Here is a 288,358-nt window from a genome sequence, read left to right as displayed (position 1 = left end):
CTCCGATGGGCCATGGCCCAGGTCCTCATGGACATCCTATGGGTGAGTGAGTCTTTATAATTTTAGTTTTAAAGGGCCCATACTAAACTGTTTTCTGATTTGTTACATTCCTCAAGAACATACCTGGAGTTGTTTTGTTTATTCACACGTTTAACACACAGACCCTACATATTTGGGCTGAGTTCTTCTCTTAAACAACACTCTGCAACACCTTGTGATGTCATGAGGTAATACAGAAAGTGTTCCACTGTGTTTTTGAACTCCATACACATTCACTAGAATCATTTGGGTGAGATCAGTTCTGGAATTGCCAGTCTCTATTGAATTTAAGGTGTAAGGAGCTGTTAACTTGAAAACTACCATTACATGACATCACAAGGTGGAACAGAACATTTCAGCTTTGGAAATGTAGATAAACTAATAATAAAAGCTTACTCAAACGTGTGAATGAAAGAAAACACAACTCCAGGTATGTTTTGATGAGGTAACAACATAACATCGGTAAAAGCACTTTTGTGTAATATTTTCATGAAAGTTAAAGTGCCCAACTTAAATCCACGTGACTCTTTGTAGGTTTACTCCCTCCACCAATGGGCATGATGCCACCTCCACCTCCTCCCCCTGGCAATCAGCCGCCTCCTCCCCCGTCAGGACCTCTTCCACCATGGCAGCAGCAAGCTCCACCTCCACCTCCCACCAGCAGCATGGCTACCAGCACACCAATGCCCTGGCAACAGAGTGAGTACACAAAAGCTGTGTTAATGCCTTTCACCCTCGGCATATAGAATAGCCTTACCACTATAGTAACCACTGTAGAAGTGTTTGGTATAGGCTAACTGTGTATTTAGTCAGGCATGAGAGATCTTGTGTGAAATGAACAAGACCATAAACTACTAAGGTGTTAACCTGCGTTTGTAACCCTTTACAGACACCACCACCACGTCCAGCCCTGGCACAGGCAGTCTGCCGCCATGGCAACAACCCCAGCAACCTGCAGCCTCTGGAGCCCAGCCTCCACCCCCCATGGGAAGTAGCTCCATGGTCCCACCCCCTCCTGGAGTCCAGCCTCCACTGCCCCCAGGTGCACCACCTCCTCCCCCTCCACCTCCTCCAGGCTCTTCTGGCATGATGTATGCCCCTCCACCTCCACCACCACCCATGGACCCTAACTTTGTAACCATGATGGGGATGGGTGTACCAGGCATGCCTCCATTTGGTATGCCCCCTGCACCTCCTCCACCTCCGCCCCAGAGTTAAACCTGTCACTGTAAAGTCATTCAACTGCACCATGTTGTTCAGCAGTTCCTCAATAGACTGTGATTGAAGAGCTTTGTATCTGCTCACACCATCATTAACAGTGCTTTATTTTTATTCAACCTTAATATTGTGAATACGTATCATATTGATGTAGATACAAATCTGACAGGCCTTGAATACATGTTCTGTAATGCTAACGCGCTAAACTTTTGCAATGTAATTATCCACATTGATTGGATTCACTTATAACCAGAAAGAACATGCATGAGGAACTCCTGTCATAATTCTGTATTCCCCTCATTGTTGGCTTTGATTTAACTAAGATTAATATTTTTGTAAAAGGAGTGTGAATTGTACTTTAGTTCTGTTCTATCAAAACTCTTTAGCAGTAATGTCCTGTTTTTCAAAAAGCTTGCATTGGTTTTTAATGTGTTTTTTTTTTCTTTTGACTATTGCAGCAAGTGTGAAAGTGATACTTGGTTACACACATATGTACGCCAAGGCTCCAGCTACAATAACAATGTTTGACCTTTTCTGTATTTCTCTGGACAGAATTTGAGAAGCTGTGTGCTGTGTCTATGTAGCTTCTCTAAGGACTGTCAAATGTTTTATTAATGTTACTACACATGGTCTTTACTATGAGGCTATAAATTAGTATCTGATAATCTTGCTTGGTTAGTATTAAATCATTCAGTTCAAATTATGTTGAGCTGTGTTTTTATTGGCCTGACTAGTGGATGCGCACTGCAGGGTTCCCCATTGACTATAAAGACTTCAACTGGATTTGGACACTGTGTTCTTGGCAGTATCATCATATGTTGTGGAGCGACGGCGTCTGCCTTTTGATTAAAAGAATTATACACACTGAGTTTGCGACATTGCTGATTCCTTAATCCGATTTACTAAATGATATCCCTGCCTAAATGAGCACTTTTTGCTGTATCATGGCTACATTGCCGCACCTACATGAATACTCCATACTTTCCTTTATGCCCATGCTCCGCACCATCCGCACCTTCCGCACATGTATGATCCGCACACACCCCCTTTAAGCGGAACTCTGGAAGATTTACTGCATTCAAAATAATAATAATAAAAAAACAAGTCCTAAAAACGGGTTACCTGCAGTTAATGCCGAGCCAACTAACAGGCATACTTAAAAGCCATGGTAATTAAACAACTTATCAACACCTGCAGCGATAAAAGTGCGTAGAAATTGGTTGGATAAAGACGCGTTTTAATTTTACCGGAAGTCAGAGGTGTGACTCTTCTCACGCTTGACCGTTGCTACGTGACTTAAAAGAGGCAGGACGGCCCATCCCACCGGCCGCAGCACAAGAGCGACAGGGAAGAGGGAAGAGGCAGCAGACTCCAGCTCCAGCGCCAAGTCCAGGTCCAGGTGAAGTACCGTAGTTTCTGCGGGTGTCCATCAGTCTCAGCATGGCCAAGCCGCTCACCGACCACGACAAGAGAAAGCAGATTTCTGTCCGCGGCCTGGCGGGAGTAGAAAATGTTGCTGACCTGAAAACTAATTTCAACCGACACCTCCATTTTACCCTGGTGAAGGACCGAAATGTCGCCACCAAAAGAGACTACTACTTTGCCTTGGCCAACACGGTCCGGGACCACCTGGTGGGCCGCTGGATCCGGACCCAGCAGCATTACTACGAGAAGGACCCCAAAGTAAGCGCCGATGCCGCAGTCCAGGACATGAGTCTGGGACTTGTACACACACACACGCACACACATGCACACACACGCGCACAGCTGAGCAGGGCACGCGGGGGATGTGGGCATTACTGCAGTATCATAGCTCGTTCACGCGCACACAGAGTGCGTGTGCGACGCCCCACTGTCTCGGGGACTTGTGATATCCTTTTATAGTAATAATAGAGCTGCGGTCGTGTGCGCTGACAGTGCAGCGTGTGAACTTGAGGGATTCCGGTCGGTCCAGTCTCCGGTTCTGACTGGCTGCCAGTTACGTAACATCCGTACATCCGCATCTCTAACCTTGATCTATCCCTCTGTGAATGACGCTACTCCAGGCTGCACGTGAAAATGTTGAGCCTACGTTCATCACAAACTTGTAGTCCTCACATCTCAAAGACTCAACTGGTTGTTAAAATGGTCCTTACGTAACTACCGGAGTACGTGCCCTGCATCCCCACTGAGCCAGTGCACAGAGTGCATCACAAAATGGCCACATGGTTAAGCCACATTAAGCTACTTCCCCTGTCTGGATCTCCCTACTGTAATCCTTAATGAAAAAACACCCATATCAAAGTGCTGCTTCAGGTAGTTACCAGGCAGACATCACTTCTTCAGTTTTACTGAAACAGAGTTTTCACTGGAGACAGTCTGCCCAATTGGAATAGGAACAGGCCTGAGTCCATGTTGCTGATAGGCATTCCTAGAAACAATTGGTTTTATTGTGAAAAGTTTGAAACCCACAGATTCTCCTCTTGACTTTTGCTCTCTGTTCATGGCAGTATTGTTCAAGGACAGAGTTGTTTCACCTTACTTTTGGTTCTCTACAGTCTACGTGATCCTTATAGTTGCAGTGTCAGCAGCAGCAGCAGAGGACCTGTGCAAGCCAGCCTCTAAAAGGCATCACTGCACTATTTTATTTAGGCCAGACTTTTATGACTTCGGATGGTTTGTGGTTTATTTGATCCCTGAAATCTGAATTATTCACACCAAAGTTACTAGTGGACCTTATAATTTATGTGGGCTAGATTAAAATATCACAACTTGAACGGCACACATCACTAAATTGTTCCAATTCTCTTTTAACACCAACTCCAGGCTAAGTACTCTTAGCTTGTACTCTAATATTGATGAGATTTGCAGTGTGGAAAGAGTGCATTGGAAAACTGTATTCTTTATTGATTTCTGGCGTGCTACATCACAGTTCTAAAAGAATTCACACGCATCATATAAATTAAAACTCAACATAATTAGAGATATATGTGACAATATAAAATATACATTTGGGAATACACAAGAGAGGGAGACGCTGGAATGAATGCCACTTTTAACTCCTGTGTTGTTGACCTTATCAGCTGTTGTTCTTTCCATATATATGTTGAAGACCTTCAAGTGGAGCACGTGGTGTTTTATTTTTGGAATCCCCTTGACAATCAATGGAATGTTTTGCTAATAAATCTTTGTTTTTATTGAGCATAACAAGTGATTTAGTAGCTATAAGGAAGGAAACATGAGGAAATGAATAATAGAAAGAGGCTATCAAGTGTTGCCCAGTTGATGTAGTTTTAATGTCTGTAACTAAGGACATTATTCTTACAGCGCGTCTACTACATTTCCCTGGAGTTTTACATGGGTCGCACTCTGCAGAATACTATGGTCAACCTGGCCCTGGAGAACGCATGTGATGAAGCCACCTACCAGGTAAAGCAAAGAATCATGGGTAGAAGACAAATGAGTGACTCAACCTAAAAATACAATAATAATTCTGTTAAATCTCCTTACAGCTTGGGCTTGACATGGAGGAGCTACAGGACATTGAAGAAGACGCTGGTCTCGGGAATGGTGGACTTGGTCGGCTAGCAGGTACGTAATATGAATTTATTTTAAAATGGTTTATTAATTGATTTTCTTCCACTAAATAACAATTTTACGGTCGTTTTTTTTCCTCAGCTTGTTTCCTGGACTCCATGGCCACTTTGGGTCTGGCAGCTTACGGTTATGGCATTCGTTACGAGTTTGGAATTTTCAACCAGAAAATAGTTAACGGCTGGCAGGTATGTTGGACACACAACATTGCAATTCTTGTGTTCACTACCAATCAGAGGTGGGACCAAGTTGTTGTTTTGCAAGTCTCAAGTCTTTGACCTCAAGTCAGAGTCAAGTCCCAAGTCAAAGACAGGCAAGTCCAAGTTGAGTCAAGTCACTGGCCCCTACGTCCAAGTTGAGTCCAAGTCATCTGCTTTGAGCAAGTAATTTCAAGTCATTAACATAAATACCAAATATATTTTTTTAAAGCTAGATAAGTCATGGTATATTTATATACATGAGTATTTATATCAGTGTTGTAGTTTTTTTTTTTTTTTTTAGTTTTTTATTGTATTGACAAGATCTTAGTGTGAATCATTACGGTCATAATAGAAAGAATTAAGATTTAAAAGTACTTTAATAACTGTTATTTTGTCATGTAGTCTGCACTGAAATGAAAGGTTCATGTTCTTTGTATTTCCCTCTGTTTTACTATATTGTTCTGCATATTACTGTAGTACATTTGAGGATACCATATCACCGTACTTCAGTTACAGCCAAAGTAATAAACAGAAGTGGGAGGGGCATGTTCCAGTTTGTTTCTATAATATTAAGCACCGCATTTATCAACTGTAAAGAGAAAAGTATTTTCTAAAAGCATGTATTTTTTTTAGGAGAAGCATCAAGCCTTCTCAGCTTCTCAAGTCATTGACCTTTAAGTCCAAGACTTAGTCCATTTTACCAATTCAAGTCTCAAGTCTTAAAAAATAGTGACTCATGTCTGACTCAAATCCAAGTCACGACTTGCAAGTCCCCACCTCTGCTACCAATATACCAAACCTAAAACCTGCCAGCAGTCATTTTTACCTTTTTGTGTAGTGCAACTTTATCAGCAAACTGGTAAACTGCTACCATATATGGACGAGCGGTCACTGAAAATAATTAATTGATGCAAGCCAAAGATCACTCAAATGAGTCCTTTTTTTCTGCAAAATTATTTTTAGCTTGTTCTCTCCTCTTCACCTCTACCATGTATTTCAATTATTCAAAAGCATCACCAATATATAGTTTGTCAGATTCACTGAAGGCCAACAGAACCGAATATGGGTCATCTCAGGCTACCTGTAACATGAGCTCGCACAGTGGATGGCTGCTTGTTTTGACTGCAAAACAATACATTGGCCGGTTGAGCTATTTTAATAACAGTGGGTGCATAAAATGAGGCTTTAGTTCCCAGGACCATCCGTCGGTCAGTTTTAATAATCACTTAAAGTTTGACTATCTTTTGAATCGCATTGAAATCCTACGCTGTGCCCCACACATGGACAGCTGCTAGAGTAACGTCTTCTCTTTTGTTGTGTGCTTAGGTGGAGGAGGCTGATGATTGGCTGCGTTATGGGAACCCCTGGGAGAAGGCTCGTCCTGAGTACATGCGGCCGGTCCACTTCTACGGCCGAGTGGAGCACACAGATGACGGTGTCAAATGGGTCGACACGCAGGTAGACATCGTATAAGAAGTCACACATGCTAAGTTTGAAATGATTTGGGCTCATTCAATAATTATTTTTTTAAGTTAATCAGTCAGTTTTAATTTCTTAGGTGGTTTTGGCGTTGCCGTATGACACCCCCGTACCTGGATACAGAAATAACATCGTCAACACCATGAGGCTGTGGTCTGCCAAAGCTCCTTGCGATTTCAACCTTAAGGACTGTAAGTTTATTTTTCAACAAACGTCCCCTGCCCACAACTTTGAAAAGTGAAAATGCTGAAAAGTTAAGCACTTTCTTTCCACAGTCAACGTTGGTGGTTACATCCAGGCTGTACTGGACAGGAATCTTGCTGAGAACATCTCCAGAGTCCTGTACCCCAATGACAACGTGAGCATTGACCTTATATTTAACGCAACATTGGCACTGGCTAAATATTGCACTAAGTTTACAGTGTATACACATTTCAGCTCTTGTTTATTTTAGCTGTCCCCAAATCATACTGGCCTTACATACTCTTACACATAATCAGTTGCATTGACGTAGTATGTCTAGTATGCCTATAGTTTAGAGTTTTATGGTGAAATTTGCAGATCTGGCAGATTTGTTGTCCTTGGTTATGGTTAATACTTCTGTAAATACTCAGAATATCTACAAGAAAGCCTAAATAAACAGGTGGGTGGGGAGTTCTTGCCTCCAGTGGAGGAATTCAAGTTCTTCAGGAGTGAGGGAAATATGGAGCGACAGATTGACAGGTGGATTGGTGCAGTGTCTGCAATGATGCAGTTACTGTGTCCAACCAGTGTGGTGAAGGAGCCAGGAGTGTCTATGTTCCTGTTTTGTTTTTGTTTTTTTTCCAAAATTAGGCCCTATGTTCCCACATTTCCTTTATCATCTGTTTGCATCAGAATTTATTCCCATTTCTCCCAATTAAGTCATCAGTTACACCTGACCTATTATCCAGCAGCAGTTGACTACAGATGTAATGTAGAGGTCATGGTGCAAAAGATCCTATCTTGAAATGACTGTGAATCCCTTTAAATGCTATATAAAAATATAAAAATGACTTGGAGTTTAATTTTGAGAAAAAAATCGTAGAAAGGGAACATAGGGCTGACCCCAAGGAACCGAGTAGAAATGCAAAGCTCTCGATTTACCGGGCAGTCTACATCCCTGCCCTCTCCTTTACTCATGAGCTTTGGGTAATGACCAAATAATGTAATAGATGGATGATTGTTATTAGTTGAAAGGACTTTAAACCATAACATTATGACAAGTGTGTGCAGACAATCCCAAACAAAAAAGAAGGATCAGCATTTGTAGATCATTAGTTTCAGTGTTTATTTTGATCTCAAGTTTAGGTACCTGCCCTCCATCTGAAATCTATTGAGACTTTGCAGCTGATTTCTCTGGGGGTGTCATGATAGCTGTAGGCTCTGCTCTGTCTGAAACTTTATTAAACTATCATCTGTGCTTTATTTTACAATCTAACCATCAAGAATGACTTGGCTGAAACTATAACAGATGTTTGTGCTGTTAAAAAAAAAAGTCATTCACACATAAAATGACAAGCCAATTAGCATTAGTCATTTGTTTTTAAGTTAGCCACTCTTCACTTTTTTGTAAAACACCTAAAAAGGACCTTGAACACCTGTATTAATCACAGGCTCCTAAAAGAAAAAATGTGTTGTTTAAATCTATTTTGGGGTTTTTTGAGTTTTCAGAAAACAAAATAAAACGTTTTCAGACTCCGCGTTTTCCGGGCATGTCCCACCGGAAGGAGACCCCGAGGAAGACCCAGGACACGCTTGAGGGACTATGTCTCTCAGCTGGCCTGGGAACGCGTCGGGGTCCCGCCAGAGGAGCTTGAGGAAGTGTCAGGGGTGAAGGAAGTCTTGGAGTCCCTGCTTAGACTGCTGCCCCTGGATAAGCAGAAAAAAATGGATAGATAGTTTTCATAAACCTTTAAACTTTTTTGACAGTGACTGCTAATGTGCCATTATAAAAACTCCATTAGAGACACATGTAGAGCACCCCCAGCATGATTTCAGTGCAAAGTATCAATAATGAAGTGCTGCAGTTCTAATGTGTCTGGATTGATTTTTGTATTGCAGTTCTTTGAGGGGAAGGAGCTGCGTCTTAAACAGGAGTACTTTGTGGTAGCAGCCACTCTTCAGGACATCATCCGCAGATTCAAGGCGTCCAAGTTTGGCTCCACTGAGTTTGTGCGTCTGGACCTGTCGGCCCTGCCGGACAAGGTATTATAACCGTTTGATTTGAAACTTACAGCTCACATTGACATCTATCAATACTGGAGAAGTTTGTAAAAGGAAATCTGTCCATTGATTTGAGTTTGAGTTTTGCAATGTCTAAAGAAGTTCACCTTGGGGTCAGACGTGAGAAAACCCTGTTCTCACTTGGCAAACATTGGCCTTGAACATCTTTTGAATGTTGCTTGTGTAATTCTTTATCTTGCCTTCCTGCTTTTGTTCTATTCAGGTTGCCATCCAGCTGAACGACACCCACCCTGCAATGGCCATCCCTGAGCTGATGAGGATCCTAGTTGACCAAGAAAAACTCACATGGGAAAAGGTTTGACCTGTAAAATTCAGTAAAATTCAGTAAAATACAATTAAAATCATGAGATTGAATATTGTAGGCATCATTTTGTGCCATACTTTTCATGTCAGAGCTGGGACATTGTGGTTCGTACTTGTGCTTACACCAACCACACGGTGCTGCCTGAGGCTCTGGAGCGATGGCCTGTGGACCTCTTCCAAAACTTACTCCCTCGTCATCTCGAAATCATCTACGAGATCAACAGAAGGCACCTGGAGGTAAGAGGACAAAGCTTTTCATTGTATTGTATCCACTGTTGCTCTGCATTTGCGTTTTTTTTGTTGTTGTTTTTTTTTAGAGCAATGCTTATTTGTGAATATTCAAATCTGTTTTTTTACAACTGTGAAATGCCACTATGAAGAGGTGGGGCCTTCCAGTTTTGAACAGGAAGTCAATTGACCTATTTCTATTCTTAGCAAGCTGTTTTAGATCAATAATTTGGTTTAAAATTGAAAAAATGTCAACTTTTGTTCATGCATGTTGGTTTAAAACTAAATGACAACAAAATATTATATGTCCTCCTTTGTACCACACTCTTCTTAAACCTATACTTGTCTTTTAACAGCGTATTGGTAAACTGTTCCCTGGAGACTTTGACCGCCTTCGCAGAATGTCACTGATTGAGGAAGGCCATGTCAAGAAAATCAACATGGCTCATCTGTGCATTGTCGGTTCCCACGCTGTGAACGGAGTGGCCCGCATCCACTCGGAGATCATCAAAAACACAGTGTAATGACCTAAGTATGCCTCAGTTTGAGACAGATGATAGTTTTTTACTCCAGTGGCTGATTTTCGTTTTTTTTGTTCAGGTTCAAAGATTTCTATGAGGTGGACCCTGACAAGTTCCAGAACAAGACCAATGGCATCACCCCACGGCGCTGGCTGGTCATGTGCAACCCTGGTCTTGCAGAGGTCATTGCTGAGGTAAGTGCAAACAAAACAAAAGTAAAAACTAAGCTCAAAATTACATAATATTTGTTAGGGGGAAAAATAAGTGTTGTCCTAATAATTTTGAGAGTTGCAAAGGAAGGTAGGAGATTTCAGTGTCTGAGGTAGAAGTTTATTTACAGTCAGTACAGAATACCATTACTTTAAACATCCTTTTGTGGACTTGAATGGAGTAAGAAGCCAGCTTGGAGACAAATTGACTGAAATATAGTAAGAATTGCATAGCATAATACTTCTGAAAGAATAGTAGACAAAGTTGACTGCGGCTTTGGAGGAGGAAAATTCTGAAACGTTGGATACTACCAGTAATACATGGATTAGAAAGGAACTGGAGGTGCTCTTGTTATGACTTGGTAGAGGATGGAATATTCCACAACATTATTGCATTTAAAGTAACTTTGTAGTATTTTTCTTTTCTAGAGGATTGGTGAGGACTACATCCGGGACCTGGATCAACTGAAGCAGCTTTTGAACTTTGTGAACGATGACTCTTTAATTGCCGATATAACTAAAGTCAAACAAGTAAGTTTTGAAAACAACCTTTTTTTTTTTTTTTTTTTTTATTAATAAAAAAATCTTGTTAATAATCATCATAAATTGTAGGAGAACAAGCTGAAGTTTGCTGCTCATCTTGAAGAACACTACAAGGTCAAGATCAACCCTGATTCCATGTTCGATGTTCAAGTGAAGAGGATCCACGAATACAAGAGACAACTTCTGAACTGCCTGCACATCATCACATTTTATAACCGTAAGCCTCTACTATACACAATTGTAATGGTATATTCTATTTAAACATAAAGTCTAAAGGCTGTTTATTTGTCCAGGTATCAAGAAGGAGCCACAGAAAAAATGGACCCCCAGAACTATCATGATTGGAGGAAAGGTAAAGGCATTTCAAAGTTTAAATCCTTCAATACTACAATGGGGAACTGTACCACACAATTTCTTCAATTTAGAACTGTGAATGTTTGGTTTTAGTCTGGACAATGATTGCTAAAACACGGGTAGAGGTATTGTTAAGGTACCAGAATAGTTTAAGGGTACCCAGCCTTCTCAGCTATCGGTAAAATTATCCTGGTTTTCGAGATTATAAAACAGTGTATTAGGTGACCTCTATTCAGAGTACTTTATCATGACATTAAATTCTGCTGACACAAAATTGGCAAGCTTAAATAAAATGATCCTTAACCCACTTTATTGTTTTCACCACATGCAACATTCCTGCTCTTTCTTTTATTTCTTATAATTATTAGCAATTGATTAGATGAATTTCAGACATTTCATAATGGTTCCTTCAGTGAAAAACAAAACACAAGTGGATCTTTGACTCAGTATTTGTTTGATGGGCTTATGTGACCTTTTCCCTTATTTAACATCCTACTACTTGGCAGCATTTAGCTGTGAGTTATGAAATGCTGCGTAATTCACACTCTCCCTGTGTATTTGACACCTCCTCTGTTTCCCTCCAGGCCGCTCCTGGATACCACACTGCCAAGATGATCATCAAACTCATCACTTCCATTGGAGACATCGTCAACAATGACCCCATTGTAGGAGACCGGCTCAAAGTAATCTTCCTGGAGAACTACCGCGTAACTTTGGCTGAAAAAGGTGAGACTGAGAAGGGACATGCAAGTTTGTTATGATTTTGATATAAAGTTTTTTTAAGGTGGCATTTCCCAGTGCATTAATCTAATGACAGTAAATGAAGAGTCTTAAAGTCCACAGCATGTATGAGTTGAATAATCTGTATAACAATATATGAATATGAATATGAATAATCTGTGTAACAAAACTTCTTAAAGGAAAAAATTATTTGCAAGTCCAGTAAATAAATGAATTAGCCATTTTTTTTAGATGGAAAATGTAATGTGTTTTAGTTGTCAGACTATTAAATCCCTTTGTCCTTTTTGTGTAGTCATTCCTGCAGCAGACCTGTCGGAGCAGATCTCCACAGCCGGCACTGAGGCCTCTGGAACTGGAAACATGAAGTTCATGTTGAACGGAGCCCTCACCATTGGCACTATGGACGGAGCCAACGTGGAGATGGCAGAAGAGGCCGGAGAGGAGAATCTCTTCATCTTTGGCATGAGGGTCCCTGATGTGGAAGAAATGGACAAGAAAGGGTGAGTGAAAACCTTACATTGCGTCATTTGATTATCATCTGACTTTTCACTTCCATTCAACTATGACTATTAGAGTGCAATCAGTTTCAACAGGAGAAAAACAATATTAAAGTCCAAAGTCCTGGACATGAGCTAAACACTCCTGTTAAACATTTGCTTTCCTGTTTAGATATGACGCCATGTCCTATTACAAGCGCATCCCTGAGCTGAAACAGGCCATGGACCAAATCTCTGGGGGCTTCTTCAGTCCCAACCAGCCTGATCTCTTCAAAGACCTGGTCAACATGCTCATGCAACACGACAGGTGAGGCTTGGCAGTTGGCGAGCTTGGTTTTTAATGACAAAGTGCAAATAAACTAACCTCACTGGAAAAACGTGCAAAAACCTCAAAGTGCACCATGAAACAACAACACAGACAATCATTACAGAGGACACAGTGACAGTGAAATAAATAAGACTCAAAGATTAAGTAGCCAAAATATTAAGGTGCTAATATAAAGTGCATTGTTTAAGCTTATAACAGCCTGTGGGAAGAAGCTCTTAGTGAAGCGATATCTTGTTCTAGACGGAGGAAGCTCAAACATGTCTCTGCCAGAATAGCCAGAGGGGTCATATATGATCTCAAGGGCTCGGTTTAGTTGTTGCTGCTACCGTTTGTCATCTATGTAGCCATCTATGTGGGGTAACATGTGCTCTGCTTCTACAGATTCAAGGTCTTTGCCGACTACGAGGACTACATCAAGTGCCAGGATAAAGTCAGTGCTCTCTACAAGGTCAGTTTGCTTATTGCATATTCTTGCCAATATCTCTCAGGCCTGTCAACGCAGAGGCGACAGATACTACTACTCAACTGCTACTGTTGCCTCTTCGTAACCGATGTGCACTTCCCCAGCATTACTCTTTGCTGCTATTAGTCTGTCAACAAAGGGGTTTAATGTTCGGTCTTGATAGTGTTAGAGGGGGTATATTAAATCCTAGATATAAAAAATGAAGCGCCCTAATCTAATAACATCAGTCTGTGTGTTCATACAACTACACCTCCTACATACACTTTAAATAGTGCTTGAGCATGGATCAGAATTCGGTGGTAGAATTTGGTGTTTCAGATTGTAGAAATGATTACCTTAGTGGATCATCCAAATAAAACAAAAACTACGACTTCTTGGTCAGCATGGCAAGGAACTATGGTGAAATTCACTGAGTATTATGGCGAATTCACTCTAGCTTCAGAAAGCAGGGCCATTATTCAACCCCAAAAGTGTCATTGTCATTTGTGCATTTCTTTGAAAAACTGAATTTTCCATAGTTATACACTACCTGTCAAAAGTTTTAGAACACCATAATTTTTCCAGTTATTTATTGAGCTTGAAATGGCACAAAGGTAAGAACTGAACAGCCAGAGGATAAAAAACTAAAAGATAAAGATAAAAAAAGATAAAAGATAACAAAACACAAGTCCAAGCTCTGCCAAAACTACCTTAGGAAAAAAGAACAAGATGGTGAGCTTGAAAACATGGAGTGTCCACCATAATCTCCAGACTTAAACCCCATCGAGCTGGTTTTGGGATGAACTGGACAGAAGAGTGAAAGCCAAGAAACCTACAAGTGCCACACATTTATGGGAACTTTTGCAACAGACTTGGGAAGAACTTTCTCAAGAATATTTGATTTCTGTTGTAAAAAGAACGAGCCACGAGTGTGTTCAGCTGTTATATCTGCCAAAGGTGGAGACTTTCATGAATCAAAAGTTTAGAATACATTTTGGTCAACAGACCGTAAAAAAAAATGGACAAAGTCTGGTGTTCTAAAACTTTTGTCCGGTAGTGTATAGGCCCCTGCCCTTCATCTGATATGACTACATTGTGAATGCAACATAAATGGGTTTATTTTCTTCTATTGTTATATCATCTTTTCAACAGAACCCTAAAGAATGGGCCAAGAAGGTGATCCATAACATCGCTGGCTCCGGTAAATTCTCGAGCGACCGCACCATCGCGCAGTACGCCCGGGAGATCTGGGATATGGAGCCCAGCCTGGAGAAAATCGCTGCCCCTGACGACCCACGCTAAACTGGGCCCTGGTGTAGTCTGCAACGGTCAAACCACCACTCGGATCACGTAGCTGTTTTCACTGTACTGTACTGTAGCATTTTATTAGTTGTGTATTTGATATGAGTTTGTTCAAGGCTAAGTCATAACCAATGCATTTCATTTAAAAATAAGAATAACAATTGTTGATAAATGCACCTTAACACGAAAATAATCAAATGTAGGTTTTAAGTTTTAGCGTTTTAAAGTGTAGAATAAAAATGAGTTTAAAAATTGCGTACGTGTATATTTAGCTTTTAAAAACTGAGATGCATTGGTGTGGATGTAGTCTTGGGGTGCGTTCATACTTGTCCTGGTTTGGTGCTAATGTAGATTTGGTTCTAGCCCTGGTTTGGTCCCGAGTTTACTCCCAGTTTTGTCGTGGTCATCTTGTGTGAATGCACCCTTTAGTTGTATAGTTTTTTCTTCACTGCAGTTTGTCACTTTACCTAACACCTTACTTCACACTGGCCTTGGAGTTTAGCCTGGATTTGTACAGAGGGCTGTCATACTGCATTTACTCACCTCAAACTTCTTTACCTGAACTACTGACGTACCACGGCTAAAAGCGGTACTCTAAACGTCCATACTCAAATCCCAGCTAAACCCATGTCTTCCCAGCGTCAGAGCTGCACTGTGACCAACATTTCTGCTTATCTAAATGTTGAAGTCCTTTCCATCGCTGAATGTAACCATAGTGTGTGTAGCATGTTCCTGTCATTCTGCTGTACTGCTCCCTAAGTGACTTGCGATAGAGACGACTAAACCCTCTCTAAGTACGACTTGAGAAGATTGTGATGTTGTTCCTGTGTAGACAAGTACTGTATTAAGATGCCTGCTTGACTGGCTGTGAGCTGCTGCCCATACAATTGGTCTAACATAGCACCTTCTGTCAAAGCATTTCATATTTAATAAAATACTCCATGAACAAATAAGACAAATGTGTGCTTTTGTGTGTCTGTGTTCACAATTGGGAGACGAGAAACTACCTCAAGGATGTAAAGGTGGATAGTAATTGGCAAGTTTTTATATTTTCTAGTTTAGGTCTGATGCCATACACTCTGTTTCCAGTTGAGGGCTAAATTATAGGGGTATAACGATATTCAAGTCTCACAGTCCGATATCATCACGGTATGAACCTCACAGTACAGTATTTATTGCAATCTCGTGGGAAAGCTCACGATATGGTGGGGAGGCTCATGATAAGGGATGTAACAATATCCAAATCTCTCTGTACAATATTTTCATGATATACATCTATTTATTGCAATATTTTGTAGAGGCTAAACAGCTAAAACTGTTAATATGCTACTTATTCCTCTCAAAATGCCTTGACAAGACTTAATCCAAAGAACTAAGCCTTAAAAGTGCTTAGAACTGTTATTTCTTCATGTAGTCTGCACTGAAATGGAACAAAGGATCATGGTCTATGTAGTTCCCTCAGTCTTTTTAGCTATTGCTGCACCATAACTCTTAATTTAAGCAAAGAGACTTGTAATTCAATATATTGTGATGGTCCACGATATTACTGTGAGAACTTTGATGATACAATATCACGATGTTTCGGTTATTATTACATCCCTTAATTAGTAGTATTGGCAAGTTTTTATATTTTCTAGTTTAGGTCCAATTCCATATATTCTGTTTCCAGTTCAGGCCTGAATTAGGTTTACTTTTTATTCTAAGTAAAGTGGGAGTGGGCACCAGTGAAAAGGTTGCGCGCTTACGGCCAGCAGAGGGCGCCAATGCACTGTCAATGTTTATTGTTTTGTCATCGCAAGAAACAAAACGAAACCTGAACTGTCATTTTGAGTAGACAAAAAAATAAGTTCTCTAAAAAACAGACCCATGGCTCTAAGCTGTGTGAGTGTGTGAGTGAAAAAAAATCTACATATACAAATTTTGGTAAAAAAAAAAAAAAAAAACTAGGCCCATGAACACGAGGCCTAAATGTAAAGCGAAACTAAAATTGGGTCTGTTAGCTTAATGGTGTGGAAGGCCACACTGTAAATGAAATAATACCAACAAAATCACTGCCTTTCTCAGTAAGATCTTATTATTTACTCTGACCATTTGGCCATGATAAGGTTATGAGGTTACATAATTGTCTGAAAATCTCCACAGAGACTAGTTTTAAACACCAGGCGACTCCTTATTGGCCAAGAAGCTTCCGTTCTAATCTTAGATCAAGGTGAAGTTGCGCCCTAGATTTCTGTTGAGCTTTGGTTTGGTTAGAATGTGCCTGTTGATTGATTGTCTTGATTTCGTTTGTTAATCCCTACAAATGTAAATACTTGTTGCATTTCAGCACTGGCCTCGTATGATCGTGTCACTGTATCGTAAAAACTGATTCATGTTGTAAGTCCACTTTGAGTTTTAGGTCCCACATGTCCATCAATGCACACAGTATTGTGAGTTTTCTTTGACCCAAAATTTGGCCCAACACTGGCTCGTCCCTCCCACCTGCAGATGATTGACAGGTGTCCAAAGGTGGCCTGCCCCTCCTCCTGTATTAGAGCTGGGGGCTTCCCTGGACCCTGTCACTGTGGACCACCTTATGCTCCTGGTGACCGGGATGGAATGCCCTCTGTACGGTAAGACCAGCACGCCTAACCACTAAAAATTTAAGAAAATTAATTCAACCACATGTATATTATTTTATAAATATGAAATATTACATTTATTGTATATGTATTGTATTGTTACTGTAGGTAATGCTACTATTTATTATCAGGGGGAGCAAGTAAGAATTTCAATTCATTACAATTTATGTAGTGTATATCTTTACTTAGAAATTTGTGTAAATATCCAAATTAATTGTTAAAATTACAAAATAGAATTTTCATAATTTTAATATGGGTGACATTTGATTGATGGGCCTATTCCATTGACAAGCAGTGCTGAAATAAGTTTGTTAATAAGTTTTTAATTTCAGTATTTCATATTTTTAAGAAATTGTACAAATAGCAATGACATGTCTGTGTGTGTATTTTCAGAGCTGGACCCTTTGGAGGTACCACCCCTCACCCCCACCAGTAAAGAGGTCCTGAGCCAGGCGGTGCGGGCCAGTTTTGCCGGCTTTAACCAGGAGCGACTCAAGCTGCAGCTCCCACAAGGTACTGACTTATCTTAACATATACAAGCATATGAGACACAGACAGATGTGGTGATTGTGTTTGTAGACCCCATGCTGTGGTCTGAGTGGGAGGTGAACCACTGGCTGGACTGGTGCCAGGCCGAGTTTGCCCTGCCGTGTGTGGGGGCAGAGCTGCGGGCGCTGGGGGGGCCGGAGCTCTGTGCGCTGGAGCGGGACACTTTCCTCAGCCTCACGTTGGACTGCAACACCGGGGAGATCCTGTGGGAGCACCTGGACTCTATGAGGAAGGGTACAAATCACTGTCATTGTAATGCCAAAAAGTTCACTTGTTTTGTGTTGTATTATAGGTTAATTATTTTTATTTTAGAGTTATAAGTGCCTTTTTTACTTGCTCTATGTAACTTCTGTGACTGTGTAAAAAAAGAGTTTATGTTTAAATTATATTTTAGAAAACATTTGTGACTTTAAACTTCTGGTTGAGTGTTGACAATTATAAGTTGTATTTTGTAAATAAATTATTTTATTTTTCCAGAAAATGAATATGAGAGCTCTTCATCATATCCCAGCGCAGTCATTTACTGCCAAACGTCAACCAACAAAGGTAATATGGTCTATTTGTTTGCCTCTTAACTGGAATCCTATGCAAATGTTGTTTGTTCTTGACAGAAAACTACTGTGACTATGAGCGGCCGCACAAATCGTTCCAGGTCCAGTACTGTCCACTGGAGTTTTCTGAACTGCACACACTGGATCCTGTCAGTATCTCCTCACAAGACAATCAGATGGTCAAGAGAGAGATGATGACTGCGCAGCTCCAAACTGTGATAGAAACAACAGGTGAAACATGAAAGAAATTACTCTCAAATAAATTACTTAGTGTGTTTTTGATTAATTTAAACGTTTTACAGTAAATGTGGAGTCAGAAGAGGCTGCTCCGTGTGATGTGGACGACATTGTTGTGGGCCCTCTGTCTTGGTCGGGTCAGCTGCACGAGTCAGACGAGTCCATTGAGGAGGAAACAGTATTCGAGCAAATGTTTAATGTTTTCCAGCCACACAGGAGTTTCAAAGAATACATGGGCAACAAGACAGACCTGGGCCGAGCAGTCATCCCTGCTGCTATTCTCGCAGGATACACAGGTGGGTCATAAAGCTGTAAATCTGTAGATAGTTGAACGATTATAGACATACAGATTTGAAACAGGTTTTTTGTACATGTAGGGAGCGGCCCCATTCAGCTGTGGCAGTTTCTTCTGGAGCTTCTGACCGACCGCACTTGTCAGTCCTGTATTAGCTGGACTGGAGATGGATGGGAGTTCAAGCTGACAGACCCAGATGAGGTAGAAGTATTTTTATATTACAAGTCAAAGAAAGTTCATTTAAAATTCCCTGTACTTTGTCTTCTAAATGCTATAGTTACTTTTAAACTCCTTTTATAAACCTATGCATGACGCAACACAGCAATACAACTACATTTTTGGCTTATCTGATTATGAGTTATCAGATTTCTATGGTATAGTGTATCGAGTGTAATCAACAGAAGATTTATATTCTCCTTTCCCACTGAAACACATTTGTAATTACTTGTACCTACAGCTCTTTTTCGTCTATCTCTAGCGTGTATGTTCTTGCAGGTGGCTTTGCTGTGGGGCAGGAGGAAGAACAAGCCTAAGATGAATTATGAAAAGCTGAGTCGGGGCCTGCGCTACTACTACGACAAGAACATTATCCGCAAGACGGCCGGCAAACGCTACGTCTACAGGTTTGTGTGCAACCTGCAGGGGCTGCTGGGATACGAGCCCGGAGAGCTGCACGCCATGTTGGACATCAGCTCCAAGAGTCGCTAAAAGTCGCTTCTGAAGTTTATTGTTGTACTGACGATGTAATACTATTAGATATTAGTTGATTTGAATTATGGGTCACACGCCAAATTTGGATGGCAGAGGAGACCAGTGAATAATTAAGGAGCTAAAATGGACACAACTAAACAAATTTTATACTCCATGCAGGTTGTTTGACCCTATTTACAGATGCACTTAACATGGATGGGCTCCCTTTAAGTGGGGGTATACTGCAGTGAGTACTCAGGTGGTCTTAGAGATTCCCTGCCATGAGGGTTTTAGACCACAAAAGCAGCTGTTGTTGGTAATGGAACCCAATTGATCTGTTTACTCTCAGCTTTCCCGCTCGACTTCATACAGTAATATAAAGACACCTAATTTAACACTGGTGGTGTACTCAGACTGTGTGGACCAGGGTCAGCTGGTCAAAATGACAGTGCTAATTTCAATCTGACCTCATATTGTGCTCTTGGATGATGTGGTGGGTTTTGCTTTGGCGACTAAAATACACCACATTTTCAAAAATTTAATTGTGAAAATAAGACAGAACACCGTTACAAAAACAGACATCTAGTCATTCTAAAACAGTCCATTTTATGTTGGTGGGTGTTGTCATTTTTTTAGTATAACATGGTAAAGATGGCACCACATTTATTTTTTTTCCATTTTTAACACTTAATATTTTCTAGAGCGTTCATCACAGAGGGTCAGTTTAAAAATACAAAGTAGACAGCCTGTGTGGGGGAAGGTGTATGTTCAATTTCAAACCTCTGTCTTTGAAATTGCACTTTCCACAGTCCTTCAAAGATGCTCTCAGATTTGAAAAGGAGAATTTTCGAGCAAATTCAAGCCCCGAGAAATCTGTGATAAACCAAAAGCACATGTGTAAAAGTCCAGATTCTACAAGCACATGTGCCAAATTTTAACCCTTGAAAATTTGAAGGACCAACCTTAAATAGTTTTTTAGATACAGCAATCTGAAAGTGGCTCCTCGAAAAACTCGGGGGAGCTGACAAAATATTTTTTAATTCTAACACTATAAGGAGTTGGGACTTTTCTTATTGGAAAGTGCGTGAACCTCCTAGAATTTTTTCAGTCAAATCTGAGATGGTCGGGTGGGGGCATTCAGAGATTTGGTGTGGAAAAATACAAAAATACGAATCTTTTAGTTTGAAGTACTAAAAGAGACTTAACACAAACTTAAATATACAAACCAACTGCACCTTATCACTGATATTTAAGGTCCTACCTCCAAAACTTATTCACAGAGGTAGTAATACTATAATATATTCTTTCTTTTAAATGTATAGTTACCAGAGCAAATCTACCTCTACCTTCTTTTGTACTTGAACCTCCGCAATCCTTATTTGAATAATGTTACAGAACTGAATACAGCTTTTGGGGTAAAAATATCACTTATTGCTACTCCTATCAAAATGGACTGTTTGAAGATTATATAATTATATAATTATAAAGACTCTATGTTTATGATGATTTCCATTAACTAAAAAAAAAAAAAAAAAAAAAAGCTAAACTGATACCCCCTGTTATCAATTTATTAAGGCCTGACACTATGTCAACTTATTGTTCAATGCTGGAACTGTATATTTTGGGCTCAGTATTTATCGTGGGTACAGTCATGGTGAGATTTTTGACATTTATATGTAATAAAGTCAGATTTGAGTGGTAGAGACAGGGGCGGAATTAGCAATTTGGGGGCTCTAGGCGAACTTGAGTTTGGAGCTCTCACTATAACACTTTTTTTTTTTTTTTTTTTTTTTTTTTGGTTTAGGTTGTTTTTGTTTTAAATATGTTTACTGTCTGTTTTCCCCCATTGTTCTTGAGACATGCTGCACATCTCTATTTATTTGAATTATGGTGGATTGGAAACATGTCTCATTAATATAGCCTACTAGAAAACCAGAACTGAAAGTTGTTTTTTTTTTTTTTTTTTTTTGCTAGAACAACTACATTTTTCTTTACATCCACTACATATGATTTTTTATAATTTTTCTTATGATTATTGTTGAAAAGTAAACTACTCTCATTTAATGTCATGTTGAGAGAAAATCAAATTGCTCTGAGGCCTCCAGGTTTGGGGTTGGTGGCTCCTCCAGGTTTGGGGCCCCAAGGCAGCTGCCTACTTTTGCCTAATGGTAGCACCGCCTCTGGGTAGATTAAAATAAATAACCTCTAACCTCTCCTTCATTCATTCTGCAATTTATTGTTTGCAGCCCAAGCTTTTTATATTAATTAAACTGTTTATTTATGTGCAAAATGGGTTTATTGGCATTACCTTGCTTTGTGTCACTACCATAAAGTATTTTCAACATTATAATTTATTGCAGTATTTCTCTGTAGCAAAAATTGTATCATCGTGACAGGGCTGATAATGTCTGTATTTGAATCAGTGCCACATTTGTCGCTGAAGTACTTTAAAACACTTGAAAACACCTTTCTTACACAGTTGTATTCACATCGCGCCCCTTGCCGGCTGCTCCATTAGGGGTCCACAGGGGTAAGTGGTGGAAATAATCCCCACTCTAAACCTCTAACACATCCACTGACCATGTGAAATCTGATTCTTGTTTGCTGTATCTTACACCACACAGTTTAGTCATTTATGTGTAAAGAATATGCAAATGAAATCAGTAAGTAGTGAAATAATTGTAACTGATTTATTTTCAATATTGTGTGCTTGGTTGTCCTAACAACGTAAAATGCTTGCCTAATGTCTGCTTGTTTGGTCAGATATGTATGGTATAAATTCTCTGCAGAGCTCAGCATTTGCATTGCCTGTTTGGAAAGTTCCATGTGGTCTTTTAACGCTTCCTCTTTTTTTCTTTCCTAAATATTGGTTTCATTTACTTAACTTGACCTTTTGGTAAAGAAAAACTGTTACTGCAAGCACATTTTGTTTAAATTATGTGTGAGATTTGTTAAATAAATGGTTTATTCTCAAGGAAAAGTTTCAGATGTCAATACAATCTAATCTAATACAATCTAATTTGTAAGTGGCCTCATTATTGGAAACGAGAGTTGATTAAAAGTTAGTAAAACATCCATTCACTTTGTTAACCTATTTTAACAGGCTCACTAAATGGAAAATGGACAGTTCATTGTTTGAGTACTTTTCTAGATACATGTACACAAACATTCTGTTGTGTATATTGGATAAAAACATTTTGTGTATATATGTAAGGTAACCAGACATCCCTATTTACCCGGGACAGTCCCAGTTTTGAGCCCTGTGTCCAGTGATTTGTCCCAGTTTTATACAAGAAATGTCCCAGGTGTCCCTATTTGATCCCTGCCAGCAGTAAATAGCGGCATTAATTGTCATCTTTTTAGGTAAAATACAGAAAAGCTGCTTAAAAATGACCAAAACACAAAGAAAATGCGACTATACTAACTCGTGTATGTAAGTCATGAATGAGTTGAGGGTTTTTTTCTCCCAAATATTGGTTTCGTTTACTTGACCTTGTGGTATAGAAAAACTGTTATTGCAAGCACATTTTCTTTAAATTACGTGTGAGATTTGTTAAATAAGTGGTTTATTGTCAAGAAAAGTTTAAAGTGTCAGTACAATCTAATTTGTAAATGGCCTCATTATTGGAAATAATTACTCACACTAAACAAAGAGGCTGGAATCTGTGTTAACCTGTGTGCACCAAAAATAATATATTATCTGATTTCTGGAGTTTTCTAAAGGATTATTGAAATATCATGTAAACAGATCTGATGTGAGATTAAGTTATTTAAAATTAATTGCAATTTATAGTCTTAAAATTCTACATTTAATTGAATAATCCAGTCAATATTTGATCACTGACACGTCACAAGATTTAATGCTCAGGTTTCTTTTGTGCATGTAAACATCGGGTTATCGGATTATTCTAGTTACTGAGTTTTACTGGTCATGTAAATGTACTGTTAAAGGTGAATGACAAACTGTGGCAAAAACAGCAGCAAGTTCAGTGAGCAATGAGCATGGCTGAAATGTGTCACTCCGAGAATAATCCACAAGATGGTAGGTCGGCCCTTAATGGACATTTTCTTTTAGCGACAACAGATGTGGTATGGACTTAAGAGTATACATCAAGTCTTTGTACCTTTCATATAAAATCTATTGAACCTGAAAATAATATTGGGCTAATTTTTAATCTAAATGTTGAAAAGATTAGTTGACATAAAAGAATTGTAGGAAAAGTATATTGTGTTTTATTGACACTAGTTTCTTGATATTTTTTGCTCCTTATTTTGAATTTATTAGTGTTTATATTGTTTCTTTTTGTCATTATAATATATTGTGATGTGTGAGCTACTGTATCCAAATAATTTCCCTTGTGGATCTATAAACTTAGAGGTGCAATGTGTAACTTTCTGGCTGGGGGTCTGTCACCTGCTTGTTTCTATGCTCTATGTTCCACAGTATGATGTTAAACAGCTCTTCTTTACATTTATGAAATTAGAGACGGTTTTATAGCTACAAAAACAGGGATTCTGATTGTGAGTGGGGTCGCCTTTCCGCAGATCTGACCTGTAACTTGGTCTGGTTTGGTCTCCATGAAGATAGAAAGATGTAATACCATACCGGGAAAGCAATAACATCTCCATGGACAAAAGGAAGGTGGTGAGGGGCTTATCCTCCAAACAAATAAATTCAAACAGATAAATTCAAAAGCCCCTCCACCAGAAACATTACACAAAACATCTTCAAGACTTAGACAAACTTTAAGAATAAAAAAAGAACAGACATACACATCATATGGGTCAAAGAAGTGGAATAAGTTTATCTGTCAAAGTAACAAACGAGTTAAGAGAGGAGTAATTCATTGAGTAACTTTAAGGCTCTACATTGTCATTGTGATTTCTGTTTTTCCCATTGTTCTGGCGTTAGGGTCTTCTGCTCAAACGCGTGGATTTCTTTGAGCTCCTCTGCAAGGCACGTGTTGACCATCCTGCAAAAATTAAATATAACTTAAGTCCTTTGTTATTAAGCGTTTACAATATGACATCTATATGAAGTTCTGTGTCCATAATACCTGTGTCTCTGTAACAGCGGCTTGCCCTCAAACTGGGGTGAAACAATAAGGACTTTGTAGCTGGCAGCACATCTGTTAGGGGATGTGTCCTCAACATCCTGGAAACAAAAGAGTTGATTAAATTCACTTTGTTAACATATTTTGACAGGCTTACTAAATGGAAAATGGACAGTTTATTATCTGAGCACGTTTTTGGATACATTTACACAAACATTCGATCATGTATATTGGATAAAGACATTTTGTGTTATATGTAGGGTGACCGGACATCCCAGCACAGTCCCAGTTTTGAGCTCTGTGTCCCCTGTCCCAGCAAATTTATCCAAAACCATTGATTTGATCCAATTTTATACAAGAAATGTCCCAGGTTTTTCCTATTTTTGACCAATTTGATACCTGCAATACCTAGGGTGACCAGAATTTCAGCATAAATAACTGGGACATCCCCGTTTTTTAGGTGATTGGTAATAATAAAATGAAACAAGTGTGTAATTAAGGAAAGCTGTTCTGCACTCAGCCCATTCATGACTAATGTGAGTCAGTATAGTCACGTTTCTTTGTGTTTTAGTCATGTTTAAGCAGCTTTTTTTTGTATTTTACCTAGACAAATTACAACGTATGCCTCTCTTAACTGTTGGCAGGGATCAAATTGGTCAAAAATAGGGACACCTGGGACATTTCTTATATAAAACTGGGACAAATCACTGGTTTTGGATACATCTGTGGGTCAGGGGGACACCGGGCTCAAAACTGGGACTGTCCCGGGTTAACAGGGACATCTGGTTACCCTATGCCAGTAGTAAAGAGAGGCATTAATTGTCATTTGCTTAGGTAAAGTACAGAAAAGCATGCTTAAAAATTACCAAACACAAACAAAATGTGACTATACTGACACATGTTAATCCTGAGTTAGTCATGAATGGGTCGAGTGCAGAAGTTTCTTTCCTTAATTACGCACTCGTTTAACAATTGTATTATTACCAACCACCACAAACCGAAGGAGTCCCAGTTTTTTGACTTTGAAAACCTGGTCACCTTAATTATATTATATGCCAAGTTTAGGAGCACTTTGTTGGCATTATGATTCATTCTCTTGCTTTAATTTAGGGGAATAAATGAAAGTTAAGTGCTCAAGTGCTACAGTAAAACATACCACATGCACTGCCGCGAGCTCCTTGACCAGTTTGTCTCGAATGTGATCCGCTGTTATGGCCATTTCAGCTTAAACTAAACGGTACTAATATTTTAAAGTTCCTAGAGGAGTAGATTTGGAGATATTTTTCGTGCTAGTCTCATGGCAAGTGCACCCCGGAAGCGTTTGATTGGAGTGCAGTCAGCAGAAAATATAATAATTTCCCGTAGACATACAAACCTACAGAGTTTAAAACAACGGGGCAGTGTAAAAGAAAAAAAATATCATAGGATAAATATAGAAAACTAGCTGATAATAAATATTATTTACAGAAATAGGGCGAACTAGCCTTTAAAATGACAGGTAAAATGTCCAATCACTAAGCTGCACTGAAATTGTCCACCAATCCCGTACAGGAGAAAGCAAAAAAGGCGAGCTTTATTTGTTTGAAGGAGCGAATCACACCGGGAGATGCCCTTAAAGAATGCCTAATTATAAATGTTATTTTTTTTAAGTAAACGTACATTTCTGGCAAAAAACTTTACTTCAGGCCATACATATGTAACTGTTGATATTTAGACAAGATAATATTAATAACTGTTGCCATTATTCGTAGAAGAACGTTAAATCAAGAGGTATTATCTTTCAGGCATAGAAAGGGGCTACTAAAATGTATTTGTTTACATCCTGTGGTCCTTTCATATGCTGATCTGATCCTATCAAACAATGAATTTAACAACGAATCTCGCTTTGTAAAATGTTTTTCTTGTAATTAGCGGAAGGTAGATCGGGTATGGATTTAGGGTTTAGATTAGTTTTTTTAGTTGGATATAAAAGGAGCACATTCCTCAACAAACTTATGTAAAATGTAAGATTTGTGAATGAATGCTAGTGGTGAACAATGGTAGTTGAAGTAGAGAGCTTTTATGGTGTTTACATGCTGTACTGCACCAACCCTAAATTCAAAGGGCGAATCTACATCGGCTTCACCGTGAACCCCGAGAGGAGGATTGGGCAACACAACGCGGGGAGACACCGAGGGGGCGCCAAGAGGACCAGCGGACGAGGCCCATGGCAAGGATCATATGAATCTGCATTTGTTTCAACACTTTTATATTTGGTTTAATGGCTGTTGTGTTTGTAGGGAAATGGTTCTCATCATTCATGGCTTTCCTTCTGATATTGCTGCACTGAGAGTAAGTCTGAGCAGTATAATTAACCTACAGTTATTGCAACTATTTAATCGACATTTATTTTCAGAGAGCAGTCGTGTTCTCTTACAATAGTCATACTTAAAATACTTACTTAGACTAGAGAGACTTAGTCTCGACTTAGACAAACTTTATTGATCCACAAGGGAAATTATTTGGACACAGTAGCATCACAATATAATATTATAACAAAGAGCAAAAATATAAATGGTAATAATCAATTCTAAATAAGTAATAAAAAAAAGATAGCAAGAGAGGTGTCAAATAAGACATAATTATATAAATGTGCATATACAAGACGGAATAAAATAGATAAGTGATAAAATAGAAAATCACAGCTTTATACAACACATCACAGCAAGACAGTGCAACAGTGATCTGATGACTGACAGGACATAGGGTTTTCTGTTAAATAAGGGTGACTTGCTGTACAGTTGTAGGGAGTATTATCTGTTACATAAGGGTGAGTTGTTGAACAGTTGTAGTCCTGTGTCTCTCACTGTTTGAGTGGAGCAGTAGGAGCCTGTTGGAGAATGAGCTCCTCTGTCTCTCTATAGTCTGGTGCAGTGGGTGAGCAGGAGTGTCGATGATGGAGATCAGATTGTCAGTTTGTCACTTCTAGAGAGTTACATACACTCTTTAAAGTAGATTTTTATGAAACAAAGTACAAAAGCATTTCCTTTATCCACTTCATCTTGTCTTTCTCTGTCAGTTTGAGTGGGCCTGGCAGCATCCACACTCCTCTCGGCGGCTGACCCATGTGACCAGACGCTCTAAGAAAGAGTCGAGTCTGGAGTTCCATTGGCGTGTGTTGTCCAACATGCTGCGGGTGTCACCGTGGAACCGCCTGCCCCTCACTGCTCGCTGGCTCAAACAGGAGTACAGGATGGACTTCGAGCCTAGCCTACAGCCTCCTCTGCACATCCCCATTGCTTTTGGCTGCGTGCGGGCCAAGAAGAAGCCTATGCTGCCTTCTGGAGAGGAGCAGGAGGAGGTGTCCTGGTGTTCTCTCTGTGGACGAATTGTTAGGGTAAACATCTCACTGTGGCTGGACAGGGGGTTAGGTGTTGTGATGCTGTTATAATAATCTGTTGTATCAGTAAAGATAAGCAGATGCAGTCCTACCAGATATCAGTAATTTTGAAAATTTTAAATAGAGTTGATATTCTGAATCTGAGCTTAACGATAGAAATGTAACAATGTGGAAAGGCTCTTTTATCTACAGACATTTTTTAATTATTGACCCTATCTCCAAAATGAATGCAATACAAGTAAATAAATCTTTCCTTAGGGGTCAGAGAAGCTGAGCTGTTTTCAACCATCGTGCACAATGAAAAGCCACATGAGCTGCCTGGCCAAATCCTTCCTGAAGTCTGAGCCTGCTCAGCTGCTGCCTGTGGAGGGGCAGTGTCCTGTGTGTCATACCACAGTGCTGTGGGGAAGCCTCATCCGTCACAAACATGGCTGCTTTGGAGACCTGGAGGAAATCGCGGCCCCCTCATCACAGGTATGACACAGTTTTTAATCATTTGATTTTGTTGAGCTTGAAAAATGGTATAGTAGAATATTTTCTGTTCTCTCACAGAGTCACTGGGCAGATGAGCTGCAGATATAATGAAGAGGAGCAATATGAACCTACAACCACTTGAATTGTAAAGAATCGTGTAATGTAATTCTATTTTAACAACATTTTCTGCTTCATGAGTGAAGCAGAAAATGTGAATATGTAAAATATATGCTTTCAGTATTTATATTTGTAATAAAATTATGCATTTATATCTTTATTCCAAAAAACAAATCCTAAAACTACATCCAAACCAGTGTAGTAGAAATGGATGACTATTTATGTCGTAAAAAAAATCTTTTTATGTCTTTGTGTAAATGCTTTTAGTCTATGTCAGAGATAAGGACCAGTCATTAACAAGGCTCACAAAACTCTTTCTTATTTAACCTGTTTTCAAGTGTAAAAGTTGATTAAATCATGGTTCTGAAACAAAAGTTACTCTGCTTTGATGATTTATTAAAAATAAGTTTATTGATACAATATAAAGTATAAAGAAAATATGTATTAATATTTTACAGTATGTTCGAGTTGACACTTAAGTTTGCATACCAACCCTCTTTGCCAATGGCTTTTTGTTTATTCATATTCATATTTCTAGTCATACTTGTCATACGAGTACACCAGAGGTTGTGACTTGTTAATTTTACAAAGTTACCGTGGGAAAATGGAGATTTTTTGCTGCTATGGCCACACATCCTGTAATACAAATCTGCAAAAACATTAATTTAGTTTCAGCATGGTATAAAGGGGCAGAGGAGTAAAATGTATAACTAATTCTTGTGAATTTTAATAGATAATTTCCAATCCGAGCTGAAGGCTACTGATCGTACCTACAAAAAGCGATGAAATATAGTAAGCTGGCAACAGATCATCGCTGTCTAGACTAGTGGCAAATAAGGCTCGTGTGGAAGAGGCTCACGCATGTTTGGGTGATCTGGACATTGGCAGGGACAAAACTGTTATTCGTGTAAAGTAACACAATAACAGAGAAAAGACAGACCCACCCCCAAGGCCTTGGGCTCTCCCTCCAGAAACTTGAGCTTTCTTTGCTCGTTCGTCTGGAAGGACAAAGACATGAGAGGACTGTCGGACAGTGCCGTGTCCGCCTCCACAAGAGCCGCTTCTGCAAAAACACAATTTTACGTCCTCAGCTGACCCTGCGTTATTGCAAGCATCATGGTTATTCATGCTTATTCATGCTTACTCATGTTTTACTCTGGCCAGATTTCTATGGGTCGATTTGTGACAGCGATTTTACCATATACGGTCTGTGGTATTTACCTGCCATGTGTGCAGTGGACGTTGTGCGTCACAGATGCGCTGTTCGCACAGATTTCACGTGCTACTTTCAGAATTTTCTCCTTCCGTCTCATCTCCCCCTCCCTCTCATTTCTCTCGCTCTCTCATGCCTTTGCAGTTAGCTGTGCACTGGGAAAGACTGTAAATATGTTCTGAGAATATGTAGTCAGAAATAATACACTTTATTTGATTATGTTAGATCTCAAAAATGATTAAAAAAAAAATCACATCATAACTGATGGATAGCACGAAGTATCTGTCACTTGTACATTCATAGTGGAAATAAAAAAAAATTTTTTTTAAATGAATAAAGAGCAGGCCTACATACTTGTATTGTGTTTGTGCAAACACCCAATTCTGAGCATGACAATGTCCATATATATGCCCCCCAATATACAAAATGGCACAGAAACTTAGTTACAAAAAAAAAAGTTTATTCTTCATTAGTTTGTTTGTGGTGTCAAAACTGTGGTGTAGGGGCCGAATGCTGCCCTTGGACCTATTTTACTGCACCTATAAGGCTTCCTGCTGAACTGGCTCAAATTATGATGGTATTTCTGTATTCTGCATCTATAAGAACATTCTAGTCCAATAGGATCCTAACCCCAATCACAAATGTTTGTTCAGACATGACTTGAGTGAGTTTGTAACCCTCAATACATTTGTGGAGTCAGTTAAAGCTATGGTAAATGCTCCGTTTGATTTATTCACTGCACTATCATGTGAAACAAAATAACTCATTCTTATAAGAACAGACGACCTCACCTTTGTGTTGTGTATGTCCCAAATACGTTTGCACACCCTTAATATCTCACTGAACAGTACTATAGAAACATATTTATACAGTTTATTGAAAATATCTATATAGTAATACAACAATTGGATACTCATTACATAGTCAAATACTGCGCTGGTAACATGTTTGAGATCATCCCTCCTTTTCACCCTTGAGCTGGAGAGGCTTGTATTGTTATCACCGGCTGTAAACAACAAAATATATTGGGCTGTAAAATGAGTCATTATTGATCCTTATTATTAAGAATTGAATCTAGACGTTTGTGTACCAGTTTGTTGTAAAATGCTTTTGTATGTACGGTATGTGTGTTTATGTACCACTTTTGCAGCCGGAGAGCAGCAGTTGACCACCTTACAGGCATAGATCGCCAGAGTGACAGAGATGGACAAGAGAGTCACCTGGAGGATCACCAACTCCGTAAACAAGTGCAAATGGGCAGCCTGTGAGTGAACAGACAGAACCAGTGAAAATAAAATGTGAAGATGTAAAAAGTAACAACAAAACAAGATCCCATACTGTCATAAGGTTTAGCTTTATTTTAGTTTTTAGTGACAAACACTTGCATCAATCTTTCTGCAGTATGCTCCCATCTCCTCGGAAAATGTGGAGTTGTCGAACGAGTCTAAGTGTAAGCAGTAAAACTCTTCCATTGTGGCCAGTGCGAGGACCAGGTTGAATAGAGATGCTGTAGTGGCGACAATCTCCATTCCCACACAGGCCTTGAGCTGAAATCCAAATACAACTCATTATTATTTTGGAAAATGTGGAGTTGTCCTATACCATATGATGTTTAAATCTGCTATTTAAAGCTGGTTATTATTGAGTATGGGAAATGCTCCAATGTTTAGTCTGTTGTTTTAATTTGTGCCATGTAACCATTTTTAAATAGTTTTATTACATTATTACAAACATTTTGCCCATTTTAAAGGTTCTATGTTATGTAAATTTAACTTTCGTAAGTTTTAAGTCATGTTAGAATATTATTACTTCATCAGAAACAAAGCTGGAGTTGTGTTTTGTTTCACACGTTTGAGTAACCCTTGTAACTCCAGCTTTGTTTTTGATTAGGAAATAACATTACATACATTACAATTAACAAAATAGAAACACCATGCTATTTGAAAGTTTAAATATTAATAATATTACAAAATGAAAAAGGGAATACAAATACAAGTTGGCTTTGGCGTTAAGTCTATCACACCACATTCACTTCATTCACACATTGACCAAGTGGGTGTATTTTTAGTACCTACCGTTGGTAGGTGCAGGTTTTTAGATGCAACAGCTACACTTCCTGCAATGAAAATCTGCAGAGTGAAGCCATCATTTAGAACAGGAATACTCAGAGGTGGGTAGTCTAGCCAGAAATTGCACTCAAACAATATTACTCAAGCAAGCAGAGTACAAAGTAGTGGTCTTAGAAATGAAATGAGTAAATAAATACATTTCCAAAAATTAAGTAAAAGTTCAGTGAGAAGTGCTATTTCTTTCAAAAGTTACTCCAGTAAATGAGCAAATTTACTGAGTACTACCCACCTCTGGAGCTACTTGTGAATCAAGTAAACTTTACGCTAACAAGAAAGATCTGCAGTTGTCTGATACTGTAGTCATAATGAGGGGCTTATATTACTTACCAATATGGATGAAATGATAAAAAACAGAAAAGTTTCACTTCTGCTCACACCATTGGCAATAATCGAGGCCATACAACTGCTCTGGAATATGCTCAGACATATTTGGGTGATCTAGATATTGGAGATTTCATTGTTAATATGATCAACAGGAGAGTGGACAACAATGTAAAGACTGATCACCCCCAGTGCTTTAGGCTCTCCCTCCAGAAACTTGAGCTTCCTCTGTGCATTCTTCTGGAAGGATAAGGACACCAGTGGACTGTTGGACGATGCAGGCTCAGCTTCTACAATCGCTGCCTCTAAAAACAGATCATAAACTCATGATTATTTTTTTAATAAGATTCCCGACAAGCCTGAACTGGCAGACTGGTTTTAGTTATTATGGATGTTAGTTTAACTTCTACAATGAACACTTATTCCAATCACATAAATATGGCCTCAACTTTGGTTATAATTCAACCCCAAGTTCAGTGTTCTTGCCCTACATCTATAAAGTCTCCTCTGGACTTGCTGCGATGCTTTTAATTTTTTGCCTCTTCAAGCAAAAGTGTAACTGATGATGTTAAAAATCTATATATTTTTGAGTAAATAATAGACTAAATATAAGGAGTAACACTGCGGCTGTGAGGTAGACTGAATCACAGTTCTGTATGGACATACAGTATATATGGACATGGATTGTGCCCCGACAATTTTAATTCAAAGTTAAAACTCTGAAAATTAAATGTCAGACTTGTTAGTTAGTAGTTAGTTGTTAGTTATAAGTGCAAAATATGATGAACTCGAATTCATGGAACTCCTACAAGACTGAGAAAACTAAAAATAACTCCTTTATAGAATCCGGAAACAAAACATTTAAACATTCAGACTAAAAGACAGAATCATCCGTGCGCATGAAAAGAGTCTGTGTAAAGGACTGGATTTGATTACATCCAGATGTGGTCATGCGCAGTGTGCTCCAAAAGCGCGCCGTGTGCTCCAAAAACAGCTCTTCTTTTGTCTTGTAGGCCTTGGCCTGTTAGTGTTTACCTGCCATAGTGGATGTGCACGCAGTGCGTCAGTCAGCCGATGTCATAGAAGATAGATACACTCCGTGTCCCGTGATTTCTCGCTCAGTCCAGTTGAGCAACACTTTGACAGTCAACTGTCTGATGCCTGTGCTGTGCTTAACTCTATGCTCACGCCCTGTGTGCGACACATCGAGTCTATGGTGCAACCCGAGTCCCACCAGGATCCTCTTAACCCTTACCTCGGATGAAAAATAATTTTATTAAGTAACTGTAATGGAAGAATCACTTTTCTGGACTCCAGAAAAGTGATGTGTGGATGTGTTATGGCTGTGTTATGGCTTGTCCTAAATATTTATCTCCATGGAGACAAATAGGCCCTAGGCCAAGTAGCAGGTCAGATCTGTAGAGAGGCGAGCCTGCTGACCGTATGTTTGTCGATATATATTTTTAATGATAAAAACACAGGAAGCCTATTAGAATAGATGCAATAATAACAGTGTAAAATGTATCAACAAAGACAAGACTCCTGAGGTTAGACATTGGGAAACACGTTTATTTGAGCCACAGGGAAAATAATGCAATTTTCAGCGCAACACACTCCTCTACTTCCATAAGGATAGTGTATGTTCTGGTGACACCTACTGGACATAAATTAAGTCATATCCCTCATGTTTAACTTCTAATGCATTTCAACATTGTACCAGAGTGGTTAAAATTTCCTGAGAAATATCTGTGCAATCAGAAATAGTCAGAGGGGCATATTTTCTACATCGTGTGAAAAGAAAGTCAGTTCACAATTTCAAGTGCAAGCCGCAAGTAGCCAAACAATATTATTAACAATATTATTAACAATATTCTATATTCATGTATGCATACTAGCAGAAGTTTAAAGTCAGTATTATAGTAACAAAATCAGTGCATTTCTATTATTACCCTGACAAAATCCTTTAAATTTATTTCTTACATGTATCTTTAAAATGTATTCCCTTATTTTGACATTAAAATGTAAAATTCCTACACTTAATTGCTCTTTGAAGCGTGAGTAAGATAAAGCACAATTATCAATATGAGGATGTGTCAATATAAAAAGTAAAAAAAGAAATCAAATTCCTTTTATGTTCCTGTATGATTAGGTTTAAAGAATTATCCCTTTGCATTTAGTTGGCATTGTTCCCTTTTAAAAACACTGAAAGAATAAAAAAGGAAATCCCAAATGAGGCAAGAAACACAAATATTCCACCTCACATTTACATATCTATCTTAGAGCCCCGAGAGGTAACAGTCTCACAGGTCCTGGGTTCAGGTGCCTTCTGTTGACCCCTCTTAAAGGGACTGGTATCCGTCAGTTCTCTTCTTCCTGGCCAAAAGGTAAGCAATGACCACGACCACGATCAGCACTAGTAGAGTTATCCCCACAGCTATAGCCACGCGGTAGTTGTTTTGGTCAGCTGGGCATGGGTCAGCTAGAAAACACAGAAAATAGAAAGTGTCATTTTATATTTCCTGCTAAGCAAATATAAAGACACTGTGAGAAGTGATAAGTGGTCTTCAAGCTTTTGATTTACAGGAAGCTCCACAACGGAACAGCTTATACAACTATGGGGAACACTACAGTCAATTAGGGCTGCATATGTGAATTTCTCATTAATATTTCCAATAGACTTACAACAACAACAAAAAAAAGGAACATATTTTATTTGCATTTAATTAAAGAGAACAAGAGCTATAATTGTATGTAAATTTGTTCCTGAAACTGTTGAAGCTGGACTGAAAACAAGTGCATTATGGACATTAGTTACCACATTGCAGATTAGCCTCTGTAGTGCCTTTAAATTCTTAATATTAGAATTTCTTTTAAAGTTTTTTGGGAAAAAATAATGGTGCACTTTCTTAAATAACCTTGGTGGGCTTTGAAATGGTTGAGTTTACTTGTATCTCTCATCAAAATTTGGTGTCACAATTGAAAGAAAGCATTAAAGGACCAATTTTACGATATTTTCCGATCTATCTTACAATGTTTCCTCATCACAAACACATCTGGAGTTGGGCTTTGTTTCAGTCACACACATTTAACACACAAACCCTGCACATTTAGTTCTTCTCTTAAACAGAAAACACTTTTTTCCTTATTGTGATGTCAGGTGGAAATACAGGAAGTGCTCCACACACCTGGAATTTCCAATCTCTACTGAACTAAAGGTAAAAGTAATCTGTTGACTTGAAAACTACATGACATTTACGTGACATCAAAGTGGAACAGGGCATTTTGAGCTTTGGAGATGTAGACAGACTAATAATAAAGTGCTACTCAAACATGTGTGAATGAAACAAAACACAAAAATGTTTTAGTTGAGATAACACGGCTTTAAAAAGTTCACAAACTGTTACACTGGTGTGATGATGAGAACTTAAATAAATAAATAGAAACATAAAGTAGAATTTAGAAATAAGATTCTATTTCTATTTCTATTTTCACTTCTTCATAAAAAAGCTTTGTCATCAGCACAGCAGATTAAGTCATGAGATGTCACGAGTCACTGCTGTCAGTCAAAACCTGATTGAGCCACATGCTTTCGGGAATGATAGCTGTGGTGGACACGCTTACAGCTCTGTTTCCCTCCCTGATCTACACCCACAGTTTCATTTGTAATACTCATTAGACGTGACGATGTGCTATTTCCATTAATGAACTTACTTGTGCCGAACTCGTTGCTATTGGTGAAATTGAAAGCCTGCATCCGATCGTGATTAATGTCGAGGTAGAGTCCTTGGCCCATGTAAAGAGACTCCTTTCTGCACGAGTACGACTTTCCGAGCTTGGCCTCAAAGACCTGAATGGACTGGTTGGTCACGCTGTAGGTTTGGACTGCATTGCCTAGAGTAAAAGCAAACAAAGAAATTTAACAAGAGCCACTCACGAAAACAAAATCACCAGTTATGGAGACAAACTAGTTCTACCGCATAGCTTTTACTCTTCCTGGCATCACATGGTAGGCTTTACAGTAACATTGAACTACATAGCTCACCCAAACAAGGAAGTATGATTGTCCTCGATGTGACATGTTTTTGAAAGACCAGTCTAGTCACTGACCTAATTAAAACCTTTTACATTCAATAACTTTACCCTTTAATTAAAATAAAATGTTGCTTACTTTTTTTGCTAAAGTCATAGGTCAGATTGAAAGCCAGCTTGTCCACAAAGGCCATCTTCGCGGTGGCATTCTAAAGTTGGAAAAAATATATAATAAATGGTCGATTATTGGCTTCTAAAACCCACATCCACTGCTCATTATGACCATGTTTACGTCGCAAAAGAACCTTACCTTTAAGTAGGAGAAAGTTATGTTCAGTTCCTTAGAAATCAGTTTTAGAGTGGCGTGGTTGTCATTACAGTCCCCTGCTGTACGGGTCATATTTGGGAGCAGGAGGAACGTCCCATTGGCCTATGAGAAAGACAGAGAGACAAGACACCTCTTAAATATTCATCTACTTTGTAAATGAGTATGTAATTGTTCATAAACAGCCTTCTTTGTTGTTCTAGTTTGCAACCTGATTACTCATTTATAGGTCAGGACTGTAAAATTCTAATCAAGCCACCGGAGCTTTGCATTTGTTATTACAAGGTGCAATAAGGAAATAAATATTTAATAACACTGGTCAAATGTGGGGTAACTTGCCTCTTTGGAAGCCAGTCGGATCCTGAGCTCCATCTGAGCCATGAGGCAGCGATGTTTGCCGTTGTCCAAGGTGTAGTTACCCACAGTGCTGTTGGTGACCTTTGGGGGCTGGGTGGTGGTGGGTGGTAAGGTTGTGGTTGATGCTGTGGTGGTCTTGGCTGTGGTTGTGGTGGATTTGGTTGTTGTGGTGGTTTGGTTGTGGTGGTGGGTTTGGTTGTGGTGGTGGGTTTGGTTGTTGTGGTGGTGGGTTTGGTTGTGGTGGGTTTGGTTGTCGTGGTGGATTTGGTTGTCGTGGTGGTGGTGGATTTGGTTGTTGTGGTGGTTGGTTGTCGTTGTGGTGGTGGATTTGGTTGTCGTGGGGTGGTGGGTTTGTCTGTCGTGGTGGTGGTGGGTTTGTCTGTCGGCTGGGGGCTTTGTTGAGCTGGAACCACGGTACCAGAAGGTTTCGATCTTGCCAGCGCCAATGCTGTAATAAAAATACACATAATCTAATAATACGGTCATAACTATAATTAACGTTCCCGTGTTGACTCTGCACACCTGACTGGGCGACAGGATGTGTTGGAGGAGAGGCAAACGTTTTTAAGAAGACTCCCGCACACTGTCTAAAACGATTTACTTATACATGTTAATCAAGACTAAGAGCGTGCAGGAGTCTTCTTAAAAACATAATTATCACAAAGCAAAAATTTTGATTTTTTAGTTTCAAACACCATTTTTGGGAACACATTTTTACCACAAAATACAGAAATTGTGTTCATCTTGGCTCTGAATTTGGGTTACAAGTTGAATGTGGAAAAAAATCATAGTGTGGACCTTTAAAATGCCTTTTCATATGGTACACAAAATTGAATCTTGTGAGATTTAAGCCCTGTTATAATAATGCTACCTCACCAAAAACAAGCCTGGAGTTGTGTTTTGTTTCATTCACACATTTGAGTAACTATTTATTATTAATCTGTCTAAATAGCCAATGGCGGTTTTCAAGTTAATGTCTACACAGCAAAAACTGGAGGGTTAAAATTTTAGGGTAAAATATTTCAGAGTTGTTTTTAACACCAAAAGTGTTATTTTAACTATTTGAAAGTTAAATGTGGGTTCAAGTTGGGGTTATTTGCCGGAGTTGATGTAGTTGAGGTTAATTCAACTTCCTCTAGTGTTAATTCAACTTCTCTTAGTGTTACTTCAACTTTTCTTGGTGTTAATTTGGCTCCTCCCATTCACCACTTCAAAATCTTGTGAGAGAAGACCAGTTTGAACCAGTTTTGTTCATAATTTCATCTTAAATTAACTAAAAGTATAAATAAAATAAAACACCTCTGTGCATTGTTTAGCTAAATCAGGAACTGTACAAAGCATTATCTGTTTACTCTCAAAACATTAAAATAACTCTGGATTTCGGGGTTAAACAGGAACTTTGGTCCAGTGTTACTTAATTAACATTTCCAAAAATGTTAAATTAACTCTAGAACAGATTGGACTCATATAAACTCTGAGAACATTTTAAAGTTGATTCTGTGAGAGTCAATTATAACACTCCACATTTTGCTGTGTACCATTTGTTTAGTAGATATTGGCAATTCCTGATCTGAAATTATCCAAATTGTTTCTAGTGAAGGTGTAGGAAGTAAAAACACAGTGGAGCACTTCCTGTATTATCACATGACATCAAGTGGTGGAACGGAAGTCAGTCTAAATATGCAAAGGTTTGTCTGTTAAACACGTGTGAATGAAACAAAACACAACTTCAGGTTTGTTTATGATGAGCAAGTAACATTAAAACATAGATCATAAAATAGTGTAATATATTTTAATGCTCTCGGGTATGATAAAAATGTATAAACAGTTGAAGTACTGGTTATGGCTTGTATGAGTACCAGGAAATATGACTGACATGTATTGTTTAGAATATATTTTTATAACATGTGACTGTGCAAGGTAGGAAAACCAGGTGAACCTGCCAGTCAATCACATGACTGCTGTGTTGTCTGAACAAGAGCAAGATTGTCACAGATTAGTGCTCACCTTGAACCATAACTAGGTTAAAATCCAAAACTTTTTCCATTGCAAAGTTGCTCTTTGCGCTCGTTGTCTCTGCTTTAGAGGCTCACAAACAGTAAAGCCTCATATCTAATCAGAGCTATTGTTGACTTAACTCGGTTTTATTGTGTTGTCAACTGGCAGACACCAAAACAAAGTCTACCTAAATGGTTAAAATGTTTTGTAATTCAACCAAAGAGTACAGTTAATTTAATTGCCGTACCCCATATTAACAAAGCAAAAATATAAACATCATAAACAAAACATATCTGAAATAGATTTGTGACTCTCTTGTGAAAGTGCGGACATTTTCTCTTCCTCAAAAGAATCCAGGAAGTTTCTGGGAAGTCCGATATGCCTGACTAAGGACTGATTTACACACGCAAATTAAATTCTCATATTGTTATTGGTTATTTTTTAGCAGAAACTTTAATAGTTGGATTAGGGTATTGTGGTTTATGCATAAATTGATGCGTTTTCATCAGTAGACGCATTGTATTAGTTAATGCAAAACAAAAACAACAAAAAAACTAGGATACTGTTATTTTAATAGTCTAGATGTTGTGTTTCTTACCGCAGAGGCTCAAGAGGAGTAGCACGGTGGTAGTCTTCATATTTGCGCAGGTGTAAATATTTGTTTCACAGGGGACCAGAACTCAGAGACGCACTGAGATCAGCTTCAACTGCGTGTGAACGTGAAGGAGCACTCCTCACCTATAAACCCACAACAGTGTCAAGTTCAGCGAGCGCACCAAGAACCACCTGCACTGCCCATCAAAATAAAACCACTTGCTCTTTATCACAAACTACAAATAAAATAAACAACGCAAACTGACGGTAACTATCACATTTTTACTATTGTGTAAAAAATAACTTATCAACTGCAAAAAGGGACCTCAAAAAGTGTGAAAAGGTAACATGAAATTGACAAAGGAAACTATTATTGTTGAAGAATCAGACAATCATGCGGAAGTGGTGGGTTTAAGTCCTGCATTAACAGGCCGTGACGCGTAACACAAGAAACGAAACCAAAGAGCAAAATGTGGTCTGGAAGGTAAGATAAAGGTTATATGCGACTTGAAAGTAGTTTGTCAATGCACAACATAATAAAAGCGTATAAAATAAGACAGGTGGTTATTTACCTGCCAGGTGTACACTTAGAGTGCCTCCAAGTTTGACTACTAAAGTATAGGCTATTTTTTTTATTAAGTTGTTATCTACAAAAGTATAACAACTACAGTCAAACAATTTTGTGACTAACAAATCTGACAAATTACTTTCTGAGCATTTTTCGGCATATGTAGGTTAATAAAGTTCATATTCAGTAGGCCTCGGCTATTGTCTTTAAAATTGCTAGTCTATTGTAATCTACCTAACTTTATGGTCAACACTCCCACCTAGTGCTTCATTGCAAATGGTATCACAAACACGTGCAGGCTTGTAGTGCCATGTTTTTCAGTGTCTTAACTATCTAGGCATTTGTCCAAAATATAGAGGCTTAAATTAATAGATGGGCTATTTAGACAGTTTGGAAACAGAGAAAGTGAAAGCTTAGGCCAAAGTTAATGTAGAATTTTTCATTTTATAATATCAAAATATCAATATGTGAACGCAGAGTTTCCACTCTTTTTCACTGACAAAATTTCAAAACTTTTCCATGACCTAAAGTGAATTTTCCATGACTTTACGGCACCTACATGTGTAGAATTGATCAGACTTTTAGGGCTAAATATGAAATGTTAACTCTCTCAGCTCATCTTATGGTTTAGTATTATAGTTTTTTAACATTCAAAACACTCAGTGCATTTATTGTCGTCTCTTTTAAACAAAAGGTGCATACATTCAGAAATAACCATAATAGCCTCATGAGAACTTAACAGAACGCTGTAGTTGCGTGAAAGAGATACTAAAATTCCATGACTTTTCCAAAACTTTCATTGAATTTACAAAATTCCACGACTTCTCCAAGCCTGGAAAATGACATTTTCGATTTCCATGACTTTTAGAGGATTTCCATGACCGTGGGAACCCTGTTTACAACATGTGAAAAAACGTATTGGCTATCATAATAAAACCAAAACAAAACATTCATTTAATTTCGAAACTCATTTCAGGAGGAAGTCAATCCATCCAGCTAATAGACATTGGGCTTATGATGAAATGACATATATTTGCCATTTGGCTGTGTAAATAGAATATAAACCTGTGATATCTGATAAATGTAGTCTGTATCATTTGCTGATTGGGCTTCATTTGGCAGTCAAATCTAAAACTACAGCAAATTCTTCTATCGTCTTCATTTCCCGGGAAAAGTCTGTGTAAGTCCTGCCCACGTCTCCACCATCCCAATCACACAGCTCCCAGAGCCCCAGGCCCACCCATGGGTCCGCCTCTAGTGACGACACAAGAGAGGAAACTGTGCACTTCCATAAAAGGAAAATACTCCCGCATGCGCAGTGGCCTGAGTTTTGTTTGAAGTGAACTGCTGCCTGGAACTGCCCTACAAGCTGCAAAGTCGCCAGGCATTTCATTCTGCAGCTTATTTTTTTGTACCTTTTGCATATCTTGTTTTGAGGTCCTCTATGTATCGTCGGAACCATGTTAGGCCACCAATTTCAAAATGCCGACAAGTCGCAACAACTGGTCAACTATGTGGAGGATTATCTGGAATGTGTGGAGTCCCTGCCTTTGGACATACAAAGAAATGTTTCATTGCTTCGAGAAATCGATGCAAAGTATCAAGGTAACGTGCTACTGTTGTGACTTTGTTCATCTCATAGGGTTGTGAGTCTGCTACACGGACGTCTCTCGCTGGGTGTGTTTGGAGTAGCCACCGCCAGTTGTGTGTTCCCATTTTGCAAAAAGCTAGCGTCTTTTTCGTAGCCTTTAATGAAAGCACACAACTATGCCTGTCCAAATGCAGTCGATTCTGTTTACGTCTCGTGTAAAATGGTCTAAACCGCGCGCCTGTCTCACACACGGCGCTTTCTGTGTTGGTCACTAATTCGTTTCGCTCGTGCCAAAATGGAGTTTCACACCAAATCATACTTTGACTCTGTATGACACACACATTTTACTTATTGTCCAGTGTCTACGAACGCCTTACAAAGCTTACAAGGCAACGTGATTGTGCCAGGCAAAAGGCTGCCTTTAACTTCTCGAAAAACCGTTTAAACCTGTGCGTTTTGTTCGCGTACGTGCAATTGCTGATGGGGGAAACTAGTGGGTTCAATCTAATCCAATCTTTAAACAGGGAAAAATGGCCCGTGTCGTGTTCGATGTTGCTTGATCAGGTTTATGTAGAATGGTTTTGGAGCTTTAAAGCTGATGCAGTTTGTAAACTAACTAGGCTAGCCTATCTTTTGTCGAATTGCGAAGACCGCTACGATTAGCCTGCAGAAACTATCCAAGAATCCTAGAATAATCCAAGCAAGAATAATATCCTGCTAAACGGTGTCAATCATTGCAACAAAAACCTCCTGCAGCCCACAGAAAGGCTCTGTACAATCCGTGACCGTGAGCCATTCTGAATTGGCTACAGTAAAAACACGGCCTTTTCACGCGGTGTAATCCTCCATGACATTAACACTGCTTTAGGTTTCAGGTTTTTCCATAGAAAAACGTCTTTTCAGTTTATTAATGCGATATTGCCCCGTCGCTGGAACAGTGAAGCGCAGAACACCGGACAGCTCCTCTGCTGAGAGGGACCTCCTCAGACTGGCACCCCCAACAACAGCTGACCCACGTCACTTCCTGCAGCGTTCCCCTCGTCGTAAAAACAGAGTGTTCCAATATTACAGTTTTATTTAAAACAGGGTTAAAATCAGTTTGGTCACACCTGGCATTAAGTGAAATAATTTCCCTGATTAAAGAAGGCAATTCTTCTGTATGAATGTTGTATTGAAAGTCTGTTTTGTTTTGCAGAGGTGCTGAAAGAGGTGGATGAAGTATTTGAGAAATACAAAGAGGAGCAGGATGTGGCACAGAGGAAACGCCTGCAGATCCAACTGCAGCGCGCCCTCATCCTCAGCCAGGAGCTGGGAGATGACAAGATTCATGTGGTGACCCAGATGACTGAGCTGGTAGAAAACCGCTCCCGCCAGATGGACTCTCACTCCCTGTGTCTGCAGGACCCTGGTAATGAAGCAGAGAGGGTCTCAGTAGAGAGACGCTCCAGTGTCCAGGAGTCCCCAGCCCCTGAACGCAGCTCAGCCCGCCGCCCACGCAGACAGAGGAACAGCGAGAGCCGGGACTCCAGCCACCCCTCAGCCAATGGCTCTCTGGTAGACGACCCAGTGGAGGAGCTGCCCATCCCTCCTCCAAGAGAGAAGAAGTCCAAGTCTGCCAAGAAGAAGAAGCGCAAGGCCAAACAGGAGCGCGACACTTCCCCAGTAGACTTCGCCATTGATCCCAATGAGCCTACCTACTGTCTCTGTGAGCAGGTGTCCTACGGCGAGATGATTGGCTGTGATAATGACCAGTGTCCCATTGAATGGTTTCACTTCTCATGTGTGGGGCTAACATACAAACCCAAAGGCAAGTGGTACTGCCCCAAATGCAGAGGAGACAATGAAAAGACCATGGACAAAAGCTTAGACAAAAACAGAAAAGACCGTCGCTCCAGGTAGTACCACTCTTTGTGAACATTTGGTTAACAGCAGTTGACTTGTTGCAACAGCACAATCCGCTCCATTACTAGCAGCGCTTAATCAAGGACACTCTGGGAACACTGCATATCTTCATCTGCAAGGCTGAGGTTCCATCTGCACAAGAAGCTGATCTAACAATCATCAAGCTGTTCATTTAGAATTGGTTTCTTTTTTCAAGACTTTATTCATGTTGGACAAAGAAAGTTTGAATGATTTTCAACTCATGATTTATAATAACTTCTCAATTCCTTCAGTTCTCAAGCACATATACTCCTTTATTACAGACCTCAGAAGAGTTCCAATATTTAAGATTGATGTCTGCTGCCTTTCTATAATGACTCTATAGACAATATCTCTAACACGTACAGTATGTTTACAATAAATGGGATATTTAATTCAGTTGATTGACACTGGAATAGGATGTCATGTCTGTGGACTTTGATTTCATTTGTAACTATTGTGTATATTTCTTTTTATAGTCATTAAAAGTATTATTCAGTTGTAGTCTGCTTGACTCACACTGTGTTGGATAGATAGATGATGAAAGCTAAGAGGTTCCCTCTTCTTCACTGCTGCTGGACTCTTGAAAGAGGTCATCAGCTCGAGATCCCCAGTGGGTGGCGCGGGTGCTTCCAGAGGTGTAAGTGACGGTGACGAGGGCCGGGCTGTGGCTCAGGCCCAGCAGGACCCTCACCTGGCTCCTACTGAGAGGCCTCACACAGCTGACAGTGGAGTCCAGAGACAGAGTGGAGAGGAAGTGGCCCTGTTCCACGTCCCACAGACTCAAGTTTCCTAGAGGGTCAAATTTTCAATTGGTACATATAAAAAGATTCTGCTGTAGAAAAGTATCATGTCTTCTACACTAGACTAGATTTGCTTAAGTCATGGGTTATTTTGCCATGTCATTTCTAATAGGTTGGTTGCAATTACATTAGGTATTCAATAATGTTAATTCTGTGCTTTCTTAATATACAAGTGTTTTCCCCACATGGCAGCCAACAAGCCAAATAATAATTTTGTCAACATGTCCAGAGTTCAGCAACTATGGCCAACTGAAGTTTTGCTCCTCACCTTGATTAATTAATTATTACTATTATGTAACCATTTTATGTGTATTTTGATCCTGTTGAGATATTGAATCAGTGTAAACAGTTTAGATTAGAGCCAGAATGTTTTATATATGTTTGCTGATCACGCTCATACCTGACAGTAACAGGGCTTTGGTTCCTCTTTCAGTCATGTAAAGTGCACTGGAGGCTTCTATCGTCAGGCCCTCATAGCCACAAATGCTTTTACAATTTCTAGTGAAAGGCTCCCACACTTTAAGCCTAGATTTAAAAAAAAAAATGAACAGAATAGTTACTAAGATAAATTAAGATACATTTATAACTTTACAAAGGTAGTATTAAAAACATAACTAATAACCTAAATTAGTAGGGGACACTTTTTGTTATTAGTAGTTTCACATTGCCAGAGCTTACAGGCAGAGTACTCGTGGTAACCCGCTCTTGTGTGTCTCTGTGGTGACGTACGATTAACGCAGTGCAGATTTAAAATAGAACAGAATAGAATGAGTTACTTGTTACTTCCTGTCGCTCCAAAGACGACCCTTCTGGCATCATCGGTGAGCGCTACGCAACAAACTCCAGCTTCATCCCGCAGTTCTTGATCCACCTACAGACATTAAGACACATTTAAACAGATTTCACGTCATCACAACAATCTGGAGCAGGGGTGAGCAATTTTTTATTTTTTTTCCACGGGGCCACACGAGAAAGAGAAAATCTTATGCTTAACTCAATTCTGCTTAATATTAATTGAATTTCTTTATAAAAAGCAGTAAATATCATTGTTTTAACAAGCTGGTAAGACTGCTAAGAGTTTATGTTATGACTAAGCAATGAAAAAGTGAGGCTGCCTTACAAAAAATGTCATTTAAAAACACCTAAAATAAAAGCAAAGCAGCTTTAGAACATGCATGAGGTAAAATGATAAAATATATTTATTTTGTAATTCCAAATGAGCTTAAACGGGGCCGGTCAGAGGCAACCAAAGTGCTGTATGTGGCCCTGGAGCTTTACAATATCCAGGGCTGATCTAGAGTGTTAATTTAAAACTGTGCTAGGGATTATTTATACAGTATATGGCTGGGGTCTCCAACCTTTTTCCTCCTGTGAGCTAATTTAAACAAACAAACAAACAAAATGTCAGAGAGCTACTAATTTTAGTTGTCACCAGAAATGTTGTAGATATAAGAGCCACGTTGAGCTGAAGATGAGGTACAGTTAGATGTCTATAAAACATAACCCATTATCCAGTTATCAGTGCACTAAATTAGGCATCGACATGATACAGTTACAAAGGAAAAACAATATATGTGTTTTATTTAATATGTGTAATTCAGAAATCCCTTGGCGAGCTACTTGCAAGAGAGTGGAGAGCTACTGGCAGCTCCCGAGCTACAGGTTGGAAACCCCTGGTCTATGGTCAAGATTCTGTGGTAGAACTTGATGTTGCTGAACTGGTTTATTGTTGATATCTCTAATTACTGGACCTATCCACACCATGAAGTTTAATATCTTAATAGTATAAACAAGCAAAAGTAAATAATGTTCGAAAGCATTTCAAGCCATTAGAATAATGTGAAATCACGAAAAGGTCAATCAGTTAACAAAAAAAGTACATTTGCCAAAGAATTATTGAGACTTTGAAGTGTCATCACGCTTAGGGTGACCAGATGTCCCTATGTAACTGAGACAGTCCCAGTTTTGAGCCCTGTGTCCACTGTCCCAGCAGATTTATCCAAAACCAGTGATTCGTCCCAGTTTTATACAAGAAATGCCCCAGATGTCTCAATTTTTTACCAATTTGATCCCTGCCAACAGTAAAGAAAGGCATAAATTGTCATAAAATACAAAAAAGCTGCTTAAAAATGAAAAAAACACAAAGAAAATGTGACTATACTGACTCATGTTAATCATGAATGGTCTCTGCATATTAATTTTCCTTAATTACGCACTCGTTTCACAATTTTAACTTTACCAATCACCAAAAAATGGGTATATCTCAGTTTTTTATTTTGAAAATCAGGTCAGCCTAATCATGCTGGGGGTGTTCTGTAAGGCATTTCTACGGAGGGATTGTTCAGCAGTTTCAGTGGTGACATATGGCACACGTAAAAAAAAAAAACATAATGGATTTAAACAGCACATTTTCAGGAGCCCGTGATCAACAGGAGTATTCTTGGTCCTGTTTAGGTGTTTGACTTTCCACAGAAAAGGTGTGAACAACTGCAAAACTTGTGACTGTAATTTTATGTGTGAGAGACTTTAAAAAGCACAAATCTTCGACTGTAATTTTATGTGTGAGAGACTTTAAAAAGCACAAATCTTCTCACTTGTAGTTCCAACCAAATCAGCTCGTTCTGGTCAGATTCTGTTCCAATAAAGCTCAGATTAAAGTCTAATTTTAGTAACAGAGCTTCTAACAGAGTAGTGCTTATTATGACATCAACAACCTATTTCTTTCAGGATTTCCAAGATGTTGATTTTTTTTTTTTTATAGATACATACTTTTATAGGTACATACTTTTCCACTTTGAAGGTCCCACAGTGTGAGACCAGGGCAGTGATCTTCCTGGTTGTAGTTGGTCAGGACTAAATGGTCACCGCTGTGTGTTAAAGCCGCTGTACGGAGATTAAGAAGGGAATTTTTGTCCTCCAAAGTGTGAAGATGCTCTTGGGAGGTGAGGTGGAAGACATCCAGTTGATAAACTAAACTAAAATAGGAGCAAACCACCACCTATAATACACACAGCCAATCATTTTAACAGTGAATGATAAATAAATAAATAAAGATTTTGCTTACAATAACTGCATTATAAATAGTTGGTTGTGATATTGCTATTTTCACGATATCCATATGGTTCTATATTTATTGTGATATTTTTTGGAGGCTTACAAAATTGTGAATATGCTACTTTTCCTTTTAAAAGTCTTGGAAAAGTCTTCGTACTGTTATAATATGAAGAATTAAGATTTAAAAGTGCTTAATAACAAAGGATCATGGTCTATGTAGTTCCCTCTTTTTTAGCTAGTGGTGCACAGGTTTACAGATTAAGAAAGACAAAAAAACTACATAACTATTAATTTAAGCAAAAAGACTTGTAATTTAATATTATTGTGAGCCTTTTGACAATATGATATCACAATATTTCTGTTATTGTTACATCCCTATTCCTAGATATTATATACTTTACCTGTTCATCTCCACTGATCAAATACTGGTCAATGGCTTTGTGTTTTTCTCTTTCAAGCTTTGTTTTATCTTCCTGCTTTATCTGTGCTGCTTGGTTTTCTGGTTGAATATCCCACCGCAGTACTAGGAAACAATAATGTTGCTGTTAATAATATTTATATATTTTTAACTTAAACACATACATGTATAATCATTGAATAGTAGGTTTAACTTTATAGAGAAAACTGCTGTGGATAGGATTAGATGATTACATAATTGTGTTTCTGTTGTTAGAGGAGGTGGCAGGTCTTTGAATATTCTACTGTCCATTCGATGTTTGATGGAACCAGAATCCAGATCCCACAAGATTAAATAATCTCTGAAACAACATAAAACTGTGTTCGGTCAACACAACATAAAATTATTTGTTAATAATTCATCAAATCATGTTTGAATCTATGTTTGCAGTTATATACTTTTACATAGACAAACATATACTGTATATAAAAAGAAACTAGAAACAACAAACTTTAACCCATGGCCTTGCTGCCAGTTAATACAGAGTTAAGATAAACTCTGTCTGTCGTATTTCTTGTTTTGTATTTCAGTATATTTTCACCTTGTCTCTGAGAGGCCCAGAAGTGTTGCTCCATTTTCCAGAAGCCGGTACTCGTGCTGAGGACAGGGGATAATTGCCAGCCCAGTCTGTCTTCTCACGTAGCTCCGCTTGATCAGGTCAAACACCAGCAGAGTCTGCCACAGAAAAGACACATCACATCACTTCAAAAATGTAATTACTCTAGATCTCTGATTATGGTCACACGCGCACTAAAAATCTGATCATCATTTGTTTTTAAAAGTTGACAGATAACTAAAATGTCATGTGAACAGCTACATTTCATGTGAGAAATGTAATGTATTTCTGATTGTCCGAGTGTAACAAAAGCAAAATTTTACTTTAAAAGTCATTCTACTTCCAAATACAACAGTTACTCAAAAAATCAGTAGCTTACATGTCATACAGGATTTCTGTTGATCACATTTCTTTTCTGACTATTTTAATGCACCCACTGTGTACACATTTATAAATCCTTTATGTCTACATGCACATCACAAATACCTATCACCTACTTCCATTATATATATTTTATAATAAACTTCACTGTAAATTGTGGTGACCTGAAAGCACGGTGGTGCTTGTGTTCTGCTGGCGGAGCTCCTGTTGGTCAGTATGTAGAGTTTGAGTTGATGCACTAGGACCACGTCTGTGCTGCTGAAGAGTCCGTGCTGCGCTCGCACAGGCCGACACCTGAAACGCTGCCTGCCCAAGTTCCACACAAACACTGTCCCAGGTCGCTCAGAGAAACATACTGCATACCTGCCAGCAGAGGGAGACACACTCCAAGAGTTGAATGAACAGTCCACATTTGTGATAATGTACTTGTTAAGATGAAAAGTCAATTCCTTTATCAGATAAGATGGTGTTTTTTCTGAATTAAACAATCAAGGTAATCTTAAAGAAGAGAATGCTTTTTTCCTGCTATGTTGTAATAAACTATAACAGAGATTGTTAGTTTACATTTTGTTCATTTGTAAACTGCCTTTTCATAGTGGTATTTCACTGTAGCCAGTAGTGGACTTTCATTTTAATATTTGAATATTTTAATGTTGAATAATTACATGTATGACCAGGAGTCAAGTAAGTATAGGCAGTGGTCAGAGATAGAGAAAAATGTAACATTTCTGAACTCTGATGTCTCAAATGAATATTACAGGATTACTCAAACATGCATGAATCACTCAAAATACAACCCTGAGTAAGTTACTGGTGATGGAATAATTATATGAAAATATACAAAACACCTGCCCTCACTTGAAGACATTTACAAAACTATGATTGTGGCCCTCCTCAGACCACGTGCCCCTCCCTGCTTTACCGAGGTTGCTTGCCCATTGCGATGAGCTCTTTGGTGCCATCACTCCGGCTCTTGTGGACGTTGTAAGTCAGAGTCTGGTCTGTAATCCTGGTGGAGAGATCCCACAGACGCACATATCTCTCTCCAAAGCAGACTCCCAGGCAGAGGTGCAGATCAAAACACAGCCCTGGAGTAGAGCATAAAATCAACATTACATTTTCAGACACCTATTACCTGCACCATCATAAAACACCTTTATTGAGTATTCCTGGGAACTGTGTGATGTGTTTGTGGTCCTCTGTCTCCAGGTTCCAGGTGATCAGGCCAGTGACGCCCGTCCGCTGAGAGGAGCAGAAGGCCACGACGTGAGTTCCTGCATGGTTCACTGTGACCTGGGATATGAAGTCCTGACCACAGCCCAGGATCGATCTCTCATACTGGAAGGACTCGGCACTGAAGAGTTCAATGTGAATGATTTGACGATCTTGCCTGTACGGATATCTACAATGGACAAAACACAGCAAAGGTAATTATTTTATCTTAATTGGTACTGATTCGTTTTATACTAATTGTAATTGCGATGTTTAAAAGCCTATAGTGTAGACTGACTTGTGAGGAAACACTAATGTAAAATACCTGCAGAAGAGCAGCAGGTAGTCCTCAGTCATGTCCACAGCCTGGATGGAGGCAGCAGCGTGTTGAGCAAACAGCACTTTAAGCACCGTGCCCTCTTTAGCACTGAACACACCTGCTTCACAGCCAGATCTGTACCAGGAAAACACACCGTTGATTTTATACTGTCTAAGTGTGTGTACAGAGACGGCATAGTGTTATAATGCAGGGGTCATCAAACTAAGTCCCGCTAACACATTTGCATCTTGTAATTTGTTGATTTTTACCTGGTCCTCAAAGGCTTGTCCAGGTTTTGTATTCACCCTGTGTGTCTGTGTGTGTGTCTGTCCACCCGCGATAACTAGGCCATTTATGGACCGATAGTCACCAAATTGGGTACATGGGTCAAGCCCCTGTGCCCAATGCCGCAAAAAAAGTTTGGTGACGATCCAAGGTCATTTGAGGTCACACGGGTCAATTGAAATGTCACATCATTATAAAGGATAGGCAATTTCTGAACCATCTGCGGCCTAAAATGTTCACCCAATCATCCCACAAGCTGGCACACACATAACTGGGGTACACTGGATGTTACAGGTTTAAACTGGTCAAGGTCACCAAAGTGAAATATGTGTTTTTGGTCATAACTCCGTAAAGGATGGAGCTTGAGCAACAGGAGTGCTCTCAAAATCTCAGAAAAATTATTATCTATTTATAATTCTATGCATTTGTATCGTAAAATATTTATAATTTTCGAGATAATCACTAATTAGAACAGTTCCTTTCTCTTTCAGTGTATGCCGTTAAAATTCTAATTAGAACAAAAATAATTTCCATTTCTTCTTTTCCTGGTGATACACAACACACTGATCTACAGTCACAGAACTAACATATGCGAAACTCATGAAAAATTATATTTTTGTTACACGCTACTAAACACAGACATTCTCATGTGCGACCAATATCACACAAATGTTCATGGGCACTGTACAGCTACACATATTGCACTGTGGATATAACGATCATGTAATATGGGAACTTGTTCCAATTAAAAAATGTGTTAAGTTTTCGTACTTTAACACAAGCCATTTTGCTGTCCTTAACTGCACTACAGAACTCAACGTGCGTAAATTGAGTAAACTTGACTTGAGTGTAGAGTTTTCAAAGAACAGTGGACGACCGATTATTTTTTTGTTCAGTGTAAGGACCATGCAGTTTGTCTGATATGTAAAGAAAGTGTGACAGTTTTCAAAGAATATAATCTGCGTCGTTAAGGTCATACAAAGCTGTTATACGGCCGACCTGACCCCGGCCTCCACCACAATCAGGAGCAATAATGTGGCCCCCAGGGAAAAAAGTTTGGTGACTCCTGTTATAATGCTCACTGCAAATAATAAAATACTTTTCTCTCAGATGTGAACGCTGTTGTACCTGCTTAATATATGAACTCAAACATGAATCACACTAAGAGCAGTTGTAAAAATACTCTGAAATAATATAATATATCAGAAAACTAAAAAATATTGCTGAAATGTCAGAACACAGTGTACACGAGTCTGCCCCTGAGCTGTTACATGCTGTTTCCATGCTTGGCGCCTTACCTTACCAAGCATCACAATGACCTATATTATAATGTATGTGATCCCTGTCCATCAGGCGTGAAACTCTGTCATCCGTGCTAATTACTGTGAAAGCATTAGCCCACTGTCTTTGATACTGGGATAGACAGCTTGTGTGGATATTAGCTCCCTTTTATCCTCGCATAATAGCCTATCAGTTGCTTCTTGTTGTGAGGAGATGGATCTAAGGAACTGTGTTGTGGCCTTTCTTAATAATTCAGACAGTCTGTGGTGAGTTGTCTTGTAACAAAGAGGCCAGATTTCACAGCTTGTTAACAGAAAGATGTGGCATTATTTAGGTTGGTGGCTTGTTGTTGGCAGCTCTTGTTCTCCAGGATCTCACAACAGTCTTACTATGCACACATTATTGGACCTGTAGGCAAAAAGGACGTAGTCTTTGATGGAGTTGCTGGACAGGAGAATTGAGCCATTTCTGTGGATAGGTTCAGAATGCAGAGAAATGTTGATCGAGTGCAATAGAGAACAGGATGCAGCCAAATCAAACACCTAATGAAATCAAAATCAAGGCGTTAAGGTAAAATAAACATTCACAACAACACCAGGAATAAATAAAATAAGACGTAATTCCAGCTGCTACCTTCACTCGGGGAGTCCCATCATAAAACAACACAAGGAGCTGTCCATTCAAAGCTGTGGTCACAATCGGGACGTCCACTGATCCACTGTCTGAATACACCACACGCCCAGATTCAACCTCACGTACCTGAAACACATTTTCAAGTTTAAAGAGTTATCCTCATTAGTGTTGGGTATCATTTAGAAGTAGCCGATACGATACATATTTCAATACAGTGCACTTTTGATTCAGTACGATATATTTCAAAATGATTTGAAAGGGTTCAGTAAAAAATAAAGTCTAAATCATGGCTGTGATACTAAACGTCTTTGTTAAACCACTTCTTGTGCAAAGTTCATATGAAACACACACATTTTAAACATTAAAACAGTGAATATGTCAAATGTGTCACATAAACGAGTTTCCTTCCTCTAAACAAACAACAAAACTGTAGCTCTGTAACAAAATAATTTAGTAAAATATACCAAATCATACTGTTGGTGATACATTGATACAGCAGCCTACAATATCGATACTGAAGTATCACATTAAACAATACGATATATCGATATTTTGATATTTTTGCACACCCCTACTCCACATGTAGGTCTTGATTTTGCTGTCATCCAAACATCTTACCTGTAAAGCTTGGCCCATGCGGATGATAAGCATTGTGTCATTCAAACCAAGATGGAGAGAATCTGCCACAAATGCTCCTGCTGGATCCAAGTGACCGGTGGTTCTCCTCTGCTCCAGGTCCCAGAACCTGATGCTTCCATCCAGCTCACAGGTCACTGCAGTGGGACTCTGCTGAGAACCTCCAAGTGCAGTCACACAGCTCAGAGGACCTGGTGGAGGAACTCAACATTAGGAGTGTGCAGGATTATTAGATGTGAAGTCACCATAGCCAGAGAATTTTGCCGTTTGGCAGGTTTTGCAATAATCCACAAATTGTAGATTGAATGTCTTTTACTAGGGATGTAACAATAACCGAAATATCGTGCTATCGTATCATCAAAGTTGTCACAATAATATTGTGGACCATCACAATATATCGAATTACAAGTCTCTTTGCTTAAATTAAGAGTTATGGTGCAGCAATGGCAAAAAAAGACAGGGAAATACGTAGACCTTGATCCTTTGCTCCATTTTTGTGTAGACTACAAGAGCACTTTTAAGTCTTAGTTCTTTGAATAAAGTTTTGTCAAGGCATTTTAAGAGGGAAAAGTAGCATATAAGCCTCCACAAAATATTGCAATAAATATTGTACTGTGAGATGTATATTGTGAAAATATCATACAGAGAGATTCGGATATTGTTACATCCCTAATCGTGAGCCTCCCCACCATATCATGATCTTATATCATACCGTGAGGTTCATACCATGACGATATCATATCGTGAGACATGGATATTGTTACACCTCTATCTATTACCTCAATTTCACACTTAAATCTACTCTATGAAGCCAATGGGTCAAAAAACAATCTTTTAAAAATAGCACATTTTATAGGCTCTACTCAGGCGTACGTCAAAAACCAAGAGTTTGAAAACATGCAATGACAACTTCCGGTGTAGTTACTGACACTGGCCTTGCCTAGCGACTGTGATAAAACCCATTGAATTAAATGTGATCAGCGGTAAAATGAAGACTGCATACGTATGTGCTGTTTGGAATAACCTTGAATTTGGCGCCTTCATCTCTTCTAATCGCATGTACCCAGTGCGCTCAGAGTTATGTGTCAGTGGGGACATGATGAAAACTGAGGTGTGGTTGTAATTCTTGATTAGCTGAACATAACGGAACGCTGCAATGACACGTAGATGAAGAAAACTGGGACATTTTCTAATTTTTCCTAGATTTGTCAGACTTACTACCGCGAAAAGAGCCCGCCTGAAGTTGTCAAGTTTCCAAACGTCTTCCTGATTTATGACATAAGCGTGAGTAGAGCCTAATGAGTAACCTGCTAATAGTGTGTGGTGTAGACCTCCAGGGGGCAGCAGACAGGTGGCGGAGGGCAGCAGAACAGGCAGACATGAGTGGGAGCACTGATCCAGTAAAGCGTGGAGGTACCGGAACTTCAGAGGATCACCTAGATGGGCACAAACAGACAACCTAAAAACCTAAAAACGAAGAGAATATTGAGAACTTGAATGGAATACCCTTTGCAACAGGCCGGTCCTCCATGACCATTTTCCCCAGGCGACCCATGAGCTGTGAGGCAAGCTGACAGGGGTCCTGGAGAAGCACTGAACGGGACAGGCCCAGAGCACCTGACAGCACCACCACATCTGCCACTTCCCTGATGAGACAAAAGCAAGCTGAATAAACTTTTAGTATAATTTTACTGGCAAACAATGTATTCTGATATGGTATTTTAAGCTGCTGTAACTTTGTCTTGTTACACCACTATATTTAAATTGTACATCTTAGATTAAATATGAAGTGTTGCTGTAACATACTTATCTGGTAGCACTGCCTTTTTCAGGTCCTCCTCTATTTCCAGAACAGACGACCCCCAGGCCTTATGCAGGAGGAACTCATAGTTAAAAATACACTCCACTAAGAAGGGTATAATCTGCCCGGAGTGGACCAGGTGGAAGGGAAGCCCTCGCAGCTTCCTCAAATTAAACCTGTAACTTTTAATCTTTTCATCTCCCTTGGTTTCCTCAAGGACCCACGCGGTAGCCTGGAATATGTGAGCGTTTGGAGATTTGTCTCTGTAGTAATCAGCATAGTCTGCATGTACGGCCATACAGGACTCCTCATTCCTGAAGTAGCGTTGTAAACAAACTCGGCGCAGTTCAGCGTGAGTCCAGCGGTAAACCCACGTGTCGTCTGTCCTCACTTCTGTCAGGTGAAGGCCCAGCTCCTGTTTCAGACGCGCCCACAGGATATAAGGCAATTTACAGACGAGAGGAGAGCTGTGAGCTGAAGACACTTCCTGGAGGACTTTTCCGTCTTTGGAAAGTAGGTGAAGTATTTCCTGGGGATACGGAGATACAAATTAATTTTGACTCCCAGAAAACCGAGGCCTTTCTATGCTGAGCTTGCATGTTTATCCCCCACAGTGGCAGGAAGGATGGCTTAAATGCAAAGGAGAAATTTCCCTACAGGGACAATAAAGTATACCTTTCCAGATATTTCATAAATTATTTTTCTGTATCGTTCCCTTTCCCATTGAGTGGGTTCATATATGTATTTAGTCCATCACTTTATTCACACCACCAGAAAACAGCACTGAAATTTCTACTAATAACATTAAAATCCAGTGTCTGGTCTGGAAATTTCCAGGTTCAACGCTCTGTAAAAATTGACAGGCACAGTTTTTGGTATTGGTAGGATTTTTTTTCTCATTATTCCCCTCATCCAAGACGATTCAAAAATATCTTTTACTACATATTTACATAGGCAGGCATATTTAGGAAAGTAGTAATATTGCTGAATGTTCATAGTCATACTGATAAATACCAACCTCTTCAGTCACTCCATGTCGAGAAATGGACACAAGCATTGCCGCCCGTCTGACCAGCTGTTTTCCAATGTCCCTCTCCATACGGGACAACATGTTTAGGTACAAGCCCTGGAGGGTGGCAGGCAGCTTCAGACTGGACTGGGATGTGTAGGACGTCCAGTGTAAGCTCTCGCTGTAGGCAGTTTGCAGGTATAGAGGACAGGGGCAGGACTCACAAGCCTGCACTAGGGCCTTCCACTGGTCCGGCCTCAGACGCCTTTGGTCTTGGTTAAGTTTAGACTCTAATGCTGTAGAGATGTCATCTGTGCTCAGCGGAGGAATGGACAGGAGTGTGAACTGTCCAGACTGTTGAAACAAGGAATGAAGGGCACATTGTGTTATAGTGGGAAGATAATATTCTTAATTTTTGAACCATAGCCAACATTTTCAGACATCATAATCAGGCGTTTTGTCCTGCATATGCACTCTACCCTAACCCTTATACCATCCGTCAGCAGTATCTTTCTTAGTTTAATAATAAAACACTAGGGATGTAACGATATCTAAATCTGATGGCATACGATATTATTAAGATATTAATTTCACAGTACGATATTTATTGTGATATTTTGGAGTGGTTAATATAATTGTAGACAGGATACTTTTTGCATTTAAAATACTGTGACAAGACTTGAAATGTTGACTTGAATCATTACTGTCATAATCCCAAGAATTCAAGTAAAAAATATATTTCTTCATGTTGTCTGCACTGAAATCAATCATGGTATATGTGGTTCCCAATGTTTTATAGCTGTTGCAACTATAAAACAATGCATTTAACCAAAGGAACTTGTAATTCGATATATTGTGACAGTTCTCAATATTATTGTGAGACTTTTGACGACAATATTTCGGTTACTGATACATCCCTACAAAACACAACAAATGAAATCTAAATCTAAGGGAACTGGGAACATATTTGTAAAATAAAACACAACTTTGATTTGTTTAAACTAAATTTCTCAGCCCATCCTCTAGCATTTTAGCTCACAGAAGAATACAGATGTACTACAGTATGGCAGGACACACAAGAGATGACCCTTTAACATGTTAAGTGATAGTGGTTTGATAATTTTTAAGAGAATTTAAAGTGGGACATTCATCTATTACTATTCACATCAGTATATTAGTTGAGTTGTGCTAATGTAAAAGATTTCAACAGCACTGACCAGTAAGATTTGAGTGCAGGTTGAATTGGTGGTCGCTGAGAGAATGAGGTAAACATTTTCTGGGAGAGCTGTTAAAATCCAGGAGAGGTGTGGGCCGTGTTCATCTGACAGTTCATCGAGCCCATCCAGCAGCACCACCGCGGGTCTGTCTGAGTCCACCAAGGCCAGCAGGGAGTGGAATTCATTCACAAGTTGAGGAAGGCCCTATCAAACAAACACAAACAATATGAAGCTACAACAATATTCTAAACAAAGATGGATAGATTTCAGTTTATAATGACAGTACTTCTGATAGTTGTGTGTGAGGACAGTAAATTTCAGCCAGTTGGACGCACAGATTTTGTACAACCAAACGGATATTTCTGCTTTCTCCAGAAAAACCAATAAAGGCCACCAAAACTGTAACAGTTCTGTCGCAAAAACAAAAAATAATAATAAAAATACAACTAAAGAGACAAAACAACCTCAGATCATGTAGTGAACCTAAATGAGAGACAAAATTGGTTTATGTATGCTGAAAAAATGCATATCTTAAGAGCAATATATACATTTTACAAGTATTAGTAGTAGTATTAGTAGTTGTATTGCCTTTCTTACCCTGAAATCCACTTTGGAGCTTTCTGAGCAATGGCGGCCATGACAGTGGTCTTCCCACAGCCGGGTGGTCCCGACAGAAGAATTTGCCTGGAAGATGACTGCTTCAAAGCTTTTTCTACATCTTCCAGAAAGGCTTGTCTTAAAATAAAGTTCTTTGCTCTGGACAAAACAAACTTTCAATGAGTACTAATAAGTAAACATGGGATTAAGATTATAAATAGTTTACAGATTTAGACTGTGCTGTTTGTGACGCTGTATCTCCTCTTGTATCTGTGCTCGTATCGCTTCTCTCCTCATCTTTTCAAATGTTCCATGCATTTCTCTTCTCTTTGCAAATCTAAAGTTAAAACAATATCATAAGGACAACAGAAGGCAGACTTAAAGTACATCAGAAGTACAGTACACGAGGGCAGTAGATACATGTAAACATACTTGTTGATGGAGCTGAGGACAGTGCGTTGAACATGGGAGCAGATGCGCTCTGTGTAAAAGTTGTGCGAGCGATTTTGTTTGGGGTCCAGTCCTGTCCTTCCCCAGGCCACTTTACGCTCGTAGATGTTGGTGCGACGCAACTGCAAGGAAGAAGTAAGAAGATGTACTATAGGGTGGTCCAAAAACATTTTTTTTAGATTCTCTAGATTAGAGCCCTGCATTTGGTTCCATATCTGGTCAAAATATTTGGGTCAAAATTTTATGCAAATTAATAAATATTTAGAGGTTGCTCAAAACACTTGAAAATTGCCCTATAGGGTCTATACTATAACATAGAGAACCAAATATATAAGGCGTACTCGAATAATTTGTCATTTTATTCTGCGAACACAAACTGAAAAAATTATTTAGAAAATCCATAAAAAGTTACTTAGAAAGTCTAGCAACTACTGTGGCTTTGTTGGCACCACTAAAGATGCTCCTGTGTTCTTTGTCTGTTTCTGATCTTCATTTTTTGTTTGGCTACAGTTAAAATCTTATATAAGCTTCACCCCTTTCAGCAACATCATTGACAATGTTCCTGAAATTCACAGTTTTAGCAGCCTTCTGAAAGTCTGCAGTCTGCCGGGGAATTGTTAAAAATGTTTTTTGGCAGATCAAGAGCTTTGAAGAAAAGCATCATGCTGGTGGAGACAAAATCACTGATCTGCTTCCCTTCATAATCTGCTTGATTAGGGGCTTCACATTGTTCTGGTGGAACCTCTGAACCTTCCTTTTCCATAAAATTGTGAACCATCAACTTCTTCTGTTCTTCTGTCCCACTGGAGCCAACCATTTCTTCACTCAAGTACCAAAGATGTCGGCTGAAAGCTCTTAAGACTGCTTTCTTGACAACTGAATGTTTATACTGTGACGGCTTCTTAAGGAAAACCAAATCATTTGCAGGAGCTTCAAAACTTCATGCAGCTTGAGCAACCTCTGAAACATCTCCTTTTTCTTCCAAATTTCTTCCTAAGTTATCTTTTGGATGCTTATACTTAATGCAGGATTCTTATCAAGGTGATCTGAAACTTTATTTGTTACCATGCTTTGATGGACCATCCTAATGTATTATTATGTATTACAAGATTGAAAAGATGTTAGAAAATATATTCCTCATTTGAAAGACATCCACTCCACCAAAATCACAATCTATCATTAGTAAATAATAAATATAAATAAATAAATAAAATAAAAAAATAAAATAAAATAAATAATAAAATGAAATGAAATTAAACTGTGTGTCACTGTACATCAATTGTTTTTATCTAAGAAATGCAGCCTGACAAGTGTGATTAGTTGTGATTACGCGTTTCATATTGTCTCCTGTGAAGGGAAAATTACTTTCTTGTGAATCCTGTCCACACATTGCTGATGCTCTATACTGAGGACTGGGTCTATCTCGGTCTGTCCTCGCAGCAGGTCCACATACAGAGCAGCGTGCTTGTTCTTCAGGTTGTAATATAAATCTGGAATTATTCTTTTGTAGCAGTGGCAGCGCTCTTCTGGTGGAGCTTGGCCCACAGACCGAATCCCCTCCTCCACCTCCCAGTCTAGAACTTAACACACACAAAAATCTGATTACACATTTACCAAAACTAATAAATCAAATGTATGTATCAATAGAAAACCTGTTCTAAGTAGTATAGATGTCTGTTCTTTTCCTATGGCCTCAGCTCCTCTGTAGTACAGCACCTTCCACAGTCTCTGTAAGGTGCCCATCCAGGCGCTTTTGGCCAGTTTCTGATGTTTCCTGTCCACACTTAAAATGTCAGGATGATGTGTGCTGCACCACAACAAAAGAAAGAGTGGATGTCAGACATGTGTTTTTTTTATCAAATTAGCAAAGCAATGTTTAATTCAGCCCTGGGTTCTTCTTTCACTTAATCTCTGTCAGGTATACTGCCTATTAAACTTGAACACGAGTAATGGGTCAGTGTTACAGCTGAGATAAGGGTGTAAAGTTAGCAACATTACACAAGCTTTCTCTACGGATGAAACTTCACATCCAAAGTTATTGTTTTTATTTACATGGCTCGTCTTTAATTCTTAGAAATTCAATCCTATATGTAAAACAAGTCTAATAAAAAGTGAAGCATTTCTCAGCATAGTTTAGTAAAATCTGTTAAGTAAAAACACATTAAATATCCAGCCATAAAGTTTCATCAGATCTGATCAATAATAACTGTTTTGGGATTATGTAATGCTTGATTTCTCTGATGACACAAGAATCAAAACTAGGCAGCTCATTAATTTAAGATGATCACAAATTGTCTAGTTTGATAATAACTTATAGAGAAACATTAACTTACTTATAAGGTGAAGTATTATTGCTATTAGAGCTGCTCGATTGTAGAAAAAATCATTATCATGATTATTTTGGTCAATATTTAAATCACGATTATTCAAATTATAATTTTTTGTTACATGATTCCCCCCCCCCCCCCCAAATAATAACATAATATGTTATTGATAATTTATGCAAACTTGTATATGTATAAAACATAATAATATATATTAATACATAATGAATAAAATATACTTTGAACATGGATATAAGGCACAGAAAAACAGAAATGTATCCCAAATAAACTATATATCCAACTGTTCTATAATCTCTATGTTTAAAAAATTAAATACATATACTCCCAAAAATCCCAAAATAAACTTTGTCATGCTTTATCATTTCAACTCAGTTATATGAGTTTAAAGATCGCTTCGACACACAAATTGAAGTCACGATCAAACTTCGATCAATTGCACAGCCTTAATTGGTATGCCGTGAATGTTTCCGCACTATGATATTAAGTATGGCTATCTTGCATGTATTTAACTACAAGTTTTTATTGCTAAAAAAAGAAAAATACAGTTTATTATTGCATGTCTTTGGTTGTCATTCCATAGATCTGACCTGTAACTTAGTCTGGTGGTGTCACCTGCTTGTCTTAATGCCTTACTATGGAACATTCCAGTCAAAACAATAACACCTCCATGGAGATTTTGGAAAAGTTAGATAGAGCATCTTTAAAATAGATTAGATTAGATCTGAAGGATGACTAAAGTATAGGGAATAATCCTTTCTTCCCCTCTTTTTTCCTCTTCTTATCCCATGTAAACTTTTCACCTCTATGGGCTCCTTTCCTCCTTTTGCATCCATATTTCCTACTTTTTAAAATTCATTTATTTTTGAGTTTATTATTTATTGAATTTATTATTTTTTATTTTTTATTAATTTACACTGTATTAAATCTATCACCTCCTACTACTGCTACTATATATTTTATTTACTTACTCATTATTATTTTTTTAATTGACTTATTTTTTAGTTATTTATTTTATTTTGGGTTGTTTGGCCAGTGGGTGGGGGTGTTGACATTCAGATGTGTCCTCCTGTATTATTGTCATACTTGTAATAGTACTATTCAGTAGTGTTTGTTTGTTAATGTTAAAAATGTTCAATAAACAAAGTTGGAAAAAAAAAAATTGATTAGATAGATAATCTGTAATGATATGTGCAAAATCGTCTGATGAAAGAGTAAAAGAGATTCTAAACTCAACCCTGTTACCTGATAGGAAGCAGGTGGTACTTTGGCGGGATGCTGTTTGTATCGAGCTTGTACCACATACGAAACTGTGACAGCTCTTTCTCCACATCCCCGACACTTCTCTCTCTGACCGGGCTCAGTCTTCCCTCCTCCTCGTCGGAAAAAGGATTGTCTGTCTTGTCGAGCTCCTCTGAATTTATTGCCTCATCTCCAAAACTCAGATAGTGTCCGTAAACAGATTCTTCAAAACTCCTCATGGTGGTTTCAGCGGTAATGCCAGCGCTGGAAGATGGACCAGTAAAATTAACAGTTTTTTTCTTGGAGATGAGCTCTTTGTCTTTCTCAAGGAAGCTGCATAATCGCTTCAAATTCTTCCTTTTGAATAGTAGCGGGAAGACTGCGGACTTCATATTTTTGACCAACAAACAGCTAAAAACAGAAAACACACATTTCAATAGTTAGTAATATTCAGTCAATCATTCAAGTTTTAATTTACTCTTACAAAAAAGCCAGAGCATTGGGTTTCCTGGCATTTCTTGAGCGTGTCTAAGTGCAGTCGTGCAGTGTCATGGTGTTCAGAAATAGGGTTTCCCACTCCACAGCGGAGATCAATCATTCTGAAGTCATAGCCTCTCTGTTTACAGTACAGATACAACCTGGGATACACGATGTCCATGAGAGCACCTCTTTCTACCACCGAGTCTGAAACACAACACAGTATTAGTGATTTATGTTAATGCTTTAAATTACAGCTCCTAGATTGCACAGAATTGACTCTTGTGAGCTTTAAGACATGTTATAATGATGTTATTGCTTCAAAAACATACCTGTATTTGTGTTTTCTTTCATTCACACATACTTGAGTAATCCTTTGTTATTTTATTGTTATTATTTGTTTATTCATTTCATTCATAAAGTATAAAAAGGCATCAACAGTGTCACAACATCAAACATACACGAAATTAATGAAAAGGAGCAGAAAGAAGAGTCATCTTATGTTATCTGTTCCCCTTTTTCCTTTTCCAGACAATATATCAACACTGATAGTTACTTTACTTATTACTCGGGATGTAACAATAACCAAAACATCGTGATATCATATTGTCAAAAGTCTCTTAATAATATCGTGGGCTGCCACAATATATCGAATTACAAGTTCCTTTGATTAAATGCATGGTTTTATAGTAACAACAGCTTATAAACAACAGGAACTACATATCCCATGATTCATTTTAGTACAGACAACATGAAGAGATATGTTTTTTACTTGAATTCCTTGGATTATGATGGAAATAATTCACACCAAAATCTTGTCAAGGTATTTCAAAAGCAAAAAAGTGTCCCAGCTACAGTTTTATTAGCATTTTCAAAATATCCAAATAAATAACGTACCGTGAGATGCATATCGTGATAATATCATACCGTGAGATTTGGATTTGGGATCGTTACATCCCTACTCTTACCTACCTCTTTAAAATGCTATGTTTCACCTTGTGATGTCATGAATTTATAGTTTTCAAGTGAAAAGTTACCATTTACCTGTAGTTTAGTAGACATCGGCAATTCTAGGGCTGAAATTATCCAAATAATTCTAGTTAAGGTGTACAGTGTTTAAAAACAACAGTGGAGCACTTCTTGTATTTTTAGTCTGAGGGAAGAACTCTGCCTAAATAAGTAAGAGTTTTGTGTGTTAAACATGTGTGAAAGAAACAAAACACAACTCCAGATATGTTATAACAAGATCAGAAAATTGTGTAACACGAGCCTTTGAAAAAGACTTCTTATATTTTTTCTGGGTATTTACAGTTTGTTCATTATAAACTGCAATGTTGATCTGAAACTGTAGATCCAATCAACATGTAAATAAGTTAAAATGAATCAGACACCATCCATCCTTCATTAATGCCTAAACTATCCCAGTCTGGATAAAAATGAAATGTTTTACTCACCTTTATAACCTCCACAGATGTAGACTGTGAACCTCTTTTCATCTTGTGAAGGCCCCAGTTTCACCTGCATCAGAGAATCTGACGCTCTCTTTAAAGTTGTTTCTAGAAAATCTTTATGGCCGTCCTTTTTTTCATTATTTTTCAGGGTAGAACTACAACGCCCGTCTGTCTCGCTGTCCATATTGTCTCCTTTAACTTGCACATGATTAATGAATGAATCTGTAGATGCCTCATGATTGTTCCTTTCAAAGTTTAACAGATCTTCCAAGCCAACTGTCTTTAAAGGCTTTACCTGTAAACAAATGCAAGCAAATTAAAAATTAAACACGCCTGCATGCATGGTAAGAACACGCCAAACATTAGAAAAACCTTGTCTCTGTGGCGGTCACGAATCACTGGTAAATGCAGACTTTTATCTTTATTCTAGAGGTGATTTATTACAGGGTTACACATTGTTCATAACAGGAATAAATAATGAGTATCTAGCAAATGGCTTTAAGTGTAATTACATTTGCATACGTCTCAGCAACACGCTTTTTGTCCTCCTAAAAGGTGATATTAAGATGTTTATTTCATCATAATATCATGAAAATCACAATAATCTAATACCTTAACTGAAAGTGGTCCATTGCTTATTGCTGGAAACATGGAGCCCTTGTTCTTCAAAAACACACAAAGATTGCATAAGTTTAAATAAGCACAGTGTTGATTCTCAGTGTTATAACAATATCTAAAGAAGATTTTGCTAAAAGACGTGCCAAGAAGATGCTAGAAGGATACGGGTTAAGAAGAGAAAAGTCAAAAAAGCAGTTTGCAACAAGTTTTCAAGCATGAAGACCAAAAGGAGTAAAGTAACAGTAATAAGAAACGCAACAGTTATTCTTACATGGTCCCTATTTTTCTCTGTAAATGATGATCTTTTGAGTTGAGCCTTCATGGTTCATAAAGAGCGATGGAGATGAGGAGCGATGCACAAACACGCACAGATCCATGGCACAAACGCACACAGCTGTGATCTGTAGAGAGGAGGGCATCGGGAAACACGCGGAAACTCTTCACAATAAAAGCTCAGGTCAAGAAAATTGATTCCCCAAAGATAGGGTGACCAGATTTTCAAAATAAAAAACTGAGACGCCCCAGGTTTGGTAGTGGTTGGTAATAATGCAATTGTGAAACGAGTGCGTAATTAAGAAAAACTTTTATGCACTCTAACATGTGAGTCAGTAGTCACATTTTCTTTGTGTTTTGGTCTTTTTTAAGCAGCTTTTCTGTATTTTACCTAAACGAATGACAATTAATGCCTCTCTTTACTGCTGACAGGTATCAATTTGGTCAAAAATAGGGTGACCATGGACATTTCTTGTGTAAAACTAGGACAAATTATTGGCTTTGGATAAATCTGCTGGGACAGGGGACACAGGGCTCAAAACTGGGACTGTCCCGAGTAAATAGGGACGTCTGGTCAACCTACCCAAAGATAAAATGTAACCTAACATATTTTAGTCCATTAGTGCATGAAGCACTTACACTTAAATCTAAACAAGATGAGTAAAGTTTTTTTTTTTTTACTTATCGTGTAGTAGACCCAATAATATGAATAAAAATAGAATACACAGTTATAGACCAAACATTTTATTTTGATGTAAAAAGTCTGTATTTAAGAAAAAATACATCAAGTAACATGAAGTACATTGGATTATTTGTCATAAAAACGACCCCAAGCCTTCACAAAGTAATGATGATGTTTTTAAACTCACAGAGAAACATGTATGAGCCTGATGTCTGGCTGGTGGATTTGATATCAAGAAACATGGCAGTGAATAAAAGTCGCCAATCCTATCCACCTGATGAAGACAGTGCAGGGTACAGAGTATAGGTCTCTGTCTGTAGGTCTCTGGTCTTGCGGTAAATGTGGCATCTGAAAAGGGATGGCTGAGTTCACTGACCCAGCAGACTTTGGTTCTCAGGATGGTCTGAGTATCAGAGAAGAGGTGTAAAGGCATCAAAACAGCAACCACCGCGGCTGCTTCAAGTTCACAATTTACAGCAGAACAAATATCATCGAATCAACACTTAACACTTGAGTTACTTCAAGTTTAGTCATCGTCCTTTCCTCCTGTTTTGCTCAGCTGCAATAAGAAAAAATCATATAGAGACATGTTCAACTTTAAAAAAGTAAGAGGGATGTAAACTTTATACTCACATGCTGAAGAGCAGATCAGAGATAAAATGAAAACAAAAGAACAATACGTTTAGTATAATAATTAAAAGACATAGAAGTTGTTGTTGGAGTGCACCATCTAGTGGTGAAAAAGGCACTTACTTTAATGACATCCACCCAGTTCCAACCTCTGGGAAGCTCTCCTTTGTTATCTGCAGATTACAACAGCACTTATTACAAATGTAATGTTATGGCGATACAAACAATATCAGTATTCATATAAACCACACAGGAACACTGATAGTGAATTTTGCTCACTTACGATGTCAATAAAAGACTTTCTGATTACATTATTTTCTATATTTAGTTCTTATACTTGAACAATGGTATAAGTTTTCTTGCACAATTTTGACCATGATTGTCCAACTAAATGTACACGGAGTTCCAGCTCTTTGTAAATAGACTTTAGTACCAGTAGATTCAGTGAAGGAGGAGATGACCTTTAGTGTGTGGACGACAGCAGTTGAATTATCCATATTATTGTTTGTCTAACCTCAATGTAAAATGTTGCTTTACAAAAGTATGCTGTTATTACAGCTGTACATTAGAAAATGTACTACAGATTAAAGAATAACAGATACCTGTCCTGTTGACCATCCTTCTCTTCTGTGCTTTAGTTAGTTGCTCCTTCTTTTCCTTCTTCTTGGCTGGAGTTGTAACTGTAGCTTCATTACTTGAGATCAGTGTCTGAAACATACAAACAGTAAGTTCTTGATCAGTATAATACAGTGTAATTAATATGCTAGTACTTGAGTGACATGACTCACCACAGCTTGTACTATGGGTTTGTGATTCTCCATGAGGGATTCTTGATTTTCCTTGGCCCATTCAAACAATGTGTACATCATTGCTGTGCCTAGATTGGCCTCTACTTGTTCCTCCAGTTTTGACAGAATATACTGTTTAGTCTCTGGAGAACTATAATAAATACAAGTGTTTGACAAAGAGTTAAAAAGGGTTAGCTATCATTGTCCACACACACTTATTATACTCAACAAATAGCTGTCATAGCAATAATATGCTTACATCTTGTTATTGAAAAACGCATCAAGAGACATTTGGGGCGCTGTCTCTGGATACGTGTCTGGCCAAGACACGTCTAAGATGAAAGCTTTGGAGTCCTCCAGGTCTCCTATCTGTTCACATTATAAACAATAAACAAAACAATAAACACATTATTTCATGGATGGACAGTACTTGACTTTTAAATGTTGCTTTAATAAAAGAGATGTAAAGGCAAAGCACTGACCCTGAACTGAAATGACACGGGGCTGATCTCCTTGAAGCACTCATCGCCCTCGTAGATGGAGCGCAGAGCCTCCAGCTCCATCTGAAAACACACCGCACACAGATGAAGCATTTGTGAGACACTTCCCGTCAGCTAAAGTGCCCTGTATTCAAACGTGCCAGTATACAGAGCATCTTAATGTGCCAGTACACAGAGAACAGTCTACAAGCACCAAAGCACCAGAGTCTGCTCTCCAGACCAGCTGACTCTTCAACAGGCTCTGTCACAGCTCACATGCTAGCACGAATGTAGCATTACCTCTTGTTCCTCCTTCGCTGTCATAGTTTGTCTTGTCCTCCTTGTAGGGGTCCTTACTATGACCTATCTTAAAATGGTAGAGTTTCTGACTTAATGCCCCATTTTTGTCTCTAAAACTTTAGTAAGGTAAAACCACACACTTCACCGACCGCCTCATCCACCATGATAACCTGCGCATGCGCAGTTCGGTCCACAAAGCTCCGTGAACTTTGAACTTCGTACATTAATAATTATCAAATATACTTGTTTTTATTCACACCAATCAGATTCCCATGGCATCAAAATGATTTTCGTGAGGTCAGAAAATAATTTTCCACTAAACATATGCTACAAATGTCAGGACATCACGTGTGATTTCCTCAGGTTAGCAGAAGGGGGCGCTATGAGCTTACTTTTGAAACTAACTCATTGCTCCAAATTAATAGCTTACAAATATTCTTATTGTTTGTAGATATATGTTTGCACATTATAGGCTACTATTTTACTGAAGGCTTTTGTTTTGGAAGCTTTGATTGCAGAGTTAAGGTGAATAATGCGTAGGCTATTTGTCATGCATATTGATATTGACAGACCAGTCCCTCCTCAGTAAGCTTCAGTGTCTCTCTTTTTATTACTCAGCACTAACATATGCAGGAGAGCAGCTCCGGGACAGCCAGTTTGTACTGTTCTGCCCCATAGGACAGAACAGAAAGGTACCTTAATTGAAGACGAAATATTTAGCGCTGAAGTATACAGAAGAGACACTGTTTGTTTTGCCCATCCATTTCAATGTTTATCTGCCAGAATCAATGAAACTTTGTGCCAAAGAACATGTTCATTTTCTATAATCACACTTGTACACAGCAATCCATATTGGGGCGTATGCTCAAGTAACCTAAACCTAATCCATTTTTTGTAACATTCAATAGGCCCACAACCACACACACACAGAGCTGCCTTTTTCTCATCAGTTTAATCCCTCATTCTTTTATTATATCAATATTCATTTTGCTGCAAGCTGTTTGGCAAGACACATTACCCATGTGAATGTGCTCTGAGGTAGAAGAGGTCAAACAGACACACAATAACAGCCGTAAGTCTGCCCCAGGGCAGCTGTGCCTTCAGACGTTTATACATTGTGTGACTGGGGATTTGAGAAATGTTAAGCATATGGTAGAGTTTCTGTCTCCAGACCTTTGATGGACAGTTTGCAAATTTAGTTTAAAGGTCCAATATTACACAAAACTGATTGAGCTTTAAGCCATGTTATAATGTTGTTACCTCGTGAAAAACATACCCAGAGTTGTGTTTAGTTACATTCATGCATTTTCATGCATGCACAATCTTTATTATTAGTCTGTCTACATCTTCAATTTTCCACATTGTGATGTCATTTAGTGGTAGTTTTCAAGTTAACAACTACCTTTTACTTAGTTTCATAGAGACAAGCAACTGCAGCATTAAAATTATCCTAATGATTCTAGTGAATGTGTATGGAGTTTAAAAACACAGTGGAGCACTTCCTGTACTATCACATGACATCACGAGGTGGAACAGAGTGATTCAGTCTGAGAGAAGAACTCAGTCTAAATATGCAGAGTTTGTTTGTTTGATGAGGAAAACATCATCGTAACATAGATCAGAAAATAGTGCTCCATTAGAATGTTAATGAAGTTTCTGAGTGCACCAGTCATTGTCACACTATTTCCTTCGCTAATGTATTTTTTTTTTACCAGCTTGTCTGGGGATTCTGACACACTTTTCACTTTACACTCATGAAACTTTATCAATAAGGACTTAGCAGGATTCCCCACTGACACCCGGTCTCTATTCTCTGCAAAAACAACCCAACAAAATCTTCTCCTTCCATCAGCTCGCAAACTTCCTCAAGAAAATCACAGTGAGGGAGATGTTTATTTGGATTAGCACATCTCTGGAGAAAGCGCACTTCCACTCGCCAATTTAGAAACGAGCCCTATAGGCCAGACGTCTTTGGCAGAGTGGATAAGTTAATTAAGAGCAGTACAGAGGATGATAGCGGTCTTGTCTTTTGTCTTCCATCTCCGCTGTACAATGATTGCGTTTCACACTTGCATTTTGTTGGCAGCGTGTCATTATGTAGTGGAAGAGAAGATAAAACAAGAGGCCATTGTTCAAGGGCAGAGTGGATCCATCCGAACCACAACAGACAAACACAAAGGCAATGTAGAAGTCCTGTCTTTTGTCGGGGGGATTGTAATCTAGAATCATTGGTGGATGAAGTACTCAATTTTGTAATTTAAGTAGTAGTAAATACAGATACTTGAGAAAAGAGCAAAGAAATACTCAAGTAAAAGTAAAAGTGTTACATGAAAAAATCTACTTAAATATTAAAGTACTTGTTTAAAAATGTACTTCATGAATAAAAAGTAAAAGTATTCCGTGCATATTTTGAGATCTAGCTTCAGATCTAGTGATTCGTATACAGATTTGTGCTGATTTTTTTTCAATGGACACAATAGAATCAATCGTTTCTTTTTTCTTGCTGTTTTTCTTTGTATATTTTTGTTTTCTCAAAGCCCCTCGGCATTTTCAGCAGGTCTCAGACAATAATAAAAAATGCATTTGCTTTTCAGTTCTGTTGAAAGATGCAGTGGAGTAAAAAGTATAGATGCCTGCTCTCAAATGTTGTGAAGTAAAAGTCTACTTGAAAACCTACTTAAGTAAAGTACAAACACTTAAATTTTATACTTAAATACAGTAATTATTATAGTACTTTTACTTAGTTACATTCTACCACTGACTACAATCGTTCAACTAATACAGAATAAATTAAAGACAAGTATGGCAAACTCTGTATTTGGTTTCTAAATATATTAAAAACAGTTTTAAAAAAGTTAGATGGTGACACGAGTAAGTTTTCAGTATTGATTATATTATTTTATAGTATAATTTTTGATGAAATGTATGGCCACATTTCACAATAACCGTGCAAAAAAAGAACGAGATCCATACTGCAGTTCTCCGAAGCTCCCAAACTTTTATTTCAACAACACCATAACGTGATGTTTTGGGTCAAGCCCTTCTTCAGACATAAAAGGTTCACACCTGTTATATCCTCCTGAGACCCGGTCCATTCATTTGTTTTCTTTATAGTGAACACTGAGTTAACCAGTCTCTTTTAAGTGTTTTGAGATTATAGGGTACTATCATGCCGAGGATAAAAATAAATAAATAAATAACTCAATAGGAGTTTGTCTGTGGCTGCACTATGATTACAAAAAGAAGAAATTAAAAGGGAATCTAAAATCTTTTTGAGGCGGCTACAGAATCTTGTAAGAGATGTTGGTCATCAGAAAAGATGTTTTTGTTAGGTTGTTAACTTCACATGGATTTAACACCAAAATGTTCCCGGCGTCCATCAGAGAGGACATGTTACAAAATCATAAATAAAAATAAAATGAACAAAATCTAAATGCTAAGGTGTTCATTTACCTCCAAATAGAGGGAAAATGACAAAAAATATATATATTGCAATACACTTTTTTTCTTCGCGTTCCAGGAGGATATATAGACTCAAGTCTGGTCACTTAACCCACCATGTGATCAGTCCCAATAAAAGAAAAATGTTTTATGATTACAATTGTTGAATGAAATCTTTAATACAAAACAGGTGTTCATTCTGTGTAAAGTGTTGTATTGGTTGACCACAGACTAAAGAATTTACACTATTTACAATTTATATACAAATCAACAAACAGAAGACCATAACACATCTCATAATAGCATAAAATAAGTCTCCACATTGTAAACCACGTACCTACCAATCAGCAAAGAGCTGTGAAGCCATGACGTCAAACTCAAGCGCCTGTCTGGGTCCCTTTTGGTACAACACAACAGTAAACAAAGCGTCGAGATGGATGTAGATGAAGCCATACTTTCTGTGTTGGCAACGATTCCCGAGATTGAGGATTTTTAAAGCCGGAACAAAGAGAATGTTTGGTGCATTTTATAAAGGGGAAAGACTAGGGCTGGGTATCATTGAGAAGTTGCCAATACGATACATACCTCGATACATAAACCACAATACAATACATATCTCAATACAGTGAGCTTACGATTTGATACAATTCAATATGATATAGTTCAAATCGATTCAATACGGTTCAATAAAAATCAATGGCTAAATTATGGCTGTGATACAAAAGTCTTTGTGAAATCACTTCTTTTGCAAAGTTCATATGAAGCACAGTGAATATGTCAAATGTGTTGCATAAATGAGTTTCCTACCTCTAAACAAGCAACAAAACTGTAGCTGTAACAAAATAATTTAGTAAAATATACAAAAAAATACTCTTGGCGATATATCAATACAGCAGCCCACAATATCAATACTGTATCATCCCATTAAACGATGTGATATGTCAATATTTCGATATTTTTGCACACCCCTAGGAAAGACATTATTGCCCTTCTTCCTACGGGATATGGCGCATTACATACGTCACAACCAAACAGCAGCGACTGATTAAATTAAAAAAGTACCCTCCTACAGTTGAGCGAACAAATCCTAATGCTGCGAGGTCAGACGGTTTCCACAAAGTTAACCTGGCTGATGAATCAGGCTAAGAGATGTCATTGCTTCGCTTGGAATCTTCTACAATAAGGCATTAAACTAATTTATCTCTGGGAAAACGAGAAGTTAACATCAGGCCAGGTAACAGGTCAGATCTGAGTAGAGGCAAGCAGGTTCCCCTTGCAGTGGAGTTTTCATTGAAGCACTTCAGCAATTTAAACACCTGTAACTGAATATATGTAAGAAATGTTTAATGCTCTGCTCATCTCAGGTAAAGCAATAGCATCTCCATGGAGACAAGCAGATAATGGACCCAGAAAATGTACACGCTGCCCTTTTAATTGGACTGAGGCCTAATACGTCATGTCACCTGAACATACCGCATAACGAGAAGTGATTTAAATGTATTCCCACTTAAGGCCTGTAGAGGCTTTGAAAACACAAAACAATTAAACTGACAAATAAATGGATGGTACCTTTATTTCAGCTCTTAACCTGCGTCCCCAATGTTTTTCTAAACTGCTCGAATCCCGTATATCTTCTTTATGACTCAGCTGTTTAATTGGCTGCTTTTCCGCTGGTCCACTTCTGTGAGAGGAGTACCGCCCCAACCCAAGGAGAGCTCTGACAGCTTTGTGAGTCATCCTGGCTCAAAGACACAGGCCCACAGTGGCATTACAGGGTCAGAGCTGTTCTTTAACCCTATAAATAATTCCTTTGTTTTCTGGTTTATATAAACTATTTTTGCTTTCTTATCAGTTAGATGGAACAGCCAGTCGGTGCCATGAGAGATACAACAGGCCTTTATATCTCTATAAAGTGAACATTTTATGATCTTGATGGTCTGTCCTTGTCTGCAGAAGTCAGTATAAAACAGTGTAAAATAGTGGACCAATAGTGACAATAAAGCAAACAAACAACGTTACTGCCTGTGTCCTTGAGCAAGACACCACTTTGAATGTCTTTGTTATTGTGTTGGTGTGATATTTAAAGGTGCAACTTTTCTGGGAATGGGACAAGATCTTACAGCTTTGCCTGAATGTTCATTAATCTTAATCATTTTTACATTTCGGGTTATTTTTATTGAGCAAAAAATTCGAAGAGTGGGGTCTCCTCTCCACAGATCCGTCATGTAACTTGGCAAAATGGTGTTATCTGCTTGTCTCCAAAGAAAAGTGTTAGTTTATTGTTTTGTAATTCTTTCTTTTTCTTTTTTTAAATGCTATAAAAAAGACAAATACAATATAATATGTGGGGTGTGCCTTTACTTACACATACTTACACATGAATAATTATTACAAACAATTGCAAGAAAAACAAAGTAAAGGGTCAAACAAAAATCCATGTATACTTCAATCATTCGTTTTTTCAATATAAAACCAAAAATAAGAAAATGAAAAAACAGATAATGATTTGTTTATTTAGTTTTTGATTTTGTATTTAAATGAATAATGGAAAAAACGGATAACAGCCATTTTCCATTTCCGAGACTTAAACTGTGATGATGGACTTTTGCGCCGCATACGGACTGAACCAGGACTGAACCAGGACTAAACCAGGACTAAACTAGGACTAAACCATATCTAAACCAGGACTAAACCAGGACTAAACCAGGGCTAAACCAGAAATGAACCAGGACAAAACCAGTTTCAGTCCCGATCTCAATCACTGTCTCAGTCCTAGTCTCTGATCTTGTCCCAGTCTGGTCCCAGTCTCAGTCCCAGTTTGGTCCTGGTCTGAGTCCTGGTCTCAGTTCTGATCTGATCCCGGTCTGGTCCTGGTCTAAGTCCTGATCATCTGACAGGCTACGCGAGCACAACTCTGGGTCTGTCCCGACACTCCAGTTTCAGTCCTGGTTCAGTCCATATGTGCTGCAAAAGTCCGGCATCACAGTTTAAGTCACAGAAACGGCCATTATCCGTTTTTTTCCATTATTCATTTAAACACCAAATCGAAAGTGAAAAAATTATTCGTTATCTGTTTTTTCATTTTGGTTTTGGAGACAAATAATGAAGAAAATAGTTGTTTTTTCAACAGTTTGATCATTTCCTGGATTGGCTTTTTGAAAAACCTAACCATATTCTTCCAGTAAATCTCTCTCCATATTATTGAGTCAGAAGTTTTCCATTCTGTCTCGCAGAAGTTTTCCTATTCCTGATCAGATAGAGTTAGATGTCTTCTTCTTTTCCCATTTTTCTTTCGCGTGGTGTAGTATTCCTTTGGTTGAGAAGTGTTTTTTAATGCCACAGTACATACATTATAGGCAAAGTAGAGCAGAAAAGTTACACCCTTAAGTTATAAAAAATGCAAGATAGAGTAGTCCTGTCCTATATAATAACAATACATCAATTTCTGGTAATTAAAATTAGTACCATTTTTCTTAACTCTGCATGCCAAATTTGATCATATAATAACAATTTCTGCTTCATTTTAACTCTTGAACCCAAACAGACCAAATCTTAGCAGTGATTTTAATGATGTGTGTAAATAGTTGCAGAGGGCTTTTCTTTTGAACTCAGATGATTGCGGTTCATTAAAATCCTCGCACATGTAAACATTTATTTTAGCTGTGTGATTTTGGTCAGCTGGTGCCAGGGCAGGGACGTGGATGCTGGCTGGAGCTGGATATGTGTTGTTAAGTGAACATTGGGCTACATCAGTGGAGCAGTGAGGTAAACAGCTCCAGGCTCCATTCTCCCTGTGTCCAACAACAACAAGCTGTTTTGGGCCGTGCCGGGGAGGATGTTTGGTTCAAAATCTGGAGCATACTTGAGTGATTTACAACATGGGACAAGCAGGTGAAACAGCAAACAGCGGGAAAAAACACAAAAACATCTAGTTGCTAAAAAGTAAAATAAAAAAAAAACACCCAGTTGCAAATTCTCTGTCAATTAGACCTGCTACAATCCAGGGGAAAACTACAAGAATCATGCAGTAAACATATTTAGGTCAGACCATAGACTGTTTATATAAATGGACAAATAGGAAGTGAGCATGGGGCCGCTTCCGGCTCCATTGAATCGACATCGGCTTTACAGTGAAATATTGTCGAATCCGTGTACTATCATTCGTTCATTAGTTTTTCAAAATAAAACCAAAAATAAGAAAATGAAAAAACAACTATTTTCATCATTATTTGTCTCTAAAACCAAAAGGGAAAAATGGATAATGATTCACGTTTTTTTTTTTGGTTTTTGATTTTGTGTTTAAATGAATAATGGAAAAAAACAAATAACGGCAGTTTCCCGTTTCCGTGACTTAAACTGCGATGGCGGACTTTTGCGCTGCATACAGACTGAACCAGGATTAAAACAGGACTAAAACAGGCCTAAACCAGAACTGAACCAGGTCTAAACCAGGTCTGAACCAGGACTAAATTGGTCTTAATCCCGGTCTCAGTCCTGGTCTGGTCTTGGTCTCAGTCCTGGTCTGATCCCGGTCTTAGTCTTGGTCCCGGTCCTGGTCACGGTCTCAGTCCTGGTTTCAGTCCTGGTTTCAGTTCTGGTCTCAGTCCCGGTCTCAGTCCCGATCTCAGTTCTGATCTGGTCCCGGTCTCAGTCCTGGTCTCAGTCCTGGTCTCAGTCCTGGTCTCAGTTCTGGTCTGGTCCCGGTCTCAGTCCCAGTCTCAGTCCAGGGTCTCAGTCCTGCTCTCAGTCCTGGTCTGGGCCTGTTCTGGTCCTGGTCTGGTCATGGTCTCAGTCCTGATCACCCAACAGTTTACGCAGGCGCATCTCCAGGTCTGTCGTGACACTCAGTTCTGGTTGAGTCCTGACCTGGTTTAGACGTGGTTTAGTCCTGTTTTAGTTCTGTTTTAGTCCTGGTTCAGTCCTGGTTCAGTCCGTATGGGCGCAAAAGTCCGGCATCGCAGTTTAAGTCACGGAAATTGGAAAAACAAATTGTTATCTGTTTTTGCATTTTGGCTTTGGAGACAAATAATGAAGAAAATTGTTGTTTTTTCGTTTTCTTATTTTTGGTTTTATTTTGAAAAATTAATGAACGAATGATACACAGATTTTGCCACCCCTCTCTCTGTAACCACTGCTGTGAGCCTCGTCATTTTGGTTTTAAAATGTTCATATTAACCCACTCTACTAGTACATGATCCTGGTGTTTTTATTTCGCTATTTTGTCCGCAAATAAATTCCTCAGCTCCAAAGTCTCTCCTATATAACTTCTTCTCTATAGCTTCATTTGACTGGAGCTGATGGAAATTTATATTGTGGAAAGATTTCTCTCAATCTGTCTTTGTGCAAATGAATGTGATTTCTATCTGAGACCCAGACCAGTCATTAACATGTGTAAAGGCTCAGCAGACACAACTGTTCTCTTAGTTGTCCTTGAATGTATGTAAGTTGATTAGCACCAGCCTCTGAAAAGAAAGTCACTCTGATTTGATGTGTATGTAACTTGTATTTCTGTGTAAATACTCAGAGCTCAAATGTTCTGGGATAGAGACTGGGGGCAGAGATGCTGAGTGGAGATGCTCTGGGGAAGAGACTTGGGCTAATATGGTAGGGACATGCAGCTGGAGAGGAGAGGCTGTTGGTCTGTGGCCAGTACAGGCCTAGGCTCTGTCCATATCTGGTGTAACAAGAATAAACCTTTGTCTGTATTCCAAAAACTCATCAGGCTTCGCAAATGGAGTAATTATTTTTTCTTCAAGAGATATGTTTTTTTTCTACAACAGGGTAATGTTGCACTCCCTTAGTCCACTTTACACTTTTTTTATGGGTCAGTCTGGTCGATATGATACAAAAACTACTCACAATTTTGTCCACATATTGAACAATTTTAGAACACCCTAATTTTTCCAGTTATTTATTGCAATTCAAGTCGTGCAAGTCCAATGAAGAGCTTGAAAAAGTACAAAGGTAAGAACTGAACAGACAGAGGTTTAAAAAAAAGATAGAAGATACAAAACACAAGTCCAAGCTCTGCCAGAACTACCTCAGGAAACGAGTACAAGATGGTAAACTTGAAAACATGAAGTGTCCAGCACAGTGTCCAGACTTAAACCCCATCGAGCTGGTTTTGGAATGAACTGGACAAAAGAGTGAAAGCCAAGAAACCTACAAGTGTCACACATTTATGGGAACTTCTGCAACAGACTTTGGAAGAACTTTCTGAAGAATATTTGATTTCTGTTGTAGAAAGAACGAGCCACGAGTGTGTTCAGCTGTTATATCTGCCAAAGGTGGACACTTTCATAAATCCAAAGTTCAAAATAAGTTTTGGTCAACAGTGAACAGTAAAAAAATGGAAAAAGTGTGGTGTTCTAAAACTTTTGACCGGTAGTGTACATATCTAAAAAACATTGTAATTTGTGAAAGCTATTGTACAAAAGGTTACATGAATGACCACTTATATTGCAGAACATATTAATTCCCAGAAAATGTCATGAGATCTTTTGATTTTTATGCATACGTTTTACACTCACTACTAAGCATCACATGAGGAAAATACACTTTACAATAGTGTTTCCAAAACTTTTTTTCTGGGGACCCATATTTTAAAAGTCACAAATCTTCAAGCCCCAAGTCAATAGACATTATTCGTAAATCATAAAATAAAGATGGATTTGACCGTGATTGAAAATTAATGTGGATATTTTATTGTTGACTGAGTGATAGTGTCTCTCTGAAACATTAGTATTACTCAAGTTTTACCCAATCCAATCCACTTTATGTCTATAGCACATTTCACAGACAAACAGGTTTTAAAGTGCTGCACAAATACATAATAATAACAACAATAATAAAATGATAAAATTAACTACTAAAATAATACTAGTCTTAATAGTCTTAATAGTCGTCTTTTTTAATAATAAAACCAGAAAAATAAAATAAGAGCAAAATCATAGAATAGCAATAAATAAATAAATAAATAAAACCACTAAAATACATTAAAATAAATAAAATAAATAAAAGACACAGACGACCTAACAACTCATGTGGTGTTAAAAGCCAGAGAATAAAAGTGGGTCTGAAGATGAGACGTAAAACACTTCACTGTGGGAGTTTTTGACAATGAAAAGCAGTAATTGAACCAGCAATAAAAGGGATCCGTAAGTATCCTGTTTACAACCATTGTACGGTATGATAAATGAAACAAATTAAACCAATAAAATATAATAAGCCTCAATGAGGATCCCGCTAAGTCATTTTCTGTTTTTGTCTTGATTCAAGCTTGGAGATGGAATTCCACTCTTCTAATTGTCTGGGAAACATTATTTATCATATCCCTTTAGCATGGCTGTCATCTTAACTCATAATGTCATCAAAAGTCGCCGAAAATGATCTTCTAAAAAGAACGCTAACCCAGTTTCAACCAACCCACAGACCCGGTGTTGTTCTGCCTTCATCCTAGAGCCTTTCTGAAAACAAGCTTTTGCCAAGAAGTCTGGTAATATATGCACATTTTTCTCATAAGTAAATAAACAAACGCCCCCTCTCTCTCTCTCTCTTTCTGTTTTCTCTCGCTCTTTCTCTTTCTCTCTCTTTTGGGCTCTTTTCATATTGTTGCCTTTGATAGCCTCTTTCTCTTGAACTACATGTGTTGTCAGTTGTTTGATGCACAGCTCTAGGCCATTTTCTTTCACACTGTAGAACAATGACTAAATGATTCAGACTAAAGTTAAGAAGTTATGGAATCAAACTTCGAAAAATCTCTTTTGTTGATGAGTAAAGACTTGAATGTTTTGGGGGCTACAAATAAATGGGTGAGTATATATTTATGACTTTTTTCACTGATCGAACAATACAGGGTTCAATATACTGTACAACAACTACTATACTAGTCCAATGAGGTTAATTTGGTCTTCCGATAATTTATGTAATTAGGGTCTTTTTTTCAGACCAAGAGTTTTGTTTTCATACCTGACAGTTTCCTTCCTCAGAGTGGTCAGAGGTTTTGGCGCTGTTTTCCTACTGGTGGAGTCAGGATGACAGCGCCATCTGCAGTCCGACTTTCTCAGGACAGTATCCCAGGTGTGTGACAGTAAAAAAGCCCAAGATGCAAAACTCTGGTCAGATCTGCTCATGTCACGTACACTTTTACATCACATACATGCAGTACACAAAAACAAACATGTCGGATCATTTCCACACATCGGACCTTCAAGCTACAGCTCTAATAAACTTACAGGAGGCTCCCGACAAATGTACAGAATATGCAGAGATACTATTAATTTTACTATTCTGGATGCACCAGTTCATGGCAGGCGAGCCAGATACTATGGACGAGACCTGAGACAACCAGTCGCTGGTGGGACAACTTTGTGAAGGAGTAGCTGATGAAAATGCATGGCATGAAACTTCCGCATGTCCAAAGATGCCCTTGTTGCTTTAAGTACAAACATACACAATTGAATTCCATACACTTTTGTGTCACCATATGCATGCAAATTTCCTCCTGAAAACGCTCGTCTAAACGCAGAATAAAAAGTGAAGACGCGATGCCACTTTTGTGTTTTCTGTTCAGACCGTCATCATATAAACGTAGCCTGAAAAAACAACCTAATAACATAAACTACTATACTATGTTACTATATATACTTTTACTGCTACTCCGAAACTGTAGCTGCATCAACTTCATTATATTATTTATTTTATTAAAGGTGACTTTCCTGTTGGAGAGCATTCCACCTCCTTGTCACCATGGAAATGCTAATGCTTTGCCTGGGATGTTCCATATTATGGCATTAAACTTATCTAACTTCATGGAGACAGGCAGGCACCACCTTGTATTTTGTTTTTGAGCAATTAAAACACCTAAATACATGAAAGATAGATACGTTTAAAGCCATATCGTTAAACATTCTGAGCAAAACAATAATCTCCTTAGAAACAAGTTATGTAGTGCAACTTAAATAATTTTTTTTTTAAATTTAGCTTGGTTAGACCCTGCAGCCCTCCTACAGCCTGGGAACCTTCTTGCTGTGAGGTGGGAGTGCCAATCACCAAACCACTGTGCCACCCAGACCCAGCGAGCAATGAATTAAAATCAAACTGCAGCAGATCCCACTGTACCCACTAAAGTAGGATAAGAGCATTTGAAGAGCTGGGGCAAGCTTATTTTTAGTCGTCTCTGATTCACCTCTAGATCCAGGTGCCAGCTCCGGCGCTAATGACACTACAGCCCATCTACTGTGGCCACCCTTGAGTTCACCGTTCGAGAAGCACTGAAGTAAAACCTCTTATTCCCCACCAGCCAATGAAGGGACCAGCTTTATTATATTAGTCGCATAATTATCCGATCGGAATAGCACGAGCTGAATAGACTCTGATAATGAAAAGTGCTTTGAGCAAATGAGAATAGTAAAAAGTCTCATAAAACCAGATGGTAAGTAAACTATTTCAGGAACTTGAGTGCTCTTAGGCAAAAAGCAGCGGTTAAAGTTCAGCTAGGAATAGGCTAAGTGCAGTTGCCAAGCATCACAATACATGCACTCAGGGCCTAACGCTAATCTAATACAGGGCCATTGCATTAATAACAAGCTAAAAACCATTAAGCACTTAGCCACTTAAAAGTCTGACTCCAGGAATATGCAAGGGTGTTCATTTATACAAGTTATATCTGATATTTGACAAGGAATGTGAAAACGAAAAGGAGTAAAATACAGTCATTCAAATGTTAATAGACCTGCATGGTCAAAAGTATAGTCTGAGTACAACAGAAAAGGCCTATTATTTGCTTTGACGGCGAGAATAATTCAAAGTCAAAGTCTCTTATCGTGATTTCTAAATTGTGGTGTTTATTCAGGAATGTAGGAAAGAACATATTGGGCGTATTGTACATTAGTATGTAGAGAGAGCAGTGGGGTAGCCTGGTTTCACTTCATGGAAACCGTCTGACCTCGCAGCATTAGGATTTGTTTGCTTGACAGTAGGCGGGTACTTTTTTATTTAACCAATCGCTGATATTTGGTTTGTAATGCTCCAAATCCCATAGGAAGAAGGGCAATAATGTCTTTCCCTTGATAAAATTCACCAAACATTCTCTTTGTTCCGACTTTTAATCCTCAATCTCATGAATAGTTGCCAACACAGAATATATGTTTTCGTCTACATCCATCTCGACCACTTTGTTTACTGTTGCGCTGCACCACAAAAGGGACCCAGTTATGGCTTCACAGCGCTGACTGGCTGGTGCGCGGTCTACAACTTCTGGGGTTCTTGCAAACCGTCTAGTGTATTCCGATTCCTGACCTAGTCGCTGGAGAGAAATGAAATTATGTGGAGGCACTAGGTGGCGCCAGGCTGGCTATCAGTTTGGTGTGTTCTTGTTTTGTGTGTTTTTGGCTCGCTTTATTAGCCAATTATCCAGTCATCACTCTCTATGTCAGGAGTCTCCAACCTGTAACTCTCCATCCCCTTTCAAATAGCTCACCAAGGGATTTCTGAATTACATGTATTGTGCTGATTAATAATTAAATAAATAAATAATAATAAAATAATAAAACTAACTTTGAGCAGTAATAAATGGTTTATGTTTTATAAGCATCAAACTCTACTCTAAACCAGGTCTAAACCAGAAATGAACCAGGACAAAACCAGGTCTACTGGGATTAACCGGTCTCAGTCCCAGTCTCAGTCCCAGTCCCAGTCTCAGTCCCAGTCTCAGTCCCGGTCTGGTCCTGGTCTCAGTCCTGATCACCTGACAGTCTATGGGGGCGCACCTCCCGGCCCATCCCCACAATCAGTACTGGTTTAGTCCTGGTTTCCGTAACTTAAACTGCAATGCTGGACTGAACCAGGACTAAAACAGGACTTAACCAGGTTTAAACCAGGTCTAAACCAGGTCTAAACCAGGTGTAAACCAGCCTAAATCAGGTCTACCAGGACTAAACCAGTCTCAGTCCTGGTCTGGTCACGGTCTCAGTGTTGGAGTGGTCCCAGTTTGGTCCTGGTCTGATCCAAGTCTGGTCCTGGTCTCAGGGGCACACCTCCGGGCCCGTCCCAACACTCAGTTCTGGTTTAGTCCTGGTTTAGTCCTGGTTTAGTCCTGGTTTAGGACTGAGACCGGGACCAGACCAGAATTGAGACTGGGACCAGACCAGGACCAGACCAGGACTGAGCCGGGACTCAGACTGGAACCAGACCAGAATTGAGACTGGGACCAGACTGGGACCACTCCGGCACTGACACCGGGACCAGACCAGGACTGAGACTGGGACTGAGACCAGGCCTGAGACCGGTTTAGTCCTGGTTCAGTTCTGGTTTAGACCTGGTTTCATCCCAGTTCAGTTCTGGTTTAGACCTGTTTTAGACCTGTTTTAGTCTTCTTTTAGTCCTGGTTCAGTCCTGTTTCAGTCCGGTATCACAGTTTAAGTCACAGAAACAGGAAACGGCTATTATCCATTTTTTCCATTATTCATTTAAACACAAAATCAAAAACTGAAAAAAACAACAACAAATCCATTAACGTTATCCATGTTTTCATTTTGGTTTTGGAGACAAATAATGAATAAATTATAGTTTTTTTTTCATTGTATTATTTTTGGTTTTATTTTGAAAAACGAATGATAACGAATGACACACAGATTAGAGCCTTTGGTATCTTATCTGTTGAACACAAAACTGAATGTACAGCCTATTTAGGACTAATACAGCCTAATTTATCTGTTTATTGTGGTATCTAAACATTAACTTTTCACTGATATAAGTTTGTGGGAATGAGCAGCTGTTCTGTTCAAATAGTTGGAAGACCAAGGGACCACACAAAGACTCGGCCCTTGTAATACGTCTTCTATTACAGGGCTCATATTGGGAGAGTTTGCATGGTTCACATTTTGGTTGCTCAGACACTTGTATAAATTGGAACACTTGGTACTGTGTGTTCCCCGTAATGGGTTCTATCAAGAGCTGCTCCACTCTAATTCATTCTGGAACACAACACTGCATTTTTATACAGCATCCATTTTAATGATTGTTCCACTATAGGCCATTGTGTGGTTAGTAATCGTCTGCACATTGTTATGGGTTAGCACGCTGAGATGTTTTCTGAGTGGCTGTTTTCAGTGTGTGTGCTCGGGGGGTTTTCTGCTTCCTGCCCACTAGCGCCACCCGCAGACAAACGACAACACACCAGTTTAAGTTGGGCTATTAGTTTGAGATATGACCCCCTCACTTTTGAGTACAAACATAAAGGCACCAGGCCATTTTTACAGAACATTTACAAAAAATAAATCATAGACTACAACACGTGTGTCGAGGATTGAACCAGGACTAAACCAAGACTGAACAAGGACTACACCAGGTCTAAACCAGGACTGAACCAGGGCTAAACAAGGACTGAACCAGGACAAACCCTGGACTAAAACAGGACTAAACCAAGACTGAACCAGAACTGAACCAGGACAACACTAGGACTAAAACAAGACTAAAACAGGACTAAAACAGGTCAAAACCAGGACTGAACAGGACAAAACCAGGACTAGAACAGAACTAAAACAGAACTAAATTAGGACTAAATCAGGACTGAACCAGGACTAAACCAGGACTAAAACAGGACTGAAACAGGACTGAACCAGGACTAGACTAGGATTAAACCAGGACTGAACAGGACAAAACCAGGACTAGAACAGGACTAAAACAGGACTGAATCAGGACTAAAGCAGGACTGAACCAGGTCTAAACCAGGACTGAAACAGGACTAAACAAGGACTGAACCAGGACTAGACCAGGACTAAACCAGGACCAAATCAGGAGGACTAAACCAGGATTGAACCAGGAGTAAACCAGAACTGAACCAGGACTAAAACAGGACTAAAACAGGATTAATCTTGGACTTGAGAGTGAGAGGGAGAACCCAGAGTCCGCGGAGCAAGGTGTTTTAGTCTTGGTTCAGTCCTGGCTTAGTCCTCCTGGTTCAGTTCTGGTTTAGTCCTGGTTTAGACCTGGTTTAGTCCTCATTTAGTACTGTTTTAGTCCATGTTCAGTTCTGGTTTAGCCCTGTTTCAGTCTTGGTTTAGTCCTGGCTCAGTCCATATACGGCGCTAAAGTTCAGCATCTTTGCTCACTGATTGTTATTTGATAATTATTTTGGTGAGAGTAACTTAAAGTGCTGCAATAATCGTGTAATATTTTACATTTTAAACTAAGTAATATTGTAATGTAATGAATTACTTTCAAATGACAGTAATGAGTAATAAATAACACAGAACAGTTTTAAAGTAACTTGCCCAACAGTGGTGTTAAACATGTGTGAATGAAACAAAACACAACTCCAGGTCTGTTTTTGATGAGATGGACATGGATCAGAAAATATTGTAATATAGGCCCTTTAAGTTACTCTCCAAATTTCAGACCTTTAAACTACAGCCTATTAAATTCTTTGAACATTATGGATCCAGTTCTTTGCCTTTACTCGCCCTTTCAGTGTCTTTTGTGCAAGTGCTTTCCCCTCTTGAGAATAGGACGGTGGATTTGAATGTGTTCATCTTAAGCTTTTTGACCTTTGAGTGTAACAAGTGACAGTGACAATAGCCCCTGAAAACCCTCAAACCGTTTGTGCATCGGCTCAGTGACAGAGCCCAATGTCCACTGTCCCCTCGGCTGGATAAGAGTCACTCGAGTGGTCCTATGGCAGACAGCCTTTTCCACATGAGGGGAAATAAATCTGCCCTTATCCCTGACGCCTCCCTGCCTGGCTCACTCTAAATCCTCACCATAATTCCAAAGTCAATGACAGCGGGCATGAGAGCAGCGTGCAGCGGGAAAATGGGAATGAACAGACGATAATGCAGTCTTCATGCTTTCGCTAACACTGTGGAGTAAGCAGATCCATGGTCCGTATAGGCAAAGTTCTCCAGAGCAAACACAGAGCTTTTAGACGGGAGAAGGCAAAGCTGTAGTGAATGCAGATGCCCACGTACGCTAGGAATCGATTCCAAGGTCAGCAAAAGTCAGGGTTGACAATGCAACTAAATAATAGGCTATAAGAATGCTAAATAATATTAACATGTTGCTTAGATACTGCACATTTTCACTGCTCTCTAGACCGTTTTCATTATTACACAGGCCTGGATTTTCAGTTTTTGATAGAGGTGTAACGATATCCAAGTTTCACGATACGATATTGTCACGGTATGAATCTCACGGTATGATATTTATTGCAACATTTTGAAGAGACTAATAATTAAAGATGGGACACACTTTTTTATTTTAAAATACCTTGACAAGATTTTAGTGTGAATTATTACTGTCATAATCCCAAGAATTCCCTCACTTTTCGGTACAAACATAAAAGTAGGACTACACCAGGACTGAACCAGGTCTTAACCAGGATTAATCTTGGACTTGAAAGTGAGAGGGAGAACCCTGAGCCAACAGAGCACAGTGTTTTAGTCTTGTTTTAATCCTGGTCTAGTTCTGGTTTATTCCTGGTTTAGTCCTGTTTTAGTCTTGGTTCAGTCCTGGTTCAGTCCTGGTTTAGTTCTGGTTTAGACCTGGTATAGTTCTGTTTTAGTCCTGGTTCAGTCCTGGTTTAGACCTGGTTTAGTCTTGTTTCAGTCCTTTTTTAGTCCTGGTCACGTTTTTGCTTTTAAAATACCTTGACAAGTTTTTGGTGTGAATTATTACTGTCAGAATCCCAAGAATTCAATTAAAAAACATATTTTTTCATGTTGCCTGTACTGAAATGAGTCATGGGATATGTAGTTATTTTTGTTTTATAAAATGTTGCTACTGTAAAACTATGAATTTAAGCAAAGGAACTTGTAATTCGATATATTGTGACAGCCCACGATATTATTGTGATACTTTTGATGATACAATATCATGCTATTTTAGTTTTTGTTACATTCCTAGTTTTTGACATATAGACCTATGCGTGTATATGTTATTTTGTATGGTTTGCTCCTAAGATGATCTCCCATGCTCAGTTTATCTCACACGCACGAAATGTCATATTTGTACTTATAACAGGCCTTAATTGTTTCCACATACATTATTAAAACTTTCAAATGTATGCAGCCATCGTCAGGATCATAAAAATATGTAAATTGATCCAAAAGCGGTTTGGATTTCAATCATGGTGTTATGAATATGCTATTTTGATCGTCATTAAAAGGCAATTGACTGAATTATTTATGTTCATTATCACAGGACTGAGTGATGTCCCGCCATGCCTCTCACAGAAAGCCCTCTGGCTACACTTCATTAAATTGTTTTTCCTCTCAACACTCAACAACAGCGCTACGATTTGATGTCATTACCATATTTAATTGCCACCACAAATCACACTAATAATGGATTTCTTTTACTGTCTTTTATTTCAATAATATTCACTACCCAACTTTGGACGTTCATTCAAACAGCGCCTTTAAACCGGAATTTGGCCTACTGCAATTTCAAAATAAAAGCGTGTGTCATACAAATCTCAAGTTCACTTACGGACTAGAGTAGTGGTCGTAGAAAAGCTACTCCGTCGTGGTCCTAAATGTTGTTTGAGTGGTTCGTGTTAGTCTGGACCCTGAGTTGTGTCCAAGCAGAACCCAGGAGCAACAAACTGCTGCAGCCTTACAGGATGATTAGTTCCCTCAGTGGGGTAATAGCCCAGGAGACAGGAACTGATCCAAGACCCTGGCTCAGGCCCCATCTGTGCACAGGATATAGCCAATAAATGGAGCAGCACGGAATAAGAACTTCTGTGTTTGTAACACCAGAAAACGCTCCTCAATATATAGACAAATTGCAGTATTTTTCTATCCTTTATTATGGGGATTGCTTATAGCAGCACTTGTACTGCTGCATCCAATCTTCATCCTCAGTGTTCAATTCACTGCTCTGACAATTAGCTTATGTCTCTTCGCCCACATTTGATGCTCCGTCCATCAGCGGTCCAATAAATATCTTGGATAAAATAAATAAATGATTGAATAGAAATAAAGAAAGACATAAATAAATGAATATTAATGTGTAACTCTTCAAATCGTAAATACATTTCCCATAAGCAAGGACTCAAACGTGTTTTTTTTACTTTATAAGGGCATACCGGAAACGCCCGTGACTCCCCCTGAGCGCGCGCAGCTTGTCGGAGGCAGCGCGCGTGCGGCGGAGGCAGAGTTGAGCAGCGCGAGGAAAGGGAGGACGGAGGCTCCGAGGGTCACAGGGATGTACAGTAAACATAGGCAGAAAAATGCCCACATTTCACCGGCGACATGCGGACGTTTCTTCGTTATTGTCTGTTTTCTGCTGCTCGGAGGAACTGCGGGAGGAGCCGGCGGACTCAGCGGACAAGAAGGTAAAAGAAAGAGGCATGCGGGAAAAGTTCTGCAGCTTCACCAGTTGCGTGTGTGGACCACGCTTCGACAGGGCAGGAGCTACTGGACAATGCTCAAATAATACAAAATAACTTTACTGAATACATGCGCAAGTTAGGAAAGAAACTTGGCTTAAGAAAATGTAAATTGACACAGACAGAAAATCACGATCCCAGCTATAAACCAGCACCAAGACAAGATTTGACTATTAACAGCCTCTTTTTACAACATAATAATTTGGGTATAGCTGCTAAATGTGTAGGTTTTATTACAGAGCGCTTGTATGTCATAGCCCACCCTCATGATGAGTCCTTGCGTTACCGCCACGCCTGCTCTTTACAGTAAGGACACTACTCCAAAAGTTGACCATTGCAGTAGTCTGTCTTCTATTTGTCAGCTGCAACCTGGATTTGTTGCGTATTTTTCGCTAATACTTAGTTTCTTGAAGCGTTTCTTGGCGTCCTTGGGCTGACTCATCTTTTAAAGCCGACCTCTTTTCCCTTCGCGGTACAAGTTCAGCTCATTAGAAGTGTTGGCAGCACGCGCACTCACGTCACACGCATCTTAATAAGTTTGTGCTTTCTCTTTGGTTCACAATCTGGCTAGTTTTACCGCTTTCCTCTTTGCTTTTGTACACGGCATTGTCCCAACTCTTCGCTACCAGCCAGGTCCTTTGTCTGCTTCCCATAAAAGGCAGAGTCAGTCAGAAGAAAAGCTGCCAGGGAGGGAACAGCACTGCAAGATTATAAGCAAGGGAAGGGACCAGCTTTGCAAATACACGTTTATTTTTGACTTTTCCTTGCTGCTATGAGATCTTAAGCAAGACTTTACCCCAGGCAGGCCACATAAAGGTCAGACTGTATGAGGACTGGAGATAAAACATCACCCTGGTCTGGTCATGTGAACTGAACTACCTCACAATACAGGCATTCACTCAAATATAGTGACTTAATACAGTTAAAGCGTGGATGAGCTGAGCAGAGATGCCCAGGAGTTTGTGTTACTACTGCTTGTGACTTATACATAACGTATGGTCTTCCTTCTGTTGGCAGTAAAAAGGTATAGGGCTTATATTAACAGTGTCCATATGTTTCGATTTATTATACTACGTGACATTTCTCCTGCTGCTTCCGTACAGTTCTCCGGTGTGGTCAGGACCTTGGCAAATGCTGCAGAAAGTTTGAAAACAATGGGGATCAGATTTTGCTGCCTGTGCTGATTCAGTGCTAGAGAAAATCATTGACCAATTAAAACTGCAGTTGTAACACATTAGTCAGTTTCATTTTGTTTGTAAAATGAGCAGTGAACTGTTATATTTGAGCGCTCTGGCCAATTAAAGGTGGCATACCCGGCTTCATTCTTGTAAATAAGTAATTGTGTATTTTTGTAGAAACAGCACAGTGGGTCAAAAATCAGACTGCTGTGTGTTGTCTGCAGTAAATAATTCTGTGTTTTATTAAAAGATGCCAGGCTTGCACACACCCAGAAAATAATGCACGTGAATACTTGGGCTGAACGAGTTAAAGAAAAAAGTTTAATTCAGATTTTTCTGGCAGATATTACCATTTTGGTTTCATCCATGATTTTGTTTTTTTTTTTAATCAAGTTTCAGTGCACATGAACATTTGCAAAGATCACACAATCTGACATCATGCAAGGGTCCTGCACCGACAATTTGACGCTGGACCATAAAGTTCAATTTATGTTCCAGCGTCAAATTGTCTTGATGATGCACCTCCAAAATTTTTTAACTACGCGTCAAAATGATGCAGACAATAAAGGCTGTGATTGGTCGTCTCTACCTCCTCTCTACATACATTTCCTGTACTCCGCTTTCCTTTCTTTCTATATACATTGAGTAATAATACGTTTAATGTAGTTTTGCGCACATTTGTTTATGTTTTATAGAATCGAAACTTAAAACCACATGGCTAATTTGCATAAACTATAAACACTGACAAAAACAGTTCACTCCTTGTACCCTCATGCAGTCAACTTCTGTTGGACTAAGGAACACGACTCAGTGGAATATGAGTGTTCTTTCTGTGACAGAGGATGTGCTGCTGATGGTGAGTCTGTTCTGTGCTTCTATCGCGTTGGAGATGGTTCATGTTAAACTTTACACGAACGCCAGGTTTAAATTCTTATCTCCTTGTATTGTGGTGGTGAATTACATCGCGGTGCACAGACCTCGACGCAGATCCATGAATCCATAAACTGGGCTTTAGGAGCACTGGGAAAAAAAAACACAGCTTTGACGCTCCCAAAATCATGTTGTCTGAGATTGCAATTTTCGGTCCAAAATGATACATCATTCAGCTTTAGTGAACACTATTTGTGAGATTTTGGAACAAAATTGCATAACGCAGCTTTAATGTTTCTCTTTCTGTTAATTATTGTTTAAAAAAAGTCAACTTGATACTTTTTATTTTTGTTGTATTGTATTTTGTAATTGCCTGATGGAATGTTTGGCTTTGATTGAAATCTTAAAGACTATTAAATATTGTATTAAAAGTATTTTCCAGTCGAAAGCAGCCATCTATGAACATATAACTGAGCTTTTGGGATGTGAATAGCACTCACTGAAAACTTGTGCCAGCAAATGTTATTTTTGATGTTTATTTCTGGTAAACAGAACTTGAAAGGACAGGGACATTTCAGCTCAACAAACTGGATGCTATAATACAAGATAACACACTGAATTAAAGGTCTTGTGAAGCACCTTATTATATCGCCCAAGTCTCTGAGGTGTTTTTAATGAAAGCTGCACACCTGTTGCGTGACTTTGTTAAGCTCATTAAGCCAACGACTTTTACCGGGTTCTCGGTCACCTCCCGTCACTGTATGAACTGTATCCCTCTAATAAGAAGATCTGACCCACACCCCCACACTGTACAAGCTCCAGTTCACAGCTCAAAAACACAGTTTAAATACTTTTACATTTGGTTATAGCGATGCACCAATCCACCTTTTTGAATACCAATATCGACATGAAAGCTTTACGTATCAGCTGACATTCAATATTTTTTAGTTTAGTTTATTTGGTCATTTTGCAGCTCTACAAAACAAAACAAAACTAAATATAGAGCACAACCTCATAGATTGTGACCAAAAGGGTTTAGACTGGTGTAAAAAATACTTATATTGTCTAACCCTGTTAAACAATGAAAGAAAAGCAGTGTATGAACAGCAAGTTTCTATTTACAATTTCACTTATGACTTACTCTATATATATAAGAGACAAAATATAAATTAAAACTATCAAAATTTTATGCATAATTCATTCATTTCAGAGCTCTATATCTTTCAAAACATAATGCTTTATCTTCTTTTATAAAGGCTTCTACACTGTTAGACTTTTTCAAATCATCAGATTGATTTAGACTTACACCTCTAACAGAAATACAATCACTTTTTTCTTAGTTCTTCTCTTCATTTTTTCAAAGATGCCTTTTTTCCCCTGTTTATGGTTGTACAAACTAATAGCAACGTTAAAGAAGGCACAAAAGTTTATCATTTATTATCATACAAAATAAACCTCAATGAGAATGAAAAAATGTAAGGATTTTTTTGTTTTCATTTATGGTCTTACAAACTAATAATAATATTAACTGATAGCGTGGGAACAACTGAATATGGCATTTCACACTTAATTTATTCCAAAATTGATCCAATTGTGTTATGTAACTCCTATTTATCATGCACATAAGTACAGAACAGCTTTATATAAATACAAGTTCAAACATTATGAAATGTTCTGGGCTTACATTAATCAGTAAATAGTCCCATTACATCTAATTAGAGGCTTAACCGATATCATGGAACTGATACCCGATTCAGCTGAATTTCTTGGATCGGTGTGGATATTAGTAGTAATGGTGCATACTGGTTGGAAACATGAAATCTACTGAAGAAAAGTGCGTACTGTGTAGTGTTGCCATGATGGTAACATTTCAAACTCAATTTCCTGCTCAATAGAGATAATAATAAACACTTTTTACAATAGAATTCTATTTTCAACTTAAAATTATAGTACTTTCTTTTATATTATTACCATGTCGTCTAATATCTGTGTAATCTCTCAGTTGTTCACGCAGGTTCCATAGTGCTCCATGGGCGTTTACTAATCTGTGTGCTCTTATGGGAATCAGCTGGAAAGTCCCCCTGAATTGTACCCTTTATGAAAGTTAGTTAATCTATATACATATAAATAATAATGTATATATATTTTACATTATATATATATATATAGTATTGATTACACATGCGAGGAATAGTCAGGATTTTATCTTACAAATTTGGATGAAATACATAGTTAAGACCTTCCAAAAAATTATTCTGAATTATTTTTGAACAAATTCTGTAGCTTTTTAAATTTCTTGTGTCGCGCTGCTTACAAATTATCTTCATGGCAGCAGGTACGGAAATAATTTATATTTCTTCCCAAATCAACAGTTACAGATGCTATAGGACATGCGGAACAAGAAAAAATGAATTAAAATACGAGACAAACAAGGCCCAACATTTGGTCTCGCTACATTTACATTTCATTTTATTATGATTTAGAATGCTGATTTTCTAACTCAATAGCTCACATACTAAAGGGGCGTCCGGAAGGAGGAGGGGGACGTTCCCGCTGAGAGAATGAGACCCTTGAGCAGGGACTTTCAAGCCAGGGGGACGCTCGGGCCGGTATTCGCTTTTATACTCAAGATCATCCTAAAGCTATTCAGGAGACGTTACTTGCTTAAAATCAATATCTTAAGTTTAATACAAATTTTAATATCGATTTGTATTTGGTTTTTGATACTTTTGATAACCCTAGTGCTGTATAAAAATCTCCATTTGTCAGTGGGCTTATACTTACATGTGTATTTGTGCACTAAGCAACCAATCCATATATAGTTTGTATAGAATGACTGTTGATTCTCCCATTTGCACTTGCTTGTTTTAGAGCACACACCACAGGGACCACTTTACTTGGCCGCCGCTGAGAACTGGCATCAGCTCTCGCAAGAGTCAAGTGTGTTTTCTCCCTCTCCAGCCTCGCTCTTCTAACTTGCATTTATGTCATTCGGAGCCAATATTGTTTTAATTTTGGGTCAGTGTTTACAGTTTATCACCGTTTTCACGCTCGCAGCACGTCGACAACCAGTAATGTACCAGTTAATTGGCTATTAATCACTACCAGACCCAAATATCGCGGCGCCACACACAACAGTGATAATTGGCTGTTCAGCTTTCAAATACTCATTTAAATACGCGTAAAAAAACAAACAAAACCAAAAAAACCCTTGAAACCTCATCCATGTTTACTGCGAGCTAATGTGCGGCACCAGCATAAGCCAGTGGATTTAATGCGGACTAATTACGAGAACAGTGTGCACAATATGATGGCACTTTTGTTTCTGAGCAGTGCTAAAGTTTCCAGAAATATGGTGCAGATTAAATTTTTCATTCAAAGGTCACAGGAAGCAGGTGGTAACTGGAATGCAGAGAGGGCTGTTGATGGGAGCTTGAAATGAGGTAAATTTGAAAATAGCATGCAACATTTGGCCTACATTCTTCCCAACATGAGGCTGTTTATCACAAGGAAAGGCTGAAGAGGAAAATGTTTTGTGTTTCCCCTGTTTTATTAATGCACTTGTCAGGATTCAAATAGGGCCGCTTAGAGGAATGGGTCTTGGTTTTGCTAAAAACTGGCCCTCGTGTGAGTGTTTAAATTGTATACACACTTTTCTTATTGTCACTTAAAATGCTCTGTACTCTGGGACTGGACTTTACTTGGTCTAGCATTTATCTTGGTTTCTTGCTTGTCATTTTGTACAAAAACCATAGACAAGCCTGAATGATTTGGGAAATGTATCTAATTATGATATTTGATGAGCATTGTGATTAGATTTGTAGTCTATGTTTTTTAATTGACAAAAACACTGAAAATATGAACTGACAAACACAAACATTTCAGAACATTTGTACAGATCTAAACCACTGGGTGGACTGTTTTTATGAAGGATTAAGATAGGACATTTCATTTATATTTCAAGGAAATTATGGTACTAATGATACTAATTTGCAGCCTTTTGGATTTGCTGCATCCATTTCGCAATTTCGATTCAGCTGCGTTTCATTTTTTTCAGCCCTGTTGTAGAACACTGTGGAGATGGGAGATTGTCAGTGAGTGATTAGGTCCAAGAGTCAGACGAGCTTCTATCAGAGTATTCCCAAAGAGAACATTTAAATCATGTCCTGACAAAATTAATCTATGACCTTTAATAGGAAGAGAACCTAGAACAAGTACCGTATATAGTGTAGGTACATAAGTAGTGTGGGTTGTCAGACAAAAACTGTATTTTTACAGTTACAGTTGTTTTTCTTTGTTAAAGTCTCAGTTGGTACATGCTCTGACTACTGAGCGGAGAGGGCTTATGTGGCCTAATAAGTTCATAGTGACAGAATGAAAGTTTTCCATCCAAATAAAAGTTTAAAAAGTGTGAAAGTGGGTAATAGAATACAAATGTGTGTCTCTGTGCTGCAGCAGCATGGTGTCCTGGGCGCGTATGGCTCAGAGACAGGATTTAGTCAAGGCCCTGTCTAAAATCATCCCTGTTCCCCTTACACATAACGCTTTTGAAAACCTTCAGCGTGACACTGACACATGTGGCAGTGAGCCTCATGCCCGTCGCTTCTCTACACTGTTTCTGGGCATCATGTAAATATAGTGGCTCCCAGTGGTCCCAGCATCACTTCACTCCAACAGCGCGCTGTTTGTTTTGTCCCACTTAGGCAAGTGTGTGGGTGTGCTGCTTTTTGTAGATGTGTCTGGATGCATTCTATAGAACATTTAGATTGCTGCTAATGGCTCTGATAAAGGGGAAAGTATGGTGGGATGTCTTTACTTAAAACCCTTGTAGCTGACACAGACAATATGTAGAAAAACATTTTACCTGGATAGGGTTGTGCTATTTTAAATAAATGCTACTGTAAATATTGCTATTGTTCATGGTCCAAAACTGATGCAGTAACTCTTTTCTGCAGTCACTTTGGTATGTCCTTGTATGTCCCTTTCAGTAAAAAAAAATTATGTCCAAACAAAGGAGCATACTAAGTGAAGGAATATTTAAGACACCAACTTATAGACATAAGCAAGAGCTTTGATTGTGTCTATGTGTGGTGTTTTCCATGGGCACAGTATCAGTCCTGTAGGTGGGGGTCGTTGGGGTGCAGGGGTGTTGAGTCCAGCACTGTGAGGCCCATATGGAGTCAGTGCACTGAGGCTCGGACAGACGGGGCTGGCATTGGTACCAAAGCAGAACAGCAGCCTGTATAAAGCCGGTTATACCAGATACCTGCTCTATAGAACTCCTCATAAATGTTATTAAGTCATAGTAATGGTTTTATTAGAAATCATTTAAGAAAAAACATATAATTTACAATCATACAGGAATTAGAGTCTAAGAGTAATAATATTTGAAAACTGCAGAATTTTTGTGCTCCTGACTGTGAATGCCAAAAATGTTCATAAGAAGGCCTTAAGTACAAATTTGTTCATAAGAACTCTTCATGAATGAGGCCCAATATATTTGCAGTAAAAGACCTTATAATATATTTCCATTTTCAATGCAGCACGTTACATGTGGATAAGTTCTCCATGAGTCTGCGTGCGACTGTGTGAAGTGCAGCTTTGAATGTGAAAGGCAGTGGTGCTGTAGTAGTGAAGTCTGCACCCTGCAGCCAGTGCTTAGTCTCTGACTGTTCTCTCCCATCTTCAGCATTAGATGTTGTTCAAAGGTTAGAATTACCCCTAAACTCAAACTTTTGCTTTGCTCAGAGCCAAATGAAGTCCTGTCTCAGCAGTTTGGTCCACTGTCTGCTTTGCACACAGCCCATTTGGCGGGCGTGGAGCGTGGCCTGCTGAGCACAAGCAGCTTTTGCAGTGCACTGCGTGATGTGAGAGCCCAGAGGACTGTGCCCAGAGCGCTGAGCAGGAGCGTGGGCTGTTTTTCCACAGGGAAAGTGAGGCGGACTGCACAGTCTGCACAAGTGTGGTGGCGCGACCTCTAAACAAGCTAACTTTCATTAGCGCATGAGCCTCAGAGCTCTCATAAAAAGTCAGTGACAGGAGGTCACACCCTTGAAGAATATTTTGCTTGAAAATCTAAAAAGATTGTGTGGATGTACCACCTCCGCAAATACTGTGCAAGGTCCTGTATTCTGGTTACGTTTTATTTTAGTCATTCATTTGGTAAAAATTTTGCTGTGTGGGACTGAAGTTTATTTAGTCTTTGGTTTACAGTCCCCAGCACCAGACTATATTTATAACCTGATATCTTCTGAATACCATGGCCAGGATGACACATTGTTTACACTTGGATTTTCTGACAAAGCAAGAGCAAACAAAGCTGCTTCATACTTAAGTGTGTGTGTGTGTGTTTTTTTAGACTAAAAGTGATTGTTCATGTTAAACACATTCTTGTGGTATTGTATATATTATTATTATTATAAATTTTGAATTGACTTGAATTTGTGAACTCAACCTGAACCTTCTCTTCAGAAAGTCCTTCAATTAGATCTGGTCCCATACAGAAGCCATATGATGGCACACTATAGGAAGGAAACCAACACTAAGCCGGTCTTAACTGCAGCTCTGCCTCAGTGAGATGGAGGGCTTGTAGCATCCAGCAGCGAAGTGCCATCACCAGTGAGCAGCTAATCCACAAGGACTGGCACCCGCCCTGCTCTGGGAGAGGGACAGTTGGCAACAGGAGCTCTGAACGTGTTGTACAGTATGGGCATTTGCATATGCTCTCTAAACGTAACTGACAGACTTTGTAAGAGGGAGCACTTTGTCAAACACCTTTCTCCAATAATGTAAGATAAGTAATTAAGTATTGGAAAAATGTTGGCAGTGTGTCTTATTTAGTATCGAGACCCTTTGTAATGTATTGCATGAATTGTAATTGTAATTGAATTGAAATCTGAAGCAAAGCCAATCTCTGAATATACAATTGTACTATGAATACTGGTGTGTAACACTTGTAGGTGGAGTGTGCATGAAGAGCCCATGTAATTGGTAGCATCATTGGTTTTGTGGTTATTACTCTGTCTTCACTCTGAAAGGTGTGAGCCGAGCACTGCCTTATAACAATCATCAGCGCTCCTCCCCAGTGAGAGCCCTCTGGTTTATCTCCCCCACTTGAGAAAAACTGTGGAGAAAAAAGAAAGTCTTCCAGTGTGGCGCTCATTAGGACCGGGACAGAGTGAGGAATCCTTGAACTGTGCGAGAGGGCGATAAAGTGTGAGGTGAGGAGCCTGGAGTCTGGGGATTCACACACAGATGAAGTCAAGGAGGGAGCTGCGTATGGGGGACTGAGTGCTGCCTTCATTTCTCACAAGTGCCCCTTTCGATGAGACAATCTGCTCACGGTTTGAGTCTTCTCAGTACTTTGTGTCATTATATCTCATTTTGTTTTAGTATTGCTTGGGGTTGTTATCAATAAATTCAAATATGTTCACCTGTTTTTACACTAAATTGCTGCGGTCCTATAGTGGAGCCTTGGGGGACACCTCAGATAACAATTAAAATCTTTCTCTCCAAGAAATTTCATTAATAATCAGGAAAAGTTGAAAAGGTGCAGTTCTGGTAAATTAAGTAAATAGCTTATTAAAATAAAAACAAATCCCTGCAGAAAAAATGGCATTTTTAACTTTTAAAAATGTTGTGTGAAAGTGTTTATGATCTTAATTTTAATAGTCCATCTGCGTGCTTGAAGTAATGATCAGAGAGTGTAGTTTCTATGTGTCCCTAGGCTGTGTCCAGATGTGCTCGAGAAAGACATATTGTTGGAGTTGTCATAGTGAATATAGAGCTTATAGATCCAAAAGTATGAGGAGTCATTTTCTGCCTCATTTGCTGTCGTGCCGGCTCATTGTGCTGTGACTTTTCAGGTTACGAGCCGTGCATGCTGCATTCAAGCACTAGCCTGATGCATTATTGATGATGTTAATTGAACTCCTGAAGTTTTTGTCAGTAATTGAGTCCATTAAAAGTAAATGTGGACTTTTTCAAAACACTGAACTGGCCGCTATTATTAAAAGTTGTTGCAGATGGGTGGAGACAGGAGGAATGGTTCTTGGAGTGTGTGGTTTTCTTTTTGCAGCCTCTTGGTTCCTTCTTCAAAGCAGAGATCTGTAAAATGAGCCACATTTTTTTTGTAGGACTTTTTTAATGAGGCTGCTGGCTGGTGGAGAGCCTTGTCCTTGATGCCCAGCATGGAATGTACACAGCGCAATGCAGCCAGCTTTTACTTGATGTTCCCCATCTCACTGTAGAATACATTTGCTCGATTTTCTCACAAGAATCCATTTTAGGAGGAGGGCTACCACTGCTTGCTGTCCCAATCACTTTTATCACTCCTAGTTCCACAAAGTTCTCAAAGTAGGTTAAGAAAAAAGGGACTCATTATCCGTCCACACTCAGGCTGGTGACAGAGGGTGAGGTGCCACCCCAGCTGTCTGAATTTTCTCACTCAGTATTAACCCCCAGAGGAGAAGTAAGCTTCAACTATTGGACTGGAGCTGATATTAATACTTATGAGCTTATGATGCATTTAGCCCACAAATATGGCCAAATATATTACCATTTTTGAATTGCTAATTAACTACTTAGACTTATTGCTTATTGTTTTTAAGTGGGGATCTGAGAACTCTCCTCTGAACTGTAAAGAAGAAATAACAAGTCATAATCATGTATTTATTATTGCATAAGTAACAACGGTAAAAGGCTTTGTATGTATAATGACATGAGTAATTATGAACCTGAAGCTGCTACTCAATACACACTTCTAAAGACGGGTCAGAAGCCAATATGTGGCCGTGCGGTTTTACAGTGCAGTGATAATGGAGCATACAGAGGTGCAGTGTAACAGCTGATTGCTGCTCCTGTGAAATCATCCACTTTATCTGGTGTGTGTTTGTCTCCCCAGAGAGTCGCTGTGGTCTCTTTATAAACTGAGCCCTCATTTCTCAACAAGACGAAGTATTGGCCACTGATCATTCCTCCATTTTGGCCCCCCTCCTCTCCTCTTCACTCTCTCTATCTTTCAGCTGCTGGAGTAACTGTCACTTCCAGATCACACCTCTTATTGTTTCTCCCCGGGAGCCTGCAGTCAGAGCTGGATGGAGCGCACCTTACCGGTTCTCAAATGTGAATTCTCTGTCGTTTGGAGTCTGATGTTGGCTCAGAGTCTTTGGGAGTGCCTGGCATGTAAATGAGTGAATGGATTAAGAGAGCCATGTGGGTATTGTTGATGGGATGTTTTAAACGGAATCTTAGTTTTGTGGCTTTGACATTTGAGAGAAGACTGAAATATGAACAATAAATTACCACACAGATGCTTTGAATATAGAGCTGTAAACTACAAGTACAGCATTTTATTATAGAAAGACATTTTGTTCTTTGCAGAAGACATAGTTTCATGCAAATAATTGTCTTTGTGATTTGATAATTGCTCCTACTGAAATTGCAATATATTGTGTAGCCCTGGCTCTGTTGTAATGGACTGTGTGCAGGGCTCCAGAGCAGCACACTCAGATCTGCTACTGTCTGTTTGCCACTTGAGTGCAGCAGCAGATGAGCCGTACTCAGGTCATGGTCACCAGAGATCAACTTCACTTCACATGGCTGCCCTGCAGAATTCCTGACATTTTGTTCCCTTTACGGGGTGAGGATACAGTACATAAACTGGAAATTTGTCATTCCAATGTCAAAAACAGTGTACTCTGTAGAATCCACTTTAAATTGCTCAAAATCTTGAACAAGGCTGTTTTTGAGCCCATGAACAATAGATTTCACATTAAGTGCAACCAATCCACTTTTATGTTGTGATTAAATGAGAAAAGGGAAAGTTTTTAAAGATCACTGTGTGTAATTGGAAAAGAAAACTTAGCAAAAATCATCTTGTTTGTGCCTTCAGGAGATGCTTTAGTCCCTAGTTACAAAATGTTCTCATTCTTTTTGTAGAACCTTATTTTGCTTTCTGGTGATAAACTTTGATACATTACACTTGTATTGCTACGAAAGATGTAGTGTGTTTCATCCTGATACCGACTGAGTCCTGATGAAGACTGGTTATGGGCGAAACATGTTGGCTTTGGCCATTTAAAAAGGCCTTTTAACTTGACTTTTCCTCATGTGACTTTTACTTTTCTGAAGTTCTGATTAGTTTTTCCATGAGCACTGATTGAAACACCTGCAGCAAAAAGCCACATTTGAGTTTTTTCCGTGTTTTATCAGCTTGTAGTTAAAACATTCTTTAAGTCATTCAAACTAGAACTACAGCGCTAAAGACTTACCTCACTCACTGGGTAAGATTTTTCCCAAAGAAATATTACTTCCAGGACAAAAATAGTGAATTTTCCATGTAAGAAATGAGCTGTTCTTGAACCCAGCCTGTGTGTGGTGTGCCTCTTGTGTAAGTCCCTTTTGTTTTACTTGTTTAAATCTCTTCTCGTGTATACAGTATCTGGGGCTCACTGCTGCGATGACCCCATTTCCTCCTGGGCGTCATTAAACTTTAATGTCATCCAATTTACAACATATTCACATTCTCTGCTTTAGTTAAGAAACATGGCTGCATGTATTATGTAGCATGCACTTACACCAGCTCTACCTTTCTGTGGCTTTCAGCGAGCAGACCACGACTCAACACATTATTGCTAAATGTTTAATTATAATTCTGAGAGCGGATTAAATACCCAGCTCGCTTCACCTCACATTTGTGGGAAAATGGAGTTTGGAGTTGAATGTTCCCCTGGGCTTTAAATTCATTTGTAAAGTTCATAATTAAAGTTGTCCACAGTAAATGAAGGAAAATTGCATGTTTCAAATTATATCCTTATTCTAATCAATGCACCATTTGTGGCCAGACATATCCACAGAAGACATTATCCAGTCACCATTTTACACTGTTGCTTGTGTATAGAAAATCAGTTCTGAATATACACAGTGTATTTCTGTTTGCTGTGGTTAAAATGTTGAAACTCGAAGTAAATGAACCCCATAAATAGATAACAAGTAATGTAATCAGATATATTCTATAATAATGTGCTGCACAAACTGAAGCTCCACCAGTGCAATCATCGCATTGTTTTTGGGTGTTAAACGGGTCATGTTACTACAAAATTTAGCTTTCTGACCTTTCCACACAACTCCATTCCTTTCTTTTGAGTTTATACCTCATTGTCTTTGCACAGCTTGAAAGCAGAGAGACTTTTGCTGAGTTTTTCATCAGCCCATAATTGGGTCAAGTGGGACAATTGGAATACCATTGTCTCATCTGTGAAGCACTCACAGAATGCGCCTTGTGAGTGTATGGCTTTCTCAGACGCCGGAGTCGTTCTGAGACCAGCTCTATTTGAGAAGGCTGAGCCGTGGCCCCATGAGACACACGAGCAGCTTCACCTCTCACCACTGCTCCATCAGCGCACTGTCAGTCTGCAGAGCCGTTTGCAGAGCATCTGACACTCTGATAGTACGGACTCCAAGACCTTCTTAAACATGAATCGATTTTCCGTGGACCCAGGGGCAGGAGTTTTAGGAGTCGTGCCGAGCTGCCTTCACAAAACTGGCTCGCACTCATCATTCTGCCGCTGCCTCTGTGGGCTTATCCAGGTCAAGACGCCGGGAGAAGTTTGTGAAGCTTCAATCAGACACTGCGCTACAGACACTAGTGCTGACTGAGCTGACAGAGATGGGAGAGAAACCAGCAACGAGATCTACTGTACCCTTTTGAGAGTTACATGTTTGGATTTCCTATAGTACATAAACAAATGTTCAGCTTTACAGTTCATTTGACAGTTCAGGTAACAGTTTCTTGTTACTATAAACATGGGGTTTGTTGGTTTCAGTGCAGTTAGCTCTGTCTCCTAAGACAGATATAAGGCAGTGACTCAAAGAACCCTGTCAGAACTGAAGAAGGTATTTGGATGAGTGGCAGAACATATTCGCTCTTAAATTCTGACAACTAGACAAAAGTTTTTAATCTTTGTTTGCACTGGAACCTGGATCACTGAAGGATTACACAGACATCTTTACAAACATTTGACAGTGTATTTTTTTGGAAAATGTTAGTGAAGCCTTTCTTGTTATTCAGGAACCGCATATGTTTTTTCCAATCAATTTAATTTCTTCAGTTGAAGCTGTTCTACGCAGATTAATTTGTAGTTCTATTCCTTGAACATAGCACTACAAATTAGTCTCTCTCTCAGGTTAGCCATGCCCACAGCACTTAGTGAAAAGTTACCTGGTTGTAGCCTAAGCCTGTCTGCAGGTCTGTGCACTGTCAGCGCTGAATTCCAGGAGGACAGTCCCGTCTGAATGTGGCATTATGAAGTGAGCGCTCAGAGCATTGTTTTCTCAGGTCACAGAAAAGGTCACTATTAATCACCAATAACATCCAAAGAAATGCACCAAATGTCAGCAGCGTTTGGCCTGGAACCGCCTCAGACTCAGGTGGCTACATTTCACTGACATTTGAGGTTTGAACAGAGCTGCCATGTAATGAGCAGCCGACCTGGAAAGAAATAGTCTGTGCTTTGTACTTGTCGCCTATGGATGTCTGTACACTCACACAATGATTCACTTTGGCCCAAACAGACTCAGAGGAATGTGTGTTTATTTGTAAGTCACATGGCGTTTCCTCTGATGTGTTATCTTTTTTATCTAGTTATGCATTCTCAGTTGGAGCTTAGATCAAAATAAATTTAATATTCTTTTGCCTTGATCGCTCAGCTATTACTTCATTATATATCAGTGGAATTTTCAGATGGATAGATAGATACTTTATTATCCTGAAGGAAATTCGTTTTGTAGGCAGCATACAATATAATACATAATATAATATGAATAATTTCACGGTTAAATAAAGATAATAAAGTATTGGACAGAATTAGGCATGTAACAGTCGATATCGTATCATCAAATTTCTCACAATAATATCGTGGACTGTCAAAGTATATTGAATTACAAGTCTCTTTGCTTAAATTAAGAGTTATGGTGCAGCAATAGCTAAAAAAATACAGAGGGAACTACATAGATTACGATCCTTTGTTCCATTTCAGTGTAGATTACAGGAAAAAATAACAGTTCTAAGCACTTCTAAGTCTTAGTTTTTTAGATTAAATCTTGTCAAGGCTATTATTATTATTATTGTTGTATGATTGGATATTGTTCCTCCCCACCATATCGTGAGCGTTCCCACGATATCACAATAAATATCGTACCATAAGGTGAGACTTGGATATCTTTACACCCCTAGACAGAATAGATTTTTGGCTATATAAGCACACATGTCACACTATTTCAGCAGTTTTATGTATATTTAGTTTTATATTGTTCCATCTTGGAAGGTAAGCAGATGTTCTTTACTGTTGCATGGGCGATTTAAATAAATTATGTGCAGTAGTTGTGACCGAGACCTGATCCATTGATGATCTGCCACAGAGTGACCATAGGAGTGATGGGAAATCATATTCTGATTTAAGGTCTATCGGCTAATCGGTCAATCTCCAATATGTTTGGAGTGAGTGACAAGCAGACAGTCAAAGTGAAGTGTGTGAAGCATTTATCTTAAATGCTTTATATTTACCTTAATATTGATTCAGATTCCGTTGCTCTTCATCGTGTGCTATTTGCTCCGAGTGCTCATCTCCTCTCATGACCATTCATATTCAAATAAGATGGCACATATTTAGTGTCATATTGAGCTACAGCCTCAGTGCAGCTTTGATGTCAGAGTGCTTCCCTTCGACAGACATATTTTATAATGGTTCATATTAAGTTGATTTCCCATTCAACAGGTGTTGCTCCAGAAGGTGTTGACTTAGTCACAGAGATTAACTGCTCATGCTAAATCCTGTTTCAATAAAGGGCTTTTCCCCCTGCTTTTAAAAGCAAACATACCACACATGTTCACTCAGTTTTTTGTACATGTCCTCTTGATTTGATGTGGTGGCAAGCAGGGGCCATACGTCAACTCAGATATGACTGCATGTCCACATACTACAGAGTAAAGGGTGAATGGAAATTTGGCATTTTGGACTGAAATCAAATATGGGCTTTGCTGTTTATTTATGTGAATCTGTGTATCATTTGTTTATTTGTTTTTCAATATAAAATTAAAAATAAGAAAATGTTTTCTTCATTATTTGTCTCCAAAACCAAAATGAAAACACAGGTAATAATTAGTTTTTTTCAGTTTTGTGTTTAAATGAATAATGGAAAAAATGGATAACGACTGTTTCCTGTTTCTGTGACTTAAACTGCAATGCCGGACTTTTGTGCTGCATACGAAATGAACCAGGACTAAAACAGGAGTAAATCTTTTTCAGTTCTGATCTGGTCCCATTCTCAGTCCTGGTCTGGTCCCGGTCTCAGTCCCGGGCTGGTCCCGGTCTGGTCCCAGTCTAGTCCCAAACTCAGTCCCCGTCTGGACCCGGTCTCAGTCCTGGTCTGGTCCCGGCCTCAGTCCTGGTCTCAGTCCCAGTCTGGTTCTGTCTCAGTCCTGGTCCTGGTCCCTGGACTCAGTCCTGGTCTGGTCCCGGTCTAAGTGCTGGTCACTGTCCTGGTCTGGTTCCAGTCTGGTCAGACCTGGTTTAGTCCTGGTTCAGTCCGTATGCAGCGCAAAAGTCCGACATCACAGTTTAAGTTACGAAAATGGGAAAGAGCTGTTATCAGTTTTTTTCCTTTCTTCATTTAAACACAGAATCGAAAACTGAAAAAACAAATCGTTATCAGTTTTTTCCATTTTGGTTTTGGAGACAAATAATGAAGAAAACTGTTGTTTTTTCGTTTTCTTATTTTTGGTTTTATATTGAAAAACTAATGAACGAATGATACAAGGATTTATGTGTTATATTATTATTCACAGATTTCAGCCAAAAACATCTTAAAAGTGAAGAAGAAATACTGTATTGATTGCATGTAAACCTAGACCTCTGCACACAATTTTCTTGAAAGGAGGTCAGGGCAGTGTTTGCTTCAGCAATGGGAGAATGGCCTAGAAACATGAGCATTCAATATCCATTCTGTGCCAAAATCAACAAATGACAGCGGCGTGGAGGGAGCGGCGTGGAGGGAGCAGCGCGATGAGCTCCCTTCAGCAGACCGCATTAAGGCAGGCTAATAGCTTCAGCAGACATTAGCTTGGAGAGGATGAGGCCTTCCATCACTCCTTCAAATGATGGACTACGGTTTCCCAAAGCTCCAGGATTCTTAATAAACACTTTAGCCAACATCAGTCAGAGTTCCACCGTTTCCTCACTCCAACCAGGCTTTTCAATTACACCATCACTTTGTGCGACAGTGGGGCGACACGTGTGCGCTGTAATCTGCTGTGCCCCATTCTGCGCGGGAAGAAAGGAGTCGTAGGGGGGTGCGGATGGATGGATGGATGGAGTGAGCATTCTTTACATGGTTGCCCACTTTAGCGAAGCGCACAGTGGATCCGCGGCTTATCCGTACGCTCAAACACGTACTGCGGGGCATGTATGCGCAGTGGGAGAGCTGCGTACAGCTGGCTACGGTAAATGGTCTTTTAAATACAGCCTTTCATGTTCCACTTACATCTCTGCAGCTCATTTCACACAAGTACGTGAGAATACATTATAGTGTGCCGTGTTACATCACCTAGGCCGATCAGAATTAATTGCATTCTTAGCTTGTAAAGTGGTGTAAAAATCCAAACCCTACACGTACTATTTTAAACGTTAGATTTATGACATTTAGCGATTACATTTTCGACAAACATGACCCAATAACCACCACAGTTGAAGGTGAACTGTGTAACATTTCTAGCATTAAACTTTTCTATCTTCTTAGAGATAAACAGATAGAGCCACTAGGCCAAGTTATAAATAAGATCAGATCTGTGAAGAGGCAACCCTGTTCATGGAAAGAATGCATAAATGCTAAAAAAAAAAAAAGAAGCTATTTTTAAAGCTCTTGTACATTAATTAATACAAAATAGATTAATGCCATACTGTGGAAGTCTTATTATTTGTTGTTGATGACTTTGTAAAATGGTGTGAAGAGTTATATCTACACCTAAATGTATCCAAAACAAAGGATATGATTATTGGCTTTCAAAAAAGTGTGCCTCAGAATGACGTCACATATAAAGGGGCAGGCAGTTGAGTGTGTGGACTCCTATAAGTATCTTGGAACACCCTAAATTGAGCTTTGACGATAATTGTACTGCTCTGTGTAAAAGATGCATCAGTGCCTTCATTGTCGAGGACGTTCTCCTTCTGCCCTGTAGACAGAACCAGGATGACATTGTTTTATAAAACATTTATGGAATCCGTTTAAACTTTTTCACTAGTTTCATAGTTTGGGTAGCCTGATTCTGAGGTTGACCTCACAGCATTATTAGTCATTCCCTCGACGGTAGGTGGGTATTTTTTTAATTTTTATTCAACCAATCATGTGACGTATGTAATGTGCCAGAACGCTCAGTGGTGTCCACGTACTTGCTGACACAATAGCAAACAAAGCAGAGAGTGAAGAAATCTGTTAATGATCATTGTCGTTTCTGCGAGGTGAACTTGAGAACTAAAGTGCAATAAAAACTGTGAAGTTTGTAGGTGGCGCCAGCCTGGTTATGGTTTGGGAGTATCTCTGCTAAAAACAAGAACTTTTGGAATCAGTTGGTTAAATAGGTGATTAAGGTGACTGTCCATCCTCAGAGCAGTCTGGACTCTCTGTTCTCAGGACAGCTACAGAGGATGTCCCAGAGTATTACAAATATTATTTTTAAACATAAAAATAGCTGCTATCGTACTTATGAATAAATTGTCATCTATGTATCTATCAATTTTAGTACCCTGTCTTGGAAAAATCGTGTGTTTTTTATGTATTTAATATTTATTGTTCGCCAAAAGTGATGGATGAATTTAATTATTGACGGAACAAAGCCATTCAACACTGGAGCACTGCAACACTTTATTTTGTAATTGTGTTTTATACGTGTTTATTGTACATAATGTGGATGAATGAAATGTGAAATGAGGGACCTGCCTCTCAAATCTGTAAAACAAATTTACCTATGGGTACGAATAAAGCAACCTAACCTAACTTATCTTATCTCTGTTGAGCAAGACATTTCTCTCACTCTGCGTCAGTGAGCTGCGATGTGTGATTATTGGTCATGGCTCCGTAGTGACAGCCTTTTTCCATCATCCTGCCGCTGGACAGCTGTGGCTACATTTCTCCTTACACACTAGAAACTATTTGAATGAGAAAGGGTTAAAGTTTGTCCACTTAGCAGCCCAAACATAATGGGTTTGTGTGATGTGTTGCGCACTGGAACAGAATGAGCTGTACAGGCTTTTAGAGCCGTGTAGAACATGAAGAGACACAGGGGAGCGGATGGTCCGTGCTGGGGCCTATTGTTGAACCCCTCGCTGGGCTCTGATCCCACTGGGACGCCTGAAGAGAAGTAAATGGACAAGAGCCAGTAGGGCCTCACTGCCTGCAAATGTCACGGCCCGTTGCGAGAAGGATTCTTATGAGAGCAAAGTGACTCTATGCAAGATATTAATGCAGTGGCCATTTAGGCTTTTGTCAGGGACCGTGTGTGGTGCCACTAGTTAAAAGCCTTGAATCATAGTTGGGCTGTTTTTTTTCAGTGATTATTACTGAAAAGCCACTTACAATGTCATACACTGGATAATTTCTATATATATCTTAGTAACACTGCTAGATTAATCGCAATTTGAATGGACGCGAAGGCTGCATGTCTTTTTGCGGATAAAAACTGCTAACCCGTCGTTTAGATCTATTCAAATATGTCATGAAAGGATATTCTTAAATTAGTTTTTCAGTTCATAATTCATATATTTCAATCATCTTTGTTAATTCTTCTGGACAAAATGTGAACTCTGGACAAAATCTTATTAACAAAACATATATTTCAAATCAAGTTGTTCATTAACGATCATTAAATTTATGAATGATTGTATAATGTGAGGATTTTTTACTGAACTACTTTGAATGGGATGAAATTCAAAGCCTAGGCTGTGAGTATTCTCATGTTTTTCCCACAAAACTTGTTGCCACTTGGGAAATTTGCAACCAAATCTGCAGGGTGTTCATTCTTGAGTCCTCAGTATTGGCAGGAAATATGGTCTGTTTAGCTTTTCCAATAAAGTAAAAGAGAACTTACCATACCAACCACAGCACGCCGTTAACAAACATGCCACAACCAGTTATTTGCTCACATCTTACGAATTAAATTTAACTAGGGATGTAACGATAACCTAAATATCGTGATATTGTGTCGTCAAAGTTCTCACAATAATATTGTGGACCATCACAGTATATCGAATTACAAGTCTCTTTGCTTAAATTAAGAGTTATGGTGCAGTAATAAAAATATATAAAAAAGACAGAGAACTACTACTACTACTACGAGACCATGATCCTTTGCTCCATTTCAGCGTAAACTACATGAAGAAATAACAGTTCTAAGCACTTTTAAGTCTTAGTTCTTTGGATTAAGTCTTGTCAATGCATTTTAAGAGGAAAAAGTAGCGTATTCACAGTTTTTTTAGCCTTCACAAAATATGGCAATAAATATCGTATCGTGAGATGTACATCGTGTAAATATTGTACCGTGAGATTTTGATATTGTTACATCCATAATCGTGAGCCTCCCCACTATATCGTGAGCTTTCCCATGATATCGCAATAAACATCGTACCGTGAGGTTCATACCGTGACTTTTAAAAAAATTTTTTTTTTTTTTTTTTTTTACAAATGGTCTATTTTTGATTTGACTGGTGTATCATTAGTTCCCCTGGTTCTCTGATCAAGAATGTCTAGGAAGAAAATAATTGAGACACACACACCGCTGCCCATGTCATACCACAGTGCTCATCCCCATGTTGAGCTTATTATCGATTCTGCTCATTGGCTTTGACAAAATAAACCCGGCAAACACATCCCCCCCATTCCCCCATGCGTCGTGTCTGGCGGTTTGAATAGCTTTTCTGTTATTAACTTGGTAAACATGTCGGCGCACATCATTACTAGAGAATGTCTTGTCTAAATGAGACACTGAGGTCTTTTAGATGTAGTCAGAGTGAGGCCTGATATGCATCTTGTTGGGTTTAGTGGGTAATGAGATCTAAACATTCCCTGGAGTGGATATGAAAGTCCCTCTGTGTGCTTTGGTGCAATGCTCTTCAATTCAGTCTTATCTGTCATCATTTCAGAATGATGAGAAAAGATGACCATTGCCATAGCAATTAACAATTTACAATTTAAAACTAAATATCTTCCCAAAATGTCCTTGAAATGTTGCATATTGATATTTTGCTGTGGGGGTGTTCTTCATGTATGTTTATGTTGAAATTAGGGATATAACAATAATTAAAATATCGTGATATTGTATTGTCTCACAACAAAGTCTCACAATAATATCGTCGACCATCATAATATATTGAATTACAAGTTTCTTTGCTTAAATTAATATTTATGGTGCAGCAATAGCTAAAAAAAAAAAAAAACAGAGGGAACTACATAGACCATGATCCTTTGCTCCGTTTCAGTGCAGACTACATGAAGATATAACTTTGAAATCGTAGTTAATTGGATTAAGTCTCATCAAGACATCCATAAAATCTCGCAATAAATATCGTACCTAGTGTATATTGTGAAAATCGTACAGAGAGATTTGGATATCGTTGCATCCCAAGTTGAAATGTCTACTGTAATCTATGTCATAATGTACACATTAGCAAAACCGCCTGATATGTTTTGGTGGTGTATTGGCAGTGTAAGTATTGTCTAACAACTCAATAAAAATACAAAATGCAGGCAGACGATACATTTTTAGGAACCTGTGATCAGTGCAAGCATTCATGGCTCCATTTATGTGTTTAATTTTCAACAAAAAGGTGAAAGCATCATATTTTTCGGACTATAAGTCGCTCTGGCCAAAAAATGCGTAATGAAGAAGAAAAATATAAATATAAGTCACACCGGACTATAAGTCACACTTTTTGGGGGAAATACATTTTATAAAATTAGAGACCAGGAACCAACATCTAAACTTTCTTTCTGCTGCTCGATAAACATTTTCAGCTGCATATTTCACTACTTGCAGCTTGTCATCAGCAAATTATGATTTTAATTTTTGTGTTCAGTCTTCTCAGTCGTCTTTATAAGTTTGTTTAAAGTTAAATTTTTCAGTGGTGCAGAAGTAATGGTGTGATTGACTGACATGACATAAACAGGACAGAGGCTCTTTCTGTAGGAGACATGCGCAGTAGAGCCAATTGACAGAGATACAGGAGTAATAGGAGTAGCAGATTCTAACACAAACCTAGAGCCTCTCATGGCTGTCAGTGTGAAAATTTTAATATATAAGTCGTATTACCACCCAAACCATGAAAAAAAGTGCGACTTATAGTCTGAAAAATATGGTAACTGAAAAATGTAATGTAATGTTATTTTCGAGGGACTTGTTTAACAGCACAAATCAGATCACTTTTCTAGTAGTCTGTTCTTTCTGGTCAGATTGTGTTAAAACACAGAGATTCAGCTTAAAGTCTAACATGAGTAACAGAGCTTCAGACAGAGCAGAGCCTCCAGTTATCAAGTCCCCCCAAGGAAATGTGGACATCTGCTGCACTATCAGTAACAGGAAGCTGATATCCACGAAGACGCAAATGGGATGTTAAATTATTCCTTTAAAAATGCAGTTATATTTTTTGTTCCAATTATTCCAGAGCAGGTCCCACCGGAGAACAGGCCCCACACAAGTTATTCGTGTCCTGACTTTCTTTTGTTCATGCTCCAGGGCTGCCCGTGGGACGGACGGTGACAGTGCAGTGGCTCTCCCAAAGCCGGACCAAGAGAGATGCTGAGCCCTCCACACAGGTCAGTTCAGTCACGCAGCTCATAGTGTGACATCCACTTGGGAATAGGAGCCTTGAGCAATGCTGCTGCAAGCTCATGTGTTTTATAAGCTTATATGGAGGCTGTTGTAGTCCATTTTCCCCGATTCTGTCATAGACCTTATATGGTAGAAGGTTTGTTTTGAGTCATCCCTAATATTTCTGAATGCATTACATGTCGTCAAACCGCTGGGACCTTTTACGGTGAACTGGGTGATATGGCAATAAAAATCTAATAGTGATCTCATCCTTTTAATGATGCTGTTTTGGTGATATCACTTTGTTCTGTTTAATGCAGCTCATTTTCCAACACACTTCTCCTGTTGGTCAGTGTACCGTGTGAGTGACAGGTGGGTTTAAACAAGCACAGTGGAGAGTGAACTGTATAAAGCAGAAGATGACTTGAGTTAACTCTACAGCAAATACATATACTAACTAAGGCTACGTTCAGACTGGAGCCTGAAGTGACCCAAATCAGATTTTTTTTCGCCCCTGTGCAACATGTATCTGATCTTTTAATGACAGTCTGAATGATACAGATCAGATTTTTTCCAAATGCGACTCAGGACACTTGGATATGTGCTCCTAAAACCGATACATATCCGATCTTTTGACATGCGACTTCAGTCTGAATGGCCAGGTCATATTCATCCCACCTACATGTCAGGCTCCGAGTCTAGTCAACGGGGGGAAAGCGACGTTAGCAAGTTAATTAATATTTGGGATTTTTAATTAGCTGGATTCAGGCCAAATTGGAAGGGTTTTATCGGAACCGGCCGTTTTTTTAAATGATTGCCAAAGAAATGACCAAGCGGGGCTACAGGCATTGCTGGCTTCAGTTTCAACAAAAAATAAAGAGCCTGCGAGCAAAATATAAGGAGGCTAAAGACTCAAACAAATGAAGTGGCCGTGGACGTGTAACCAGTTTATTTTACGAAGAACTGGACCGTATTTTGTGAGACAAGCTGAGCATTTAGGCGACTTCCGTAAACACTGAGCACGCTCCCTGCCTGTGACGTTGTCGTGTCCTCCAATGCACATGCAGGACATTTTTGGGGCGTTTAAAGTTCACACTGGAGATCACATACAAGTCACATTTAATTGGAAATGTGAACGACCTCGCAAAAAAATCAGATTTCACAAAACAATTGACCTTAAGCCTTGCAGTCTGAACGCAACCTAAATGAATCATGATTAAAACAACATTGTGATTTGGCTTTAAGAAAATAATGTTTTGTTACATATCACCCACACCTACTTTTACTTATTACCTATAAAGTTTTTACTATTGCCCCCATAACTATAGTGAGAGGAACTGGAAACTGGGGACATATTTTTTACAGGACTATTTTTGCTCTTGCTTTGAACTTTTCAGGCAGCACAGGAAGCATTTGCTGAAGAGGTTGCATTGTAAAAGACATAATGCAAGTAAGCACCATCATGCCCTCCAGCAATTATAAATATTACATTTTACCACACAATTTGGCCAGCTAAACTCTAAATGCATATTTTTTATTGGCAGTGTGCTTCACTAAACTTTTGATGTTTAACGTTTTTTGATAAGCTGTTCTGACAATGTTGGAAGATAAAATACTTAGTCTCAGTGGTGCTTTGGGGCTCAGACTTTTGTAGTGTGTTTAAATGTCACTGGTTCTCTTGTGGTTTGTATGCATCTCATGTTGAAATCTACTTGTGAAACGGATGTTAAGGAAGAGAAAAGTTCAAATGTCTTCTCTGTATTGAACAAGCTTGTAAAAAGAGTGTAAACCGTGTTATGTGTGGCTCATGGGTGACTTCTGACTGGAGCGTCCCAGGTCATGCCCTGCACTTGGCCTTGTGCTCTGTGCTCTCTCTGTGCCTTGAGGGGGACTGCTGTTATTGATATACAGTGTGGCACTGGCCCCAGCCTGAACCCACTGCCTCCTCTGCTGCGGCACACTGACTGGAGGAAGAGTGTGCCCTTTACACAGATGATGAGGAAGGAAATGGCTCTTCATAGCCACTGCTAATACTGCAGCATATTGCTCAAAGATTAACAGTGCAGCCAATGGAAATGCCCTCCTTAAGCTACTTTCAAACCGCAAGCCTTATTTCATATCAAACATGTATCAAGATAATATTCATCAGTTTAATGTCCTTTAATGGAATGAGGAAGAGGAGCTGAATTGCTAGAAAGCTGACAGGCTTTCATTACAGCAAACCCGAGGTGATGTGAGCCGGGTAGACCCTGTGTGTTGCATCATCACCCTGTGCCAATTTGTGAGCTTGGTATAAAAATTTCTCATGGCCCGACAATGTGGCATTCAGAAACACTTAACATATCACAATAAGCTGTTGCTTTAGTCAATAGTGACAATAACAATCCTTCCTGATGGCCACTTTGAAAGAGTTTACTGCAATTACAAACTAGTGTAAGAATGCAACACAGTTTGTCACCACCAGTCCGGGCTCCTAATGACAAATGTAGTGACTTAGAAAGTATTAGTGACGCATGAGTTTGAGCTGTGTGGACTGAGTGGCAGCTCGCTGTGTGGGTGCTCTCTGCGGCGCTGAGTGCAGTTGGCTGGGGGAGGCTGGGGGAGGCTGGGGCAGGCCGGGGGAGCATGGCAGTGTGGCTCTGTGCCTTGCTGTACAGATGTCCGCGCTTGGATAGCTCTGATGGTGGTTTGGCAGGAGCAGAGGAGCTGGGCCGGGCTTAGAGGCAGTGACAGGGAAACAGGAGCAGAGCCAAAGCCCTGCTCCTCAGAGCAGCCATCCCTCTTATCTAGCAGCTCCAGTCAACAAGAACAACCAGAACACAGAACGCAGCGCATAGCAACACTGCAAGATGTGAATCTGACCTCTGTACAGCAACAGTTTCCTCCATCTTCATGTATACAATGAAATACTGTAAGATTTAAATGGAGGAACATAAGCGCTACATATCTATCTATCTATCTATATATATATATGAGGAGTGTGTGTTTTTAATATACATACATATTATATATATATATATATATATATATATATATATATATATATATATATATATATATAGCTATATGAATGAGGGTGAGAGAGACCAACTATCGTGGAAGGCGAGAAACACTTTTAAAAAAAAAATATATACATACTGTATATAGCACAGTACAATTCACAGGATATCTGCTGTGTATATGGCAATATAATATACATTCTATAGTGTATATTTTGATGTCTAACAGTTTTTCAGTATGCAGTAGTCAGATATAGCTGTTTGGTTTGGAAATCGTGGTAGTTGATTATTGTTTACTCTGGAGTTCTTAATAACTGAAGTGCCTTGCTGTGAGGATGTGCTGCCCGCACTACAAACCTTCGGTGATATTTAAAATGCTCCGTGAAGCCTGTGAGTGTAGTGGGAGCTGTCAGGCTGGTCATCCTCAGGCTGATGATGTGCTGACAGGTGGGGGTGGCTCCCCCGCCGCTGCGCTGTAATTGACGGTGATCACTTGAGGCACCAGCCGTCTCCTGCGCATCTTAATGCTGATGCTAATGGAAAGAGGAGCCCTGCTGAGCAACAGGAGTGTGCGTTTATCTGCGCTAACGGACATGCTAACGAGTGGATATTGATGCCGGCGCAACCGCTGTCAGCGGCACAGGAAATGAAGCAGGTCAGCCTCAGAGCGGCACAGATCACTGGGGTTACGGAGCAATGAGAAGGAAAAGTGAGGATTACAGATGTCTTACACAGCACCACTGACCTCTTGCTCCACACGCACCGCAGATCTGAGTCTAAAGAGGATGTCTCACAGTTTGACCCTGCGCCCTCTCAGCCCTTCTCTGCTTCTCCCGGTCCCTGTTTGCCCCTGCCTGTGGCTCTCTGCCCCATTCTGTCCCTCTCTTCCCTCCCTGTCTCTCTGTCCCTGTTTATCCCTGTTCATCCCTGTGTGTCCCTGTTTGTCCCTCCCTGTCCCTCTCTCAGTCCTTTCTGGGGGGTGGCTTGGGAAAAGCTGCTGCTGTCACCGCCTTACTCTGTCCCCACAAACTGTCCTTCAAAAGCGGCTGTTTATCGGCCAAACCAGGCTAACCTTGACTGAGTCGTGAAGGGCTGCAGAGCTGTGCTTGTATGTACGTGATGATTGATGAGAGGAGAGTGTGGAGAAGAGGTCCTAAACTGCCCACACTGTGAAGTGTTTAGCGCTGTGACAGTGCTGGGAACATGTCTATACTTAAAGTTGATTATATTGGCCACTTTGTATTCATGAGCCTGTTTAGAATATGCATGAGAGGATTTGCACTTGATGCTGTGATGATTGTCTACTCTAAAGACCATTTCTTTTTACTCATTTAGATAATAGTATAATTACTCTTTTTCATTGACTTCAAATGACTCCCATGTCCATGACCCTTAATTTAGCACTGTAGAAAGTCATTTTGAAAATCATAAAATTAGCCTCTTCATGTTTTTTTGAAAATCTATTAACAGAAGGTTAAAGTATAGGGAGATTTACTGACCCATGTTCCCAGTATTGACTCATAAAATGTATTGGAATCGTCAAGACTGAGCGCATTAGGTGCTACATTGCTATTAATTCCACAGAATAGCATTGATTACTCCGCAGAGAATGAAATAGAGGTGAGCGAATCCTCACTTTCCACTCACTGCACTCTCTGTGTGTGGCTTCAGGTGCTTTGTCCTTTTAATAACACACATTTATGAAAGAGCTTTGGGTGTGGATGGAAGCCTTGACCCTGACGACCTCTCAAACCTGCATGCACAAAGGTGTGGTGATGACAGCCCTGCCACCCTGACCTCCCACATGGGGTCACGATGCACTAATTAAATATTGTGTAAAATAATGTACCTCAGTCCCCCGTGTTATTGTATGGCTCACCTTAGCAGCACGCGGCGTGGAGGGTCAGTGTCGCGCGCTTCAGCTGTCACCATTGGCACTGTCCACTTCACGGCTTCTCCTGCTGGGCGTCCTTCAAACATTTGTCAGTTCAAAGCTCTCTCCACAGGCATGAGATTATCTTTCTGCTCACAAGAGATGGCAATGACGGTAACCCACACTCTTGATATATTTTCGTATTATACATATAGACTGATTCTCACTTGGATATGTGGTAAATATTTTGTTGCTCATGTTTTTCTGTAGTGCACAAGGCTGAAAATTACCACTGAGTAGCTCCATATTTTAGCATGGAAACTAAATATGACACTATATTCTTCTAACATGCTAATCCAATTATCCTAATAAATGGTAGCAATGACAAGATGCAATACAAACCCAAATTAAAGAGATGTTGATTAGTACAGTATAAATATAAAATGTTGAAGTGACTGTACTCAAAATACCTTGGATTGGTGCCAGATCCTCACCCTTTACAATCATAGCTACATTTCATGATCTCGGTTTCATCTAGGTTTATTTTTAGGAAAGCTAGTGCACTTTGCAGCGATAGTTATTTTTATTTGGTTGTCATCGTTGACAAGCAGTTATGAATTTACACTGACATGGTATTTAGCCCGCTACTGTACAAAAAGCTTTCACATTGTTGTTTTCTTCATTGCACAGGAGCGAACCCTTGAACTAAATGCAAGACCTTTTCAACAGTTTCAAGCAAAATTGGCCTGAAGGTACAAACTCTACACAGCAAAATACATTATTTTGTACAAAGAAAAAAATATTGAGTTTTTCTTATTGAAATATCTAGTTGTACCTGTAGTTTACACGCCTGATTCATCAGCCGGTTTTACTTCGTTTCACTTCGTACAAACCGTCTGACCTTGCAGTGTTAGAAATCGTTCGCTCGACGGTACTTTATATCATTTAACCAATCGCTGCTATTTGGTTGTGACATATGTAATACGGGGCTAACTGGTATATTTAGCTTTTCCCAAATCCCGTAGGAAAAAGGGCAATAAGGTCTTTCCCCTTGATAAAATTCACCAAACATTCTCTTTATTCTATATATAGCTCTTCGCTATAACTCACACTTCCAGGGTTTTTGCGAACCATCTATTGTATTTTGATTCCTGACCTAGTCGCTGGAGAGAAATTAAATTGAGCAGATGCACTAGGTGGCGCCACCCTGGCTTGTAGTTTACACCTCCACTTCTGAAATGTATGGGGTTGTGGTATTAGTTTATCAGTTCATTCTCCAATCCCTTAATGCTGCTGGAATTTACAATGTGCACTCTGTCACAAATCCATCGCAATATTTGTCAGAGAAATTGCATTTTTTTTTTCCTAAAATGTGCAGCCCTACTCTGTTACACCATTAGGACATATAAGTGTGTATCTTTTTGAATAGAGCATTTACCCCTTAACCTTTTTTTTTTTTTTTTCCAAATTTGTCTCCATTTCTGGGTGGTACGTTTTTACTGTATGTCTCAAAACAAGCAAACTGAGCTGTGTAAATTGAGCTGTGTGGTAAAAATGTTTCACGAAGGAAAAGCAGTTAAAACCAGCCACAGTTCTCCTTGCAGCTCTCTCTCCTCAGCCTTCAGCAGACAGCAGCAGCAGCAGCAGCAGCAGTAGCGGCGATCAGAGCGGGAACAGTCTCCCCTCTGTGTGGCTTTAATACTGGACTCTGCCCCCGAGTGAGGAGCCCCCCGCACAGACCTGTCATGGCTCCCGGCAAAGATCCAAGATGCTACTGAGAGGAAGTGCCAGACACACTGAGTAAACTGACTCAGTAAAAAAACAAACAAGGAGTTTTAAAAGTCAAATGCCACTGAAAGACTAGGATTAACATAGTAATTGTCTCCAGTGGTTTAGTGGATGTAAATTTGGTGTGCTCGAAGTCTCCGGGAAGTGAAAAAAACATTGGTGAGTCATTGGAGCGGTATTTTCTAATATTCACAAGAATGTTTATTTTATAGCAAACGCCAGACAAGCAAATATAAGACTGCAGTAGGAATAGTAATGTGCTTCAAGTTCAGGAGTTAATGCTCTGCCTAATTGAAAACATGATAGAAATAATAGTAGTTAGGGATGTAACAGTAACCGGAATATTGTGGTATCGTATTGTCAAAGTTCTCACAATAATATCATGGGCCATCACAATATATCGAAGCCACAAGTTTCTTTGCTTAAATTAAGAGTTATGGTGCAGCAATAGCTAAAAAAGACAGAGGGAACTACATAGACCATGATCCTTTGCACCATTTCATTGCAGACTACATGAAGAAACAACAGTTGTAATTACTTTTAAATAAAATAAATTAGTTCTTTGGATTAAATCTTGTCAAGGTATTTAAGAGGAAAAAGTAGCATATTACTTGGATATTGTTACACCCCTAGTAGCAGTATAAAGTATGAAACCAAACTAGGGCTCTGCGATATGACCTAAAAAAAATCCAATGTACTGATTAAGAGTTTTGATCAGTGTCATTTCGTCAAAAAACAGTCTGAAGTCTGCTCCAAACCACATCCTTTTACTGACATTGGCGGAGGATTGGCTCTCCTGAATCTCAATTGCATTGCCATAATCCAAACTAATGAAAAATGTAATCAAATATAGTAACGATTCATTGGTAATTGTTAAAAAAAAACATCAACATCCAACTTATATCTTAAGAAAAATAAAGGCCTATTATGAGTTGGCAATGAAAGAATGTCCGTGGACAGTCACAAGAACATCAGAGTATAAAAGAGAGGACTGGATCTGTGTCTGACAGGTGTGCTTGTTCTGGACATGATTTGTCCTACTCCCCCGGACCCACACTGACAGGAAGAGGCTGCTCTCCACTCTCCACTGCTTCGTTTGCTCTTTCCCTGTCTCCCATCTCCACACATGTGACTGTACGCACTCATGCACTGTGCACTGTCAGCAGTAAAACTATAGTGAAGTCAAGCCCAGTCCCACTGCTGTGAAACACATTTGTGTGACATGTCTGAAGTATGTAGTGGGAATATGTTATTGATTACAAACAACGGCGGCTTGCATTCACTATAAATCATTCTATTGTATTTTTATGACCCGGTCAGAACACTGGAGCAGATCTGACACCCATATGCAGACGCTACTGACAATTTTATGAAACATTTTTTGTCTGTTAAGTCATTCGTTCACATTCAACCAAGACCAAAATCACATATTCTTGTTTAAACTTTCTAATTTTAAGAGAAACAGACTGATGGACCATTATTGTTACTTCAGCTGGGTTTTTGGTACTTGATGATGTAGCATCATCTTTCCATCCATACCATAATCTAAAAATCTTGTAATACTTAACAGAGGTTGGGACTTGATAAAATAGACCAAAACTTGGGACTAGACTTGGACCTGAAGGTCAGTGACTTGGGACTTGACTCAAACTTGAGGCCTGTGTCTTAAGAAGACTAGAGAAGCACTTTTAAATCTGAATTCTTTCTGTTGACTGTAATGATTCACACTAAGATCTTGTCAAGACATTTAGGGCCTGTTTGCACAAGAATGCTTGAGGGTAAAAACGGCAAAATATTTGATCGGGAGTGCCTTTCATTTAGACGGTGACGGCGTTTTTGGGGTGCAAAAATCCAAAAATCTGAAACCACCCTCCAGAGTGGAAAAGTTGAATACTCTCCGCTGTAGCATTTCTGTCTACACTGCCCAAGATGTAAAGCTCTGGTCAGATCTGCTCACGTCACATATGTGTTTACATCACATACATTACCACCCAGCCACCTGGCATACATACGCAATCAAATTCCATGCACTTTTGCATCACCATATACATGACTTTTTCTCGAAAATGCTTGTCCAAACTCGGAATAATGAGTGAAGACGCTATGCCACTTTTGCGTCTTCTGTTCAGACCGTCATCATATAAACATAGCCTCAAAAAGGAAAAATTCACATTTTTACAACTCTTATATACTATAAATACTCATATATAAATATACTATGATTTTTTAAGTACAATTTATCTTCAAATAAATTGCAAAAATCTAAGATATATTTGTTACTTTGGTTTAAAGACTTGAAATGACTTTAAGCACAAAGGACTGGGACTTGACTTGGACTTCTGGGCCAGTGAATCAAGCCTCGACTTGGACTTGCCTGTGTTTGACTTGGGACTTGACTCGAACTTGAGGTCAGAGACTTGAGACTTACTTGAGACTTGCAAAACAATGACTTGGTCCCACCTCTGATATTTAATTCCTTTGATGTGGAGAAGACACAGTGCAAATATCGTGGTGCTGTCATTTAAACTGCACATGACTTGTCCAAATGTTTATGGCTTGTACAGTGCAGTGTGGCTGTGGAGATAGTGGCAGTGGCTGCTGAGAAACAGAGAGGTATCTAAGGACAAATGCTCTATAGCTGTCGTCGCCGTCTCCCCCTCAGCTCAGGTCACTTGCATGGGCGTACTTCACTCTTGAAAGCTGTCTGCCTGCATCTTTTCAACTTTTTGTATTTTTAGTTTCTTAATCTGCATATTGCCTTTGTATTCCACACGAGCACAACAACAACCAAACATCCATTCCTAACACTGTCACTCTTAATTTGAATGGTAGCCGTTGGAATAATGGCAGCTGCGTGAAGGCGGGCCGAGGGACTGGAAAATATTCAGGAGCGGGAATGAGATTAGCGGAGAAAGTAGTGCACTTGAAAGCAGCAGATTGTGTTATACAAATCTAAATTCATTTGCTGCTTATGTCAGTGATAGTGGACTGGGGCCTTTCCAAGAGATTAACACGCCAACAACAATAGCAGAGGAGTGATTCAAAACGGCACGCTGCCCAATCTGAATCAGGGCCGAAATCAGGCATTTACATGAATATGGATAATTGATTAAAGCTCATATTCACGCCGGATCTGGAGTCCAATATATTCAAAAGAAAAGCCATGGTTTTATTACATTCAGATAAATAGAGTTAGGCTAAGAGAGCTAAATTAAAGCTTCATAAAATATTCATCTTATTCCAATATCACTGTTAAAAATGCATGCTCAGGGAGTGCTTCATGTTCTATTGAGCTCCACTCCTGAAATGATGTATTGTGGTGGAGAGAGGGAGCTTTATACTGAAGAACAAATTGGTTTGGGTCACTGTAGGCATATGCCTGAAGGGCCAGTACCCGATTTTTACATATAATATACTGTAAAAGCAGCTCTAGAAAGTGTTATAAAGTGTTTTTAACCTCAGGAATTGCATGATTACAGTTGTTAGCATTAGTGTGATGGCAAAACTCAATGAGAAAAGTGCTTATAAAGTCATTGCGGCAGATAATTAGGATTGTAGGAATGTTTTAGGAAAGTGGGGAATACGTTTGGGATGCTGCCGACATTTAAAATTAACCTGTTCTTTTTTTCACGTTTTCAAAATCAGGTGCGCTGAGTGTTTAGTGATTATGTTTCTTTGCAATCCTCAACCAGCTATTATAATTCTGGATGTTGTTTTGTATGCAAGAATCTACTATTTTTGAAGCTGCTCAGATGAGATCTCAGAAAATCAATAAGCCATGTTACTGTTGAGGAATGCTATACTCTGACTTAAAATACCAGCACTAAAAGCACATTTCCTGAGACTCTTCTTTGAAAAAATAATGCAGTGGCTGGATTGAAACAGATCTGACTTTCTATTTACTTTGAGAGGTATTTTCTGAACAGACAAAAGGCTAAACATTGACCATTGTAATCTCACTTGCTGTCCCGCAAACTAATCTTAAATCAAAAATACATGCCCCGCCTGAAGCAAGTAATTATTAATGTTATAATGAGTTGCCACATCAGTCAGTGCGTTCTGTCCACCACAGTGATGGATAAAGACGAGCCCGAGTTCATTAAGTGCTTTAATCTCACAGCTATTGAGCTATATGTCAACTCGATAGAATTGCTGCCCCCTATATGCGCCAGACATGTGCAGTACAAGCAATGTGACGTGACTCGTTACTCATCATGTCTTTAATTGCTAACCTTTTCAGACACATAGAAATAAATTTGATCTCGTGCAATGTATTATTTAGAGTATTTATCCCTGAATCTAACTGCGTTTCCAAGAGATAGAGTCTTGTCTGAGCTCTGCATCCTCTCATTGTTTCTACTTTCCGTATTTGTTATGGATGGCTGATTGTCTAATGACCACAAGCAGTAAAAATCCAATTTCTTACTTTATTTCTTTTTACTGCTTATCCTTTATGGGTCATTGCGGGCTGTAGTCTAGAGTGTATCCCTACTTGACATTCTTTGGACGTTGGAGGAAGGCAGGTGTAGCAGTAGTTTGGACCAAAAAGAATATTATCACATCCACAGTTGTAGAATTTGTTGCCGTCCAAAGCACATTCAGAAATGGCAATGATTTTTCCCAGGTATTGACAGTAAACATCTAAATATTTTTTCCCACCACAGGGCCACAGCTGTTAGGACTGCAGTGTTGGCTGATTGACAATGACATGTTAAGCAATCCTCCATTCGGCATCTGCTTCCTTCCCCGTTCAACTGCATTGAGCAATAACCATATCAACATCCCATCTGCACACAAGTGTGACATCAGGACCCTAAAGAATAAATGACTGTGAGATTACATTAGGGTTGACTTTACTTCAGCCATTGTCGGTAAAGAAAACATTTGTGGATATTTAAAAATTCTTCTCTGAATGGAGGTGGCAGCTGGACAGTCATTAGCAAAAGACAAAAGACCCCATCACGGGAAATCAAAGCTAGACAAAGACTCCAAAGATGAAAATGTTGTTTGGCTGTGGGGAAGCGATTGTTGTTGAATGAATTACGAGGCAAACCCCAGGCTTCCCTTTTGTCTCTTACAGCATACGTTATAATGGCTGTGCCCCGAGTGATATTTTAATTGTTCATTGTGCCATACGTGTTTTGTACCACGTTTGAAGACAGCCTGTAGGGAATGGATTGAACATTGTTGAGATTCAAATTCTTCGCAAGCAAAGCAGTCTTCAGTGATAGCGTTTCCAATCCAAAATCTATCAGCATGTTCCTATGGTTCAAAAACAGTTCAAGAATAGTTTTAGCCATTTAAATGATTGCAAATGTGATTCAGTGAAAACAACTTTGTATGCGTTAGATCATGTTAGATCATTATTCTTCATAATTTTTAGCTCACTTGGAACCTGTCATGACTGTAAAGGGTTAAGGCATCAGAAACTCCACTTTGTACCCTACTTTTGGATGAATCAGTGGTTCTGTTAACTAAATCAAGGGTCATTAAACTAAGACGCAGGCCCTTCACGCCCCTTTGACCCCCACCACTTGAACTGGCCCTATGAGGCAATCCTCCAGAGTGTCATGGCCTATTTTTAAATGACCTATTTTTAAATTACTTTTTGTCTTATAATAACACATCTGCATCTTGTATTTTGTAGATTTTTTCAATTAAAAAAATATATTTATATGAAGTATTTATAAATGTATATTAGGGATGTAACAATAACCTAAATATTGTGATATCGTATCGTCAAAGTTCTCACAATAATATCGTGGACCATCATAATATATCGAATTACAAGTCTCTTTGCTTAAATTAAGAGTTATGGTGCAGCAATAGCCCAAAAAAGACAAAGGGAACTACATAGACCATGATCCTTTGCTCCATTTCAGTGTAAACTACATGAAGAAATAACAGTTCTAAGCACTTTTAAGTCTTAGTTTTTTAGATTAAGTCTTGTCAAGGCATTTTAAGAGGAAAAAGTAGCATATTAACAGTTTTGTTAGCCTCCACAAAATATTGCAATAAATATCGTACCGTGAGATGTATATCGTGAAAATATTGTACCGAGACATTTGGATATTGTTACATCCCTAATCGTGAGTCTCTCCACCATATCGTGAGCATTCCTATGATATCGCAATAAATATCGTATTGTGTGGGTCATACTGACGATTGTATTGTGAGACTTGGATATCGTTACACCCCTAATATATATATTTATATGTTTAGATTTATATTTAAATTATTATATGACGTATTTACATTTGCCACCAAGTTTTCATCACCTGACAGGCTCAAGATAAATCAGTGATAGTCAACGTGCACACAGAGTTCTATAGTGCAGTTAAGGATAGCAAAATGGCTCGTGTTAAAATACAAAAACTTGACAGAAATTGCAGAGTTTTCAAAGAACAGTGGACCACCGATTATTTTTTTGTTCAGTGTAAGGACCATGCAGTTTGTCTGATGTGTAAAGAAAGTGTGGCGATTTTCAAAAAATATAATCTGCGTCATCAGGGTCGTACAATTCTGTTCTTGGCTCCCCATCAAAATCAGGAGCGATAATGTGGCCCCCAAAGAAGAAAGTTTGGTGACCCCTGAACTAAATGTTTGTATTTTTATCCTACCTACCACAAACGTCTGTCAATCCATTCTATGTCCCATAACTCTTCTAACTTGTAAGTAATGATTTCATTGTCAGTTATTTCTGTCTCCAATTGTGTGTGCACAGAAATCCATGTGTTGGAAGAGCCCTAAACAAAGCCTGTATAGATTGTGCTCCTGCTCTTGTTTGTCACTTGCGGTGACAATGTGGCCAGTGCTTATCTCCCAGAAAAGGACAGATAAGCGCTGCCCAATGCAAAGCCGTCATTCTTTCGTGTTCTATCTTGTGAACACATGTGAATCTGTGTTGTATTCGCGAGACACCCCGGTGAAGCCGCACAACCTGTACTTTTAAGTGTTCTTCTAAAAGCTGTGTCCCATTGTGCTCTACGCTCATTGCAAAGGTGTTTATAGGCTCTGTGATCAAACGTCTGGGCTCGGCTTGACGGCGTTCTGAGAGCCCTTCCCACTGGGATCAAAACCGCGCTCCAAACGGATCCGCAAGCCGCCTCCGGTGTGCCGCTACATCTGTTCTGTCTCTACCACTTCAGCCCAAAACACTTGATTACACATCGTCGAGAAAGCTCTTCATCCCCAAAGCAGACTTCCATTGACTTTGACTGGCAACAAAGTAAGCTGATGTAAAGAAATAGCTCTGATCGCGTCTCGAAAGCGTAGTTTAAGTCTTTGTTGTTAACACACACCAACGCAGCCTTTTGATTGGTAGGGTCGATGTTATGGATAAATTTAGATACAACTAAATAAAGCTTTGTGATGCTGTGAATAGAAAACAAATCTTTAATGGCAACTGCAAAAAAAACCAAAACACTTCAGAGACTTATCGTAGATGTAGTACTTGGTGTGAAGTAAGAAAAAAACGAATTTACAGACATTACAATATATTCATGCTCATTAGACTAGGCTAAAGAGGTAGAATAAGCAGCCTCTCATAGAATATTCTCAACATGTACGAGAAAGAACCAGCCAGAGACCCCCTGGGGGAGACTCAGGACATGCTGGAAGGACTGTCTTGGCTGGTATGGGAATGTGGTGAATTTCCCTGGAGTAAGCGCCCCTGGGGTAATCATGCAGCCAAGAACGTAACTTTGCTTGCATTTTGGATTTGACCAAGTTTCAGATTACATTTTACCAATTTTCCAATACAACATGTAGGTATTATACTAGTATTTGGTAAAGTTCTGTCTTTGTCTTTATATCCCCAATGAGAATTTTCATAGTACCTGGCATGCACAACTGTACAAAGTGTCTGGCAGCATTTAGTCTTTACTAGACTTTAGACTAGACTAGACTTTAATAGGGTGGGGCAAAATGAACTTTATTGCGATATAAAAATAAAAATTACAATAATTATATAATTGACGATAAAAATATGACAGCTTAACAATGACTTTTATAATATTGTTTGGGCTATTTACGTCATAGCTGCAAGTTGCCCTAGGTTTTAGCCATAACAATTAGCCACAATCTCTATCTACTTGCAACTAAGAGTAAAATCAGCAGCACGATTTGTAATTACTTCACAATATTTCAAATTGCATAAAATGTTCATATATATCATAATATATCACCACTGGTAAAGTATGACTCAACCCTAGACTTTACATAGAGGTACATTGCACAACTTTTCTGGTGGAGGGTCCATCACCTGCTTGTCTCCATGGAGCTGTTTTTGCTTTGCCTGGAATGTTCCATGATATGACATTAAACTAGGGATGGGCACGATTAGTCGACTAATCGATAATTGATCATTAAGAATTTTGTCGATCACGTTCATTTTTAATTGACCAACCGAATGTAAGTTGTTGTGCGTAATGTGAGGAGATGAGGTTGCGTCTGACACAAACACAGTCCCACATTTCGGCTCTGGCACCTTGGAGATCACTGCACCTCTCAGTGAGTGTGTTTACAGATACCCCGTTTGAGTATCCCGGTTTCGTCATGGTGCATGTAAACGCAGTATTCAGACATAAAGTTGAGTGCACATGCGTCCAAAAGCAAACACTTTTCAGTCTTTTCATTACAGAAGTAGACAAAATAAATAAAGTGACCAACATAAATAAATTGAGTGAAATTATGTTAAATAAAGAGCTGCGCTAAACCTGCACACGTCTGATCTCTGAAAACATGAACCATCTCCAACGCGGTTTACACACACAGAAGAGACTCACCATCATCATCATCATCATCATCATCATCATAAACATCCCTCCATCACAGAGAGAACACTCATATTCCACTGAGTCTGGTCCTTTAGTCCAACAGAAAAGGAAAAGAGCATTTTTTTTCAGTGCTTATAGTTTATGCAAATGAGCCATGTGGTTTTAAGTTTCGTTTCTGTAAAATGTAAAAAAAATATGGCAAAGCTGCATTAAACACATTATAAATTCAAACAGGTTGATGTGGCTCTAGAGTGGTTATGGTTTATATGTTGTAAAGTTGAGTTTATTTATGCAGATTAGTAATAGTAATAATAATGATGATAATTTTAAAATAAAAACGTTAATGATTAATCCAAAATTTAGCGTTAACTCTCCCAATGATCGATTTAAGAAAATTTTATCAAATGCCCATCCCTACATTAAACACATCTGTCTAACATTTATTCATTACGGGTGTTTCTATTGCTCAAAAAATACAATAATTCTCTCTGTAAATAGGAGCGACTCTCCACTCTCTGACTCGTAATGTAGCTTATACTGTAGTTGTTTCCCTTGAGATAGATTTAGCTTTAATCTTTTCTGTCGAACATTTTAATCAAAGCAATAACATCTCCATGAAGACAAGCAGGTGACGAACCCTCCACCAGAACAGTTGAGCAGTGTGCCTTTAATAATCTGATTTTTCAATGTAGCATTGACAATAAAAAGAAACAAGTTTTCACAAACAATTCTGCACAGGTTCATAGTGCATTGGAGGATGACACCGCTCTGTAGTTCTGCTCTTCAGTCACTCTAAGTGCAATGAGAGCACAAGAGCATGTCTCTACTGTTGCACATTGAAAACAAACCATCAAAGCCACCGCTGCTGACTCCACTTTTGTTTATCTATTCATTTTTTCCAGTCCTCTCAGAGTGTCCCACTAGAGTCTCTCATTCAAACTCTCCTTTGCTCTGTGGAGTGAGCAGCATTTGGAGTGCACATGAATCCACAGACCGTCCCGATAATCCTGTCATCCACATGTGGGAGCCATTATCAAGCCGGCGCAGAGTGCAGGAAGAAACCAACCACATGTTCAGGGAGCAGATGTACAAGCATTTTGACCCCTGGTAAATGTCTTGTTAGCATTTCTGCCAAAAACTCTGGACAGAAATAGGGGAAGTTGTTCAAATATGTGGTTAATTCTCCAGAGGGGGCACCAATTTCCAATGTGTAATCCGAGTGATATTCTTGGCTTGCATTGCTTGTTGTGATGGGAAATTGATCAGTGTTGCTATGACATGGCTTGTGTTCAACTGTTATTAGAGTTTTGGACAAAGCAGAAACGTGAAGTGATGCTGCGGTGTTGTTCATTAGCACAAAGCGAATTGGACCTAATTACAACTGACCTCTTCTTGCTTCGAATGGATTAGTTAAAGATTGATAATGTAATAGCTCTTTCATTTCAATTTCATTTTCGGTCTTGGCGCGCACGGTTGCTTCTCTCTCGTTTGTTTGAAAGTGATTTTGTGTTTGAATTGTCAGCATATGGATTGTGTGAATCAGTAAATGGAGAGCATCAGAAATCCATCATGACGATGAAATGAGGTGCAGAGAGAGACAAAGGCACAGCATTTGGCTGGAGGTCTGGGAGCTCTCTGAGAGACTACAGAGTCGGGTTTGATCTGTGGAGGGTGCTCTGTCAGAACTGGACTCATGCAAAGTCTGGGCAGAGACGAGCAGTCACATGGGGCTGTATTGTGGGTCCAGGTTTGAAAAAGACCCACAATAAGTTTAGGAAATCCGTGTATCATTCTTTCATTTGTTTTTCAAAATAAAACCAAAAATAAGAAAAAAACAAACACAAAAAACACAACAATTTTCTTCATTATTTGTCTCCAAAACAAAATGAAAAAAAACAAAAAACAGATAATGATTTGTTTTTTCAGTTTTTGATTTTGTGTTTAAATGAATAATGGAAAAAATGGATAATTGGCTGTTTCCTGTTTCTGTGACTTAAACTGTGATGCCGGACTGAACCAGGACTGAATCAGGACTAAAACAGGACTAAACCAGGTCTAAACCAGGACTGAACCAGTGCTGAGACTGGGACTGAGACCCGGACTGAGACCGGAACTGAAACTGGGACTGAGACCAGGACTGAGACCAGGATCAGGCAAGGACTGAGACCAGGACTAGACTGGTACCAGACCAGGACTGAGACCGGTTTAAGTCCTGGTTTAGTCCTGGTTTAGAAATTATTTAGTGTTGTTTTAGTCCTGTTTTAGTCTTGGTTCAGTCCTGGTTCAGTCCTGGTTCAGTTCGGCATCACAGTTTAAGTCATGTAAACGGGAAGCGGCTGTTATCCATTTTTTCCATTATTCATTTAAACACAAAACCAAAAACTGAAAAAACGAATCGATATCCATTTTTTCATTTGGTTTTGGAGACAAATAATGAAGAAAATAGTTGTTTTTTCGATTTCTTATTTCTGGTTTTATTTTGAAAAACGAATGAACGAATGATACACGGATTATAGGAACTCACCCGGGAACTGTTAAACAAACTTTGATTTACAAAAGTGCCACAAAAGTAGTTAAACACTAAGTGGAAAAATAAATCTATTGCAGAAGTGAGAAGACTAGTATTTTGTGCATCCAGATTAAACTATCCGTTCACATAAAAGTCAAGTGTCAGATTGAAAGTCGGGCAGTTTAGCTGAAACTGTTCCCAGTTGGCCGCTGAATTTGCTCTTGGCTCTAATGCTGTAATGGCCTCCACAATGGGTTATGACGCAAATGTTTATCTCATACCACAAATTCACTACTAGTACAAAGTTTGTAAAATTCAGAGTTAATTAGCATCGCAAATCTACCTGAGAAAATGTAAATTGGTAAATGGTTTCTGCAAGGCTTAAGTAAATGTTTCTGCAAGGTTTCAGCATGAATAAAATAGCAGGAAGTGAAACTGGAGGGGACTTTTCGGCTAATGCCACTTTGCAGTTTGCCTGTAGACTAATGGTCCTGTGCAGCCCCCAGCAGCCTGGCTGACTAATGCCCCATCGCCGCACACTAAGCCAGACTTGTAAATACGCTGCCTCGGTCCTCGGTCCGCCATAAAACCCAACAACTGTATTTTTACCACCATGGGAGATGACGATCTTTCCCACAGTTTCTAATGTCCCTGAAGGGCTGCTCTCAAAAGGAGATAACCAAATAGGCAGAGAACTGAGTCATGTCCCAAAGAGCCGGCCAAAAGTGTCCGGCTGTGGTTAGTGTAGGCCGAGGGAATGAATAATCACCTACAACTAAGAACAGGATGCACTCGTGTAATGGTGATGGATGAGTATCAGAGACACTCATCGACACTGTACAATTTTGAACAACTTTTCCAAACTTTTTTTAACTGCCTGTACTAGTTTCAAAGGCCCTTTCGAGTCGTACTTTTTGGCACAGTTAGCTGTAGCATTCGTCATATTGTCAAGATCGCTGTGCAAAAATAAAAAGCGAACTTCAAATTCCAAACTCCTACTTTAGACCAACCTTTTTAAGCCGTCTATTGCGTTGCTTTTTATGTACCGTGTGTAAAAATATAAACAGTATTGCGCCTAAATGGACTTTAGTGATGATGAGTGTGTTGCGTGCTAATCGCTGCCGAGCTGCAAACTCCGGCCCCCGTCCCAGCTGAAGGTTAATGAGCTGTTACATATTTAACAACTGCCATGATTAGCCATGTGTGGAGGCACAATGGTTCACAAAATCCCAAGCAATTTGCCAAATGGTTGTAAAATATGCCCACAAATCACGCATAGCAGCCCACGGTACCAGGTTCAGAGCGATGTATTTTACTGTAGCTCGAGTCAAATATTATAAAGACACCTCGAACCGGTCAAATAACGTCCATAAATGATTTGTGAAGAGATTTGAATACTTTGTTCACCTTCATTCAGTCTGTTGTTTTTGCGCTGGTTAAATGTTGAGCTGTTTTTTATAATCTTAAAAGAACAAACCAAAAAAACTAAATCATATTAATCCAATTTATAATTATATATGCTATTTTTGGGGTATTAAACATATATTAAAGGTGTTTGTATTTCTTTTCATTAGGTGTTTTTATTGCTCAAAAGTACCTTGAGAAGCCTACATTTTTAGTGTGAGTGAGCTTGCCTCTCTACAGATCTGAGCAGTAAATTGGCATGGTATCACTGCCTGCTTTCTCCAGGTAGATTAATGGAACATTTCAGACAATCTTCATGGAAACAAGAAGTTGGCATCCAAGATTAGTCCTGGTTTAAACCTGGTTTAGTCCTGGTTCAGTCCTGGTTTAATCCTGTTTTAGTCCTGATTCAGTTCTGGTTCAGCTCTGGTTCACTCCTGATTTAGTCCTCCTGGTTCAGTTATGGTTTAGTCCTGGTTTTGTCCTGGTTTAGTCCGGTTCTTGTCCCAGTTTAGTCCTGGTTCAGACCTGGTTTAGTCCTGTTTTAGTCCTGGTTTAGCCCTGTTTTAGTCCTGGTTCAGTTCTGGTTTAGTCCTGGTTCAGTCCTAGATTAGACCTGGTTTAGTCCTGTTTTAGTCCTGGTTTAGTTCTCGTGGTTTAGTCCTGTTTTAGTCCTGGTTTAATTCTCGTGGTTCAGTCCTGTTTTAGCCCTGTTTTAGTCCTGGTTCAGTTCTTGTTCAGTTCTGGTTCACTCCTGGTTTAGTCTTCCTGGTTCAGTCCTGGTTTAGTTCTGGTTTAGTCCTGGTTCAGTCCTAGATTAGACCTGGTTTAGGCCTGTTTTAGTCCTGGTTTATTTCTCGTGGTTTAGTCCTATTTAGTCCTGGTTCAGTCCTGGTTTAGCTCTGTTTTAGTCCTGGTTTAGTCCTGTTTTAGTCCTGGCACATGTTGTAGCCTCTGACATCGATGAAATCACGAATCTCATACCGCCTGTTAAAAAATCCCCACTTCTCCGCTGCTTAACTGTATTTAGAAACGCCCTTCCACAAACAGGTCCTGTGTCCTTTCAAACTCAGCATTATTTCTTCCTTCTTCTTCTTCTCCTCGTTGTTGTTGTCTTTCTGTGGTAATGGCCGCTGCACCGCCACAAGCTCCTTTTCAAGAGCTCTGGTTCATTGGATAAGACACATTGTAAAAGTCGAATAAACCAACGAAAAATACAACAACACCACTCCACAGCACCTTCCAGTAAAATGTGATGTGGAAACTGATTCTAATAACCTGCCTTAAGCAAGTGGGCCCTATTTTCATTTTTCGAACCAACCTAACAATTCCAATGGGATAAATTGTTTTAATAAGCAGTGTATTTAAGAGAATTTGATCCACATCCCAGCTGAGCATGAGTCTGACTGCTTTCATTCCCACCATTATCATTTATTATCCCGCATTACCACTTATTACAATCATTTAATGGATGTTGATTTTTACCACCTGCATCTGTAGTTTATTAGTCCCTCAGAGACAAAGCAATTTCAGAGTTTATTGTTCAAGCCATTGTTTGTGTTATGCCTGCAATATGATTCATTTTCTCTACACTTTTTAGCAAATTAGCATCGCCGACATGGTGGAATTAATCTCATTTAGATCCATAAAATGTACTAAACTTTTTCTAAAACATCATTTCAATAGATCACGGGTTGACCCCTTTGTGAGCATTTTACAAACAAAGCACACAGTCTCATAACCTGACCTAATAAAAACAAAATATTTCACTTTCTTCCCAATATCTTACGGTCCAGACATTCAGTACTGTACTGTCAAGCTGCAACCTGAGCTGTATGATTTGCATTGTTACCTTAAAACGTCTGTCTCCACTATATATTTTCCCCTGTGATATTTTTAAACATCTTAAGACAAGTTCTATTCTGGTGGTGCTGCTGTCTGAGAGCACCACAGAGGGGGTCCTGGGGGGGCTGTGACAGGCTGTCAGACTATAGGACCGCCTCACAAAGACAAACACAGGAAGCAGTGAAAAAAGGATTATAGAAAGAACTTTACTTTACAATGAGGATTCAGTGGATTGTGACTGAGCCGGGGTATTGTGCTGAGTATAGGTTCTGCACATATTAAAGCTGGAGAAGTATGTTAACTAGCTTGTGTAATGAAATGCCCAGCAACTTATATATACTGTATTTTTCGGTCTATAAGTCACACTTTCTTTCATGGTTTGGGTGGTCCTGCGACTTATGCTCCGGTGCGACTTATATATTAAAATTTTCACATTGACAGTCGCGAGAGGCTCTAGGCTTGTGTGCCAGTATCTGCTGCTCCTATTACCCCTATACCAATGTCACTTCGCTCTACTGCGCATGTCTCCTGCTGTTGTCCTGCTGCAAGTACTGAAATATTCAGCCGAAAACAGTAGTCGAGGAGCAGAAAGAAAGTTTAGAGTGAGAGAGATACGTAGTTATGAGGGACTGGCAGAAAGCGGGGATGGAGAACACAGCTTCACTGTAACCGTGAGGGTGCGCCATGCAACTTTCCTGGAAGTCATTGGATGAATAGACAAAGCCTGAACCTCAGTGACAAGCGAAACCATCCTGTCGGGATTCAGAAAAGCCAGAATAATTCTAACTGGAACTGATGCTGAGTCTGACGACAGCTACACAGAAGAGGAAGCGGCACGCCTTTTACCTCCGGAGGTCACGGAGTTGCCATGAATCTATAATAATTTATTATAGTTCTATGGGAGTTGCTCAGAATTGACACGGAGGATGAAGAATTCAATGGATTTGGTGAATTAGAGTGAAATCGAGAGTTTGGTAAACTTTTTATGTTCTGTTGTTTATTCTGTAGTTATCTGAAGAACTGTTCATATGTGACGTTAACAGCCTGTTGTTCTCTGTTCTATTGTTTTTACTATTACTTGACTTTCAAGATGAAATGTTGGTTCCTGGTTTCTGATTTTATAAAATAAATTTCCCCCAAAAAGTACGACTTATATATATTTTTTTCTTCTTCATTACTCATTTTTTGGCTGGTACCACTTACACTCCAGAGCGACTTGTACTCCGAAAATAAGCTTATAAGCTTTTACACTTCTAGAAAGCTAAAAGACTTTTGATACTTTCAGATATATTTTTTTCAGTATATAACAGTATAAATATTGTAAACAACTCTGACTGCACTTCTAACAGAAATACATCAATAATAACTAAAGACCTGACTACACAACACAAAAAACAAACAGTATAGCACTGATGTATTTTTATTAAGGCCACAGAATGATGAAGTAATCTCTCTGTAAATGTAACTTCACCTATAATGTTAACTGGCAAATTAATAATAAAGTACCTAGTGACATTTTTACATGATATCGTTTGGCTTTATACATTCAACCTTGTCAGGAGTAATTAGTGCCTTGTCCTCAGACAGTGATAAACTGCATGTCTGTGAGCTGCGTGGTTGGCCTTTACTTTACACTGGTGGCATTTAATGGACCCAATCCTAATTAGATTATTCAAAGTGATTTAAGGATGACATTAATGTTTGGCTATCGACCAGTGACAGTAAATAAGAGTGAACTGTGTTAGCTGAGGCTTTGGGGCTTATGATGCCAGTTAAGTATGGCCCCAAGAAACATCAACTTCAATTGAAAGAATACCAGTCATGAATGGACTTGCAAGGTACATTTGTAAAAAGAATCAATATACCTTATTTATTTATACTGGTTTCAACAAGTGGACATTAGCCACAGAAAGAAACATCTGTTATTTTGGCGGATGTTTGTTCCACTGTAATGACAGGTCAGAAGAGCCTCAATTATACTCACTAACATGTTTTAGTGGCCTCTGTACTTAAACCTTACACTGACCTGGGAATATTTTCAGGTTAAATAAACTAGTGTTTCCTAAACTTTTTTTTTCTGGATAGCCATATTTTAAAAGTCACAAACCTTTGCAACCCAAGTCAACAGACATTATTTGCAAATCACAAAAATAAGTGGATTTAACCATTACTGAACATTAATGAGGATATTTTATTGTTGACTGAGTGATCGTGTCTCTTTGAACAATTAGTGTTACTCAAGTTTTAATCAATAAAAAACTGTAATTGAATCAGCAATAAAAGGATCTATAAGTCGCCTATTTGGACATTAAATGTAGCTAATTTCTTTTTCTTTTCAATATTCAATTAAACCAGCAATATTGGAACAAGATAGTGTAGTGCCTTTAGCGTACATTTTTACATACATAATTCACCTCTAACTTGAGACACATTAGTTACATGTTTACCTACGCATTGTTGTTCCTACGTATCGTTCCACTCAGGTCTTGATTAAGCGCTTTATGTCCAGTGTTCACATGTTTCAGGTTTGTGCTCTATTTACAGTATAGTCCTGGTCCGATGACGTTTGAGGCACGTGGTTCTGTTTACCGTTATTAGCTGTTTCTTCTAAAGTTTTCTGGTCAGTTAATAAAGCAACATGCGACTTTCTGTGTCTGAAATGTGAGAAGTTGTTGGCTCCTTTTCATTACACACAAAACATGTCTTAACAGAAGTCCCATATGATGAGTCACACACAGAGGCCAGTTACGTCGCCCGGATTGGCGTCACCGGGGCCTCACCCTGGAGCCAGGCCTGGGGTGGGTGCTCGCCAGCGAGCGCTTGGTGGCCGGGCCTTCCCCCATGGGGCCCGGCCGGACTCAGCCTGAAGGAGCGATGTGGGGCCGTCCTCACGTGGGCCCACCACCCGCGGGAGGAGCCATACTGGGCCAGTGCAAAGCGATCTGGGCGGCAGTCGAAGGCGGGGGCCTCGACGACCGGATCTCCGGACATGGAGACTAGCTCTGGGGACATGGAATGTCACCTCGCTGGGGGGGAAGGAGCCTGAGCTTGTGCGGGAGGTTGAGCGTTACCAACTAGATATAGTCGGCCTCACCTCCACGCACAGTTTGGGCTCTGGAACCCAACTCCTTGAGAGAGGCTGGACTCTCCATTTGTCTGGCATTGGCCGCGGGGAGCGGCGGCGGGCAGGTGTGGGCCTGCTCATTGCCCCACAGCTCAGCCACTGTGTGTTGGAGTTCACCCCGGTGAACGAAAGGGTCGCGTCCCTGCGCCTTCGGGTCGGGGACAGGTCTCTCACTGTGGTGTCGGCCTACGGGCTGAACAGCAGTGCTGAGTACCCGGCCTTCTTGGAGTCCTTGGGAGGGGTACTAGACAGTACACCGACCGGGGACTCCGTTGTTCTCCTGGGGGACTTCAACGCCCACGTGGGCAACGACAGTGACACTTGGAGAGGGGTGATTGGGAGGAACGGCCTCCCTGATCTGAACCCGAGCGGTGTTCTGTTATTGGACTTCTGTGCTAGTCACGGTTTGTCCATAACGAACACCATGTTCGAGCACAAGGGTGTCCATAAGTGCACGTGGCACCAGGACACCCTAGGTCAGAGGTCGATGATTGACTTTGTAGTCGTGTCATCTGACCTCCGGCCACGTGTCTTGGATCACCACCTGGTTGTGAGTTGTTTTCGCTGGCGGAGGGGGAAGCCGGAAAGACCTGGCAGGCCCAAGCGTGTAGTGAGGGTCTGTTGGGAACGTCTGGCGGAGCCCTCTGTCAGAGGGACTTTCAACTCGCACCTCCGGGAGGACCTCTCCCAGATTCCGGGGGAGGCTGGAGGCCTTTATTGTCGATGCGGCTGCTCGGAGCTGTGGGCGTAAGGTCTGTGGTGCCTGTCGCGGCAGCAATCCCCGAACCCGGTGGTGGACACCGGAAGTAAGGGATGCCGTCAAGCTGAAGAAGGAGTCCTATCAGGCCTTGCTGGCTCGGGGGACTCCTGAAGCAGCTGACGGGTACCGGCGGGCCAAGCGTGCTGCAGCCCGTGTGGTTGTGGAGGCAAAAACTCGGAGCTGGGAGGAGTTCGGGGAGGCCATGGAGAAGGACTATCGGATGGCCTCAAAGAGATTCTGGCAAACCGTCCGGCGCCTCAGGAGGGGGAAGCAGTTCTTCACCAACACTGTTTACAGTGCGGGGGGAGAGCTGCTGACCTCGACTGGGGACGTTGTCCGGCGGTGGAAGGAATACTTTGAGGATCTCCTCAATCCCACCGTCACGTCTTCCGAAGAGGAGGCCGAGGCTGGGGACTCGGAGGCGGACTCATCCATCACCCTGGCTGAAGTGACTGAGGTGGTTGGAAAGCTCCTTGGTGGCAAGGCTCCGGGGTTGGATGAGATCCGTCCTGAGTACCTTAAGTCTCTGGATGTTGTGGGGCTGTCTTGGCTGACACGCCTCTTCAACATCGCGTGGCAGTCGGGGACAGTACCTCTGGACTGGCAAACCGGGGTGGTGGTCCCTCTGTATAAGAAGGGGGACCGGAGGGTGTGTTCCAACTATAGGGGGATCACACTCCTCAGCCTTCCCGGTAAGGTCTATGCCAGGGTACTGGAGAGGAGAATCCGGCCGATAGTCGAACCTCGGATCCAGGAAGAGCAGTGTGGTTTTCGTCCTGGCCGTGGAACACTGGACCAGCTCTACACTCTCCATCGGGTGCTCGAGAGTTCATGGGAGTTTGCCCAACCAGTCCACATGTGCTTTGTGGACTTGGAGAAGGCATTCGACCGTGTCCCTCGTGGTGTCCTGTGGGGGGTGCTCTGGGAGTATGGGGTCTGGGGTCCTTTGCTAAGGGCTGTCCAGTCCCTGTATGACCGGAGCAGGAGCTGTGTTCGCATTGCCGGCAGTAAGTCAGACCTGTTCCCGGTGCATGTTGGACTCTGCCAGTTCTGCCCTTTGTCACCGGTTCTGTTCATTGTATTTATGGACAGAATTAATAGGCGCAGTCAGGGGCCAGAGGGGGTCCGGTTTGGGGACCACAGGATCTCATCTCTGCTGTTTGCGGATGATGTTGTCTTGTTGGCTTCATCGAACCAGGACCTGCAATGTGCACTGGGGCGGTTTGCAGCCGAGTGTGAAGCAGCTGGGATGAGGATCAGCTCTTCTAAGTCTGAGGCCATGGTTCTCGACCGGAAAAAGGTGGCTTGCCCTCTCCGGGTGGGTGGAGAGTCTTTGCCTCAAGTGGAGGAGTTCAAGTATTTCGGGGTCTTGTTCACGAGTGAGGGGAGGACGGAATGTGAGATTGACAGGCGAATCATGTAGCTTCGGCAGTGATGCGGTCGCTGTATCAGACCGTTGTGGTGAAGCGGTGTTCCTACTCTCACCTATGGTCATGAGCTCTGGGTAGTGACCGAAAGGACAAGATCGCGGATACAAGCGCTCGAAATGAGTTTCCTCCGCAGGGTGGCTGGTCGCTCCCTTAGAGATAGGGTGAGGAGCTCAGTTACACGGGAGGAGCTCGGAGTAGAGCCGCTGCTCCTCCACGTCAAGAGGAGCCAGTTAAGGTGGCTTGGGCATCTGTTCCAGATGCCTCCTGGGCACCTCCCTCGGGAGGTGTTCCGGGCATGTCCCGCCGGGAGGAGGCCCCGGGGAAGACCCAGGACACGCTGGAGGGACTATGTCTCTCGGCTGGCCTGGGAACGCCTCGGGGTTCCCCCGGAGGAGCTGGAGGACGTGTCTGGGGTGAAGTCTGGGAGTCCCTGCTTAGGCTGCTCCCCCCGCGACCCGGCCCCGGAGAAGCGGACGAAAATGGATGGATGGATGGATGTCTTAACATTTCAACATTTCTAATGAGATAGGTGAGCCTGTTTGCGTTTTTGTAGCTCGTTCCAGTCCGGGTGCAGGAGGAGAGCGCAACACCAACATCAGGAGCAGGATTCAGTCTGTTTCTGTGCTTGGTCTTCATTTTTGTGAGCACAGAAAATCTCATGTGTCAGAACTGTATATTTCAGACTTACATACAGATCGTGACAAGGCGACCCCAGAAAAATCTCTTGCGACCCACCTGAGAATCGCGACCCAGTCTTTGGGAAACAGTGAAATAAACAACAGAACATATCAACTCAAAAATTCACTGTAATTCTAAAATATATGCAAAGTGAACCAAAGTAAAAATCTGTCACTTTCCACTAAATATGTTTAAAAATTTACCTTATTAAATTTTTATCATGGCAGGCAGCTTGCATGACTAACAAAGCTGTTGTAAGAATTTAAGGAGGAAAAAAAGACCAAAATGACTGTATTTTAGAACAGCTGGGGGCTAATTATAAGTCGCTCTGCCCTCCACAGAGAACTAACTGCAACCTATAACTCTGCATGCACCCTTGAAACTTTTTGTGTGTGTCAACTGATAATAATAACATGTAATAGAAGAAAAGATTCAGTACGTTAAGAAACTATGTGATGGCATCCACAGGCACCACAAGGGACCTAAAGCGTGACATGTCGAGCAGTTGTAACATGATACTGGTTATTATTACATTATCCACGGTTGGGACCTTTTCGTGTTTTCCTTCGCTTGGCTGCGTGTGGTGTTGTGCCTGGGGGATTAGCAGATTTTTGGGGAGCACAGCACTAGCTCAGGGCGAGGCAACAAATCACCACGCAATCCTGCCGAAACACACAGAGGACATGTTTTAATTTGTCACCTCAGCGCCTCTCCAAGTCACTTTGAAAAACTCCCAGTTCCATTTCAGCGGATTTTATGTTCTAATCCACCAACATCTGATCTGGCCCATGGTTCAGGCCTACAGTGCTACAAATGTCCCCATAAGGAGGCAGTGACGGGGCAATCGTGTTCCCGATAATTAGTCCTGGATTAGGTCTGTCAGGATTTGGGTCGGTACAAGCGCGGGATTAAATGGAAGATCCCACACACAGTAGTCATGTTTCAGCTCACGAATGCACTTTTCGGTGACAAAATTTGAGCTGAAGTGAATTTGTTCGCTGTTCAGATTTGGTGTCTGGGAGCAGTCAGCACAATTATAATGGAGTTCACTAGAGACTAATAGAAGAGTGCTTTACAGGCCTCCGCATCCGTTCTGCTCAACCCTCAGGGCGCCATTAGAGAGTGAATTTATCATTTAGAAGTCACAACAACAAGACTATCAATATCTTTATACCACCTGGTCATAATAATATTTTTATGATGTGATAAAAGGGTTGTTTATATGCAACAAATATGACAATTCATGTTGGATTTTTTTTTTAACTCAGTTAAGCAATAGTCAGGTCATAGACAATGACATTGAGAAGTAGTGTGAGAAAAATCCCTCAGTCATCCAGGTAGAATCCATGGCAAAGGGGAAATTCAATTCAATTTGGTCATTTCGCAGCTCATCCAAGCTGCTTCTTCAGTTCTGGTCAGAATGCTGGTGGACACATCCTTATATCTGCCTGCAGATTTTCAGACAACATGAAATCCCAGTCTATTTCTACTTTAAGACAGAATTTAAAACAGAAACTGGTCCACCCAAAGGACAAAACATGGAGCCACAAACAAAGCAATGCGGTCTACTCCATTCAGTGTAGTGAAAACTGCAGAGAGCGCTACACTGGAGAAACGAAACAGCCACTTCATAAGAGGATGTACCAACACAGATGAGGGAGCAACACAGGACCTCAGTCTGCTGTGCATTTCCACCTAAAAGCAATGGGACACTCTTCTGAGGACAGTGAGGTACAGATCTTAGCCAGAGAAAATAATTAGTTTGAGAGGGAGTTAAAGAAACTATTTTTGTTAAGAAAAAGAATCCATCTTTGAACAGAAATGGGAGACTCAGACACCATCTATCTCCTATTTACAACTCCATCCTCAAACCTAAATCAAAACAAGCAAAGAAAACAATAGGAGTAGCCAGGTCAGGTCCAGAGGTGCCAAAGCTCTATTATGGCCCTGAATGATTCTGCTAATGTGACCCCACACTTAGTGCAGCTCAGTAGGCCTAGCTAACTAACAGAAACTGTAAACAAGTAGATGTGTTAGTTTCAGAGTAGTTATTTTGCTGATCCGTTCAGGCAGTTATAAGGAACTGTCCACCAGCATTCTGACCAAAACTGAAGAAGCAGCTTGGATGAGGTGCGAAACGTATTGGACCAAATAAAATTTTGTCCAATCGACAAATTTAATTTCTCCTTTGCCATTGAGAAGTAGGATTTGAAGTGAAAAGGCAAAAACAAGCCCCTGAGGTACTCCCATTAGACATACGAAATTGAAAATATTTTAATCTACAATCCTGAAAAGTACTTTTAGTATTTCAATGCAAAATGTGGGTTGTAAGTAGCTGATCTATGTGTGACCAGAGTAGGATTTCCAATATGCTCATGAACTATTTTAACTGCTGTACGCTGTAGCTCTAGATTTTTACGGATCATTTTTATGTACCATTAAACTTAGAGGCTTTAAGTAAAACCCTGCAGAGTTAGTGTTGGGAGTTATAGCCCATATTACTCCATATAGTGTACTGTATAACCACTGCCTCTTCGTCTTCTTCTTACAGTGCACTGGGACTCTGTTTCTAAAAAGGTCAGGAAGGGGAGGTTAAGAAAGCACTTCTATACAGAGCCTCTGCCACCTGTCCCATCCTTATGTAGGGAGTTGTGTATTAACACCAGCACTGCTCTCTCCTCTCTAAACTTTGTTAATACTTTTCCTTTCCCTCTCCTCAGCTATGTTCTGGCCTCCATGAGTTTTGTGGGTTTCGGTCTGATTTCAAAAAGAACACCTGCAGGGCTCCAGCATAGTGAAAAGGAGGATGAATGGAGTTTGTCGAGAGGATCCCAGCGTGTGGTGAAAAACTGTGCCATAAATCACAAAAAGAAAATGAGTGTAACTGGCAGAGGTACAAAATCGCATTCAAATCATTAATTCTGCCTACTTTGTTGTACTTTGTTTTGGCACTGTCCTTGAGTCATATTTTGACAGATCTTGTTGCTTAGCAATCACACCTCTTCAAGACATCTACAAACACTAGCCTATTTAACACAAAAAAACAAAACAGCCACGCTTATGATCCCCTGTAATAGAGGTTAAAGGTTAAAGACTTTTTTTAGTTGTAGTTATGAATATATTTGGAAAAAACACACAGAGAAAAGTTTTATATTTGCACAATGAAGCCTTCTGTCCATCCAGTGCACAAGTATTGTATTCTCTGCGTTCACTTTCCATTGTGTTTCATCCCCCGTCTCTGTCATGCAATTGAAAGCACAGCACACCGCCAATCAGGGGGCTCTCGGCATGTTCCCAGTCCGCCCTGGCTCATCTATTATTGCTAGCATGAGGCAAGCAGCAGGATGGATGTAGCCGCCCTGTCCACACCAACCTCCTACGGTACATTCACGGACAAATATACCCATTTCCTCCCCTCACTTTTTATTCGGAAAAATAGCTTCACCGAGCAGTATGTTGTTTTCTTGGTCCTGTTTGGCTCTTCCATCTCATGGCAGCGGGAAGTGGAAGGACAAAACAGCATGGGCAGTGTTCTTCCTTATATTTGGCTGTCAGTCCTGTTCGATGAAATGAAATGATGGGACTGCTAGGCTTTCACCACACACAGGAAATGTATGAAGTTTGATTTTTCCTTTCCGAACTAGTTAAATCTGTACCCTGGACCATCTACAGTTTCTTTATGGTGTTTTGGGAAGAGAGCTCATCCAGTACTTTTTAATCCGCTAAAGTTTTACTGTTCAACATTTCAGCAATTAAAGCAAAATTCCTTACTTTTGATTATGGTAAATTTTGTTCAAACCACTTCCCTAAAGTCTTCAAGTTGAAACTAAATTACATTAAAGTTAAGGTACACTTTATTGGCCCATCTCCCCGATCTTGTTTGCTAAGCTTTGTCAGGACTAACTGGAGGATTTTACAAACTGTGCATATTTTGGTTGATTGGGGAAACTAAAGTGCCCAGAGGAAACCATCCAGACAGAGGGAGAAACATGCAAACGCCACACAGAAACTCAGTCACCGTGCTGCCTAAATAACAAGGCCAGATATTTCTCAGTAGGCAATACTTTTCTTACAAATCCATATATGCAGTATATATTTTAAACAAACGTCCATTGATGCTAACAAATCTTCAATCAATCAATGAATCAGTCAATCAAACTTTATTTGTATAGCACTTTTCATACATTTGAAAAGTAGCACAAAATGCTTCACATGCAACAGAAAAATGACTGAATGACTGAAAACAACAACAACCCCAACCCCAGCCGATTGTTCCATCCAAATATACATAAACATAAAGATCATAAAGTAAAATAATAACAACAACAATAATTTAATTTCAAATAAGTAAAGTTTCAATTAAAAGCTAAATTAAAAAGATACGTTTTGAGTTTACTTTAAAAAATGTGAACATTCCTCAATTTGACTGTTCCACACATGGGGGCCGTAAAAACTGAATGAAGCCTCACTGTGAGTTTTAGTCTGGACTCTCGGGACAGTTAAAAGATGACTACCTGAGGACCTGAGTGTCTGAGAGGGCTCGTATAATAAAAGCAGATCAGATAAATAAATAGGACTAAGACCAGTAACAGCTTTATAAACCAATAAAAGAACTTTGAAATCTATAATCCTGAAGGTCATTTTGTCATCAGTGTTAGTCTAAACATGGTTTTGATTTACAATTGTTATATTTCTAATAACAAAAAAGAACAATAACTGTAAAAAAGTGACTTGACGTCAGCCTTCTCTTTCCAGAAGAACTTCTTTTTTCAGCATATGTTCCAACTGTCTACCACCTATCTATTATTTTGCCCCTGTAACATTTCTGGCCTCTCCACCTGCTGTTAAACACAATGACCCACTCTGAAACTAGTCACTTTGTTCGGATGTGAGTGTGTGGTGGAGAGGTTTGGCTCTTTTATAGTCCTGCGCCACAAGCCATTGGAAGGTGTTTACAAGTGTCTTTTTGTGAGCGGTGATAATAGTCATTTTGACCCCATCGCTCACATAGTGCAGCACCTTTAGCAAACGCCTCAAACCCTCATTCAAGCCGACATTCAGCGTGCCCTCAAAATGCTACTTTTTGCCTTTACCTCATGTTGAATGACTGTAATTTCACATCCAGAGCCCCGAGCAGAATTTTTGATGGCCCTCGGGGGGGAGCTGGGGGAGGGGAGAACAGAGAGAGGCAGGGGATTGAGACAGAGGGCTAAAGCCGAGCACTGACCTAAATGTGGCTCTCATTAGGATGGCCCGCACACTCCCTCATGTTCTGCACTGCTTTTGTGCTCCCAGCCTGGATTTCCTCTTCCCTCTGCCCATATCCATTCATTCATGTGGACGTTTCATCGGATTCCCTTTACATGCTACTCGGGACATTTAAAATTATAATTTCATTTCCGATATTGCTGTATGCTGTAGAGATATGCCAGGACCCACTCACTCACAAGCTGGGATGTGTTGTATATTTGATGTTCATTTATTCCATAAATTGAAATTCTAAAATAACTGCTGTGTGTGAAAATTGCACTGGAAAATCTGAATTAGGTGCAATAAAAATGTGTTTTAAGATCTAATAAAATCCCTAATCCAAGCTACAGTATTATTTAGTTGTAGAATACTGTGAAATTACTTCTTTCATCAAATTATTACAGTAAAGGAGACATATTATGCTAATTTCTGGAGCTTTAAAAATGTTTTTCTTTCATCATTAATAAAATAATAATAATAAACTTGTAATGTCATTATTCCTTCACTCTGTAGTCTGTGATGTAAAATTCTATTGTAGCCACAGCTGACTGGGCAGACTTGAATGTTTTTCTTGCATGTTTGAGCTTCCTGTGTTGTCCTGAGCTGACATTAGTGTTCTTAAAATTCATGTTTGCACCTACAGCTGCTCATGGCTCTACTTACTCATGATCCTTTGAAAAATTTAAACCCATAGTCATGCACGTAAGCTTCAAAATATATTTTCACAAATAAAAAGCTCATCGCAGTGGTGCCTATAGACTTTATTGAAGTGGACTAAGCGAGTGTGACGTCGCCCACAGCATTCAGCTTGAGTCAAATGAAGCTCACGATGCTCACGGTTACAGAAGCAAATCTGGAACCAGGCTCCATATTTGCAAATCCGACCACGAGTATCATAAAAACCACAAGAGCCAATCATGATTGAGGTCGTTAAATGTGCCCGCCCTCACCGGAAAGCGTGAAGGGGGCATCGATTTATTAAAATACCTGGATATGGTATTTCTGCTTGTAGCTGCCTCCAGTTGGCGTAGTGGCCGCTCACTGGAACTTCAGCGGAAAAAATCCCCTGAGCTAAGACGAGATTTTTCTCATAGAGCGCATTGTAATCACAAACTGCTCATGTTCGTCTGAGTGGCACATACAGCTTTCAAAAATGTCGGATTTTATGGTGATTTTTACCTATTTTTAGATCATAAACTTTTTCTCAGCTCAACACCCTTCTGTTGTCTTAAAAAAACGCTTTATAATCGTTACCTGTGTCTCTGCTCTAGCTCCTCTTGTGTGCATTTGCGTGTGCCCGCGGGAGAAAAGAGCTCTACTGCGCATGCTCAATTTGCCCACAGCCACTGGAAGTACCTCGCCGGGCTAAAGCCGAATCTGTAATCATGCGCCATTGAGCTCGGCCCATTGACTTGAATGGGCGGCCATTTTGCAACCCCGGGGCGTGGAAGGGGGTTTACTACGCAACGAAATGCACTAGCTGTCAATCAAACCTGTTGCTAACACTAGAGGGAGTGACCTTGGGAATGATTGGTCCGTTATTTATGTTCACATCAAGATTTAGGGACAAAATAGCGAAATGAAAAATTCAGGATCATGTTGAACAGGTTGAGATGAACATTGTGAGACCAAAATGACGAGGCTCACTGCAGCAGTTACAGAGAGAGGAGCCACAAGATCCCAATGTAAGTCAATGAGAGCCAGGGTCAGAAGGAGCCAGGGCCAGAAGAGCCTCCTGGCGTACTTCCTATTTAGAACGCGGTGGCTTGCATGTTAGCTATGTCCATTTATATATATAGTCTATGGTGGTGACATGACACTGTGAGGAGGCAGGGGTCAGGTCCAATGTCATTATACCAGTTTCTTTAATCAAGTCATTTTAGATCTATTTAGATTGTTTTTGAAAATATAAAAATCTTCTATATACATATATGATATACTGTACAACTGTAAGTACCATTAAAAGGCAGTATATTTCCAAATTATTTTCTGTAGTAAATGTAAACATCACATTTACCTTGTGACCTTCCTGTACAGATTTTTCCTGTATTCGCCTCAGTTACTTTTTCTCCATTCTGTTTTCTGTGGCACACTGCTTGGGTCTCTGAATTACATCCAGCTGCGGAGGAAAACAACATTATGACAAAATAATATACGAATTCCCCTTTGAATCCACTCTAGATTGCTATACATCATGTTCTTTCCCATTCTTTCTGTGTTGGCGACGAAATTGAGGTTGTAACTTTTTTATATTGCTCTACCTGCTCCCGGAGTGGAATAGGATTTACTATTAACATGAATATTAAAGGCCTGACCTATTTTTTTTTCCGTTGTAGCAAAATCTATACAAAACAACCATAAAGTAATAAAAGCAGAGATACTGTGGTCCCCGCCTCAAGAAAATAGAATGAGGACTTATTAATGTGTGGCTCTGTGTTTGAGACAGCAGCACATTTCTGAATTCACGCGCGTCCTAGAAATCTTAGAAAAACTTATTCTTGTAATCTTGTCAAGTGAATAACATTGTGATATCAAAGCAGGCAACAAAAATATGAATAATTTTGCATTGCCCCATTTATCCCTGAGCACAGTTCTTGTTTTGATGATACAAGTGTAGTTTTGAAATTGGCAAACTTTCATTTCAGAACACAAGCGTTTATTGCAGTTTATGAGGTTGTCGTAGAAATTGAAACTCCAGAAACTGCCTAATACAAAACTTTTACAAAAACAGTATTGGAGACTATTCAAACTATATTTCAGTATATATATGACTGCACTTAGCAAACAATTCCTAAATTGTGTCCTCACAGCCTGGATTTCCTGAATGCAAGTCCACCTAAAGTGCATCTATTCTAACATCTCCTATATTAAAAAGTATTTAACTAACCACAACATTTGCATTCAACCACAAACACAATCCAACAAAAATCATTTGTTTGGGATTTTTACTTTGGTGCTATGATTCCTGTTGAACTGACTTGCTTTTACTGTCTCTTCTACTGTACTTGTGTTTGCAACCTATGAAAATAAAAACTGAGTTTGTTTTAAATTATCACTACCTGCATTTATATTCACATCTTGGGGCACTTTACAAATGCATTAGCGCTATTATTATGGGAAATTATGAAGCCCATCTGCTTTCCCTGTCTGCCAAAGTGACTGACATAAAGCATAAATCCTGAATATTCATCATAGGAAAATTACTGTGAAGGCCAGGTGCCACAGTAAATAATATTGTAGAATATAGTGTATATAATGTGGAATGTAAGAGGAACTTTGCATTTGCAATGTTTATTGAGATTTATTTGCTGTAATCTTGTTTTCTGAAAGAAAAAAAATTAGATAAGGATCGACCTTTACTTCAAATTGATGCAATTTGCTGCCCAAAGGTCACTCACTGAAGTGATGCTGCTGGATGTTGATTGAATGGATCCATTCTTTATTAAAGGTTGGATCTGCCACCAAAGGTCTGTTCTGTCTCAAAGCTTGGTTATCTTAGCTGAGTTTAATTTATCAGTTTGGATTCTTTATTTTTCTCATAAGAATCTGATGCTTGAAGATGTCATCTACTCTTTACTTTTATTGATTAGATTAAATTAAATGACATAATATACTTTTGGACCTGTGGTTCCATACCTAAAGTGAGACTTGTGTTGGTCTTTCTCACTTGCAGCCTCCACATCAGTGTCATTCACATTAACCATTTGGTCCTAGGCTACAGTATAACTATTTGTAAATTATAGCAAATATACCAGTTGGTTGGACTGGTAACCTCTCCAGAAATGTAAGCATAACTAAAAAATAGCTTTTTATGGAAGACGTTTGAATTGCAGCCATTGAGGCGGTCTTCACAGCGCCCTCCCCCTCTCCTTCCACTCATCTTTGCTGTCAGTGATTTCATGCCAGAAACGACATGACGGATGCTAATTCCCTTTTAATGGTTTCAGACTGTATTAAGCCGTGGCCACTTGAATTTTGATGGGCCCATTTAAGCGTGCCCGTGTGTGAGCTCTGTCAGGTTGGACGCTGTAGCTGCTGCCTGTTGGACGTCAGACACAATTAGGGCTAAAGGCCTAGTGCGCTCCATCCATTTGGCCGCGCTACAGTGTGACCTCTCCAGCACACCGTCAATGCATGAGAGGGGAGCCTGCCACTCGCCGATAAGGGACGCTTCACCACGCCAGCGCTCATTACCTCCCGCGCCGCGTCCACCAGCAACCCCCCCAGACACCAAACCTGCTCCCGGACACTCATTTGGAGCGGGGAGAGTGGATGGCTCACCTGTGGACTGATGGAGGAGAGCAGGTGGACAGGAGACGCCGACCATTTCTCATTAGTCTGGATGCAAAGGGGAGTTTGAATCATGTCCTCAGTGCATATACAGTATCAGCCATTCATTTTCTCCTAATTAGACATGCACATCTGGATAGTGCAGTAATCAACGCAACATAATAGGTGCCAAAAAAAATGCAAGTTGAACTATTTGGACTATCTTTACTATTTTGACAAGCTCACTAACAAACAATTACCTCGTGTTGCAGTCAGCCACCAAAAATCGCATTGGATGACAAGAAGAAAAATGGAAAGAAAGGACTGTCTGAATAGAAAAACTAGGCCACCATTCATTCATTTTCCATTTATGAACACAATTACTTCAGTTATGGAACGGCCAGTATAAAGAATTAAATTTAGAAGACATACCAAGACATTTGTTCTATAGTATCGTATTAAAATGTGGTGACTTTTTACAACATTACAGTTGTGAGGATGAAGGATTTGACATTGCTCCATGTCTGCTTGGTCATGTATTTTGTCGATTTTCCCTCTTGAGTTCACTTCTGAAAATAGATCTCCCAGAATTACATTTGTTTCACTCCTGCGCCAATTACGTGCTTTTAGCTGCAGCGCCACACTCATATTTAATGGGAATAATAGCTGTAGTAAGGTGACATGTTTAATAGTGTTTTGGGTTAATAGAGAGTCAGACTGCCCCAGACATGCCTGTCCTTTCTCAGGTCAGAGTCATTGATTCATTAAAATAAGACACGTCATTTCTGTGGAGGGCATCTTGGTCCAGGGAAATATGAATGAATAGATTATGCAAATTAGGTGATATATTTAGTTGACCGGACATTGTTTGATTGTCCTTGGGAAAAAGGAGTTGGAATTTTGACATTGTTATTACTTGATTGGACATGGTTATACCTGTCACGATAATTGCTATATCGACTTATTGTTCAGAATATGAAAGTTGAAACAATATTTATCATTATTGCATTTTTATGCAATAAAGTATGTAACTTTTAGTGACACTGTCTATTTAAAAACTGGTATCCTACTTTGTGTAAGTTTCATAAAGTTGTTTCGATATTATTTTCATCACAATATTTCTGTGTAGCAACATATGCTTCAAAATTTGTTACTGTGAAAGGCGTAGGTAAAGTGACAGAGTAGTTAGTTGGCCATATGATGTAGCGCATACATGTCAAACTAAGGCCCGAGGGCCAAATTTGGCCCATGATATAATTATATTTGGCCCGCGAGATCATATCGAATATGTATTAAAGCTGGCACGCAAGCTACAGATAGGCTAGAGAGAACTTTTTTATTTAAAATGTTGTTCTTATTTTATGATATACTTGTTCTGGAAACTATTATTAAATATTTATTTTATTAAGAAAAGGTTTAACATATCTCGAGAGAAGAGAAAACATGCAGACGTTGTTGAAATTTTTCAATAAATATTTTGTTTGGAACATCACTTAGTCCCAGTTTTTAATTTTGGCCCTGTGTGAATTTGAGTTTGACACCCCTGATGTAGAGAGTACTAGGGGTGTGTAAAAATGTTGAAATATCAATATATCGTATAATTTAATTTGATTATACAGTATAGATATCGTGGGCTGCTGTATCAATATATTGCCAAAAGTAATTTTAGGTATGTTTTACTAAATTATTTTGTGTAAGACAAATTGTGTTGACATTTTCACTGTTTTGATGATTAAAATGGGTGTTTTTCACATTAACTTTTCACAAACTTAGTGGGCTTAGTAGACTTTTAGTATCACGCAACTGTCTTGAATCAATTTGAAATTTATCGTATCGAATCGTATTTAATCGAATCCTATGTATCGAGGTATGTATCGTATCGGCAGCTTCTTAATGATACCCAGCCCGAGAGTACATATTTTTTCCAAGGTTTACTTGTGAAATCTACATAGCTTCTATTGATTGATTCTGTCATGAATTAAAAAATGGAATTTGCCAATTACGTAAAGTAAGTGTTAGACCTTGGACTAATAGCCAAACAGAATAAGCAGTATAGATGATAGATGAATGAAAGGAAGAGGTCTAATATTTCATTTAAACAATTTTTACTTTAACAATAGTCCTTGGATAAAACTTTGTATGCCAGCTGCCATGTCCATCTGTTTCCCAGCTCCATCAGGTATAAGAGAAGGAAAAGGGAAGATTTCAATATTAGCTTTGAGATGTTTGGTCAGGGAAATGGAGAAATGTAAAATTGTTCAGAAGAAGACACTGTAATTTTGAAGAGAAAATAATGGAATCTTGTAGAGAATCAAATATTAATTGCAATGATTGCTACCTTGACAAATCCAAACTGAACTTTAAAGAATAAAGCAACAGATGATCAAACGCCAAAAAAACAACAACCCACAAACATTATTCTTACAAACACATCCCAGTTTTGTTTTTATTACGGCCTAAACTTAATATCTTAACTGTATTTGTATCATATTTGATACACAACATTCTGAGACCTCTGCCCACCCACATAATCAATATTTTTCCTGAAAAACTTGTCATTTGCCCCCTAGTGAGCTTTCCATGGTTTTCAGTAAATAACAGGCTCAGAGTAGCCATTTTCAAAATGGCTGCATTGGGGGGGGGGGGGGATTTCTTCGGTTTTTTGAGGAACAGGGTAAGGTTAGTGAGAGGTAGATAGGAAGGTTAGTGTAAGAATTGCCTAAATATTGTTAGTGATTCTTCAATATGAACAGATGTACATCTGTGCTTCAATAAGGACCAAAACAGTTTTCTCGCCTACCACATGGCAAAATAAAAAGCATCCAGTGCACAGTCCACATTTAAAAACATAAAATGGTTGGGTTCTATAAAGTGGTCATGAAGGCCTAACATATCAAATATGAAAATTTTTTTCAAAATTATCTTTTTTTTTTTACACTCTGTTTGAAAGATCCAATAAAGACTTAAATATTGAAGAATCAAAATTTTCTGTCTATTATTTCATGTGTCAGGCTTTATAGAGTTAAGTCGTAACTTGAATCATCTGCTTCCCCTGAGTTCATGCTTTACTATGATTGTTAAAATCTACTTGGAGTTTTCTCTGAACATGGCAGAAGTAGACCAATAGTAAGACTGAGTAGGGAAAAGTGCTTATTTTTGCATAGATTTGCATGTCACATATGGCCCTTACTGTAGTTTGCAAACAAGCCACAAAAGCGGGTAAGTATAAATATTGCTTTGAACACCACCTTTTTTAAAACCTCAAAGGAAAAATGGCCTCTATTAAATGCAAAAAGCTTGTATTTGCAAGTTGCCACCATTACCAAAACTGGCGGTATGTCATATTGGGAGATGCAGGCTACTCTTTTCCAATTTCTCTCAATAAACTGCCATCCTAATACTGTTAAGTCATTCTAAAGCAACTCCAGCTAAGTGTTTGAGTGTACTTCTCAGACCACACTGTGCACTATCGACCCTGCAGGTGAGATGGATTATAACACAGCATACTCATATTTATATTATTGTGAACGCGCAAAGCTGCTGAGCCCATCGCTGACACTTATTTCTCCTAACAGCCTTTTTATCTGAGCGCGGCAGTGGCAGAGACACTGTTTACGGCGCTGGCTCGCAGGTGAATATTAAAGAGGCAAACAGAGGCGAGATAAAACAGCACGAGTTACAAACCACAGCTCCATTCGTCACATCAGCATTCATCCAGCCACCCACGTCCGCTCCCCAAAACACAGCCAGCTCCGGTGAGGGCTGATAAATGAGCCTTAAGAAGAGGAATACAGCAAGTGTAAGACTAGTGCGGAGTCAGGTGAGCTCCCAGTCAGAAATACAATTCAATTCCTGAACAATACATTGCATATGGACTGGAAATGAGTTTTTAATACAATGCAAGTGCGGTAGCTACTTTTAGTTAGTGCACTGTTATGTCATGGCAATGGATGGTCTGCAGTATAAGCGACCTTGTCTCAAAAGGAAGTTCAGAGCTATTAGTGCGCAGCCTGCACCACGGTGTACGGCTGTTGTTATTTGTAGGAGCATTTAAGTAACTGGATTCATGACCTCACATTGAACTTTCCTGGCAGACACAGGCAGGTAACGCTATACAGCTACATACTTTTATTAGTGAAGTGGATGAATATGCTCTTGACATTGAAACCAAACACAACATCCTATCAGTCGTGCTTCAATTACTTTCATATGGATTTGGATAGGATGTTTTTTTATTTATTTATTTAACCTGGAAAAAAATCCCACTGAGATTAAAAAAACTCTTTTTCAAGGGAGTCCTGGCCAAGAAAAAGCAGTTTAATGCATAGTTACAACACATACCATATTTTTCGGACTATAAGGCGCACTTAAAATCCTTAAATTTTCTCAAAAATTGTCAGTGCGCCTTATAATGTGGTGCGCTTTACGTATCAATTCTGGTTGTGCTTACTGACCTCGAACCGATTTTATGTGGTACACGACGCTCAAAAATCTGTCAGAATGTTTTAGTATGACTTCGGTAAGCTACGAAGCCACACCAATAGTTTGTCGGAGCATTAAAGCGTCTATAGACAGGAGCGTAAGAGCGAGCAGTTTTTTCAGCACTTATAGTTTATGCAAATTAGCCACATGGTTTTAAGTTTGGTTTCTGTAAAATGTAAAATAAATGTGGGCAAAACTGCATTAAACACATTATTACTCAATGTATATTTGAGTCCCTTTCATAGGAAATAAAAAAAACATACTTAAATTATCCAGTTATCATGATACACAGGAGGCAACACCGGTCGAATTACGTCACAATCTGCCAACGGATCGTGGATGTCTGGGTTAAGGGATCAGTCTCAAGTGTCGTCCGTTTGTTTTGCTTATAATCCGATGCGCCTTATGTATGAAAATAGATGAAAGAATTCAACATTATTGCTATTGCACCTTATAATCCCGTGTGCCATATAGTCCGAAAAATACAGTACATCCAAACAACAATGAAACGACATGATTACAGGTTAGGAAAAACAAGTGCACATTATCGTCGCAGTGTCTGATGCTTTCACCTGAGATTTAAAGCATTTAAGGACAAGAGCTCAGTCAGTTTCCAGTCTTTGTGCAGCATGTTCATTGTTCAAACAAGTGGAGCTGGGTGGACAAAAGCTTTCTCCCCCAGCTCTGTGCGGGCATCAGGGACCGGAAAGCAACAGCTGATCATTAGCTCGCAAGGAGTACGAGTCAACAATTCTCTGTGTGATTAAAGTACAAATATAGTGAGGCAGTAGTCCAAGCACAGCGTTGTAAATAAAAGTATACCAATGTCTTTGCCTCCAAGTGGACAAAGGACTTTAACAGCTTACACCTGTTGCCATAAAGCAGAGAAAATACTTTATATCCAACTTCAAACTGATTTGTAAGTTTGAAGATTTCACTTCTTTCCCCAGACGACTATGTTTGTTTTGCTTGTGAACTTAAGTAACAATTTTCATCTTCATAAAGAGGTTACACGCTGAGATTTTACCCAATGAACTATAGCATGCTGGGATACTGACAGACTGGAACATCCACTGGGAAAGCTCCAGTAGAGTTGACTGATGGATTATTGTTCCCAATCGTGTGAATGTAAAAATATTTGAAATGCAAATGTCAGTTCAGTTTATAAAGCTTGCTGTTTAGTTTGCACCAACAATTCTTAGGCCATTGTAAATCAGAACATTTTATCTGTTTCACTGCTGTTATTATTAATGTTTTCTTTGATCAGATTGTTCTCTTCTTTGCCACGTTTCATTCTCCTCTGGTGTTTAGATTTGATAGTCTCCCAGCATTTCTTTGTATTTTTGACGCCATTGTCTGTTGTGGTTCTCGGCTGCATTGTAAACTTGACGCTCTTGTGTGAATGCATTTGAATAACAAGGTCGAGATAACAGCTTTTCAAGAAATGTGGAAGGAACTATCAAAGTAAAGCTCCATACCATTGTTTACTTGCATGTTTTATTTGGAAATCTCTGAACCTTGTATCCTTTCTTTCTAAAACAGCTGTATTTTCTCTCTGAGGAGGATGTCTGTTGGAGTTTTAAAGAAATAATTTAACTAACCTCTTTGCACCCTTCAAAAATTCACTTTTCAATTTGATCAGATTTTTTGTGGACAGCACAATTTTAAAAATGAGTGCTGCACATTCGCAAAGGATTCCAATTCTTTTGATTGAGCTAAAGTTGTTGAACCATGTTTCAGTCCAATTTTGGTATTTCTAAAGTTTACTTAACAAACTTGAGTTAATTTAGTAGTTTGTAAAGCCAGCCTTGATCAATAGACTCTTTTATATTTTCTGATGGAATGCACTGTACATTTTTCTTCTGAGTTACTAAATAATAGTCGCACTGTTTGCAATGACATGTCCGTGACCCTTCCATTCTTCATGTTCTTCTTGATTTCTTATTCCTTGATTTCCTTTGCTGCCTAACTCAAAAGAAAGGCAAGAAAACAGTTGGCTACATGAATATCCAATCCCCAAAGCTTCTGAGACATTTCATTAGACATAGATTCAAACAGATAATTGCTTAAAACTCCCCACAAAGCTTTGGCCATCTTTGAAGAAAAACTACTCCGCCTTTATTGTCTTTACTGTCATGACATTTCTCTGTTTCTTTTATCCAAGGGTCCCGTGGCAATTAAACGGGCCATTAGTCGTCTCGGGGCAAACTATGGTAGAGCTGATGCATGTGATCAGCCTGGATGGCGTGTGTGTCTCAGTGTGAGGGGCCATTACGGAGCCAATATCAAGACACTCGGGATGGACCAGAGTCAGCTCTGCATAATGAGGCACGCCTTTTGGATCATGTTTGAGCTTTTTAGGGAATTGTAGCCCAAAGGGTATATGGTTAATGTTGACGATATGTGACTGCATGGTGAGAGTTATTACCATTAATTAGCTTATTACCATAGCAGCTGTCAGTGAGCGAGATGTAATCGATGAGTACATTTGTTCAACAGTCTTGGTTAATTGAAAAAGCAATGAAATATAAAAGCTGTCTAAAGTCTGAGGTGAATCCAGGCTAGACGATGTGACAAAAATGTGTCAAGATTTTCTGACTGATTTTGATTTTCGTCTTAAAAATTGCATTAATATTTAGTTCATGTTCATAAACAATAAAATAACTTTGCTAAAACATAATTACATTTATCAAGTGAAATCTAAAACAAAAAAAAGTCTAAACTCTCCTCCAACCTACTTCCCTGACAGAGGATTGGCTGATCTCTCAAATAAAAGTACTTTCTTCGTTAATATTCAAACTACTTCTGAATGTCTGTTGTATTCTACGTGTTCTTATATTGTGAAAAAAGGGCTGTTGTGTCTGAGTACAACAATTAAGTAGTAGAGCGTGGGGTGCCTCAAACTCCCTGCTGTGTGATACACTATTATAAATCAACTGTCACTGTGAAAAGTTTCTGGACTATATAGCTTTCTTTTGCAACGAAGTTTAGACAATTCCTCAGTCTAAATCTAAACCTTTTGTGGCCCATTACTGACCTGAAATCTTTTTTTTTTTTCCTCTTTTTGACAGTCTTTTTGACAATCTTTTTTTTTTTCTTTTTAATTAGGGGTGCAACGGTGCATAAAAATCACGGTTCAGTATGTTCCTCGGGTTTTGAGGTCACGGTTCGGTTCATTTTCAGTACAGAATGGGAACAAAATGCAAAACCATTTGCAACATTATACAAACGGGAAAATAAAATAAATGCAAAGTGCTGCTTATGTTGGTAATACTAATAAGTTAAATAAAATATTCTCAAATAATATAAAATAATCAATAATTATAAAAAAATAAATTCCTTGTAAACACTAAACAGACACTAACAGCACTAACGGTTCCAGAATGAATTTTTACTCAGTCTCCAAATTTTTGGCCAGAAAAATCAACTTGTCCACATTGGTTGTAGTAAGTGCAGATTTGCTGGCAGTTACAATGTCCCCAGCTGTTGGAGGAGTGGAGATTCCTTGCCAGCTTAAGACGAAATTGAGGATCGCGGCACGACGACCATAGTTTTGCAAGAATTCACGTGGTTTGGAGGGACGTAGTCAAGGTGGAGAGCAGTTGTTGTCAAGGCGGGAACACTGCCACCCCAATCACGGACGAGTTCCCTCCTGAATATTAAAGAGCTGAGCATTCAGTGTAGCTGCACATATAGTAGCGGAAAGTAAATACGCACAAATTGTGCGAATTCACTCCTGCACACAATCCTGCACCGAAGCGAACGTCCCGTCTATACATGTACCGTTACACCCCTACTAATAATGCATAGAAGTGAAACTATGATGGATTTCTCCAAAAGGCTGAGGTGGTTATACTGCTTCGATAGAGCTGGGGGTGATGGACACTTCTAGATTGTTGCAGAATGATGTTAAGTAGGAAGCTGAAATGAAATAAATCTGGCATAATGTCCAATTTACATTCAACATGCCTCAAAAATTCACCTGTAAGTTTTTTATAGATGCTCACTAGTCACAATTACTGTCCCTTCACTTCTCACTCTTGAAGGCAAGCTATATTATTCATTTTGCACGTTAGTTTGATGTTACATCGAATAATGCACTTTGCTGTGACTCAGAAGCTGCTATCCAGGTCACCTCTTTGTTCAAACGTCAGATAGACCTGATCTCCAGCCTCTCCCTGCCCCTCTGCCCCCTTTCGCCCAGCGCTGCACAGACCCCTCGGCTCTCTTAGACATGATTGCCTGTTCCACTGAAGCCCCATCCACTCACACCTTTCCCGGGCCCTTATCCACGCTGCTTGACTGATCGCCAGGAAATTGCACCGGAGACGACAGTAGCTCCTTTAACAATTTCATGGCCTACTTTGACTCAGATAAGAAAAATGCTCCGGACACAGATGGAGAGTGAATGCACCAGTCAGCCAACCCCCTTTAGAAGATATTTTTAGAAGATATTTGTGTTTACTTTTGGCCTCAGAAACTTTTCTTGCAGGTAAAGTCTCTTAGTGCTTTATGTCATCTTTTTATTTAATATTCCTTTAAAATTGTTCCCGCTGGTGTTGTGGTGGTTTAAGCCGTTGCACATATGTGGTTTTACCAACTTCAAGTTTCTCTCCCCCAATTTTATGCTATGTCATGTCCAGTGAAGTTTTTGTCTAGAAAAACCTCCTTTTAAATCTACAAATATGAAATGACCTCCTAATTGAGTAAGTATAGTTTGGCAACAGTCAGTCAGGCATTGCCAATGTATTATTTAACTGAATTTGTATGCTTCAATTAGGAAAATGGTTAAATTCACTTCATAGTGCAGTTTCTCTTTAGCCTGATTCATCAGCTGGTTGTACTTCGTCTGACCCTGCAGCATTAAGATTCGTTCCCTCGACAGTAGGTGGGTACTTTTTTCTATTTAACCAATCACTGCTATTTGGTCGTGATGTATGTAATGCGCCAAATCCCGTAGGAAGAAGGGCAATAACGTCTTTCCCCTTGATAAAATTCGCCAAACATTCTCTTTGTTCCGGCTTTAAATCCTCGATCTTGGGAATCGTTGCCAACACAGAATGTCTGTCTTCGTCTACATCCATCTCGACTGCTTTGTTTACTGTTGTGCTGTTCCACAAAAGGGACCCAGACAGGCGCTTGAGTTTGACGTCATGGCTTCACAGCTCTTCACTGATTGGCCAGTGCACAGTCTACAACTTCTGGGGCTTTTGCAAACCATCTAGTGTATTCTGATTCCTGACCTAGCTGGAGAGAAATTAAATTGAGCGGAGGCACTAGGTGGAGCCAGCCTGGCTAGTTTCTCCTATCTTTTTTCAAGACTTTACAAAGATGTGAGTCTGGTCACTGGTAAATCTCCTCATGTTCAAATGGCTGTGATTGATTGGTGGATTAGTCAATGGGGACACAGATGATTCATCCGTATGGGAAAACATAAAGGAAAAAAATACCACAAGGCTGAAAAACATTGCGGATTTCTATAGAATCAAAGAGCCAAGCACTAAACTGTTGATCAGTGACCTTTGTAAATCACAGGTGACCAGTGAGCTCTTTTGTTTCACACACGTCACTAAAAAAACAAACAAATCTGACTGTGTGATCATGTTTGACTGAGCTTGAGATGCAATGAAGGGAGTGGAGATCAGACTGATATCAATCTCGAAAAAAATAGTGAGAGATGTCATTCTGTATTTGCCAGCCAACTGTTTCTTTGCATCTTTACAAAAATATTTTAAGTTCAATCTATGAAATAGTTTAGACACCTCTAGAGCTAATTTTCATCAGATTTTTCTAAGTTAACGTACAGAGCTTTGAGAACAGGTTTTTCCAAATGTTTATGAGAACTGCACATGCTAATTTGCACAAATAAAAATACAGTAAACATATTTAAAAGCTACAGAAGAACAAACTTAATCTCAGTGGAACTTCATCAACTTGGACCCACTGAGCTAATGTTCAAATATTGCAGCGTGTAATGAGGTCCAATTAGAATTTCCTTCCAAAGAGTACTCCAGAGACAGCTAATGCTAGTTTTTTCCAACATGTTTGATCATCTTTGTGCTCGGCTGGGACAAAATTATGTTTTTCTAAAATTCAGGCCCTGGTTGTAATAAAACACAATGAGCCCGCGTCTTCCGGTGCCATTGTGAGGCTAAATTGCAGTTTGTGACCGTTTCTTTGTAGCGCGTTGAACACATAACTGTCATTGAGCCACATCAAAGTCCTAGAGTGTGTTTTTGTGTGCTTGTGCTCATTGCCCCGTGTGGAAATGAGAGATGGTGAGGGCGCTCTCGTCATATTCTTAGCATGCAGATTAGACAGGCTTTGATCCCATAATGAGAGCAGTGTACAGATTGGAGCTCCATCTAATGTGGGGATCAGCTGAGTCTCATTCACTCCTCTGCAGGTGTAAGCCTCACCTCCCAGATGTAAACACTGACTTTTATAGAAAATACAGGAGTGGAATATGATTTGTAGTACAGCTCTTTGTGTCAGTCATGAAATGGTTCAACTAGGAGTGTAACGATATCCAAGTCACACGGTATATCGTCACGGTATGAACCTCACGGTACGATATTTATTGCGATATTGTGGGAAACCTCATGAGATGGTGGGGAGGCTCACGATTATAGATGTAACAGTGGTTAAAATCATCTTTCTTTCTCATAATCTGCTGTGTGGGTTTTAGGGCTGGGTATCATTAACAACTTGCCGATATGATACAGAGGCCACGATACGATAAGCGTCTCAATACAGTGATTCAGATTTATTCAATACTGTTCAATAAAAAATATGTCATGGCTGTGGTACTAAAAGTCTTTGTTAAACCACTTCTTGTGCAAAGTTAATATGAAACACAAACATTTTACTCATAAAACAGTGAATATGTGAAATGTGTTGCATAAAGGAGTTTCCTTTCTCTAAACAAGCAACAAAACTGTAGCGCTGTAACAAAATAATTTACTAAAATATACCAAAAAATACTCTTGGCAATGTATCGATACAGCAGCCCACGATATCGATACTGTAACATCACATTTAACTAGGGGTGTAACGATATCCATGTCTCACGGTACAATATTTATTGCGATATTTTTACAAAACTGTTAATATGCTACTTTTTCTTCGTGATATGCCTTGACAAGACTTAATCCAAAGAACTAAAACTTAAAAGAACTGTTATTTATTCTTGAAGTCTACACTGAAATGGAGCAAAGGATCATGGTCTATGTAGTTCTCTCTGCTATTGCTGCACCAGAACTCTTAATTTAAGCACAGAGACTTGTAATTCAATATATTGTGATGGTCCACGATATTATTGTGAGAACTTTGACGATACAATATCGTGATATTTCAGTTATTGTTACATCCCTAAGTTCTACAGTCGCATTTGAATTCATGTTGTGGAGAAGTTGATTTTCTTACGCTTGTTTAGTATTGTAACTTTTTTGTACTAGTTTTTTGGAGTTTTTGGTAGAAAAGGTTTCACGGGTTTCTCAGCACCATGTTTTAGCTGCCGTCCGGAAACCATTATCAATCTGAGGAGCTAGAATTTGGTAGTTATTTTGTTTACCCAGTGTAGTGCTCCCTGAATTTGCTTCATTTCATTCAGCACACCACATTGCGTTTGTCCTTGGTATAAACCAGTTTCTGTCTTAACGTGTTGACTGTTTTAAGTACATGGGAATGTCAGTGCTGAATGATAATAGCTTCTGGGTGGCAGTCGAAACATCTCAATTTCCAACATTTCTGTCAAACCTTTTCTACCATGAACCTCTCCTAGGCGACTGAGGGAGTACATTGACTAGACTTCACAAAATTCATAGTTGCAAATTGTTAAGATATCGATGTTACAAGAAAGCAGGACATCAATTTTGGTCACCCACGCCTCTCCTGAAGTGTCTGTTTCACATCTCTGTCATTTACATGCAGGTGTAAAGAGCTAAAGATAGCTGTTATCATTATTTTATAGGTACTAACACTATCTAAGATCAGGCGAATTGCTCTGCTCTGATGTGTTCTTGTGGGGGACTGGACCGTGAGCTGGTTTGATCTGAACAGGAACACGGTCTGGGAGCTCTGCCTCTGAAGCTCTCATTTGCACATTTGACCTTTAGCTGCATTAGCCTTCAGCACTTAAGACAGTCCGTCGTGTGGATATTAGAATTCTTCTCTGCAGGCAGTTGTAGATACATGCAGTGAATGGTTTGACAAGGTAATTCACAGCTACTTAATGTCACTGCTGTCAAAGAATGTGTTTTAGTTCAGCTATTGTGATTATGCTAAGATTTTACTTTGAACAAAAACTCCAAAAAATCAGTTTTAACTATAGAATCAACCAACACACACTATCACAACAGCTTATATCTATTTGTTAGAAATAAGTTGTTCAATTATTGGAGATTTAATGTTTTCTGATACAACTTTAAATACCAACCCAAGGAGAAAGCTCTGATTCAGTCTCAAACAAAGGCATGAATGTGCAAACACCTTGAAAAGTAGTTCTGTGAATATAAAATCCATTCGATCTTTGAAAAAAAAAAAAATTGTTCCAAGCTGGAGTGCTGCCTCCTTCTGCAATGACAAAAGAAAGTAAAAATTAATTTCAAATTGAATCTGTACTATAGTCACACTCTAGTTTCATTTTACGGAAATATAAAGCGCACATTCCTTCATTGTTGAACACGAACATACTTATATTTATACACATTGTACAGTCTTAAGGTCAACACAGGAGACAACAGTTTGGTCACCTATTAAAATTCTTACAATGTTTGGCCTTCTCAAAAAGCAATCACGCTTGGAAAAGAATGCCTGAAATCTTAGCAACCATTTTAATGAACACGTACAAACTCTAACTTGTCTAACGAGAGCCAGGGAGAGCCGCTTGTTTTGATACAGTCTCTGGGCGAAAAGAGGCAACAAACCCCCCAGCCATTCTGCACATGTCTAAGGTCAAAGGTCATCAATGTAAAGACCCAATAGTGAATTAATGAGTCGGAATCATTTTCTGCATTCGCCTTACTGTAAAAGTTAGACCACCAAGTGAATAATTATTGCATGATGGATTACCTCATCTTATACCCAAACCACAGATCTAAAAAGCCTTAATTGTCTTTAGTGTTCGCTGATGGTGTAGTGGTTTAAATCTGTGCTCATGTGGTGCACCGTATTACTTTTCTCTGTGGAAATGTAATTACTCTGCCTGAAATGTTCCACAGTATGACATTAAACAGCTCTACCTTACATTTATTAAATTACAGGTTGTTTTATAGCTCAGAAATACTAGAAAATCATGCATTCTGACTGTGAGCGGGCTTGTCTTTCCACTGATCTCACCTTTAACTCTGTCTAGTTTGGTCTCCATGAAGACACAAAGGTTTAATGCCATACTGTGAAACATTCCAGAAAAAGCAATAACATCTCCAAAGAGAAAACCATTTGACAGATACTGGATATATTGTAACTTGCATGTGTAATTAACAGTAAGTCTCAAGTCTTTGACCTCAAGTCCAAGTCAAGTCCCAAGTCAAAGACAGGCAAGTCCAAGTCGAGTCTCGAGTCACTGGCCCATAAGTCCATGTCAAGTACAACTCGTCTGTCTCGTCTCATCAATCATTTCAAGTCTTTAAACCAAAATACCAAATACAGCTTAGATTTTTACAATTTATATGAATTTTAAACTAATTTGTACTTAAAAAGTATTTTTATATGAGTTGTAGAAATTCTAGAAATGTTATTTTTTCTTTTTTATATGTCTTGACAAAATCTTAGTGTGAATCATTTTGTGGTCAGAATAGAAAGAATTCAGATTTAAAAGTGCTAAATAATAGCTATTTTGTCATGTAGTTCTCCTCTGTTTTATTGTATTGTAGTACTATATATTACTGCATAGTACTGTGTATTACTGTAGTACATCTGAGGATACCACATCACAGCGCCACATTTATCAACTGTGAAGAGAAAAGTATTTACTAAAAACATATACGTTTTTAGGAGAAGCAGAAAGTCTTCTCAAGTCACAGGCCTCAAGTCCGAGTCAAGTCCCAAGTCATTGACCTTCAAGTCCAAGTTGAGACCGAAGTGTTAGTCCATTTTGTCAAGTCAAGTCTCAAGTCCTAAAAATATTGACTCACAACTTGCAAGTCCCCACCTCTGATAACTAATACAATATATATGATAATGGAAAAAAAATGTTCATATGTATATAGATTAACTCATTTCCATAAAGGGTACAATTCGGGGAGATTTCCAGCTTGGGGACCTTCCAGCCAGGGGGATTTTCCAACTGATTCCCACCCTCAGAAAAGTTTTACAATGCATCTTTAATGTCTCTACCTTCTCTTTAGCTGTTTGGCGTTGTTGTTGTCCTGTCCAAAAAAGCCTTTGGGACAAAATTTATACCTTTTCGCTTTTTAGAAATACTAAAATCACCCAAATTGACTACACTAAAAATACCTTCCTGTAGTAAAATGCAATAAATTGAATCATAGTGTGCCGTTATGAGTACATTCACTATAATCCAACCTTGACAACACAAAACTGCACAAACGGCAAAAACTGCCTAACATTTCTGTTAAAAAGCTTAACAAAACCAGGCATGTTTTCAAAGTCTGTAAATCTAACAACACTTTAAGACAGGTGTTTAAGTGTTACAGATGTGGACAGTCGTTTTGCATCATTCTCCCAAACTGCGGCGCTCCCTTCTCTTCTCCGTGTCGGTTCTTCTCTTGTGACAAATGTAATGATCACTCCAGTCTGCTGCTGGTGAGTTTGCGTTGTCAGGTGGTGTCTCGCTGCAGTTTTCTGACATGAGAAAACCTTTGCACATTTCACCTGAAGATACACAGTCAACAGTTCCAGAGTGCGAGCTATTCCATCAGTTACTCTTTGGATCGTCGTCCGCATCATTTCAGATCGGAGCAGAGCGGCGCTGGAATCAATGCGAACATTGATTGTACCTGAATGTTTCAGCGCCTCGGGGAGTGCGCCGTGTAGGAGTTAATAGATCAGCAGAACCGCCAGTGCAAATACATGGACAAGAACTATTTAAATCTTTATTTACCGTTGCTTTACTCTAGGCTGCTCAATATATCAAACCAAGCATTGTGGTCAGTAGTTGGTCTCTACAAATGTATAAATATCAATTAAAGGTGCGCTGTGTAACTTTTTTGGTAGAGGGCCAACTAGTTTTTTGTTTCCATGGAGATGTTATTGCTTTGCCTGCAGTGTTCCAAAGTATAGCATTAAACTCCTTTGTCAATTAGTGGCTGCACAGTCTTCCTATGACCTCTTGTATAAAGCTGTGATTTAATTTTATTACTTATCTTTCTATTTTATTTTGACTTGTACATTTACATTTATATAATTATGTCTTATTTGACACCTGTATCTTTTTTGCTACTTTGAATTTATTATAACCATTTATATTTTTTACTTTTTGTTATTATATTGTTATGTGTGAGCTACCGTGTCCAAATAATTTCCTTTTGGATCAGTAGTTTGTCTAAGTGTATAAGTCTAATATCGTACCTAATCTGATGATACAGTATCGATATTGTTGGCTGTATTGATATAGGGCCTGTTTACACGAGAATGCTTGAGGGTAAAAACGACAATATATTTTATCAAAAGTGCCTTTGGTTTAGACGGTGACAGCGTTTTTGTCGCTTAAAAATGCAAAAATCTGAAACCACCCTCCAGAGTGGAAAAGTTGAATACGCTCCGTCATAGCGTTTCTGTCTACACTGCCCAAGATGCAAAACTCTGGTCAGATCTACTCATGTCACGTACGCGTTTACGTCACATACATCCCCACCTGGCGTCACTAACGAGCCGTCTGGCATGCATACCCAATCGAATTCTACACACTTTTACATCACCATATACATGCAGATTTCCTCACGAAAACACTCGTCTAAACGCGGAATAAAAATTGAGTATGTGACGCCATTTTTGCGTCTTCTGTCACGACCGTCATCATATAAACATAGCCATATTGCCAAGAGTATTTTTTGTTATATTTTACTCAATTATTTTGTTACAGCGGTACACTTCTGTTGCTCGTTTAGAGGAAGGAAACTCGTTTATGCAACACATTTAACATACTCCCTGTTTTGATGAGTAAAATGTCTGTGTTTCGTATTCACTTTGCGCAAGAAGTGGTTTAACAAAGACTTTTAGTATCACAGCCAAGATTTAGCCATTATTTTCACTGAACCGTATTGAATTGATCTGAAATATATTGTATCGAATCGAAAGTGCAATGTATCGAGATATATATTGTATCGTGGCATCTTAATGATACCCAGAACTGATGTCAATTTCCAGAGAGACAAGCACGAGACGAAACCAGGCCAATTTACAGGTGAGATCTGTAAAAAGGAGTAAATGCATCTTATATAAGTTTAATGCCATATTGTGGAACATTACCGGCAAAGCAATAGCATCTCGGGACGACAGTAGCTCAGTTGGTAGAGCATTTGTGCACTGATCTGAAGGTTTACGGTTTGGATCCTGGTTTTGACATAAAACATCATTGGTTGAACGGACAAGACCCACTGACCCACAGGTTGGCGGTGCGATTCCACCTCCCACAGATGAATGCTGTCGCTGTGTCCTTGGGCAAGACACTTAATTCCTCTCGCCCCCAGTGTCTTTGTCCACTGGTGTGTGAATGGGCGAGTAGTTCCTTGTTGTAAAGCGCTTTAAGTGCCTTGAAAGTGGAAAAGCGCTATTAAAAATGTGACCATTTACTATCTCCATGGTGGCATACCCCCAACCTGAAATCTTTAAACCCTAATGACTAACTTGAATGCACGATTTGGGATTTTTATTTTTTTATTGCTAATTTGAATATTATTTTACATTAATATCCACATTGACCCCTGATTTAGCATAATACTGGGCTCCCCTCCACTGCTGCACTGCACAGAATCTTTGTGATCTGCTAATAAGGACATTACCTGCCGGGCAATGGCTAATTAGCGCCCCATGTAAAATTTGCTGACTTTAGTAAACCTTGCTTTCGAATTCTTTTCAATTAGGTGTGCATGTGCTGCGTGTCTGCCTCCTCCAAACCTGCCCAGTATGCATTATTGCACATTCACAAATAAATAGCATTTGAATGTGTCACTGTCGAAACATATCCTAATTAGCTTTCGGCGTTGTCATTTTTCGTCACCTTTTTGACTGTGGTGTTGTTAACTCTTCATTAGTCTTACTTTTTTGTGACAGATTTGACCTGACTTTTACTGCTGCGCCTGTGAACTCCTAATTGACCCTTTGGCATTCCGGTTTCTGAGCAACCAATGTTTGTAACGCCTGAGCTTTTGATTTAACCGTGGTACAACTTTGACTTCCAAAATCAATTATACTCCAAGAGGTTTTCACACTTTACTGTATAATAACTAGGGGTGTGCAAATATTGATATATCGTATAATTTAATGTGATACAGTATCGATATCGTGGACTGTTGTATCGATGTATCGCCAAGAGTATTTTTTTGGTAAAGTTTACTAAATTATTTTGTCACAGGGCTACAGTTTTGTTGCTTGTTTAGTGGATGGAAACTCGTTTATGCGACACATTTGACATTTTCACAATTTTTGAGGATTAAAATGGGCGTGTTTCATATTCATTTTGCTGAAGAAGTGGTTTAACAAAGACTTTTAGTATCACAGCCATCATTTAGCCTTTATTTTTTATTGAACCGCATCGAATTGATTTGAAATATCGAAACTGCACTGTATTGAGATATGTATCGTATTGTGGTCTATGTATCGTATCGGCAACTTCTTAATAACCAGCCCTAATACTAACTCATTTCAACTGTGTGTCAGAATGTTTAAAAGAAACACCAGGCCTATAAATTTCACACAAATGTAACATTTTTTTTCTATTTTGTCATCCAAAGCATACGGTCTACACCCATAAAAAGTAAAAATGCATTTGGTTTTGATCGCTTTTCAATTGAACTGAGGAATGTGTTTTTTTCCTTCAGGGGAACCAATAAGTCAGAGAAAATTTCCTTTTTCCTTTGTGCACCACTAACATGAATAATAAGTAGTAGTTTTCTTTTGAGTACTAGGATAGCATTAACAATTACTCTTGCATTGAAATACTTCATGTAAGAGAGTTTGGCACTGTGTCGACTTTGTAGTTTTTTGGTAAATCGTACAGTTGCAAGCAAGTCTCACCCTAAACACAAGTTCTAATAACACGAGCAAGTTAATTCACATCACATTTTATTGTACAGTGTCATCGAGAAGATAAATGACCTTGGCTGGAAGCCGATAAAACCACTGTTCTTTTGTTCTGTTTGGAGTGATTTTTCCTGCCTGAACACGCTTACCTTATCTGTGTCCCTTCACAGGAGGAGCACCCGGCCGCGGGGGAGATTGTCCTCTCATCTGACCACCTCCGGATGGTACTACAAGTGGAACGCAATCAGTAAGTGTTCTCCGTCTGCCGCCGCTGCCGCTGCGCTTAAAACCTATTCTTTGTCTCACCTCGGAGGAGAGAGGAATTAATTGGGAGAAGTGAAAGTGGAGTGATGGGATAATAAGGGCATATTAATTCATTTCCATGGTACTCGTGTCTAGACTTGGGGCAGCGCCGCAGAGGTGTCCCAGAGCTGGACTGAAGGGTAATGCTAATCTTAAAGTCAGAGGTGTCTCATTTGAACAGGGAATATGTTTGGAGAGGTCAGAAGGTCAGCACATGGGGTTTCAAGAATTGGTAGCAGCACAAGATAATGTTGAACAAGTACGGGGCATGGGGAGCGGCTAGTTGACCATATGGTAATGTGCGTTGAGTTTTCGGACCAGAAGTTTTGTATCCTTGGTTATTTTTATGTTTGTAAGAATTGTTTTTTGACCCCTGACACTAGAAAATAGATTTCAGGAAATTGGAATCAACATTTATACATATAATAGTGCAGTACCCTTGCAGAGTCAGCACAACAGATTAATCAAGCCAGATGCCCTCCCCTTACTGTGACTAGAGTTTAACACTGTGTGAGTAATGTCAAGGACACAGTAATGGTAAAAGGTAAGTAGTCAAACCAGGTCCAACCTTGTGAATTACTATTAGCAGAGGCGGTGCTACCATTAGGTAAAAGTAGGCTTGGAGGGGCCCCCAGCCAGTCGCCCTCAGTGCCACAAATAGCCGAGGCCTCAAAACAATTAGATTTTCTCTCAATATGACATTAAATGAGAGTAGTTCACTTTTAAACAATTTTTAATAATAATAAAAAATTATAAAAATCATATGTAATGGATGTAAACAAAAATGTAATGTAAATAAAACTACTTTCAGTTCTGGTTATCTAGTGGGCTACCTAACAAGTTTTCAATCCACCATAATTCAAATAAATAGAGATATGCATGTCTCAAGACCAATGGGGAAAAACAGACAATAAATATATTAAAAAAATAAAACAAAACAGAAAAACGGTGCATTATTGCGAGGTCAAGGCAAGTTTATTTGTACAGCACAATTCGTACATAAAGTAATTCAAAGTGCTTTACAGAATAAGAAAAACATTAAAATCACAATAAAAACAAATCAAAACATAAATAATTAAAAAGAGAGAGAGACATTAGTTACATAAATTATAGAGAAGAGTGTGGAATGAAAAGCTTTCAGGGCCCCAAACTCAAGTTCACCTAGGACCTCCAAATTGCCATGGTTATAGTCTACTTTATAATCACTGCTTTTCAATTTAAAACCCTTTTATCAAAGACAACATGAAATAAAATTGCATTACTTTACTTATCATTTCACTCTGCTGTTTTGGTATTTGTTTTTTATGACTCGATATTTTGATACGGCAGCTTCCTTAGTTTGAAATAAGCCTGGATGTAATCACAACAAACCATAAAATCATCTTTCTGAAATTGTTTATTGAAAAGTGTTTTGAAAAGTGTTTTATTTTCCTTTTTGCACCTTTTCATATTTTTATTTCTGTGAACGTGATCAATGTAATTATCTTGTCAAAAATTTGCATGTGGTTGATGTTGTTATTGCCGAGGGAATGTGTCTCTTTGTGAAACAGTTGGTGTTTTAATAAGACAGGAGACATATTTGAAGCACATTTGTTGTTATAGTGGCCACATTTGCGGTAATAGGCTCAGAGCGCTGTCATGTGACCTGCTTGTTATGGCATTACGCTTGGTGGAGATACAGAGATATAGACGGGGCGAGTGATCCTATGGGACACAGTGAAGCGGGGTTCAAGGATGTAGGGGTTACACTGTCCCTGTGATAACATCAAGAGCCGCACATTCAGACCTCATATACGTGCTCCGACTCCCACAGCACCTCATTCTACATGCCCATGGAAATGCGCATCGGGGGGCCAGGCGTGTCAGAACAATTCCCCCCAGGATACAACGGCCTTGCATTAACACACCAAATGGATAACGTCTCCGAGAGCGATATGTGGACAGTTAGATTGGAATTTGTTTGTGATGAGATGATTAAAGTAGACTGGCTCAAAGCGGACATTTTAATAGAGAAGAAGAGCCATTTAGCCATCCTATAGGTACAGATTGTATGCTCGCTGTGTTGCACTGAATACTAATGATGTCGAAAAAGTGCGTTAAATCAAATTGATAGACTTTAAAGGTGCACTACGCAACTTTTATTATTAGGGTTGTAACAATAACCGTAATATCGTGATATCGTATCGTCAAAGTTCTCACAGTAATATCATGGACCATCACAATATATCAAATTACAAGTCTCTTTGCTTAAATTAAGAGTTATGGTGCAGCAATAGTTAAAAAAAAAAAGACAGAGGGAACTACATAGACCATGACCATTTGCTCCATTTCAGTGCAGACTACAAGAGGAAATAACAGTTCTAAGCACTTAAAAAAAAAAAAAGGATATTAACAGTTTTAGCTGTTTAGCCTCTACAAAATATCACAATAAATATCGTTCTCTGAGATGTATATTGTGAAAATATCATACAGAGAGATTTGGATATCGTTACATCCCTAATCGTGAACCTCCTCATCATATCGTGAACTTTCCAACAATATTGCAATAAATATCGTACTGTGAGGTTCATACCGTGACGATATCGTATCATGAGACTTGAATATCGTTACACCCCTATTTATTATTGACATGTCCATCCAACATTTATTCATTACAGGTGTTTCTATTACTTGAAAATAAAATAATTCCTTTTGTGAATAGGCACGACTCTCCACAGATCTGAATTGTAATGTAGCAATGTTGTATGTCTGCTTGGCTTCCTTGTAGTAGATAAATTTAATCTGTACTAGGGGTGTGCAAAAATATATACAATATCAGTATCATGGGCTGCTGTATTGATATATCGCCAAGAGTATTTTTTGGCATATTGTACTAAATTATTTTGTTACAGTGCTACAGTTTTTCAGGAAGTAAACTCGTTTATGCGACACATTTGACATTTTCACTGTTTTGAGAATTAAAATAGGTGTGTTTCATATTATCAATCAATCAATCAATCAATCACTATTAACTTTGCACAAGAAGTGGTTTAACAAAGACTTTTAGTATCACAGCCATGATTTAGCCTTTATTTTTTATTGAACCGCATCGAATCGATCTGAAATATATCGTATCAACTCGTAAGCTCATGGTATCTAGGGATGTAACGATATTCAAATCTCTCGATACGGTATTTTTTTAGAGGCTAACAAAATTGTGAAAATGTAACTTTCCTTTTAAAATGCCTTGACAAGACATTTGTTTTGTCATAAACCAAAGAATTAAGATTCAAACCTGCTTAAAAATTATGATTTTGGTTATTATTTTTATGGCTTTTCACGTAGTCTGCACTGTAATGGAGCAAAGGATCATGGTATATGTAGTTCACTCAGTTTTTTTTAGCTATTGCTGCACCAAAACAATGAATTTAAACAAAGAGACTTATATTGTGGTGGCCTATGGTATTATTGTGAGACTTTGTGAGATTATTGTGTCATGGCTTATGTATCAAGGTATGTATCGTATCGGGAACTTGTTAATGATACCCAGCCCTAATCTATACTGTGGAACATTCTAGACAAAGCAATAACATTTCCACGGAGACACTCCACTAGAAATGTTACGCAGTGCACCTTTAAAATTCATATTACAATGTCACAGTACTAACATCTGAAACACAATTTCAGTACTTAAAAAAATATTTGATACTCGATACTGATTTGATACTGCAATACTAAGTAAGTTGTTTCTTTAATGTTAACAAGACCATTCTATAGATCAAGAAAGGTCAGACTTTTTTCTATTTGTGTCATTTTTGCAGTATTCTATAGTTTCGACACTAGTTTCAGTATCATCAAATAGTGTCTCGGTATCAATTTCTGGACGACCCTAATCGCAGTTAATAACATAATCTGTCAGAAAAATTCAAGAAAGTTTAGATGATTTCACAGAACTTATACAATAAAATGTATCCTGTACTCTGCTCAGATTGAATTTCAAAGACAGTGTTAAGAAGTGGCACTCACATATGTATGAAAGGCTCCTTCTGTAGATCAGTGCTCTTTAAGATGAGGTCTCTGACACATAAAAGGCCAATCGTCTGCCTCTTGGTCCACGAGGAGGTTGATTTGGTGACATGATTGACAGCCTGCTCTGAGGGCATAATACTTGGAGAACTTCTTTCATAATGAAGATAGATGTCTCCTCTCAGCCGTATTATTTCGAGCTACATAAGGTCAACTGTGACTTAAGCGTTGCGTCAGTGGTTATAAAGAGTAGAAGTTTGGTTGGCAGACTTATTGTAAAAAAAAGTTGGTTAAAAAACTTAAAAAGAAAATCTGTCCTCTTCACTCATGATTCTTCTTTAGGTAGATAGGTTAAAGTAAATTTTCAGAATTTGTGTGCTTTTTTTTTATTTTTAATTTAGGCTTATTAGGGCTGGGCAATTAATCAAATTAATCTGATTGATTTAGGTTTTTAAGAATCGAGATTTTGAGGATTATTATGAAACAAACCTATTCCTGATTTTCTTACTTGCAAAGTGGGGTTATTGTAGTCAGGCTGGCGCCACCTAGTGCCTCTGCTCAGTTTAATTTCTTTCCTACAACTAGGTCAGGAATTGGAATACACTAGACAGTTCGCAAAAACCCCAGAAGTGCAAGTTCGGGCACCAGCCAATCAGCAAAGAGCCATACATTCTGTGTTGGCAACGATTCCCGAGATCGAGGATTTAAAGCCGGAACAAAGAGAATGTTTGGTGAATCTTCTTCCTACGAGATTTGGGAAAAGCTTAATATACCAGTTAACCCTGTTAGCGGTGCATTACATACATCATGACCAAATAGCCTCGATTGGTTAAATTAAAAAAAGTACCTGCCTACAGTTGAGCAAATAAATTTTAACGCTGTAAGGTCAGACGGTTTCCACAAGGTGAAACCGGCTGAGACTAGGGTTATTGTGCAGTTATAATTAAATCTCTACAAATCTATTGGAAGGCAGTTTATAATTTCTTAAATAGTAATAAATGATAAGAATGAAAATGTAAAGAGCTTTCCCTGTTTGAAAGACTAGACTTTCGATTAAAATAAATCATTTACAATCGATTAAAATGGGTTTGCAAAACATCTAGATGAATCAGTTGGACTAGAAACACTAATTGTTTTCTTCTTTTAAATGTCAAATCATCAGTGGTTACAAACTACGGCGAGTTCTTACTTGATTATTTTTGAGCATTTGTATACAACCTTTAGAAATTAAACTAATTAAATTTGAGGATTTTCCCGCTTGGATAAATTTCTCTCTGTTCTAGTGCCATATCTAGTGACTTACTCGAATATGGAATGCCAAGCCACTCTAAACAATTTAATAAATCAAATTGGATGAATCATAAGATCAAAGCAAGGAATTATTTTCTATACCCATTAACGACTATTGAGTCCAGGGCGGCGTTGTACTGGTTTGATAGGGTTTCAGTTGCTTGGAGACTGATGGATGAGTCGGAGGCAGCAGCAGAGGAATGGAAGAGCTGTCACAGACTGTTAGGTAAGCCGACAGAAAGAGAGGAGCTCAGAGACAACAGTGATGAATGAGCTCAGAGCAGATGAGACTGTACAGAATAGACCTGTGACGGAACGCTGGCTCTGGGCTGCACATAACTCCAGCTATGGACACAACATACATTTTCATTTTTCAAACAAAACTTTACCTGTCTAAGCTGTTTGGACTTTTAAGCCTAGGGTTACAGTCTGAAGAAATTGGAGTGTGCTGAGGGCTAAATATAAGGTATGTTGTAATAGAAAGCAAGCAAAAAAGTACAAAGGTGCAGAGGTTATCTATCCAATCACTTTTTTTACACTTTCAGGGTTAGCTTGGTTGCAGTGACTTGGCATTTTCTTTGCCTGATGCCCAACCTGATGCCCTCGCAAACAGCCACATGTCATGAGTAAAGCAGGAAATGTGGGTGAAGGCGACGACCCAACATCGTGAACTTTGGTGAGGTTTGAAATAACCCCAGACCAGCTTACAAACGCTGGAGTCTTATCTCAGTTGGTGGTTTTGATGCTGGAGTGTGATGAGGTCGTTCTCGAAGACGGGGGCAGTTTTTCTCACTGATCGCTTTGTAGATTTCAGAGATTTCAAGAAATATCAAAAAGGAAAATTCAGAAATCAGTGAATTTCTATTAGTGATTTTTTTAAAACAGGTTTAAGAATAATTATTTTAGCTGCCACCTGTCTGTGTTAAATGTTATTGGCCTATAAAATGTTCTGATGCAATCTGAAACCCAGCAAGACTAAAACGTTTGATGTTGAGAAAAAGGTTTGACTTTGTCCTATTGATGGTTTCAATATCCACAATTTAAACTAGTTTCAGTATTGGTTCATATCTGGGTATTTATTCTTTTGACAATACTATGAAGTTGTGTGTAGTTATTATTACGCTGATAACACTTTTTTTTAGGGTACATTTATTAACATCTGACTACCTGCTAATTAGCTGTAGATGTAGATGGTTAATTTGTCATTTATTAGTATTTATTCAGCCCTTATTAATGTCTCATTCCCCATAAGCTTATTCTGCTTTTAGTTAGACTTTTACAAACACTTTCCGATTAATACACTCCTCATTACTGCTTATTAGTATGATATAAGGCCATTTATGCTCATGAATTATGATTCTAATAAGCTTTTGGTAGTAGCACAAGAAATGTAGTTTTTATTTATTTGCACTTAATACATTTAGCTTACTCTTATATAATAAAACACTTTCTATTAGGTGAACTATTAATCTGCATGTCACATTACATGAACTAAGTGTGAAGAAGAAACCATTCTAGAATGGGGACTATTTTCATTTCAATTTGTGCCAAACTAGTCATTTATTAACTATGATCAAAACATCACTTTAGAATGGGGAATATATGCAGAGCTTAAAGGACCCATCTCATGCAAAATAACTCTTTTCACATTGTATCTTCTGCACATATACAAGCACAGTTTGGGTTTTGGAACATCCATTACACAATAGAGGCAGTCACAGACCAGGAACTATGAAAGACCGACTATCGCTCATCCCCCCGCCCGTCCTGAGAAAGCACAGGCTCCGCCCTCCAAACGTGACGTAGGCTCTGAGTGAGCCGCCCTTCCTCCGCCCATCTCAGGGAGAGAGGGGGAGACAGACACAGTGCACCCTGATAGTGGTAGGAATAAACTTTTATTCATCATGGAGATACAGCGCGTTCAGCCGCATGTGTTGGACCCAGAATCGGACGAGGACTTGGAGGAGCACGAAGCGCAAGCACCGCATCAACATCAACTGAACATTACTGATTGGTAAAGTCTTAATAAACACTAGTAGGTAAACGTATTATATCGTGTACACTGCAGTGTAGAACAATTAGCTTATGCTGTCGCTTTTGTTTAGGTGTTCATGTGGGAATTGTCGGGAATTGTCGGCCGATGCGGGGTGGAGGCAGGGCAGAGGTGGTGGAGGGGAGAGGATGTGAAGCGCCTTCTGCTACGTCAAACATGTCATAGGTGTATCTGCTGCGTCATCGTTGTAGCAGACTTTAGTTTGTTGTCACGTGGGAAGGTGGCAGAAATACGCTGCAATTTGTGTAAAAAAAAAGCCAAATCAATCTAAAAAACACTTTGGCGACATATACAAGGCCCACACATCACTCGTAGGCAGTAGAAAGCTCTGAAAAGTTGATTTTGCATGAGATGGGCCCTTTAATAAGGGAGTGTTTTATTACATGAGAGTTAGCTAAATGTATTAAGTGCAAATAATTAAAAACTGCATTTCTTGTGCTCCTACTCCTGAACAACACGCTTATTACCAAAAGCTTATTAGAATCATAATTCATGGATAAAAAGGGCCTAGTGTCATATTAATAAGTGGTAATATGGAATGTATTAATAGGAAAGTGTTTGTAAAAGTCTAACTAATAGCAGAATAAGCTTATGGGGAATTAGACATTAATAAGGGCTGAATAAATACTAATTCATGACAAATTAATCATCTACAACTATGCTGATTAGCAGGTAGTTAGATGTTAATAAGTGCACCCTAAAATAAAGTGTTACCATTACGCTATTAGCAGATATTATTTTAGGATTGTATTTTGTAGTTATACATGAGAAGAAAAGCCGTAAGTGCATATGTAGCCGCAGGATGGAATGATCCTTTGGTTAAGGCTGTGTTTGTTTTAAGGCAGCCCAGTGCAGCTTGGGTTAGCCTGGAGGCTGCTGCAGTGAATGTAGGTCACCCGCTGGATCTGGGCAAACAGGAGGGGGTTACTGAGAACCTTACTGGAAACTCTGCTCTGCTCCTTCCACTGGGAACACGAGCACAGACCACCAGACTTCACACAATACATTTCCATTTAGAAAGAACATTGCAGTCCAGGATGAAATTACCAATGGCTTTATTTGTTCAGCACATTCCAGTCAAAATCTTTAGTCAGATATGGGTGTGTTTGGATCCCTGGAATTCACAAATGACTCCATCACCAGCCAACAAAAACTAATGCAAAATCTGAAGTAGCCGAATTGTACAATGTGAAGCCTTTGTCTTATGTAAAAAGACACTACTTTTTATAAATCTAAAACAGATGGTGAAATAGTAAATGGTAAAATAAAGACATCCCAGGCTCTAGTGATACAAATGGGAGTGAAGTCGTTAATCAGGTTGTAAAAGCAACATCTGGGTTGTTCAGACAGTGACAGAGTGTGCTGCTATTTACTTCGACTCTCCAAATCATTTCACACTTTATAAGAACTAAACTATATTCCAACTCTTTAGGGGTAAACAGACAACTATATGATCAGGTCACTCTATTGACCGTACGCCAGCACAGGTGTGAAATACACATTTAAAGTTTATACAGCTTCCAGTGAGCTTTACTGGTGAAGTAGTGCTCTGTTTGATATTACTTTGGTATCCTTGGTAAAGAAAAGAGAGAAGGAGGATGAACAAAAGCAGTGATAAGAATGCCTTGTTGTTACCAGTCACTTTCCAAAAAGTCAGAGAACTAAATTTTGCACTTCCTTTGCAAAACAAGTTTTGTTGCAACAGCTGTTTCGAGTTTTTTTTTGCAAAGTTAACACAATATGGCTTGTACTTTGTGAACAAAAACATTGCAATCCCTGTGTACATTTAAACAGAATATCTTTATAATTTACCAGTCTCAGGGTGACAGTGGCTCAGTGGTTAGAGTAGTGATTCACCAACCAGAGGATTGATTCCCACTTGGACTAAGTTCTGTCATTGGCTTGTCTTGTCCTTAGGCAAGACACTCCACTCACATTGCCTAGTATGAGTTTGATGTTTGGGTGGTGGTGGTCGCAGGGTCTGATAGGGCAGATTTGTTACTTCCATCAGTCTGCCAGAGCAGCTGTGACTACAATCACTGAGTATGAAGTGAAAGAATAATGACTATAGTCTAGTGCTTTGATATATATTACTGTTACAATTGTCTACAGCTGACCAGCCAGTCCCTTCTACATTCTGATCAAATCCAGAAGGGACTGGAACTGGAGTGTTAAAAACTTGCATCCAAACTTGAGACGGTCTAACCACAGCTGCTAATTTGTAGCACATGCCTCTCAAATGTGGAAGACCTCCGCTCTCCAGAATTCTCTCTTATAACTTTGTTTACCTGAGATGAGTAATGCTTTGGTGCTTTGATTGTTGATTCTATAAAAATCCATGCTGTCAGTCCTTTATGCAGTGTTTTTCCCTTTTTTACTTCTAAACAGACATGTTTGTTTTTGATGTGACCTGAACATGCATCTGTCTGATTGGTTAATCTGCCTGTCAATCACGTCCTTTGAAATCAGTGAGACAGGATAAAGCTCCAGGTGTACGTGCCTTTGTAAACGCGTGCTTTTGTCAAAGCGTGTGGTTTTGGCTAGCCAAGTAAGTATTACAAATGTAAGGCATTATTATTATTCTTAATTTAACTCCTTTAAATCAATTACACAGGTAGTAATTTGATCATAATTTGTAAATTATTGTAAAATGTGTATGACAAGATTACTACTACAGTGTTAAAATAATAACCCTCAACAGTGTAGTCTAATATAGGTTGGAACTAGTTTCTACAGGTGACACTGATTTGCGGAGGTGCACCTCATGGTTACTCCAAAATTGTGAACTTCTATGACTATAATTTTCCATGCAGCATCTCTGTGTTTTGAAAGAAATAGCTTCTTGTGCCCTGGTTCATGTCAAGACAAAAACAAGTAGAAATGTAGCCAGTTATTAACAAAGAGCATTCCTTGTCTTCCTCTGACTCCAGTTCCCCTCCGCAGCACTGGGGCAGTGTTTAGACACATTGTTGAGGTTAAGTTCCCAGTCAATGAATGTCAGTCTAAACATAAACATGCCCCTGAGCCCCCGACTCTGGAATGTGTGACGTAAGGCTGGACATGCCTCTGCCGGCCAGAATAACCATGACTCACAGAGATACGAGGAACTAGTCAATCACAGTCACATGTTTGGAGATTTCGAGTGTGTGATAATGTCGAGAAGAGCACTGGGGACATTGAGGTCAGAGGGTTAAAACTACAGATCCTTAAGTAACAGTGTTTCTAATGAATTTATTGTTTTGTATGGAGCCTTTGGGGCCTTCACATCCACTGGCGTCGTCATTTATGCATACCTTTGGCAACCATATTCTCTCAAATGGGGTAAAGAATGCTGCATAGATTTGGAAGTGAGGGTTGCACTGGTAATACCCCGGAGATAATATCTTAAATCTGTTATGCCAGACCTGGACCGTACCCTCATTCCTTATAGAGTGTGAGGTGACATTTAAATGCTCCACTCCTATAGGTCAGCTGCTACATGGGCCCACATTTTCTGTCTTCGAATTCCACCGGTGAACAGCTCTGAGTAAATCCTCGAGGGCAGACGTAATCACCAGAAAGAGAATTTAATCTGCCATCTCATTAGAATTTTACATTAGACAATCTCTCTGCTTTGCTTTATGGCTCCTCAATTCTGAGTTTAGACTGACCTTTCTGCAACCAATTATCCAAGTAGGGGACTAGACATATATGCATGTTACCGGCCAATTAGATATAGAATGTACTAGTGCTTTGATGTACATAAAAGTGCTATGTGACCATTTACAATTTGTCATCCATTTAACTCATTAAAAATACTGATCAATTAAACTTCCAGCCATGTGAAGGGACTGTAAAAATACAATCCCTGCATTGAATAATACAGTACAAAAATACAATCCCTGCATTGAATATTGAACTGTAAAGCGCATTGGGTATCTTGAAAGGCACTATATAAATGCAATGATTAATTTAAAAAGTTAATTCATTCGTCATATGAAGAAAACGCTCTGATGAAGACCATCTTGCTGGTCGAAACGTGTTGATGTCCCTCCATGAAATAAAGGACTTTGGGTTTGTAACTTGCCCACTTTTCCATTTTACAGTAAGGGCAACATTCTTTTAAGATTATAATCCCTGCATTATTTTCTTTTGTTAGTTTGACATATTATCTGGTCAAATGACTGTTACATTTGTACTTTTCGCTATATTTGTTGTATCATGAAACCTTTTTGCTGCTGTTGTGTTAGAACTCTGCACATATTCTGAAACAGAATCATTAAGAACAAAAAGCCTAAGAGCCATGCATCAAAATCCACACAATATTTTATTTAGAAACTGATTACAGAACAATAATAAGGTAATGGAGATCATTGTCTGTTTGTCATGAATGCACTATAAATGACGTTAACAAACTCTACATTAATGAACAACAGCCACTGGGGTTATCAAGCAAAATTAAATATTAATAACATCAACAAAATCAGCTACACTGCTCAATTTGTTTCCAGGCTGAGGCTGAGAAGCCTTATCTTCACCTCTCCGTATCTCGGTAATGCATTAAAGAGCACATTTAATTGAATTTTTGTTGAGAGTTGGCAGATTAAAGTGGATGCTTAATGAAATTGGTGATAAAGCACATGATGAAACCAAGTGGAATGAACAAAGTGTGCCACCAATTGTGTAAATAGTTTATGAAGCAGGTTTTGCATAATGTGGGTCTATTTTTCTATCTTAAATTGCATGTTAACGCTTATCTCGGAGAGGACTAACATTGATTTGAATTCTTAATTGTGCAGAAAAATTCATTTAAAAAAATCACGTAATACAACTATTTATCAAATGGCAGAAGATGACACACTTTTATGCCCATAATGGCGAACTTGTTAAGTGCTTTTGGTAGGTTGCCATGGTTACTTGACATTGTTTAATCATTTTTTTATTTAGCAGAGTTTAGCATTAGCTTTTAGCACTGCGACTCCAACTAAAACACAAAGACCACGTGAAAAACCAAAATAAGAAACAATAACAGCTCAAGCCAAATCTATTACTGTTCTCAGGCGACCAACTTGACAAGGTGTTAATTAGCACTGTGCTCACAACAAGACATTTTGAGTAGTCCTTTGGCAGCAGTAGTTAGTGCCCCCACTTCCCCATCGATCCTCACAGCCACTGTCAGTTTGAAGTGACTCCATTTTAAAAGTGATTAAAATCAATAACAAGCTTTGTTATATTAATCGACACTAATCCATTACATTGGCTCAGCGTTGGCTCTGACAATCACAAGCGTTTTCAAGACAGCTGCTGTGCGCCGCATCTCCCCGACAACAAACATCCAGGGATAGCACTGGTGTTTTGGCTGACAGGATAAAGGCAAAGAGAGGAAGAAGCATGAGAAGAGAGTGAAGAAAGAGTTTAAAGATGTGTGCGTTAGATGCTCTTCAGACACTATCATTTGAGACACATTGAATTTTTGCAAACCCAACAAAAGGTCTCGATAAGAGCTGACTCATCGGTCGATCTGTGACAAGCAATTAGAATATGTGTGAAGGCTTCAAAGATGTGGTCAGAAACAGCGTGAACACCGATGACTGCAGTCAGATATCCAAGCATCACAATAATAACAAACGTGGAGCATAAGTAATGAGCTGCATCCAGTGACGGAGCTAATGTTTGGAAGAGACGGAGAGCCTCAGAAACAAGAGACAGCCCTCACAAATGGCAAAAATGTTTATCAGATACCCACTTGGCAATTTGCAACACTGGATATTTTGCTATTCACTATTCAGTTTACACAATTATAGTAGAATTTTTAAAGGATGTAAACAAAGGCGATGCATAATCAGCTTCATTTGAAAACCATATTCGAACAAATCAGAAGCCTTCCTTGTTAAGTCTAACAGTTTATATTTTTCAAAGCAATGTAGGAACCAAAAAAAAAAAAAAAGGTTTTACTTATTTAAAGCTTCCATCTGTAATTAGATCTGATCCGACTCGACCTGGTCTTGTTGTATTCTCACATAACACTAGACAAGATGTTATCTACATTACTGCTGCAGCCTGACAGAAAAAGACTAGAGACCACACGTGAGACTGAACAAAGACTTCTGGCTTTTTTATTTTTCTTACTAGGGATGTAATGATATCCAAATCTTATGGTATGTTATTTTCACAATATACATCTCACGGTACGGTATTTATTGTGATATTTTGTGGAGACTAACAAAATTGTGAATATGCTACTCTTACCTTTTAAAATGCCTTGACAAGAACTGCTATTTCGTCATGTAGTTTGCACCGAAAAGGAGCAAAGAATCATGGTCGTTGTAGTTCCCTCTGTTTTTTTAGCTATTGCTGCATCATAACAATGAATTCAAGCAAAGAAACTTGTGATTTGATATATTGTGACGATATTATTGAGAGACTTTTGATGATACAATATCACGATATTTTGGTTATTGTTACATCCCTACTTTTTCGTTTTTCTTCATACAAATTTGCTAAAATCACCGCAATATCAGCAGCGGTGAAATGCCAGAGGTGCGACCACGTAGACCATCGGGTGACCGCGAGCGAAAGGACCAGCGCAGAACTCCGTGCTCCACGGAGCTAAACGCAGCTAACGCCCAATCGCGCTCAGGGGTTCTCTCAGGGGCGGTCCTAGATTCCAAGTTCTACTCCAAGATTAGTCCTGGTTTGGTCCTGGTGTAGTCTTGGTTAAGACATGGTTTAGTCTTGGTTTAGTCCTAGTTTAGTCCTGGTTTAATCCTGGTTTAGACCTGGTTCAGTCCTGGTTTAGGTCTGGTTCAGTCCTGGTTTAGACCTGGTTTAGATCTAGTTTAATCCTGGTTTAGATCTGGTTTAGTCCTGGTTTAGACCTGTTTTAGTCCTGGTTTAGTCCTGGTTTAAACCTGGTTTAAACCTGGTTTAGACCTGGTTTAGACCTGGTTCAGTCCTGGTTCAGTCCTGGTTTAGACCTGGTTCAGTCCTGGTTCAGTTCTGGTTTAGTCCTGGTTTAGACCTGTTTTAGTCCTAGTTCAGTCCTGGTTCAGTCCTGGTTCAGTCCTGGTTCAGTCCTGGTTTAGTCCTGGTTTAGTCCTGGTTCAGTCCATATACTGCACAAAAGTTCAGCATCTTCACAGTTATTTTGGTGCGAGTAACTTAAAAGTGCTGCAATAGTAATGTAATGCCTTACATTTTAAATGTAAATGTAAATATTGTAATGTAACAAATTTGAATCATAAATAACACATTACAGTTTTGAAGTAACTTGCCCATTAGTGCCTATTAGTTGCACACTCCTTTGTGGCCATATTTACATACACCTATTGGTAAGATGACTATTACCACTCTGACTTTACCAGCAGATCACGCCCCAGTCCTAACAGCTGTTGACATTCATTTCTGACTTGCTTCGAGTGTAAGTGGGAGAGGAAGCAGGTGACAGTTTGGGCCCGTAGCTTGCACTCTGCAGTACTTCCTGTTTGGCATGCGTGCAGGAAGTCCTACTAAAGCAGCTGTTCTGGCTTGTAACTCTATATTCCTGCTCTACTTTTCTGCCCAGCTACAAAACTGTACATGACCTCTTCACTGCAGTTTTAGAATAACATTAATATTCGTATTGGATTATTTTTAGTGTTTCAAACTGTGCAGAAGTCCTAAAAAGTTAGAGTTGAATTATTAGGAGAGTCGAGGCTGCTGTGTTGCGTGCACTCCCCATAGACGGAGTAGCCTCATCTGTCAGGCTATGACCTTCTCCGCCGTCTGGACTGGTGTGGACGGGGAGGTGCTCACAGGTCTTCCATTTCACTTCACGCCTCCTCCGGCCTCCCCTCGTCTCCTCCTGTCTGCTCGTGTCCACCCCGACTGATGGACAAGCGAATACACGCAACATGCACGCTGTCCAGGTCAAAACACATCAACTTCACAACTCCTGATCGACAGTAATAAGAGCTCTGTGAAAAGTAGTTTGTATTTGCAGTTTATGGGTCAGAGATTCTTTAGATATTGAAAGTTGGTCCTTTTGTCGAGAAGCCACACAAATGTATTCTGTATTTTTGGGGAAGCACAATTAAAATACTGACTTTTTCAGATGAAGTTACAGCGTTATAAAGAATGATGCACTGTTTGACCTTAAGCCGCTGTGCTTTCTGCGTGCAATTCTTGTTTACTTCAGGACATGGCTCTTTCTCAAACATGCAATATTAATATGCTAATTACCGTATTCTTGAAAACAACACAAATGGAAATTGTGGTACGAGGCACCCGCATATTCCCAGTAAAAATGCCATATTTTTCTTCTAAGCTCTTTTTGAGGGCACAAATAATCTTTTCCACTTGTTCTTTGTGATAGAAGAGAGAAAACATCTGTCTGGCAATGGTCTGTGAGAATTCTGTGAAACTTCCATTAAAAGTAGTCAATGATCTACAGTCTGAAGACTCACCTAAGTGGCAGCGGTGATCACTCTAGATTTCCTCTGCACTTTCTCTCAGTCCACTTTAGGGCTTTATAACCAGCTATCTCTCCACATTTTTGATCCTAAAAGTGGTATTCTTTCACATTACGTTCTCATCCCAGTCAGTACAAAAGAAAAAAAAAGAAAAGAAAAAAAAAAAGCCAATGAAATTGCTTGGCCTCAAACTAGACCTTAAACCATTGTGCACACAAAATCCACACACAAGATACTTAACCATTTTTCATGACCTTGTTTATAAATCTAATAATAAGAACGATCAGAACATGCAAACACTTCTCCATCATTGACCTTGAAACATTTTTATTTTTTCTCTCGTTCTTAGTGTAACCCTGATGAGAAAAGAAGGAAGGACGCGCCCTCCAGCACAGCACTTTTTACTTTAATGGAGGGATTAGTGCTATCATAAATCTTTGACTTGATCGTGGAAACACCTGCCTACTCGCTTAAAACCAAGGAAGTCCCCGAAGGCTTTAGTATTATTGAGGTGAGGTCTATCGTAAAAGTAATCAAGCAGTGTTATAGAATTCAACTTTTGATTTATCCTTACTTCAAACACCTACATTGATCAATCTATTGTCTTTAGTCTTCCTATATAAGTAATAATGATATATAAGTCTACCAAAGTGTATTTTCTGCAATGATTATGTTGAAGATTTAGTGTCAAAATAGTAACTAAAAAGGAACTGAAAGACTAACTCCATATATTCAAATAGATTTGTTTCTTTTCACTGAGTGTAATAACTTTGTCATGAGTGGTTCAAGTGCTCACAATCACAGATTTACTGAAATCAGTCTCTACAAAGTTTGCAAAGCATTCATCTAAATATTTAGAATAGTAAACAGTAAAATAGCTTTTCCCAAAGCAGAATTACGATTTATTATATTCTATTTTGGTCCTTTTCAATAATGTCCAATATAGTTTCAGTCCAATAAAGTTGCATACCAGGCCTGTGCAACATTTGGAAATATGCAATATAGCTGAATTTTATGATATTATTATATTTGTAATAATGACTGCTCTCTAATATATTCCAGCCTTCTCAGACACTGCACTGCAGAAGCCTGTTACTCCACTGATATCAAGATATTAATACTGCATATTGTTAGTCAAATGGATTCACAAGCAAACTATGTAAATAGCCAAGAAAGCAATATTTACCATAATGCACATACACCACAATATTGCAGAAGAGAACAACAAGAGTTGCTAAAAGTGTCCTATTTTCCTATGTATTGTTATAACGTCCTTTGTGTGCCCGTGTGTGTACATGACCTTGCAGTTTGGCCGTGCTCTTCACACTCGGCTGAGTGTCCATGACGAGGCGCTGGGGCCAATTAGAAGCACAGTGACAAACACAGGCAGAGTGCAGAGGAAACGTGTGACACAGAGCGTTTAGGACACAACTAAACTGTGAAGAGTGTTTGACAGCAGCGCGCTCACGTCCAACACTGTCGCTCAAGCAAAACCATCACTGCACCACTTGCATATTGAGACTAAAATATACATAAGTTTTGTAAATGCAGCAAAACTTTTGAACAAGTTTTATTATAGACTTGCTTTATATAGCTCTGTATTTTTCAAAATGGGGTTAAATGCGTTCTCAATAATCCCAGTACTGCACTAGTGTCTGGAGACTGGTGTCTGGATATTCTCTGTATAGTATGGCCTTAAATGGTTTTCCAGATGTCTACAACACACCACCTGCTGCTCTGGTTTGGATGTTTCCCCTGAGTTTCCATACTCATCCTGGCAGCTCCTTGATGTTACCTACTATCCATTTGTTATGGCGTCCTGCTAAAACTGTTTGTCCGTTGCTATGGAAACCTGTGGCCCATGCTCCCTTTTGTTTCCCGTCTTATCAGCGCGTCCTGTTCGGTGCGTCCGTCCTGCTGCATGATAAATGTCCTCCTCAGCTCTTCTACACAATATGCACGATTCTCCACCGTTCTTCAATTACCTCTCTCTTCGCCTGCGCTCGCGAGCTCGTTAGGCACGCGGCCATTTTTCTTTTGATAAGGAGGCCTGCTTACCAATGCTCTCAGCTCCATAAAGCAAAACACAATCTATTGTTGGCCTTAATTTCATTTAGGTCATGGTAGATATGCTATACTTGGTATAATCCATTCTAATATGATTATACCAGCTTGCAAAAAAGCAGTAATGAGGGTAGCAAGAGTATGTTTTTCCTGCAAAATGAAGGGAACTACTGTAAATCACTATCCGCGGCTGTCACAGGTTTATCTCGCTGACTACACTGCTCTGTAATGGGCTGAAACCTTAAAGATGGATCACGCAAAGTAGGATCATATCTAAACTTTCACTTTTCTGAAATAACACTACACATGTTTGAGCGGGAGAGTGAGGTGAGTGAAGAATGACTCCAGAAATCCCTGAGTTTTTTTTTATTACTTTATTTCTATTTTTGTTTTGACTTGCTATCTTTTTTGCTACTTATTTAGAATTTATTATTACCATTTATATTTTTTACTCTTTGTTATTATATTATATTGTGATGTGTCAGCTACTGTGTCCAAATAATTTCTCTTGTGGATCAATAAATTTTGTCTAAGTCTTAAGTCTAAGAGGATCATGTTTCCTTCTCTTTATCATGGACAGGGCCCTCTACTATGTAAATAATGGAGTCACATAAGTGTATTTGAAATATTGCCAAATGTATCTTGGCATTGTCAACATCTTTATAAAATAAATTCAAACTTTTGGTTGATGACATATTGCATATCTTCTCTTTCAAAGTTCCATGTGCTCATTGATGTTGTCAGTACTTGGCAGAGTGAATGTCCATATTTTAGAAAGCAGCTGACACTCTTGGCAAAACTTACCCCAGCTGGTATGGTCTAACTTTCATTTTATGTAAGCCCTGGATAAACTATTCACTCACATTTGTATCATTATCAAATGCTTGTTTAATGTTGCTTTGCCTGAATTTTAAAAACATAAACAGGTTAGTTTGCAGTGGGGCTGTATTCTAAAATATGACTTTATGTATCGTGTAAGAGCTACGATGCAAAATTCATTTCATTCAGATTATGAAACTTTATTTTATTTCTTTAACTCTAGGCAGTGCCGCCAAAAATGTAACTTTCCTTTGCTTAGCCCTTGCCTCTCACCACCGCTGTAGTCATCAAGTAATCGTGCCAAAGAAATAACGACTAGAATAGGAGAGTGTATTGCCAAAGACCAGTCTCTCCCTCTGCCTCTGTGTGTGTGCTGTTTTCTTTCTGATCCAGCAGCAGTTCCTCACCTTTTCCCCTCTCTTTCTCTCCTCTGTGGCTTTCTGATCATTATAATCGAAGTTTTGGAAAGTAAACGATTGTTTTCACACCATTTATGAGTGAAACTTCTGATCTAATTTTGCGCTTGGACATCGCATGTGTTTCTGCGAAAACTGTAGCACGCACTAAAGTTATTGCTCACTTTCCTAGCTCTTTCCTACTATCCTAATTATTCACTGCGCTTTTCACAACTTTTAGAAGCCGTCATGGCGATTGTGTACTTTATAATTAGATGCACACAGCACACAGCAGTTTTATTTCAGAGCTGCTTTCATAATATATCTGGACCGGGGCATAACTAATTTTACTCTGTTACTTGAAAAAGATTTGGGTACAGCCCCTTCAACTATTTGACCAAGAGTTGTGCTTGAAAAAACATCTGGCAAGTCAAGTTTGTAAGCTCCTCATCCAAAGTGAACAATACCAGAGGTCAAATAACAAAAAGTAAGACATAGCCTTGAGAGCTCCTATTATTCTCTCAGCTACTAGTGTTTTCTGTGCGGGTCGGCCTCACAAAAACATCTCCACAGGTCAAAAGTCAAAGCTGCTTGATAAAGTTCTCAGAAACCCCTGACGTCACCTGGACCTTCTAGTAAAAACAGTGAAATGAGTGGATAAGAGCAGCTGCTAGCACTTACAGTTTGAGGTATGTCAATAGGTCACACATACATGCACTCGGACTCTTCGCCGGGCCTCTGAACTTGGCACCGGTTCATGCAGAGACAGCTGCGTGCACTCCCAGCCTGTTGTTTGCGTTTGAATGTTCACAACTTGGCTCTAATGGCTCCACCGACTTGTAACTCAGAGCACTTCTAGTGGTTTATGGTCGCGACTGAAGTGTGAGTTACAAGCTTTACTATAAATCAACTGGGAGACGCCTGTCATTACCTCATGCATCAATCTATAGCTCGGATTACATTGGAGAAAGTGGGCGAATTGTTTCTAAAAAGTGTTGTTTAAATTTACAGAATGTAGGTGGTAGAAAGTGTACACATTTTCACTGGATTTTTAAAGATATTTTAGTTCAATCCTTATTGCTAATGCTTCCGATATTTGATCTTTTCTGTTTTTTTCTTTGACTATATTGATTATTATTGGGTGGAACTTGTCAGCTTCAGCACTGTGAAATAATTTATTGAATCATCTCATGAAAAACAATACTCAATTTGATATCCACATTAAGAGGAACTATCAGCAACTTTGTGCATAAGGAACTCAAACAGACATAGAGCTTCCTGTTTTGAAGTTTAAGAAACAAGTGTCATATTGAGTAAAAAACCTGTTTCATAACCAGTTCACTTAACTTTTCTGCACTATTTTTCTGCAAACATGTGCAATAACAGAGGCTGCACAGAGGTGACACAGCGGCACCCTGTAAACAGCTTGAAAAATGATGTTCTTGTGAACTACTTCAGTTCAAATCCCTATGTTTGCTCGGGTCAACAGTGTGGCCAAGGTTTTCAGTACATTTATCTACACAAACGCTTCAAGTGTTGTGCACCAGTTGCTACATGCTTCTCCGAACAGGATAAAGTTAAGACACAGACTCGCTCCATCTATAAACAGCATTTTGTAAACATTTGTGCAGCCGGTTTAAACCGATTTATCATACATGTTTTCCACTATAAAGTACAATATAGCTGTGTATCAACCAGAACTCATTCCAACATCAACTTGTGTCTTTGAATTAAGATGAGACACAGCTGTCTGGCACTATTTTTGTGGATGCTAAAAAAAAAAGATTCAAAAGGCTAATAAATACAAACATTTGTAGCCTCAACTCAGCGCTGCCATCCAGTGGCCAGTGTATTTACATTAAACTGAACTGTAAAACTGCACAAAGACAGTAAACAAACTATATTTTGGCATAGCATAGTTTTGGTCAGTGATATTAGGTATGTAGAGGAAAAGTTTTTTTTGAAGTGCATGCTGATGTAAAATTATTACTCCAGGTCACTCCAAACTTGACCAACATAGATATTAAAAAACCTCAGGTCCAAAATGCAAAATGCTGTACGGTTTGGGAAGAATATCTCTTTTGATGAGTATTACGAGTGCTATTAGATTTGTGATTTACATTTTAATAATAATGTTGTGTTCATAGTTCATATTTTAAATGCGTTCACATGATTTGACAGAAAATTAAAATATGAGCTGACAAACCAATACAAGAATCACATTTCAGAACATGTTTGTACAGATCTAAACTACAGGGTTACGGGGTTTTAAACACAATAAGATATTTTGTTGTTTGAGGAAGAAATTTCCGTACTTCAGAAATCGCAGCCTTTGTAATTTTGTAATTGCGTCCATTCAAACTTCAGCTTGATTGCGATTATTCCTGCAGCCCTATGCATAGCCATGACAAAGCAGTATTTGTGAAGCTCTGGAATAAATGGAGGACTTTTGAAATGAGACGGCCCACACTGGCAGTTGAAAACAACTAAAGTGAAGAGAGTGGGAGAAAGGTTGTATTTCTTTGTGCTCGTGTCCCTTCTGTCAGAGTGCAGATTAACAGGACTTTGTAAAGCCAACAGACGACAGCATTGGTTTTGTGCCACATGTCCTTGTCTGTGTGTTTTGTTTTTTATTGATCGCTCGGACCACAGAGGTACACTTTCCTTTTAGATGGCAGCTGATTTTAAGCTCCACATGAGACTTTTGAAGGACCCCCAAGATTATATTCTGCAAACTGAACAGAGTTTGCAAAATGTAGCTCTGGTAATAAAACTGCTTTCAGATTATGTTATGTCCATATTACTAATCTACAATTCATCTAATTAACACAATATCTTTACACCAAATCTCAACATTAACACATCATCACACAAATCACAATGTTGGCATTTTGTGGTCTCCCCGCTGGTTCAGGAGTCAGAACGCTGTTTGTATGGATGGGGAACAGCATCCGCCACATGTAACGACAAACTGAGATGCTAAAAAAGATGGTAGCAGCTGAAGTAGTTTTCTTCCAAAAGATATAACTGTTCAATCAGAACACGTTGGGGGAAATTTATTTTATAAAATCAGAGACCAGGAACCGACGTTTCATCTTCAAGGCAGTTATAGTAATAACAATAGAAAAGAGAACAACAGGCTGAATAGGCGTCTGGTAGATGAACGTCACATCTGAACAGTTCTTCAGATAACTATAGCATAAACAACAGAACAGAACAAGTTTACCAAACTCTCCATCTCACTCCAAATCACAAAATCCATTGAATTCTTCATCCTCGGTGTCACTTCAATGCCACGACCTCCGGAGGTAAAGGGAGCACTGCTTCCTCTTCTGTGTAGCTGTCATCAGACTTCAGTTTCAGTTAGAATTATTCCGGTCTTTCTGAATCCCAATGACAGTGGTACAGGAGTAATAAGAGCAGCAGATACTGATGCACAAGACTAGAGCCTCTCGCGGCTGTCATTGTGATAATTTTAATATATAAGTCGGACCAGAGTATAAGTCGCAGGACCACCCAAACCATGAAAAACATGTGACTAATAGCCTACAAAATATGATAGAAAGTTTACATGAAACCTGTCTCCAGAAATCTTGCACTGGCGGACATTCCCAAAACATATGTTTAAATGTCCCAGTGTAATTTAAAAAGCAGAATTTACATAAGGGATCCGTAATCCTTTTAATAACATACAATATTTTAGGAGTCACAATTACACAACTTAACCCTGCACAAACACAACCTGCTGTGATGGATTGCCTTTCAGTAAACAAATTAATTTCTTCTTTTGCTTAACGCATTTGTCAGCAACAACACAGCACAACATGGTGGTTGCTCGGTAACCACATGTCCCCTTTTTTTTTTTCTTTTCAAGTTTGGTTTTACAGTGGTTTGTGGCACTTCCTGACGATTCTGGGTTAACCACTCACACACAAACCGCAGCGCCCTGTTTCAGAAAAAGAAGATGGGTGTGTTCTCAGAAAAAGGTGTATGAAACTAAGCTGCTAATATCACGGTTGACAGTTTAGCTTAAATCGGGTTTGAAAAGGAAACTTCAGCTTTCATTTCTTCATTTTCTTCATTTGAATAAATCTCACATCATTTTAAAACATGTCAGAAACAGAAGTGGTTTGTGTAGTCATGGCAATCACTTTAATTTAGCGTTTCTGCAGATTATATGTTGGTGTATTTCACTTTGCCAGCCATCTCAGTCCTTTTCTACTTCTACTCAAAGAATATGTCCGAGTTCAGCAATTAAAATTACAATTAAGGCTCTGTGTGGCACAATTATAAATAATAATCAAAATACCGCCTGAGAGTTTTTGCCCTTTAATGACAATTATACTGAAGTAATTAATTAACAAGTTCTTGAAATGGCTCCCTTAGACTATCGCTACCTAAAAGTCACAGCTCTTCTGAATAATGAAAAGAGTGACTTCAATTTAATAATAACAGTAAAAAATAAAAAAATGTAAATGTCATCTTTTTTAAGCGACAGATCACTCCCTTTAGATTACGCTTCAGGCCAGTGGAGTGTGAATGTTAGACTGATGGTTTGCCAGTGAACCAGCAAATATGCACTGATCCCGAAGGATGTCTCTACGCGTACTACCAAACATATTCTACTTTTTTATCCCTTCAGATCCTCCTTCTATTGAGCTGGGAATGAGCCTCCCACGTCTGAGAAAATCATCCGCGGAATTAGCTATAACTCGAGAACTTCTTGAGAACGTGACTTGCTTAGTTGTTTTATTTTTAAATGGATTTCTTCTTTGTAATTAAATGTTTGCATTTTATTTTTTAGCTTATTATATTAACTAGGGATGTAATGATGTATGATATTTTCGCGATACACAGCTCACGGTATTTATTGCGATATTTTGTGGAGACTAACAAAATTGTGAATATGCTACTTTTTCCTCTTAAAATGCCTCGTAAAATCCAAAAAACTAAGACTTAAAAGTGCTTAGAACTGCTATTTCTTCATGTAGTTTGCACCAAAACGGAGCAAAGGATCATGGTCGATGTAGTTCCCGCTGTTTTTTTAGTTATTGCTGCACCATAACATTGAATTTAAACTTGTAATTTGATATATTGTGGCGCCCACGATATTATTGAGAGACTCTTGACGATACGGTATCACGATATTTTGGTTATTGCTACACCCCTAATATTAACTGAATTATCTTGACCTGCATAGAGAGATTTACTTGCTTTATTTTGAGTATGTTTGAGTTTTTAGTATCATATTTATCCACTGATTCGAAGGTCGACAGTTCCAATCTCACTCTCGACATAAACATCGTTGGTTGAGTGGTCAGATCTACCGACCCTCAAGTTGGCGTTGCATCTCCTGCTCCTACAGATGATGAATGCTGTTGTTGTGTCCTTGTGCAAGACACTTAACCCGCCCTGCTCAATGTCTGTGTACACTGGTATATGAATGCTTGAGTGTCTTCTTGACGTAAAGCGATTTGAGTGCCTTGAACGTGTAAAAGCGTTATATATAAAAATGTGACCATGAACATTTATTTATTTATTATTTTATACCATCACTGAAATGTTTAAATATTTGCTTTAAGTGCACATTTCAACTTGACTCTAGTTGTATGAGTTGAGTCCAGGTCAAGATTATGTCAGGACTAAAACATTTAACCAACGCAATGCAGTGTCCCTTTAAATCTAAATCTTCCTCCTCTGTTTTGATGAGGCCTCGTGTCACAGGACAAATGATAATGAAATGAAATAAATGAATCTGCTGAGTGGTCTGGGACATTCCCTGTGCTACACTGTGCAGCCTGAGGCAGTGCTGCTCAACAAGACCTTCTCTCTCAATGTTTTCGTCATCGTCTTGTCATGTGTTTGGGCAGCTATAGCACACAATGGCCCTGTTTTTCTAATGCGCTCTGCTGTTGTAAACACGCTGTTTACTGCCCAGTGCAGTGGACAGGGCCCAAGTCACTCTGATCTGGGGAAACAAGATTGTCCACATCAACAACTTTTATTACTTTGGATATGTTTTCTCTTCCAAAATAACACACAGTCGGTCCTACCATAGAACTGCTGACCCTTAAAAACAAGGACAAGACACAACTTGGACTCACTGCAGCTCGTGGTATGAACCAGCCTCAATTATATTGCATTTGCAGGATGATGTGTCCTCAGACGCCGTGTGCTGTGGTTTACCATAGAAACCAACACATCATTTTGAACTTGAACTTCTTCAGTGCTTGTGGCAAAAATACATTGTACATTGCATATCATATTTATACTTGCACTTAAAGGGACAGTCCAGAATTTTTGGACATAAGGCCTCATTTCCTAGTGAGCCAGAGTGTTGGAGACGTGTGGAGACACTTTAAAAAAATATTATAGTCCTTGTATATGCAGAGGTCGCTGGTGCTAGGCTAGTGCATGTCAATGGTCATAGTTATCCTGCCACTAAAAACAGTCTTACCCACTCCACAAAACACCCAAAGCAAAACTATTATTACACCAGACTGTCGATGTAAATGTCTGTATTGATAGAATAATGTATGAAAAAAAACTAATCTTGCATCGCATGAATCACCACATGTTGAGGGACTATTTTCTCATATATCAGCCAAGCTTTCTATCAGGAAGTACAACTCACTGCTGCTGCTCAGACATAAATCTTTCAAATGCAACGTTGGATAAGGATAACTATGGCCATTGACATGCACTAGCCTAACACCAGCAACCTCTGCAAATACAAGGACTGGATGGAATATTTAAAAAAAGTGTCTCCACACGTCCCCAACACTCTGGCTCACTAGGAAATGAGGTTCTGTGTCCAAAATTCTTAACTGTCCCTTTAACTATGTTTTTAAGCATTAGAATTGGCATTAACATTATAAAGATCTGTAATGGAATACATATGTTTAATGCCATACTCTGCAACATTTCAGACAAAGTGACGTGAGAAAAGTTTCTTGTTGCACCTGTATTATGATTTTCTAGCATACTGTATATTATCAAAACCTACAAAGCAGGTTTTTGTTTTTTTTTCCGCCTACCATCTTAACTATCACCTGATTTTTATTTTGTCTCCTCTGTGACACTTTTTTATCAGACTGTTCTTAGAAATGTTCAAACAACAGAGACGCAACAGTTGAATGTGACCTGCGAATGATCCGACTGAGAATCCCTTTGATATTGTTATTACTGTAATATTGCACTTCCAGTCCCTTCTCACCAGAGCTGCGAATAAAAACACTGCCTCCACCCACCCACACTGATCCCAACTGTTTATCCCCACCTCATTAGTTAGCGTTTCATCAGAGGACCACAGCCGGGCCAGGTACTATTCTTTATCTTGATGGAAATTGAAGTTTGACCCTGGCTTCACGGACGGCGCTCCTGGTGTGAGGGAGAGAAGTTTGGGTGTGTTTGTCTAATTATTCACTATCAGAGCAGCTGATGAGCCACATCACACGATCCATGGCAGTTTTTAAATGAGCGCACGTCCTGCACTACAATGCTGCATGTGGCAAGAAACTGTCTTATTCCACTTTGTACACAGAGCAAGACAGATCTATAAATACATGTAAGATCTGAGCGATATGTGTAAAAACATTTAATGTTTATTTATATGGGTCCCTTTAGCTGAAAGCAGTGTCATCAGATAGTCTTCCTTGGATCCAAATGTCTTGTATCCAGGGCTGTAGCTGATGAAAGAAATATTGGTTGACTAAAGACATGTCCTGCTTATCAATTAGTCAAGGAAAAAGTGTCTGGCTGCATGGGAATTCATGCAAAAAAGTAGAAATCAGTGTGTTTATATAGGGGTCCCTAACCCCCGTGGGTCGTTTGTGTGAACCCGCAACCCTGATACCCCGCATGGACCATCCCCCCATCCCGTACACTGCATCGCTAAAGCAGAACTAAAACCAGAACTAAAACCAGAACTAAAACCAGGACTAAAACAGGTCTAAAACAGGTCTAAACCAGGACTAAACCAGGTCTAAACCAGGACTAAACCAGGGTCTAAAACAGGTCTAAAACACATCTAAAACAGGACTAAACCAGGTCTAAATCAGGACTAAACCAGGGTCTAAAACGTATCTAAAAGAGGTCTAAAACAGGACAAAACAAGTCTAAACCAGGACTTAAATAAGGTCTAAAACATGTCTAAAACAGGACTAAAACAGGGTCTAAAACAGGACAAAACCAGGTCTAAATCAGGACTAAACCAGGGTCTAAAACAGATCTAAAACCGGTCTAAACCAGGTCTAAACTAGCCCTAAACCAGGTCTAAACCACTCCTAAACCAGGTCTAAACAAGGTCTAAACCAGGTCTAAACCAGGACTAAAACATGGTCTAAAACAGGTCTTAAACAGGTCTAAATCCAGTACTAAAACAGGATTTAGCCAGGACTTAACCGTGCTGTGCAGACCGTGCACCATGCCTCGCCCCCAACCCCCTCCAGTCCACGAAATATTGTCGGATATAAAACCGGTCCATGGCGCAAAAAAGGTTGGGGACCACTGTGTTTGTATAAAGACAGATTGTGAATCATGAGTCTAATTTTCCTTTTTACATTCACTAACTGCTCCTTTTATGCTGTTAGCTATAAATCCTTATAATGTAAATAAAATGATGAGTTGACGTATACAAATTTTGATGGACCTAACGGACTAGAGCCTTACTTGTATCATGGAAAACGTTCTTTTGCGTCAGTAAACCTTCCATGTCCATGTGTTTTCCAAAACATGTGAAAATAGTTCTCATTTTGTACCATAATGGCCTCATAGCAAAAGTAAAACGGTTTTATTTTTTGCTACAGGATGTTCAAAAGAGCACTACAGAGCCGCACTCTCCTGCCCTCTGTTAATTACCTCTTTCAGTATTCTGTCAGATACTTATTTCAGTTTAGTGCACACTGAAATTATTAAAGGTCCTATATTACACAAAAATTTATTCTCGTGAGCTTTCATGCTGTTACCTCATCGAAAATATAGCCAAAGTTGTGTTTTTATTCACACATGTTTGAGGAATCCTTTATATTTAGTCTGTCTTCATTTCTCAAAATGCTCTGTTCAGTGATGGTGTATGAAGTTAAAAAACACAGTGAAGCACATCCTGTATTGGCTGGAATTCACATGTACATGAAATCACAAAGTGTTTTCTGTTTGAGAGAAGAACTATGCCGGTTTTGTGTGTTATTTGTGAATGAAACAAAACAGAAATCTGGGAAACAGCATTATAACAGATCAAAAAATAGCTTAATATAGGCTCTTTAATGTGGTCAAAATAAAATGGTTGAGGTCAGCAGTCTTTCTAGTGTAAGAATATGCAAAATCCAATACTTCTGGAGTTCAGCATTTCTGTTCTACTTCTGTACTCCGCTCCCACCATTTGTTATGTTCCAAATGTACCAGACAAAATGAGTGGAGCTGCGAGATGGTAAACACGCAACACAAATCAATTGTCTCCCATTTCCAACTCTCTGACCTGATTTCAGCATTGTGCACGCTGACAGTGTCAACAACAGGCCTTTGCTCCGAAATGATCCAGACTATGAAGTCGTCAGTCGTGTTTGTGTAGTCTTTAAAAATGTAAACATAACCTTTTGTGCTTGATTTAGTGGCTTGATCTGTACACTCCGATAACTGACTTTAATATGGCATGTAAATATTTAAAAGGTCAAATATAGTTGTAAATGTGTTGGCATCGTATATATAAATAGACATAGCTAACGCACTAGTCGCTGCGTCCAAAATAGGAGGTTTGCATGCGGCTCTTACAGCTCCTACTGACCCTGGCTCCCATTGATTTACATTGGAATATTGTCGCCCCTCTCTCTGTGACTGCTGCTGTGAGCCTCGTCATTTTGGTCTTAAAATGTTTGTATTAACCCGCTCTACATGATCCTGTTTTGTTTTGCTTTTTCGCTATTTTGTGTGTCCAAAAAATCCTATTCATAATAAGCCTGGCTCCAAATTCTCCCCTGTAACCGTTAGATCGTGAGCTTCGTTTGAGTGGCGCTGAACGGGTGACCTCAATCTCGCTTAGTCCACTTTTTTTATACAATCTATCGCTGGTATTAGGGATGTAACGATATCCAAATCTCTCAGTATGATATTATCAATATATGCATCTCACAGTACGATATTTATTTATCGATATATATTTTGAAGTGGCAAATAGATCCAGATAGATGTACTGTATTTTTTGGACTGTAAGTCGCACTTTTTTTCATGGTTTGGGTCATCCTGCGACTTATACACTGGTACGACTTATATGTTAAAATGTTCATACTGACAGCCGCAAGAAGGCGCTTTAGGCTTGTGTACTCCTGCACCACTGTCACGTTACACTCTACTGCGCATGTCGGCTGCAGAAGAAAGAGAAAGAGCCTCTGTCCTGTCTGGTACATATGATCTGGTATCATGACAGTCGATAGCACCATTACTTCTGTACTGTATCATCCTGTCGGGATTCAGAAAGGCCGGAATAATTCTTTTACCGTTGACCTCCGGAGGTTGCGGAGTTGTACAGAAATGACACCGATGATGAAGAATTGAATGGATTTAGTGATTTGGAGTGAGCTGGAGAGTTTGATAAACTTGTTCTGTTTTGTTGTTTATGCTATATTTATCTGAAGAACTGTTCATATGTGACGTTAACAGTCTGTTGTTCTCTGTTCTTTTGTTATTACTATAACTTGCCTTTCAATATGAAATATCGGTTCCTGGTCTCTGATTTTATAAAATCTCCCCCAAAAAGTGCAACTTATATATGTTTTTTTTTCTTCTTCATTACACATTTTTTGGCTGGTCTATGAAGCAATTTATAGTCCGGAAAATACGGTAGATTTTTTTGCTTTTAAAATACCTTGACAAGATTTTAGTGCGAATTATTACTGTCAGAATCTCAAGTATTTAAGCCAAAAACATATTTCTTCATGTTGTCTGTGTTGAAATGAATCATGGGACACGTAGTTCTCTATGTTTATTAGCTGTTCCTACTAAACAATAATGCGCTTAAGCAAAAGAACTTATAATTCAAATATATTATGACAGCTCTCGATGTTATTGTGAGACGATACGATATCATGAGATTTTGGTTATTGCTACATCCCTAGTTGGTATGTTAACATGCAGTTTGAACACATAATTACTAGGTGTTTGACTTGAATGACTTCTAACGTCTACAGTATAATTGGGCAGAAATTAAACTTGGTCGCGTGGGTTCTTGGATCCCTATTTTGAGCTATACTTCGTCTGCTGAAGGTAGAAAAATTATTCTCATTGTCAGTGGTTTAATTTCTTTAGTCTGTAAGAGGGTTCTGAATCATATTTATAGTCAAGGCACACTATCTTTGTGAATTTATCTCGTAAGAGCAGTAAAAAAGGTGAGAAAGCTAGATTATGTTCTGCAGGTATTAGGAGCCCCCGGGACCAGATGGAGATTGGGTACATTAGTTCATTCACTTCTGCCCTTGCCCATATGTCCGTGGTTTGCTGTTTGAGTAGTGCCTGGTCACTTTTCAGTCAGATATAGTATGATTGAAGGTAGTGTCCCCGTGGCGTCCCACTGTGCGGCTGTAAGTCCAGTGCTCATGCAGGGACATCGTGGCATTTGCCGAGTGATTGCTCTGGCTCTAGACACGATGAATGCCACCTTTCAGTTCAGCAGGCTACAATAGATCCACCATGTTTGTCTTGTACTGTGACCTTTTTAGGCCAGCTAATGGAAATGTACTTTTGCTATTCTGTTATTTTTTGTCCTTTTATGGTCGATGTCGATACTGATGCAGAGAAACCGATGGCCGATAAACTCTGACGGTAATTTTGGGCTGATTACGTAGGGACGATTTTGATTATTTTCCCCAAATTCTAACTACAACATTACCCACTGTGTTGTTTTACCACCATTTGTGCAGTTGTCGCTTTGCAGTGAAGTGTTTGAATAAAGCTTTATTAGTACAGACGTTTTTCACAACTGCCGAAAATGTCCCGCTATAAGTTTGCGGGACTTCCTCTTAATGCTTTTCTAAATATCTGTGGAAATGTGTCGTGTATTTTCCACCAGCTTCATAAATCTGCCTACACCATCACCAAATCTTTATCGAACAAGGTCGACAAAGAATGTATTCTGTCCATGAAGAATTTATCCACAACTATCAAGGTAAAGGAAAGAAAGACCAAAACTTAAAGGTGAACAAAGACTAGCAGAGACTACAAAGACTTAGTGAACTACTCCTGAGCAAAACTAACATTATGGTCATGAATAAAACATAAGTAATAAGTCATTTGTTAATAAGTAACGCGTTAACTAATAGATAGATTTGTGCAGTTTGAATGCTGCAAATGTTCACAGATTACATGTCTAGCATTTAAACTGCACAAATCTCTGTCTATGCTGATATCTACATCATGAAATAGATTTTTAATTAACAAGTTACTTTGTTGTTACTTAAGGTGCTTATGCAGTTCGCTTTTAAGTTTTCGTCTTTCTTACCTTGATAGTTGTGGATAAATTCTTCTTGGACAGAATATGTCCTTTGTCGACCTTGTTGGTTGAAGATTTAGTAATGGGGCAGATTTATGAAGCTGGCGGAAAATATCTAAGACATTTCCACAGATATTTTGCTATAGAAAAGCATTAACCGGGAGTGACGTTTACCCTACATCGTGGCACTTCGGTCGTTGTGAAAAATGTCAATTCTTTAGGCACCAACTCAATCTAAACAACATATCGACTTATGCTGAAGATTTGAGGCCGATTAACTAAAACAGGGAAATATCGGCCAAATGATATATGGAATGATATCAGCCTACAGTTGTATTGATTTAATCTGATTGAGACCACTTGCATTTGGTCAGCATCCTGGTATGGCTATTTTACACAACGCTATCAGCCAGTTTGACAGATAAAAATAAATTACTAGCACTGTATCTAGATATCGTGATGTAATTGATGTATTTTCAACCTGGGCACACTTTCTTGAAGGAAAAACCTACGAGATTGTGAATGTTAAACGTGTCTGCACCTTGCATACGGTGACCTTTGGGGTGACAACAAATCTATTCCTTCTACTTTGCAGTCTGTCTTTGCGCAGAACAGGGGACACGAGTGTAGAAGCAAGTTTGCATGGTCGCGATAAGAATTAGCATAAGATAAGGAAAGTGCCGATGAATCTAGCTTGATGCCATCACAACAAAGACTCTTGGAAGTTTGCTCCTTCTTTGTCTCTCGCTCTTATCAAAGTCCAGCTCCATCAACTTGAAAGAGGCGCGGCCGCTGCTGATCCAACATTTCATTTGGAGGAGATTATGCTTTTTGCCAGCGAGCTCAGCAATGTCGGAAAATGATACAGGCCTTGACAGAAAGCAATGGGAAGCTATGCATATTATCCAAGCTTTGTCTGACTTAGCGTTTCTTTAAAGTTAACTGATATAACAAGGTCTCGCACACACCCACTTACTGCTGTTCTTTCAGCTGTAACAAAAACACGACGCATCAGAGTCATAGACCAGTAGTCGCCAACAAGTTTTACTTTATTATTTATTTGTCAGGGTCGGACTGAACAGAGACATTAATCTTATAAAATGAGAAGATGCTTTGCGACAGATTCAGTAAAGAGCTACTTTCCATCTGGAGTCCCTAGGTAGCACGAAAATGAAAACATAACAAATACACTACAAAATGTTATTAATAAAAGCTTTCTGCTATTTCATAGACAGCTCCTAATGTAGCATCATAAAAAAGTTAAAATATTGACTGCAATATCACCCAGGTTATCAATTTAAAGTTCCACAGTTACACAAAATGGACCTGTGACGTGTTATAATGTTGTTATCTCATCAAAAACAGACCTGGAATTGTGTTTTGTTTCATTCACACATGTTTGAGTAACTCTTTAAATGCTCAAAATGCTCTGTTCCACCTTGTGATGTCATGAAGCGATAGTTTTCAAGCTACCCTTTTACCTTTAGGTCAGTAGAAATGGGCAATTCCAGGGCTGAAATTATCCAAATGATTCTAGTGAAGGTATATCGAGTTTAAAAACACGATGGAGCACTTCATGACATCACAAGGTGAAAGACTGTTTTTTTTTTCTTGAGAGTAGAGCCTAAATATGCAGGGTTTCTGTTTTAATGTAATGTATCATGTGTGAGTGAAACAAAACACAACTCCAGGTATGTTTGTGACGAGGGAAGAACATTGTAATGTTTGTGATTGTTGGTAATAATAAAATTGTGAAAAGAGTGCATAGTTAAGGAAAATTGTTCTGCACTTAGCCCATTCATGATTTATTCACGACTAACATGTGCCAGTAAAATCACATTTTCTTTGTGTTTTGGTCATTTTCAAGCAGCTTTTCTGTATTTTAGCGAAACAAATTACAATTTATGCCTCTCTTTACTGTTGACAGGGATCAAATTGCTCAAAAATAGTGACACCTGGGACATTTTTCTTGTATAAAACTGAGACAAATCACTGGTTTAGGATAAATAAGCTGGGACAGGGGACACAGGGCTCAAAACTGAGACTGTCCTGGGTAAATTGGAACGTCTGGTCACCCTTTTATAACGTAGATCACAAAAGAGTAGACCCTTAAAACAACAATGGTCCCTGAGTCAGCACTGCACCTGGCATGAAGAGGTTTGTCTACAAAAACTGGACCTAAAATGCAGAGATATAGTAGATTCACCCCTGTGTGGACCAGCGATGTGCACAGCTTACAGAATAAGGCTACATCAAAGACACCAATATCTGCTGACAAAGCTGTATGCTGTTTGGAGAGTGGTCGACAAAAAGAGCTAAGGCTACGTCAAGAAGACTGTGTGAAGACAGTGGAGGCCCCAGGCACAGTTACCTCTGGGCTTCAAACTAGACATGTAAGAGCATTTGTAATATCATGAAACTGTCAGTCCCTGCTGTGGAGACATTATTCTACCACTCTTATTGTAAGTGCTTTTATTTCTACTTAAATATTACATAAAGAAGCCACCTTTAACTGGGACAAGCTGGAAAACCTGCTGATATGGACCCAAAGTTCAGCCCAGCTCCTCATCGTGTATTCCAGTCTCACAGAAGTCCTTAGCACTACTAAAGTTACTCTTGTGCTTGTCTTGGTGGATGTTGGGAGATCAATAGGATGATTAGGGACTGGTCAGAGTGTTGGCTCATTGTGTGATCAGTATAGAAAACAAAGACTATTCATTCTAGTGTTGCTATAGACTGGCTGCCCATTACGCAGCTATTGATGTCTCAGTCTTAACTTAATGAACACTTTAGGGTGGCGATACAACCTCTAGTGAAATGTACAAATAACTTTCACAGACTCTTGTTCAGGCTGTCTGAGCTATAAAACCTCAAAACTGCTTGTATTTTTGCAATACTCCTGGCAGTGTTGTTTATTGTGTAAGCAGGAAGTACTCATTGTTATCGTGGGCCGCTGCAGGGTCATCTGCTGTCCATCACTTGTCTCGCTAATGGGATTAGCTAATGTTATCAGCTAATGCTATTAGCTTAGCGACATGGCAACAATGTTCTGGCCAAGGTTCTTCTGGGCAATCTATTGTATCATTGCATTATCTACGGATGATGCAAGCCAGAGACATAAAATAATTATAGAGAGACAGAGTAACTATGCTACAAGCATTCAAAATGAAAAATGTCATCCATTTTGTTTGGAATTGAGAAGCAAAAACGACTGCTTTTAAAACTCATTAATAATCTCAGGTACATTTGAAAAGATTTTAAAAGTACAGCTTCGAATGCTGTTAATTTACTTATATTGGCCATTAGGTCTGGGTATCATTAAGAAGTTGTTGATGTGATACATATCTCGATACATATGCCACGATACGATACATATCTCGATACATAGACCATGATACGATACATACCTTGATACATATGCCACGATACAATACATACCTCGATACATAGGTCACGATACGATACATATCTCGAAACATAGGCCACGATACGATACGATACATACCTTGATACATAGACCATGATATGATACATACCTCGATACGTAGGCCACAATATGATACATACCTTGATACATAGGTCACGATACGATACATATCTAGATACATAGGCCACGATACGATACATATCTCGATACATAGGCCACAATACGATACATATTTCGATACATATGCCACGATACGATACATATCTCGATACATATGCCACGATACGATACATACCTTGATACATAGACCATGATACGATACATACTTCGATACATAGGCGACGATACGATACATTATTTGATACATAGGCCATGATATGATACATATCTCGTCACAGTGCACTTTAGATTTGATATGATATATTTCAAATTTAGTTCTTTACGGTTCAGTGAAAATAAAGGCCAAATCATGGCTGTGACACTAAACGTCTTTGTTAATCCATGTCTTGTGCAAAGTTAATATGAAACACAAACATTTTAATCCTCAAAACAGTGAAAATGTCAAATGTGTCGCATAAATGAGTTTCCTTCCTCTAAACAAGTAACAAAACTGTAGTTCTGTAACAAAATAATTGAGTAAAATATAAAAAAAAAAAAATACTCTTGGCGATATATCGATACAGCAGCCCACAATATTGATACTGTCTCATCACATTAAATGATACGATATGTCGATATTTCAATATTTTTGCACTTGCCTATCAGTCGTACAGTTCTTTTAACAGAACACTTTAAGTCTCTGTAAACATTTCACGTAGATGTTAAACAACACATTTTAATAAAAAATTGCTTTGATCACTTAAATGTTTCAGGAGTGAAGATTGTTATTGTACTGCAGCCGTATTACGAATCACTGAAATTACAATAATAACATATAATGCAGATCCACTATGTAGCCTACTTTCTCAACACATTACAGCAGCAATTTCCTTACGGCAACAAATGGCCTTGCCTGAAGCCATTTTGTCAATTATAGTCTTAACTGCCATTTTCTTCATTCAGTCCCATTTCTACCTGCTGCTCAGACACCATTTTACCACCATCCTTTGTGTTAACTCTCCTCTAATCACTCCTGTCTCTTGTCTCTGCAGGGAGCTCCTCAGTCCAGACTTCACAGAGACCTACTACACAGAGGAGGGCCAGCTGGTGACACTGGCCAACCACAATGTCACTGTAAGTACTTAGAAGAGAAGAAATTTACTGTCTATTTCCCAACTCGCACATCAAGTATTGAAGCTCTGTGATTTGATTTTAAAACTTAATCAATGGTTTAATAGAATAAAAAGTGTGTTGGCTTAAATATGTGTTCTAATATAATTCTGGATTAAGTTTTAAGTCTCAAATGTCTTTATCAAATTGCAGAAGTTTGTATTTTTAAATAGTAATATTAAGAATTGGCCGCTACATGACACAGAGAATGTGGAATACACTCAAAGGAAAATGTAAGCCTTAATTCTGATTGATGCTTGCTATTCTTTATACAATATTTAAACAGTTTTGAGTGCTTTCAGTTTTTGCATAAAGGAACATGATGTACGCAAACAGTGGCTTTGAACTTGCTTTATTTATTTGAAGTAATTACTCAGGTAAGTGAATTGAACCTCTATGAACTAAGTTTGTGGTGGATACAGTTGCCAAAACAGGAAAGTTTCAGGGCCCAAAGAAGAGGAAGTTGTAAGTGCTTTTCTCATAGCCAGATTTTTATCCTGTTAAAAATGTGAAAAATATTCTGAGCATCCTAATTTTTCACCATGATAAGCTCTCTCTGAGACCAGTCCGAACTTTTGCCGTGATGGTAAAACTTAACAGCAACAACTAATTCTAATTATCAGGCAATTAAAAGTTTTATAATTAGATGCAGACAGTATTTTGACTTCAAGACCTGCTTATACGATTGGCAGTTTATTACAAATATATGAGGAAAAAATCTGGAACCCGGATACAATGTTCAAAAAGAGAATAATTTATTCCACGGTAATTTCAGAAAGAAACTTGTAGCCAGTGAAGATTCACAAATCCATGTGTGTTTCTATTATTGGGGTCTTGGTCACAGAAGCAGCAATCTAACTGCACAAACCAACACTTCGTAGTGGTAATTCATTTTGGTCAAAAGTCAAAAAATAACATACTTTCTTATCTATTTTACTTCACAATCACCAGACCCAGTATTTTAGTGAGCAGTGTTGTGGATAATATAATGTTTCAAATGGAAGAGTAGCAGTGTTGACAGCAATTCTCAATATTGTCTGAATTTGAAATAAGTCCGAAGACCACACCACTGACAGTAAATGACAGGTTTGGCTCTGGCCTCCATGGATCCTGGCTCTTATCATCTCAATTCAAATGTGCCCAGTTTAGTTGTGGCGGAGGACTGATGTTTAAATGAGCGCCGCGGGCTGCGTGTCACCATGTGTTGGACTGCTCTGAGTGGGCAGGTGGAGTGGAGTCTGTTCCATCATCGCATAAACAGACATCGGCAATCACATCTCTGCAGGGAAACAAGCTGTACAAGTTTAAACACTGTGGAATGTGGACATACTTTCTCCTGCGGATTTGGACAAACTTTCAAAACATGTTTAGGCAAAAACGACTTCAGACATCTTGTACCAAATGAATGACTTGATCCGATAGTGGTAAGTGTGAATAGAAGTTTGAATGCATGCAAAGAATATTGGAGTCTGGAGATAACGTGGACTTGAAACGTGATTATATAAGAGCTCACAAAAATCATCTTACATTTAATTATTACAGTGTTTCCTATATTTAAGAAGCTGTCATTTAATTCTCTGCATAAAGGTACATATTGTTATTGCTGTTAAAACAGCTGTATAAAAGTATGGAAATTATATTATCCAAGATCAGTCGTTACAGACCAAATAAGTAGAAGTTTGAAACTTTTAAGTTTTCTATTTTCTGCAACAGATACTGAAAATTAAAACTAAATTTGTCATATTTATCTTATTGCTATGTCAACTTAGCATAACGTGTTAGTCAGACTGTCGTGCTTTAGATAGTAAGTCTGTGTTCCTGCCACTCTTTCTGGGTTTCAGATGAAATCGCAGCATTCGTTCATTCATATAGGGCAAGAATATTAAATACAGATAAGAGTAGCTTAAATTAATTGAAATTTTAATTAATTTGCTTGGAGGATAAGCCCCTTGATGTCTCGCCATCTCATTTTTGGGGGGTCCTCAGTCATACTGCTAAAATACAGATTTTGGTTGTATAATACCAAGTTCTAGGGTCTAGTCCAGGGGTGGGCAAACTACGGCCCGGGGGCAATATGCGGCCCTTTAATCTTTTTAATCCGGTCCGCCAAACTGGAATAATGATAATAATAATGATAATTTTTCAGTGTTTTAAAAGTAATTTCAATAAATAGTAAATACCATGGAACTTGAAAGACAGATATTTTGTTGTAATGCTTTGTAATGATTTTCAATGATGAGATATTCCAATAACATGGGGTCTGTTTTCTACATATCCCAGGTAATTTTTTTCTCTTATGAGGTGGATTACCAAAAAACTCCATCCATTTCCTCCTGGACCGGCCCTTCCGTCAAATTTTAGAGCCCTTTGTGGCCCATGAGTCAAAAAGTTTGCCCACCCCTGGTCTAGTCACTAGGATAAGTAATTAGATTCAAAATTTGTTAATTCACTCTTTGTTTTTTTCTTATGAGAATACAGTAAGTAATTAATAAGAAAAACGGTCTTGCATCTGTGAGCACATCAACACATTCTAGATTCTGAAAACCTCCACCTATAAGTTTGTGTCTGAATTCTTATGTTTGCAAGACAAATTAACAATGAATTTTGAGATGCATATTTATCTGAAAAAAGTGAACTGTGAAAAAACATGAGATTAAATGTTTTATTTTTCCCTCACTTTTAACAAAACTGTTTTGTTAACAAAACTAACACTGTATTAAAAGTTCTGGACCTCTCTAAAGTCCGGTGACGTTTAGTTCCACCTGCACCTGTCCATTACGGCAGACTTTCAAAGTGAACTGAGAGCTTCCACACTAATTGTGGCCTGAAAAGTGCTCGCTCATTGCCAGGATATTAATTTGATCTGAATCCAGTCGGCCACTTTGGACCAATTTTTCTCATTTAGCGGAAGAGGCGGTGACACCAGCCTCCAGACAAAGTACAGGGAAGCTGTTTTAAAGCTACAACTTCTAAAAGTTTAATTCAGTCAACGAGAAACTACGAGAAACTCTGGAGTGATTTAGTTGTTTATGAAGTTAGCTTGAACTGGTGGATCTGTTTTCCTCAAAGCAGGCGTAAGTAATGTTCTACACTTCCACATAGGGCTGTGCAATTAATCAGTTTGAATTAAGTTAGAGATTAATGTCAGTCATTTATAATTGCCAGCTTGTTTTTTTTTTTTAATCAAGAAGTCCACCGCCAATCCACGTCAGTAAAACCTGTGTGTTAGATGTCTGCATTGAATTGAATGTCCATCAAAATGGGGTAAAAATCATCAAGTTTAGAGTTGTACCAAGCAAGTCTTTCCTCTTTCCAACATTTAATTTGTTCTACACCTTCCATGACCCATCAAGAAAAACATCGCTGTAACTTCTAATTGTATTTTTTCCAACACCGGAGAAGCCTTCTTTGTCACAGATTGCGGCATATTCTTTTTCCATACAAGTTTTAAATAGTTGAGATAATTTTAAACCCCATGAAGACACATTTTTCACTTATACGCTCTCTTCATCATCTTGGAAGCTTTAACCACTTAGTTTAATGAGATGTAATTGGTCGCATGTGCTCTTCACAAGTCCTGAGAAGATTGAACTCATCAGACTGTTCCGCCAGTGACAGATCGTCAACAGCAAGAAGTGCTAATTATTTAATGTCCTTCTTTTGTGCTACTTCGTAATTGAATAATGATACTTGAAAAGCTCTATTATGTTCTATTGTTCAGTTCTTTGAGTCAATTCGGTAGAAGGCCCCAGGTTACAATACAAATGAGATACAATTGCATAGTGAAGAAAATTAGTACTTCATTTTAGCATCATTTATTGTCGGAGTGTTTTCTAATAAATCTCCTCGCTCAGGCCATTCGTCTTTGTCTAACTGCCTGAATCTTACCTGGAGATAGTTTGTCAAAATGTGGAGTTCAAAAGCTGTTTCACGACAAACTAGATAAACAGCAACTCTGAAAATGCACCATATATTAAGAGCACTACAAACAAGGCTGGCACCGTTCTCCCTCAGCTGCAAGTGCCATTGTGCTTTTGGGCAAGACTGAGAGAGAGGTCATTTTCACAGTTTTGGACTAGGTAACATTTCTGGTGAGGGGTCTGCCACCTGCTGGTCTCCATGTAGAATTTTCCACAATATGGCATTATAAGTGCGTTTATTCAATTATATGTTATTTAATTTATCAAAAATACCTAACAAACATGCTTTCTATACTGTGAGCAGAGTCGCCTCTCCACAGATCTGCCCTGTAGCTTGGCCCTATATGTCGTCCTGGAAATAGAGAAGCTTAATCCTGTACTGTAGAATATTCTTGGCAAACAATAACTTCTCTGTAGAGCCAAGCTGATAATGGACCCTCCACCAAAAATGTTACATAGCACCACTTTAAATGTTTATCTCAGTGTTAAAGGTGCACTGCGTAACATTTCCAGTGCTTGTGTCCATGGAAATATTATTGCTTTGTATAAATGTATATTAGGGATGTAACGATATCCAAATCTCACGGTATGATATTATCACGATATGCATCTCACGGTACAATAATTGTTGCAATAGTGATTAACAGAATTGTACATAGGCTATTTTTTCATTTCTAAATACCGTGACTAGTCTTCAGCGTGAATCATTACTGCCATATTTCAAAGAAATTAAATTTAAAGTGCTTAAAAACAGTTATTTTAAAGTAAGTAAAGGATCATGACCTATGCAGTTCCCTCTTTTTTATTACTTTTAAGTGAAAAACCTTGCAATTCGATATATATTGTGATGAACCACGGTTTTATTGTGAGTTCTGAGGATACGATATTACGATATTTTAGTTATTGTTACATCCCTACTATTTATACAGCATAGACCAGGGGGTGGGCAATTATTTTTTCCATGGGGCCACATGAAAAACTGAAAATATTGTGGAGGGTTGGGCCAAAATGCTTAACTCAGTTCTGCATAATATTAATTGTATTTCTGTATAAAAAGTAGTAAATAGCATTGTTTTGACAAGTCGGTTGGTATATGTTATGACAAAGCAATGAAAAAGTGAGGTCACCTTACAAAAAATGCCATTTAAAAAACATCTTTAAAATAAAAGCAATGCAGCTTAAATCCAGGCATGCAGTAAAATTATAATATGTTTATTTTGTAAATCCAAATGAGCTTAAACGGGCCGGTCAGAGTCAACAGAAGGGCTGTATGTGACCCCGAAGCTGTACAATGCCCAGGTCTGGCATAGACTAAACCTATTAAAGATTACAAGTCAGATCTGTGAAGAGTCGCCCCTATTCACAGAGGGAATTATTGTATTTCTGAGCAATAGAAACACTTGTAATTAGTAACTGTCAGATGTATATATTTAATAGGGATGGGCATGATTTGTCAACTAATCGATAACTGATCATTAAGAATTTTGTTGATCATGTTCATTTTTAATCGACAAATCAAATTTAGGTTGTCATTCATAGTGTAAGGAGATGAGACTGCGTCTGACAGCGCAAACACTGGAGTTGTGGCCTCACTGTCCCACGTTTCAGCTGAGGCACTTCCTTGGAGATCACTAGTCACAGAAGGAACACCTATATTCCACTGAGTCGTGTCCTTCAGTCCGACAGAAGCTGAACCGCATCAGAGCACAAGGAGAGAGCTGTTTTGCTCAGCACTAATAGTTTATGCAAATGAGCCGTGCTGTTTTAAGTTGAATTTCTATAAAACGTAAATAAATGTGCCAAACTGCATTATAATGTCAAATGGGCTGATGTGTCTATAGTCGTTATGGTTTATATGTTGTAAAGTTGAGTTTATTTATGCAGATTAGTAAAAATAATCATGATCATTTTAATATAAAAACATTAATGATTAATCTAAAATCGATTTTTGATGAAAATTTAATCAAATGTCCATCCCTAATATTTAATGTCATACAATGGAACATTCAAGGCAAAGCAATAACATCTTCATGGAGACAAGTGCGTAGTGGACCCTTCACCAGAAAAGTTGCTCCTTTAAAATGCTGAATGTTCCTAGAGCGAGTGATTTCTGACTTCAGTTAACATTAGATTGATGCTTGAGAACAATTGCATCTATTTATTCTATCCGTTTTCTCACAGCCTAGTGGACCCTTGGACATGGGACTGGGCTAATTGCTGGTTTGAGCCGTGGAGTGGGGAGTTAGTGTAGGGAGGGGGCCTGTCTGACAGCTGATGTTGGCACCGCTGATGCTGCTGCTGTTCACTGAATGAGCTTATTACACGCTCGGCTAAGCTGACAGAGACACGGAGCCACTATCACTGGACCGGGCTATACGCTGAAGCAGGTTTAATTGAATTTGGGGATAAATAATAACGGTATGTAGATGAGTTCGTAATGAAATCAAACCGATTGAACGTGGCTAATAAAATCCTGTTTACGTGCTATTGTTCAAGGTGAAAATATAACAGGTTGAATCATTCTTATCGAGGTAATTGGAAAACTAAAATTGAATATTGTTTAAAGGGCTTACGCTACGTCCTGACAAACATACCCACGTTTTGTTTCATTCTCACACGTTTCTTCTCTCAAATCAAAAACACGCTGTTCCACCTTGTGATATGAACAATAACCAAAATATCGTGATATCGTATCGTCAAAGTTCTCTCAATATCGTGGGCCATCACAATATATCGAATTACAAGTATCTTTGCTTAAATTAAGAGTTATGGTGCAGCAATAGCTAAAAAAGACAGAGGGAACTACATAGACCATGATCCTTTGCTCCATTTCAGTGTAGAAACATGAAGAAATAACAGTTCTAAGCACTTTTATTTCTTTGGATTAAGTCTTGTCAAGGCATTTTAAGAGGAAAAAGTAACATATTAACAGTTTTGTTCACAGCCTCCACAAAATATTGCAATAAATATTGTACCGTGAGATGTATATCGTGAAAATATTGTACCTAGAGATTTGGATATTGTTACATAATCGTGAGCCTCCCCACCATATCGTGAGCTTTCCCACCATATCGCAATAAATACCGTGAGCTTCATACCGTGACGATATCGTATCATGAGATTTGGATATTGTTACACCCCTAATAATACAAGAAGTACTCCACTGTGATTTTAAACTCTATATCTCTGGAATTTCTAGTCTCTACTAAATAAACGGTAAAACATAGCTGTTAACTTGAAAACTACTGCTTTATGACATCACAACGTGTAACAATAAAGAGTTACTGAAAGCGTTGTGAAAAAACTAAGATTTAATTTTGCCTAATATGGGACCTGGTAAACGGTTTATTGTTTATTTTTTATCCCCATTAGCATCTGCAGCGTACTGTGTCCCTTTTCCTGTGGTCATAAAATTTTACTTTACTGTTCCTAAGGCTGCTTGATTATGGAAAAAAAGTCATTATCACCATTATTTTGGTTAATATTGAAATCACGATTATTCAAACTATTTTTAGTTACACAATGCATTTATTCAGCATTTCTCTCTCTCTCAAAAAAAACCCCAAAAACAAACTAAAAACACTTTGTTATTAATATTTTATGCAAAACTTTGAAATTGAAAATAAATATAGGCTACAAATATGTACCTTAGAGCAGTTTTGTAATTTCTTATAATTGCAAATTCTTGACATCAGATGTAAATTATATATTGAAAAATCGGTAATATCTCTGTTTTTTTGGAGACATGCAAAATTTTAATATTCGTCTATAATTTCATATAATTATATTGTTTGTTGTAATGCTCCAAACAAGGGTGTACAAAAAGGGGATATTTCTGCCCTTTTGTGGATATTTTTATGGTGAATTAATATTTTGTGCTACATGAACCTCAACCAAGACAGAGACACATTTTAGCACATTCCTGATGCATTGTTAAACATTGTCTGAATTTTGTTAGAAAGACAAAACAAACAGAAAAAGATGAATTCATTTTTGTCAATATCACCAACTCCCTAATGATGAAGGGCGGAACCTGCTCTAGTTTAACAGTATTTGTGAACGTGTGTGAAAAATGCCTCTAGACCTCCATTGTGTGAGAGAAATTTACATAAGGATTGTTGAGAAATACTGTATGCAAATTCCTAGAAATGTCAGCCCTTTGAATTTATGTGTGAGCCATAAAAAGTGTAAATCTGTTTGCTCCTGTTTGAATATGTATAGACATCTGTTAGCCAAAGGACACATGTACACAGTCGCTACTAACAGCCTAAGTACTGAACATACACATCTATTCTGACAATTTGTACTGATTTATGTTTTAAGGCTTCTGTCAATGTTATTCTAAGCCCAACTTTGTACAAATTAAGTACACAGGAAAAAGAAATACTGCCATGAGTTACATTTTTATTTAATTTTACTAGCATTTTAGATCACATTTTTAAATAATACTGTTAAAATGTGTGTAAAATCTCTCAGTTGCCAGGTGGAATCCATGGCAAAAGAAGAAATTGAATTTGTCAACTGGGCAAAATTTTATTTTGGTCGAATATGTTTCACAGCTCATCCAAGCTGCTTCTTTATTTCTGGTCAGACGCTGGTGGATACTTCTTTATATCTGCCTGAAAAGAGGAGCTAACTACAATGAAACTACTCTGAATCTAACACACGTACTTGTTTAACAGTTTCTGTTTGTTAACTAGACCTATTGAACTTGCACTAAGTGTGGGGTCATATTAGCAGAATCATTCAGGGCAAGTAGGTGTGTGAGTTTCAGAGTACTTTCAGTGTAAGTAAGTAATTAAGTAAGTTTTTTATTTATACAGTGCTTTTCACAGATATATGTCACAAAGATGCTTTACACATCATTATTTATTCACTCCATACCTGGTGGTGATGAGCTACTATTGTAGCCACAGCTGCCCTGGGGCAGACTGACTGAAGCGTGGCCCCTCCAACCATCACAATCATTCACGCAGACTCCACTTTCATACTAGGCAAAGTGGGTGAAGTGCCTTGCCTAAAGAACAACACATTTTTTTGACTGACGCCCCCCTGTGGCACCTGCGTTTCCCAGCGGTCTCCCATCCAAGTACTAACCAGGCCCGGCCTTGCTTAGCTTCTGAGATCTGACGGGATCAGGCTTTGACAAGCTGGTATGGCCACTTGTTGCTCCTCCCTTCAGAGAGATATAAGGCAGTGTCCACCAGCGTCTGATCAGAACTGAAGAAGCAGCTTGGATGAGCTGCGAAACGTAATTGACCAAAATAAACTTTTGTCCAGTCAACAAATTGAATTTCTTCTTTTGCCAATACTGTCAAAACTGAATTAATTGTTTTGGCCAATCAGAGCAGGTGATGCGGTGCTGTTATCATAGACTCTTTAATGAAGTGTAGTGCTAAGTGAGTGTGACGTCACCCGTAGTGTGCAGCTGCAGCCAAATGAAGCTCATCAAGGCCTGCGGCACTTATAGCGAAGAATTTGGAGTTCCATATTTGAAATTCCGACCGAGAGTATCATAGCAAACACAGGGCCAATCTGAAGTGAGGCTGTTAAAGGTAACAACGCTGTCAGTCAGACCTGTTGCTAACGCTAGCAGGAGCAAACGCAGGAAAAGAGAAGGCACCTGATTCGTCTACCAGCTGCATTTCAAGTAGGAAGATTATTTAGATGCAGCGGCTAGTGTGTTAGGTACAGTATGTCCGTTTCTATATACAGTCAATGTATGTCTATGTGCATTTAAAAGGAGCAGAAACAACAGGAAGACAACAGTGCACTTTAAAACCACAAAAAATCTACTGAATTGTAATAACTTAAGTATTTGTAATTACTTTCCACACCAAGTCTTTAAATGCGTCTTCAGTTAAACTGTCGATGGAACACATGGAGGTCCAAATGTTTTCTCTAATGAGTCTTTCTTCCATGTTGCTCTGAAGATGCAGTGACATTGACATTGCTGTGACTGTCTGCTTTTATGAACACTCAGACAGCTGAATTGACTGAGCACATTGATTGGTTATGGGCTGCAGCCTTCGCACGTCTCCGTAAATATTATCATGACACCAGTTCAGGCTGTGGAGGCTTCCTGCAGGTGGAGATGGACTATTGATCCTGTGAATGTTGTGTTTCAGGACCACTGCTTCTACCACGGCCGTGTGAGGGGGCATTCCGACTCCTGGGTGGCTCTCAGCACATGCGCGGGAGTCAGGTATGGCAGCACTACACTATATTATTGATGACTAAAATCCATACATAAAATATAAAAACTTACAACTTTTAAAACTTCGGAAGTTATCGACATATGCTCTCAAAAACTTAAGTTACACTGTAGTTTGTTCATGTTCCATTGTAAGTTTAAAATGAAGACTGAGACTTTTTTATTCATTCATTCATTTTATTTGTTTGAGCAAGGTAAAACAAAATCAACAACAATAACAAACAAACAAAACAAGGATATGTACATGTACATATTTGGGATTTGGTGCTCAAAAGGAGTAGGATGAAGTTTAATAAACTTATAATGTCCTACCCCATTTGCTTTACATTATCAAATCTTTTCACTTGGCCTTTCATCAGTTATTATCTATAGACATCTTTGCACAATATACAGGGTTCCCATGGTCATGGAAATCCTGGAATCGTCATAGAAATTGAAAATGTCATTTTCTAGGCCTGGAAAAGTTATGTAATTTTGTAAATTCAATGAAAGTTTTGGAGAAGTCATGGAATTTTAGTGTCTCTTTCAGGCAACTACAGCGTTCTGTTAAATTCTCATTAGGCTACTATGATTATTTCTGAACGTCTGCACCTTTTGTTTAAAAGAGACAACAATAAATGCACTGACAGTATTTTTAATGTTAAATAAAAACTGTAATACTAAACCATAAGGTGAGTGAACAGTGTTAAAGGGACAGTTCTAAATTTTAGACATAGGACCTCATTTCCTAGTGAACCAGAGTATTGGAGACGTGTGGAGACATATTTTTAAATATTCCATCCTTGTATTAGCAGCGGTCGCTGGTGCTAGGCTAGTGCATGTCAATGGCCATAGTTATCCTGCCACTAAAAACAGTCTTACCCACTCCACAAAACACCTGAAACAAAACAATTATAATGCCAGACTGTCAATGTGAATGTCTGTGTTGATTTAATAATGTTTGAAATAAAACTAACCTTGCATTGCATGAATCGTCAAATGTTGAGGGACTATTTTCTCATGTATCAGTCCGCCACTGCCAAGATTTCTATCAGAAAGTACAACTCGCTGCTGCTGCTCCGACATTAATACTTCAAGTGTGAGGTTGGTTTTACTTCTGAATTTATTCTATCAACAAAGACTTTACATGGGCAGTCTGGCATAATAATTGTTTTGGTTCAGGTGTTTTGTGGAGTGTGTAAGAGTGTTTTTAGTGGCAGGATAACTATGGCCATTGACATACACTAGCCTAGCACCAGCGACCTCTGCAAATACAAGGGCTGGATGGAATATTTAAAAATATGTCTCCACACATTTCCAACACTCTGGCTCACTAGGAAATGAGACCCAAAATTCTGAACTATCCCTTTAACATTTCATATTTAGCCCTAAAAGTATGCTCAGTTCTACAAATGTAGGTGCCGTAAAGTCGTGGAAAATTCACTTTAGGTCATGAAAAATCATGGAAAAGTTTAGAAATTTTGTCAGTGAAAAAGAGTGGGAACCCTGAATCTAACCTCAGTAGAAAGAAGCTCTCTACATTGATCATAGCTGCGTGGGTCCAGGAGTGTCAGCGCTCACTTGGATACTGAAAGGCTTTATTAGACTCGTCACATTTATATTCCCTCTCTTCCCTATGGGCAGTCACTAGCAATAACTGGCACATGCTATTGCTCTTTTACTTGTCCCGTTATCTACCTGTGTGTATACACTGACAGACACCTCATAAAATCTTAACAGTAATCATTTTGCTTGCCATATTTAATAACATTTGAAGATTTACTGATTTATCTTGAAAATCCACTGACTTTCAAAACTGCACATCTGATTCTCTTCTACTGGCTCAATTTCTTCTCAAGTGTAACCAGGATTTTTGAGGGATGGCTAACATTTGTATGACCCAGAGTCAGATTTTTAAAATAATCACCAAAAAGTGAATAAAAGTAGATTTTTGAAATAAATCTCCCATAATCTATTTCCGCTCTGCTACAACTTCACGCTGAATGAGTCAACAGCTTAACGGCTTCCTCTGCCTCTATCCATTAGCTCAAATTGCACTTAAATATTATACAAGAAGGAGATGTACTTTTCAATTATACTTAAATCTAGTTAAAAACCAGACCAGAGAGCTGCATCTTTATTATTGCAGTTCCAAGTATTGCTGCAGATGTAGGGTTTGCCATTGATCATTTGTACAATTCCATAGAAACAACTCTCTTATGCAAGTTGTCCTGAGGGCCTCCGCGCTCACATTTTTCTTTGTTCTCCAGTTTTCAAATAATTGTGTCAAATGAACATCAATAAATGAAATCAAACAGAAAATGGCTGTGCGTAGTTAGCGTTTCGGCATGTGCGGGAGGTAATACAAACAGTCATGAAGAGACGCTAATGTGGAGCCATGTCAATAAAAGCATAAAGTCAATTTCAAGCAAGACTGACTTTCCCAGTGACAAGCGCTCAGGGCCTTGTACAGCAATTATTGTGTTGTCCTTGGGTTATTCACCACAGTGTTTGCTAATGTGCACAATTAGCTTCCCACTCTACTGTATTTGAATGAGAAAGTAGTGATTTTTTATTTTTTTTTGGTTTGTCAAAAGATGTCAGAAAAGTGTTCGATTTGATGTTTCAGAGCCAGGAATATTGTAAGAGTAGGAGTAAATTTGAAAGTGCTTAAGAGGGCAACTAACTTCATAATAATTTCTCTTTTTTTTTCTGCTTTTCATCTTAAACTCTGAATTTAAGATTAGAACTAGAAGAGTGAAGAGTCAAGGTTTCAGTTTCATGCGTATTAAGGAGCATTGCAGCAGAATCCATATGTCATTCGTTCATTTGTTTTTCAAAATAAAACCAAAAATAAGAAAATGAAAAAAACTACTATTTTCTTCATTATTTGTCTCCAAAACCAAAATGAAAAAATGGATAAAGATAATTTTTTTCAGTTTTTCACTAATGGAAAAAATGGATAACAGCCGTTTCTGGACTTAAACTGCGATGCGGAACTTCTGTGCCGCATACGGACTGAACCAGGACTGAACCAGGACTGAATCAGGACTGAACCAGGACTGAACCAGGAGTGTCGGCACAGGCCTGGAGGTGCGCCCGTGTGGACTGATCAGGACTGAGACACGGACCAGACCGGGACCAGACCAGGACTGAGACCGGGACCAAACCGGGACCAGACCAGGACTGAGACCAGGATTGAAACCTGAATCAGGACTAGGACTGAACCAGGACTGATCCCAGGACTAAAACAGGACTACACTAGGATTAAACCGGGACTAAACCAGGTCTAAACCAGAACTGAACCAGGACTACACCAGATCCCTGTGTCAGTCGTGGTCTGTTCCCAATCTCAGTCCCGGTCTCAGTCCTGGTCTGGTCCTGGTCTGGTCCCGGTCTCAGTCCTTTTCTCAGTCCCAGTCTTAGTCTTGGTTCAGTCCTGGTTCAGTCCGGCATCACAGTTTAAGTCTGGAAACAGCTGTTGTCCTTTTTTTTTTTTTCCATTTTTCATTTAAACACAAAATCGAAAACTGAAAAAACTAATCGTTATCCGTTTTTTCATTTTGGTTTTGGAGACAAATAATGAAGAAAATAATAGTTTTTTCATTTTCTTATTTTTGATTTTATTTTGAAACATGAATGCACGAGTGATTCACCTATTCAGCAGGATAAAGAAACTGATTCTAACTGTCTACATGGTGAGAGCAAATAATCCAACTGAATCTGTTATTTTATATTTATTTGTTTGTTTATTTGCCACTGGACGTGTAGATGTTCTAGTTTAGTTCTAGTGCAGGACAAAGGGTGCAAGACTCCACTTTTGCTTGATTAAGTGGTCAGCATGTTGAAAAGCACAGACTTTTAGATCCACGTTTGTTAAATAAATCATATTTTTTGCTTCAAAGCGCAGAAGTCTTGTGTTTATGTTTTGGTACTGATTGGAAACTCATTTTGGAGCTGCAAGTCTGAAAGAGTCTGTTTCATGTTCATTTCAGTACAACTGATTGAGTTGGACTCCAGTAGAAAGTAATTTATGAAATAGATCAAAAGAGAATAGTTTGCATTTAATTTTGAGAATGAGAATATCCTGTTTTGTTTTGTTCTCATTTACCCAGAGTAGAGATTTTCTATATTTAGTTGTAACAGTACACGTTGGAATCCATTGGAATCCATTTTATATTCACTTGACACTCAAACATGCAAACGCAAATGAAGCAAAGCATCTATCTTACTTTTATTCACTTACAGTCATTGTTATTGCTACAAAGCAGAGGTGGGACCAAGTTGTTGTTTAGCAAATCTCAAGTAAGTCTCAAGTCTTTGACCTCAAGTCCAAGTCAAGTTCCAAGTCAAAGACGGGCAAGTCCAAGTCGAGTTTCGAGTCACTGGCCCATAAGTCCAAGTCAAGTCCAAATCATCTGCTTTGAGCTTCACCTTATTTCAAGTCTTTAAACCTAAGTACCAAATATAGCTTAGGTTTTTGCAATTTATATGATTTTAAAGACAAATTGTACTTTAAAAAAATCATAGTACTTATATATGAGTATTTATAGAGTGTGTAAGAGTTGTAGAAATGTTAATTTTTCCTTTTTAAATGTCTTGACAATCATTACGGTCAGAATTGAAAGAATTCAGATTTAAAAGTGCTTCACAAGTCTTCTCAAGTCACAGGCCTCAAGTTCGAGTCCCAAGTCACTGACCTTCAAGCCCAAGCCCAAGTCTTAGTCCATTTTATCATGTCAAGTCTCAAGTCCTAAAAGAGGAGTGACTCAAGTCTGACTTGCAAATCCCCTCCTCTGATACAAAGTATCTTGAAAAACATACATTCTACCTGTGATCTGTCTTGCCGCGCCGCAGATCTGACCTGTAACTTAGCCTTGTGGCACCCCCTGCTTGTGCCTAACTTAAATGCCACCACTATGGAACTTTCCACACTAAGAAAGGATTTATACTGTGACTCTTATCCTCTGTAATCTAACATTTTGATTCAAATAGTGTTGCACAGTAAAACTCAGGGGATGCGAGTGCTAAAATGTTTATGAGTTGGATGTAATAACAGAGATATCAAGTGTGCTCAGCAGGGCTCCAGCAGCACTTAATCTGAAATGAGAACTCCTGTGTGATAAGTGTGTGTGTGGACGGATTTTTATCACATTTACACACTCATTTTATGGGGACCTGCCTTCCATATGGGGCCAAAAATCGGGTCGCCATAACGTGAATCCTTTATTATTAGATCAAAAGTTCATATACTAGTGATTAAAATAAGTTAAGGTTAGAGGTTAGGGAAAGGTTACGCAAGTTCTGACTATAGTTAGAGTTGGTTAGAGGAAAAGCATGGGAACCCAATGTGTGTGCGTGTGTGTATGTGTGTGCGTTTGTGTGTGAGGGGCTCTGTCCGTGGTGCTGATCTGGACTGCAGCCAAACGACACAGTGTTGACAGCAGATCAGACGGAACATGGAGGAGAGTCAGAGAGGAGGGAAAGCCTGTCACTACAAGACATGTCCAAACCGGTGCTAACTAGAGTTCAGTGGGACATTTGCTCAAGACAAAACTAGAGGATTATAAGCCATGACTAGTGAACATTTTAAACCACAAATCTATACTATTTTATTCAATTTGCCACTGAATTATGCATATTATTTGCAGTCATTTGTATTCTTGTCCACTGACTAAACTTCATAATTGCCTTGTTCTCATTTATTTACACTATGAGTACTTACAAATGAATATGTACGTTGACAGTAATTGCTGAAGCATTAGAGAAAGAACGGGACATTGCGTTTCACTTATGAAAAAGCTCACAGTTTGTCCCTGCTTTGAGCTTGTTAATACCACAGAGTACACGCTCAGAAATCTTTGACTGTATTTAATGGCATGTTAGCAGCAGCTGTTGTTGTCCGTGCACATATGTCCCTCCTTATGGTCAGCCTGTGTGGCCAGCGCGCCACCGTCACTCTGATGTTGTATTATATCTCAGCTGTCACTGGACACATGTGCAATAATATAACATTTGTCCAGAGAGATCGTTTTTCTTACTGCTCTTCTGTTCAATGCTGCAAACACAAGCAGATGCTGCCTACTCTTACGCTCCCACTCGTCCTCTTGGCCAATGTCAGTCATTGCTCTCAGGGCGTGACAGCAGATTTAAAGGGAATATATTACACAAAATGGACTCTTCTGAGCTTTAAGCCATGTTAAAATGTTGTTCCCTCATCAAAACATACCTGGAGTCATGTTTTGTTTCATTCAAATGTGCTTGAGTAGTTTAGTCTATCTGAGGGATGGGCATGATTAGTCGATTAATCGATAATTGATCATTAAGAATTTAATCGATTACGTTAATTTTAATCGACAAACCGAATGTAGGTTGCTGTGTGTAGCGTGACCAAACAGGGGTCCGTACATGTGTCTCTCTGCACTCAGAAGGAGCGAGACACAAACATTCGGTCAGTCTGCAACGTACCAAAGCACAAATGTGTATTTAACGATGATTTGTACAAGAAAATCCACGCTTTCCGTTACATTCGGGACAAGTGTGAGTCCATGTGCACAGTGTATAAAGCAGGAACATATGTTTCAGTGTTCAGTGGGAAAAAGTTTTACCAGGTGAGAGTCGCGCAATGTCGATGACGAGGACTCACCTCCCTCCCCCCATACGGTGTCCTGATTTTGACAAACGCAAATATGGTCACACTAACCTGTATTCCACTGAGTCATGTCTTTTAATCCGACAGAAATTGACCGCATCGGTGCTCAAGAGCTGTAGTTTTATCTTCGCTGAGTTTATGCAAATTAGCGATGCGGTTTTAAGTTTCGTTTCTGTGAGAGTTGCGCAAAACTGAATTAAACACATTATAATGTCAAACGGATTGATGTGGCTCTAGAGTCGTTACGGTTTATATGTCGTAAAGTTGAGTTTATTTATGCAGATTAGTAGTGCAGATAGTAATAATGATGATCATTTTAATATAAAAACGTTAATGATTAATCGATAATCGATCATTAATTCTTCCGATGATCGATTAAGAAAATTTCATCGAATGCCCATCCCTAGTCTGTCTACATCTCCACCTCTCAAATTGCTCTGTTCCATCTTGTAATGTCATGAAGGGGTAATAATAATAAATCATAATGCAGCAGTTTTCTTTAGCGCTTTTCTGGACACTCAAAGACGCTTTACAGAGCATTATTCATTCACTCTACACTCGGTGGTGGTAAACTACTAATGTATCCACAGACTGATGTAAGCGAGGCTGCCAATCTGTGCCATCGCCCCCTCTGACCACCACCATCACTCACACACACTCCACTTTCACAATATGGGTGAAGTGCCTTGCCTAAGGACACAGCGACAGCGCCCCATTGTGGCACCTGATTTTCCCAGTGATCTCCCATCTTAAGTACTGACCAGGCCCGGCCTTGCTCAGCGTCTGAGATCTGACGGGGTCAGGCTTTGACAAGACGGTATCGGACAAGCTGTTAGTTTTCAAGTTAACAGCTCTTTTTACCTTTAGTTCAGTAGAGATTGGAAATTCCAGGGCTCAAATCATCCAAATGATTCTAGTAAAGTTGTTTAGACTAAAAATACAGTGGAGCCCTTCCTGTATTACCACTAGGGATGTAACAATAACCAAAATATTGTGATATCATCAGAGTTCTCACAATAATACAATGGACCATCAAAATATATATAAAATTACAAGTCTCTTTGCTTAAATTAAGAGTTATGATGCAGCAATAGCTAAAAAAGGACAGAGAGAACTACACAGACCATGATCCTTTGCTCTGTTTCAGTGTAGACTACAAGAAGAAATAACAGTTCTAAGCACTTATAAGTCTTAGTTCTTTGGATTAAGTCTTGTCAAGGCATTTTAAGAGGAAAAAGTATGTTCGCCTCCACAAAAATATCACAATAAATATCGTACCGTGAGATGTATATCATGAAAATATTGTACTGAGAGATTTGGATATTGTTACATCCCTAATCGCGAGCCTCCCCACCATATCATGAGCTTTCCCTCGATATCGCAATAAATACTAGTACTGTGAGGTTCATACCGTGACGATATCGTATCATGAGACTTGGATATGGTTAAAAGTGTGTTTTCCATTTGACAGAAGAACCTAAATATGCAGAGTCTGTGCGTTAAACATGTGTGAATGAAACAAAACATAACTCCAGGTCTGTTTTTGATGAGAAAACAACATTATAACAGCTCAGAAAATATGGGCCCTTTAAACAATCACAGTCAAAGAGTTAGAGTTTATATTTCTTCTTTTTTCTTTTCATGCTATATATCATTTATAATTGCAGGTATAAAACAGTATCCAGAAAAAACTTCATACATTGTGTTAAGTCTGAGAAATTCTACAGAAATGTAAAAGAAAAAATAGTTGTGCGAATGCTTGCTTATCAAAGCTCGTGTGAGTCATTCTTGCTCAAGGCCAAAGCAGAGATAGAATTTATGAAGTTGTCCTGGGCTTTACTGCTTTCAAATACGGTAGGCTTGAAAACCGCTCTGAATTCAGGTGTGTGCCTGTGGTGGTTTTGCAGGGGCCTGATATCCTTGAACTCCAGCCACAACTTCTACTTGGAACCTGTGAGCGGAGACGACCACTCCCTGCTCAGCACTGACCAGCTGTCCATCACCCACGGCAGCTGTGGACATGGACACGCCCACAGCATGCTACTGTCCAACCAGATATCCTCTTTTCACTCCAGGGTAAGTCAACACTCACTACAGTAATTGGATTATTCTTTGTAATGCCAGGTTCATTTAGAAAAGTAAAGGGGGGGAAAAAAAAAAGAAAGCACTTAATAAACATTGAAATGGTAAGTAAGTATTGATTTGTCTGTGTGTGACAGCAGTGAGGAGCAAACAGTTGTTTTCCTCTCGTCTAAATGTTGTGTATCTCATGTGAATCGTGACTCCCACAGCATCAGGAACTTTGCCCCAAACACCTGAGCCCTGTGATGCAGAACACTCCATGGCTACGGAAAAGGATTAACTCAGGACAAAACCACATTTATCTACTCGAAAATCTTGTTATTAAAAATATTTGAAGGTGACATAGCATGGATAATAATGAAATATAGTATGGTAATCGTGGAAGAGTGGATTAATCCAATGTAAACTAGTTTGTCAAAGATGGAGTATGCACTTTTTTAACCATGCTTTAACAGCATTGTAACATATAACAAGCCTGATTCATCACCCTGTTTCAGTTCGTGGAAATAGTCTGACCTTGTAGCACTAGAATTTGTTCGCTCGACACTAAGTGGGTACTAGGTGGTGCCAGCCTGGTTAACATATAACACCTGGAGTTGCATTTATTTGTACTTTATTTTACATTTCAATATCAAACATAAATAATCCATCATATTTGTTCTTTAAAGATGCTCAGTTATAAACCTTAATGTTGTTCTGTGATTGGTTAAAATCATCTTTCATTCTCGTAATTTGCTGTATGGCTTTTAGGGCTGAATATCTTTAACAAGTTGCCAATAAGCCACAATATGATACAAGTCTTGATACAGTGAGCTTTCGATTCGATACGATATATTTCAAATGTATTCGATTATTTGTTCAATAAAAAAATAACATGGCTGTGCTACTAAAAGTCTTAAACTAAAACTTAAACTTAAACTACTTCTTGTGCAAAGTGAATTTAAAACACACACATTTTAATCAAAACAGTGAATATAGCAAATGTTCTGAATCAACAAGTTTCCTTCCTCTAAACATGCAACAAACCTGTAGCACTGTAACAAAATAATTGAGTAAAATATACCAAAAAATACTCTTGGGGATATATATCGATACAGCAGCTCACGATATCAGTACTGTATCATCACTTTAAACTAGGAGTGTAACGATATTCAAGTCTCACGACACGTTATCGTCACAGTATGAACCTCATGATATTTTGTGGAGGCTAACAAAACTATTAATACGCTACTTTTTCCTCTTAAAATGCCTTGACAAGACTTAATCTAAAGAACTAAGACTTAAAAGTATTTAGAACTGTTATTTCTTCTTGTAGTCTGCACTGAAATGGAGCAAAGGATCATGGTCTATGTAGTTCCCTCTGTCTTTTTTAGCTATTGCTGTACTATAACTCTTAATTTAAGCAAAGCGACTTGTAATTCAATATATTCTGATGGACCACGATATTATTGTGAGAACTTTGACGATACGATATCACGATATTTCTGTTACTGCTACATCCCTACATTCAACGATACGATATATTGATATTTTTGCTCACCCCTTATGGTTTCAGTTTTAGATTGCCATTATCATCCTGCCATCAATAATTTTTTTCCCAAAGCCTAGCATATATATCTATACTCTAAATATGTATAGAAATTTTTAAACTTTTTCTGATCCTTTTCTGTCCCAAAATCCAATGGCAAAAATCCAATGGCAGTCACTCCAGCAGAGGAGATTCTTTTAGTCATATGCAAACCTGGTGTTGAAACGCCAGAGGTGCCATTTTGGGCCATAAAGCGCAGCGGCTGCAGTGGAAATGACTGAATTATGGTGCGACTGGGCTCCGGAGCAGGTTTCCATCTGACTACACACTGAGAGCAGTTTGCACACGCTCACTTGGCTCACAGCAGGAGTTTATAAGACTTATTTCATACTTTTGTTTCACTTACATTTGAAATATATTTTTCCATTTGGAGCCAGTGCACAGATGTCAGAACTACTTACAGTCAAGAACCAGTTTAAAACATGGCCAAGAACTGAAAGGAAGTGAATTTAAACAAGTTAATGTGTGAGATGATGGCATAATCAGAAATGAGGCAGAATTCAATATCAAAATAATAGAGAGGAGAGAAAACCATTATAGTTCCATCATGTCTCACTACCACCAGTTCATCGCATTTTATGAAACTCCATGAGATATAATATAACACAATCTTTTCTACATCCAAACTGGACCCAGGCCATGGTTCTCGACCGGAAAAAGGTGGTTTGCCCTCTCCAGGTGGGTGGAAAGTCCCTGCCCCAAGTGGAGGAGTTCAAGTATCTCGGGGTCTTGTTCACGAGTGAGGGGAGGATGGAGCGTGAGATTGACAGGTGGATCGGTGCAGTGTCGGCAGTGATGCGGTCGCTGTATTGGACATTTGTGATGAAGAGATTTACTGGTCAATCTATGTTCCTCCATTCACCTCTGGTCATGAGCTCTAGGTAATGACCGAAAGGATAAGATTGCGGATACAAGCGGCCGAAATTAGTTTCCTTCGCAGGGTGGCTGGGCGCTCCCTTAGAGGTAGGGTGAGGAGGTCAGTCACACAAGAGGGGCTCGGGGTAGAGTCGCTGCTTCTCCACGTTGAGAGGAACCAGCTGAGGTGGCTCAGGCATCTGTTCAGGATACCTCCTGGTCTCCTCCCTCGGGAAGTGTTCTGGGCATGTCCCACCGGGAGGAGGCCCCGGGAAAGACCCAGGACACGCTGGAGGTCTCTTGGCTGGCCTGGGAACGCCTTGGGGTCCCCCCGGAGGAGCTGGAGGAGCCCAGTTTAAAGGAAGCTTGGGAGTCCCTGCTTAGATTGCTCCCCCCGCGACATAAGCGGGATAAGAGGAAGAAAATGGATGGCTGGATGGAACTGGACCCATACCTCCTGTGGTGTTAAACCTAGAGAATTCATATTATCCCAGAAGAGGCTGGCATAATGTCGTCTGTCTTTTCCCAATGGGCTGTACTTGATCATATTACTAACATGCAGGAAATTGGAAGTTTCTAGGCTAGTTTAAACATTCAGATGCAGGGTACAACCATGCCCATATCAGCTACAGTTTCCTGAGCAATTAAGCCAAATACAATCACAGAATCATTAGTTAACGTAATAGATTTTGTGTTTACATTTTTATGTTTTTATGTTTTGTTTAGGCAAGGCGAGTTTATTTATATAACACAATTTGTACACAAAGCGATTCAAAGTCCTTTACAGAATAAGAAAGGCATTAAAATCGCAGTACAAACAAATCAAAACATAAATAATCATCATAAAATTAACATTAAAAGAGCAGAGAGAAGAGTGTGGAATAAAAACCTTTTGCCACCAGATCCAATATGGCTTCAGCTGGTGTCAGTTGTTATCCTTAGAAGTACCTGTAATGTGGATGTGTTTTCTTGACACAAACGCCCCCTTTGTGCTAATTGTCCTCGTGTTACATGGATGTGAACACTTTAAACCAGGCCTGTAGTGCTTAGAAGACCTTGCAGGTGCAGATAGTAAGGCCACACGGCTCCACACCTGCAGAGCTCCCATTATAAATCACATGAACGAGAAGTGAGTGCACCGCATTCATCACCACAAAGCCCGACTTCTGTGTGCATGCAGAAATAGGCTCTGTTTGTGTGTTAGTAGGGCACGAGAGCGCAGGTCCTATGATCAGAATTAACTGGAAATGTTAATGTCCTGGTGGTAATGGGCTTTTATCATATGAAAAAAAAAATCTAGCTACAGTCATTTTCAGTCATAATTTAAGCAAAAACATCTGTACTTAAAGGTGGACTGTGTAATTTCTAAGGTGCAGGGTCCACTACTAGATGTTATTTCTTAGCCTAGAATGTTCCACAGTAGGGCATTAAAATGATCTCCCTTCCATTTTTTCAATTACAGGTGTCTTATAGTTCAAAAATATCTAAAAAACATTAATTCTCACTAGGAATGTAACAATATCCTAATCTTTCTGTAAGATATTTTCGCGATATGCATCTCACGATATGATTTTAATTGTGATATTTTGTTTGTTTCTGTCATAAACCAAAGACTTAAGATTTAAAAGTGCTTAATAAGTTATTTCATTGTGTAAATTGGACTGAAACACAAAGGGAACTACATCGACCACGATTCTTTGCTGTTTCTTTTAGCTATTGCTGCGTCATAATAGTGAATTTAAGCACAGACACTTGAGATTTGATATATTGTGAGGTCTCACGATATTATTGAGAGACTTTTGATGATACGCTATCACGATAATTTCACTATTGTTACATATTGTTACTAATTCTTACCATATGCAGGCTTGCTTCTCCATAGATCTGACCATTAACTTGTCTCCATTGTGATTAACAAGTTCATTTCCATGTAACGATATCCAAATCTCTCTGTACGATATTATCACGATATGCATCTCACGGTACGATATTTATTGCGATATTTTGGAGAGGCAGCAGATGGGACGCTTTTTTGCTTTTAAAATACCCTGACAAGATTTTGGTGTGAATTATTTCCGTCATAATACCAAGAATTCAAGTAAAAACACATTTCTTCTTCTTTTCTATGCTTAAATGAATCATGGGATATGTAGTTTCCAATGTTTATAAGCTGTTGCTACTATAAAACAATGCATTTAAGCAAAGGATTTTGTAATTGGATATATTGTGACAGCCCACGGTATTATTGTGAGACTTTTGACACTACAATATCACGATATTTCGGTTATTGTTACATCCCTACAAAACAGTGCACCTTTAAATTAATTTATCACACTAGTATTAATTACTGGCTAGTATCTCTTTTAATGCACTCACCAATGATAATGATATGATAATAATTAATTTTAGTCATAAATAACTGTAATTAAAATGAGCATTTTCATAAAAGCTTTGCAGAATCCAAGAATGTTACTTTTACTTTTTCTAGTTATAAAGAATCAAGGTACAATATGTTCTCTGGGGCTGAACATGATTAAATATATTCCATTAATTTTATAGCAAACCGACCTTCATTTCGAGAAAAACAAGAAAATAAGCTTCTTAACAAAACAATAATTCCATAAGCTGAACAGATAGATATAAAAAATAGAATGATTGACTCACAGCTAGTACTTCAAGCATCAAGGGAGTACTGTGAACATCCGATTGGGCTCAAGTACTACTCGAAAACATTTCCTAGTCATAAAATCTCACACGCAGAAAAGTCAGACATTATAAATTCAGCCCTTTATTCAGAGCAGATCTATGGAAATGCCTCTCCGTGGAAAACAAACTCTCGACTGGCAAATGAATAGATCTGAACTGTAATTTGAAGCGAGCAGGAGAGCCACGGTTTTATTACACGCAATCTTCTTTCCCCTGCGAGACTTTGAAGACGGTGGTGCCACTGAGGAGCCCCGTAACTAGATCATGGCCAGTTCTCGGGGTCAGGGTTCACCTTAATAAAGCCCCCTGCCTCTCAGTATTGGCGCTCGGGGGTGAGCTCATTTCATTTAAGAGCCGTGGGGGTCACATGGAGCAGGGAGAAGATGACATGAGTCTTCAGATGGCACAGCTTCATATGAGGGTAGAAAAACTCATCACAACATCACTACACATCTCTGGGGGAAAGGCATGGCTCTCATAGCTTTGAGTCTGAATGAGGCTTGGTCATTGCAGTGGAATCTAACCTACGGCTATTGCGAGGTGCTGTCCAATTCTTTTATATTGTGAAAAGTGCTCAAAATGGCAGCTATAACCAAAATCCGAAACCCATTAATACTGGGATACTGATTACATGTTTCTGTGTGCAAGTTATGCCAGACATACATTACACTGTGCGATATTTTCAGTCGTTTCACCCAGCCGCAGCTCAGATTGTATGACCAAATGACAGGGTTTAAAAGTTCACAGCTCACGATTCATGTTCTCACACTAAACGATCTGATGCTCAGTGCGAAACCCTTACCATAGGCGAAGGGATTTCAAACAGGTTTGATATTCTTGCGACCTACGATTGCCGATCAGGAGCTGGTCGTGAGGTATTAATCGGTTCTTGTTTTCCCATGTTTACTACACGAAGCACGACACATGATTAAGCCAAAACTCACACAGTGTACATCCAGCTTTAAGGATCTGTTTGAATTTCATCAAACAACTATAATGTTTGACTTAAAGACATTTGAAGGCAGAAGCTTGGAGACTCGCACATGTTTGAGTAATTCTTTATAATTAGTCTGTCTACATCTCCAAAGACCAAAATAAGTAAAAACACAACTCCAGGTCTGTTTTTGGTGAGGAAACAGCATTATAACATAAATCTAGATCAGGACTAAACCAGGTCTAGAGCAGGGCCAAATTGACGTATTTTTCGGATTATAAGGTTTACTTAAAATCCTTTAATTTTCTCAATAATCGACTTTATGATCCAGTGTGCCTTATGTATTAATTCTGATTGTGCTTAATGACCTCAAACCAATTTTATCTGGTACACGACGCCCAAAAATCTGTCCAAATGTTTTAGTACGACTTTGGTAAGATACGAAGCCGCACTGCTTGAGGGATTGTCGGAGATTTACGGCTACCGTAGTCAGGAGCCTCATGGAGTTGTGTCCGTTAGTCCGACAGAAGCTGACCGCATCAGCGCACAGTAGTTATAGTTATATAGTTTATGCAAACAAGCCATATGGTTTTAAGTTTTATTTCTGTAAAACATAAACAAATGTGCGCAAAGCTGCATTAAACAGATTATTACTCAATGTATATTTGAGTCCTCCTCCTGGGAAATTAAAAAAACAAACTTAATCCACCCACATTCACATTCATAATACACATTCACCAAGACAGGGAGGCGACGCCGGGCGAATTACACCACGATCTGCCAATGGATCGTGGAACGCCTGGGCTAAGGGATCAGTCTCAAGTGTCATCTGTTTGTTTCACTTAATACATCTTATAATCCGGTGCACCTTATGTATGAAAATAGAAGAGAGAATTCAACATGATTGATATTGCACCTTATAATCCGGTGCGCTTTATAGTCAGAAAAATATGGTAGTCTCTAATCTTGATTAAACTTGGCTCAAACCAGGATAAAACCAAACTAGCACAAGATGCGGATACTTACTGCAGAAAAATTATTAAAAGTGTTCTAATATCAAAATGCTATTCACCACATTCAGTATGTAAAGAAAATGAAATTAGATATTAATTAAATGTCTAAATGAAATTCAGAGTAATTCAAGCAACTATATTTCTTATCTCTTCCCACCTGCCAATTGCTGTCAGTCAATCACACCCGCCCAGACAGCCAACTATCAAGCCATTCACATGCATACTCTTATATTCTTTTTGTGGAAACTGTCAAACTCCTCATCCTCTCCATAGTCTCTAGAGTGAAATCCGTCATACTTTGTATCACTGACTTTTTTATTATATAGGCTGTACGTGTGTGGTCTGGAAATTACCACTGTTGACTGTATAGGGCAGACATTCTTGAACATTTTAACCATATACACACACAAGCTGAATTTGACTGACGTAACAATAACACACTTCTACATCACACCTGTACATGCTGGTTGACATGCAAAGTTTGTATCACTACTCAGGAAAAATACTTGAAAGTCAATATTCTACTTGTCCAACTTGTCAAATACTTACCACTTTTTGTAGCCTCTCAAGTCTTCATTTGCTCCTTGATAGATGCAGTGTTTCTAGTCAGAACCTTAATGGCATCAGGAGCCAAGCCACTCTGCCAGCACAGGGGCTATTACCAGGATAATTACAACATCGTTTGGAGTTAATAGAAAGTTAAGAGATAATTTTCAGAGCGCTGCTTCTTATCGTGGTAATACTCGGGGACACCTTGGTTCTCAAACTGCTTTTTTTAATCTTTTCGCAGGTGAAGAGGAACACCTGGGGGACCACCAAGTACATGGAGCTGTACATAGTGGCAGACAATACGCTGGTAAAAAATACTTCATTTTCAATATATTAGAGAAACAGATCATTCACTTATTGGCGTTTGTAGGCAGATATTAAAATGTAAATGAGTTAGATATAGGGATTAAAGGAGCACTATGTTTTCAAATGGGGGGTCTGCTACTGTGGAATTGATGCCTATCTGTGTAACCTGCTCCTCTGACCACTACCATAACACTTGTGCACACACCACTTTTATATTAAACAATGTTGTGAAGTGTCTTGCATAAGGACACAACGATAAGTTTTTGTCACTGGCCTTAAAATTTAAACGAAAACTTACAATCCTATCCAATCCAACTTTTTTACCAACTCAAAGTCTCCAAAGTGCTGCACAGATTAGGAACAATATAAATTAACACATTAAATTCAATAAAGCATAAAATATATAAATACGTAAGTCAATAAAATAAAAAATAAAATAAAATAAAATTGGCAAATATAAATCAATAAAAGACAGTCAGAGGACCACACAATTCTCACGCCGTGTTAAAAACTGGTGAGTTAAAGTGTGTTTTTAAACAAGAGTCTGAATGTGAGGGGGGAGAGTTTTCCAAAGTTTGGGGCCAACCACAAAAAAGGCCGGGTCACCCAAGGGTCACCCCATGCTCACCCTAGCCTGATTCATCAGCTGGTTTCACTTTGTAGGAACTGTCTGATCTCCCAGCATTAGGATTCATTCGCTTGACAGTAGGCGGGTATTTTTTTATTTAACCAATCGCTGCTATGTGGTCGTGACGTATGTAATGCACCAAATCTCATAAGAAGAAGGCTAATAACATCTGTCTCCTTGATAAAATTCACCAAACATTCTCTTTGTTCCGGCTTTAAATCCTCGATCTCGGGAATCGTTGCCAACACAAAATGTATAGCTTCGTCTACATCCATCTCGACCACTTTGTTTACTGTTGTGCTGTTCCACAAAAGAGACCAGACAGGCGCTTGAGTTTGACATCATGGTTTCACAGCTCTTCACTGATTGGCCGGGGCACGGTCTACAACTTCTGGGGTTCTTGCACACCCTCTAGTTTATTCCGATTTCTGACCTAGTCGGTGGGGAGAAATTAAATTGAGCTGAGGCACCAGGTGGCTTTTGAGCCTCGTTTTTGGGACAAAAAGTTGGAGGTGGCCCTCAGTCCCCAGAGCGCACAAAGGAGTGCAGAAACAATGAGGTCTGAACTGTACATTGGGGCCAGTCCATGACGTGCCTTGAAAACAAACAATACAATTTTTAAATCAACTCTAAAATGAACGCGGAGCCAGTGTAATGAGGATAAAATAGGTGTTATGTTTTCTCTACGTCATGTGCCAGTTAAAAAACGTGCTGCAGAATTTTTGACTTATCTAACAAGCATTTATATTGCTCAAAAATACCCTCTTACAGTGAGTGCTGTCGCCTCTCCACAGATCTAACCAGAAACTGAGTGACAAGGCGCCATCTACTCTTTGTCTTTGTGGAGAGAGATAAATTTAGTGCCATACTGTGAAACATTTCAGGCAACGCAACAAAATCTCCAAGACAAGCTGGTGGTATAGGAGGCCCTCCACCCAAAATGTTAGACTTAGACAAACTTTATTGATCCATAGTGCACCTTTAAAAACCAGTATAAAACACTATATGCATTTTTAGGAGGCTGTTGGACAGTGGCCTCTAAAAATGATGGTCTATTGTAAAAAGTGGTTTAGTGTTGCGCGTTGTGATTGTTGCTTGGGGCACAGCAGAATGGGTGATTTGATTGGTACTTGTGTTTTGTGTTGGCAGCGGCGCATCATCTAAAAGGAACCACTTAACTTGTGCCCAAAATTTTAGCGGTGCCCTTTAGTAAGCTCTTGTTTTTGAGGCTGATTGCTGAGATACATTTTTGAAAGAAAGCAAAATTGCGCAGCTGAATAATCTTATTTGTTTCTAATTTGTTTTGGACTAGTAGTGCGCATGAGGTACTTTTGAGGCTTCACTATGAAATTGCGAATTCTACCTTCTCCTTCAAGAAAATAATCAATAAATCGTCACAAGTATCTTTTTTCAAATTGAATTTTAAGTTGTTCTTTTGGATGTGAAGCACTTTTAGAGTTGTGTTTCTAAAGTGGCCCTTCACTACAATATGCATTAGCCCGCTCGTCCATCATAGGGGCTATTACCAACCCTATATTTGAAATCTCATGTACAGTACACCCGTCTTCTCTGACGTCTACCTGTCATGCTTCATTTGCCATTAGACTGAAATAAACCCCATCTCCGTCACCAGCATAAACGCCATGGTAACAGTCCACAGTAGCCATAAAGAGTGGCTTTATGTAATTGGTGTAATTGCATTGATGGACTAAAGACATAATGGGGCTGTGGGTAATTCATCTTCTGTAGAAAAAAAAAAAAAAACTTTGAAAAGATTTTACTCTTGTGTGTTTATCACTAATGCGTTCTTCTCTCTCTTTTCACAGTTTAAGCGTCAGAATAAGGACTATGAGAAAACCAAGACCAGGATAATGGAAATTGCCAATTACGTGGATAAGGTGAGGCTGATGGTTTCACCGCTACTGCAAATGGCCAAAGTCAACAAGATAATGGGCAATGCCGGGCGGGATCACACGTCTCAATGTGGTCCATTACTGATCTCCTCTGCTTTGTGTTTCAAACAAGTGATTAGTGCCTGAGACCGAGGCTGGCAAACTCGCCCGCGCGATACAAGAGTGAAACAGCAAGGATAATTGGAATTCTCTCTTTCTATAGCTTTCAATACAGTTTTCTAGGTCATTTAGGACTCTGACTCGACTTCATTGAATGCTTACACACCCACACAACAACCTAGAATAATTTCGTATTTTCAATATGTTATGTTATTTCTAATGTTGCATTATAGTTATAATAAATAAACCCAAATCTATGTGTTTCCTGCCCAGTTCTACAGAGCTCTGAACATCCGCGTGCCTCTGATCGGTCTGGAGGTGTGGACGGACAGAGACCAGTGCATCGTGAATGAGGAGCCCAACGCCACACTGTGGTCCTTCCTCCAGTGGAGACAGAAGCTCAAGTCTCGCAAGAAACACGACAACGCACAACTGCTCACGTAAGGACAGCCTGCTCTACATGCTCATCAGGCACAGCACCATTAGTCTGCCATGGCTCCTAAACCAGCTTTAGCTCTGTGTTGGTATGAATCATTTGGAATGTAATGACAACAATGCCCTTGTGCTATGAGACTTTGTTTAGCTTATTTTTCACACAATATTCTTCTCCAGGAGAACATAAATCCCTTTCACACAGGCTTTTATCCCGAGGAGTAAATATCCCTGTGGCAGGTGTGACCTTGGTCTCACTTCAAAGAAGTCCTTCTCAAAAGGGCTGTTTAGACACTAGCACTAGACATTTGCATGCTCTTTTCTTCAAAGTGTGCATTAGGACATTTGTTTGACAAGTTATTTTTTGTGCAGCTTTGTTTTTTAGTTACTCTGGTGTATTTTTAACATAAGAAAGATCTGGTACTAGACATTAGCCTGTGTGTCCTGCAGTGAGATGCTGCATTATTACAAAACATTTAGAACCAACATATTCTTTTGTTTAAAAAGGCTACATTGGATTTCAGAAAAGGGCTACAAGGACAGTTTTATAAGCATCTAAAAAATGTTTTCCTTTTCTTTATACTCACTGTTTTGTGCTTGAACTAGCTTGAACTCTGTATAGTTCGATATTCAAGGTCTCCAAGCAGGGATATACCAGACAAAGCATATACAGACTCTGCTAAATCCATCCATCCATATCTCTGAAAATAGTGCTGTTTTATTCAAATATTACTCAGAGTTACTTTTGTTTATTTCAGCCAGTTTTCTAAAAATGTCAATTTTGCACAATATAGATTATTTGGCCTAATTGTGTTTGGAGAAACCCAAGTGAGCACCCCCCTGTGAGATGAAATGCTCCTTTTATAGTTCTTAGTGAGTTTGACATGATCAGGACATTTATACCTTTACATGCTCCTGCTGCTACACCGTTTGGCCTGGGTTGTGACTCCCAATTACGGAATTCCCCTGAGATGCACAATCCCCTGAAATAATTTTCATGAATCTTTACACAGAGATGTTACTGAGCTAAAGATGCACTTTTAGCTCGTCCTAATTGGGCCCAACACAGCTGGACTCCAGTGCACACAGACATCCAGGCATCCGCCGCAGTCAATTGGTGGCCCCTGATGTTCTCTAATTAGCCTTGCTTATACCAAATGGCCCGGATAATTTAACATGCATGGAAACAGATATGATTTGGTGACAGGAATAGAGTGCCCTCCTCTAACCTGTGCATCCTGGAAAAATAATGCAAACTAAAATTACTTTGATGTTGATTTCTATGATAATTGTGCTCGGAAATATATAATTTACCAGTTGAAAATAAATAAACGTTACAATAAGCAACAGAAAAATTCAATAACAGGCCATAGTTAGTCAGGAGGATGGTTTAATTTCACCAAAACTATTCACAGAACATTTTTTAAATCACCTGTCTTGTCTTGTTCAAAATAATGTGTTTTTAGCGGGGTGATCTTCAAAGGTACGACTATTGGAATGGCGCCGCTGGAGGGAATGTGCAGCCTGGAAAACTCTGGAGGCATCAATGTGGTACGTGGACCATCTATCACTTGTACTGCCAAATCAATTCACGGGCAAAGTCTCCAAAGGACTTTTCTGCAGCCTGTCCTCAGAGACACGCTGATGGAGCTTCTGATTTAGGCCTGAAAGTAGCTCCAAAAGCCAATCTCAAGTGGCTCAATTTAAAGTTTGTACTCCTAAATGCATATATGTTTACAACTATGTGGAAATGCACTGCAGTAAAAGACATTGCGAAAATACGTAAATGCTAAACAGACACCACTGCTGCTATGTAATGACAGGAATTATAATACCAGTTGCATTATTAGGCATTTTTAGGCATTTTTCATTGTTTGACCTTGATAATACAATACAGTACAAACTTCATACACCTTTACTAGAATCATTTGGATAATTTCAGCCCTGGAATTGCCAATCTCTGCTGAACAAAAGGTAAAAAGACACTGTTAACTTGAGAAATACTGCTTCATGACATCACAAGGTAGAACAGAGCATTAACATCTTTGGAGGTGTAGACAGACTAATAATAATAAAGGATTATTCAAATGTGTGAATGAAATAAAACACAACTCCGGGCATGTTTTGGATGAGGTTACAACGTTCTCACACAGTGTTTCCCAAACTTTTTATTCTGGGGACCCATATTTTAAAAGTCGCAAATCTTTGCAACCCAAGTCAATAGATGTTATTTGTAAATCATAAAATAATAAAGGTGGATTTGACCATTATTAAACATTAATGAGGATATTTTATTGTTGACTGAGTGATCGTGTCTCTCTGAATAATTAGTATTACTCAAGTTTTAAACAATGAAAAACAGTCACTGAAGCAGCAATAAAAGGATCCATAAGTCGCCTATTTGGACAATAAATGTATCCCATTTCTTTTTCTTTTTAACATTCAATTGAACCAGCAATATTGGAACAAAATTGTTAATAAAATAATTACAAAAAAGATTAGAAATTACACAAAACATGTCTTAACATTTCAACATGAGTCAGAGTCATGCAGATTGTGACAAGGCGATCTAAAAAAAATCTCTTGCGACCCACCTGATGGTCACGACCCTTTGGGAAACAATGTTCTAACATGATTAAAAGCTCACAAGTACATTTTGTGAAAAATATGACCTTTAACAGTAGGTAAAACTGAGGTTTGAATGCGACTTGTTAAGAGGTGTGAATTTACTAAACCAATTGAAGAATCAAATTCTGCAATTGCTTAGGCACTAGGGGTCTGCAAAAATATCAAAATATCGATATATCGTATTGTTTAATGTGATGATACAGTATCGATATCAAGGGCTGCTGTATCGATATATCACCAAGAGTATTTTTTGGTATATTTTGTTAAATAATTTTGTTATAGCACCACAGTTTTGTTGTTTGTTTAGAGGAAGGAAACTTGTTTATGCAGCACATTTGACATTTTCACTGTTTTGAGGAGTAAAATGTGTTTGTTTCATATGAACTTTGCACAAGAAGTGGTTTAACAAAGACTTTTAGTGTCACAGCCCGTGATGTAGACATTATTTTTTATTGAACCGTATCAAATCGATTTGAAATATATCGTATCGTATTGTAAGATCACTGTATCGAGATATGTATCGTATCAGCAACATCTTAATGATATCCAGCTCTATTAGACTCAGTATGAAATTTTTCTTGTGGTGGGTTCACTGTCTGCTTGTCTCCTTCACTATCATATTGCTTTGCCAGTAATTTTCAACACACAAGTTATAGATCAGATCTTTAAAGAAGCGAGCCCAGAGCCCACTCACAGTAAAGGCCAAATTATAGTTCTGTATCAACTCAATGCTCACTGCTGCTGTCGCCTTATCATCGTCGTTTTTGATTTATGGATCTGCGTCGAGGTCTTCAAGCTATTCTCGAGAAAGGAGAAGCACGTAGACTACAAACTCACATCGTTATTTTGTCACGTACCCATCTCTTCTTTATAAATCCCCATCACTTTTCTTTTTCTTATACCACTTAACAATGACACAAACTAACTCTTTAGCTCTTTAGTCTAACTTTAGTGAAAAAGCTTATCAGGAGAGCGATGTTCCAGTGCCTGAATGAAAGCGTGCAGGCTCTTATCCACAGTGCACAGTGTTTGAAGTGTATGAATGATGTCAAATGGGTGTTTAAAGGTGAGGCAGAGGAGAGCAGCTGGCGTCCCTGTTCTGGAGGTACTACTCAGTCACACTGCTACAGTACGCACGGCTCTGCTTTGATCCACGGAGAGCTGTCAGTCACTCACATCGCTGAATTATGCATGTGCGCCGCAAATATCTGAAGTGCCTCCAAAATCTTCAAATGTGTGCAGGGATGTGGGCTGTACAGAGAGGCAGCCGTTAAAATTAAAGGTGAGGTGTTTATGCTGTAAACGAACATGAATGAGAGTTCTAGAGGTTTTGAGATATTCCTGGTGTAATCGATTTTAAGCCACAGTTGGATCCACAAGGTTTTGCCTTGTTTCATTCATTTGATTTCTCTTGTGAATTCAAGGTTTTGGTGGTTATTTTGGTGGTAGTTCGATTTTGGAATTTTAGATAAGGTTTGGTTCTGTTTTTTAGTGTCCTACATATCAGATTTGTTTTATTTATATTATATTTTGAACATAAACATTTAAATAAATGTCTAACCTGCTAGTCATGTTCCAAATAGCACAGGGGTGTCAAACATACGGCCCGGGGGCCAGATCCGGCCCTCCAAGACCTTTAATCTGGCCCTCGGCTGATTTTCTACTAAAATACTTTAATTATATTTTCTATTCAAATCTTGGTAATTTTCTGAGGTGCTGAGCATAGCAGCGTCTCCAGCTCCTCTGTGCATGGACAACTCCCACCAGAGCAGCACAAATGAAGACTTGGCTCTTTCCAAACGCTCTTAAAGGACGATCGTTTTGACTGTTGACCGTGACAACCTCATCAGCAAAATGTCAAAAATGAGAAAAGTGGACACCGAGTGCAGGATTTTGCAAGAAAAAATTGACTTATTCCTATTTGCATACAAGTTAATGTTAAAACATTGAGTTGAAATTGCATTTTTCTTAAAGTTTCAGGTTGTTCATAATATAATATTTTGTAAAAGAAAGAGTTCATCAATTAAAAAAGATTTCTGTAATAGATTTGTGTTTCTCTGCACAAATATTTGAACTTATTGTTATTTTTGGGGTTTATATGACATGAGTTTTCTGATCTGGCCCCTTTGGATCAAAGTAGGTTGGATACGGCCCCTGGACCAAAATGAGTTTGACATGTCTGAAATAGGAAGTGAACATCGGGATGCTTCTAAAGCCATCGACTCCAGTTCACTTCGTATTAAAAAATGTTGTCCCTCTCTCCAAAACTGCTGCTGTCTACATTTTCCTGGTGTTTTTATTTTACAATTTTGTCCGTAAGTCAATTCCTACTCCTAATATAAAACTCAGCTCCAAGACTGCCAACCTTGGGTGACGTCAAATTCCCTTTGTCACTTCTTTATATGATTTTAAACTTTTTCCTTGCTTTGTGTTAGTCCCATCTTTTGGATTAGATAAAAAGACAAATCCTCCTCCGGGTGGGGTGACCAGATGAAGAATTTGGGACGGTGCTTTTTTTGTTTTTAATGTGTGTCATTCGTTCATTCATTTTTCAATATAAAACCAAAAATAAGAAACTGAAAAAAAAAAAAAACTATTTTCTTCATTATTTGTCTCCAAAACCAAAATGACAAAACTGATAAAGATTCGTTTTTTTGTATTTAAATTCCTGTTTCCGTGATTTAAACTGTGATGCCGGACTGAACTAGGACTAAACTGGTCTGGTCCCGGTCATAGCCCCATTCTCAATCACGGTCTGGTCCCAGTCTGGTCTCGGTTTCAGTCCTGCTCTGGTCCTGGTCTCAGTCCCGGTCTCATTCCTGGTCCAATCCCGGTCTCTGTCCTAGTCTGGTCCCTGTCTCAGATCTGATCCTGTTCCCGGTCTCAGTTCCGGTCTCATTCCCGGTCTCAATTCTGGTATGGTCCCAGTCTCAGTTCCGATCTCAATCCTGGTCCTGTTCCCGGACTCAGTTCCGGTCTCAGTCCCGGTCTGGTCCCGGTCTCAGTCCCGGTCTCACTCCTGGTCTGGTCCTGGTCTGGTCCCGGTCACAGTCGAGGTGTCAGTCCTGGTCCTGTACCTGGTCTTAGTCCTAGTCTTCGTTTCTGGTCTGATCCCGGTCTCAGTTCCGGTCTCAATCCTGGTCCTGTTCCCGGTCTCAGTCCTGGTTTCAGTTCTGGTTCAGTCCTGGTTCAGTCCGGCATCACAGTTTAAGTCATGGAAACAGGAAACGTCCGTTATCCGTTTTTTCCATTATTCATTTCAACACAAAATCGAAAACTGAAAAAATGAATCATTATCTGTTTTTTCATTTTGGTTTTGGAGGCAAATAATGAAGAAAACAGTTGTTTTTTCATTTTCTTATTTTTGGTTTTATATTGAAAAACAAATGAATGAATGATACACGGATTTGCTTTGTTTTGGGTTTTTTTTTATTTATTTCAAACCTGTCATAAACATATTTTTATTCAAAGATCAAGTCTTTCATTAATATTTCTGCCACAAGAAAACAACATAATATTCATGAACTCAAAATGTCATTGTGGAAAAATAACAATGCATTTGTAGCCGGGACTGCACGCAGCCTCTTAGAAGCCGTCAGCAGCAGTCAGGGCTGCATGCAGTCGATTCAACCTCCCTACCAACACTTTTTAATGTTTATCAGAAAATAACTGCTCAGTATTCTGTTTGAGTGTAATTTTTGGGACATTTAGGGACAGATTTTGGATTCGGGACAACAGTTTGATTAGATTTTCGGACTGTCCTGAATTTTTCTGGACGTCTGGTCACTCTGCCTCCAGTCCAGGTTAGAGTCAGATTTGTGTAGATGCAAGCCTGCTCACAGTAAGAACGCGTGTGTTAAGTTCAGTTTAAACATCATAAAACATACACGCTTTTATGTTTACCTTAAAGGGACAGTTCAGAATTTTGGACATAAGACCTCATTTCCTAGTGAGCTAGAGTGTTGGAGACGTGTGGAGACACTTTTTTAAATATTCCATCCAGTCCTTGTATTTGCAGAGGTCGCTGGTCTTAGACTAGTGCATGTCAATGGCCATAGTTATCCTGCCACTAAACACAGTCTTACCCACTCCACAAAACACCCGAATCAAATCTGTTATTATGCCAGACTGTCGATGTAAATGTCTGTGTTGATAGAATAATTTTAGAAGTAAAACCAACTTTGCATTTGAAGGATTTATGTCTGAGCAGCAGCAGTGGGTTGTACTTCCCATGGATCTATTAAAATAAGTGGATAGGATGTTGCTGCTTGTAGCTGCCTCCACTCACTGGAAATTCAGCGGAAAAAATCCCATGGGCTGAGACAGGATTTTTCTCATAGATCACAATGTAACCACAAACTGCTCGTGTTCGTCTGAGGGGCACCTACAACTTTCAAAAATGTCGGATTTGTTGGCGATTTTTACCTATTTTTAGATCATAACCTTTTTCTCAGCTCAAAACCCTTCAGTTGTCTTAAAAAACGCTTTATGATCATTAGCTCTGGTGACACTCTGCTCTAGCTCCTCTCGCTCCGATTGGTCAAAGCGATCACGTGATACACGAGCCCGTGCTCCGTCCGTGCCGCCCGCGGGAGAAAAGAGCACTACTGCACATGCTCAATTTGCCCACAGCCACCGGAAGTACCTCGCCGGGCTAAAAGCGAATCTGGAGTCTTGCGCCATTGAGCTTGGCCCATTGACTTGAATGGGCGGTCTTGTTGAAACCCCGGGGCTTGATGCTTCCTGATAGAAAGTTTGGCAGCAGCGGACTGATATATGAGAAAATAGTCCCTCAACATGCGACGATTTATGCGATGCAAAGTTAGTTTTATTTCAAACATTATTATATCAACACAGACATTCACATCGACAGTCTGGTGTAATAATAGTTTTGCTTCAGGTGTTTTGTGGAGTGGGTAAGACTGTTTTTAGTGGCAGGATAACTATGGCCATTGACATGTGCGACCTCTGCAAATACAAGGACTGGATGGAATATTTTAAAAAGTGTCTCCACACGTCTCCAACACTCTGGTGCACTAGGAAATGAGGCCCTGTGTCCAAAATTCCGAACTATCCCTTTAACATTTCCGCAGTAAGGCTTTGAATTCTAATTTCTTCTTTCATCACTGTAGCTCTTCTTTAGAGCCCCTCAGAGCAGTGTAGCAGCAGGGGAGAAGGGGTTAAACCACAGATGCTTTAGATTCAGGAGACCTCTTCTGTCCAGCCGCGCTCACTATCAGGAGCTAATCAGGCCTGGATAAACTATCGATCTTTGTGGTCACCTCCATCCACACCTGTCCTGCTCTCACAGCCTCCAGACCGCTCTATCCTCTCTGCAATACTGCAACTCTGCTACGGCTGACTTATATCATCTTTTTATCTATGTGAGTTTATATTGTAATAACATTTTTGTTCTGAATGTCAACATAATATTATGTTTCAAAAGTCAGTATTATTCTGAAAAATGGAAAATAGAAAGCTGCAGATATGCCAAAATAAACAATACGCTTAAAATGGCAAGGAAATATGGTTGCATAAATAAACTAAAAGCCGTTTTCTATCAGGGCTCTGGCATTATCTCGCTACAAAAGAGATGTTGGTAAACACAGGCTCCGCAGTTCTCCCTTTCATTACCTCCACAATGAAACCATCAACTACATTTGACTGGTTTTAAAATACTGCAGATTCAAATATTTTGCATAAATATGTTTTGCTATTTTCACAGACGCCATTTGTGTATGAAAATTACATAAATAACCAATTTTCCAGATAAGACGATTGAGAGGAGCTTTTTTCCTCTTTGTAGTCTTGTTTTTTTATTTAAATCTTATTACAGAGGCAACAAGACCCCTTAGATTTACATGATAGTCGAGTCAAGTCACATGGCGTAAAAACAATACACTATTTTATATCATGATGACATATTACAGACCTGTTGAAGCTGGAGTAATTTCATAAATCCTGTATGTTTTCACTATTAAAACATATTTGAAGTGGAGATAACACACAATTGTACCTGGCATGAAGATATATTTTGCATAACAATAATAATGTCTTTTAGTTTAGCACTTGAAGACATCGTGAGCAGCTCCTAGACCAGAATATATTGCACTGGATAAGCCTCTACTCATACACAGCGCAGTGCAGCCAACATAAACCAAAATAGCTCCTTAAAGACACTTTCCTCAGACAAACATCAGTTGTTTTGATGCCTTAGCTGCCCCAGATTCCACACTCCATTACAACAGACAGTGACTCATCAATCACTATTCTAGTCGAGTTTATCTTAATATTTTTATTCCATGTGTTCATAGGACCACTCGGAGGTGTCCATCGGCGCGGCTGCCACAATGGCGCACGAGATCGGACACAACTTTGGGATGAGCCACGACCACGACGGCTGCTGTGTGGAGGCTACGGCCGAACAGGGGGGCTGTGTCATGGCCGCCGCGACGGGGTGAGATAACTAAACTTCACAAAAACAAACAGCTAAAAAACATGCTCATGGGATAGCAGAGAAAAAATGTAATCACGAGTTTCTTCCTCAAATTATACTAAATTAAATCAATGTGACTATACTTTTTTCTATTTAAAAACAAATAAAATGGCTTTCAATGAACAGAAACAACAGAGACTTAGAATCATAGTCATTTAACACAAACAATAGTCCAGTTTCTTCTTCCAAAACCTAAATTTACATAGGATTGGCTCTAGCTCTTTCTATTAAAAAGACCCAAGATTGACGATTAGAAATGACTGAAATTCTGATTATATAAATTATATAAAATTAAATCAATGTGACTATATTTTGTCTATTTAAAAACAAATAAAATGGCTTTCGATGTTAATCTCCTGAACAAAAACAATACAGACTTAGAATCATAGTCATTTAACACAAAAAACAGTCCAATTTCTTCTTCCAAAGCCTGAATTTACAGAGGATTGGCTGTAGTCCTCTCCATTAAAAAGACCCAAGATGATCATTGAAGATTAGAAATGACAGAAATTCTGATTATATAAATTATATTAAATGAAGGTGACTATATTTTGTCTATTTAAAAACTAATAAAATGGCTTTCAATGTTAATTTCCACAACAGAAACAATACAGACTTAATCATTTAACACAAAAAATAGTCAAATTTCTTCTTCCAAAACCTGAATTTACAAAGGATTGGCTGTAGCCCTCTAAATTAAAAAGGCCCAAGATGATCATTGACGATTAGAAATGACTGAAATTCTGATTAAAATTAGATTAACTGTGCAGTCCTAGTGACCTCCTATCTATTACCAAACAGCACTTGCCAGAAAGTCATAAAATAAAAATGGGTTCAAAACAGAATGTATTGCTCAATTTTAAGATGCTTAATCATTTGGTTTCTGTTCGGGAAAAACTGAGCCTGGAGACAACTCAAGTCTATGAGAGATAAGAAAGTAACTTTTAAACAATAAATAACTCAGTTTTTGAAGTGTTCTATTTATTGTTACGCAGTTTATCATCAGTACTACCATAACGGCTTGACTTATGAATAATCTGTGAAAAGTACACACTTCATGTATTATTAATGTAAGCGAGAACTGACTGTGTTTTGACAACTCTTTTTCCTCTTTTCATTTCCCCTGACTATAAAATCTTAAAAGTGTGTCTCATACTAGAGGCATAAGTCAGAATGACAAATCGCTGCTAACAGTTCCCTGTAGTGTATGGATCTGTATGCCTCGCTATGTTTCATCAAAGCATAAACTAACAGCACAAGTTACAGAGGCTGGTCTGAGAAAAGTGAACATGCCTTCTCCTCAGGCACCCCTTCCCCCGAGTCTTCAGCCGCTGCAGCAAGAGAGACCTGGACAGCTACTTCCAGAAGGGAGGGGGCATGTGCCTCTACAACATGCCCAACATGAAGGACCTGGTGGGGGGCAAGAAGTGCGGCAATGGCTTTGTGGAGGAGGGAGAGGAGTGCGACTGTGGGGAGCCCGATGTGAGTGAAACAACAGAATCCTTGTATACTTAGAGCTGGGAGTGGTTAGAGCAAACAGCTAGAAGGTCCCAGTAGGGTAGGACGATATTATCAACAACTTTTAACACAATATAAAAGAAACCATTTTATATAGTGATGTCAATGACAAAATTTGTGCTTGCTTGTTTTTTCAGTTATATCTATATAGTTTTGTTTCCACACATCACACTTTACCTTTGTCATTATAGAGTTTTTAGCTTCTTTAGAGCCTCCACAGCCAGTGCCTAAAGCTTAAGGCACTCTAAGCTTTAGCAGTAGCAATTAGTCACAATCTCTGTATATATTATCCCAAATTTCATATCATCTCCATAAATATCACGATATATCTCCAACAATATGATATGGCCCAGCCCAACGTCCCAGATTCTGTTCCCAAACGACATGGTAATCTGTGTATCATTCGTTCATTTGTATTTCAAAATAAAACCAAAAATAAGAAAATGAAAAAACAACTATTTTCTTCATTGTATGTCTCCAAAACCAAAATGAAAAAAACGGATAATGATTCATTTTTTTCAGTTTTTGATATTGTGTTTAAATGAATAATGGAAAAAAACTTATTTGTTTCCCGTTTCTGTAATTAGAACTGTGATGCCGGAGGGAACCAGGACTGAACCTGGACTGAACCAGGACAAAACCAGGTCTGAACTGGGGCTAAAACAGGCCTGAACCAGGACTAAGACAGGACTAAACGAGGACTAAACCAGGGCTAAACCAGGACTGAGACAGGAATAAACAAGGACTAAACCAGGGCTAAACCAAGACTGAGACAGCGACTGAGACAGCAACTGAGACCGGGACTTAGACCGGGTCCTCACACGACCGGAAAATCGACCCCAGGATCTTCTTGCTGAAGAGACTCAAAAGATACAGACTCAGTGGATCAGAGGACGAGATTGGGCGCTGCTGTAGATCAATGGCCTCCTTCAAACCTGCATTATGTGGTACAATGAAACAACAGAGTCTCACTATGGTGCGGTTGTAAAGCGACTGGACTCATTGACCCGCTGTCATTGACTGGAGCGCACGGGGGGCTGTTTTGTTTTATAGAGCGGTGTCAGACGGAACCACGCCGCGCTGTCGATGCACACGGCACACTGCCCATGCACTTTACCTGTGGCTTAACACAATAATACAGCATTTTGCACCAAGATCACCCCCGCTCAGGGAGATCTTCAAATGAACAACATTTAATGAAGGTGGCAGCAGAATGGAAAGTAAAACCAAATAACAATGTATTTTTCTGGGGTTTAGGTAACTGACAATGTACTGTAAGCCTGACTTTGGATTAAAATATAGGAAAATTACCAATAGATAAATGATATGTCCTGCCGATTGCATAGTCTACTAAAAATGGGCTGTGGCAAAGTTCTCAAAACTATTATATTTCTCTATGATCTGACTACAGCTGCATTGAAGCTAATGTAAAACCAACTATTTATTTAGAAAAAAGTACCAGGAAACTAATACTGGTGGCCTGTCGATTTGAGCTACCCGATGATTTGAGCAGTTTAAATGCCATCGATTTGAGCTCCCGAGGCAGAAGTGGAGTAACAAGTAACATTTTAAAAGTGTATTGGTTTTATTGTATGCTTTGACCAGTAAAGCATGTAAGAAACAACATGATTTGCGGCTGAATACCTACGTTAGATGGTTTAATCTTTTTTTTTTTATCATTATCATTTTCATTACATCGTATTTTATTTTGTTTCCATGTGTAGAAGACATTGTAACTTTGTGAAAAAAGGCTCTGTATGAATAAAATATCACTATATTATAAAAGGAAATTCACACTGTAGTCAACCTGTAGCTTGGGAGCTACCAGTACTTCTTCACCCCCTTCCAAGCAGCTCGCCAAGGGATTTCTGAATTATACATATTGTGCTGAATAACTCAAATTGGACTGATTCAAAGGCTGTTACCATTATAAATATATCAGTTTAATGACTAACGTTATGCACTAAATAATCTTATAAACATCTAACTGTTCCCCATATAAGGTTGTGGCTCTTAAATTTGCTACATTTCTTGTGACTTCTAACATGAGGAGCACTTTGGCATTTTCATTATGTAAAAGTAGTTCACTGGAGGAAAAAGGTTGGAGACCCCTGCTGTAGCCTGTGATATTTAATTTAGCTATTTAATATGAAGATTTCAGTGTTTCCTGTCATTTTCTCTTATATAGCAGGAGCATTATTTGATAGAAGATATACGCCTGTGGAAATTATCTCCTCTACCCAAGTTCATATAAATGAGTGAATAATGGTGATTCTTCAGTAGGAGCATTATTCGATGTCTAAATTGGCCTGTCGATATGTGCTCCCTTTAGTCGGAGGATACCAGAATACAGCTGCCGAAATGAACTACCTACACATATTCATATAAATGAGTTGAAATTGTACATAACTAAGGTATACATTTTAATCACCATGTGCAAACTGGGGAGATTAGGGTCAGGCTTTATTGAATTTATACATCTGTAAACGGAAATGGACAGGGTAGCATGAAATGATTGACGTCACTGTTGATCTAGCCTGCGGGTAGCTCATTTCGACAAACATCGGCTCTGCAATCATTAAAACATCACTCAAAACTGTTTCTTAAAATAGATAGATACATAAAAAGTGTATAAGTTTCAAAGCTCTCACGTGTACATTAGATTCAGTCGCATTAGATTACACTTTCACAGAGGTCAGAGGCTGAATGCCGATTTTGCACTATTCGAATACCCTCCAAAACTGAAAAATCAATGACAGTCACTTCTTTTGCTGCCGGCTTTCTTCCTCTGTGGACTCCCGTGTGTCAAATTCACTTCTCTCAAACATACACCTGCTCGTCCCTATGAAATGAATCAGACCGATCTTCCAAAGTTTGCATAACGCTGCACAAGTGTTTGCTCCTGGGCTAAGTAAACCAGCGCGGGTTCAAGCAGAAACACAAATTGAAAACAGTGGAGGCAAATTGGCGTCTCAGTGAAGCCTTGTTTGTTATGAGTCCTTCTACACGGGTGCTGACAGACAAGCACTGACACCTCGCCACCTGCTCCGGCATTTTAAATGAGGCCGAAGCCTAATGGCCTTACCTCGCCGCACGTGGAAAGCATAGTAAACTTACAGCTCCTATGGCTCCACTTCATGTAACTGTGAGATAAGAAAATGGAAGTTTGCGATGCGAAGGCAAGAAATAAAGTGGTTTAATCAGGTGCCCCCATGTAGCCCTGTGCGTTTAGAAACAATGCATGCATAATGATGAAAAATTTTGACTGTGACCATAGTGATTTAAAACAAAATATTTGATTTTCTGAATAGGAAGAAGTCCTCAAAATGTTGCTTATAACAGGAATCTAGTTTTTTTCTATGCATTTGTGCATATTTATATATTGCACTAGGGGTGTAACTATATCCAAGTCTCACTATACGGTATAGTCACGGTATGAACCTCACTGTACGATATTTATTGTGATATCCTGGGAAAGCTCATGATATACTGGGGAGGCTCATAATTAGGGATATAACAGTATTTAATAATTTAGTAATTAATTTATTTATTTATTTTGCACATATAACATAACAATAAAAAAAAAAAAAACACACTTGATAAAAAAGTGGGTGCCGGAAGAGACAAAAAACCCAAAAGAGCTTATATTAAAGCCTCCACCTTATGAATACATAAAAAATTTGACATTATCGCTGTGTATAAAAAATATATATTTATATAAAATTACATTTAAACACGATGGATTAAATTCATTTGATTGAAACATTAATTAAAACACAATCAAACATCCACAATTGAAAGATTATCAAACATCACCATGAATATCAGACATTTCCTCAAACTCTTTTTAAACAACGCTTCTGATCTGCCGTCAGTAACCAGATGTGAAAGCTGGCTACACAATTTACAGCCTCGGTATCGTAGCAAAACTGAGCTCTGTATGTGACATATTTTGGAACATTAAAATTATGATTTTGATGAGTTTTGTATCTATGAATCTCTGCATTGGTTTTAAAATAAAATGTGAAATGTCCATATCTCTTGGTTCAATATTTTCATGATATACATCTAGTTAATGTGATATTTTTTGGAGGCAAACAAAACTGTGAATATGCTACTTTTTCCTTTTAAATGCCTTGACAAGATTTAATCCAAAGAACTAAGACTTAAAAGTGCTTAGGACTGTTATTTCTTCTTGTCGTCTACACTGAAATGGAGCAAAGGATCATGGTCTATGTAGTTCTCTCTGTCTTTCCTTTTTTTTTTTTTTTTTTTTTACTATTTTTGTACCATAACTCTTAATTTAAGTAATTAATATATTAAATACTTTGACGATATGATATCACGATATTTCGGTTATTGTTACATCCCTATTTTTTGTGTGTGATAATAGACAAAAGTGACAGCTAAAATCAGCTAGAATTGTCCACTGAACAAAGTTAGAGGTAAAATTCAAGTTCACACACCAGTTGCCACTTGTAATGATTTTCTTCTGACCTTGTTTTCCAGGAGTGCACCAATGATTGCTGCAACGCCAACAACTGCACCCTGAAGGAGGAGGCTCAGTGCGCCCACGGGGTCTGCTGCGAGGGCTGTAAGGTAATATACACTACACAAACTATAACTGTAAGTTGACACGGTCCATACACAGAGGGGCTACGGATCCAACCAGCTTAGTGTCAATCATTGTCTCCGTGACGACAGCGAGCACAAACACACTTCAGTCGTGTCTTTGATTTCCTCTCATCTTCTTCAGATGGAACATGGAGCGGTGAACACAGCTCCTATTGTGCTCTGTACCTCACTCACTCCCTCAGCCTTTGTTCTGTCTTCAAATGTTTTACTTCAGTCGATCTGATAGGAACAGCAGCCCCACTGAAGGATAGAGCAAACAGCAAAGCATTCTGTCATACGGAGTTTTAAGAATATTTATGTCATGCATTAGTAAACATGCTTCTCAGATTCTGGCTACTTGAGGCTTGAGGTGGGCGGCATAATATTGTAATAATATTTTAAACATGAGCATTAATATCTCAGAGAACACTGAAGGATGAACTGCTAAACTAACACAAGAATGCATTTCATAAGGTTAAACTATCTCTATACAGACAGGATATTAAAAAAATATAAAATTCAAACTGCATATTTGTGCGGCCCCTGGGTCTAAGGTGGGTTAAACTTGGCTCCACACTGAGGAGAGTGCTCAGTCAGTAGGATTTTCGTTTAATGGAGTATTGAATATTTGCGTATTCCTAGAATGTGAAGGTAAATTTTGAGTCTAAATGTATGCTATTGTTGTGTATATATCACACATCCATAATCATACTGTACTGTGTGTATGTGTCAGTTGAAGCAAGCTGGGACCATGTGCCGGGGCCCTGCAGGAGCCTGTGATCTGCCTGAGTACTGCACGGGGGCATCTCCGTACTGCCCCTCTAACGTGTACCTCCTGGACGGCTCGTCCTGTCAGTACGGCGTGGCCTACTGCTACAACGGCATGTGCCTGACTCACGAGCAGCAGTGTCTACAGCTCTGGGGATACGGTAGGATACTGACCTGCACTGACCTACACTGAACATCAAAGCTCTGAACAGGATACATTGGACAGACCAGATGAAAGAGATACTGTAAAGTTACAGAAATGGACAAATAACTAAAAGTATCCCATGGCAGAGTCAACAAAACATGGTATACAGAGCCATGTTGCAAAGATGTCTCACCTCATTCGGTGAGAAGTAGAATTAATTAAGAAAAGAGAAGTAAAGAACTCACTGTCGTAGCAAATGAATTAAAGCTCACTACTGCCCATTCACACTAAAACTTTATTACAGCACTGTTTTAGTGTGTGGCATGTTTAATAACCAAAATCCTAAGACTAAAGCATTTCAGTAACATTCTTGGTGCTCAGGTGTGCTGCGTGTGCACCACAAGAGTCTGTGGAGCTAAAGGAAGGCAAAGCTGCAGAATCCGATGTAGCGCTGGCTCATAAGAGCGTGTGGATGTGAGAGAGCTTGATTAATTCACATGAGCTGGGAATAGTGTGTCACAATAGACGTCCATCAAAGACAAGAGTGCTTGTGCTGCCTCTGTGTGAAGAGAAAGTTCCACTTAAAAGTCTGACAATGTTAGCACAGAAGCGCCACAGAACAAGCTACATGTTGACTTTTAATAAGCGCCGGCACCGCTGTATGTGCTTGTGTGTTTTACATAACTGATCTGTGAGGAGGGCTATAGACAGGCAAACCAGCTTTGTTTCATCTTCTGCGCAGAAAGAACAGAAGAGACATGAGAGAGTGTGGATGTGATTAACCCTGGCTCTCACTGTGAGGGGAGCAGGCCCGCTCCACTAATACAAAGCATTATTTACATCCTCCATATCGGGCTCAAATAATGAATGGAAACTGGATAGATGAACATGCAGTGAAACTGAAACTGAAGCTTACTCAATATTAGGTACCATAATTAGGGGTGGGAAATATTTTTAGGAGTATCTCGATCACGATTTTCAGACCACATTATATATTAATGCAGCAGAATTGTTAGTTGAGATTTTTATTTTAAACAATATACTCTATATTCAAATTTGCTCTAAACAACATCAATTGATCTATTTTTCAATAATCTGACCATCTCTAACCATAATTAATTCAGGAACATTATATAAACATTATGTTAATATAGAATCAAAGGGAAAAACCTTAATAATACTACTGGTATTCAAAAATGTGATTGAGATTTGCATTTTTTGTATTATTTCTATCCCAATGTCAGAGTCTTTGTGATAGTTTTATATTTCATCTGCAGATTTTCCCTAAACCAAGCAGGTGCCTGGTACATTCTGCTGTGCACTGCGTGTCAGAGGCAGTTAGCAGCAGAACTAGCACTGCTCTGTGCTAATGGTGGTGTGTGTTTTTGTTCAGGAGCACGGCCGGCCCACGACGCCTGCTTTGAAGACGTCAACGCAGCAGGGAATGCATTTGGAAACTGTGGAAAAGATGAACACGGCAACTATGTGAAGTGTGATAAAAGGTGAGGCATTATTAGCGTTACATACGAGTCGGCGGGAGCCGGAGCATAGGAAATGTAGTTCTGAGTTCTTATTAAATGAGTCACCATTATGTATAGGTAAGGTCATACCTTTCTATGGCAGAAATGAAAGCTATATGCAACAAAAGCATTTCTCTAGCTATCTTTTGCATGTAATTTGAATTTAATCATGAAAAATCTGTTTCCGTCGGAAAATGTCTCATTATTTGCTTTTCACTGTTAAGTTATTGATTAATTAATTACTAATTTCTTTCCCTTAGTTGTAATTGTAAATGAGCGCACAAAGTCTTTCTGAAAAAATGTTTCTAAGAGTCTAGAGCAGATTGTGATCACAAAAGTTTGTTATAAAGTAAAAAAGTCCTGCTGACACTGACATAGTGTTAAACCATCTGTTGTGGATAAGACAATATGTGAACTTGAGGCATATTTACTCACATACAGAGTACACAGTGTGTCTCCGTGGCTGCACGCCAGCGCTAATTAATGAAGCTAAATTAGCAGCTAAACTATGTAAATGAGCGGCTGGATTAAGGTGATGTGGGCTGCCTCTGCCCAAATCCATTACGGTGTCCCGGAGGGGCCATTAGAGAGTTTAGGGTGCTGAGAGTCAGACACATGATGAAAGATATGGAAATGTCTGTTATTAAGACATGAAGCTAGTCTGCTATCTGCCAATCACTTGCTAATCTTCTTTATCCAGCCTCTGCATTGACTTGTGTATTCATACTTATCAGAGACAAACTAAATGCACAAGCACACCTCAAGCTGTTTTTCGCACCTCATGTTTAAACCTTTAAAAAATAACTAAATGTTCTTAAAATATATACTGTAAATGTAAATATGTTTAGTGAAATAAATAGACAAAAAACTTTTTTGTCACTGTCAGTGATGCCAAATGTGGGAAGATCCAGTGTCACAGTGCGGCAAAGAAACCCAAAGGCACCAATGCCGTGTCTATCGACACCACCATCAGGACCGGGGGCATCGAGGTCAAATGCAGAGGGACCTATGTGTACAGCACCCAGGACGGCCAGGGAGACCTGCCAGACCCCGGCCTGGTCGTCACCGGCACCAAGTGTGGAGAGGGCAAGGTGGGTGCTAACAATGTATTTGTTTAAATTTTAATTTATGAACAAATATTTACTTAATTTCCTGTGGATTTTATTACGAGGGACCAATGTACCACCAATCCAACATGAAATAAAATATCCAATGGACTATTTAAACTCACAAAGGCACTGGGAGTATGTTTAACTGCTAAACACTAACCTCCCAGGCTCATGCTGCAAATACATATAAGCTCAGACTGAACAGATAACAGTCTCTAAAGCACAAGTCCTTTTTTTCATCTTTAGTTCACAGGTTTTACCAGTCCTGTTTGCCAGAAGGTGATTAAACGTTTTTCCCACCACTGCACAACTTTTGTTTATTTAGCGACACATCCATTTGCCATCCGCGCCCTCCTCCAGATGGTGCCCTTTAATTGTGTGATTCATTTGTGTAATGACCACATTCATTGCGTCCTCTACAAACATCATGAGAACTGCACAGGTTGCTTTTATCAGACTTTGGATTTGAGTGACGCAGCGACTGCAGGGAGAGAGAATCCGGGTGGTAAAACAAGATCGCTCATATAGATTTGCTCCAAACACAGAAACACAGGAGCGCCAAGTCTGCCCCAATTTCACTGTTACCTGCTCTGACAGTGGGACAATAGAGGAAAGAGTTTATAGTTTATATTCTGTAGGCAAATGTTGTACAGTGCTTGAAAAAATATCAGTATTCTGTACCCACACTACCTGCAACATGCTCCCATTATGCCCTCAAGGAAGATACGCCACACATTTTGCCTCCAATTAGGGATGGGTGATATCTCGATATATATCAAGATATTTTTTAAACATGAAATGTGTTCTGACATATCGTATATATCGATATAAGGCTTATATTTAATTCTGATTTCACTGCTTCTCTTGTTTGCCTTCTCTGTGCTCGCTCACCTGGCACTAGGAGTGTGCTGTTTTTTTCAGCGCTTATAGTTTATGCAAATGAGCCATGTGGTTTTCAGTTTTGTTTTTGTAAAACTTAATGTAGAACGTAAATAAATGTGAGCAAAGCTCTCGCACTTCCGGGGTTCTTGGAAACCATCTAGTTTATTCCAATTCTTGATCTAGTCGCTGGAGAGAAATTAAATTGAGCAGAGGCACTAGGTGGCGTCAGCCTGGCTAGCCCAGCCCTACCCCCAATGTAAAGTATATTTATATACAGTAATACATTTCTGTTTCTGTAACAAGCATTGTATGGTGTTGTTCCCAGTAATCCAATCAAATAGAAGCATGTTAGGTGTGGACAGAGCCTGTAAGATTCCTTTATGACCATTCCAAACTACCAACCGTAGCAAAGAAATTCCTAGTTTCTAGCATGAAAGTCCGGGAAAAGTCGCTTGCACACAAAGAATGCAAAAGCCTTCTGAATAATGTATACCAAATCCATATATATGAAAATACACATGCACAGTGCAATACGCATGAACCCATCTTCTCCAGTGGTGAATTCTGTTTTCGATATTGCTTCTTACGTGCACCCCATTGCCGTCACTTGGGGTCCATTGTGCTGCCTGCGCTAAAGGGACCAGATAGTGCAGTGTGAGTTATATATTATAAATAGGCAGAATATTGTGTGCCATATAGCGTGATGAATTTGGAGTCATCACATTGAAGGTCCATTTCTCAGGCATAAACGCACAGCAAGCATAAAGCAGGCGTTTCTAATCATGTGCAGTGACAGTGCAGCCGCTCCACCACTGACAACAGAAATCACAGAAATGAACTAAGTACACAGTCATAAATTAGCCTGGAGGGAGAACAATAAACAAACTGATGTGAGCAATAGTGAAAATATGAAAGATCAAGCAAGTCTGTGTTCATTCAAGGTAAAGCCCAAATAAAACTACCGTCTGGTACAAACATTTCCGCTGTCAAGCTTAATCTCATTGTACATTGCCTGATAAATTTGCATGTTTTCATTTGTAGACTACCTAAAAGTTTATAACAGAGAAACAATGGGTAAACAGCTGGTATTTTGTAATAGTACTGAAGGGAAGATTAGTACTGAAGGGAAGATTAATTAACAATGTAAAAATGAAATCTCTCATATCGCACGCTAAGAAGTCTGAGCTCTTCAGCGGGGAATTAAAAAAAACAATAACAAAACAAATTAGAAGAAACTTGAGCATAAAACAATCATATTAATAAAGATGGCTGATAGGAAAACAGCGGTGTTTTTAAATATGAATCATTAATTATTCTCCTTCCTTTTATTCAATTTAGGATCATTAAGGATCATGGGAATTGGATCCTAGCCTAGAAACTATGGGCCTTAGGCAGATGGCACCATCTGCTGTAGTTTACCCGTAGATTCTGTGCGTACGAGTGTGTGCAGTACATGTTAATCGCAGTCTGTTCTCACCATGTTTGTTTGTTTTGCCACAGGTGTGCCGAGACCGCCGCTGCCAAAATGCCTCCTTCACCGAGCTGGAGACCTGCATTGCCCGCTGTCACGGCAACGGGGTAGGCACGCGCCACTAGCTCCCGGCCACATGCGCCTAATCTCATTGTCACACTGTGTCCTTGGGCAAAGGTAGCACCGCTGTCACTGCTCTGCTGTAAAACGCAGCCAAATAGAGGGTGAATACAAAAGCAAGTGGAGTGATGAAGTATTTATTGTAGCGGTACAAGCATGCCCGCGGCCGATAAGGCTGTACCATACATAGTTTATGAGGCTAAGAGAGAGCGCAGTGCTCAGGACCATAACACTTGTTAGAAGGAGATCAGAGATTAAGATTATTTATCAGTAGAAGAGGATTTGACCTCCGCAGTCACTGGTTCTGTTCACATTGTTATTGCACTCAAAGAAGATCCATAAAACATGACCCTAGGTTTACATTCTCTTATTCTCCAATGATTTTTCCTCTGGATTTTTTCTCGCTCATTCACTCTCTCAATTGTGAGCAGAGTTGTAAGGGCATTAGAATAGAACTGGAGCACAATGTCTAAGGTTATAGTGTATTTTTCAATTCTGTCAAAATATTGTACATGTTTTGATTCATGCACATTTTAAAAGAATGATTTTCCTTCCAGTTCTTTTCTATTTCATACAAACACTTTGCCCACATTGCCTTGTATGAATGAGGTTTGTAAGTGCTGGTGGAGTTTGGAGGGCCCATGACGCAGATTGGCAGCCTTCGGGCCTGTTTACACGTGAACACTTGCGGGTAAAAACAACAAAATATTTTATCGGAAGTGCCTTTCGTTTAGACGTTGACAGTGTTTTTGGGGCTTAAAAACGCAAAAATCTGAAACCACCCTCCAGAGTGGAAAAGTTGAACACCATAGCGTTTCCTTCTACACTGCCCAAGACACAAAACTCTGGTCAGATCTGCTCACGTATGTGTTTACATCACATACATCACCGCCGAGCGTCACCGCCTGGCATGCATACCCAGTTGAATTCCACACACTTTTGCGTCACCGTATGCACGCAGATTTCCTCCCGAAAACACTTGTCTACACACGGAATAAAAAGTGAAGATGAGACGCCACTTTTGCATCTTCTGTTCAAACCATCAGCATATAAACGTAGCCTTACTCATGTCAGTCTGTCCCAGAACAACTATGGAGTATGAAGTGGATGAATAATGCAATGTAAATGGCTTTGGATGTCTTGAAAGGCACTACATAAATCCAATGCTAGGATAATTTCTAATATACATTTCTGAGATTACTAGTTTCTAATACATCTGTGGCATCGATATTACTACTTTGTTCATAAACTACTAGGGATGTAACCATATTCAATTCTCTCGATATGATATTTTCATGACAATCTCGCAGTACAACAAAATTGTGAATATGATATTTTTCACTCATCCTAATTCAAATAATTAATATTTAAAAGTGCTTCATAACCGTTATTTCAACATGTAGATTGGACTGAAACAGAGCAAAGGATCATGGTCTATGTAGTTCCCTGAGTTTTTAGCTATTGCTGCACCATAACAATGAATTAATCAGATAAACTGATATATATAAGATATATTGTGATGGTCCATGATATTTTAACTTCTTTTTAAAGACAATACAGTAAAATGTATTTTACCTCGTTGACATGTTTCGGCACAAAAAGACAAAGCAGAACAGAAAAACCTAAAATCTGCCATATCAGACCACTGTAAAAGAAATAACCGCATTATGGATCGGGATGGGGCTTGGGTCATTGGATCGGAAAACAACAAGTTCAAATGCTTGATCAGGGAAGCCATTAAAATCAGAAAACGAGGCATGGACAGCATTAACCGCGATGACAGACCGTTCCTTCCTTTCACACACCTGGGACACCCTCCTCCAGAGAACACCGGGCGACTGGAGGCGTGGTCAGTCTGAGCGACCTGCCAGGTCCATCAGGCTGACCACGCCTACAGGAAGTAACAGCAGCTGATATACGACACGTCACCACCAACACTGGGGACAGTTCTGAAGACGGCTTGCAAATAGCAGCCGAAACATGTCAACAAGGTAAAATACACTTTACTGTATTGTCTTCGAAAAGAACCCAAGAAGTTAAAGTACATAAGAAGACAAAATGAACATCTTTGGTCCATGATATTATTGTGAGACTTTTGACAATACAATATCACAATGTTTTTGTTATCGTTACGTCCCTACAAACTACTAAACAACCTATTACAATGCGACTGAGACAAGCTGTATTTCCTTGGCGGGGCATTTGAATTGAAATCCACTGTTAATCTAGTGATAGAGTGCCTTGACATTTTTATTAAAACCCTCCTGACAGATGTTTTCCCCACAACACTAGTTTAAATTCAGTATAGTAGCAACGGCCTCAGGTGACAGCCCAAATCTACACAAATCACTCCTCCATCTTTGTTTTCACACAGACACTAAAGGCGCGTTTATTTTGCTCCCTTACAATCGGCTCAGTAATATGTAAAAGTGAATGGTTGTGCTGTGCTGCTGGGAGAATCCGCCGTGTAGCACAATTGGCAGTTGCCGTTAATGTCCGCGGAAATAGCTTTTTGATAGCTGAGGGCCGGGGCCGCGCTGACAGATGATATTTGTGATGTGCACGGCGTACGAGGTGAGGAAATTAAACGTGAATCTTTTTTTTTCTTTAAGGTTTTGGGTCTGACAGCTCCTCCCTTGGTCCCATGTCTTGTTTTTGTGAGAAGGGGCTATTTCAGTTTGAGCAAATGTAAACAGGGCAGGACAAATGAAATGGGGTTTTACTTTCAGGCTCTGGCACTGTTGAGACAACTTGAATACAGACTAAGAAACTGTTTTATTGAAAGTTTGAAAATTAAGTCCTTTTTTAGATTTGCCTTTTTACACTTTAGATAGTAAACAGCAGAGGTGGGGACTTGGACTCGAGTCAGACTTGAGTCACTATTTTTAGGACTTGAGACTTGACTTAATAAAATGGACTAAGACCTGGGACTCGACTTGGACTTGAAGGTCAGTGACTTTGGAGGTGACTCGGACTTGAGGCCTGTGACTTGAGAAGACTTAATGCTTCTCTTAAAAAAATATATATGTTTTTAGAAAATACTTTTATCTTTACAGTTGATAAATGTGGCGCTTCATTTTACAGGAACAAACTGGAACATGTCCCTCCCACTTTTCTGTTTGTTACTATGGCAACAGGAACTGAAGTACTGTGATGTGGTATCCTCAAATGTACTACAGGATTATACAGTACAATACAGTACAATACGGAAATACATAGAGCGTGATCCTTCCTGACTTATTTAGCACTTTTAAATCTGAATTATTTCTGTTCTGGACGTTATAATTCACACTAAGCTCTTGACAAGATCTTAAAGGAAAAAATTGCATTTCTACAAGGCATTTTTAAAGTACAGTTTACTTTAAAATTCATATAAATTGCAAAAATCTAAGCTGTATTTGGTTTAAAGACTTGAAATGACTTGAAGCTCAAAGCAGATGACTTGGACTTAACTTGGACTTATGAGCCAGTGACTCGAGACTCGACTTGGACTTGACTCGGGTTTGAGACTTACTTGAGACTTGCAAAACAATGACTTGGTCCCACCTCTGTTAAGCAGTTTTACAACACTGCACTACATTACTTTTCTGGTGGGGCTCTGTCAACTGCTCATCTTCAGTGATAAGTTACTGCTTTGTGGGGAATTACTCTTCAGTTTATTTTATTTTACAGGGAGTGTGTACAGGAGTGTTAATCAAAGAAACACTGAACAGACGCTTTGTACCACACTATAACTCTCTGAGCTAATTTCCATCTGCAGTCCCTGAGACATACAAAACACAGAATACATAATAGCATAAAACAACACAATCTATATACAAATTATAATGACATTAAATCATCTCTATCCCCTTCTTCCTACTCCCTCTGTGCCCTTAATTAGATATAATTCAGTTGTTAGTTATAATTTGTTTTTCTTACTTTTGTTGGTTAGGGCTACAGGGTTCCCACGGTCATGGAAATCCTGGAAAAGTCATGGAAATTTGTTAATTCAATGGAAGTTTTGAAAAAGTCACCTCTTTTATGCAACTACAGTGTTCTGTTAAGTTTGTATTAGTCCATTATGATTATTTCTGAACATATGTGTTTTTTATTTAAAAGAGATGACAATAAATGCACTGACAGTATTTTGAATGTTAAAAAACTACCAAACCATAAGGTGAGTGGAAAGGGTTAACATTTCATATTTAGCCCTAAAAGTCTGATCAATTCTACACACGTAAGGTGCCGTAAAGTCATGGAAAATTCTATTTACGTCACGAAAAAGTCAAATTTTGTTAGTGATAAAGAGTACGAACCCTGGGGTTAGTTATGTTGGCACTTCCAATCCAATCCACTTTATTTCTATAGCACATTTCACAAACAAACAGTTTCCAAAGTGCTGCACAAATCATAATAATAACAACAATAATAAAATGATCAAATAAACGCTCAGATTTAATCATACTAGTCTTAAAATAATAAAAACAGTAAAATAAAATAAGAGCAAAATCACAGAATAGCAATAAATAAATAAAGCCAATAAAATACATTAAAAACATGGTAAATAAAATAAATATAAGACACAGAGGAGCACACAACTCACACTGTGTTAAAAGCCAGAGAATAAAAGTGGGTCTTAAGACGAGACTTAAAACTCTCCACTGTGGGGGCTGTTCTAAAAAAAAATTTAATTCCCCCACTAAAGTCTTTATTCACAATATCACATTAATCATATCTATATTTCTTTTGTTTACTTTACAGGTTTTTCATTACTAAAAAAACATCCTGGAAAACGTGCACACTCTCTAACTTGAGCTATTGGCTTCACCTGCTTGTCTCCATGGAGATAAATAAGAATAGTGCCATACTGTGGAACATTTCAGTCAAAGCAATAACATCTCCATGGAAACAAGCAAGCGGTGAACCCAAAAACTAGAAATGTGTATCAGGGATTTGGGAGTTTAACCTTCCTGCACCCCTAGATGCATTTTTGTAGATCTCAACTTTCCTTTTTTGCATAACTTTGGCGTTATTGCACCAAATAGCACCAAAATTGTCCAGTTTGTGTATTTTGTGATGTATTTAAAATTTTTGTGTTTTTTTTTTTTTCAAGACCACATTAACTGAACGGTTTATAATCAAAATATTCACACCCATTGTCATGTTTTACTTGCACAACTTTGCCAGTATATTTTTACTTTTTGATGTATTTTTCATTCTTTGGTGGTGAAAACCCTTCAAATGTTTTCTTTTAGTGTCTTTTTGAATGTTTTGCTATTTTTCTTTTTACTGTGTATCTTCCATTACAAGATTATATTAACAGAAAGACATTTGTACATGTGAGTCCACACTGAAAGCCCAAGACATAGATATTTGAGGTTAAAATGATACGGTTATGTTCTAGAGGAGCCCCCAGCTTTTGATAATCTCTTTTTTTTCATGCACACAATTTGATGCTTTTGCTGTCAAATTGGCATTTAAGGGGTTAAAATTTCAAAATATTGGTATGTATGATTAGGGCAGAAGTAAATGAAGCCACTGATTTAAAAAAGTTGGACAAAAATCCATACTGCATAAAAATATTGTGGTATTCTTTTCCGGTGTACAGTTTTGTCACGAAGGAACGCAGGTGTGATTATTTTAAAGAGGTTTAAAGAGGTAAAATATAATCACATAATCTGAGCATTGCCTTAAAGTGAGTAATACTTTAACTTTTCATGATTCAAGACTAAACCTACATCAATGATTCAATGGACTGAACTTTCTCACTGACTTTTCCCAAACTTGATGTGCAGATTAGCTTTTAAACATGATTAATATTATCTCCAGACGTCCGCTGTAATTCTCCTCTTGAAAATGAGGGGGGAAACCGTTGCCATGCTCCAATTACACCCAGATGTAATTATGCTATCAGTGATTAACACATCTATTTAGCCTATTAACGCTCTCGACTTCAAGGGCGAGGCTTATTTGTAGATTCTTATCACACTGTTTAAGCTTATAGATAATTCTATTTATTTAGTTTTATTCATTTTTTTTTATATTTGGAGTGCATGTTCAGTTTTCTCTCATCTTCAGATCACATGACAGCAAGAAGAACAATTCATACTTGTCATTGTTGGGAGTAACGCGTTTTAAAAGTAACAAATTACTGTAAATGCATTGCTTTTTGCTGTAATGCAGTAATGTAAGGCATTACAAGGAAAAAAGTGGTAATATTTTACTCAGTACAAATGTCAGTAACGCGCGTTACAATTCTGTTTTAACCTGGATTGAAGTGGTGGGTTTTTAGTTTTTTTCCCATACTAATTTGCTAAAATCACCGCAATATCAGCAGCGGTGAAACACCGGAGGTGCACCTGCGTAGACCGTGATCGCGAGTGAAAAGACCGGTGCAGAACTCCGCGATCTACTGAGCTTAACACAGCTAACGCCTGATCGCGGTCGGGCATTCTCTCAGGGGCGGTCCTAGATTCCAAGTTCTAGTCCAAGATTAGTCATGGTTTGGTTCTGGTTTAGTCTTGGTTTAGACATGGTTTAGTCTTGGTTTAAACATGGTTTAGTCTTGGTTTAGACCTGGTTTAGTCCTGGTTCAGTTCTGGTTTAATCCTGTTTCAGTCCTGGTTCAGCTCTTGTTTAGTCCTGGTTTAGTCCTGGTTCAGCTCTGGTTTAGTCCTGGTTCAGTTCTGGTTTAATCCTGGTTCAGTCCTGGTTCAGCTCTTGTTTAGTCCTGGTTCAGCTCTGGTTTAGTCCTGGTTCAGTTCTGGTTTAGTCCTGGTTTAGTCTTGGTTTAGTCCTGGTTCAGTTCTGGTTTAGTCCTGGTTCAGTCCTGGTTCAGTTCTGGTTTAGTCCTGGTTTAGTCCTGGTTCAGTTCTTGTTTAGTCCTGGTTCAGTCCATGTACGGCGCAAACATTCAGCATCTTCGCAGTTATTTTGGTAATTTAAGAGTTACTTAAGAGTAACTTAAAAGTGCTGCAATAGTCATGTAATATTTTACATTTTAAACACAGTAATATTGTAATGTAACAAATTACTTTGAAATGACAGTAACAAGTCATAAATAACACATTACAGTTTTGAAGTAACTTGCCCAACAGTGGTGGTAGTAGTAGTATTAGGACAATAACATGATATATTTTTGTGTGTTTTTTAGGTTTGCAACAGTAATGGGAATTGTCACTGTAATCGAGGATGGGCACCACCATTTTGTGATAAGCCAGGGCTGGGAGGAAGTGTGGACAGCGGACCAGTGCAGTATGACAGTAAGTTACAAACACGAATAAACACAGAAATACACAGATGAAACTGATGGTCAGAAACGAGCGCTGACCTTATGTGTAGTAAACCGCCTTTTGTGAGGAAGTGGTCATTACATTCAGCTTAACCCCAGATCTAATGAGTTTGGACAATACTTAACATTAGCTGTAATCGACTTTTAACGATAAGACATTTGCAGGGTGCTGAAAAGCTGTGGCTAATGAGGTGACGTCCCATCTAAACAGAATGAAACCTTCTCCATGCGAGGGCTACAGGGTCATCGTGTTTATTATAGTTGCAGGAATGTTTCAGGCGAGTAAAAACTGCCTTGCCATATAAAGTAGGGTGACCAGACCTGCATATTTACCCGGGATAGTCCTAGTTTTGAGCCCTGTGTCCCCTGTCCCATCAGATTTATACAAAACCAGTGATTTGTCCCAGTTTTATACAAGAAATGTCCCAGGTATCCCTATTTTTGACCAATTTGATCTAAACCAGATCTAAACCAGGACTAAACAAAGTCAAAATCAGGACTACATCAGGTCTAAACCAGATCTAAACCAGGACTAAACTAAGTCAAAATCAGGACAACATCAGGTCTAAACCAGATCTAAACCAAGACTAAACTAAGTCAAAATCAGGACTACATCATGTCTAAACCAGATCTTAACCAGGACTAAATTAAGATCACACCAGGAGTACATCAGGTCTAAACCAGATCTAAACCAAGACTAAACTAAGTCAAAATCAGGACTACATCAGGTCTAAACCAGATCCAAACCAGGACTAAACTAAGATCAAACCAGGACTTCATCAAATCTAAACCAGGACTAAACCAGGGCTATCACATTTTTTTGACTAATCTGACCCCCGTCAACAGTAAAAAGGTGCAAAAATTGTCATTTGTTTTGCCAAAATACAGAAATCCAAGTTTACAAATGACCATAAAGCAAAAAAATAAATAAATGCAGCAACAGAAGTCTCTCAGATTATGACTGACATTAGAATGCAGAATGTTACATGCTTTTTTCACTATTTTATTTATACCAACCATCCCAAACTGAGTGTGTCGCAGTTTAGGATTTTGTAAATCTGGTCACCCTAATCTAAATTCATCTACTGTTTGTTTGCACTATTAGATGAATTATTACATTGATAAATTTGTTGTCAATTTAATTAAATTTGTTTAAAACTTTTCACACCAAGTACCTCCAAAGAAGAGATTTGGCTTTTAGAAGACCGCCAGATATAAATCAAGTCTATCAGGGGACTATTCCAGGTCGAATCTAGGGCCAAACCTGGTCTAAATGCAGAATACAAATTTCCACTGTAATGCGGAACAATAAATTATCAAAAGAAGGACAAAAAAGTGGATAAAATGAACTCTAAATTAGGCAAACCCACATGGAGGCGGCAGCAACTTGCACACAGCGCACACCTGTGAAGCGGTCTCTGTCATGTGAAGAGGGCAGCTCACCCCCATGTTCATGTGAGCGTCTGGAGACTTAAGTTTTTAACCTGTGTTCCCCATCTCCTTTCTCATTATAAATCAGTGAATTAATAAACTAAACGTAAATTTTTCTCCACACCAAGACATACACATACCACAGTTTAAGAAACACCAGCATATTTTGTTAACAATTAGCTAAAGCTAAATACAGTAATAAAAGCCACTATGTCAGTGTTTTTATCCTAATAATAGTGTTTTTTCACTTTGAATAAACTGAAGTTCCAGAATAGCAAAGACCAGTGTTGGGAGTAACACGTTATAAAAGTAACAAATTACTGTAATGCATTGCTTTTTGCTGTAATGCAGCAATGTAAGGCATTACAGGGAAAAAAAATTAAGATTTTACTCGGTACAAATGTCAATAATGCGCGTTACAATGCTTTTTAAATCTGGATTGACGTGGTGGGTTTTTCGTTTTTCTTCTTACAAATTTGCGATATCAACAGCGGTGAAACGCCGTAGACACTCCCGGGTAGACCGTCAGGTAACTGCGGGCGAAAGGACCGGCGCAGAACTGCGGGCGCTACGGGGCTTAACGCAGCTGACGCCTGATCGCGCCTTGCAGACACCCTGCTCCACGGGCTCGGTTCTCTCAGGGGCGGTCCTAGATTCCAAGTTCTAGACCAAGATTAGTCCTGGTTTGGTTCTAGTTTAGTCCTGGTTTAGACCTGGTTCAGTTCTGGTTTAGACCTGATTTAGTCCTGGTTCAGTTTTGATTTAGACCTGGTTCAGTCCTAATTCAGCTCTGGTTTAGTCCTAGTTTAGTCCTGATTTAGACCTTGGTTCAGTTCTGGTTTAGACCTGGTTTAGTCCTGGTTCAGTCCTGGTTCAGTCCTGGTTCAGTCCTCGGTTCAGTCCTGGTTTAGTCCTGGTTCAGTCCATATATGGTGCAAAAGTTCTGTGCATCTGTGCATTTATTTTGGTGAGAGTAACTTAAAAGTGCTGCAATAGTGGTGTAATGTTTTACATTTTAAATACAGTAATATTGTAATGTAACAAATTACTTTGAAATAACAGTAAGAAGTAATAAATAATGCATTACAGCTTTGAAGTAACTTGCCCAACAGTGGCCAAGACATTATTTAAAATGCAAAGGTGTGGGTAAATTGTAATATGAAGGATTTTTACCTTAAAATGTCTTTGCAGTAGAGTAGAAAGTATAATCCTTTTTCCTATTCCACGCTTCTAAAAGTTCGTATTTAGTGAAACAACCTGACATTACAACCAAAGTGACCTCCATGTTTGATGAAGCACTGTGCCCGAGCCATAGACTGTGTATAGATTTGTCCTGCACTCTCTGACTCGGTGCTGTGGTGTGAATGCAGGTTTATGTCCCTAAACCTGGGGACCGTTTACCTGAGAATACCTCCAGTCTCCACTGGGGAGAAAATATAACTAATGGAGTTAAAAAATCTGAACAAACCGGATAATTATCAGTATTTATTGTTTACCGCGGATATGAATATAGATTATGTAGGTGGTGAAATATGAGGCAGTCAATATTGATGCATGTTTGTGTACAATAAAAGTCTTATGGGACTGTGGATGCAATTTGTTTAGGAGAATTGATTGCATCAGACGGTGTAAATAATGAAGGGTGTGTATTGAGTGGTTGTGTTTGTGGTTGCGTGCAGGTCAGGTGGGGATGGTGGTGGGTCTGCTCTTCGCCTTCCTGGTCCTGCTGCCTGGAGTCCTCCTGATCTTCTACTGCTACAGGATCAAGAGCTCGTACTACCACAAGTGGCTTTCACAGAGGGACAAGAGCAAGAGCAGCAAGTAAGGCCTGTCCATTTGGTTAAATACTCTATACTGTTACCATTGTAAAACTGCTAATCCAATCTATTGCACTTTATTTATATATTTTAGCGATGTAACAGTAACCAAAATATCGTCAAAGTCTCACAATAATATCGTGGGCCGTCACAATATATCGAATCACATTGTTTTGTGCAGCAACACCTAAAAAACAAAGGGAACTACATAGACCATGATCCTTTGGTGTTGTCAGTGCAGACTACCTGAAGAAATAACGCTTATTAAGCACTTTTAAATCTTATTTCTTCATATTATAACAGTACCACAGGCTTTTAAAAGGAAAAAGTAGCATATTCACAATTTTGTTAGCTTCTACAAAATATTGCAATAAATATGGTGAAAGTATCGTATCAAAAGATTTGGATATCGTTACATTCCTACATATTTTACAATCAGACAATCCCAAAGTGCTGCACAATAGAGATAAAAACAATACTAATGAAGATTATGAATAAAAATTAATAAATGCTCAGATGCAAAACCAATAAAATCAAATAAGAGTAAACAATAAAATAACTATACATAAATAAAATCAATAAAATGTGTTAAAATAAATAAACCTGATCACAGAAAGGACCACACAGCTCATGGGGTGTTAAAAACCAGAGAGCAAAAGTGGGTCTTAAGATGAGACTCAATATAACCAATAACCGAAATATCGTGATATCGTATTCTCAAAAGTCTCACAATAATATCGTGGGCTGTCAAATATATCAAATTACAAGTTTCTTTGCTTAAATGCATGGTTTTGTAGTAGCAACAGCTTAAAAACATCAGGAACTACATATCCCATGATTCATTTCAGTGCAGACAACATGAAGAAATATGTTTTTTAATTGAATTCTTGAGATTATGACAGAAATAATTCACCAAAATAGTAGGTATTTTAAAAGCAGAAACGTATCCTATCTACAATTTTATAAGCCTCTTCAATATATCGCAATAAATATCGTACCGTGAGATGCATATCGTGATAATATCGTACCGAGAGATTTGGATATCGTTACATCTCTATTTATTTATGATCAATCAATTTCTTTTTTATCTGTGACAAACCAAGCAATAACGTGGCTAGATGGCAAAACTCTGTCTTTGCCTCTGAAAAAGTGCTTCATCGTGGAGAATAATGTGAGAATTGCGAAAGTGAGAAATAAGTTTGCTAATACCGTTGCACAATGAACTACTTCTGTTTTTCACATCACCATTGTGAAACCTGCTGCTAATCAGATCTATTCTAATGTAAATGCATCTTAAGGCTACATGTCTTTATGATTACGTAAATTATAGCTGCTTTGTTCACATTTTCAGAACACAATAGAAATATAAGTACCAAGTGACTGGAGCAGAGCATTTACGAAGAAACAAACAAAACGCAATGTGCTTTAACCTTGTAAACCATGTGGATTTTTATAAACATTTAATTACCCATGACATGACTTCAGCTTAAATAACAACATTTCTGAACTGTTCGCAAAAACCACTCACGTAACTAAAACTAATTTGATTTGATTAAACTCTGCATAAATTTTTTCAGTTAATTATTATTGCTTCATGAAATTATTTTACTTACATAATCCACACTTAGATTAATTTGTTGGCAGGGTACACTTTGGTAGAATTTAAAAATGTAACTATGGAAGCAGTTTACAGTTTACATAGTTTGAAGATAAAGTTGAATACTTGTAAACAGAAAAGTTTTACACTCACTTTTTCCTCTTGTACTCAGACATCACCTTTTCCTTCTCAAGTTAAAGGCACTGAGCCAGAAAAACAAAACAAAAAAACAAAACAGAACTAATTCATTTGAAATGGTTTGTAGCGGTCCAAAGTTATTCCTCACTTTCCCGACGCTTTCCTAGCAACTGAATTTATTACAGACTAAAATTATTCATAGCAATGAGCAACAGAAGTGCCAAAATTAATGGGACAGCTCAGAATTTTGGACATTGGGCCTCATTTCCTAGTGAGCCAGAGTGTTGGAGACGTGTGGAGACACTTTTTTAAACAGTCCATCCAGTCCTTGTATACGTGCATCCCGAATTTCTGACTTCCGGTCATCGCGCAATGCATACTGGGAAGGATCCTCCGAAAATGTGAGCATCAAACCGCCATGTTTGATTTCCTAGTGGGATGCCTCTATTGTCAAAGCCAATCTTTTCATGTCTTTTGAACCATATCGCTTTTGTTTCTGGTTCTGATATTGTCATATTTTAGTTATGGGATTCGGACATCGTAATTGTGTGGTTGTTGGATGTCCTAACAGCGGAAAACAGCTCGAGAAATGGGCTTCGGAAGTTTGTGAACTCCATAACTGCAAAAGGGAATCACATCTGTGTGACGCAAACCTCTGTTCAAACTGTTTCTCTTCCCAACGGAATTGAAAAATAGTGAAAGGCGAAGGCGATGGGCAGTATTGATACACAGGAAGGCTGCCTAAGAAATCATCCCGAGTTTGAAGAGAACATTTTGTATGTGGAGCACCATCAGAACAAAATCCCGATGCCTCACTCAACCTTGGTTACGAATTTGAAAAGTCAACACCAAAGCGAAAGGCACCAACTGTTCGCCAAGAAACACCTTCCACTGCAAAGCGACCAAGACGTGCTGTTGTTATAAAGTCGAACAAGAAAGTGCGAGCTCAGCCTGTTTGTCTTCTGGTCCTTTCACTTAACAAATGGGATTTTGCTTTGTTGGCGCTTCACATACAAAATGTTCGCTACAAACTCGGTATGATTTCTTAGGCAGCCAAAGATTTCCTTTTTGGTCCTTCCTGTGTATCAATACTGCCCATCGCCTTCACGTTTCACTATTTTTCAATTCTTTTGGGAAGGGAAACAGTTTGAACAGAGGTTTGTAGTCACACACATCTAATTCCCTTTTGCAGTTACGGAGTTCACAAACTTCTGAAGCCCATTTCTCGAGCCGTTTTCCGCTGTTAGGATCCAACAACCACACAATTACGATGTCCGAATCCCACAACTAAAATATGACAATATCAGAACCAGAAACAAAAAGACTAGAAAAGATCGGCTTTGACAAATAGATGCATCCCACTGGGAAATTAAACATGGCAGTTTGATGCTCACTTTTTCGGAGGAACCTTCCCAGTATGCATTGCTCATTGACTGGAAGTCCGAAATTCGGGATGCATGTATTAGACGTAGACAACGCACACTGGTTTCATTTTCATCCTAAGAACTGTGTTTACAATTTATCTGTACTGAGAGGCAAAATAAATGTTACTATATCACATGAAAAATAAAATCTGGTACAGTCTCTTCAATACTGACATTGATTTATACTTGCTTGGGATTCCTACAAAACAACCGCATTTTCTCTCCTCCACAGAGTCAGACCAAACAGACGTAAGCCATAAAAGTCAAGCATAATTTCTGTAGTTATAGTATTGACCGCCCTCCATCACCTCCACAGTAAGGCGCCTCCCATAAAGCTGTATAAACGTGTGCACCTCCTTTACGACCACTGTCCCTCACACACTCCGACAGCTCTCATAACAGCAGCCTCTTTCCCCTGATTTAGCGGACAGACCTAGAACTCCTTCAAGACGCTGACCCCAACAGCACAGAGAGGCCAAACACCACAACTGAAGCTTATATTATCTATTATAAATCTGTGTATTATTCGTTCATTCGTTTTTCAAAATAAAACCAAAAATAAGAAAACCAAAAAACAACAACTGAATGATTAGTTTTTTCAGTTTTCAATATTGTGTTTAAATGAATAATGGAAAAAATGGATAACATTCCCATTTCCGTGACTGAACCAGGACTGAACCAGGAATAAACCAGGACTAAACCAGGACTGATCCCAGGACTGAACCAGGAGGACTAAACCAGGACTGAACTAGATCTAAAACAGGACTAAATCAGGACTAAACCAGAACTGTCGCCCTATCACACTTTGCGGACACCCTGCTCCGTGGGGTCGAGGTTCCCCCTCTCTCTCTCAAGTCCAAGATTAGTCCTGGTTTAGTCCTGGTTTTGTCCCGGTTTAGACCTGGTTCTGTCTTGGTTTAGACCTGGTTTAAACCTGGTTTAGTCCTGGTTAATCCTGGTTTAATCCTGGTTTAGACCTGGTTTAGTCCTGGTTTTGTCCTGGTTTAGTCCTGGTTTAGTCCTTGTTTAGACCTGGTTTAGACCTGATTTAGTCCATGTTCAGGCCTGGTTCAGTCCTGGTTTAGTCCTCCTGATTCAGTCCTGAGATCAGTTTTTTTGGGGGGGATTATGATGGAAATAATTCACACCAAAATCTTGTCAAGGTGTTTTAAAAGCAGAAACGTGTCCTATCTACAATTACGCTCTCCAAAATATTGTAATAAATATCGTATCGAGAGATTTGGATATCGTTACATCCATATTATTTACATTTTTGTAAATTAATGAACACTAAACAATCACCGAGTTCTATGCCAGTCGACTAAAACTAGACAAACAGGGATATATTTGAGGTAAAAAATTATAATTAATAATTAAATATAGACTAAAACTATATTTTTTTTAAACTTGGTTGTCAAAAATGATTTCTGCTACAGCATAAGCATAAAACTACATCTCGCAGGCTGGTTCCACAGTGGGAGGCCGAGTTGAGCCGCAGTTCAGGGTGAGGACAGCAGGGGGTGTAAGACTGATTAAAAGACTATCCAGGCACATATGCGTCTACAGTTAAAGCGGAATATTCAGAATCCATTTTGTTTTATCTACATACAGATTGACAACGAGCAACCCAAGGCTATGATGACGAAACTAGACTACAAGCGATGAGATGTGGAGCTGAAATGTTAATAGTTTGGACACGCAATCAAAACATGATAGCAAATAAAAACTAAAAAGCTGAAAATAGGAATACACATGACCTCATTAAAGGGTCTGTACCTGATTTTATTATTATTTTTCATGTGCTAAAGTGCAGTTGCAATACATTGCCTTTAAACTCATGATTTGTTCTTCTGAAAATATGAAATACCCAAACAAATACGTATTAATCTTGTGTGAAAAGTGTGTTGTACAAGTGAATCATAGTATCTGGTTCATTTTGTCTTTGTGTGCGTGTCTCTCAGGAGTGATGCGTCAGTGGAGAAGGGGAAGAATGGACACCTGAACCCTGCCTTCCACCTCAAAGTGGTGGGACCTATCAACAAGGCCAGCGCTCACAAGGGGGTACGTATAACACCAAGTATACATCAAGAGGACAAAGTAACAACTGTGCCCTTTCTTCGTAAGCACAATTCACATCATGAATCTTGGTTCCCATATGTGAGTCATTACTGTGCACATCTACACTGAAAGACTGAAAACATACATTACGTTGATTGCATCACAATATGGATATGTAAAAATGATGGCAATTTGCCTGCCCCACATCACCAGAGGCCAATTATGTCTGTGAAAGGTTAGTTTTATACATTGCATGACATCTAAAAAGGTTATCCAAGAAATTGTAGATTCTTCCAATACAAACACAACAAAACATAGAACAAAGCTGCAGCATTAGTTCACTTATTTATAGGGATGTAACAATATCCAAGTCTCACGAAGCGATATCGTCACCGTATGAACCTCATGGTACGATTTTTATTGCGATATCGTGGGAAAGTTCACGATATTGTGGGGATGCTCACAATTAGAAATGTAACAATATCCAAATCTCTCTCTATGATATTTTCATGATATACATCTCACTGTACGATATTTATTGCAATATTTTGTGGAGGCTCTATGCTACTTTTTCCATCTACTTTTGCCTTGAAAAGACTTAATCCAAAGAACTAAGACTAAAAAGTGCTTAGAACTGTTATTTCTTTTTGTAGTCTGCACTAAAATGGAGCAAAGGATCATGGTCTATGTAGTTCCCTCTGTTTTTTTAGCTATTGCTGCACCATAACTTTTAATTTAAGCAAAGAGACTTGTAATTTGATATATTGTGATGGTCCACGATATTATTGTGAGAACTTTAACGATACAATATCACGATATTTCGGTTATTGTTACATCCCTATTTATTTAGCTAAAAAAAATTAGGCACTGTCTCAAGTAAAGGGACTGTAATGATGTATGCTGTGTGAGCTTTTTTTTGTTTGCTTTTTTTGAGATGTGAGATTTATGTTTAAAGTTATATCTGTGTCATTAGATATGAAGTAAACATATTCAAATCAAACATAGCTATTTTGTTCTTAATTATAAAAACATTGGACATGATGGCCAAGTTGTTGTTATAATGTGGAGTTCTGGTTGTCAAGATAAGTGTCTCTTTTTATCTGAATACTCACTACCAAAACCTCAGCCAGTCTAAGGCTACGTTCGGACTGCAGCCTGAAGTGACCCAAATCCGATTTTTTGGCCCCCTATGTGACCTGTATCTGATCTTTTAATGAACGACACAGATCCGATTTTTTCAAATGCGACCCAGGCCACTTTGATATGTGGTCCTAAAACCAATACATATCCGATCTTTTGACATGCGACTTCAGTCTGAACGGCCAAAGCGCATTTGTCTGACCTACACGTTATCAACAAGCCACAAACGTCACTATTCTGCGCTGAAGTAGGCAAAAATTGTTGTGACACGGAGTTGTTGAACTCCGTGTCACTGAAGCGAAGCACATCACCACTCACCACTCTTGGCTACGTCTCCACATCCACATGTTCCTTTCAACAGACTGCCCCACAAAACACCATGGCCAAAAACCTCCTCCTTCTCCTTCTCAATCTCCTCCTTAAAACAAGTAAGTTGTTCATGTTCTGGCTCCTGTACGAGAGGAACTTTAAAATCTCCAGGTGCTCAATGCTCACGTCCATGTTTGGACAACTTCCGTAAACACAGAGCACGCTCTCTGCGGTTGATGTCGTCGTGTCTCCAGTGCACATGCAGGACACTTTTGGGCCATTTAAAGTTCATACTGGAGTTCACATACAAGTCGCATTTAATTGGAAATGTGAACGATCTCGCAAAAACATCGGATTTCAAAAAAAAAAATCAGAATTAAGCGTTAAGCCCTGCAGTCTGAACGTAGCCTAATAATCAGTGCAAGCTTTCACATGAGGCATGGCTTGTCCTGAGCATTAGTGCAGTTTATTTAGTTTATTTTACAGGGACCATGTACCGGAGCATTAATCAAAGAGAACACTGAAGAGATGCTTTGTTCCAGAATATACCTCTCTGAGTCCCATCTACTGTCCCTGAGAATTATACAAAACATAGACTGCATAAATAGCATTAAAGAATTCAGTGCTGTTTTAATGAGGAAAACTTATATGAGTTCCCTTCATGGAGGTGAAGGCTGTCACTGTTGTTAATTTAAAAATACAAAACAGTAAGAGCACACGTTACATACTGTGCCTTTAAGAGCTTAAGTCTGGTATCGACAGCGCCCTGCAGCTGTCCGAGAGATGTGACTAGAAAGAGCAGGTGCTTTATATTGCAGAGAGTTTGTTTGAGCCATAACAAGTGTGTGGGGACAGAGCACAGGGCGGGCGTGTTTAGTGTATAATGGACTGACCATCAGCTTGACCTTCATATTGAATGGGCTCCTTTACTGCAGCTTGTTACACTGTTAGACCACTTAGAGCTGCTCTCCTCCCACATTCACCCACTATCGCCACGAATTGTTTTTAGACGCTTTTATAGATGGGCTTAATAGCAAATTTGTCATTGAGATGAGCTTTGCAAGTGCAGGATGAGCGATAGGTACAGAAGTGTAAGAAAGAGCCCATTTCATTTGGATAATGCATGCAACACTCCAGATTTAATCACACATGCTTTAATAAGCTCAAAAGGCTTAAGTAATGGAGCTGTCACGCCTCCTCATTTTCCAATAACACTGCTCTGGCCACGCCCACTATAATTACCTTCTGTAAAGTGGAGTTAAGTGAACGCCGTTTATTCTGCCAGGATTTTTTAATTTATCATTTTGGAAAAAGAACAGTACATGAAGTGTAAATTGACGATAAGGGCAGGTATGACCAATAGAAATGGCCAAAATAATAGAAAAAAAAAAAGATTAAAAAGACAGTTTTGCTGTATTTTGCTTGTGACTGACAGCTACTTTTGTTGTTCACGTCTTTAGAAACTGCATTAGCACAAGTGTCAAATTACTAATAGCTTTTTGATTCAGTCTGGATTCTTGCCAAAATAAAGTGAATGACAATGAAGGTGTAGGTTTTTTGTAGGTTAATGGACCATTGTCTGTATGTATTCATAAGTTTGGCAAGTACCAGTTATATTTTAATGTTGGCACTGGGGCTAGATTAAATATTTATTTGGAATTTGCTATTAGGTGATTAAAATGTTTTCCTCAAAAGCCAAAATAAATGTCATGCACTCACTTTGAAAATGCATTAGAAAGACCTGGAGGTGGTGTTTAATCATCCAGAATGTAATATTACCATTTCCTCTCATCAAAACAGTAGAGCTATGACTAAGGATCCGTGTTAATAAGGAGCATTTCAAAGGACATTTCCGAGTACCATTTTTAATATTAATCGTTTCTTATGTTTAATTATCTCAGTGGTTTTCAGAATTTTTACATAGTTTCTTACAAGTTCCTTTTAAATTTGATTTTGATTTGAAATTTCATAAATTTGATCAATCTGTGTTCCCAGATCTTAGGAAAACAAGCCCAAATCAAGTTTTGATTTTACTTAGTGCTGATGCATTCTCAGTTTTACCAGTATACAGTTTCCAGTTACACAATCAGAACCCAGAATGAGTCTCACATGAGTCTCTCCTTTGGGTTCAAAACTGAACCAGTTGGTTTGAACCTAAAAAGACTCTCTCTGATCTGAATCGTCACTACCTAAACCCCAGCACGTACAGCCTAGGATCAATCAGTGCTAGTGCAGCCACTGACTGAATTCTGGAGGTTCTGAGCTTACACTGAGAAAAACTTGTGGGTGTCCCCCATCTTCAGGTTTAGAAAATGGCATCCCCAGTTCAGTATCTTTTTTATTTTTTGTATATACTTATGCAAATGACATGTTAATGACACTGGTATAGTCTTGGTTTAGTCCTGGTTTAGACCTGGTTTAGACCTGGTCCAGTCCTGGTGTAGTCCTGGCGATCAGCTCTGCAGTTGCAGTATATTTATAATCCGCTAATGACATGGCATAGATTTTCTTGTTCTGGTGTTTGTGGCTTCCCGCCCTGTGAACGAGAATTCCACCCAAACTCCAAATTCACCAACGCTTTATCCTCAGCATGTTACAAGTCATCCATGCATCTCTGCTGTGTATGATCAGACTAATGAGGTGGAACTGGCCAAAATTTCTGATGATCATTTAGCTCATTGGCAGACAAAGGCGTCTCTCTGATCTGAATCGTCACTATCTAAACCCCAGCACGTACAGCCAATGATTAATCAGTGCTAGTGCAGCCTCTGACTGAATTCTGGAGGTTCTGAGCTTGCACCGAGAAAAAACTTGTGGGTGTTCTCTATCTTCAGGTTTAGGAAATGGCATCCCCAGTTCAGTATCTTTTTAAAAATAGTAACAGTGCAGATGTCCTTTAAACAAAATCATACTCATAACTACAGGGATAACCAGGTCCAATCCAGTACTGAAGACAGTCAAGTCGAGACTAAACCAGCACAAGAAAAAGTGTGGTTAAAAAGTAAGCAATTAAACTAACTGGGGTTCAAATTTAAATACTAACCTAAAGTAGCCCTCGCACCACAGTCTGCACATCACTGACTTACCACTGACTTATTTCTCTCCTGTTGTAGCTGCCTCACACCAGTAAAGAGATGCTGCCTCTCAGACCAGGCCCCGTCTCCAACGGCACCCAGCCTGTGAACATAGTGCGCCCGCTCAGACCGGCCCTGTCGCCCAAGGGTGCAGCTCGGGACACGAAGGCTGTACGACCGCCTCTCCCTGTGGGCAAACCACCAGCCGCCCCACACAAGACCCCTCCCACCCCTCAGAGACTCAGCCCACCCAAGAAGCCTCTGCCCCTCAACCCTACCAGATCTCCACTGGTAAGAACACACAGGACATGGGTCAAATACAAGTGAGTGTGGGAGGAAAGGAGCCTTAGATATGCCGGGGATGTTTCTGTGTCATAGGTCAAGGGTCAGTCTATCTGCTCTCTCTCTGTATTACCGCTCTAAAGAAATCAGCTTGGAAGAGAAATATAATAAGTGTGCAGTCAGTGGATGAACCTACAAAAAGAAGATGGATTGTCTTGATGATTAATTACAGAACTAAAACCATCATCTTACCCCAAGAAGAGGCTAGAATAAGAGTTTTTTTTTTTTTTTAGAGCTGTTACAATACCATTTTTTTGGAATCTGATCTGATACCGATACGTGGCCTTAGTGTACTCACTGATACCGATACCAGTCCAATACCACATGGTGGGAAGAAGTAGATTTAGGCTACTCAGTTTCGTTACAGCACAAGAGCAATAAATAAATCTACTAAAAGAATCTAGAAGAATAAATGATATTTTGAGAACTAAGTGTTAGGAGTCAAATATATAATGATCTTGACCATAAGTATTATACTTATATTACTTATATATACTTATACTTTTGTCATTCGTTATTTTCTACCGCAGTGCGTGGATAAAACCTACAGTGAGGCGTGTAAAAAGATGCTCATCCTCGGAGCACATGGCTAATTATGCAGAGTAAACAAAGTGAGTCAGCGCTGTTGACGCTGTTGTTGGGCTGTACTCTCCGTAGCGCAGTTTTTCTATTAAGTTGAGCATCCACTCCAAAGGCGAAATGAAAGTAAATATACTGGCACAGTATCTCGCAATCAGATCGTCAGTCAGCCAGCTGTCCCGCATGAAAGCCAGAATTGTGATGTTTGCATTTGAGATTTTAAAGATGATCACCTGTGGAACTGGAAACATAAAGAGGCGGTGTATTACACTGCAGACTGCATAGGAACAAGCCTCATCTTTTCAAATGTGTAGGACCATGGACGGGGCAAGCTGACAATGTGCTGCGTTCAGATCTGCGTCTTGTACGCCGTGGACGAAATACTTGACGCACGTCCAGAACTCGCCTAGTCCCTGGGAGAACCCGAAATCCCACAAGACACCAACACGATACAGACAGGACAGAGGCTCCCTCATAGAGAAACAGGATCCTGTGTCGCGGGTTCATACAAACACTTCAAGACCAAAATGACAAGGCCACAGCAGCAGCCACAGAGACACGGGACACAACATTCCAGTAGTGACTAAAATCACTTTTAAGGGCAGTTTTGTTACAGAGACTTAGTAATCAATTTTATTTATTGCTTTGGTTGTATTTGGTTCAACAATGGTTTATTCAAGTGCATTTTTGTGAACAAGTCTTTGCTGTAAACCAGACACATTAGGCTAGTTCTATGTTAACATGTCTGTTTTATTTAGGCCTATTGTTTTTGGTTGTCTTACACTTCCTGTGTTAAATGTTATTTAGAAAGTAAGGTTTATTGATCTTTGAAAGTGTGTGTTTGCATTTTTATTCCATGGTCATTATATTAGTTGAAATTGGTCTCAAAATGTCAATATTATCGTTTATCGCAATAATTCTTGGTCAATTAATCATCCAGCAAAATCTGTTATCGATTCGTTACTGACCTAGTTGGCGTCAAGTGTAGTTAGACGGTCACCACTTACTCGGCTTTTAAGGGGCAATATTGTCATCTGCAGTCTGCACCTGCTCTGTTTGCTGCTCCTACGACCGTTGTTTCAGATTTGAAATGTGCAGTTTTGTTGTGTGCCCGACCAGTCCTCATTGTGGAAAATACAGAGTACTATGAGTGGTTCCTTGTTGTAACAGCAATTCTGAGTGAATTGAAAGTGGAAAAGCGCTATATAAAAATGTGACCATTTACTTGGCCTGGAGGAAGGCATAAAACTTGCATAACACCTCACTATGGAGAGGGTTTAACTTTCTATCTCCATGGAATCATACAGGTGATGTGCCACCTGCAGGGTATACAGAATACATGGTATAAAAGAATGTGTATTTTATGACTGTAGGTACATAAATGATAAGCTTTGACCAAGCTTTTAAACTCTTAATTCAAACCTGTATTTAATATTTTATTTATGGATTGATTTCTTTTTTGAGTCAAAAAAGGAATAAGAATGTTACTTCCACTCCCCTGTTGAGATCCATTGATCCAGGACTTGAGTATGATTCGAATGCCCACTGTGATGAAAAGGTTTAAGTCGTTAAGGTCATTTAAGTTACCTCTCTCATAACATAAGTAATCTTTTAGTGTGACTCAGAGTCTTTAGTATGACTCTTAATCTTCTTTATAACTAATGTTACAATTACGTGCGGGTTTGATTCTAGTGAAGCTCCTTCAAACAGAGCTCTCCTGAAAACATGCTCTTGTGTTTGTGGAGATGACTAAGCCTGATGTCCTGTCCATGTCTCTGTCTGTGCTGTCGGCTTCACGCTCACGCTGATAGACTCCCTCAGCTCCTCAAAAGCTTTTCCTCATTTCAAGCACGTGGGCTTTTTTATCATCACACCTCGCTTCTGCAAAGTGTCACAGCACAACTCAGAGGTTATGGGCTGTCATATTTTCATCTTTCATATGCACAAAACCTGACACATCTGCACTGCTCCAATACAGTTTCCAAGATTGGTATGGACAGTGCCAATTGGACTAGGAAAGCAGCTCTTTTCCCCACATTTAGAAGAAAAGGTAGCTCTGAGACTGCCGACTTAACATCATTTTCTGCAGAAATGATCCACATAGAAAGCATTTGCAGTTTGTACAGGTTTAGTTATATTATGTCTGTTTAGTTTCATTTTAAATGCAGTTTCTTTGAAGCACTACATTTTATTGATCTTTAATCCAAAATGTTCTCTTTAGTTTTCCGCTATGATTTGGAAATATCCAGTTTTTGAGGTTTTTATTTAACTCAGGGGGCCAAAATGGAGTGATTTCAAAGCAACAGATCAAACCACCCGGGTTCTGCGAAATCTTTTTTTTATTTTATTATTATACTACACACAATTTTATTTAGTTCGAAATACAGAAAATGTTGAAGGGCAAGAACATTTTTTTTTTTTAACTTTAGCTCAAGAGTTCCAATCTGTCTATAAATACAACATTTTGTGGTCTCACATGGAGCTGAAATACGATGACAGTTGGTAAAGTTGGATTTCCCTGAGGGTAAAAGGCAGCTCTGATAGGCTTGTTTGATATTCCAGGTTGCGTTGGGAGCAGAGTAAAAACAGCTGGCACCTGCAGTGTAACCAAATCATTTGAGTGAGTTCAGTAAGGAGTCATTCTCAAAGACGGCAATCAAATATTACAATGGGCTGTAATCAGCACAGGCCCTGCAGTAAGAAGTAATAACGTCTGTTCTCCTGCAGTGGAGAACACGGTTGCAGCGTCAGGATCGGCTTTCAGCGATAGATTCAAATTATGGAACTATTTCTCCTCGCAAGTCTAAAGAAAATGGGCCAAGATTACTGCAATGCCTTACTCAATGCCCTAGGAGGCTTTAATTATATTTTTGCCATTTGTGCAAATTACCTGATAGGTGTGGTGAACAAAATATTATCAAATGAACCACTTTTCCTGCAGGATTTCCAGCAAACATGGCATGCCACCAGCCTAACTTATAAGTCAGATCTGTGGAGAGGCAAGGATGATAAGTTTATTACCATACTGTGGAATATTCCATGCATAGCAATAACATCTCCATGGAGATAAGCAGGAGTTGACCATGTGATTAAAAATGATAGAGGAACATGACGACGCATTAGACAAAGGACAGACCCAAATAAAGAGAATAACAGAGCAGAGCATAAGTAGAACACATTTAAAGAAGTTTACAGACACATTTCTTCCCATCACTTGTCTCATGGTTTGGTTCTATCACCTGATGGTGTGATATTAGCAGCAATATTGGGGAGGCTCACTGTAAAAACATTAAACCTCTAATAAGCCTCAGGTTCAGTCACTGTTATTTTTCAAAGACGACAATACACAGTTCATGTAGAGTAACAATCAGTAAATTGAGATTAGCAAAAATACTGTTGTGATTTAATCCTGTCTCTCTCTGTCTCCATCAGTTGGTGTCTGAGCTGCCGTCCGCGCCCTCGGCCTTCCCCCCTCAAAGGCCCCTCCCCCTCAGCCCGGCACGGGGAGCCTCTCCCTCAGTGAAGCCCAGACCCTCCCCAGGCCTGCAGGTCATGATGCCTCCAGCTGTAGGGCCAAAACCTGTGGGCAAAGTCACAGCCATCCCCCCTCTCAGAGTACTCAGGTGGGCCACTTCAACTCATTTGATGTGAACACAAATTCACAAAAGAGATTCTTTACTTATTCCACATTTTTACTCATGACTAGTGACGTTAGTGAGGTCAATACAAGTTTTAGAAATCAAACTTTTGGCTCCAAATTGTATCTGTATTCGAGGGGCTCTGAAACTCTGCAGCTTTGATTCAGTGATCACACTTATACTTTTAACAGAACTCTGAACATTGTTTATTTTACATGGAAGTGGCTGGATTAATGTCTACTTGGAAATCTAGTCATTCTCTTCTTCAAAGAGGACTGTTTAGCTGTGAACTGCATAACTTACAATCTCTCATCTTTTTCTCCTGTCCTTTATAGACCGGTCCCAGGTGCCAAACCAAACACAGCCTCATCTCCACCACGAAAATGACCTTCTGCTCCCCCCGCCTCCACAGAGCGGGGCGCAGCCTATTTGCACTAAAGAGACTTTGGCTGGGCGCACAGAGGAGCGCACAGAGGAGCTCACAGAGCAGCGGAGGACAAGCTCAAAGTGAAACCTGGAGACACAACCACAGGACACAACACAGTCCAGGTGGAAGCCTCAGACAGAAAAGGCCTTGAACACAGAAAAAACAATCCACTGCTTTCTGCTCATTTTACACTGGGAGAGTCTGCAGGCGACACAGTGGATCGGGCTAGCTCTCACCTCACAGCAAGAAGGTCCCAGGTTCAAGACATACTCCGACCACACCCCCTGGTTGAAGCAGGTTAATTGCAGAGGTCAAATTTACTCTGGGAAGAGACGAGTTTTGTTCAAAACAAGTATATTTAATTCTGCAAAGTACATCATCTACTTCTACAAGGATCATCAAAGACCTGAGTTTATTAATAAGGATACAACAATAAACAATCAAAGTCTGCTTTCACCTGCTTCTACCATAGACTGTATATATAAATGGACATAGCAAACACTCTAGTCACCGCGTTCCAAATAAGATGTTCACATGCCGCTCTTCTGGCTCCATCTGACCCTGGCTCCCGTTGACTTGTATTAGAATATTGTCACCCTTCTCTTTGTAATCACTTATGTGAACCTCGTCATTTTGGTTTTAAAATTTTCACATTAGCCCGCTCTACATCATCCTGGTGTTTTTTTGTTTTGTTTTTTTTCGTTTAATCCTATTCATCATATCGAGCCTGGCTCCAGATTCGGTCCTATATCCGTTCATTCGAGAGGCACTGAATGCTATGGGTGACGTCACACTCGCTTAGTCCACTTTTTTATACAGTCTATGGCTTCTACACAAGGCATACCTCAGCAGTCAGCACACAGGAGGGCAGAGGCCATGTCTGCTTAGGCAGAGGACAGGATCTCAGAAAACAGACAAGGTACAGAAATACAGCAGAAATACAGATATGGTATCATAAACCTTGGTATGAAGAAACATTCAATGATCTCTGTAAATTCATCCATTCACTGTTAGAAGCCAAATGACTGGTACATCTTCTCAAACAGAGCAGAGAGGAGGAGGAGTGTTTTTTATTTAGTCTTTCTGTCGATGGCTGTTTGATCCCACAGTCCCAGCACAGCATCCACTTGACGCGGTTCTGCACAGAGGCCTTGCAGACTGAGATTCAATGGGGGACACTCATTTGCCAAATCATTTTTAAGAGTTATGTTTTTATATTGCGTTAATGCTGTCTGTATAAAACTGCATTTTGTATCAGCTGTTGTATTGTTTACAAGTTAATTTCTTGATCATGATTTATGTTCTGTGCCAAAGAGGTGTCTTCATACCTGGGGTGTGTCCAAATATGCTTGAAAATGCCATTGTGTTTACCACAATCCTGTGTTTTGTTCGAAACATTGATAATTTATTGTCTGTACTGGGTGGAGGAGAGCCAATCGCTGCGCTGTTTACATGGTAGAGGACACACCCACTCGCTCATATTGATTTGAATGTCATTTGCTACGTGGTCTGACTTTTGAATTGTAACATAAACTTTTTTATACAAAGCCTCTTTGAAGACTCATGTTTACATTTAGACACATCAAGTGTCGTTAACTTCAGCATTAATCTGAGTTTGAAAGTTCAGTTTTGTCTGAATTTAACTGCATCTACATTTCACTGTTTTGTGGATCCACTGGATATCTGTATAGCGGACTTTCCGAAGCGGATGCCCTTAGCCTCTGCCGACAGATGATGAAATCAGTGGTTATTCCTCTGGGCTCAAATGGGCGGTATAAACAGAGGGCAGCCCTCACTAGAATCTACAGTCTCTAATCAGGAGTCATTAGCCATAATAGACTGCGCTCTTCATTTCTCTGTCATTTGCATGTTAGCCAGAGCAGCTGACTTTATCAGCTCTGTGCTGCATCTGTGGAATGAGTGTGCATAGAAACAGCACGCTGGATTCTGCTCACGTCGACCGCTGCCCCGTGAGGCCAAACGCTGGCCTGACATTTATAGGATGTAATTGAAGATGGGTATGGAGCTCCATGCACTCAGTGGATGGATATGAGCCAGAGTAGAAGCAATACAAGGCCATGTCAGGCCGCTGTGGCAAAGAGACTGAGGAAATACACAAATACACACTTCCTAGTCAGAGTACACAGTGAATTGTACTCTACTACACACAGAGAAAGACCAGTGCTCCATCTCTGAAGACCAGCCTGCTCCCGTAGACCCAGAGTCTGCACATTAGTGAATAAGTATTTGTCACAAAGTCACAGTGGTAATGGTAAAAACAGGCCCGATGGTTTCAATTCTGGGGAAGTCCTTTGCTCACATCTCCAGTGAAACATTAGTGACTTTAATGACATCGAACTCAGTATTCTTACATTACAGACATGTTAAAATAATAGAAAGAGAGTGTATTGTATTTTTATAGAAGGAGAAGCCTGTGACATGAGGGAAAATTTTGAAAAACATTTATTCTGTTGTCCACATTATCATTCAGAATTACAGTAGTTTACAGTAAAGCACGTGAGGGTCTCCTCTGGGTGCAGGTCACCATCCACACATGAGGGGCCCGGGTGCTGGAGGGTTATATGGGTGCATTCTGCTGTTGGGTCTTCTCCTCCTCGCTAGTCCACAGCAGCCCCCTCGCACTGGACTCATCCACAGTGTTGGGGAGTAACGGATTACATGTACCGCCGTTACGTAATCAGAGTACAAATTATGAGTAACTGCATTCCGTTACACTTACTGCTTCAATGAGTGGTAATTGGATTACAGTTACTTTGCTGAAATAAGTGGATTACAAGGCGGTATTTTCCTGTTTTCACATTTTGTGCTACATCCCATTTATTAATTTTTTTATTTCAGTATTTCCACTCATTGCCAGAAACCTAAACAGAACGCGCGCAATAAGAGCGATGTAAACGTCATGTTAAAGTTGGCGGCGTCAGTCACACAGTGGAAGCAGCAGTGCATTGGTAAAAACACATTTGTGTCTTGGAAATTCTTCTCCCGATGTGAGATATATATAAAAAAACAAAAACAAATATAAAATCGCCTACAACTTAAATGTGAAACAGGAGCTACTGGCACTGGTGAAAACAACCTGCATAGACTCATAATATCTGCACTACTGTCCTATGACCTGCGACATGAGTGGACACACGGAACACACACACACACAAACACACACAAACACACACAAACACACACACTCAAACACACACCTTCATCATCGTCATCAACCTGAGAACCCGCGGACCACGTTTCCTTCCGTAGTTACTGCGCGGACACGTCATCTCGTGCGCCGCGTGTGGACTGTGTTTTCTCGCATAAACCGCACTTCCTCCTGTGCACCTCTAAACCAGAACTAACAGCAGGACTAATCCAGGACTAAACCAGGACTAAACCAGGTTTAAACTAGGATTAAACCACGACTAAACCAGAACTAAAGACCTGATCTAGACCTGGTCTAAACCAGGTCTAAAATCAGGAGTAAACCAGGTCTAAAAATCAGGACTAAACCAGGACTAAACCAGGTCTAAACAACATGACACCTAACAGTAGGTTGACATAATTTAAGGTGATCTCATATAAAAAATAATTTCTCTATCAATAATATTTTTTAATCTGGTGAAGGAAAGGCTGATCTTGTTACTGTCTTTTAACAGACAAAACCTCTTATATTAAGATATCGTGGTCTTTGTTTCTCTACAGCAAACAGTTGCTTATTCATGGAGACTTGGGCTCAGACAATTTGAAGACAACAAACAAGAATTTTCAAAATGTGGTCGCTACATTCATGTCGTTTAAAAAAAACATGACAATATCAAGTAATCCAAAGTAATCAGATTACGTTACTCACTTTAAGTAATTTAATGGATTACGTTACAAACTACATTTTGGGGTGTGTAATCTGTAATCTGTAGGGGACTACATTTTAAAAGTAACCTTCCCAACACTGCTCATCCAACACGACCAAAAATCTCTCATCAGTCACTTTAACTATTAGTTTATTTCACTATCAAGGCCAATATTCACAAGATCATTATCAGAACCAGTGAAAGCGGTCACGTGTTTTCAAACTATGACTAGTACAGATTAAAACTAGTTTCCAAGTCAAAGCAAATTCATAATAATTTCTCCAACATCCAAAATAATCTCCAAACAGATCTCTTCAATCATCCAGTAAATGTAACACTTCCTAAATCATTTTTACTCTAACAAGAATCAAGCATGTCCTCTCAGCCTGTTCGAGTTCCTGTGCATTCATTTTAAAGCCCTTGCCCTTAGTTTGTGGGCACAGACTTGACACAGACAGAATGTTTGGCTCAGAGGAGATAGTTTGGGGCACTGGTGGTGTTGGCAGAGCAGAGTAGATGTGTGCTTTTTGATAGTGAAAATAGAGAGAGGGAGAACAAAGTGTGCGAGGGGCCGACAGAACAAACTCAGTAGAACATGCAGTAGACTAGAGACTAGGGGCTGTGGGTAGCAGCTTAAGTAGGAGTAGTAGTAAAGCTGTTGAGGTATAAGGAGTAATTAAGTGTGGAACAGATTAATCGCAATTTAATGATCCTTGAAATTATTGACAACTGATTTAGTAATGGAATAATTATGAGGCCATTTGGAGTTTTTGATGGAAAACTTTTTTGTCTGTAAATATATTCCACCAGGAAGTTTTCAAGCTGAATCACTCAAGTTTTATCTGGCTGAAATTCAGTCAAAATCTCACAGGGCTTTTGCGATTTAAACAACTAAGCAGTTAATTAAAACAACAGTAGATGAATGGACTGATTAGCAAAATAATCGTTTGTTATAGTCAGTGTTGGAAAGTTACTTTTAAAATGTATTCCCCTACAGATTACAGATTACATACCCCAGAATGTAGTTTGTAACATAATCCATTAAATTACTTAAAACGAGTAATGTAATCTGAATACTTTGGATTACTTGATTTGCTGTAGAGAAGCAAAGACTAGGAAATCGTAACATAAGAAGTTTTGTCTGCTAAAAGACAAAGAAAAGCCCAGTCTTTACTTAACCGTATTAAAAATATTATTGACAGAAGACGAGACACATCCACGCAGCATGGTTAAATCCTGTTAAATCCTGTTTTAGTCCTGTTTTAGTCCTGTTTTAGTCCTGGTTTAGTCCTGGTTTAGTCCTGGTTTAGTCCTGGTTTAGTCCTGGTTTAGACTTGGTTTTAGACCTGGTTTAGACCTGGTTTAGATCTAGTTTAGACCTGGTTTTAGTCCTGGTTTAGACCTAGTTTAGATCTAGTTTAGATCTAGTTTAGACCTGGTTTAGACCTGGTTTAGACTTGGTTTAGTTTCCAGCAATGAGTGGAATTACTGCGAAAAAAAAAAAAAAAAAAAAGGGGGGATATAGCCCAAAATGTGAAAACAGGAAAACCACCATGTAATCCGTTTATTTCAACAAAGTAACTGTAATCCAATTACCACTCACTGAAACAGTAACTGTAACTGAATACAGTTACTCATAATTTGTACTCTGATATTACGTAACTCCGGTACATGTAATCTGTTACTCCCCAACACTGGTTATAGCACTAGAGTAGCAGCAGCAGGAAGATGACCATAAGTTACAGAAGTTGCAGTACATAACTTCAGGTAAATATGCTGGAAAATTTATATTACTCGTAAAATTGTAAAAACGTGTTGTCAGTGCTGTGAAAAGGTTAAAAGTATTGTACCTGGACAGGGACATCTGAAGAGGGGGTTGGGAGGGGCCATCGTTCTGCGTGGGGAGGTGGACTTTCTAAAAGTAGGTCTGGGAAAGTGCAGCTTTGGAGTGCAGAAAGGAGCGCCTAGAAAAACAGGGGCAACAAGATGTAAAAACCCGTCCCCTGAACACGTGGGTAAACAGAACCATAAATGTGGTTTATACTCAAAAACACACAACAGCTAAAGAGGAAGGTCTTGGTTTTCCTGGATTGTTTCTTAGTATGGCATTAAAGTTAACCAACTCCATGGAAACAAGCAGAATAAAGATAAGGACTGATAAGGCCCAGCATAAGGCTCGCTTTTTCACAGACAAAATTTCTAAACCTTTTTATGACTTTTTCATGACCTAAAGTAAATTTTCCATGACATGTGTAGAATTGATCAGACTTTTAGGGCTAAATATGAAATGTTAACACTTTCCACTCTCCTTATGGTTTGGGATTATAGTTTTTTAACTTTCAGAATACTGTCAGTGCATTTATTGTCGTCTCTTTTAAACAAAAGGTGCAGACATCCAGAAATAATCATAATATCCTTGAAGATAACTTAACAGAATGCTGGAGTTGTGTGAAAGAGACTAAAATTCCATGACTTTTCCAAAACTTTCTTTGAATTTACAAAATTCTATGACTTTTCCAGCCCTGCAAAATGACATTTTCAATTTCCTTGACTTTCCATGACCATGGGACCCCTGAGCAAAAGTTACAAGTCAGAACTGTGGATAGGCAAGCCCACTACCAATAAAAATACTTTTTCTCTCAAGGTAATTTTGAGCAAACAAACACATACTTGTGTCTGAACAAATGCAAGACAAGCACGTTCAATGCAAAACTGTTGAAAAGTCCAGGCAAAACAGTATCGCCATGGAGATATTCATCAGAAATGTTTCATAGTACACCTTTAACCTAATTATCGGTATAACGTCTACCAAGCTGACAATATGGTCAACATTTTGAAGTTTAAAGAATAAATATGCAAAGTCCCAAGCTGAGAACAAAACCAAAACTACACAACACGTTTCTATGCCAACAGAAATATTCCATCATCACACAAAGCAGACACACATTCACTGATTCACTATTGGAGCGCGCCTGTCAGTGGACGCAGGCTCAGTCTCACCAGACACTCTGCACCTGCTGCTTCTGCTCAGGGGGCCGCCACATTTACAGTGTTCAGCGCACTCACGACTTTGCATTTGTTACATAGAAATTGTATCAGGCCTACAGATAAAAGAGGTGACTAACTTCATCAATAGTGAAGCAGAGGCAGACAAGATGCATACTTTATATAGAAAAGGCCTGTTTGATATTCACTGTGGAGAAGCTCGAGGGACACAGGCGGGATTTGGACTGAAGGAGTTGAATTTAAACTAAAGCTAATTGGAGTGAGGCGCATTTGGAAGTAAATTAAAAGCTGTTTTAGGGAACACTGCTAAGTCACGACATACACAGATGTAGAGGAGGTTATGTTGTGCTCAGACTGCACGCACTCTTTTCTTTATAATAGTTATTGTAAGACGGGCTCATAGAGTGAATATACAGTATAACTGGACATTAAACGCGTTAGCTGACATGTTCAAATAGGAAGAGACCGTGGGCGCAAACATATGTTTTTTTAGCAGAGGCATCAAGTCTTCTCAAGTTACAACTCACTGACCTTCAAGTCCAAGTCGAGTCCCAAGTCTATTTTAACAAGTCAAGTCTCAAGTCCTAAAAATTGTCAAGTCTGACTCGAGTCCAAGTCACGACTTGCAAGTCCCCACCTCTGCTGTCTGTTTATGTCACAATAACTTTATGATTCAAAATGTCTGAATTTAGAAAGTCATTAGACATGTGAATGAAAGAAAACAAAGGATTTCCTATTGTTTAATCATGACGTCAATAGTCGTGAATGATGGTAAAACTACAAATTTTTCTCACAATCATTGCAACATTATCCAATCAAATGTCAGAAAAACAGCTGATAAATGACTAACCTCCAAAAGCTACACATTCATATTTGTCGATGAAATACGTCTTATGGTGACACAATGCACGTGTTCCTTCTATCACACACACTACATGTAATAAAAAGGCACGGCTGATGATGCTGTGTGGCTGTGGCTGCCTCTTTGTCAGTTATAGTTATATTGAAGGGGAAGGGGCGGGGCCACAGTGAATAACTGCTGATTACTATCCTGATGCAATCATGAGGCCTTAGTGAAAGGGCAGCCTGATTGCCAAGTGCAAAAGAAAAGTAGAGATAACCTTGTCAAAGTTCAACTGGGGGTCTCAACTGGGGGTCTCAAAAAACGGGGGTCTGAAGGATTTTTCCGTCCACATTCAGAGATCTGCTGTATCTAGGATTAATAGAGCAATAATGTCAAAATCATGTGCACAAGATTCCACACACTCTTTGGGGTTTAACAGCTCAGAAAAGTGCTTATCCACCAAGACCCACACACAGACAGTGCCAGGCCTCAGGGACAAACAAATGAATAGTGGGATTTTTAGACAACAATACAATCAATCTCATTTTAAAGCAGCACACTGTGGCCTTCCTGAGCTCACAGCATTTTCCCTTTTCCTTTCTCTTTTAATAACTTGAATAGAGTATATCATAAGATAAATGATCATCCTCTGCAGCAGTTTGTTCTATGCCCTGCTAGATAATGCATCATTAAAAGGAATTATCTTTTTTAAATTATTTGAACATTTATCTGTCGGAAATCTGCAGCCTTAGGTGATTCTGAACCCAGTGTCAGTATGTTTTCTTAGACCTCGGTTGGACCTGGATTAGTTCTACTGGTTCTGTCTGAACACTATAACATAACAAACATTGACTGTATATAGCATCAGTCATAAAAGAAGATGGAAAATGTTCCAATGTGTCCAATTATGATTTCTTAGTGTATTTAATCTGAAACTGTGTCACTGTGGCCTGGTGTCACTTGTGTTTATGTTACAAGTCCAAAAGTACTTTTAAAAGTGCTATCAATTAAGTGTTATTTTGGGCTCCCACTGAAAAAAGTCATCATTAAAATGCGTGTGTCAGTCAGTGTGTCGAGTGTGTTACCTGCAGGTCTGTGTGTCGAGGACACCACAGACCATGTCCTGGCTCTGCCAAAGAACATGATTTTCATGATTTCCTTTATTCCAGCTGCTAACAGAAAAAGACAAATCACTGACCTGGGCCCAGCAGAGGAGGAGGAGGACGGGGAGGAGGGACTACACCTCAGTTTGGCTTTGCACAGTTTTCTCTTGGGCACAAAAACATGAACAGTTACCCACAATAACACTATGTGATATCATTGCTTTGTTAAACAAGTGCTAACTCAGGACTGTTCTTCACCCAGTGCAGCAAAGCCAACAGGAGGAGGTGGAGCTGGGGGGCAGAGGTAGAAGAGTCCACCCTGAGGATGACTCCCCAGGCCTGGGCCATGGGCAGTAGCATAAGTGTGCTGCTAAAGTGATGGGACACGGCGTCCCAGTGCACCCCATCGGGCATGTGGTGCTGCAGACCTGAAGTGGAAGTGAAGGTCTAAGACGTCCAGGCCGTAGGCGTCGGCCAGCTGCCCACTGTAGAAGTTTGCCTCAGTGATGTTATAGCAGAGAGAGGGTGCCCGGTGGTTCACCTGCACAGCTTTAGTCAAATCCAAACTGAATAAGTCCAATATTACTTCATTATTGCACATAACATCGTTTAGACTACGGTTTGATTTCTTTGCATGTGACTTTTCCATGTTAATACCCCAATGGAAAAATATATTTATCTGCTGTACATACAAGAGGTAAATACTCTTAAGGCAGTGAACTGAAAAGTAAAAACACAGTTCAAATGTTAAATCTTTACAACCCAAGGACAAGGGGTCTCTGTCACACATGTATTCATCGGTTTACATTCAAGAAGCCCTATGAACATGTTTATATTCTTGTGTTCTTCAAAAGTCTATTAGAATATAAATCAAATCTAATGCAAGAGTCTGGATTTTCTTTTATGCGCATGTAAGCATCCGAGGTGAGCACCTTTTCACTCAGCACGAAAACTCATCAAGACTGGCCTTCTGTGATAAAAGACCAATCCTCCCGCACAAATGAGGAGGTCTAGCAGATATGCAGTGTAATAAACCAAACAATGCGGCTCTCGCCTAAAGCATCTGAGTCACTGATAGAACACAAGGACAAGTACATTCAGAAACAGGGATATGTTCCTGACCTCGGGCACCAAGAAGCCTCCTTTAATCCGCTAGTCCAGAGGCATGTCCAGGGTCCAGACCAGGAAGCCGTCGTGACCCACCGCACTTTTCATCTGTCCGAAGAATCTCTTTGAAATTGTCCAGGCAGTTCAGGCCAAACCTGCACAAAAAACCTC

The 288,358-nt window shown here is 39.1% G+C and overlaps 12 protein-coding genes and 1 pseudogene across 14 annotated transcripts in view; 6 read left to right on the top strand and 7 right to left on the bottom strand.

Moving 5' to 3' along the window:
• Nucleotides 1-2,125, top strand: part of sf1 (splicing factor 1) — an 8,040-nt gene extending 5,915 nt beyond the window's left edge. The window contains exons 10-12 of the mRNA XM_020936401.2: nt 1-42; nt 574-738; nt 929-2,125. The exon at nt 1-42 is cut by the window's left edge and continues 172 nt beyond it. Coding sequence (XP_020792060.1) covers nt 1-42; nt 574-738; nt 929-1,257 — 536 coding nt within the window. The 3' untranslated portion in view covers nt 1,258-2,125. The remainder of the gene's footprint in view (nt 43-573; nt 739-928) is intronic.
• Nucleotides 2,126-2,571: 446 nt separating this feature from the next.
• Nucleotides 2,572-15,181, top strand: LOC110170717 (glycogen phosphorylase, muscle form-like). Its single transcript, XM_020936409.2, has 20 exons — nt 2,572-2,940; nt 4,564-4,665; nt 4,749-4,827; nt 4,915-5,018; nt 6,357-6,488; nt 6,589-6,700; nt 6,785-6,867; nt 8,592-8,735; nt 8,977-9,069; nt 9,168-9,314; nt 9,662-9,825; nt 9,906-10,020; nt 10,465-10,566; nt 10,648-10,795; nt 10,872-10,930; nt 11,517-11,658; nt 11,966-12,173; nt 12,343-12,477; nt 12,880-12,946; nt 14,093-15,181. The coding sequence occupies exons 1-20, from the start codon at nt 2,698-2,700 to the stop codon at nt 14,240-14,242; spliced, it is 2,529 nt and encodes an 842-aa protein (XP_020792068.1). The 5' UTR covers nt 2,572-2,697; the 3' UTR covers nt 14,243-15,181.
• A 1,056-nt stretch (nt 15,182-16,237) lies between these two features.
• On the top strand, nt 16,238-22,023 carry LOC110170723 (protein C-ets-1-like). Its single transcript, XM_020936415.2, has 10 exons — nt 16,238-16,305; nt 16,569-16,618; nt 16,730-16,854; nt 17,257-17,376; nt 17,443-17,646; nt 17,890-17,958; nt 18,024-18,194; nt 18,266-18,496; nt 18,578-18,696; nt 18,991-22,023. Exons 3-10 carry the CDS (start codon nt 16,818-16,820, stop codon nt 19,201-19,203), a joined length of 1,164 nt encoding a protein of 387 aa, XP_020792074.2. The 5' UTR covers nt 16,238-16,305; nt 16,569-16,618; nt 16,730-16,817; the 3' UTR covers nt 19,204-22,023.
• A 1,943-nt stretch (nt 22,024-23,966) lies between these two features.
• Nucleotides 23,967-25,698, bottom strand: zgc:112271 (uncharacterized protein LOC553698 homolog). The gene is made up of 3 exons (XM_020936510.2): nt 25,396-25,698; nt 24,243-24,340; nt 23,967-24,158 (listed from the first exon to the last, which is right to left on the bottom strand). The coding sequence occupies exons 1-3, from the start codon at nt 25,456-25,458 to the stop codon at nt 24,059-24,061; spliced, it is 261 nt and encodes an 86-aa protein (XP_020792169.1). The 5' UTR covers nt 25,459-25,698; the 3' UTR covers nt 23,967-24,058.
• Nucleotides 25,699-26,046: 348 nt separating this feature from the next.
• slx1b (SLX1 homolog B, structure-specific endonuclease subunit) lies at nt 26,047-28,587 on the top strand. The gene is made up of 5 exons (XM_055156108.1): nt 26,047-26,448; nt 26,519-26,570; nt 27,298-27,615; nt 27,877-28,092; nt 28,171-28,587. Exons 1-5 carry the CDS (start codon nt 26,276-26,278, stop codon nt 28,198-28,200), a joined length of 789 nt encoding a protein of 262 aa, XP_055012083.1. The 5' UTR covers nt 26,047-26,275; the 3' UTR covers nt 28,201-28,587.
• Nucleotides 28,588-30,281: 1,694 nt separating this feature from the next.
• Nucleotides 30,282-33,286, bottom strand: LOC110170809 (membrane-spanning 4-domains subfamily A member 4A-like). Its single transcript, XM_020936509.2, has 7 exons — nt 32,908-33,286; nt 32,059-32,177; nt 31,879-31,989; nt 31,498-31,551; nt 30,808-30,969; nt 30,562-30,684; nt 30,282-30,428 (listed from the first exon to the last, which is right to left on the bottom strand). Exons 1-7 carry the CDS (start codon nt 32,912-32,914, stop codon nt 30,390-30,392), a joined length of 615 nt encoding a protein of 204 aa, XP_020792168.1. The 5' UTR covers nt 32,915-33,286; the 3' UTR covers nt 30,282-30,389.
• A 134-nt stretch (nt 33,287-33,420) lies between these two features.
• Nucleotides 33,421-39,338, bottom strand: cd68 (CD68 molecule). 3 transcript variants are annotated; one of them, XM_055156106.1, is made up of 8 exons: nt 39,180-39,338; nt 36,967-37,031; nt 36,811-36,822; nt 36,566-36,757; nt 36,212-36,331; nt 36,041-36,110; nt 35,584-35,763; nt 33,421-34,351 (listed from the first exon to the last, which is right to left on the bottom strand). In XM_055156106.1, exons 1-8 carry the CDS (start codon nt 39,217-39,219, stop codon nt 34,212-34,214), a joined length of 819 nt encoding a protein of 272 aa, XP_055012081.1. In that variant the 5' UTR covers nt 39,220-39,338; the 3' UTR covers nt 33,421-34,211. The 3 variants fall into 3 exon arrangements, with proteins under 3 accessions (XP_055012081.1, XP_055012082.1, XP_055012079.1); XM_055156107.1 differs by lacking the exon at nt 36,811-36,822 and adding an exon at nt 36,790-36,801; XM_055156104.1 differs by lacking the exon at nt 36,811-36,822 and having other exon boundaries at nt 36,826-37,031.
• On the bottom strand, nt 39,209-61,768 carry LOC129409895 (uncharacterized). The gene is made up of 27 exons (XM_055156818.1): nt 61,533-61,768; nt 59,598-59,752; nt 59,311-59,525; nt 57,928-58,067; nt 57,722-57,832; nt 57,496-57,654; nt 57,185-57,308; nt 56,899-57,102; nt 55,691-56,035; nt 54,678-55,201; nt 54,378-54,517; nt 54,203-54,307; nt 52,854-53,062; nt 52,236-52,361; nt 52,011-52,144; nt 50,043-50,171; nt 49,660-49,907; nt 49,428-49,593; nt 48,670-48,868; nt 48,110-48,243; nt 47,763-47,869; nt 47,513-47,634; nt 46,843-47,055; nt 44,834-44,928; nt 44,458-44,582; nt 43,774-44,046; nt 39,209-39,319 (listed from the first exon to the last, which is right to left on the bottom strand). Exons 1-26 carry the CDS (start codon nt 61,766-61,768, stop codon nt 43,802-43,804), a joined length of 4,710 nt encoding a protein of 1,569 aa, XP_055012793.1. The 3' UTR covers nt 39,209-39,319; nt 43,774-43,801.
• ing2 (inhibitor of growth family, member 2) lies at nt 41,050-43,758 on the top strand. Its single transcript, XM_020936489.2, has 2 exons — nt 41,050-41,348; nt 42,530-43,758. Exons 1-2 carry the CDS (start codon nt 41,204-41,206, stop codon nt 43,231-43,233), a joined length of 849 nt encoding a protein of 282 aa, XP_020792148.1. The 5' UTR covers nt 41,050-41,203; the 3' UTR covers nt 43,234-43,758.
• Nucleotides 61,769-61,808: 40 nt separating the features above from the next.
• Nucleotides 61,809-64,449, bottom strand: LOC129409841 (uncharacterized). Its single transcript, XM_055156647.1, has 7 exons — nt 64,347-64,449; nt 64,070-64,120; nt 63,970-64,005; nt 63,830-63,883; nt 63,461-63,752; nt 62,014-62,213; nt 61,809-61,940 (listed from the first exon to the last, which is right to left on the bottom strand). The coding sequence occupies exons 1-7, from the start codon at nt 64,395-64,397 to the stop codon at nt 61,854-61,856; spliced, it is 771 nt and encodes a 256-aa protein (XP_055012622.1). The 5' UTR covers nt 64,398-64,449; the 3' UTR covers nt 61,809-61,853.
• Nucleotides 64,450-65,076: 627 nt separating this feature from the next.
• On the bottom strand, nt 65,077-67,408 carry rwdd (RWD domain containing 4). The gene is made up of 7 exons (XM_055156479.1): nt 67,228-67,408; nt 66,931-67,011; nt 66,708-66,817; nt 66,449-66,599; nt 66,263-66,368; nt 65,784-65,833; nt 65,077-65,666 (listed from the first exon to the last, which is right to left on the bottom strand). The coding sequence occupies exons 1-7, from the start codon at nt 67,249-67,251 to the stop codon at nt 65,628-65,630; spliced, it is 561 nt and encodes a 186-aa protein (XP_055012454.1). The 5' UTR covers nt 67,252-67,408; the 3' UTR covers nt 65,077-65,627.
• A 19,411-nt stretch (nt 67,409-86,819) lies between these two features.
• On the top strand, nt 86,820-279,817 carry adam19a (ADAM metallopeptidase domain 19a). The gene is made up of 23 exons (XM_055156515.1): nt 86,820-87,004; nt 109,886-109,965; nt 165,524-165,600; nt 201,768-201,849; nt 211,934-212,010; nt 220,558-220,726; nt 228,619-228,684; nt 231,138-231,209; nt 231,597-231,763; nt 233,222-233,306; nt 240,698-240,840; nt 242,184-242,361; nt 246,907-246,996; nt 247,745-247,940; nt 249,318-249,426; nt 250,331-250,535; nt 252,936-253,013; nt 260,162-260,270; nt 263,410-263,551; nt 268,668-268,767; nt 273,327-273,578; nt 277,641-277,831; nt 278,182-279,817. The coding sequence occupies exons 1-23, from the start codon at nt 86,875-86,877 to the stop codon at nt 278,231-278,233; spliced, it is 2,850 nt and encodes a 949-aa protein (XP_055012490.1). The 5' UTR covers nt 86,820-86,874; the 3' UTR covers nt 278,234-279,817.
• On the bottom strand, nt 210,855-210,972 carry LOC129409958 (5S ribosomal RNA; annotated as a pseudogene).
• Nucleotides 279,818-288,358: the final 8,541 nt, after the last annotated feature.

The sequence above is a fragment of the Boleophthalmus pectinirostris genome, unplaced genomic scaffold (genome assembly GCF_026225935.1).
Source record: "Boleophthalmus pectinirostris isolate CB_2022bp ecotype Guang Dong unplaced genomic scaffold, ASM2622593v1 HiC_scaffold_20, whole genome shotgun sequence".
NCBI classification, from domain to species: Eukaryota; Metazoa; Chordata; class Actinopteri; order Gobiiformes; family Gobiidae; genus Boleophthalmus; species Boleophthalmus pectinirostris.
This window is presented reverse-complemented; position numbering and strand designations above follow the sequence as displayed.

Bases quoted from the DNA above. Each gene is read 5' to 3' on its own strand.
- LOC110170717 (XM_020936409.2), top strand. From the start codon at position 2,698: ATGGCCAAGCCGCTCACCGACCACGACAAGAGAAAGCAGATTTCTGTC. The intron at 5,019-6,356 runs GTATGTTGGACA...TTGTGTGCTTAG, and splicing joins AAATAGTTAACGGCTGGCAG to GTGGAGGAGGCTGATGATTG. The intron at 8,736-8,976 runs GTATTATAACCG...TGTTCTATTCAG, and splicing joins TGTCGGCCCTGCCGGACAAG to GTTGCCATCCAGCTGAACGA.
- LOC110170723 (XM_020936415.2), top strand. From the start codon at position 16,818: ATGCTCCTGGTGACCGGGATGGAATGCCCTCTGTACG. The intron at 17,377-17,442 runs GTACTGACTTAT...TTGTGTTTGTAG, and splicing joins CAAGCTGCAGCTCCCACAAG to ACCCCATGCTGTGGTCTGAG. The intron at 17,959-18,023 runs GTAATATGGTCT...TGTTCTTGACAG, and splicing joins CCAAACGTCAACCAACAAAG to AAAACTACTGTGACTATGAG.
- zgc:112271 (XM_020936510.2), bottom strand. From the start codon at position 25,458: ATGGCCATAACAGCGGATCACATTCGAGACAAACTGGTCAAGGAGCTC. The intron at 24,341-25,395 runs GTATGTTTTACT...TTTTGTTTCCAG, and splicing joins AGCTCGCGGCAGTGCATGTG to GATGTTGAGGACACATCCCC. The intron at 24,159-24,242 runs GTATTATGGACA...TAATTTTTGCAG, and splicing joins CCGCTGTTACAGAGACACAG to GATGGTCAACACGTGCCTTG.
- slx1b (XM_055156108.1), top strand. From the start codon at position 26,276: ATGGTAGTTGAAGTAGAGAGCTTTTATGGTGTTTACATGCTGTACTGC. The intron at 26,449-26,518 runs GCAAGGATCATA...TTGTGTTTGTAG, and splicing joins ACCAGCGGACGAGGCCCATG to GGAAATGGTTCTCATCATTC. The intron at 26,571-27,297 runs GTAAGTCTGAGC...TTTCTCTGTCAG, and splicing joins CTGATATTGCTGCACTGAGA to TTTGAGTGGGCCTGGCAGCA.
- LOC110170809 (XM_020936509.2), bottom strand. The intron at 31,552-31,878 runs GTAAGTAATATA...TTCACTCTGCAG, and splicing joins TTATCATTTCATCCATATTG to ATTTTCATTGCAGGAAGTGT. The intron at 30,970-31,497 runs GTAGGTACTAAA...TTTGGATTTCAG, and splicing joins AAAACCTGCACCTACCAACG to CTCAAGGCCTGTGTGGGAAT.
- cd68 (XM_055156104.1), bottom strand. From the start codon at position 39,219: ATGAAGACTACCACCGTGCTACTCCTCTTGAGCCTCTGCG. The intron at 36,111-36,211 runs GTAAGGTTCTTT...TTCCAACTTTAG, and splicing joins TAACTTTCTCCTACTTAAAG to AATGCCACCGCGAAGATGGC. The intron at 34,352-35,583 runs GTAAGTTCATTA...TGTGTTTTCTAG, and splicing joins TAGCAACGAGTTCGGCACAA to CTGACCCATGCCCAGCTGAC.
- ing2 (XM_020936489.2), top strand. From the start codon at position 41,204: ATGTTAGGCCACCAATTTCAAAATGCCGACAAGTCGCAACAACTGGTC. The intron at 41,349-42,529 runs GTAACGTGCTAC...TTTGTTTTGCAG, and splicing joins AATCGATGCAAAGTATCAAG to AGGTGCTGAAAGAGGTGGAT.
- LOC129409895 (XM_055156818.1), bottom strand. From the start codon at position 61,768: ATGAGGAGTTTTGAAGAATCTGTTTACGGACACTATCTGAGTTTTGGA. The intron at 59,753-61,532 runs GTAACAGGGTTG...GTTGTGGTGCAG, and splicing joins TACCACCTGCTTCCTATCAG to CACACATCATCCTGACATTT. The intron at 44,583-44,833 runs GTAACTCATTCT...TTTTAAATCTAG, and splicing joins GGAGCGACAGGAAGTAACAA to GCTTAAAGTGTGGGAGCCTT.
- LOC129409841 (XM_055156647.1), bottom strand. From the start codon at position 64,397: ATGAAGGCTCAACTCAAAAGATCATCATTTACAGAGAAAAATAGGGAC. The intron at 63,753-63,829 runs GTTTTTCTAATG...ATTTGTTTACAG, and splicing joins GTGACCGCCACAGAGACAAG to GTAAAGCCTTTAAAGACAGT. The intron at 61,941-62,013 runs GTAAGAGTAAAT...TTCTGTTTTTAG, and splicing joins CCCAATGCTCTGGCTTTTTT to CTGTTTGTTGGTCAAAAATA.
- rwdd (XM_055156479.1), bottom strand. From the start codon at position 67,251: ATGACAGCGAAGGAGGAACAAGAG. The intron at 66,818-66,930 runs GTCAGTGCTTTG...TAATGTGAACAG, and splicing joins CCGTGTCATTTCAGTTCAGG to ATAGGAGACCTGGAGGACTC. The intron at 66,369-66,448 runs GTGAGTCATGTC...TGTATGTTTCAG, and splicing joins AACCCATAGTACAAGCTGTG to ACACTGATCTCAAGTAATGA.
- adam19a (XM_055156515.1), top strand. From the start codon at position 86,875: ATGTACAGTAAACATAGGCAGAAAAATGCCCACATTTCACCGGCGACA. The intron at 228,685-231,137 runs GTAAAAAATACT...CTCTTTTCACAG, and splicing joins TAGTGGCAGACAATACGCTG to TTTAAGCGTCAGAATAAGGA. The intron at 250,536-252,935 runs GTGGGTGCTAAC...GTTTTGCCACAG, and splicing joins CCAAGTGTGGAGAGGGCAAG to GTGTGCCGAGACCGCCGCTG.